At 32.1% G+C, this 288,358-nt stretch overlaps 1 pseudogene; it reads left to right on the top strand.

The window, feature by feature from the left end:
* The first annotated feature begins 80,447 nt into the window (after positions 1 to 80,447).
* Positions 80,448 to 81,836, top strand: LOC124361559 (annotated as a pseudogene).
* Positions 81,837 to 288,358: the final 206,522 nt, after the last annotated feature.

The following is a 288,358-nucleotide window of genomic DNA, read 5'->3' on the forward strand; positions in this document are numbered from 1 at the left end:
TCTTAATTTCATATAATTAAGCTACTACATGTCTAGTACAATTGTATTCTTTAAAAACATGTCTGTTACCGTGTAGTAGGATTGACTCGTCAGATGGCGATTCAAAATTTTGTAAGATTGACAGGAAGCTTGTACATTATCAGAAAGTAGTAGTACGCTTCCTTCTCGTAATGGCCAATCGTTGAATAGTATGTGCAGTGTTTCATAGCTCACTTGAACTAAATTATGTTTTTGAAATCGGTCTTAATTTTCTATAAAAAACCAAAGTTGCTCAAAAATATAAATCTAGGGCTTTAATAAAGAAGGGTTTGCAGTCCAGCTGAAACATAGCTCTCACTATCATATTACTGACATAATATTGTTATGAAAGCAATGGATTAGGTGGAATATAGATGGTCAGTCAGCAGTTATATAATCCGGCCAGCAGTCGCTATAAACATGATAATCCATTTATGATAATTAGGTTACTCTGCTGGATAATAGTGTTGAAATGTGCGATATTATGGAAAAATACCACCGAACTGCTATTTTCTGAGTATCAGAACATGTCCGCACATCATTTAGATACAGTTTATGTATGAATATATACATTTATGTACATGTAATACAGTTTAGATTTTAGAACACACAAGTTTAAAAATAAATGAAGATATGCATGTTTATTAATTATACATAACACCTTTTACGTTACTTGATTACTATTTTGAAACAATGAAGATTAATATTTTCTGTTATTTTTAATAATAATGTGCCTAGACTTGACTCGGCTGCTGGAACGGTTTCATTCTGACTGTATATCTGTCCTGACTATATCACGAAAACAAATTGACCTATAAACTGGAAATAAGGCATGAAGCTTTAGTTATGTATGAGGAATTGTTCAATGATGGTGCATGTCACTCCATAGAATTTGGCTGACTGTTAGCGAATATGTTTAGATTGGTTTTATTGGTAACACTGATGACAACGAGAATAGCAAAAAATAAATTTTAAATGAACTCAATACACTGATAGAGATTCAAACATCAGTGACATGTAGCCCAGTAATACCTACGCATACACCATTATATAGCGACTTGTTGCTTATATATTTATTTTTTAAACACTTGTATTAAAACCAATTTAATAAAACACATGTGAATGGATCATGCGGGAGGATATGTCAAGGAATATTTTATACGTATACTTTAAATTTGCGTGAAACAATTCTACAAGGACGAATTTTCGGGATCGTCATTTTACATTTATATATTATAGCCCAATAAATGAAAAATTGTGCATAAGCATACAATCTCAGTGTAGCCTGTAACAACACTTAGTGTGCCGTAATTGTAATTTGTTATAACGAAAGCATACACGAAACTTTAGCTCCCAAAGATTGTATTATTTGAATAACTTTATCTTAATTTCTGCCCTTCTGACGATTAGTGGTCTTGACATTCTTAATTGGTACAAATTTGGTAACTTCATTGTTTTTCTCATCTAAGGAGTATCCTCTTAATGCAAAGATACAATATTGTGGCTTTAATCATGTATTAAATATAAACATTTAGGTAGAATACAAAAAAACTTACTTATTAAAATATTTGATATATCAAGATTTGTTTCATCTTCTCTGAACATCAATGGCTTTAAATTATTAATCTGTTTGTGTAGTATGTGCAATTCTTCGTAATCGAAAATCTGGCTGGTCCAATACTGTTGAAACCTTACATAGTATTTAAGCAATTTATATTATGGGATTGAATAATTATGAAATTCAAAAGTTTTACATAACACTCGCTTTTTCTCAGTTTAGGAACTGACTACCAGCCGTCTTTGTACTACTTCTCATGTGTGACAGATTCTCTCTTTTTGAGTTGTTTAAACATTTATGAGGCGATGTGATATTGAGATAAAATCTCTAAACAGTTGAATCTTTTTACTATAAAATATATTTTGATCAAATTCAACAAACTGCAGTTACTCAGGAATTAATAGATACTCCCACACCTTTAAGAGCCTATAGGAAATGGGGTTTATTTATATTTTTTATATGTGAGTATATCACAATATACATTCAGTATTTTAAAACATTCACATTAGTTATATATTACACGGATGGTAGTAGTCAACAACATTAATTACACACAACAACAATCAATCGTGCACATGAGTTATCCGAGTCAATAAACAGCGTATTACAACCAATATCAATAATGCAAATAATATCAATAACGATAATAATATCAATAATCATAATTATACAACTGATATTGTATTACATTCAGTAATAATCAACAACATTAATCTTGCAGAAAAACTAGAAATCATGCACAAGAGCTATCCAAGACCAAACAAAATCTAGCTTATTACCAACCAAAATCAATACTATAAGTAATATTAATACTATAACAGTAATAATAACTATAATAATGCAGTAAATAGAAACTATAAGTTTCTAAAAAGTTAGTTATTTCTCATTATGAAATATAACTCTTAATTACATAAAACAATAATACACCGACTGCACAATAATACAATGCTCTATACGAGCTAACAATAACCATACATTAACTAACAGTCAGTAACTATGCAGCAGAGTAAAGTGCTGGGTCTATTAACTAACAATACGATCAGCTGTTGTTAATTGTAAACTGTGTTCAGTACATTGTTCTGTTCTTTTACCATATTGCCGTCTAACGATTGGAGCGCTTAAAAACCGACTAGTCGTCATTACCATGTGTTTCATAGACCAACAAGTTCGGCGAGAAATATTTTTAAAGTTTGTACGAGCCTTTTTTGTAGTAAAGGTAATTGAAAGTTTCGGAAAGCAGTTAAGGTCCAAGGTAAACGCTCTGAGGACATACAATTTCATGTTTACGAGGCCAAGCAGTTGGTTTTGTTTCTCCGGTAAGCGTTAGAATGTATGTCTTTTGTTGATTTTTGTTAGTTGTAAACGATAAAGACTTAAGCACTGTTAAAATAGCACGTATTTTCTTACAATCAGAAATTCAAGGTTACGGATTAAGCAGCAAGTCACCCTAGAGGTCTGTAGCTCTAAATGGTTCCTGACTCAACATTCTGCCACATTCCCCCAGAAGAAAACTCATCTCGATGAGCGGTGGGCGTTTACCAACAACATCCAGATCAATTAAAGTTGCACTCAACAAAGACCTAAATTATATTGATTAGTAGATAACTTTATTTTTAATTAAGAAGAAATCATAGTATATTATTTTATACGTAGTATACAGTAGCGTAAAAGTTCTCAAGTAATTCAGGAAAAGATCATCTTAAACTAAACACTAGTACTCTTTTGCATAACTATCATAAAGTACGAACTGATTTTGAGAGACGAACATGAATGAAAATTAAAACTTTTATCTTCCAGGATCTAACAATTAGTTGCCTAAATTGCCGTATTACTTTGAAACGTGATTTGAATGAATTAAGTATATGGAGATTGTAAACTTTGAAGAAGCTAATTAATTTAATTTTTAAACTTTGCCAGATGCAGTACGGCGAAATAGGATCACTGTTAAATCAAAGACAGTGCCAGTTCCCACGTGAAACTGGGAAGATTAAGTTTTTAAGTAAACCGACTGAAAGAAACCCAAATCTGGCTTGGAATAGTAATACAAATCTGTCGTTATAACTATATATTCCAAATCACGACTTTTGGTATGCCGGTCATGGCAGACTTCTAACGTACGTGCAAAAACTCACGTTTTCTTAGTACGTCACTTCAATACGCTACAAATTATCGGTCAACGCTATTTTTACGTAAAATTTCCTTTATTTGTGTTCTTTATGATTGACCTAAATTTGGTGGAAAACATTTACACGTTTCTCGTCTATAAAGCTCCCAATTCAAGGTTATTGGATAACCCGATGTATCCTAAGTTAACACGATGCAATTTTCGAAGGGGAAATATCCCCATGGAGACGGAATTGCCCCAAGCAAACATTTTAGTTCAGATATCTTCTTAAAAATTATGCAACCCAACGGCAATCAACGCCAACCAACGCAATACTTGCTACTTACAACAATATAGTTATACTGTAACTTCCTGCAACTTAATACTTAGGCCTCTTGGCGATCATTCATAGTTTGAGTACCGTAACCTAATATCAATTAGTTAAAGTAAATTACAATTAGAGGGATCATCTTCTGTTGTAACTACCATCAAAATGTTAAATTTTGTATTTTTAAATAGAATTAGCCTTCAAATATATACGTATAAATTATATGAATGTACTTTTATTATTATGAAAAATATAATCGGATTTTTTTGCTTCCTCAAAAAATTTGTGTAACCTATTAGTACGTTTTAACATTACATATGTATTAAAGTTGGGCAACAGTTTTTTTTTTAAGTTATTTTTTATGTCAAAGCCGCAAATTTATTGTACTATTACTGTCTAGCTGCAAACTACTGAACAATAACGCAACTACTGTGATATGTCATATTTTTAAGTTTTCAATTTTACGAAGCGAATTAATTAATGTCCAATTTTAGGTCCCTCAATTAACTGGCGTACGCTATGATTAGTAGGACCAAAGAAAACGTGGCTGCTTATAATAATGTCAATATTTTACAGAGATTATTTATAATTCAGGAATAAACTCATAGAAATTACAATTGATAATAAAAATTAATTAATATTTTAATACTTATGAAAAGAAATTTTGCTTAAGAAAATAATGTTTTTTTATATAAAAAATAATATTATATTGTCATTGTTTCCAGGTAGCAAATGTTTTTATACCAATGTTACAAAAGTAACTACAATGATCATAATATTAGTTGCATGATTAACTAATTATAATGTTTTATTTAAAATATATAAAAAAACTGTTAACGTAGATTTCTTTCTGATGTTCTTCATTACAGTTTTATGTTTAACAACCATACATATCAATAGAATTATTTTGAATGTAATTATAATACTTTCTAAAAGCTCAAATTAGTGTCCCTAAGCTGTTAATGGAGGATTATTATTGGACTGCAAGTAAAGAATAAAATACATAAGGCAGTTTCTGTTTTACCTAAAGTTTTATGGTAGCAAACGAAGTATCAGCATTAATACTAACGCCACAAAACAGGGCCTATCTATAGTCAACAGCTATTATAAATTATTATGGATTACTCCCAGATTCACAAGAGCTGAAAAGAGTTAAGAAGTTACGTGTCCATCCATCTATCCATCTTAATACGTGAATTTTATGAATTAATATGGATGTATACATACTGTGGTTATCATTGCTATTCCGTTGTTATAGATTACTCGTATTTAAAAAAGTGCAAACTCTGGAAAAGAGAGTTGATATTTTTTATGTTTTTAATGACAAATAAAACAGAAGAAATGCTTATGTTTAAAATGTAATCTTCCTGATATGAGTTAGTGGCATAAGACACCAGCGGCTTTTTTTCTTATGATTGTGTTTTTTGGTATTACCGGATAACCCTTAAACAAATGAAACACTCTATCCATTTTTATTCTCTGCACGAACTACATACTATGTTTTGAAGGCAAAAATCAACAAAGGACCAGTTAGTCACAAAACAACACCTGGGCAGTTCCACAGTTGGAATTCTCATCACAAACCAAGTTGCTGAGTCCTCGAACAAACATTTGTATTGTTTATTTGTTGGGTCACGTGATTTAAAGTTAGTTTCGTTTTGTCACCGTTAAAACAGTTTGCACTTTGACAGTGGCACCAACCTGAAAAATACTTTGTACATTCAACATGTAAAATTGAAATACCTTTTTTTAATCCAAGACTCTTGCGTAACCACATAAACTTTCAAAAAATTTCAAATGAATGCAGAATTAAAAATTATCGTAAAAAGAATATTAAAAATGTGTTTCAATTGCCATCTGTTATCAGATTGGCTATTATAACAAAGTTGTTTACTTTTAAAGTCTTCACAGAATAATATATTTTGATCGATACAGAGTTAATTTTATACTAAGCTGAGTTGGTATTGATCCGTATTAACTTACATGTGCTATGCAGCGTGAGCAATTTCAAGATTATTATTGGCCCAATAAATTCAATAAGTATTATTTCTGTTGGTTGTTGTAACATTTGTAAATTAACCGAATTTAACAATACACTATGGAGGTTAGGTTATAAGTTTAATCGTTTACTAATAGTTTTTACAGGCATATTTTTTTCGATAACTAACTATTTTTCATATTGATACAACATTCGGAGTTTTTTCTCTGCGATCTTCCATTAAACTGTATTCTTGGCTATTACTACATGCATATTGTCCTCAATATCATTAGCATTTATTTGACTCTTACTGCAGTTACAAATTTATAAGGACTCCACCAACATCAAAATGTTTAAAATGGCGAATTGAATAAGATTTGCACTTGCTTGGTCGTAACTTCTTTTAATTAACAACTCGAATGTTTATACTTCAATTGGGTTAGGACTTCTAAACTTGGTTGTTTTCAAGCTATATCAGACGCAATACTTACTGCTTAGAAAAATGTGTGTTTAAAAATTCACCATCAGGTCATTGGCAAGTGCAATGAAATTTTTCAATCTGGTTGAAGGCTTGCTAACTTTGTAATATTTGGTTTGCGTCCCGATATGGTCACGATTCTACACTTACGACTGCAGAAATAATATTCTGGGTTACGTGAACAATTTAAATAGATGCTTTGTCATACGATTTGTATAATTTGACATCACTAATATTTTAGCGTAGAGTGCTTATATGGAAATGGATATATTAGTGTCTATTTATTAAAGAATAAACTGAAAATATTCCTGTCATTAGTTGCAGTTTTAGGATTCCAGTCAGATAGAACTTAAGACATTGGTGTCAACAGAAGTACAGCATGCTACGGTAACTGTAAGCAATTCTTTTATAAGCTAATCTCAAACCCATATACGTATTATAGTTAATATTATTTAAAAGTACACAGCTTACAAGTATCGTAAAGTAGAGAAAGACTTTAGCATCGCCCACTCAATGTGTATTTCAAACAACAGAGTTGTTTTCACACAAGTTACAAAACGTTTCTACGCAACAAAACTATGGAGACTTGGAACAATAATTTAATGTCGAATACTAACTGAAAGTTTCTACTGGTATTTGCGCTTTGTATAAAGTTTCTTTCCTCCTCTGCGATTTCTTATAAATTGAGAGTTTTATTTACTGTGTTTTTTTACTGTCTTTCCCGCAAGAAATGCAACTTTACGAGTTAAATTGACACTCTATATTGGTCAATATTACTAATCTATTTTGTCTATTTCTTATTTATATTGTAATGTAAATAAGTAATACTGTCTTTCATTATTTTACACTTTTAAGAAACTAATTTGTATCTGTCTTTCGATTTTAATACATAAATTATATTTGGTCCAGAATAAAGTTGTTAAATTAAAAACAAGTTTTAAAGATTTTATACATGGTTGTGTGTTTTCTTAGCATAAAACTAAAAAATGTTATTCGCGCTACAAATAGTACGGAATAAAAATAACAAAATAGTGGTTATAGATAAAATAATGTGTTCAAAACTCTTTTCACATTAAATTTGCTTCAGTCTGATACATTTAACCATAACTAAGCATATCGAAGTGCCATTATGTATAGCACTCTAGACTTGCAAGAGGACAGTGCATTTGACAGATTTGAAATGTACCTACATATCGTTTGAAATTTGTAAAAGAATTTTTACCCTTATACCTATTCTGCAAAGAAACCATTTCCCGACAGTAGCAAGAATAAGATATATTTAAGTAACTGAATGATTTCCTTTCAAGAAAAATTAAGCTTTCATCCTTTCTGCTGGAGTGTCAGTAGACAATCTTCCTTGCGTTAAATTACATATATGTCACATCTTTCTCGTTCTTTGTCTTTATAATGTTTAGAGTAAATTAAAGCTTAACATTATATGAATCTATAAATTTGAATTTTCAATTGAAAGAGTGGGATTAATTAACGGTATTTTTTATTTGAGAGAGTTTAGTGTAAAAGTATAAGTTAAGCATATAATGTTAGGAATATTATCGATACAAAAAATGTACATAATGTTTTTATAAGTGACTTTAAGTTGCGAACTGTTACTTTTAATGTTCAGCGACTTGTTCAGAGTTACAGTCAACCAATATCACAGGTAAATCGTTAAGTAGAAGTACTCTAGAAGAGGCTAGGGGAAATTCAGAAAAATTTATATGAAGTACATATTTTTAAGTATTTAAAAAAATATGCTATATTTTTGTTAAGTGTGAATAAGTAATAAGAATTATAATAATAATAATAATAATAATAACCTTTATTGCGTCAAACAATTATTACATTGCATGCATGCGTCAAGTAAATTCATAATAATATACAGTTCCATTGCAGTTATTGCTATTTAATTGTATAACAGAACTGGGGGTTTATTTTTATTCGTGTTTTCAATAGTTTTCAATAATTTTAATCCCAGCAACTCAACATGAACTCTTCAACGGAGTAAAACGCCTTTGACACCAGGAGGTGTTTTAATCGAGATTTGAATAGTTTAGAATCAATGAGATGTTTTATTCCCTCAGGCAGCTTGTTTATCAGTTTCACACCAACTTGGGACGGTAAGTGTTCAAATCCACTCGTTCTATGTTGAACAATCCGAAAGTTGTCCCTGCCTCTTGTCTCGTATTGGTGGACGTCACTGCCTATAATTATAAAAATAAGAATAAGTTTGAAATATTATAAAAAGTTATCCTATATAAATTTTAAATGTAACTAAATAACAAATTCTATTCTGGAATCGAACAAAATGGTGCAAGCAGCTTGCACGATAAGGTGATACAGAAAATCAATATGATATGAAATATAAAAAGGACGGTAGGAAAAGTTATGATCATTGCCAGCTGCTGTAAACTACAGCGCTCGCGTTAACACAAGACCGGAGCTAACCCCGTCCTGGCAGAGCTCCAGCCTCTTGTCAGCCAAATGTCAACATATCAATTAAACTACGTGGAAATTGTGATTGTGGCTATCATAGAGATATTTATTTAAGGAAAGGTCGATCTCCTTTGGAACCTCACATTGACGGTCTCGTACCATTTTTGTTCAGTCGTCATATTTTAATAATTCAAATAAAAACTTGGTTCAAGTAAATTTGGTTTTATAGATCAATTCTAAAATCAAAACTTTTTGTGCGTTATCAAATTAGTTTAAAAAACTAAAAATGTAATTTCATTATACAAAATTACTGCTTACTTATACCAAAATATATTAGCTTTTCGTAATTTCGGCAATAATTACCACAAAGGGAATCACATAATCACTCAAACTATAATTTACCTTGTCGCATTATTGGTGTGTTTTTTAACTTATAAATAAAAATGTATCACATGGTTATCTCATATTTTTTATAAAAATAACTGTGAAATATTATATGCTATTCCATCCAGAACGGAAGAAATATGGACTTAATCAGTTCTTAATCAGAATCGTTTATAAACATAAACATCACTACTATAACTACAAACATCATATTCAATATACACGTTTTCAGTGATGAAACACTCATTGCTATTTGTGATATTTGTTAAACGGCTGATTTGTAAACATATTGGAATAGTAAAACTTCTTTTTTTTACTATGAATGGGTTCATGCGCTTCAAAATCAAAGTAATTTAATTTAGTAAATAGTTTTATATAATATTCTTAAGTATATGTGTAATTATGATTTTAAAACTAAATAAATATACTAATATATGTGGCTCTGCCTACTTATCTCTTATAGTAGTTCTATGTAATTATAAATATTGGATTTTCATATAATTTATAATGTAACAATAAAACTTGTTTCCTTCCAGAACCAAGACAGAAATGTAAAATGCAGTCGGTTCCTAAAAGTAATTCCTGCATTGGAAAATGTAAACTTGGGTTAATCAAGCCCTGTAATGTCAGCCTGCTGCTATTCAGTGATTTAAATTTTGATCTTGCATTGTCAGAAAATTTTCTGATTGGAGAATGACTTTCTTTCAAGAAGTTCGAATTAGTTCCAAGTAATATATTATTTATCATATTTATATAGCCCTACCATAGACGCACTTTTTAATAAGAATTTTAAATTTCTCTTTCAACCATAAATCAAACTTTTCATCCTACAAATAACGTAGCTTTGGTGAAGAGAATCCATTCAATGTGAATATTTGAGACGCAGTGAGAACACCTGTTTATCTAGCCTATAGATGGCAACTAGGTAAACCAGGTAGAGCCTCCGACTTTTTTTAACTCTTTAGATGTCGTCGAATCCAGAAAATTTGTTTTTTAATATATACGAACGTATAAAAATGTATATTACGCAAAATGGTTCCGGAAAAACTATATAAAGTAGTAAAAATTCTATATTAAGTTATGTTAAAAAACATACATTTAAGCCACAAGTATAATAAAATATTCCAGATTTTGCTAAAGTATGCGTCTGCATTTCTTTCACTATGGAGTAACGTAAGTAGTCAGTGTTGCCTAAATTGCACTTGTGACGGAATTCTAGTGTCAACTACCGCCATTTTGTATCATTTATAGGCACCAGTGTTAAAATTCGATGGGACTTCTAACAAATTTCAACCCTGTATACAAACATTCATGCCTAATGGCTAGATAAATACGTGTTGGTTGTTATGGAGGTGGGCCGTATTATGATTGAATTGTTACCAGGCAGTAAGTCTGTTATTTTGCCGCAAGGTGCAAACTAACAAGATACACTGTGTCTTTGTAATGTTACAACGTCATTATGGGACGGTTACGTTTTTGTTGCATGTCTAAATTCAACGCAACACAAATCACGTACAATTGTTTATAAGCCGAATAACATTTATCCGCATGCGTAGAGGTTTGGAAATGTTTAACAGCTGATTAATAATTAATATTAGTGTATACGTTTTAAAAAGTTAACAATATAAGGATACAAGACGGTACCTTGGTAAGTTTAAAACTGTCCCGTATTGCTCTATTTAATTTATAAGGTAGAAAATTAGAGGTATATTACTTTGAGAAAATAAGATTGAAATATCAAACGGAGGGATAGAGAGTTCTGAAATACATACATAGGATTAGGTAGAAAAGGATATTGGGATGGATGAGACAGAGATGGGATGTGACAGATAACAGTGTCTGGCCACAAAGGGGAGCAGCGACAAAGGCGCTCGTTACCTCCGAGCGTAAACTCAATACACTGCTTATGAATATATCAGGTAGTTTCTTACCCTGTTTGTGTAATTAAATACACTCTGCTTCAAATATTTAATTAATAAAATGATTATACGTATTCATATAAATGAAATGTACAGTCTTGTGTCAATAACTAACAAAGATCGCCGAACAAAACCCAAATTTTTTAACTAAAAACATTATTAGATGGATCCTATATCGAGTAAGTAATCCATGGTAAGAAAAGTTATAATGCCTATTTTTAAAGTAACAAAGTTACAACTGAATAGTTTGTATATAAAGTTGTATTGTTAATATACCAAAAATCATTATCACATTATACATTTAAAGTGAAATATCTACCACCCTTAAGCTTTTTGCAGGATTAAAAGAAGGAGCGGGTTTACGGAATGATTTGTAACCTATTTCTGTGGAATAAGAAATGATGCACTTCTACAAAATAGAAGCCGAACGAATTTAAATAGACAGATCGAATAAGAAATGCTTAGTATCCCTAGAATATTTTGGATAGCATATTACACGCAGCACCAGTGAGTTTTCATTCCGTAAGCCATAGTTTTGTTTATGTTGCAGAAATTAGCATAACAATTTTAAGGTACACTTTAAATATGCTTATAACGTGTATGCAAACATTCATTCTAATTGGTTGCCGTATACTTATCTGGTAGCTGTTCAAATATATAAACTAATTAGTAAACAGGTATAATAATGCTTATTAAGAAATAAATAGTAATATTTAAATGTCATCGAAACTGAAAATTGCAAAAGCGGTTTTATTGGCACATGGGACCATCAAGTGGAACCTTTCTATACTTTGACGTAAGTGTGATGTGAGAATAATTCTGTAAAATTTTAGGAGAGAGTTTAGGAACACCCTATATAAATATTTGTTGTTGCACGACAACATAGCAGAGAAGTAAACAGCACAGCGCAGCGGGGATATGTAGAGCAGTACAAATATTTGCGGCGACTATCAAGAATTTTAATACAGTATAGCTCTTTTTGATACATGAACGTGTATGTACAAATAATAAATTGCAAAAACAGTTAATGTAATTGTTTTAATATGCTTCATATTATTTTGAAGAAGTTATATTATTATATTGTTATATTATTATATTTTTATAATAAAATACAAAAAGATAATATTAATCGTTGTGGTAATTTCTACGAGAATCTTTAATGAAACTTTCAACAGCATTAGAACTATTTTTATTTGCAGAATATCTTACTGGTTATTTTAAAATATTAGACCAGATTTGTGGCCTTTATGTGTTGGAAGTCTTGAAATCTCAAACTTAGGTTTTCCGATTCGATACCATCAAAATTTCTTACATTACATTTTTGAAATATTACGGTATCGCTATTGAGCTATATCTTCCGTTGTATATGTTGAAACAAAACTACACCTAAGAAATCTCATCAACTTAAAGACAGCACAATTAAAAATTTTAGAGTACTTGTAGGATTAAGTTTTTCTAATTTTTATGTTTATCTATGCACTGAAAAATAAAAGTTTTGCAACTAAAGAGTGGGATTGAAATAGTGGGTTTATAACAGGAAGTTGCAAGGAAATGGTTTTACCAATTACATCGGGAGGAAAAGTTTAAAAACTGTTTCTTTGAACGGTTTTAAAGGAAACTCTGAAACTTTTTAACTTAAGTGAACTTGAATATAAATGCTTGTTTTTGGATTAAGGTACTTAGAAGAAATCCATTGCAATTTAATACAATTTTTAAAACCACGATAGATTTCAAATTTCTATAAATAATAATACTAATTAAGATAAATATTAAGGAAGCAAACTAAATTGCGTTAGTAAATATTATGTAACGAAAACACACATTTTACTAAACACGAAATTACTATCCATCGTTAGATATTACAGCAATTAGAGAGCAATGGTTAATAAACGAGAACCAATGCCTGGCTGTGACGCTCTTCATGTCAGCATAGCTCCCGGTAATTACCTCATCTACGTCACACAACACATACCTCAGGCCTGCATACCTCGCATAGTGGTAATATCTCATAACTCACACCTTTACCTTCTACTCAAGAGTAACCTCAAATGTACTATACTTATATGTCAGCATAAATTTCGCAATTACTTAAATTCTATAACAATTATTATCTTATAAATCTAAGTCTACTGTATGTAAATTGCCAAAACAATAATTTACATCATGGAAAGACTAATCATTGAACTGCGTTTTAAAACGTATAAATTCGGATTTAATATGAAAAATATTTACGTTGATATTTGCGCTGTGTACAGATAACCATGATGAAAAATACCTGATTTTATTAAAGTTTATAACGTTTTTGACAAATACTTTTATACTTGTACTTTATAAGGTCCAATACTACTTTGCATTGTGTTTTTAGGTTGCAACTGAGGAAATAGATAAACTTAAATAAAATTTTAAATATGCTAAGCTATTTAAGAATTGTCTGTCATATTTTAAGATTAATTGGGAATTTCAGAGTTCAATTACTGGAATTTGTTGATTATGCAGTTATAGGCAAAACACTGATGACCAAACCTTGTAAATAAGTGACCTTACATTGATATATGGACATCTTTGTAATTATGAAAACGATGATTTCTATCGTGACTGAGTTAATAATTGCAGCAGTAATATAAAGTGAACGTCGTGAATAATTAAAAATGTTTAATTCCTTTCTGCTGAACCTTCACCAATAACACTGTCCTCTGGACATATTTAGGCAATTCAAAAATTTCAGACACAAGTTTGAACATAATAATAATGCTACAGATCATAAATACTTGAAATACTTCGTAAGGGCTTTAATGTTTTCTCAGCATTGCAGGCAAAGCTTTCAAATATTTCAGACTTTGGATTAAAATTTTAAAGTTTTAGAAATGAAAGGCTATGAAAGGAAACGTTTGAAGACCATCGTTTTGTTAGATAAACTTTGACAGAAACTGTTTTCACTAACATGCAGGAAAAACTATTGACAGAAAATTATTAACTACGCTCGTGGCTAGATTCAATAAGCTAAAGCAGTCAGTTCTTAGCATTATTAGATAAAGTTGACTGTGTAACCACACAAACACACCAAATACCAATGTGTAGAAGTTTTGTTATATAACTACTTTTTCTTGTTGGATTTATTAAAATTGGGATAAACTTGTATGCTGGTGTAAATAATTTAAACTCAGGTGTCAATAAGAATAAAAACTTTTAGAGGATATGTACAAAGTTCCTATTTAAAACGTACTGAGTTTGAGCCTTGATAAGACCTGTTAGATAATAAAAAAGACCTTGAAAATGCCACTGGACCTAAAAAGTATTAATTTCAACACCTTTTTGTAAATAAAACTGTTTTAGGTATTTGACAGCCTTACTAGTTCATCATAAATACTAAAATAGACAGATATTTTATATTGCTTGAACAACATTAAGTACGAAAATATTTAGTGGCTTACTACAAAGTTTAATAATTAGGAAATCATAAGTTGTGTTCTAAACCTAAATCTTACTGTAAATTAAATATCTATTTTAATTTAGTTAAATATTTCAAAAACTATATTAATTAAATTAACTATTTACAAAAATTTCGTATTTTAATTACTAATTTAATTAAAATAAAAAAATTAAATTAACAATTCACAAAAGTGACACACAAGTTCAATCATTGAACTTGACGCTGTATCGTCATTGTCGTGAAAGTTTACCAGTCAGTTGCAAGTAAAGTATTTACCTGCTGCTTCGCGAGGAAAAGTTCTCACAGTCAAGACCGCTTGCTTTTCCGGATGTTTTAAAAGGAAGCGCTGAGAAATTAACTGAGTTTGAAAATAAATCCTTGTCTTTGAATTTGGATTGTTATAAAAAATCTGTTCCGTTTTTAAAATACGATTTTTAGTACCACAGAAAATATTAAATTTCTGTTCTAAATACATATACCAACGAAACAAACAACATTACGTTATGCATTTTGTATAATTTATACATGTATTATAGTATAGAGAATCAGTTTCCATCTATAGATATTACACCAATTTTGGCCCAATGTGTAATTAACAGAATCCATGCCTGCCTGTGACGCTCTGCATGTCAGCATAGCATCCCGTGATTACCTCATCTACGTCACACAACACATACCTCAGGCCTACGTACCTCACATAGCGGTAATATCTCATAACTCACGCCTATACTTTGCTAGTAAAGGCCAGCTCAAGCTTACCAAGTTAACAATTATAATTAACGTGAACCAATGCCTGTCAGTGATGTCCTGAATGTCAGCATAGCATCCCATAATTACCTCATCTACGTCACACAACACATACCTCAGGCCTGCATACCTTGCATAGTGGTAATATCTCATAACTCACACCTTTAACTGCTAGTCATGAGCTAGATGAAGTTTGCAACATTTATTTTGATTGATACTTACAATATACTACATATGCATTTTATCCCAGTTTTTGGAAAAATATAAATACAACATTATTAGTTCTACTCATTTTTTTCATTTATTTGAGCCTTACCCATATTTGCAATTTAACGGGAATATAGTTTTCGCACATTTTAATATGAATGTAAGGCATGTAAAATATGATATTATAATTTGTTATTTTTATATAGGTACCCAAGAACGCGTTTAGAACAATGAGAAGGGGAATTGGGTAAAACGATACGCAAACTGTCCCTGGCTTATATTGATATTGTCTTTGTATACGTAATTAGTTAATAGCCCAATTACTAATGACAACATAGTGGACAATACATCCTATTCAGATCGATTCCATTATAATATGATACGTTTAAGTGGTTTAATGGTTGTAAAATATTACGTTATTATCTTATAATAATTACTCTGTTTTAATATTATATGTATAACATAATATCTTACGAACAATGTTTGTTTGTTACTTTAAAGAACATACAGGCTTTACCCGAATGATAAAACAGTAACTTAATTTAAATATAATCAACGTAGTATTTTTCGAAATGTACAAGAAGTAACATACAAAACTAAATTATATATTCAACGTAAGGATAAACATAATGTAATTATAAAATTCAAATATAAAAAATGGAAGTATTTTAAGTTTGTTCATGCTGCGTTCGAGGAAATTCAATCTTTAAATACGCATTAGATATTGTTCTTTTCCGTTATTTTTTTACAATGATGAATTAGCATGTGCAATTAAATTTACATATGGAACGTACTTTAGCAAAACTAACAAAACTCCCGGCGGAGCAAGTACTTTTTTTGATTCAATGTCTATTGAAATTTTATATATATATATATATATATATATATATATATATATATATATATACTTTAAAAATAGAAACAAAAATTAACTAAAATAAAAATTTTCAAACTAGATATTTCCCGCGGCTTTGCACGCTTTTCGTAAGCTTTGACCGTGTGTGAGCATTTCAGGTTCAAGTAAATTATATTTATAACGCCGATGAAGTGTTTAAATTGTTGTCACGACCAAGAAAAATCTGTCAAAAGTATGTTTATAGCCATTGCACATGTTCGTGTACTTTATTATAAAGTGGTGTAACACTCATCACTTTAAGTTCAATCAGAAACGTATTTTAAAATCAAAAGTACATCAAAACTTTGCGTCTTTAAATAATGTTTGGCTACTCAGTATACGTAACTGTCACGTATTTACAGTTTATAATGTGCAGGCGCTTTGATAAGTTTAATATTTTGCAGCGCCACCTGGTGGTAAGTTACATCAATGGGCATAGCATATAAACCTTCGACATGGAAAAATACATATCATAAAAATGTTCATAATGATCAGTCAAAAAGTTTTTAAATCTATAAAAGATATACAGACAAGCAATCATTTAAGTATATATATATATATATATATATATATATATATATATATATATATATATATATATATACATACGTATATATAACCATATATATATATGGTTAGACTCGTCAGATGGTAGTTCAAAACTTTGATGATTGAGAGGAAGCTTGTACATTTTTAGAGCAGAGTGGTACGTTTCCTTCTCGTAATGGCCAATCGTTGAATAGTATGTGCAGTGTTTCATAGCTCACTTGAACGAAATTATGTTTTTTAAATCTGTCTTAATTTTCTATAAAAAAAGAGAGTTGTTCAAAAATATTAATCCAGGGGTTAAATAAAGAAGGATTTGCAGTCCAGTTGAAACAAAGCTCTCACTATCATATTACTGACATAATAGTGTTATGAAAGCAATGGAATAGGTGGAATATAGATGGTCAGTCAGCAGTTATATAATCCGGCCAGCAGTCGCTATAAACATGATAATCCATTTAGGGTAATTAGGTTACTCTGCTGGATAATAGTGTTGAAATGAGCGATATCATGGAAAAATACCAACGAACTGCTATTTACTGAGTAGCAGAACACGTCCACATAGCATACACTTTAATTTTCAGAATACAACTTGTTGAAAATTAAATGAATTTATGCATTTTTAGTGTTAAGTATTATTGCCTTAAATAACTTGTTTTTTATTGCCTAATATGAAAAGGCTACTTTTATTGAACAATAATTATGTATATATATTTTTTGTGCAACTTATACTCTATATTTGCCTTTATTTACTAAACTGTATATACTGCATTAATTCTATATCTCTTTCTGCGGCCTAGTGCCTACAATACCATTCCTTACTGGATTAAAATATTCACGTACAGTGACAGACCAATGAACCATTGTTTCACGAATCAGCTGTTTACTGTACACTCACCAACCAATCACAACGGTTGACTTATCAATTGCCCACCTTGCAAGCGTAGGCACGCTTGCTCGTTATACTCTCGGTCCCGCTTGGGGCACTTATGTACTCTCTAGCCACTGCTTACCACACTTACTCTCTCCCCCATGTGTTACTCTCTTATTTAAATATTAGTTTATCTCTATTTGTTGTACATTTACATTAACATTAAAGGCAGTGCTCTGGATTGGCAATCTCTACCAGAACGTCTCTGCTCCCGGACACCCGCGTCTACCGTGCTCTACAGGACTGGCCACAGTGTTATGAAATATTCGTTTGCGGTCGTATTGTGCGTGAGTGAATCCGTGAAGGACATCTTCCGTCTTCACGCCTGCCGACAAGACAGCAGCCTATTTCCACACTTACTGATCACAACCTGGCCCTCAACAACAGCAGACTACGGTTAGGTACCTCTCATGAAAACAAAGGTAACTGTTTATTTTCTGCACTTTATTTGAATATGCACTGTTCATAAACTCATTATGTGTAACCTAGTGAACTCTTGTTAAAATCAGTGTGTTCGGCGTCTTCACTGCCTAGTGTGAAGTGGTCCTTCTTAATCGAGCCTCTAAAATATTATCTAACGGTTCTCATAACCAAAATTCATTCTTTTCATTTAGTAATTATATATAATACACCTTTTAGGTTAATTTATTTATTTATTACTTCCAACGGTACAAAGCCATTTAACATAATAACAAGATTACAGACTTCTAAGATGACTATATTAAATTAAAGCTAGAAAAATAGAATATCACATTGTACATAAAACAACAACACAGAAATCAGTTATCATAACAGATAATCATAAGGCAAAGCAGTAACAACAATAGTTTGACACCAAAAATCATTTAACATTCATAGCAAGAATGTAAAAAATCAATAACAAATATCAATATTTAACAGAACTATAATATGTAGGGAAATAATATACAATTATACATTACGAGGTAAAACAAACTGTAAATTGAAGAAAAACAACATAACCATAATAACAAGCACATGCACTGATGAACTCATGACAACACCCTGGAGCACCTCCACTTAAAGGAAAACCAAGAGCCCTGGAAGAAATCCAACCCATCGCAAACCAATCCCCCAGTACGCTGCATCTTCGCCAAACCACAGTTGCTAGCATAACTAGTTGGCCGGTATACTCTTCCAAACACTGCCTTTGATCTAGTTCCTCTAGGAATGTAGAAGTTTACTTGACGAAGGAGGTCAGGACAATCCAACTTGCCATTAACCAACTTGTAAAGAAGCCGAAGATCTTGCAATTGACGTCTAGTGTGAAGAGGATGCAGGTTGAATTTTAGCTCCAATTCTTCAATTGGAGTCGTCAGGTAGCCATAGCCCATTCGAACGCCCAACACCCTCAAAAAACGAAGCTGAACTAGGTACAAGTAGTCAGTATGGGTAATAAGATGAGGGGACCAGATCACTGAACCATACTCAAGGACCGGGCGAACGAGAGTCTTGTAGAGGATCAGGAGCGACTGTGGTGACCTGAAGCTCCTACTCGATCTCATGATGAATCCCAAGAGGGAGTAAGCTCTTGATACAACACCATCAATATGCTCCAAAGGGTCAAGTGTAGAGGTGAAAACAACTCCAAGGTCCCTAACACTGTTCACTCTTCTCAGCAACAATCCATTGATGCGGTAGTCAAAGATATATGGAAATCGACTACGAGAAAAAGACACCACTTCGAACTTGGAGACATTCAGCTCCATAGCATTGGCAGCACACCACGTTTCGATCCTGGTGACACAAACACCAAAAAAACGATAACACAATAACACAATAAACACAATAAGATTTTTAGAAACAATCAAGATTAATGTTCTCAGTTGCTTTTAATATTATAGGCTTAAATGTAGCGTAGCCTATAGCTCGGGGGCTGGAAAGGTTTAATTTCTGTCTATCTGTACAACTTTACTGTCCTAAGGACATCATGAAAACCAACTAATTCATAAACTTTAAATATTGTGAATGAAGCTTATTTATGTATGAGGAACAGTTCAATATTGGTATATGTCACACCATAGACCTTTGCTGATCGTTATAGAATATGCTTACATTGGTTTTATTGGTAACTCTGATGGTAACGAGAATAAAATAAAATTGTAAATAAAATCAGTACATCCATGAAAGATTTAAACATGTAACATGCAGCCTGACAAACCCTAAACCTACATAAATTTATAGCGACAAATTTTTTATATCTTTATTATTTAAAACCTTATATAAAACGTAATTTTATAAAAGAAATGTGAATATATCATGTGGTAAGATAATATGTCTAGATACATTTTAAATGAAGACTTAAAAGTTTGAGTATGGATCATCATTTTGTATCTATAAATTGAGCTATAGATGAAAAGTTGTCCATACAATCTCAGTGAAACCTTAATCGCCTCCTGGTGTCCCATTATTTTACCTCCTTCTGATAAAAGCATACACAAAATCTTAGTTCCCAGAAATTATATTATTTAGATACTAAGTTTTTTTAGTATAGAAATTGAGTAGTACCAGCTGTCTTTGTACTACTTCTTATGTGTGACAGATTATCTCTTTTTGCGTTGTTTACATTTAATTGAAAGTGATGAAGATATTAATGCATTTATTAGTTTAACGCTTGCATTTCACAATTACAATTTGTTATTTCTCGTTTTTTGTCGTAAAATAACGTTATTAAAAAGAATGGATAAACTGGAAATTACCACCAAATCTTATTTTTTTATATTGACTGATATTTATTGAACTGAAATATTTGAATAGTTAAAGTCATTTATATCCTAATAGGTAATTTTTCTTTCGTTTGGTTTAAAAAGACAGATAATTAATTTCTCCTGCTAATGTTCTCAGTTCTGTTCTGATCATCATAATCAGATGGACGCCAAGTCACTCATGCGACTCTTTGATGTCGATAACCAGAGATTTTAGGAAATATAACGCCTCCAGATTAAACAGAAGTGCTTAGTGACAAAACATTTACGAACATTTAGTTCAGAAACAATTATAAAAGATTTCTCCTCATATATTGTCCTCTTACTCTCATTGTGCAGGCTAGTATTTTTTTAATTGTATATGAATTATTTAAATTTCCGTGTTGATTATATGGGGTTGTAATGACACTATTACCTATTTTCAATCAAAGATGTTCCGGGTATGATGAAATAATCTTTTTTCGGAACTAATATAGTAATTTAAATACTAAGCAAACCATTGCGTTGTATACCCAATAATTGTGTTTCATTTTCGTTCGTAACAACATCAGTTATAACACCTCCATCTGTACGTAACTACTTGTATCTCATAACATTTCACGTTGACTTCATGACATTTTTACAACAATTTTGCAAAGTTTTAACTGAAGTTTACCATAACTCTACTAATTTTATTTGTTTTAACAATATCTGAAATATTTATCATTTACATGATTTATAGTGTAATTTAAAATGCATACAGGCTTAAAATTTTAAATTATGAATATAATTTAGGACAAGAACTTTTAAAGAGTGAATTGAAAAAATAATGGGAGAGCTTACAGTATCACAGTCGGGACTCTCTCATTTAATATAAATCTGCCAATCTTCGTACACTCGTGATGGAAATGGGATCCACTCAAGCGAGTCATAATATACTGTGAGGCATTTTAAACATTCTTGTCCGAGTATATTCCAAATATGGTAGTTTGGTGTAACGATAGAAATAGGAATTTAGTGGGTCGAATATTCATGATGATATTGCATATTAAACCATTAAAAGAGTCAATTGTGTAAGTGGTTGAGGAGGAAATTAATGCTCACAATTCTTAGTCTTAGACCGTCCGTGCTATAACTAATTTCAAAGTCTTCTGGAACACCGAGTCAAAACATTTCCTACGCAATTCATTATAATTTTCCTACATAATTTATTTTTTAAGTTGTGTGGTTATTATGAATATTGTGTCACACATATAATTCACTGATTTTAACAGTTTTTTTAATTTTGATATTTGATATCTTGTGTCTATTATCTTCTTATTTATCAGTTTTTCCTTGAATTTATTAACAAAAGAATCCATATTGATCACAACTGTTAGGTAACTTAATTATTTCATGACCTGTGCAGTATTTATTGTAGGAGGCTTAATATTAATGTTATGGACACACTAACCCAACGACCACTCGATTACTTCAAGCACGGCCACTGACAACGGCAGTTATTATAAATTTTAAAAACTTTATGTCACAGTTTTTTTTATTCAGACATCTCGGAAAAAAATGCGCAGAGATTCGTTCATAGATGTCACCTCAAAAAGGAAACATTAAGACTGATGCCAAGAGGACTTTTCAGCCCCGTAACATTGAACAGCTAAACTTAAAACTTAATGAATAGACATGATGCTGAATTAAAAACTCTAAAAAGTTTAAAAACGTTTAAAACTAGTTATAAAATATATTTTTACCGCATACTATAAAATACAATTACGTATGGATTAATAAATACTTTCACGAGTTTAAGAGCCTAAGGATAATAGAGTTTATTTCTTTTACTGCGCGTACAACACAATATACATTTAATATTTAAAAAAATTACACATTAGCAATATATTATACAGATAGTCAACGACATTAATTATGTACAACAACAATCCATCGTGCACAAGAGATATCCGAGTCAATAAACAGCGTATTACAACCAATATCAATACTATCAATAAAGATAATAATTACAATAATCTTATTAATAAAACAAATATAATTTATATCTAAAAGAATAGCAAGAAGAGATTGGGCAAAATTTAGTAATAATGTACAATATTAATCATGCAGAAAAATTAGAATAGCAATCCAAGACCAAGCAAAATTCATTTTATAAACAATATTTTAAGTAAAACAAATATGATAACTATAATAATACATACAATATTAAAAAAATTATGGTTGCCTGTAAAGTCGGTTTTACGGGCGAAGATTTTACGTGACAACGTCTTTTTCTCGGTAGAATATTAATTTATTGATATCAATATTATTAAATTGCACAATAGGAACAAGGAATTGAATGAAAATAAGAATTGCACAAATTTTAACTATAGAAATATATTTTGTTTACTAAAACATTGTACATAATTTGAAATTAATTAAAATTTGTTATTGTAAATGGTAAAGTTGAATAAAACATTTACTAAAATTGGAATTTGAAATTCTTGCTAAACACAGTTAAATTCTAACTCCGCGCGTGGTGATTGGTCGGTTTAGTTCGTTTGTTTGGTCGCACTGTTATGACAGGTTAGAGGTTATAATTTGTTATTTTAAATGTTTGACTAGCAATACGCGCTGTTTCTTCTCAATCGACTGAATTACGATTGATTGCAGAGTGATTTAAACTAATAATTTACTTAACACTATCAACATTTGTCAACAGTATGACATAACCTATAAACTCAGTTTCTCAACTTTTGTGTCAATCTAACAATTAATCAATCAATCATAGTTTACGATAATGAAATATCAGTGTACAATTATTTACCTTTATTGTTGTAGTTGTTGTAAATGACGAATCTAAGCACTCCACATTTTCACGAATAAACATAGTTATCTGCTTTATCCCGTGCGGCGGACCCACAGTTATCTGCTTTATCCCGTGCGGATCCCGTGCGGCGGACCCACTGGACGGGCATCGTAACGTTACCGGGCGTTACACTTTTTCATGAGTGACTCCGAGCCGCAACCTAATTTAAGACGTTGTCACGTCAAAAATTATAACAACAAACTTCTATTTAAATATCAGTTCAAAAAAGTGAAAAATAACGTTACTTTATGTTATACTCGTATTCATGTTTTTATTGAGGTATGGACTAAAATATTTTGCTGATAGTTTTTACGTAAACCAAAATTAAAATTACATATACATACACAATACTTTAAAAGATGGGTAAATTACACATAAATTAAAAAATAACCTACAATGTTATATTTCCATTATTCCACATTAACTCATGTATACCTAGAATATGGAGTAGATAAACTGTTACTCTGACATACGCTTGTACCGGTAGAGGGTCGATACCGACCCCATGGGTTTATACAGGTTAAATATAGTTCTCAAATTCCTAAAATAATAATAAATCTACTACACTTCAACACTTTTCTTAACCTAATAATAACCAGGCATTCACTAACAGTCAGTAACTAAGCAGCAGAGAGCGGAAGTTAAGTGCCGGGTTTATTAACTAACAATGCGATCAGCCGTTGTGTATAGGATACAGTGTTGAGTACTTCTACTACTATACTGTCGACCAGCGGTCAGGCCGCTTGAAAACAGAATTGTCTTCATTATGATGTGATTCAAACGTCTACCACTTCATCAAGAAATAGTTTCAAACATTGTTTGAATATTTTTTAATATGTTAAAATATTTGAAATTTTTGGAAAACAGTTCAGATCCAAGTTAAAAACTCTGGGAACATAAAATTTCTTTTTTGAGAGACCAAACAGTTTGTTGTGTTCCTCCGGTAAGCGTTACAACTTTGTCGGAGTTGAGTTTTATTTGTAATATACGATAAAGAATGAAACACTGCTTAAAACAACATGTATCTTCTTACGATCTGAAATGAAAGATTACGGATCAGAGATTAAGTCCTGTGGCCCTAAAGGGGTCCTGACTCAACATTCTGGCACATTCCTCCAGAAGAAGCTCATCTCGATGAGCGGTTACCAACAACATCTTGAAGAATTTTAGTTTTACACAATAAAGAATTGAATTATAGAGGTTAGTAGATACCTTTAGTTTTTAATTTAAAAAAATCATAATATATTAGTTTGTACCGTATGTAAGTTCTCCATTAATGCAGAAGAAGAACCTCTTAAACGAAAGACTTGTACTCTTCTGCGTAACAATCATAAAGTACAAGCTGCTTTCCAGAGACAAAATTGAAAGAAATTAAAACTAAGAAGAAGTAGCTATGTTTACGCTATGTGGGAAAACAATTTAACAAAAAGCTGCAAAGGAAATTCAGAAAACGACTGAAATATAAATATTGGTTGGATTATTTATATAGAGATGTTATTAATAAAGATTAATGATTTAATAATTTTTTTAATTTCTGAGCGAAATGTGTTTCAATGTTTCATATTGCAATAATTAGATTTTTAGTAAGATTATTTAAAGCTTGCTTATACTTAAAACTTATCTTCTTCTATTACATATGAGAACGGGCTAAAGGATTTCTGGATGTGTTTGTTGACTTCTGAAAAAATGAAATTTGGTTTGGTAAGGAGGTATTAAGCAAGCTAATAATAGAGTACATACAAGATCGAAACTCTCCTCTATGGCTTTATAGACTGTATGGCTCCCTATGTTGTCATTAGTAATTGGTCCATTAATTAATTACAGTTTCTGGCATTGTCAATATTAGCCAATAACAGGTCAAACCTTTTACATTCCACACCACCTTGAAATGCATAATGGCATGACTTAAGATTACACGTTATTATAATCTGTAATTTACATTTTGTTACTAATTACTATGTAATACAAAAATTGAGAATATGTTTGTTAACAGAAACTGATTGTTTTCCCTACTAAGCTAAAAGCAATCAATAATCAAATAAATTATTTAAATTCTCCATTAAGTGCCAGTACTTGATTTTTAATCTAAGTTTAATCTTGATTATTTCTGATTGCAATTAGTAATAGTTATATACCTTAAAATAATCACATATTATGTATTTTCTGTATTGAGTGAATTATTACATTAAAACAGTAAACATAACCCCCCCCCCTTTTGAAGCCCTGTGTAGCGATAAAAGCTTTACTATGAATACAATGAAAGACATTTTCAGGAGGAACAAACACCCTCATCATATTCAATCGTGTAGAAGATTATGTTAATTAAAAGGTTTATATCTATTAATAAAATTGTCATCGACATATCCAGCGCGCAGTCAAACAGACAAACGAACAGAAAATAGATTATACCACCCCTACGATTAAATAGCTTCGCTTAAGTTCAGCGACATCCATTAATCACATTATTACACGCCATTCTGTATATTTAGAAAGAACTTTTTTATGAAAAATTCAAAATATATTGTTAGATTCACCATAATTTAACTCTAACACATTGTAATTTGTCTTTAAATAGAATTGTATCACATTACCGACATCTGGAGATAATGATTTGTTTTTGGTTATTCTGCATTTTTTACGGTATTATTAAGATATCCTTTTAGATAGTAATAAAATTATTGCTAAAGTTCTTTAATGTGATTGAGTTACAATAAGTCAACAGATTAGACTAATTGTAAATCTAAAAAATTAATGATTTGAATTTATTTTTTTATTCTGTTCATGAAATAAAATCTTACATAATAATGCAAAGAAGTACATTCACTGCTAAATTTCCAACAGTAAATAGAGCATAGAGGAATCTCCCAGGCCTAGCCTGATTGAAGGACAAAATCTAAACTTATTTTAACGGCTAGCAGAATATTATACAAATTAAATACATAACCATCCTAAACTTGACTAAAGGTGAAATCGTAAAACTAATATATTTGAAACCAAACTCAGCAACATGTGTGTATTAAAAGTATACTAACAGTGTCAGTAAATAATGCTATTAAAATGCAATAATACACAGATAACAAAATAAAAAAGACATTAGCAAATTGAGCTGTGGATACAGATTGCAGTGACCTTCCCCCCGCGCCAGCAGACCAAACAGCTGATAGATAAGCTCAGGCGGGGCAGGGAGGGGAGGTGACCAACCTAGATCAATATTGAGGAACAACAATACAATTAGATAAAAACTTATCGTTAAGAGTCTTCAGTGCGTGCTTGTTCTTCGGTTTGTGTGTGTGTGTGTGTGCGCGTGTGTTTCTTTATTTGTACTGGGTTTATTGTGATGTGCTATATGGCATGTAGTTGTGTTGGTGAGATTGAATAATATTTGGGGTAATTGGAATAGTATATCAAGGTAAGCTGCTATTTAAAATTTAACCTACAAACTAAGTTGTTGGAATTGGCTAGGATACAATAAGACAGATTTGCACCTCAGCATTTAACGCATAATATAAAAGAAATCTTCCTATGCTTAATCTCTTTGTTTAATGTATAATTTCCGATTATGATTAAGTAGACCAAGTATATGCATTGAGGATCAAAGTTGATGGATTTTTAGAACTTTTGGAAAACCTGTTATAAATAAAATAATCTTATAAAAAAAACTTGGTTGACATTTTTTGAACGATGAAATATGATTTGAAATTCCATTTGGAGTTGTTTTGTATCTTCTGGCGTTGCTATTGATAAATCATATGGGATATTTGGCTGAGCGGTCGCGTAGCCTAACTTCCTGAGCATTGCTGGAAAAAATGTTTAATCTATACATTTTAAATTTTGCATGGAGACAATTATTATGAATTTAATGGCGGTGCTTTTTCAGCCATGCTGTAGTGTGATCGTTATTGAAACCAGTGTACAAAAATTTGTATGTCGGACTGGAGGCTGTAAATATATTTTTTCTGTCTGATAGTCGGTCTGTCAGTCTGCACAATATATAGAGAATGCAATGCGCTACATCTCATATGAGACATGTAGTCAAGCTTACTCATACTTGAATGAAATACAATGTTATTTAATACTACATTTACTTGATGAATTTTAAGATTAATAAAACTCGGACATAAAGATAATTACGAATTGTTACTCGCAATGGAGATGGGGAAAATGTAAGGAAAAGTTAATGGATTGAGTCTCATATTAACATTTCATGGAGAGATAGGACTTCCCGTAGACGTGAGCTGGAGTAAGCAGCTTATGGCTGGCTGGGCAGGCATTTGTGAGTTTTGTTTCCTCTTTCGCACATTGGCGTCACTTTTAGAAAGTAATTACCTGAAGTCATCTTTATCTGCATATGTATTCACAGTGAATAAAACATAAATACAAACTGTGTAATACATCTCTATTATAATTTATAATATAAAGTAAAATTACCTACCACCTACCTCAATAAAATTATGTAATAATGTGGTCCTTTAAAATGTAAAGATAATATTTTAAAATTAAAATAGGTTTAATGTTGAACTATGTCTACTACATTATTTATAAACAATGTGATTATGTTAGAGTCTTTACTTAAATTAAGTAAATAAATAGTAAAAAATAATATGCATTTGTTCTAATCTTGAAATACCAAATTATAAACTACTTACTATCAAACTATAGATTTTTGCTTTCATTGATATGCCATATATTACACTAGTTTTTATTTCTTTATAAAAAACAACTTTTTTCTAAATAATTTACGATTAAAAATTTAACTCAATTCCTAGACCTAACAATTATGCGCATACATTGACGTATTACTTTGGAACGTGATTTGAATGAATTGGGTGTATGGAGCTTTGTACATTTTCAAGAAGCAAATATAATTTTTAAACTTGGCCATATGCAGTTTTAAGAAATTGGATGCCTGATAAATCCAAGATAGCCCCGGATCCCACGTGAAACTGGGAAGATAAAGTTTTAGGGTAAACCATCTGAAGGAAACTCAATACTGCCTTGGACTAGTAATAGAAGTCTGACGTTAAACTATAGTATATTCCAAATCTTGACTTTTAGTATACCGGTCATGCCAGACTCGCAAAAACTCACGTTTTCTTAGTACTTACGTCGGTACGTTACAGGTGATCGAATCAACACTATTTTAGGCGAAAATGTCCTTTATTTGTGTTAACTATAATTGACCTAAATTTAATGGTAAAAACTTTTCTCGTCTATATGAAAGACTCCCAATTCAAAGTTATCGCTAAAGTCTGAGTATCCTAAACTAAAAAGATGAAAATTTCGGAGAGGAAATATCTCCATGGAGACGGGAATCGCCCTAAACAGATATTTTACTTCAGATATCTTGTCGATAATTATGCAACCCAACAGTGTTTATTACTGTGGCCAACCAACGCAATACTTGCTACTTACAACAATATAGTTATAATGTAACTTCATGTAACTCAATACTTAGACCTCTTGGCGATCATTCATAGTTTGAATACCGTAACCTAATATCAATGAACTAAAGTAAATTATAATCAGAGGGATCATAGTCGTTGATACTTCATTTAAAATCTCTAAATCTTGTATTTCTAAATGGATTTAGCCTACAAATACTAGTTTATATATAAGTAAACATTATTTGAATGTTTTTTTATTATTATTAAAACCATAAACGGACTTTATTTGGTTCCTCGAAAAATATTTTTGTTCTACCCAATTAGTACTTGTCAACAGTATCCATATATTTATTAAAGCTGCTCCATAGTTTTTTTGTGTGATTTATTTTTTTTAGATCAGAGCCGCAGATTATGTACTATTACTGTCTAGCTGAACATGAAGTTAAACAATAACACAACTACTGTGTCATATTGTTGAATTTTTACTTTTACAAAGCGATTTTAGGTACCTCAAGGATTTTGTAACAGGCCTAGGTTAATTTTTAGTAGTCCCAAAGAAACATGGCTGCTTAAAATAATGTCAATATCTTACAGAGAGTATTTATAGTTCAAGAAATGCTCTCTTATAAATTAAAATTGATAATACAAAAAATAATACTCTACTAATCATGAAAACATATTTTACTAATGGAAGTAGTTAACTACAGTTATTTCAATGTTAGTTGAATAATTAACTAGTAACATGGATTTATTGCAAAATATAAAAACCATTAACATATATTTAAATTATTATGGAATATCAATACAATTGCAAGATCTGAGCTACAACACAGAAAACATACAAAGTCCCTCTCTAATTATTTTGAATTACTACCAGATTTGCATGTCCTAAGCAGATTTAGGAAATTACGCCACAAACCAGGGCACTTAGGTAGTCAACAGCCATTAGAAATCATTATGGATTACTACCAGATTTGCATGAACTGAGCAGATTTAGGAAATTACGCCACAAAAGAGGGCTCATACGAGGCCAATAGCCATTAGAAATTATTATGGATTACCACCAGGTATTCAACATCTAAACAGATTTAGGAAATTACGTGTCCATCCATCTTACTATGTGAATTTTACGAATGAATATGTATACATACTGTAGATAGAATTGTTATTCCGATTCTATTAATTTCTCTAATCAAAAATAATTAAAATATGTGAGAACAGGGTTGATATTTGTAGATTTTAATGCTAAATAGAACAGAATAAATACTTATGATTAAAATGTAATCCTCCTGATAGTGGTTAGTGGCATAAAAAAGCGTCTTTCTTCATATGATGCGTGTTTATGGTATTAACGATAAACATAAAAAAGTGAAACATTGCACCCATGTTTAATCTCTGCACGAACTACATAGTATGGTTTGAAGGTAAAAATCAGCAAAGGATCAGTGTGGTCACAAAACAACACCTGGGCAGTTCCACAGTTGGAATTCTCATCACAAACCAAGTGCTGAGTTCTCGAACAAACATTTTGTATTGTTTATTTGTTGGGTCACGTGATTTAAAGTTTGTTTCGTTTTTTCCACCGTTAAAACAGTTTGCACTTTGACTGTAGCACCAACCTGAAAAATAATTCATACATTCAACGTGTATGATTTAAATAAATTTGTTTAATCGAGGGATGTTTTATGACCGTATACACTTTTAAAATTTAAAAATGAATTCAAGATAAAAAAGTATCATGACAAGAATGAGTTTGATTAGCCATCTGCAATAAAATTGGCTATTATAAGTTGTTTAGTATTAAAGGGTTGAAAGAATAATACAGATTGGTGGATACAGAGTTAATTTGAGACTAAGCTATGTTGGTATCGGTCCATACTTTTCATGCACTACGGAGCAAGAGCAATTTCTTTTTGCCTAATAAATTCAGTAAGTATTATTTTTGTTCCTTGGTGTAACATTTTAAAATTAACTGAATTTAACAGTTCACTATGCAGATTACGTTAAAAGTTCAATTATTTACTAATTGTTTTGACAGGATACGTGTAACTATTTTTCAGATTTATAAACATTCGCACTTTTTTCGTTACGATCTTCTACTGTTATACATGCTTGGATATTACAATATTCGTATTTTCATCAATATCATTAGTATATATTTACTTCATACTGCAGTTATAAAAGTATGAGGATTCCACTAACATCAAAAAGTTTAAAATATCGAATTGAATAAAATTAGAACTTGCTTGGTCTTAATTTTTCCTTGCAACAGCTTGAATATTTATAGTTAAATTGGATTAGTATTTCTAATCTTGGCTGTTTAAAAGCTATATCAGACGCAATACTTACTGCTTAGAAAAAAATTTCTAAAAATATACCTTTAGGTCATCGGCAAGTGCTATTCCATTTTGTAGTCTAGTTGCGAAGGCCTGCTAACTTTTTAATATTTGGCTTGTATCCCAATATGATCACGATTTTACAGTTATAACTGCAGAAATAACATTCTGGGTTTCGTGAAAAATGAAAAGAGTTGCTTAGGTACGACATTGGCAACTTTTACTGTAGAGTTCTAGGATGAAAATTGATACACTATTGCCTATTAATTGAAGAATAAAATTAAAATATTCCTGACATTAGGTGCAGTTTTAGAATTCCTGTCAGGTATTACTAAAGACATGAGTGACAACAGAAGTACAGCTACGGAATACGTAAGCAATTCTCGTATAAGTTTTAATTCAAACCCATAAACATATTATAGTTAATATTATTCAAGAGTAAACAACTTAAAAGTACCGTAAAGTTGAGAAAGACTTTAGCATCACCCACTCAATAAGTACTTTTAACGACAGAGTTGTTTTCACACAAGTTACAAAACGTTTAAATTCAACAAAAAGTCTTCGAACAACAATTTAATGTCGAATACTAACTAAAAGTTTCTACTGGTATTTGCGCGTTGTAAAAACGTTCTTTCCTCCTCCGCGATTTCTTGTAAACTAAGAGCTTTATTTACTGTGTTTTTGTATTTTCCCACAAGACATGCAACTTTAAGAGTTAAACTGATAGTTTGTACTAATCAAGATTAATAAACTTCATTTTTATCCTTCATATTTATAATGTAATTTAAATAAGCTAAGCTGCTTTTCACCATTTTCACTATTTTGCTTATTACATTTTTTATGAAAATGACCAATACTTTTTATTTGTTTTTATATTTCAATAAGTCAACTATTGTTCGTCTAGTATACTCTTTTAAAACTAAAACCCATTTTTAAAGTTTATATCAATGGTGTTTCTTTTTTAACTCCAACTTTTGGACAGTTCAATTTGTATGATCATAAATTAAGTACATTTCCATGGTAGTACACAACACTATTTGTGTTATAAAAAGTATAAACTAAAAATAACAAAATAAAGGTTGTAAAACAAAAAAGGATTTAAAACGGTTTCTCAATTAAATTTCTCTCAGTTTTATACCATTCATCATAATAAAGCATATTGTAATGCCATTATGTGTAAAAATCTGTTTAGATCTGCACGAAAACAGTGCAGTTAACGGATTTGAAATGTACGTAGATATCGTTTGAAATTTGTTGGAGAATTTTTACTCTTACACATATCCTGCAAAGAAACCATTTCGGAACGATAGATGGAATAAGGACATATATAAGTAACTTTGTAATGTCCTTTAAAAGAAAATGAAGCTTTAACCTTTTCTCATAAAGCGTCGGTGGACGGTTTCTTTTTGTGGTTAAATCTCGTTTATGCAAACGTATATCTCAGTATTGTGTTTATAATATTGTGATAAAATATAAACTTAAAACTGTAAGAATCTATAGGTGTGTTTTCAATTAAAAGATTTGGAGGTATTAACAATATTTTTAATGTAGGAAACAGAGTTTAGTGCAAATGTATAGGTTAAGCAAAATATGTTAAGAATATTGTTTATACTAAACAAATTATATAAAGAGTATAATATTTAAATAGCGTTTATAAAAAGTGACTTTATTTGCGTACTGCTCTGTGATTTCTTCAGAGTTACAGTCAACCAATATAATGTCAAAGTTAACTCGTTAAATGGAAGTAAGCGTAATCCGCATAGACTAGGAAACACTCAGAAAACTGTATATAACAAGCTTATTGTTATATATTATATTATATATATTATATTGTTAAATATTATAAAAAAATTATACTATATTTTGGTTTAGTGTGACTAAGTAAGAAATGCTATTCTAGAAGGAAATAAAATGTTGCAAGCAGCTTGCACGATAACGTGATACAGGAAATCAATATGATGTGAAATATAACAAAGCACGGTGAAGTTATGATCATTTCCAGCTGCTGTAAACTACAGCGCTCGCGTTAACACAAGACCGAAGCTAACACCGTTTTGGCAGAGCTCCAGCCTCTTGTCAGCCAAATGTCAACATAAAAATTAAACTACGTGGAAATCGTGATTGTGGCTATCATAGGGATATTATTTTAAGGAAAGGTCGATCTCCTTTTGAACTACACATTGACGGCCTCATACCATTTTTGTTCAGTCGTCATATTTGAATTATTCAAATAAAAACTTTTTTCATGTAAATTTGGTTTTATTGATCAATTTTATAATCCACACGTTTTGTGCGTTACAAAATTAGTTTCAAAAACAAAAAATGTAATTTACTTTCACAAACTTACTGCTTACTTATAGTAAAACTTATTAACTTTTCGTAATTTCGGCAATAAGTACTACAAAGGGAATCACATAATCACTGGAACTACATACACATTCCTTGTCGTCTTGTTGCGTGTGTTTTTAACTTATAACTAAAACTGCAAAGTTCCACAAGGCTGTCATATGTTTTTATAACACTTCCTGTGAAAAATTAAATGCTATTCCAGCCCAGAAGGAAGAAAGATAGGCTTAACTGTAAAATAAAGTCTTAATCATAGGCTTTTAATTATAAACATGAGATTTAATATTCAAGTTGTCAGTGATAAAACATACTATAATTGCTATGCGAAATATTTTTTAAACGGCTGATTTGTAAACAAATTGGAATAGTAACACTACTTGTAGTTTGCTATGCCCTTATTGAAAATATTTAGAGATCAACACATTCAAAGTCATTTAATTTAGTTAAAAATTGTTTATATTACTAAAAGATACGGATAATTTTAATTTTACAAATATAAGAGTATAACAGTACATGTGCCACTGTAAACGGATCTCTTATAGTAGTTCTACGTAACTTAAAATATTTGATTTCATATTGAGGTAACAATAAAAATTGTTTCCTTCCTGAACCAAGTCAGAAATGTAAACCCATCCGGTTCTTAAAGGATACTCTTGAGGTAGAAAATGTTGACTTGGATTAATCAAGCCCTGTAATTTGTCTGCTACTTTTCAGTGATTTTAATTTTCATCTTACATTGCCAGGAAATTTTCTGATAGGAGAATGATTTTCTTTCAAGAAGTTTCATTAAGGGCCAAGTAATATATCAAATACCATATTTATATATTCCTACCATATACGCAACAATTAATAAGGATTTTAAAATTCTTCTCTATCCATAAATCAAACTTTCTTTCTCCAAATAACGCTACTATTGTGAGAAGAGTTGATTTCCTCCATTTCATCATTCACTTAGTGCTGCGTCTAAATCAATTGTTATTTAAAGAAAGCTCGATTGGCCCACTGTGATTTTGTATAGTGTCTAAAACATCGTAGTGTAAACAATTAACTATGGACCATACGCCACAATGAGAATACTGTTTATCTAGATTACACTGGATTACACTAGAGTACACCAGACAGAACTATTTGTAGTTTAAGTATTTTTTGTTGCCCTATTATCCGGCCTTTTTTTTTGGATCTCATTAAATGTCGCAGACTCTTACTTGCAGGAGTCAAGTCGATTAGAAACTCAGATTTCAGACGCTGCATTGAGCAGAATATGAAATGTATCAAAAATCAACAATAAAAAGGTCGTACTATCTAGATGCATATATTAGTTCAAATATGCCTGATAAATTTATAAAAATTAGTTACTGGAATATGTACGAACCTGTGAAAAAATATATTCACTATTCAATGATTTAGTTCTAAAATAACTATATAAAATAGCAAAAAGTATATAAAAAAAATCTAAAAACAACATTAAAACATCTGTTAAACAATTATATTTTAAGCCAAAAGTATAAAAAAATATTCCAGATTCTGCTAAAATATGCATGATATATGCATGATAAAACTCTCTCCTAAAATTTTAGAGAATTATTCTCACATCACACTTACGTCGAAATATAGAAAATTCCACTTCATAGTCAAAGGTGCCAATAAAACAACTTTTGCCATTTTCAGTTTCGGTGACATTAAACAAAATTATTCTTTATTCCTTAATAAGCTTTAGTATACCTGAGTTTAACTAATTAGTTTATATATTTTAACAGCGACCAGATAAGTAAACGTCAACAGATTAGAATGAACGTTTGCATACACGTTATAAACATATTAAAAGTGTACATTATTATTATTATTCTAATGTCTATAATATAAACAAAATAGTGAATTACGGAATGAAGCGTCACTGGTAGCTATGTATATATCCAATCCAATATATCCTAGGAATATTGATAATTTCTTATTCCCTCAAACTATTTAGATCCGTTTGGCTTCTATGTTATAGAAGTGCATCTTTTCTAATAGGTTACACACTGCCAGATCCGTTGAATTACGTGGCCATTCCGTAAACTTTAATCCCCTTTAATCAAACAAGCAGCTAATGAGTGGTAGATTTTTCACTTTAAATGTATGCTGTGATAATGATTTTTGGTACATTAACAAAATAACTTTGTACACAACTATTTGGTTTCAACTTTGGTAGTTTAAAAGTAGCCATTAAAAGTAATAACTCTTCTTACCATGGATTACTTACTCGAAATAGGATCGATCTGAATAAGTTTTTAGTTGAACAATGTGGGTTTAGTTCGGCGATCATTGTTAGGTGCTCACAATTAAATACTTTCCGTATGAATACGTATAATCGTTTCATTTATTAAATATTTAAAGCAATGTTCATTTAATTGTGTAAAAAGGGGTAAGAAACTACATATCATAAAAATCAGCAGTAAGCAACCCTTTATTAAAGGTTCTTTTCTCTTCAAGTGTGGTCTGCAGCAGTGTATTGAGTTTACGTTCGGAGATAACGAGCGCCTTTGTCGCTGTTCCCCATTGTGCCCAGACACTGTTATCTATCACATCCTATCTCTGTCTCACCCATCTCAATATATGATCTCTACCTAATCCTATATATGTGTTTCAGAAGTCCCTATCCCTCTCTTGGTTATTTCCATCTTATTTTCTCAAAGTAATGTACCGTTATTATAGTACATATATTATATTACTTTGGAGCTAATACTTTATAAATCAAAACCACTTTTCGGAAATACTTTATTCCGAATTAAAGTTCACCCAAAAATTTAACAAAGTTTACAAATGTAGAATCTTTGAGCATTGGAAAAACTAGTTATTGTAGTATCACTAGATAAAGGAATACGACGTTTTCCAATATATAATTTTTTTTTTTTTTGTGCAAGGCCTTTTTTTGCAAGGCCTTCCTGAATCAAAGATTCCATCCACAAGAGAGTAAGAAAACTGCAATTAGATCTGATATTTATTCTACTGTTTCTAAAAGTATAAATGAAGCAAAATCTTCGTATAAAATATTCAATAAACACAGTTACACTGTAAAGAGTTTAAAACAAAAGGATGTATTTTATTTGAAAGCCGACAAAAGTAATACTATTTTTATTATGGACAAAGATGAATATTTTGAAAGAGTAGAAACAATTTTAAATAATGGACAATATAGCAAATGTTTAAAAAACCCTATACTAAAGTACAATAAATCTGTTTCGGAAACCTTAAAAAACTGCAAAAATTTAATCGACCACCAATTATACAGAAAACTTACAGTTCCCAATCCTACAATTCCTAAATTATATTGTCTTCCAAAAATACACAAACCTGGAAATGGAATGCGTCCCATAGTGTCAAACATAAACTCTCCAACCTATTTCTTATCACAATGGTTATCAAGAACACTTCAAAATTTAAAACCTCTTCCTTCATTTTCGGTCAAGAATAGATATGATTTTATACAATCAATTAAAGACACTATTATAGAAGAAGACGAATATCTAATATCCTTTGACGTAGTTTCACTGTATCCTAATGTTCCAATTAGAGATACAATGGAAATAATATTGAATTGGTTGTCTTCCATAAATTTACAAAAAGAAATAGTTGATGAATATTCCATGTTAATAAACCTGTGTATGAATCATAATACTTTTCAATTAAAAGAATCATACTACACTCAAATTGATGGTACAGCAATGGGAAATCCTCTTTCATCCTTCATTGCAAATATATTTATGAGTTATTTTGAAATTACGGCTAAAACAAAAATGAAATATTTCCCAAGAAAGTGGATAAGATATGTTGATGATATCTTCGCAATATTTAATAAAAATGAAAACCTACAAAACTTTATCTCTACCCTAAATTCGTTTTACCCTACCATTAAATTTACATACGAAATTGAGCAAAACAATAGTATACCATTTTTAGATGTGTTAGTAATTAGAAACCAATGAAAATTTGAATTTGAAATTTACAGGAACCGACGCATATAAATAGATTTATTGTCAACGAATCTAACCATCCACCTCAACAAAAAAGAGCTAGTTTCAACTCAATGATTTACAGACTTTTGAATACTCCACTATCTATCGATAACTACAACAAAGAGTTAAACTACATCAAAGATATTGCTATTTTTAACGGTTACACCACACAACTTATTGACAACATACTTCACAAATCAATCAAGAGAAAATTAAGAAAATGTAGAACAACATTACTACCACTTCAAGATAATAAACAAGAATTCATCTGTACAACATACAGTAACATTTCAAATCAATTGCAGAAAATTTTTAAAAAACATACAAACAAATCTATCACGTATAAAACAAACAACAAATTATCACAAATATTAGGAAATCCCAAGGACAAAACCACATTCGAAAACAAATCAGGAATTTATGAAATTAAATGCAACGACTGTGATAAATTGTACATTGGCCAAACTAAAAGGAACATTAAAACACGATTCAAAGAACACTTTGCACACATAAAATATGGAAGAAATGAAAAATCTGCTGTGGCGAATCACTGTATTGAATCTGGACACACAATCTCTAATAAAAATTTACGATTATTAAAAGAAATTACAAACACAACACACTTAAATGCTTGGGAAACATTTTACATTACCATAAATCAAGAAAAAATTATCAATAATGAAGACGGACCAATTCAAAATTCAGTTTTACTCTCATCTCAATTTATAAAAAAATTAAAATTAAATTCTGATTAAATATTTGATACTGGCTAACCATACATCCAAATTGTTTACCATATGTTATTATAAAATTAATTATTATTACAAAAATGTAAACATTTGATAATTTGTGATGTGCCTGATGATGGAATCTTTGATTCAGAAAGGCCTTGCACAAAATAAAAAAAATTATATATTGGAAAATGTCGTATTCCTTTATCTAGTGATACTACAATAAAAAGTTTACAAACTTTAGATTTGATTTTTTCAAAAACTTCTCACAATCGGTCAAATCTAATTAAGAGTCTGATCAAAATAAAAATGAAACTAAAAATGTATACTTCTCCAAAATGGTTTAAATTAACAAAATAAAATAAAAAGTTCTCTTCTCAAAATATTCAAAATCAAAATAACACAAAACTTGATATTAACTTTACGATCAAAGTCTAATTGACAATACTTCAGAAATTGAATTAATTCACAGACTCTGTAATATAGGAAACTTTAGAAATTTAATCACAACAGTATAAAAATAAAATATATTAACTAAACGCTGGTACGGGACTTACTACTTTGAAGACTATGGAGGCTGATAGGAAACTAATACGCAGTAAAGAAAATTAATAACTTGATTTAAATTACACCCGATAAAAAGAATTACTCTATATCCCAAACTAGAGGATTAGAGGAAGAACTACTGCTTCTCAACTGGACGTCTGCACCCTGTCGTCGACACTCGAACACTGCCCCCTCTCTCTCAAACCAACCGGATCGGGAACGTATCACCGTAGACATCTCGATCAGCTGTTTTACTTGTCTCGAACCAACAAACAATGTCCACGCACCGCGTCTAGTTAACAAAAGAGCCTACTTCCTACCGCGATTCAGCAAAAATAATTACAACTACGGTACAGTAACATACCCTTAAGTTTCTACCTTCAACATGGACTAGAGCAATACGAGGCAGATTTAAACTATTAAGGTACCGTCTTTGATTTAATCGTCATTCAGATATATGGTGAAGAAAAAAACTACTCCGTAGATCGAACATTGCTTAAAAATATGTATAAATGTAACATCAATTAGTAATAAGTTAATAAAAATTTCCATTACTGGATACACCCAATTTCATGTGGATATGTGTTATACGGCAAACAAAACTTTATATGAAAATTGTGTTGTGTTAAAGCCAAGTTTGACATACAACGAGAACGTACCCATCTCATAATGATGTTGTAACATTACAAAGCCACAGTGTATCTTGATAGTTTGCACCTTTTGGTAGAATAACAGCTTTACTGTCTGGTAACGATTCAATTATCTGTTATAATACGTCCCGCCTCTATAACAACAAACACATATTCTATCTAGACATTATGTATGAATGTTTGTATACAGGGTTGAAATGTGTTAAAAGTCCCATAGAATTTTAACACTGGTGGCTATAAATGACACAAAATGGAGGTAGTTGACACTAGAATTCCGTCACAAGTACAACTTATGCAACACTGACAACTCAAGTTACGCCATAGAGAAAGAAATGCAGATTCTCTAAAATTTTAGGAGAGAGTTTAGAGACATGCTGTATAAACATGTATTGTTACACGACAACATAGCAGGAAGTAAACAGTACAGCGGCGAGATGTGGAGTAGTACATATTTGAGGCGGCTGTTGTGAATTTTAATATAGACCTTTTTGTTATACGTGAACATATGTGTACATACAATAAATTCCTCAACGCAGGTCATGCAATTGTTTTAATATGCTTAGTATTATTTAGAAGGATTGTTTTTGTATTTGTATAATACAATACAGAAAGACTACTTAAACCATTGTGGTAATTTCTCCGAGAATGTTTAATAAAAAAACTTTTAACAGCATTAGAACTATTTTTATTTGCGGAATTTCCTATTGATTGTTTTACGAGATTACACCATATTTGTGGTCTTTACGTTATTGAAGTATAGTATAATTTCATAAAATCTTAAACTTAGGTTTTCCGATTCGATAGCTTCAAGAAATAGCTTACATAATTACATTATTGAAATAGTACAGTATCGCTGTGGTCTGTCGAGACCAAGTTTTTCATAATTATAAGTTGTCTAGATAAATTGATAAGTCCGGTATGATTTTATTTAATCGAGATTGAATCCTACTTCGAGTTCTCTGAACACTTCCAGTATTTCCTAGAATTATTCTTATATGAGAATAACTTGATTCTTTTCTACTTGTTGGGACTACAGTTGCAATGTCGGGTAAGATGCTAACGTCACGGCTTGTAAGGCGACATCAACGTAAAAAGAAGTTTGTACGCAAATTCCAAATTATATTGCAAGAACTAGGCCCACCCCTGGATGTAATTTCAATGGATTATTACTATTTTGCGTTAAAATGGGTAAGTAATACATTTATTTAACAGAAGTGGTTTTGCCACAGTTAAACTTACATGTACATTTTCAATCGAGCATTTATTACTACCACCTCAGAGATCCCTACCACAAAGTGTTTTTTTCATTCGGTACAAAAGTTAATGATTGTCCAAGATATGTCAGAATAATTTTCACTGGGTTTGGAGAAAGTTTATATGCGTATAAACTTTACTGTTATAACGAATTAGAAATACATTTCGTTTAAAGGTCTGGAGAACTGATTAAGCGTTTCAATATTAGTTGTTTTAATAATATACTGATAAACTGTTATATTACTTCTACATTTCAATATTTAAAAAAAAATATGGTTTAAGTCGATTAGTTTTTCATTTAAAGTCTAAAATAGACAAATAAAATTAAGATGATGCGTGAAACGATTACCAAATCTCCCATCTAAAATCTTCCGGCCTTCCTTTTTTTTAAACTTTTGTTTAGACGTTTAATGCGTTCCAAACATTCCTAATGACAATCTCCTGAGCGCAGTGGTCATATATGATTGTGTTTAGTATTGAAACCTTTATAAGGTTTCAAGTTATGTGGGATGATAGCAAGTTAGTTGACCTTTATTGTGGAATCATATTCCATTATTCCAGTGTATATTATCTCAACTATCTAAAAAACTTATTATTCCATACAACAATCACTTTCGTGATTTAAAGGTGCAAATTGTACATTTCAATCAGAAATGTGTTCCACAAGAATTTGTTTTTAGCATATCGTGTGATTTTCACTATTGAGAAACCAGTATACACTATGCAGCTTACTAATAATTTTCCCGTTACATGTTTTAATTCTGAAAACATATTCTAGCGTAATAGAAAAAGTTTGAATTAATTAGATTTAAATCAGTAAAATGTGTTGTATTCTTGTATTCTAATCAGTAAACATGTATTCTTCCTATAATTTATAATAACGGATACAACTCACAGATACTGCCGTGTGGTTTCAGTCAATTACAGCTTACTACGAATTATTTCGGAAGTGAAATTGAAAAGCTCAGTCATAAAAACTATTAATGAGGTATTTTTTTTCATTATCGTGTTAACGTTAGAAGTGTCTCCATTTTAAGTACTGGCCATTTACATGTCAGGGCCACAATTATCTTAAATCTGTACCTTAAAACTTCAAATATTATGCTTAATGCTTTAACTAGTTATTAATGAACCTATAATTAAAGTTGGATTCTTTAAGAAATTTTAAATTATCATCTTCAGGAATAAGTTTTTAGTTTTTTATATGTGAGAGCAAGCTATAAACTGTTTATTTGTGTATTGTTTATTTCTTACACTGACCAGCTACTTGTTTTTGGTCAATGACTTCCTAAGTTTTTCATTACTGTAAACATGAATGTAAATGTTGGAAAATAAATATTTATTCATTTATTATTTATATGCATATCTATATTTGCATTTTAAAATTAATAAACATGTTTATAGTAATTTTAAAGTTTTTTATATTTTATTCCTTTTTCAATAATTTGAAACAAAATTTATATATTCTTTCAATTGTTACTAGAATTAACACGTTATTTTTAAGTCAGCTTTAATATGAAAAATGTATAACGGCATAAAAGTATTGTCTTATAATCCGATCATAAGGATCAGATTAATTCAATCTGAAATTCCGTTCAAGCGAGCTTAAAAGTTATTGCATGACATTCCAGCGAGAATCCTTTATGGATTTTCTGATATTAGATATAAAATGTACGTAATTGATTTAGGTTAAAGTACTTTTGAGTTATCTTCCATTTTAAAATCATTTTAGAAGAATTTTATTTCATAAACCGATATCAAAGCAGTAGTAAAAGGTGTTTTGTTGTAACAAAAGTAAAAATCTTCAAAAAATACAACTATGTGACTTTGTGTAAATGCCATATAAATTTATCATTTGTGTATAACGTGGTTTAATTTGCAATTTTTCTTTGTCATTGTGCTTCATTGTAAATACAATGTAAAATATTCGCTAACTAACAACCGAATCCCGTAAAATAAAAAGCAATATCAACGAGTTCAATTTTTCTTATATAGAAATGAAGGTTTATGCAAAATTGCATGCCTAAAATCAGTTCATTTTTTAAGTATCGTGCATGTATACAGACAGACGTCTTCAGCCTATTGAGTGATGGGTTTGACTAATATGCAGACAATTCCTTATGAATGTTGACACTATGTCTGTGATTAATAATAATGAACGATGAAAATTATATTTATTTACTGTAAAAACAAAATGTAATAAAAATAATATCTTACCATGATTTTGATATATTCTTGAAGCTCTTCTCTTATTGGAAATTAGGTATTAATTTAAAACAACCACTTTGATAATATAGGTTTTTTATCTTTATTTTTACATTACAGAAAATAGGTATAACAGTAGTTCCGGAAATGTCAGCTCAGGTGTCGTCTTACCTTCCTGTGTGACTTGTTTCATTTCCGGCCGAGAACCCCTCACCCTAATCTAAAGACTATCAGCGAAACACGTGTAACTAAACAAATACAGAAACATTGTAACATATATTTAGTTATTGCTGGAACATTTCAAAATAAATTTAGTACCGGTACCCAAAATCTAACTTTGCCAATATCGTTCAATCCAGAGCTATTTTTTAGCTGAGCGTTGTTAAATACTTTTACATAAGTCTTAATGATGTCAGAACGAGAAAATAGCAGAATAATTTTCGTACATTGTGAAAAAGAATAATATAAGATTTTAAAATGTGACATTTTTGCTCAAAGAGTAAAAAGAAAAAGCAATGATCGGGGACTCTTGATGTTAAGAGATTATGTTTAATCCTTTTCTTGAAGGAATAATAGATCGATGAGAAACAACTGAAACTACAGACCCCATGGTTAGTCATAGACAATCATTACACGGACATTGCTCGTATATTTTCATTTTAATCTGTTTACCTTCGCTAATGCTTAGCTAATATAGAATATGTTAAATGTATAACTCATAGTAACTGATGCTCCTTCAATAACAAATTTAAATTTTCATGATTATTATAATGAATACACCGAAATATTCATATTTATTCTTTACACTAAAGTTAATATTAAAATTAAAACAATTTTAAAAATAACTCCCATATTTTAAATAAAGTACAGAAACGAAGTTATTTCTGCTTTAAAATGCATGAGGCGCTGTAATGGAACCTAAATATGAACCGCATGAGTTAGCCCTGTGCCAAATAGCTATATTTACATAACACCGATTTTGATTTAAAAGTGAAGGTTAATAAACTAATCTCTTTAGTCTAATTTGAAATTAGTTTACGATTTTCATTACTTTCAATATAAAAAGGTCGTTAGCACTAAGTTATAATGCGTTATATTTTACAATCAATATATTCATCACTTAGTCAGTAAAACTGCCTGATTTTGCTCGTCAAGCATAATAATAATATATGTCACCGAAGCTTGCTTACTTAACATGCAGGTCATACTAGATTTACAATTGTTGTCAATTATTATTGTTATGTGAGTCTAATTAATTAGTTTAAGTATAAATATACATGTATAATTATGTCTCCAACTGATTCAAGCTGTAATAATCATCACTATTTCTGTAGGTTTTACAACTATATATATAAAATACTTGACTTATTAGGAATTATTAAATTATTCCTAATAAACTAAAATTGTTACTTAACTTTTTTTACTATGTCTTTTAACACAAATGTGTTTATAGAGCTTAATACAAATAATTTTACTTTTGCAGCTCTTTCCACTCCAATAAACTATGTTCCTGTAGAATAGTCTGACGTAACAGACGTGACAGCAACTTTGTTACAAGATGTTGATGGAAGCAATTAAGCAACTTCACCCAGATTCCAACGAGACGTGCACTTTAGTTGTTTGTCTTTCCACTAACAATCTCGAATTGCCAAAAGGGTTTTTTTAAGATTACTATTTGTAATGTGTAAACGTATTTCAGCCAGAAAGTGTGTAAAATTACTTATATCATTAATATTATCAATTAAAACTTTGATAACTTTGAACAAATAACTACCTCTTCTTTTTTATTTGTTATAGTACTACTTTAATAGCTTAAAATATTCTTATAATGGAGTTGTTAATAGTAAATTTTAAATTATTTGAAATTCTTTTTATGGTTTTATGGTTAAGGTTTTAATGTATTATTACAAAACTAAAAGAAACTTGTCCACGAAAGTAACTTTCATACTTCTAAACTTCCTATTACATTATATTCTGTTGGTTAATTAGCTATGAAATAGGCTACACGGAGCGGCGGATATTTGAAATGTAGAACATCAGAAAGTTGGACTTTAAAAAATTAGTAACTAAAATAATAAAATGCATATTTAAACCTACTCTTTCTTGCAGGAGCATATACTCCAAAGCAAGTATCGCTTGTTAAGGGAAATTAAGCGTTATAAATTTTATTGCAACCATGTTTGGTTTGAAAGAATTCAAAAGATTGAAAAAGATAATTGGATTTGAGACGTTTTACAACGTTACACCCCTTTTTGCAAAACTATAACACAACCTTTCCAATATTACAATATGTATGATTTAGAAAAGTACAGGACGAGATCAAGGAGACACAATGTTTTTAATTGAAGTTGTTGTAATGAAATTTTCACTCTTAGCAAAAGCACAAAAGATACATAAGAAACACAAACTGCACAATACATGATACGCTTATAACTTCTGAAGAAGAGGATAGACTAAAATTATAGAAAGGGTGTGTTTTATTTTAAAATATATTTTTTATGGCAGTGACAAATATTCGAAAGTAGTTGAACTAACTACACTGCTTCTGGTTAGTTGTATTTATTTATAATATTGATTTAAAAACAACGGTACTGAGTATCGCACTTGAATCAGTGAATTTTATACAATCGAACATCCTAAACAAAAGTGACGTATGATGCATTAGCTGTCCCAACATTTCAATGGAACTACACCACAACCTTGGTCAATACTAGCTTCCATTATTATGAGCCTCTCAATATTTTTAAATATTTCAAAAGTAAACTTGTATAAAAAAAGTAAACCTGTTCAAGCGTTGATAAATAGGCAAATTTTACTTAAAAAGAACATCGTTTTCACAACTAGAGATAATATCATATAATTTCCGTTACAAAAAAACAATTTAAAACACAATTTAATTGACAATTCATCACTAATGTAGGTCGTTTGAAAACTAAAGATAGATCGAATCCTATCTTTTTCATTATTTCTTAAATAAATTATAGAACAATTTATGTTACTATAAATTCTCAATTACTGATTGATGGATTAAGAATTTTCGTTTGTTTTCGTGCTAGTAAAGAAATTTTAATGTATAAATACATCGGTAATACGTATTTGTATCTAGGAACACATTTATGAGCGTTATTGAGAGATGTTACAGTACTTTTTTGAAAGATTTTAATGTTTTATTACTGTATGTTTCATTCATCTTTAATTATTAGCCAATTAAAAAAATAATTTCTATCATATTTTAAGTTTGTACCAACATAAACAGGAGTAAAATACATAAATTCTATCTCCTAATGCAAGTCTACTGGTCAGTTTAATTACCTATATATATATATATATATATATATATATATATATATATATATATATATAGGCCTAATCGAACTGTATTAATCACCATCCAATATACAGTATTGACGTATAGGCCGAAAGTTAGCAAAGCCTGTGACTCTAGGGACTAGTATAATTTTATTGCTGTTTGTCCATTCGAATGTTTGATTGACTGAGATAAACTTTTACTATATATATACGTATACGTATACGGCCTATACGTCAATACAGTATATTGGATGGTGATTAATACAGTTCGATTAGGCCTACCTACTCCATCAATAATTTATTTAAGAGGAACACACTACCCGGAACTGTAAACAACACTGACGACACAGCATATTGGATGTGAACTAGATACGGTTTGCACTATCTACTCCATCAATAATTCATTGAGCAGGAACACACTAAGCGGAACTGTAAACAAGACTGACGAGAGACCATATTGGATGTTGACTAGATACGGTTTGCAGTACCTACTCCATCAATAATTTATTTAAGAGGAACACACTACCCGGAACTGTAAACAACACTGACGACACAGCATATTGGATGTTAACTAGATACGGTTTGCACTATCTACTCCATCAACAATTCATTGAGCAGGAACACACTAAGCGGAACTGTAAACAAGACTGACGACAAAGCATATTGGATGTTAACTAGATACGGTTTGCACTATCTACTCCATCAATAATTCATTGAGCAGGAACACACTAAGCGGAACTGTAAACAAGACTGACGACAAAGCATATTGGATGTTAACTAGATACGGTTTGCACTATCTACTCCATCAACAATTCATTGAGCAGGAACACACTAAGCGGAACTGTAAACAACACTGACGACACAGCATATTGGATGTTAACTAGATACGGTTTGCACTATCTACTCCATCAACAATTCATTGAGCAGGAACACACTAAGCGGAACTGTAAACAAGACTGACGACAAAGCATATTGGATGTTGACTAGATACGGTTTGCAGTACCTACTCCATCAATAATTCATTGAGCAGGAACACACTAAGCGGAACTGTAAACAAGACTGACGACACAGCATATTGGATGTTGACTAGATACGGTTTGCAGTACCTACTCCATCAATAATTCATTGAGCAGGAACACACTAAGCGGAACTGTAAACAAGACTGACGACACAGCATATTGGATGTTGACTAGATACGGTTTGCAGTACCTACTCCATCAATAATTCATTGAGCAGGAACACACTAAGCGGAACTGTAAACAAGACTGACGACACAGCATATTGGATGTTGACTAGATAAGGTTTGCAGTACCTACTCCATCAATAATTCATTGAGCAGGAACACACTAAGCGGAACTGTAAACAAGACTGACGAGAGTCCATATTGGATGTTGACTAGATACGGTTTGCAGTACCTACTCCATCAATAATTCATTGAGCAGGAACACACTAAGCGGAACTGTAAACAAGACTGACGAGAGTCCATATTGGATGTTGACTAGATACGGTTTGCAGTACCTACTCCATCAATAATTCATTGAGCAGGAACACACTAAGCGGAACTGTAAACAAGACTGACGAGACAGCTTATTGGATGTTGACTAGATACGGTTTGCAGTACCTACTCCATCAATAATTCATTGAGCAGGAACACACTAAGCGGAACTGTAAACAAGACTGACAAGAGGCCATATTGGAAGTTGACTAGATAAGGTTTGCAGTACCTACTCCATCAATAATTCATTGAGCAGGAACACACTAAGCGGAACTGTAAACAAGACTGACGAGAGACCATATTGGATGTTGACTAGATACGGTTTGCAGTACCTACTCCATCAATAATTCATTGAGCAGGAATACACTAAGCGGAACTGTAAACAAGACTGACGAGAGACCATATAGGATGTTGAATAGATACGGTTTGCAGTACCTACTCCATCAATAATTCATTGAGCAGGAATACACTAAGTGGAACTGTAAACAAGACTGACCAGAGACCATATTGGATGTTGACTAGATATGGTTTCCAGTATCTACTCCATCAATAATTCATTGAGCCGGAACACACTAAGCGGAACTGTAAACATGACTTACGACACAGCATATTGGATGTTGACTAGATATGGTTTCCAGTACCTACTCCATCAGTAATTCATTCAGCAGGAACACACTAAGCGGAACTGTAAACAAGACTGACGACACAGCATATTGCATGTTGCAGAAAACATGCAATCACAAAGTCTACTCGAGGTAAGTAATCAATGACATGTGACTCGTGACCAATAGTAAATTTAAGTGGCCATAGCAGAAAAATTATAACGCTATTTTGTTATGAAAAGGATAGTAGAAATATTTTATTAAAACAAATCACCTATATTTTGATCAAATGATTTACTAGGTAGTAAGCACGGTAAAGTATATTTATTTTACACTTCATTCAGAATTCATCAGTAGTTATAACTCAGCTATCAATTGAACTTGGATTCATTAAAAGGCTACACGTAAAGTGAAGCAGGGACTAACTTTATTGGTTGCAAAATATAGGCTATAAAATTCAATCAACTTCTCATTAAAACCCGAGTGTAGAAGAATTCTGCTTTCTTATTTAGAATTTTTGCTATTTTGATTAACTTCTTAATCCATCCTGTTTAACTAGATTACCTTAAATATAATAAAGCAGAACTCTGGATTTGTATGTTATGAATATGACATTCGTTACTTTTGGCTGAGCGTTTTAACTGAATGTCTGTTTATTTGTCTGTCCAACTGTAGAATACTGTGTTAACACATATAACCTAACTAGCCCAACACATACAAAATTAGTTTTGTTTACTTATCATGCAGGTTTTTACTATTTAAACAATGCAATGAAACATAATTAAATAAAAAAAGGAAGAGCAGTCGTGGGATCGACCGACTACTTCCTATAACGGGCTTTGAATATAAATCTTATGAATATGAATGTCACTATCCTATAACTTGCAACTTTTTACATACCTCAAAAGTTGGACCTAGAGACATCCATGAAAAATAAATATTTCTATATTATAACAAATACTTAAAAACCTACTTTAAGACATTTATGATATAAAATTTGATTACCTAACTATTAAATATAGTAATTCACAGATACCACTATAACTCTTTGATTAGTAGTAGTTTAGAATATTTTTAAAAGTTTATCCGAAGTATAAAGTATTTCGCAACGATGTATCTAAATAAATATAATTTTTTTTCCTAAAGCATTAAATACAGTTGTTAAAATAGTGAGATAGGTACTGTAGTTCTATAAATATGACAAATGTTTTAATCGACTTAGTTTAATAACCTCCTGAAATAAATCAAATGCCATAAATTAAATATTTTTTTTTTTTTACCCACTATTCAGAACAATTTTATTTGCGTTGTATTTTTATTACCAAGTAGGAATAATTTCATCTTTCGTTCATAAATACATGTAAACTATGGGCACTAAATATACGCATTTTGTGCAAATATATAAGCATTCTCTACCTCGGTTAATATGCACTGTAAAATATTCCCAAGAACAATTTCTGTTTAGTATTATGTGTATTGTCTAGAAACATACGCTTGTCCTAAAATTTGCCATCTTTGACTTAACTTAGAATTTTGTTCTATAGAATATAGAGAAATATTTCAATGTTGCAAAATTTTTTGAAAATAATTTCTATAACTTTTTGGGTTAGTTGTAAATCACCCAAACTATTACCGATAGTTATTCACACACAACACCACAATCGTTTTATTAGTATGCGATTTAGAATATTTTAGGTTATCTGATGAACGTAGTATTCTGCAACCTTGTATCTGAATAAACATACATTTGTTCTAAAAACACTAAAGATAAATTTGTGTTTAAAATAGTGTTTAAAATTCCCGCTCCTAGCGGCTACAGAGCTATGATCAAACATGGTGACGATACGTTCCATGACGCGAAACAAAAGTTTTTGCCCCACGCAAAACATACATCCATAGCCCGCCAAAATAAGTAGTCACTTAAAAATATGAATTTTTAAATGTCAAGGAATATCTAGAAAGACTTGGTCTGTAGACTCTGATTTTTGTATGAATTATAATTTCTATTTAGATAAGTATAGTTTCTTTGCTGGTGCATAACCAACCACTGATATTTACTGAGCTTCTTCCAAGCCTTCCCCCCACCCCCCCCCCCCCCCACCCCCCCCCCCCCCCACCCCCCCCCCCCCCCACCCCCCCCCCCCCCCACCCCCCCCCCCCCCCACCCCCCCCCCCCACGTTTTGCGAAGCTAAAGGTCTAGCTCGTTAACACAAAACAACTCGGATACTATTTAGTACAGGTAACAGGCAGGAAAGTGGGGATGGCGTTTGTTTGTGATGATGATATCTACAGGACAACTGGAATATGGCTACTTCGAGGATGATCTTGAAATTCATGAGACGACAGATGCTCGTCTTGTTTTAAGATTCTTTATAAAAACCACTAAGTGGGGAATTGTTGATCACATTAAATTACTATCCTGGAGAGTAACTATCAGAATAAGGTGATAATAATTCCATACATTATTGCATTTCAATCATGGCCCGCGTCGTCATGATACAAAAATAACTCCAGAATTCACGACCAATGAGAACCCTTTTCAGCATTAAACTCTGCTTCTTCTACATTTTAGGATGCACTGTACTTATTATTGCTGAAATATAAGCCCGGTATAGTTAGAACATTTCCTAGACAGTTCGGGCAATAAACTTGTTTTAGGAATTATACAATTTATAAAGAGGATCTGTAAGCATAGATCTGTGGAACATTGAGTGAGTTTAGGAGTTCGACAAGTCTGAAACAGGTCCATAATGTTATGGTTTATATTTTTATTACATACATGAGTGTTGACATATAGCATTTTTATGGATCCCTTAACACAGATGTGGACTCCAGATTCCAGGAGTGAATCTGTACTGGTATCAAATTTCAGACGCTGCACTAAGGGGGAGGTTAACTGGAGCTTCAGTCAGTATTCATTCACATGAATCAACCCATTCCACCATACTGTAGATTCACGTATAGTTTTTTCAGATTTGGATGATAAATAATACAGTCAGCTCTATTGTGGATAGCTTATGTAGAACATTAAAGAGAACCTAATTCCATGTATCATCGAATCACAAAACATTGGTAACAGATTCAACTCCTCCTATGAATATACAAAGTTTTTCTGTTTTTTTCAATCAATTTTTTAAACGTTTTAAGCCAATAAATAAAGATATTTTAGTTGTGTTCATTCAAATTAGTTATTAACATATTTTAATTGAAAACTACTTGATGCCGTGTATTTGGAAGATTTTGGTATGATTTTGGGTGACCTACAAAGTTCCACACAAATATAAAACAGTGATGCTGAGTTGCCTGACATTTGGACCGATCGATGTATTTATTGTCCCGGATTTATGTGACGATACTCCTGGCTTTTGATGGGAGCTGATTGAGTTTACGTCCAATACAGAGAGTGGAGTCTACCATTCCTCTTTGTTTTATGTGACGAGGGTTACTGTTTAATATCCGTTTAGTACTATATTGTAAGTAAAGTACAGGGTTAAATTTTATATCATTAAAATCGTATTGCAGTTTGCATAGTTTATAAATATGTTTCTTCCCATCACTTATAATGTATTTCGCAAATATTCGATTAATTCGACAGATATTTTAATATCTCTTAATACCTAATTATCTACCCTAAAATCCTTTCTACGATTTCCAATTAAAGAATTGACTCAAAAAGTACGTACATTTATTTATGCACAAACATTTTTTTATACCCGCTTGTGACAAGTAACTTTTTATAACCAAGCCATTTTTTTTTTTTTTCAAAAATCTTCTTTATAGTGCAAGAAAAATATTACGAGAATTGTGTATCAGTAAGCGCGTTTTTATACTAGACTATTTTGTTTATGTTTCTATAATATATAGTATGTTAATAATATATGACACTTATATTGAAAACGTTGGCTCTAAGGTTGCTTCGGGAATTTATGTCCTGCGCAATCCTGCAAAATTTTGTTCGTTGGATGTATTAAAAATGGCCTATTTCGCTCTGATACATCCACATTTGACATATGGCTGGAGATTGTGGGGAAGCTGTTCCAAATACAGATTTGAAAGAGTTTTCAGATCTCAAAAGAAAGCCGTAAGAATTCTTTCAAAATTAAACCCCAGAGAGTCGTGCATATATGCCTTTAGGAAGCTTGGATTGCTGACCCTTTCCTGTCTCTATATTCTCGAGGTGGCCTTGTTACTGCCGACTTAAATGCGAGTTGGTGCGGGGTAGGGATGTCCACCAATATGGGACTAGAGGCAGGAATAACTTTCGAGTCGAACAGCACAGAACGGCAGCTTTCGAAACACTTACTATCTCAAGTTGGAGTCGGACTAATCAATATGCTCCCTGAAAGGCATCAAACAACTCAATGAAACAAACAAATTCAAAACTCGACTTAAACATTTTCTTATGTCAAAGGCAATTTACTCAACTGATGAGTTCATGATGGGCCGCTGGGATGAAAACTTTTGAAATTAACAACCACGAAATCCCCGGTTCTGATACATACAAGAATCGTATTGCATTGTATGTATTTACCTTGGCCAACATCATTTATCTGATGTACTTATCTACTTTATATAGTTACGTTGACGCATGCCATGCAATATTGTAATTGTTTCACGCAATAAAGAATGTTATTATTATTATATTATTTTAAATAGTATTTTTTGTGTATAAAAATATATTACTAAGCTTACAAAAGTTATAAATAACTGCCTCAGTTTTATTTACATTAAATAATAATAGACACAAAGAACAATTACTATTCGCTAAACTTATGGAGTATTCCAATATCTTTATTATCAATATACAAAAACAAGCTATATTCTATATATTCCAAATGAAAGAAAACTATCATAAATGCATTTGATTAGGAATTACGATACATTAGCTGGATAAAAACAAGATAAATGACTGGTTGGTTCCATAAATAAGTTATCTGCTTACACCCGGTTGTATCAAAATAGTTATTAAGTTACCACTAGACTATTCAATGAACAAAATGTATTTAACTTCGCAGTTGAAATGTCAACACTACATATTCTTTAAATTGACGATGTGTTATAGGCTATGTTGAATCATTAGGTTTTGGCCACCTCCTAATTTTCTATCAGGTGTAACAGAGAAGCACCGAAAAAACTTACAGCGTTTATTCTTCTTCAATGAAGCCAACTAATTAGCTGAAGTCGCCTTATTAGATCATACAATTCTGTCTAAAATGTGGTAAGTTTAAATGAGGTCCATTCAAATCCTACGGATAGACTTGCACCATTATAGAACTCATTTTCGACTATGTAGGAGTAAAATTTCATTCATTTCATAAAATATATAGGCTAATGATGAAACTCTTCTCGTGTTATCTTACGTATAGTTAAGCTTTATATACAATATTTCAGGACTTGATTTGTTGACTAACTAGCTTATTTTAAAATGTTTAATTTTCCATCGTGGTTTCCTATTAAACCAATATAAAATGAGTGCTAAATTTCAACGAAATCTGCTGATAGATTTACATAAATCTATAATGTAGCATGTATAAAATTAAGTTACATGAAAAATATATAGCCCTCACTTTGTTCTTGATATTTTGTTCAGACAGAGTGAAAATGTACTTCTGTAGCCCCTCCAGTAGTATGATTCGCTAACACTCTGACAATAAAACTTTATTTAATTACACAATACTATAATAAGGTAGGTACGTATTTGATGTTTGATTTCATGTAACAAGAATGTACAAAAAGTAACAAACATTTAAAAACAATAAATTTTGTTTTAAGTAACTAAAACAAATTTAGTTACTGAAAATAAACTCGAAACACGTTTCCAATTTCAAACTTTCAGTACAATATTAATTTAAAAGTTGTTTTACTTTGCAAAACAAATAAATGACTAGAAAACCTCTCTACATTAAACTTAGGGACCACTAGCTAAAAATGGCCCCTAAATCGTCAACACAAAATTTTGAACTTCTGATATTTTTCCATCTACCCTCAGCACATTGTTTAATATGAACGACTTCTGAATATTGTAACTATTACAACTCATAACCGTTAATAATATTCTACTTGAGAGCTTTTACTATCAACTTATTACTTTTAAAGGTTTGGAAGGCAATTAATATATTACTGTGATAATTGCGATAGTAAATAATTCAATGTGTATTAGAAGGTTGTTTTGAAGGTTGGGGAAAAAAAATTATTTCGTTATCCTTCAGAACTAGTCGTTTTTGCTGGGTATGTCGGACTCAAATGTCAAATACCGACTAAATACTTCCTTTTTTCTCTGGCCTTTGTATCCCCGCTGAAACCGCCGCCAGGCGGGGAGAAGGTGTAGAGCGGCAGCTCTTTCTCCAGGTAGTTCAAGTGACTTCTTCCATGTCTTTGGCTCTCTTTCTTTCGATAAACCACAGCTCCTTAAGAACTTCCGTGGCGAAATTACTGGACGCGTCCCAGGCAGCCTTCGATCCCAGCATTTCTTCTACTATGCTTTCTGGTTGTAATGTCCGGTTGAGGACCATTCCCAAGTCATTACGCTTTGAACTGAAGCGTTGACATGTAAAGAAACCCCGCTAACGCCGGGACAGGTCGGGCACTCTGGGGAGTTATCGTGTTTGAAAACAATGAAGGTACGCACTGAGGCATCCTTGTCCTGACAACATCTGTGTGAGGTAGTAGTTGATCTCACCATGGGGTGCATTCGTCTAAGCATCCACTTGTGATATTAGTCGGTGCGTCCACCTACCTCTATCTGCAGCATCCCACTGCGTTTGCCATCGAAGCGTATGCTGCCGTTCTTCAGTTCGAAGTTCATCCGGACTCGAGATAACTTTCATCGACGGTAAAGGACTCGCCGTTCTTCGGGCAGACAGCATTCCGGCGATAACGCACACCGCTTCTTTCAGGTATTGTACGGAAAGCACTAGTTACTCTTAGTGCACTCAACCAATATATTTATGCGACCTTTCCCCTTGTTTCTAGGACGTCAAGACCGTCAGCCCAGATGGAAATTCCATAGGTAAGCACTCAAGTGACCACCAATGAGAGTAATTTCCTCCTGCTCTGCTTTGGGTCTCCGATATTCGGCATCAGGACGTGATAGGCTTGCTTTCATTACCCACGCCTTGGCACTTGCATGCTTTACTTGCTGTTTTAAATTGAGCCGAGCATCAATACTCATTCCCAAATACCCTATAAATAGTTGGGATGAAATTTCGTGCTCTCCCACTCCCAATGTGCTAATTTCCAAATGCTTTCTGCTCGTGGTGAGCACTGCCTCGGTCTAGTGCTGTGCTAATTGCAGTATCCATCCACTCGCTAACTCTCTCGGAGGTGTATTATAAGGTATTTTATATTATTTGTATGTATGTGATAAAAGTTAATTAAACTGTGTAAAAATTTATAAATTACATAATCAAATACTTGAACAAAACTAAGCTTCATAAAAAATGTATTAATTTCTACTAACTATACTGTTAAGTCTGAATTAAACAATTATTTTAAATGCATGATGTAAGTGTGTAGGACAACTTGTAAATATAGAGAAATATTTTTTTGACAATTCTAACATGAACGAAACATGATTTATAGGGCAATTGCCATCGTTCAAGAACACCAATGTCGGTAGTTCAGTTTTGGTAAATGGTGTTTAATTTTTATTAAGTGCATGTTTTATAATTAGTGTGCCTAGAATAGACGCGCGCAACAAAGCTGTTGTTGTTCCTGACTTATGCGTGTCACAACGCTCCGGTATGTTTAATTTAGTTTAACATAGATTTTATTCATTCATTTGTTTAGTCATATACCTGATAAGGAAAGATCAGATTGCAGATCTCTAAACGCAGTGTTACTGATTTTTTATATCACTGAACGATGACAAATGTCCGAAAAATCCTATTTCCTTCACAATCCATTCATTTTCAAAAACAAACTTCAAACAAAGAATTTTTACATATCAAATGTATACACCAATATCTTATTTTATTTAAGTCGCACTTATTGTTGAGCAAACAGATTTTCTTAATAAATAAGAGTTGTTAAAATTTTTAAAGCAAAATTTGTAAAATATAGAAAAACATGTGTTTGGCGATCCAGACCTAAAACCGTTATCAACAACGCTATTTACATAAATAAAGTGTCTTTTATAATGCTTTTATATCATAATATTATGATTCAAGTGCAATACCGCTAGTCATACTAGTAGTTGTATTATGTGGTACACAAAGTGCCACATTAGTGATGACAAAGGCAGTACTGTGTATCAAAGGAGAAGACCAGCTCTCACAGCAGCTGTCCCAATATTCGGATGGAACTGCGTCACAGCCTTGATCTCTAACAGCTTCCACTATTATATTAGCTGACCTCTGTCCTTCTGGTAACCACATTTCCCCTCAGCGAACTTGTAAACTCAGTTACCTATGCAAGTGCCCAGAAATACTTCTGTAGAACTGGAAACTGAAAGCCAAAAGCATTCCTTATAAAGAAGGAGTATGATTCAGTTAATCCACAAGAATAATTTGATTCCTTTAGACAAATTACTTTACGATTGGAATATTCTAGTATTTCTAGTATATTCGAATCGATCAGTATTTGCTAAATATCAAAATTATGTTGCTGTTGCAACAGGTATTGTTGTCGTCACCTTTCATCACTTGGCATGTTAGTTGAGAAAGTTAATTAATTTAAGACTTTTTTTGACGTTCGTGTTTATTAGAACTCATTCTAGAGCATTGTTAGAGAGCTGTTACCCAACTGTTTACAATAAATTTTATACTTAAGTTACTTTACTATTATTTAATAATATATTTTTAACCCAGACAATGTTTTATATACTATACTTTGAATTCCCTAATTTTCCTTGGAAATGTTACAGACTCTTTGCAACTGGAAATGTAATTTAAGGTTTTACTGAAATTGAATTAACGGCTTTTCAAATTTGGAGCCCATTTTCCTTTTAGAATTCGTAAAATGTTTGCTAATTACTTACATGAAACATTATTTTATATCACATATCATTATTTAATCGTGTTTCATCAACTAAGAAAAGAAAGTTTATGTTATATTTCTCGATATTTAAGCACTAACTCAGATCCTGCATATGAGAATGGTACTTTTTCTTGATGGTCATTAACATTCAATAGCTATACAAAAGATTAATTTCAAGAAAATTTAATCTATAAATGTGTTATTAGATCTACTGCCTTTAAACTAAGTTCAGCAAATTTAGTTATTCCGTCATAATGTTCCATTATATTTTCTCCAATGAAAAAATAAAGATATTTAAATAGATATGAAATTACTTTATACACAGCTTTGTTGTACAATTCACTTTTGTACGATTGGTAGTATAGACTTTCATCAGCATATATTTTGTAATTCAAAATAGCACCAGGTTTGATTTATATAATTTCAAAACTACTCTCATAAAAATATTCTATTTATAAAATATCAAAGTTATTTTTAACTAAATTAAAGGCATAATATATGAAATGTAATAATTGTTATGACTATTATGAGTAAAGAAACATATATCGTTGTTTTTTTTTAAATCATTGCAGTTAGTTTTGATAAATTATATAGGTAGACATAGAACTATTTTATACATAGCTTTCTTTCAGCTCACTTTTTTACAACTTCAGCGTAGACCTTCATTAGTATACATTTTGAAATTCAAAATAGTATTAGTATACAAGTTTTATTAACTAATTTCATAACTATTCTTTTAAAAAACTCCCTATCTTTAAAATATCAACGTTATTTTAAAAACTCTACAAAGCACAATATATTAAAATTTAGTACTTTTATGAGTGTGATGAGTAAAGGGAACGTGTCAGGTTGTAAAAACACCAATGCAGTTAGTTAGTTTTGTCCTTATACAGTATTGTTCAGTAGTTGCCAGAAAGTAATAAAGCCTGGAAGCTATAAAATTCATCGAATATCGACTACAGATAAGCCCTGTACTGAGTGATGGGTCTCCAGAGCACAGTTGAGCATCAGTTTATTGTATTTCTTCTTTGTTTTATGGAAAACGAGTTTCACTTTTCATTTCTGAGAATTTTACGGATACTGCTTAGTGCTGAATTTATACTCTGTCTATGGTAATAGCTTTGTCAATACAGTTTACAGCTTTTTACGAATACAACGTATATTTTTTCGCCTAGTATAACTATTATTTATATGATAGGGTCACTTGTGAACAGGAAAGATCGTTGTCTGATCTTTTTAAGATGCACAAATAGTTTTTTTAGCTCACTTTCACTATCATTCATACTATGTATATGTCCTGCACAAACATTCTTGATTTCTTGATAGTTGCGATAAATTTACTTTGTCTTCTTCCCCAATTAAATCATACTAATTTACTCCTTCATGTTTTATAGTAACATTTGTACCAAGAAGGACTTTTTGAGTTAATGGTTTGAGAGAATCCGGTACCTACTGTTTTATTAATATGGATTATTTTAGTTAATTTAGTAAGTTAAGTTAGTTAACTATACCTAGACCAATGAGAACTGGTAATGTCCTGAAGTTGATTTTTTTTGTTCCGCTATTAAAAAAAAAGATTAACCACTATAATTATGATTGAGTAGTTTTCCTCTGAATCTTTGTTACTAAAACAAAATATTATGTTGTTATTATTATGTACATTGTTAAGTTATTATTATTCCAGTACATATTATAGACCTAGTTATTGTTTTCAACATTCTATCATTTTTTACTGTTTTGGTTTTAAGTTTTTCCACCATTTTAGTCGATTTTTTGTTAGTGTATTATCTAGTTTTTAATTTAAGTTTTTTTATTGGAGCACTTGCGCTTGTTATTAAATGTTTTAATGATTTTTACAGTACGTAGTATTATTTTTTTATATTTAAAACTATTTGCTATATTATAGTAATAGTATTTATTGTTATATCATTCATTGTATCTGCATGTTAATCAGCAATTCTCCATAATTAATTTAATATAAAAAGGTTTATTGCCGCGTACAAATAAATAAATAAATTCACTGGCATGTCCCGTGATCATCTTTGAGATCTTTCAAAATGGTACACCAATGATTTGAAAGTATCTTTTGTTTACTGGAATAACCATCTCCGAATTTACCATCTCCAGAATAACTTTAAATGAATTTGGAAAAGGACGTTGTATGAGAAAACTGGAGTTAAAGAGTCAAACCATTTTCCATGTTATCGTCGAGATAGTAACATATATGAGTTGAATTTCATCATGTTTAATATTTCTTAACATATCATATTGGATAATTTCATAAAGGTGGAGTGGGCAGAAAATAAAGAACATAGGCTTCAATCATAACATAACATGCAGTTAAGATGGAGTCTAATAAAAATCCTGAAACAAATGGAAATGGGTTTTCTGTGCTCACCTATTTTAGTGGACTGATATCGAAAGAAAACGTCTAGCCGTGCTAATTTATTGCTTGTTCAATGATCTTGTATAACTCCGTCCTTCTGTTGTCCTTTTGGTAGAATCTGGTTTTATACCAGTGTTTCAACAATGCAAGACTCGTTGCAAAGCCATCTTTAGTAAACGTTAAATAGCATTTACAACTTATTGCAACAAATAATAATAATTTTTATTTAACATGCCAACTTTTAACAGTCATTACATTATATTAATGTTCTGATCTGCGTAGACTCTGTACACAGCAATAATTATTAACATTTAATGGATTAAATTGATAAGAAGTACCATTAATTTCAAAACTGGTGATATTAACGGCACCTATTTCTAATGTCATACACTTATAAAAGCGATTCATGGAAATATAAATGAATAGAAGCTTCACGTAAAAACACGTTTTTTAGTTGTAAAAATACTTAATTTATTTAATAACTGTTAAAAAGTAGCTCGATTGATATATTTGTACAGTAGAGGTACAAACGAACATCCATTCAATAACTTAAACATTCACATTAACAATGCAAGGTAAAACTACGCCACCCTACGTGTCGTAACAGCCCTCGCTGAGGTTGCATGAAGAATGTATAATGTATAACTCATTTCGTTCTCTAATATCCTGCTGAAAATCGTAGAAAAAAATAAAGTAACAAGAAAACGAAACATAATATAATTCATTGTTTTATAAATCAAGTGTTTGAATAATAAACAGTTAGACAACAAAATCGTATAAAATTATTTTGTATGTGTTGGGATAGTTACATTTTATCGTTTGAACGAACCTCGTAGGTTTTGCACCTGTATGAGTACTTCTGATTCGAGCTAATTATATTTACAACGCTAATTTTGAGTTTTCCTTGTTGACACTATCAACAAAATATGTTTAAAAGTGTATATTTATTGTAATTTTAATCTAATCCAGGCTTATATATACGCAAATATATATATACAAACACAGCTTTGAGAAAATACACCGTACTTTGTCAAAATAAACTTAGACAGGTTTCATAACAGTCCATAAAAGTATAATAAAAGTTAGACAACATTGTATGTTATATCTGCACTGCTAGCAGTATTCCCCTCCTTTGCGCGCAATTTAGTAGGCGTTGCGTGTTTATTACCATCACTGGTTCGAGTGAATTATATTTCCGAAGACAATGTTGAGTTTACCTTGTTGATACGATCAAGAAAATATGTCAACAAGTTCATAATTGTGGCGATTGTAATTAACTTCGTTCTTAGTAAGTGTTATTCCATAGTTGACTTTTTTGGTTTCCCGATAAAGAAAATATATATCGCAGATCAAAGTAGCCTCCTTCTGTCAAAAGAGAAATAAAATGGGGTTTGTATTATGGTATATACACACTCTTTAAATTATGGTATATATTTTTCGATATTTTAGAAAATTTCGAGCTGGCTGGTGCATTAGTTCAAATTGTCCAGTGAAGTTTCATCTAACATAGTTCAATGAACAACAAGCTTCGAAGGGATTTTTCGGAGTCAAATTCTGACCTTTTTATGTTTGGAAAATCTTTTAAGGTAAAGTTTTACATTCCTAATATAAAATATACAATTTACTCACTATAAATGTAAACAAATAGAAAGCAAGACATTTCTACACAGAATATTTAACAGGCTCATTGAAATAACACGATGACATTCTTGGCTACTTTAAAGGCCACTATGACGTAGCCCGGAGGGATATTCGAAATATTTATAGGCCTAAACCTCAGGAACCGTAAGAATGTCCATGTAAACTTTTTGAACAATAGGTTGATTTAGTTTACACCTAAAAACAAAACAAACAAACAAAAGCTTTCGTGTTTATAATATTATTAGGATAATTAATCCGAATTTTATGTAATATGTGCTTGTTGTTTTTGTAATGTGGATACAGACAATTTGTTATTTAATTATTGTTCGTCATCAATTATAGTAGTAACCAAAGCCACTGTTACTGTTAAGTATATCATTTATATTATTACCATATTATTTATTACTATTGTTAGCATATGATATTCACACTTACAAGTAAATACTGCCATCATATGCAATTATTCAATTATTATTGGCGTATTGCTGTTTGGAATAAATAAATATAAGTAAAGCTTTTATTATTTTGGCATAAAAAATGAGGTGCTAAAATAAGAATACCGGTTTTGTTATCAGGCTCAACATATGGGTGTTGACACACAACTCTTCCAACTTTTAATTCATTGGGATTCATGAAATTAAATCAAAATTTAAAACTAGATCTGATTTACCAACTAACATACATTTCTAAATTTATTAATCCAATTTTTTAGAGACTGTCCAGAGACGAATACCTAAATGCAGTTATTGGATATACATATAACAAATATTTTCAAAAGATTTCTACTAGAAAATTAACAGACGTTTAAGAGAAACTGCTGTGTGTATGTGTATGAGGGAGTGTGTTGTAGGAAAATGTATTGTTATTATTGTACTAAATAATTTATTTGCTTAAATACAGACATATTCTTTATTGCATTGTAGTAAAACACTACTTCCCCAACAAATTTGAGTGCTTGGTAGTGAAAACGGTGTTTTCTCACCAACAAATTGCAAAGACTAGTCAGTGTTATTCTTACATACAGAAACATTAACATACCTGTTAGCAGTTCATGTCTGCGTAGAAAAAGTTAGGAAATATATATCTGAAAGTAGCTTGCAGTCCACGTTGACGACGTACATTACAGAGCTGCAGCTCCATGCCGCAGGTGTGCGCAGCTCACACACGTGAATCACCCTTTTACTGCTGTTTTACTGGAACTACTGCAATTTAGGATATTTCCATGTAGCTTAGCTAGTATATATATTATTGCTATGTGCTTACGATTTAAAATTCAATGTATTACTGCAGTTTTATGGCTGAAATTAATTCATATTTAATAATTCATATTAATGTGGATAATTTTTTTCTCCATCAGTAATAAACTCGTGAACAGCCACAGGGAAATTCACTACTACACAACCAATACAGTGTACTGTATAGCTGGAATAATACACTCTCTAATTAAGCATTGCATACAACAGGGTCAATATGTATGTATGTTTGTAACAATACAGCCCATTTTAAATAATACAATAAATCCATTGGTTAGGATTAGATAGATTTTAACATCATTACTGGCATAAATTGTGCCCCTGACAATTTTCCTATATTTTATTTTACATTTAAACAGACGGAGAAAATAAATCATATTCTAGAAGCTACGTTAAATCCATTTTGTCCGTTTTTATCATTATGTAAACAATACAAGCCTCAATCATCATTTACAAATTTTAATAAAATATTTTGTAACTAATGTAAATTTATTTTTGTATTATTTTTATTTAGACTTAGGATGCCTTATTTTGCCACGTTAAGTTAGGGCTACGAAAACGATCTGGGGACCAACGGTTTGTGTGTCTTACAAACCACCACTCAATTCTCACAATACCCTAGTTGAAGGACTCGTTATTAAAGCTGTAATGTTGTCAGCGATATAAACTATGTACGGCATCGATTAATGATAAAATTTCAAATCTAGAACAGATTGAGTTAGTTATAAAGTTCACGTTGATTTTATGGTGTGACTGTTATACTGTATCACAACAATTAGAGTAATGTAACTTATAGTGCAAAGTACAACAAATTATATTTTACGAAAATTTATTTTCAGCATATATTAAGACAAAATATAATAATAAGAATATTGTCAAAAACCATAACTAGCCTGTTGCTAATAACGAATTGCCACAATTAATTATTGGCGGAGGAAACGGTATATTTGAGAATCGAGTTTATGAAGATTGTAAAATTTTTAAATTTGTATATATTCGTTGGTTATAAAAATACGGTAAAATGACTTAGAATAAGTATGAAAGTTTTTCACAACGCAAACAAAATATTTGTCTAATTTCAGACATGAAATGTAATATATTGACAGATGATAGATCACATTCGTAAAGATATGTATAAATCTTTATCATATGGAACATATTTGCATTTAAATAAAGTGTATTAGCATTGCATGAGATCCGTGTTGTGTTATTTCATTGCTTTACTAAATCGTATCTGGATATTGAGTGTTCGCTTTAGCCTCTATAGGAAGTTATACAAATAAAAATACCCTCTCGTGTTTTTAATTGAACTCACTTGTTTTTTTTCCATCTTAGTCCTAAAATATCAAAACCTAATCGTAAATCTTAAGCCACTTTTGTATTCTTCTCTTGAAATACCCATTGGGTGCTATCCTTTCCTTTCTACCTTTGTATAAGTAATGTTTTACTAATCCTTTTCTATTCAGACCTTCCATCCATGCCTATGGATTTTTAATGTGGGATTTCAAATAAAGGTATGAATACACCTTGAATATAATGAAACTAATCCCAGCTCTATAGTTATGTTCATCAAACGTTTTTGTTAATATTTTCGTAGAGAGTGTCCCAGAAGTTTCCTACCAATATTTTTAGGTATTAATACTGAACGAAATAAAAACCTAAATTTCTTATTCAAACTTTCTAAAATTCAATATTTACTCTAACAGCTGCCGTTTTTCAATGAACATTTTTGAAGCTTTATTTACAAAATGGTGGCTTTGTTAAAACTTCAGGCGAAAATATATAATGTTTTTGTAATTAATCATTTCGGTTATAAAGAAATTTACCAAAGTCCAACTCATTACAACAAACCATTGTCAAATTAAAAATATTTTAATTAAAAACCAAGATGGCGGTTGTTTGGGAAGTTATTGAGTTTTCTAAATTTTTTATATGAAATTTAGGTTTTCTCTTTGGTTCAGAAATAATACCTGAAAATACAAGAAGTTCTCGGACAGTCTGTAGATTGGATTACACTAACGGTATATTTGACGGAAATTTTATAACCAAGCAAATAGCTAGAATTTGTCATACAAACTGCTAATTAATGCTCCTGTGGCGTATACTCATTTTCCTGCCTCTCCTGTTGTTTGGCAGTAACTTCATTATGTATTGTAACTCCAAGCAACGAAACAGCAGGTCTTAGAAATGTCACATAATTGTTTCACTTAACAACTTTTAAAAACTTTGATGTTAATTATTGCCTATGATACCTTTATATTACACTTTAAGATAAAAGGTGTTAGTAAAATATGTATTCCTGTCAATATTCCAAATGGTAGCATTGCTCATTGCTTGTTAGGTAGATATGATAATCTTTTGAGTATATTTTTGGAGCTCGAATTCCCTGAAAATGATAAATTTAGATTAAAGCTTTGGTACTATAGTTCCAAAATGATTTTAATCCTGTATCTATAACTTAACAGTCCAGTACCCCAATTTGCTCTCATAATTATTTCGTATTATCCAAAAGCAATGGGCGAAAAACTGTGCTCTTTATCACAGGGTAGACCCATGAACAGTTGACATATATGCCTACTTCAACTTAGCCAAAATTTCATATTTTGAAATGGTAACAATTATTTCTAGAAGAGCAGGAAAATCTGTTACCGGCTCAAATTTCAAATTTTATTGTGATTATAAAAAATATAAAAATATTGAATTAAAGAAAGACCCAATCGGATTACTTTAATTATGATAAAATTTGCTATTCAATAATATATTACGTACTTTATGAATATTTCTGATGTCAAAAACCTACTTAAAATGTAACTTTACGCCAGGAGAATCTGTTTTCTCTCACATCTGTCTCGAAAATAGTTTACATTCTATGTTATTTTGAGTACGCACATTTAGTGAAACCTACTGCCCTAAAGAACACAAAAGTTATAATCAAAGCTTTCCTCTTTCTCAGTGGTACCTCCTAGATTATGGAATAATACTTATCGAATTTATCTCAGAAAATCGGCTGGGCATATCAAAAATAACTTCATTTATTCAGTCATAATAACATTAACATAACTCAGAATTTCATTACCTTTCTTATCTCACCTTTTTACTCTTGAAGTATTACAATTCAGTGAAGAATCTAGACACGTTAGCCATGGGAGATAAGTAATTTGATGTCATCCATCAGCGTGACCGTATTTTATTTATCTGTATATAAATAAACTCTCAGTCATCACTCGATAGGTGATTGTTCCAGATCAATCTATCGACGCTTTCTCGAAGAGTACGAAACCTCCTATCTCAGGTTGACAATTGTTGTTGATCTAGAAGCGGCCTTGCAAGGGTTTTGCATAATTTTCCAATAGTTTATTTTTTTCTTCAAAATTTGTTACAAGATTAGAAAACCCTATTTACCCTTTCATTCTACCTACATGGATTGTCACAAGATAATTGTTTAAAGGAGAGTACAGAAAATAAGAGTATTTTAGATGAACATGATATACATACGGATGTCTTTAACTGTCTGTAATTTCCATATTAATTACAGTTATCACAGTAAGTAGTTATCCCAATGTCCTAATTAAAATAGTAACAAAGGTATCGAAAAATAGACGAGTCTAAATCTTTCAACCGCTGTTGAAGTTACAAAGGGTTGCTATTAATTATGTTAAGGCACAAGAAATGGGTCAACTATGGGATAATTTGTGGGAGTAGTAGTTATTGACCCCAACCTCCATATATGAAGACTATCAGTGTTGCTTCAGACATCTCAAGATAACAATACTTGCTCTTGACAAGAGACTAGCTTAATATATTGTAGTGTTTTTAAAGCTACATTGATTTGTTTTTTTAATTAAAACTTAAATTAAAATGAAAATTTTGGGATTGAAATATTGGGATTTAATTTTGGATTAGATTGTAAAAATTCAGGGTAAAAACGAACATGTAATCCTTTGGCAAGTTAGTACTGGTAGTTTTAAATTGTTAGAAAGGCAGTTTGACTGCCTTGAATTGATTAGAACTTGTCTTGTTGCGACTATTGTTCTCCTTGTTTGATACAGCTGGACCAATGAGAGAACACCGCGGATGTCCTGCAAAGTTGATTGGAAAGGGGAGTATTTAAGCGCCCGCTCATAATTTTCGTCCTTCTTTTGGTTATTTTCGTGAGTTAAGTTGATTACAGTGCGCCGTGTTTCTTAATTTTTTCCGCGTGGGATTTTGAGGTAAGCACCAAATTTATTGTACGTTTTATTGAAATAGTCTTCCTGATCTGATATTAAACTAATTTTGATGTCTTTTTGTAGGAAAAAATTAAATTCATAGAAACTACAGAGCAATCGGCATAATTAATTCTCTATGAACAATAGAGCCTAATATAATCATACAAGTTACAGTTGGTTCAATCTTGCAAGAAAGGTGAATTAAAATTTAACTTTGTTAATAACTTTAATTGAAAGTTGGAAATTTAGTAAATTATTAATATTTAACTGGAACTATTTTATTGTGAATTATTAATTGGTAATTAATTGAACTCTAATAATTATTTGAGAAAGTTTTAATCTGAATTGCAAAGACTTGAAAGTTAAGGTTCAACTAGTGTAAAGAGAAGTTTAAATTTTTTGAATTATGAGTGAACATTTTTATTTTAGTTATTTACAAGTAGTATTTGATTTTTATTTTAAAACTTCATTATTTTATTTTAGAAGAGAGCTCTGATTTTTAGTTTGATATATTTGATTAATATTTTTATTTCTTGCCAAAGGAACTTTTAAGGACAAAATTTACTAAATGGTTTGTCAATTCTTTGTGGAAAATAGAGATTGATATTCTGAAACGTTGAACTTATTAATTTGCCAGTTTAAAATAAATCCATTGTTTTTATTTAGAACTGTGATTTTTATTTTAGACAATCCAGATAATATTTAATAGTTAACCAATTTAGTAATAAATTGCACTGAATATTCACTAGGAGCTTACTAATAAAAAAAATATTTTTTATCGTCTTGGATGTCTCATTGATAATTTAAATATTAATACTTCGAATATAATATCTACAATCCAAGTCGTTATATATGTATAACATTTAAACTGTGTAAAATAAAATATTTCTAAATAAAATTTCGTAACTCATTTCCAGTCGCGTAAAAAACGAATATAGACTATATTTTCTGCAACACGGATGACAGATAGAAGAAATTTGATATTATTAGTTGAATATAAGAAACTTATTAAATTCTTATTTTTTTAATTTTCATATGATTCTGTAAGAATCTTCAATTGATTTTCTTTCAACGAAACAATTTTTGTTGGTGTTAATTTAAATGTTATTAAGATAATAACAAATCTTTATTAAGTATAAAAGTCAAGATAAATGTGATTTTCAAAAATATGATATACGTATTTTGGTTCAATTATTTTTTTTTCCAAATATAAATTATTTGATCAAATTAAAACTTTGAATTTAAGCTAAAGGGCATTAATATCGTATATGTTATATAACGTATATAGCAAAGAATGTTATAAGTAAAAGTTATAAAAAGAGAAAAAGTGGAACTTTGATATTCCACATCAAGCACGTCACCCAAGTTGGCACTACTGTAAAATGCATGAGCTGCTGAGTGATGGAGCCTGAATGTGAACCGCCTGACATTGAACTCTAGATTTACATAATCCCTCAATATTAATCCGGTGAATCAATTCTTGCTGATAAAATCACAACTGTGCTATTTGAAGATCACCACTTTTTTCGTCATATAACAACTTATCATATGCATAAAATGATATAAGTATCGCGTATAGCAACTAACAATTTAGTCTAAAAACAATATTTGATTGATAAAGTATTCTGTTTATCAATGAGCTGTTATCCTTATGAATTTTGTAGATGTCATCTATAATAAATTTGTAGTAATTTTAAAAAATAATTTTTCATTAGAAATGCCAACGTTGTTTGCATTAATAATGGTGTCAGAAATGATAATTTTAATGTAATCATACAACTAGTTGTACGCCAACTGAGTGAATCAAACAATTTTCATCCTCAGCAATTAAATCATAAATATTTTAATAAAAATAAATACGACATGCAATCTGTAAAATATCTTTATTCAACTTTTTGATAAGGTAAACATTTATAACTTACCTGAATGCCGCTAGTGAGGTGTTGAAAACTCTTTCATTCAGTTTGCGTATGGAATTTTCGGTTTTATTGAATTTTTTAAAGTTAACATAATAATTTATGATATTCTTTTTCATCAGAGTGTCTGTCCGCACGACATTTTGAAAATTAACTGAAGTATAGACTTGAAATTATTCATGATTCATTTCATAACTTCATTCACTTCAATTATAAATAAGAAACAATGAGTTCGATGATGGTACATGTCAGTTCATGTGATTTAGCTGAGAGTTATCAAATATTTTTACATTTTTCATTTGAGTGACCATGACTGCAAAGAGAAAAAATTATTAATACATGTCTGAACATACTCAGTTTAATCATACGATAGTCAAGCATTCGCCACATTAGCACTTTAGTCTAGGTTTCTCTAAATCAAACGTTTTATTATATCATCATGCATACGTGGATTCAAGATTCCAGACATTGATTTCAGATGCTGCACTAAGCGGAAGGTAAAATGGTGCTTCATCGCATTGAATTAACGCTTCCCACCATAGCTGTGGTATGAATATCCTCCGTAATTCAAATGAATTAAAAACCCCAAAATTTAATACTCACAATATCTAAAAATGGTGTTATTACTAGAGTTAACTTGAAAAGTGAAGATTTTTTATTGTTAGGTTGATGTTGATTGTTATACCCCCCCCCACCCCCCCCCCCCCCCACCCCCCCCCCCCCCCACCCCCCCCCCCCCCCACCCCCCCCCCCCCCCACCCCCCCCCCCCCCCACCCCCCCCCCAATGATTTTCTTGTTGAAATAATAGTTACCCATAAAACCAATGAAAAAGTTCATTCATGCTCAACGCAAAATCGTGTGAAGTGAATTTTGTCCATCTGGGAGTGACAATCATCAAAATAGATGTTCTTCCATACTGAAATATATCTTCCATGCCAAAAAAAAAAAAACGTTGTGCAATACGTAATTTTTGTTCTCAATATATATTATGGAAATATGACAGTGCATCAGATTTAAATGACATGTTCCTAAGGTCCCCCCCCCTATAGTGATTAGGCTTCACTTGTCGCTTAGACCAATTAGTTTTGTTGAAGGGAAAATAATATAGCCATCATCAGAATGAGGATAAAGGAACTATTATATCAATTTAGCTATATTGATAAATAAGCAACATGCATTTAGCATTTATCGAGCGGATTAATAAAATATCAATGTATAGATTTTTCTCTCAGCAGAAATGTAATGTGAATCCGTGCATTTCTGTATGTTCATCAAAGGATTTTAGTATAGATCATATAATAATTGTATATCAACCATATCAAAATACTAATGTCAGTTAAATATAGTCTTTCCCTCTTATCGATAAACAGTCTATATTATAGTAAAGAAAAAAAACCCGGGCTACTGGTCCTCTAATGTTTGTTACGAATCATATCTTGGTCTCTGAAACTACACACCAGCAAAACCAGTATTATTAAATATCAGTTACGCTAGCAGTTTTGAACGCATTTTCGCAGGCTTTGCACGTTGTAATATCACATTCTGGTAGAAGGTGAATTATATTTTTCCACCCACTAAATATTGATGTTTTAAATTTTAGGCACCATGAATTTTATTGCCATAGTTAATTATCCTTATTTTCCTCGAATACTAGGATATACCTATATATATATACAAACAGAGCTAAGAGACCCCTACTTAAGACAACTACAGATGTGACATTAAACCTGTATAATATTATTTAACAATTATAGTACAAGGTTAGATAGTAACTCTTGCAACCACTGCATAGATTCAATAATTTGTTCAAATTTATAGTTAAAAAATAAGTATTGTTACTAAAAACTTTAATTTTCTCTCTATCTGGATATTTTCTTACTCTGTACTCAACAGTGGTTGGGATAAAATTTTTGAAAATAAGAATTGTTGTCCACTATCAATCTTACTCGACAACGTTTTGAAACATATAAGTGAAAAACGTTATTAAAATAGTGAATAAATCTCAGAAAAAAATTTTGGTTGGTTGCCTTTCCAATAAAACAATATTTATACATAACAATTAACTAACAACTCGTCTACGCAAAATAAAGTCATTAATAAGGGAGTGTTTATCACGTTTTAAACCAATTTAAAAAGCTCGAGAGTTTCTACTAGATTGGATAAAAGTACAGAGGTTGTAATTAGGGATAAATTAATAATCTAATGTAAAATCTATTATCCTATATAAGAAGCCAGCCAGATGATTAGTTGAACCGCAGTTTAACCTAAATGAGAAGCGTAGCATCTTTCAGTAAAAAAAAAAAAAAAAAAACTCCCAGTCATTTGTGCATAAGAGCTTTATTGACTGATTTTAAAAACTGCGCCTATTAATTCTGTGGCCGATCCAAATAAAGTTACTTTCAACTGATTCATTTTAACGGTGTTAGCTTTTTAACTGCAACCCCACGGTTCAATTTATAGTAGAGTTTTTTAAGTATTCATAAGAGGTCTAAATGAAGTGACTATTTAATGATCGCGGGAGGCGTCATCGTGTCGGACTGGCCTATTTCGCCAAATTATTTATTCAAACTATATTTGATGTGAACGATTATCAAATTAATGTACAACTTGCTTTAAATGACATATTTATCATAATTTGGAGAAGCTATAATTTTCCTTGTTTAAAACCTTTCTATTCACCTTTTTTTATTTAATGTAATAAAATAACTGAGAAGGTTTTCGTTGCTTCGATATGAGTTTGAATGTGTGGTAGCGGTAACAATCAGAATTCTTGAAAACTTCTATTCTAGTTTTGTTATGTACAATTATAACGGATCACAATTACAATAATCCTTTTAAAATAGTAGTTCTCCATTCAGATCCAACATTGTTAACATTACTACTTTTACAAATGGTTTAACTTAACAATAAATACTTCTAGAGAACGGGTTCTTAAGAATTAAAACTGGATAATAATTATATTTTATTGTTTATACTTACTAGTTTCTTTTAAATGACTTGCTAATGTTCTGTATTTCAAGTTTCCGTCACTCCACGTAACCTCGTAGCTTTACGATGATTGTAGTTGAACAGTTACGTTCCGTAGGCTTCTAAAATTGAAGCTAGTTATTATTATTGGACTTACCCAAAGTCTGCAGTGGACCAGATCATCACAGACATGATTGACCAGTCAGTCGTGAGGTTTAACGGTGGCGGTTGATTGCATTTGTCAAACGGTAATCGCTTCACTAGAGTCTTAATTACACGGCAACTGCTCTCACGACTATTGGCTATCTTCTCTGTCGTGATTATCACAGACATGATTTGCCAACCAGTCGTGAGGTTCAAAACGGTGGCTGTTGATTACATTTTTCAGACAGTACTCGCTTTCACTAGAGCCCTTATTACACGGCAACTGCTCTCACGGCTATTGGCTATCTCCTCTGTCGTGATCATCAGCGGACAGAATACAACTAGAGAGATCCTGAGAGAGTAGAAGGTATAGAGAATATAGAAAATTTCTTAACACCTTTAACACTAAAATCTTAATCCTTAGGGACTGCTAATCATTTACTTACGTTTATAAAGTAACGTTTTAATTTTTAATAAGTTGATAATTATTGGCAAGTTTATTGGTATTCAGAACTTTTAATAGGACTTGTACGATATGGGGTTCATGGTAAAGTGTGTTTACAACACATTTAACTAAATAATATAAAACTAACTCTAAATTTAATGGCTAATAATATATCCACTACCAAAAAGTCTGCAGTGGACCGGATCATCACAGACCATGATTCACCAGCCAGTCGTGAGGTTTAACGGTGTCGGTGTCTGTTGATTGCATTTGTCAGACAGTAACAGCTTCACTAGTGTGCTAATTACACGGGCAACTGCTCTCACAGCTATTGGCTATCTTCTCTGTCGTGATCATCACAGACATGATTTACCAGCCAGTCGTGAGGTTTAACGGTGTCTGTTGATTGCATTTGTCAGACAGTACTCGCTTCAATAGAGTGCTAATTACACGGCAACTGCTCTCACGGCCATTGGCTATCTCCTCTATCGTGAATATCACAGACATGATTTGCCAACCAGTCGTGAGGTTCAACGGTGGCTGTTGATTACATTTTTCAGACAGTACTCGCTTCACTAGAGTCCTTATTACACGGCAACTGCTCTCACGGCTATTGGCTATTTCCTCTGTCGTGATCATCAGCGGACAGAATATAACTAGAGAGATCCTGAGAGGGTAGACACTATAGAGAATATAGAAAACTTCTTAACATCTTTAACACTAAAATCTTAATCCTTAGGGACTGCTAATTATTTACTTACGTCATATAAGGTTATGTTTTATTTTTAATAAGTTGACAATTATTGGCAAGTTTATTGGTAATTCAGAACTTTTAATAGGACTTGAAAGATATGGGGTTCAAGGTAAATGTGTTATAACACATTTAACTAAATAATATAAAACTAACTCTAAATTTAGTGGCTAAATAATATATCCACTGTAAATGAGGGCTAAGGTTTTTCAAAGAGGGCCCCTTTGCCCTAAAATGTGCCTTATGAAAGAAGACATTATCTCTAAACAGTACAAAAAAAAAAAAAAAACATTTCGTGGTTTTTGGAATTTTAGACTGAGCCATATTCACACAGGTATCTAAACTTTTCGTAACAAATCAAATAAAACATATCATATGTAGTAGACCTTTGGTCCCGCATAGACAAGAAGAGATGATGATGCAAGTTCATCCATGCAATTTGCTGAACGTTATCGAAAACTATTACTCAGAACACTAATGCAGTCTCGCTTTTGCTGGGAACAATTTCTTTTCTGTACGATTTTCTTTCTGTCTTATCTATCAGCAGGATATCTAAAGACTGAAATTCACTATAGATGAAATTTGACATGAAAAGAGAGGTTTTTGTGTACAAAATGATTTGTATTTTTTTATATACGAGATGTTTTTATACAAAACTTTTCGTCGCATAATTTCTACCTTGTAATTAATTGAAAAAAAATCGCTTTAAGTTCATTCTCGTTATGGAATCACAGTTTTCAAATTTCTATATAACAAAGTAAATTATTATCAATTTTAACTCTCAAAATTAATCAAATAAATATTACAATAGTTAGCAAAGATTTATGACATGAAAGTCAATACTTTAACTCACTTAAACTAGTAACGTACATATTTTCATAATCTTTAATACTGTATATGAACTACTCTTAAAAATAATTCTTTGTTAAATTATATTTAATTACTGTGACTTTTGTCAAGTTAAGCCAGGCAGCTGATTATTCCTGTTCAATGAGATATTATATCTCGTTTACCTTACGTTTAAAAAATACCAAGGATTAGACAAAGCGTGTGATGTTATGTACTTTATATAACTGTTTTTGTAACACTTTCTTTTTAGTCAGGATTCAGTTGATTACTAAACGTCAGAGAAACCTTTTTACTGTGAGAATAGATTTTGTTACACACAAAAACAAGTAATATCTGGCTTAACATATGTCAAATTCCATAAAGTATAATATCCAATGTTTAGCGCTGTTAAAGATAAGTTTCGTGCTGTAAAAGAAAACCACTACCCAAGAGCGCGTTATGAAGAGGCGGCTTTACACAGTTGGCGCCAAAACTTGGTAAACAACGGACCAGAACTGCTCGCTCTCTTATTACTTGCTGGGCTGTATAACAATAAAATACTTTCTACTTTCATAGACATACAGTTTGAGCCAAATGATGAGATAAAAAAGTAAAACAGGTTATGACATGAAGAATCAACGTTTGTAATATTATTTATTAAAGCAAAGTTTCTTTCTAGTAAATTTGAAAAAATAGGGAAGAAGCTAAAACACTTTACAACCTTATTCTGCCTATCATCATGGACCACTTTCACGTGTGATTATATTAACAAACAGGATTACAGGTACAGTAAATTCAAAGAAAGGATTCGAAAATGTGTATGCCTGACTCAGATCCAAAGCCCAGCCCTTAGACAGTTCGACCACCATGTCTCCAACTTATTTGAGCATTACGAAGTTACCTTAAGAGTTAAAAAATTTAGAGCCATTATATGCGTAATTGTAAACAGTATTGCCTAATTCCAGCTACAACCAGACTAACCGCTCAAACAACGATTTAAGTGGATCAGTACACAACTCCCTTTCCATGGCTTCTTTATTTGGCATTCAATGTTTAATGAGTTTCCAGATTTGTTGTGCCATGTAACCTCACTGCTGTCGAAAAAAATAAATTTACATTTTTATAATAATTACAATAAATTAAATATCCATCTTTAAATTAAATGAAGAAAAGAAAGAGATTTAATATTCAAATACACTCGAATTCCAGAAAACTAATTATCAAGCCTTGATGACTCAAAGTCACCACAGTTATGATTGGGCAGCTAGTCGTGAGGTTGGCGATGGCGGTTGATTGCATTTGTCAGATAGTAAATCGCTTTACCTGAATCGCAATTACACGGACCTTCCACCCGCGGCTATCTGTTATCTCCATTTTAATGGAGTATTTATACAACTGGAGAATTCCAGTTGGGGTATACAAGATGATAATATGATAAACCTCCCCATCTTGTTCTCTTTAATACTGAAAGTAACATCATAATATTTGGAACAGTTTAGAACATAGGTGGTATTTAGGTAATGTTATAATACTGTAGATCGTTAGGGGCCATTTTAAAATAGAAACCTTACACTAACAAATAACACTTAAATAACACATAAAGCTAAAATAAATAAAACAAAGTCCAATACCATTTTCAATGTGTTTAATGTTTGTCAGAAAGGGCTTGTTAAAACTAGCTTCGCCTAAACGGGAACTCTTGGCTTCTTTGAGTCAGATCCATCGTAGTGTCAGTCTTCGGACGCTGCATTGAGCGAAAGGTGTAATGCACCTGGCCTCAACATACAACATTGGGTATGACACATGACATAAAAAGATACAGATTGTTTGAACTTTACATCGAGATTATAGATAAGGAAAACGGGTTTTCATATTTTTCTTCTGAGACATTTCCATCCCATATATATATAATTATTTCATACAGGATGTTTCAGAACTCTCTGGTCATGGCTTTATCGTATCGTGTCTTGGGTTGATTTCATTTTTTACATTAAATTCATGGTTATGATGTGCTTAAAGTATTTGAAAGTCCTTATATGTATTTTAATAATTATATTGTTTTTTGTCCTTTAAGCGGTAAAAGTTTCAGAATCGTCATTTTGCATGGCTGTTTGTACTGGATTTCTAAAGACGGACATGTAAAACTTTCTAACATATAACCAATGGCAAATGTCCGAAATCCGAAATCCGATTATCCTTTAATATCTCCAGAATATAACGTAGCGTCTGCCACTCTGTTGCCATTTCGTCAAATTATCTAAGTTTATATATGATGTTAGAGATGTGTTAGCCTCAAAAAGTGTTTTATAATAATTAACATAATATAAATAAAATTTTAACACTTTTTAACTTTTTATTTTTATTACACTATGTACATTTCGGAATCATTGATTCCATCTTCAGGTACGAATGAGGTTAAGTTAATTAACTTATTAAAATATAATAATTAACTTAACCTCATTCGTACCTGAAGATGGAATCAATGATTCCGAAAATGTACATAGTGTAATAAAAATAAAAAGTTAAAAAGTGTTAAAAGTTTATTTATATTATGTTAATTAATTTATATATGAGCTCAATTCTTATATATCTCTGCCTAAGCAGCCAAGATAATCATAGGAAAATATATCAATCACCCTTTGGTCCCATTAAGTTATGGTAAAGTAAGAAAAGTCAAAGCTCATAGCCTTGAGTTTTAATATATCCAACCTGATTATCCTAATATTTACCAACTTTCATGACATGTTATCACTTATCGCAGAAACTTATTTCACTTTGAGCGTTAATAACGAACAGTTCGCTGCCTCATTTTGTAGATCATATACAGCTAATGACGTCTTGGCCTACCGTAAGAACATCTTTGCTACTGCTCAAACAGTATCGTAGTAAATGTTACTAAAGGGCGCATAATACTTTATACTAGTCTCTTAACTAATTACAGCTTAGCCCTTTTCATATAAATTCCATCCTCCTTTTCTGAAACATTTTCATGAGGAACGTGAGAGAACTGTATAAATCTCACATCAGACCAGAAGAAGAGCAAAAATATAACTACGATTAAAAGGAACCCTTTATAAATTTAAAAAGCATTTCTAGATGTTTAAACTTCCTTAGTCAAAGGACATTCCAGCTAAAGTTATCTTCTTTTGTAATGGTTCTTGGCTGCAAATTGTTTTGTCCTCACTAGAACGATAAAACAGTATTATTGACCGAGGATGATGATTTATACAGATACAGTTAGAATCTCACCAAACACTTTTCATGGATGATGGCTGACTGAACGGTACCGTAAAAAGCTTGATGTACATTTCCCATGTTGAGGTACAGCCATTACTGGATACATCGAATAAAAAAGCCAATAAAATTGTTCCTAATACAATTTCGTCAAACAATAAATATAAAATGCCTTTTGTTATAAGTGAAGAAGGAAAGCACTAGTAACCCAAAAACCAAATTACCCAGGCCATAGCGACTACGCATTAAACGGATTTCAAGAGGTTATACGGCTATATCCCGAAGCTAACACATAGAGAAAACATATGTGATGAGATTGAAAGCTGTAACTACCTTGGGTCCCTGTGAAGTTGGCAGTCTACAACAAAAACTGCATTTAGTCTTAAACTAGCCCTCTCATGTTTTATTCTACCTTATGCAGATTTGGTAGTAATATCTTACTTTATTTTGTTTTACGGAGGGGTATTTGCCAAGAAAAGGAAACTAAATGAAAAAAATACAAATATAAAGAAAATACCTTAAAATATATATATATATATATAGTATATTATTATATATATATATATATATATATATATATTATATATATATATCCACACACTTATAACAGGGTGATTACAAAACTAAACGGCAATCTCTCGGGAGCTTATTCTATAGCAAAAAACAAGTAAAAATAGTTCATGATAACCATATGACCGGAAACGCTTCGTTAGCGAGGGTTACGCCTAGCGAAAGATTTCGCCCGGATTTCAGAAAAACCCTTGTGGAAGGTCAGGCCGTATAAAAATGGTAAAGGTAGCTACAAAGATACAAATACGATTGTTTTTTATGTTTTTATATCTGAAAAAAACTTTATTAAAATTCGTCCCAGAGCTGTAAATGCAATACTTTCTCAGAGATATCTTACGTAAAAACACAAGATATTGGTGCAAAGAAATAACACATTTTTGTGTTTTAACGTAAGATTACCTTCAATTAAATGTTAAATAAAGGTCATTTTTTTATGAGAATTACTTAGGAAAAAATTAAATAATATGGTATTGAAATGAAATTTAGCTTTATTTAAAAATATAACAGACGGCACAAAAAATGCATATTCTTATCTGCATAAAATATTAACTACTGTTGTGGTTGTGAGTAACAGCTGATCATTTATTCTAGACTGAAACATTAACATAAAATGTATTTACCTTTATAAAACTGTAATAATCACCTATAATAGTAGCTTCAAAGCGTCCTCCGTTGTTAGCAATGCACGTTTGCCCATGAACGGAAATCCACTCTTTTCTAGCGCGTTTCTCATAACGTTTGGAGCATTCTTGATTGTTTCTGCCGCCTCTGTAATGCGATATTACGTAACTCCTCTATGGTCGTTAATCCGTTTTGAACATAAAACAATTGACTTCATCCAACCCACATAAGAAAAAGTCTGCTGGCGTGGAGGTCAGGAGTAAGTTCGGTGGCCATTTTACGGGTCCATTTCGACCAATCCCATTGTCTACCGTATGTATGATCATTTAAATAGGTTTTTCACATCTATTAGAAAAATGTTGAGGTGCTCCGTTGTCGTGCATAAATCATGCATTTATTCTGTTTTGAACAGGAATATCTTCCAAGAGGGTAGGCAGGTTTGTTATTAAAAAATTTAAGTACGCTACTACATTAAGTCGATTAGGGAGGAAAAAATGGACCAATCAAATTATCACCCAGAACACCAAAGCCATACAGTGACTGAAAATGTATGTTGAAAATGCCTTCGTCGCCGATTCATGTGGGTTGTCGTACGCCCAAGTATGGGTATTATGAAAATTTACAATTCCATTTCTAGTAAAACAGTATTCATCAGTAACGAGAATACGACCGAAGAAGAATACTGATGTCGTTAAACAATTTCTTCTTAACCAGCGGCACAGAACATCTTCCGTTTATTAAGGATCTCTGCGGTTAATAAGGTCTTGAAAACACGTGTTATATGGAAATGGGTACAAAACTGTGCTTCATGAAGTGTCCGCCATACGCTTGACTGGAAAATATTTAACTGATGTGATAATCGTTCTGGTGCTTGTGGTTGGTGCTGATAATTCTACTGCATTTTATTAATGCTTGTTCATTATTATAGTTCCTTGCGGCTACGTTCGGACGACCAGTATCTATTCGCTTCGGTTTTAAGCTTCCAGTTTCTCTAAGTCGTACTCTCCACAGCTTCAAAAATGTTTTGCTGATCAGGTGTTCTTCGATGTGGAAAAGTATCACGTTATTCCTGAAACTGCAGCTTAACCATTCTTGTTAACTTTGCCGTAAATCAGTATTCATGTCCGTATAACTCTTCAAACGAATACATTCCATTTACAATTATCTGCCATTTATTTACTAAGATAATTAAATTACACTTTTATAAAAATATTTAATAATTATTTTAAAAATAAATATTTAATTAAAATATTTTATACTCTTGTATAAAAATTTTTCAAATAATCACTGGATCTCATAAAATAACATTCTTCACACGCCACAATAACAAAAAAACCTCCATAAAGGTTATTCAAATATTACTTCATGAACTTAATTGTTGATAAGCTGAGATTGCCAACCTTTGCAAAGGAAAATATGACGATAAAAAATTGTTGAATAAATGATCAGCTGTTGTTACTCACAACCTAAACAGTAGTTAATATGTTATGCAGATAAAGAATATGCCATTTTTGTGCGTCTGTTTTATTTTTTTAAATAAAGCCTATATTTCAATACCTATTATTAATTTTTTTCCTAAGTAATTATCATGAATATTCTTCAGGAATTAAATGGGTTCTACAAATCTGTTTAAGAAAAAAAATGACCTTTTTATTACATTTATGGAAGTCGTAATCTTACGTTTAAAACCAAAAATTGTGTTATTTCTTTGCACCAAATCTTGTGTTTTTACGTAAGATATCTCTGAAAAGTATTGGCCATTTTAACAGCTCTGGGACGAAATTTTTAAATAAATTTTTCAGATATAAAAAACATAAAAAACAACGTCTATTTGTATCTTTGTAACTTACCTTTAAACCCTTATTTTATACGGCCTGGACTTCACCAAGGGTTCTGAAATCCGGGCGAACGAAATCTTTCGCTAGGCGTAACTCGCTTAACGAATCGGTTTTCCGGGCAATATGGTTTATATAACTTTTGTACTTGGTTTTTAGCTATAGAATAAGGCTCTCGAGAGATTGCCGTTTTGTTTTTGAATCACCCCGTCCCCCCCCCACCCCCCCCCCCCCCCACCCCCCCCCCCCCCCACCCCCCCCCCCCCCCACCCCCCCCCCCCCCCACCCCCCCCCCCCCCCACCCCCCCCCCAACTGTAACTCTGACCACAAAACTCTGGTTGCATGCGGCCTTTACACATTGGCAGGTGTGCCAGTCACTCTCACATCTGCTCTTTAATAAATACAAGTTTTTTATTACATTTTTTGTGGGTTAAGTCACAATCGAATATGAATTTTAACATAAATCTATTGTTTTGTATAATTTTTTCAATATAATTATGTGATATTTATAATTTAATTTACTTTCCTTCGTTTTAAAGGAATTGACTAGATTTCTGTGATTTATAATATAGTTATTACTAGTTGTTTTTAAGAAATATTCGAATTTTCCGAAGGTATAATATTATTTTGCATACAGTAATCCTTAAGATACCTGTCTTCCCACAAGACATGTATACTGAAAATGTCGTAGGCTTCACTTAATAGGAGTTTTACATTTAGTCTACTATTATTGAGTAATTTAGTACTAGTTAACATAAATACTTAGTACATAAATAGTTATTCATTAAGATGGTTACAATACCTTAAAGGTAACAAATCACTAAGATCAAAATGATTGTGCTGAATGTGTTACGTGTTACAGGACTGACCTTGGCCAGCGGTCTGGTGGTGTTCGTGTCGGTGCTGAGTGACGCCTACACAGAACGACCCCCGAGGCCCGCCCCCAGCCCGTACCACTACCACTACGGTTGGTCCTTCTTCACGGCGGATGGGAGTAGCATTCGTGCTGTCCGAGGTGGCTGCACTGCTTGCGATGACAGCGTATCTGAAGCGGTTTCCCACAGTGGAAGACATGGTTAGGACCATGGTACCCGGTGCCGACCGTCGGCTCCAGGAGAGACAACTGTGCAAGGAGTTCCTGGTGAAGAGGGCCAACAACCCAGACATGCTGAGGAAGTCGGAGTCAGACCCTAACGAGCAGGAAGGCTGTGACGGTCCTCTTCTCACCAACAAGACACCGCCGGATATTTGCTCCACAAACATTCTGGCCGAGGAGAAGAACTTCCATCTCGCGGCCACTACAGTCCCTATCACCCTCATGCACAAGAGGCCACCAAACAGTGCCTATCCCGGGCAGAGCCGATCACGTTCCAGTTTCCCGACCTCCAACTTCCCGCGGTACGCTACCATCGGTAGCTGCACCATTGTTCACCAAGGGGTCCTCGGAGTTTCCGAAGGCACCGGAACTTCCTCCTCCTCTGGGTCCTCCGCATCCTCGGCCGGAATGGTGACCTCCTCTGGAAGTTCTGTGTGCAGTAGGAATTTCCAATCCTTACCCAGGACAAGGAAACACTCCACCCCATCCACACTGAATACGAAACGGAGTGGCTCTCCATCCAGCCTCAGCCAGGGTTACTGTTCCGGCGGCACCTCTGGCCAACCTATCATCATTCATTCCGATGAGGAGATCGTGTAATGTGGTCTCTATCACTACAGATGTGACAATTAAGTGTATCTACAGGGAAAAGTTGTTAAGAGACAATCAAGTGTTATTACTGTGAATACATTAAAAGTTTGTTACATTAACCGATGGAAGTGTAACAAAATATTGGGGTTGAACATGAATCTATATTATTGAATTTAATAGTAATTGTATTTAAAATTTGTAAGCAAGAATTGTTATTTGCTATGTGTTTGATGGGTAATTTGTATTAAAATATGTTTTTATAAATTGCATTATGCCTTTTTATAAACAAACGCCATGAGGTTATAAATATTGAAGTTATTGAACACTGATCTTATATGCAACATCAATTTTCTATAAGCTAAAAAAGGGTCTTAAAAATTATCGCAAATCTGGAAATAAACGAAGCAATAAATAAAGTAAATAATTTAGGGCGTTCAATATAATCACAAGATATTCCGTAATTCTAATATGTACACTTTAACAATTTTATTCCATTATATTCTAATTTTCTTGATTTTAAAATAATTCTTATAGTGACAGGATAGGTCTAGGAAGTTCATCAAATATTCATAAGGTTATAATTATAAGGTATATATTTATTATTTAGTTGAATATATATTCTGTAAAACCTAACACAATTACACAAGAATTAATTTTTCAGTATTCATACATTTCATTTATTATATGACTGAACAAATATGAAATATAAAATTTAATATACATGTTATAAAAAAAGTATTGTAACTATTTTAATACATCTCTTATGAAACAGTTGCAAAATATCTTGTATAATTTTATGACATTCACATTAATTGAATTTGTATTGAAGTGAAAAGTTTAAAAACAAGTAGTTAATACTTTTTATTTGTTAAATTTTAAATAATTTAACACCTAAGCAATTGTTAATAAGGATACTGAAATTTTTACAGATTTAGAATTTTAATATTACGTGTGATGTCAAAGCAATAAATTAAATAAGGTTTTTCTCAAAGTTATTGAAAAGAGTTTTAACTCGAGCAGTAAAATGCAGCATGAGTGACAAGATTTCACGGCGGAGAGCACTTTTCCAACGCTTTAATTCAAACTGGATGAGTCTAAACAAAGTTATTGGATTAAAATAATTTTAAAAGGAAATCCAACGTCAGTTTGCATTGCATTGAATCGGCTTTATGTTTAACTCTGAATGCGTATACTTTATAAAACAATTGTAAATAAACGACTATTTAGTTACAGTACAATCTCTTTGACCAATAGATTTCAGTGTTACTTATTTTTTACTAGTTAATATAAGCACTGTAATTAAAAATGTTAATAATTTTTACTGTATGCATGTAGTATGTAGCCTTCAGTTCAGTATGGCCTTTTCCCTTTATTACTTACCCTATCCTTAAAAAGTATACATATAAATTATTAATATTTTTAATTATAGTGCTTATGTTAACTAGTAAAAAATATGTAACACTGAAATATACATACATACATGTATATATATATATATAATAATAATTCTTAATAATATAATAGGTATCATTCTTTAATATTTATATGTATATTTATATATAGTTCACGAAAGAATAAACTAGAATCATATAAACACATTCTATACACGTTATTATTGACCGAGGACAGTTTTAAAATACAACAGGAGGTAAAATAAGTGATCTATGGCAATTCGGGAAGTGTTATTTACTATACTTGTAGTATTCTGAGGACCTATTAAGGTTTAAAATAAAAATCAACGCTCAGAAATATCGATATTCAGATGTCCTAATCCAACGCATCTCACAATAACTTGGATATTCATTCACGCTCATCTTCGAGCAATTTGACATCCACAGATATCTCCATGATGTAGTCTAGATTATTTGATTTCTCTTGGACTAATTGTAGGCCAATCCTGTTTTTAGCCTTTTTCTGTCAGTCCTTATTGGTTGTTTGCCTATGTAAATATCTTATCAAACAGCCTAAGAGGAACAGTCGATACAGTATACGACAGTAGTTTTACTACGCTAATACTGATAAGAAAAAAGTGCAAGGATACAGACAGGAGTTGAACCAGCTCTATTTCTAATTCAGACTCAAAATACAACACCCAAGACTTCGGTTTTACTTCAAAAATTTCTAGAAAAAATATATTATTTTCTTTCGTAATGCATATTAACATTACATTTACAGAAAAAATTATCATGCACTCATTCGAGTACTCTTATAAAACGATAGACAGAGAAGTATTCGAAAAGAGAAGCCCATCGCAAAATAGTTTGGCAATAGTCAAAATAGACTTTTAAGGCGGTGTTGGCAAATCGCAGATAGCCATGAACTGTTCCCTGACGTTGATACGGATCAGTTATATTTCCATACAGTAAAACTAGCAACCGTGTTAAGCGTTGGGTGAAAGGGGGGCTAGGGTATTTAAACGTAAAATACACTATCTAACTATTTTGGTGTAGGCTGCTATAGTAAATGTCTGCTTGTTTATAATTTACTTCCGTATGACAGATAATTTCAACTTAAAAAATGATAGGTGAAAGTTTTTAAAGTTTTCAACTTCAGTTTAGCTAAAGAATTATTAAGTGTTGAGTAAACACCATTTGTAATTATGTGCAGAAGATTTCTCAATATTTATCATTAGCCTTACTACTTTACGGACCCAAACTCTTTTTTAAACACGAATAATTATTAATGGTGGGTATATTCATTAGTACGATTTATTTCATGAAACCAGCCGAGTATGAAGCATTTCACTAATAAATATTTGTTTTTACTGCACCCAAATTTTACTTAAAACAATTTTCCTTTTACAAAGGTAAGTTAGTTGTGCTTTCCACATGTAAGCTGTGGAATTTCTTTAAAATACTAAAAGACAACACATGAAGGATTGATAACCTATGAAAAGTATGCATGACAGATTTCAATCCCCTAAAAATCGTACACAATAGCAACAGTATTAACATTGAGTATATATTTATGAAAACATAAAGTAACGAAGTATATTGTAACAATCTTAGAATTCAAACAAGCTGTGATTTTTTATTATGTGTAATTACACAATATGACCCTAATAATTTGGGGTTGTGTATAAGAACTTAAGATGTAATGAGTTAATCTTTTACCACTGGAAAACCAATGGTTTATATATGATGGTATAAATATAAGAAGTCCACGAAAACAGTCTTGTCGATATACTAATAAATTCATTACTTTGATAAACAATAATATCTTTAAAACATTTATTTGCATATTTAATACAATATATGAAGCGTACAAATTTGCAATATTTTTGAGCAAAAAAAACTTAAATTATTTTAATGTATCATACAAAAAAAATATCTGCCATACTACATATAACAGTTTTCTAGCTTTCTTTTAATTTAATAAAGAATCTTAATATTGTTAAAAATAAAAAAGTTTATCCATAAAAATTAGTAAAATAATGTATGCATGCAATAACAGTATCTTGCACCAATTAATTTGGGATTGTAATTTAGTTAATAATTGAATACACATTTTCGTAACTGAATTGCTAAATTAAATAATGTGTAATTCACAAAGTGTGTATCCATTTATATATCCTTACTGGGTGTAGGGTCCAAGAATCAATTGTGTAACACACTTAATACGTACTGCCAAGTAAATAGTCAAAGTTGTCAAAGCTTAATAATACTTTATAATATTTCGTAATATGTTCAATATAATATAGTATTGCAGCTTATTAGTATACATTTTGGAAAAAGGGAGAACGCTTTATATGAAGCGAGTTTCCCTTACAGGATATCAGTATTCAACACCCTTTCGTGTTTGCAATGGAAATGTAATCGCCTCAAAAGTTGAACCTTGTGGGACTCCGGTTCACCTTTGTATACAGTCAGTTATGCGGCGCCGCTTTGCAAAGGTGTTCGCGGTTGTTATTGAATTTTACTTGTATCTCGCTTCCGTTCTTTGTATCCCAATCTAACACGTCTAAGAATATAGATTCAATTTTTAAGTTAAGTATACTCACGTAGTTATCATCTAAATGAGGAGTAGCAATTTTCAATGAGGTTTAAGAGTGTTCGTTAAAATTGAAAATGACAAATAAAAGTGTTCATATGCTCGTGTATTTTACGAGCTTTGGCTGCATGTAAACATATTGATTAAAGTTTTTAATTCTGAATATCCTGTTTATAGAGTTAGATTTATAAATTCGGAAATAATTGCAAAACGGTACAGATTTTATCAATAATATTTGAAAAGAATACTACCAAATTGTAAAAATTTGCGCTCTTATAAGGAAAAAAAATATTTAAACCCATTTTAAATACGTACAAGGTAGGCAAACGCTTCACTACTTGTCGCGTAACAAGCCTCGCTGATGTCGCCTGAAAAATTTCAATTTTATAGCTCATTTTGCAATGCTATATATGTCACTATATCCTATGAAATTTCAAATGGTTGTACTCAATTAAGTGTCGCCTATATATAAAGAAACTTCATGGAAAATTTCAAGCCTTTTATCGGCATATCATGCAAAGAGACAGACATATGTATATGAAAGTTTTTCCAGCGATAATCTTTCCAGCTCCCAGCCAATGGTATATCATATCAGGTGTCATGTATCGCTTCGTGTGTACCTCTCGATTTATGTCATCGAAGCATCTTAACCGGTTTAAAATCTGTAACAAGCATTTTACGAGATATCGTGCGGACAGGTTACATAGAGACATTTTTATTTCAAGTCCATCGAGAGGTAGGTTACACTAATGTCTTGACAAGTTTTACAATTCATATATTTTGATATTAATTATAGTGATTATAGCGTTTTTTTAGTACTGATGGATTTTACCTATATGGTGTGCGTCAAATGTCCCGGTACTTTTAAATAGCTTTTTATAACGATTTCTTGTAAAGAAATGAGACCTATGAGTATCAATTTTATCAAAAACAATCTTATTTGTTGAGTGAAGGGCTACAAAGAGTCAGAATATAATCTTAAATTAGAGCATAGATTGAGATCAAGGTCAAAATCAATCAAATTAAAGGCATTTTTGTCTACAACACAATCAGTAATACAAATTTTCTTAACTTATGAGAAAACTTAAAACGCCGCCATGTTATTAGATAGGATGAACGTTTTGGGTCCATTCTGCGGTATTGTGTTATAAAACAGACATTTTATTTGATGATCATGTAAACCTATGCTCTAATTTTAGATTTTCTTCTGAAAACTTACCAGCCTTTTTACTGATAAGATAAAAACCTGGCTATTGCATACAAAATTAGTAGCGACATTTGTACACTATGTGTCATTGCTTCACAAAAAATGGTAAATTGCTTCATCGTTCTGGGACATTACAAGCACACTACATAAAAAGTAGCTTGAGGGAGGGGACGGTTCTCCATTACCAACATTACCGCCTTATAATTTACACATTTAAAATGTCGTAAAATAGTGGGGGGGGGGGGTGAAGGGAATGGTCATTACCAACATCCTAGTGCCGGTTGGGGAAGGAGTGGAGATGATGACAGAGGAGCTTGGAATATATTACTTTGTTCACACTTCTTTATCACATAGGCTACTGGGTTTTGTTTTAATTTTACTTGAGTCATTAGTTCATGTAAAATTCCAAAAGTCCATACCTGTGTGAGAAACTAGTAATCTTAGTGGCGATAGAAATGGTAGTTAATTTTCTTCTTAGTATAGAAAGAAGCATTATAATTTTTTTTATTTTATTTAATTACGAATTTATATGGATGTTCATTTCAACTCTTTTGCTGTACCCATGTTCCACACCGTTCTTAATACGCCCATTAATAAGTCCTGGGAATACCAATACCAGCTGGTTTTGCAATGTCATCTCTTGTTGTTTACCAGTCAGTATGTGAGACTCATCCAGTAACTGTCTCAATGTTGTCTGATTTGTTGAAAGGGGAGGGTCAAACATTTTCATACCTCAAAAGAGACTCCTCAGTTTGTCATAGAAAACATTTCCCAAAATAAGTCACTCTATCTCTATTCATAAGAACGTTAATAGGAGGTTGGGGGCTTTAAAGACACCCGGCATTAAAGATTTACATATCGTATTTTTATAATTTATAAATCAAATTTCATAATTTTAAATCCATTTCTTTCCTCATATACAGGGTGAGTCAGAAATATGGTAAAATATTTTAATACGTGATTTTAGAGCTAAAAATAAGAAGAAAATCTTATATAAAGGTAGGACCGGAAACGCTCCATTAGTGAGTAATGTCCGGCGAAAGATTCTGCTTTGTTTTCTGTTCACCTGCTGAAATTAAGTGATTCTGAAATGTTTTGTTCTTACATTTTAACTCAAATAAGGTGGATTTATAAGGAAAATTACCTGAAAAATCAAATAAATCACTCTAAAGATTGTAGTGTGAACAGTTTTTGAGAAAAAGTATGAAATTTGCCAAAAATCTAATAACAAAAATACCTTCTTAAATGTTTGATCTCCAATAATATTGTTAAACGACCAATAAACTAATTGCTTTTCCTAATATGGATTGTAGAGAATTTAATTCAGAAAACAACTATAATAAGCAAAGTTAACTAAATGTGTAAAGTAGTTATGAAATTGACTCCTCACGTATTAAACTACACAGCAAACGTTTGCTGTTTTATAATAAGGAATGAGTATCTGATTGGTAACAGCTGGTAATAATTAATCTTTTAAACAACAGATGTTTATAAATATTTCTAAATAATACATAATCAGCTGGGCGTTTATTATTAGATGACATATGTCACCTCTATTTTGAACAAAATAACAAACTGTAAAGATACTGTGTGTTTGTGTTAAGTATTTTAACTAGTTATTTTCATCCATTTTACTAGTGATTTTGTGTGATGTGTTTCATGTATTAAAAATGGAAGTTAATATTCATGTGTATTCAACCTCTGAATTAGCAGATATGCATTTAATGTATGGTTTGGGACACTACAATAGTACTGCAGCAAGACGTCTGTATCAAGAGAACTTTCCTAACCGCAGGTGTCCAAACGTAAGATTTTTTTTCCACTATTCATCAACGCCTGTCTGAGAAACAGGTTCTTTGAAGTCTTCGGAGCATAGTAATGCAGGCATCGCCCGATCATGTAGGACTGTTGAATTAGAAGAGTTGGTTTTTAATGAAATTTCTAATTATCCTGAAAAGAGCACTAGACAATTGTCACTACAGTTCAATGCCAGCCAATCTAGTATTCGGAGAATACTACACGAGTACCAGTTACACCCATACCACTGCCAGCATGTCCAAACCCTTTTGCCACAAGATTACGCTCCCCGTGTTGCTTTTTGTCCATGGCTTCTGGGAAAATGTGCTGATCCAAACTTTTTAAATACAATTTTGTTTACCGATGAGGCTCACTTTACAAGAACAGCTATCATTAACTTCCATAACAACCAGACTTGGGCAGACCGGAATCCTCATGCTATCAAACCTAATCGGCCACAACATCAGTTTTGAGTAAATGTTTGGGCTGGAATCTTAGCAGATCATTAAGTCATATTCTTGCTTCCTCCCAGGCTTAATGGCGTGGTGTACTTGAACTTTTTAAGAGACGAGCTACCTAACGTGCTTGATGATGTACCTCTGCATTTACGCCAAAACATGTGATTTATGCATGACGGGGCACCTGCGAACTACTCTCTGGCTGTTCGTGGAAACCTAAATGAGAGTTTCACAAATCAATGGATAGGCCGAGGTGGCCAGTTTCATTGCCAGCAAGATCATCGGCCTTAAATCCTTTGGACTTTTATCTTAGGGGACTTTAAAAACATTAGTTTACTCTTCCCCAATAGATACCATTCAAGAACTCCGATTAAACATTTCTAATGGAATAGAAACCATTAAGCAGACACCTGGAGTTTTTGAACGGGTCCGAAACTCGATGAGAAGAAAGCGTGCATTTTAAACAACGCAGGTCGTTTTGAGCATCATCTTTAATCTTCCGGTGAGATTTAAAGCGATTGTAGATATGTTTATTGTATTTAAAATTAAAATATTGAACTAAAAATATGTTTGTTTTTCACCAGCTGTTACCAATCAGATACTCATTCCTTATTATAAAACAGCAAAAGTTTGGTGCGTAGTGTAATACGTGAGGAGTCAATTTCATAACTTCTTTACACATTTAATTAACTGTGCTTATTGTGGTTATTTTCAGAATTAAATTTTCTACAATTTGTATTAGGAAAAACAATTTGTGTATTGGTATTTTACAATGTTATTGTACAACAAGCATTTAAGAAGGTATTTTTGTTATTAGATTTTAGGCAAATTTCATACTTTTTCTCAAAAACTGTTCATACTACAACTTCTAGAGTGGTTTTATTTGATCTTTCCGGTGATTTTCCTTATAAATCCACCTTATATGAGATAAAATGTAAGAACAAAACATTTCAGAATCACTTAATTTCAACAGGTGAACTGAAAACAAAGCAGAATCTTTCGCCAGACATTACTCACTAATGGAGCGTTTCCGGACCTACCTTTATATAATTTATTTCCTATTTTTAGCTCTAAAATCACGTCTTAAAATATTATACCATATTTCTGACTCACCCTGTATGTTAAGAAGGAAGCAAGTACAGACATATGGAGCTTGAATAATAAATTATTTATATCTTTATTATTAAATAAAGTTTGCCACAGTTGTAGGATATGGGTTGGAGGGTGGTTGTAATAACAGTTAAAAGTGCATATCATGGTTTTCCAGGTATTTAAAGAAAGTTTTTCTTTTAAAATCACAGCGTTTTACAAACAATTCATAACATCAACAACTGTTGGCGTTAAAGCTACAGGATTATTTATAATTTTTAAACGGATAAAACTATCCAGGAAGATAATTAAACACAAAAATCAAAGTAAACGAGGTGATAGACTCTATGGGTGATTATGGCAGTTTGAAATTATAATTTTGTTTATAATTAATTATAATTTTGTGTCGTGAAATGTTCAATAGAAGCCATCGTTAAGTAGTAATTGGTTATTTCCAGAATTACACGATGCAGAATTTTTCCGAAGGATGCTATTATTTTTACTCCTAAAAAAATAGTTATTTGCTTGAATATAAATGACCTGGCTAAAATGAATACTTGACAATGAATACTTGATAAGTGTAGTTCCAAGAGATTTGGCTGAGATAACTAACGTATTTACACTGGTCTGGTAGGTAACCATAATGGAAATGAAAAAATCATAAATTAACCAAACTTTGTAAACTGACTGAATACAATCAAGATATTTTAATAACTATATCCCCAACACACACATCATCATTTGGTATCTTAATCTCATTATTTAAACGTTACAAATAATCCCAACTGAACGAATTTGAAAATCGAAATGTATAATGTGCAAAGATAGATTAAATCTTAATCTGTAGACTTTAAATTGAGCATGAAACTTTATTTATACATACGTATTGATACATACGTATCAATTCTACGATAATGCATAGTTATGGACCAATTATGGACCTTGGCTGAGCGTCATTGAAGTCTATCACTAAGTAGGTAGACATAATATCCCTTTTGTAAAATGAATAATAAAGTTATTTTCTGTATTATTGCCTGTCTGACTATCCGCAAGGAAAAAATGAAATGAGACACCGACTATGGGATTTTAAACTGCAATCTCAGCGAAGCTTAATGTGCGACACGTGGTGTGGCGTAATCCTACTTTGTTTATATAGATGGAAGAAGTACGTCACGCCATGCTAAGTAAATTGCATACCTCTGGCTCATTTCATACTCAAGACGTCTTGACATACACCATACAGACAGATTTTAAATACTTAATAGGAGACAACAATAAATTGTGTTAAAAAGCTTGTATGACGCGCGGCCGAATTCCATATTTGGCCATGAATTGTAATAGAAATTAATCTTGTCTATCTGGAATGTCAAGTATTAAGGAATGTAAATGAGCTTTATTGACACTTATTGCCACATGCTCACAGTTTGTTTACTACTTAGGTTTTTAGAGCAGTGATTACAAATAAAACGTTCCTGTGAGGTAGAAAGGCTATTACCACACAAGAGGGCGCTGAAATTAGATCGTGTCAGCAACTCTTAAGATTTGCTTTCCACTATATTATTTTTCACATTTCTGTATGAATAATCTACATGTACTAATATGTCACATGTTAAAATGTCATGTGGTTATAGTCAGTTTGTTTACAAAGTTATTTATTCTGCTATTTCCTCGTTGCAATCTTGGTTACCCATGAGACCAATGTAAAGAGATTTGCTAACATTCAGCCCATTCCGATGGAGTGGCATACACAAATACAAATTTAAAATGGTTACACTCAATCCAGTGTTTTTTATTTTGAAATGAAGCCTTATGGAAAGTTTCAAGTCTATTGTCAGTTCGTGTTTCACATATCCTGTGAACAGTCATACTGACATAAATGAAATCCTCCATCACATGATTAAACTTTGCTAACGCTCAGCCGACGAGATAAAATTCAATGATGGTGGGTATCCTTCAAGAGAATTTTTCTGAACGTCATCTTGAACGTCATCTTGAACGTCATCTTGAACGAATGGAGCTAAAAACATGAAATGTTGTATATTGTTTATGAAGAATAAGGGTTTTAGCAACATTCCTCTTCTGTTTCTCTGTATGTGTCTCTGTTTCCGAAAATTCCTCAAGACTAAATTAATCTTTAAACCAGCTTTGTATGAAATTCATTTCTACATAGAAAGGAATTATTTTAATAAAGTGACATATCAATGCATGGGGTTTGACTGTGCGTCATTGAAGTTCCTCGTTATTTCATGGTAAAATAAATGTTGATCCTGGAGACTGGTATAATTAAAATTATAATGTAAACTATATATCCTTATACCATAGTGTTGATTAAAACCCACTCAGGATTACCGGTTTAAAGCTATATCAATATTTTTACTCATACAAAGATGTACAATAATTGTTATAAACCAAAATACCAAATTTCAGTGAAACGAATAGGTTATAACACATTCTACCACTACTCAAAATATTGAAATACTTAAATGTTCTGAAAATGTTTGGACGTGTAATGGATGACAACTGATATATTAGCAGTAATTTTACAAACTTTATATTGCTCACATTTTGTAATGTTAATATTTATAAAGAAATGTGTTGAAATAATCAAATTAAACCTTTAAAATGTTTGAATATTAAAATATTGGTTTGTATTTTGAAATACCTTACAGTGAAATCGTTCACAAACACAAATTGCCACTACCTAGAACATTTGTATTAGTATTGAGAGTAAACGTTTTATAGGTGAAGAATTTATCCAAGTAGTAAATATTTCGTTTTACCAGTTGTAGTGTCAATGTCTTATGGATTCAAAATGAACTTATATATTGCTTGGATAAACTATTTAGCTAGTCTCACCCAATAGAAAGTTAAATTATAGTGACCATTCTAATTCGTACAGATTATTTCAGTCAGCTTCAAATATACCAGGATTTTAAAAAGCACTAAATTGGTCGTTTATAATTGATTACTATCTATGGTCGATGGCAGATTTAAAAATACAACAGGAGTTCAATGCGTTTGACTAGACACTAATTTATAATCAATATCTTGTTGAAAATATATTTTTTAAATTAGCATCATTTCGTGATTTAGTGCATATGAGGATAGTCAAGTTCTTAAAATCTTTCATTTTTTGAGAAATTATCCTTTTTATTGGAGAAGAACTCAACCAAGCAATATGTAAGTATTGCTTGTGTACTAATTTTTAATTAGAATTGGCCAGAAATTATGGGACATTACCACTATTGTTACAATGTTAGTGTATTGTATATTATTCTAACAACACCATTTTAACCAAGTAAATTTGTTTCCAATCATGAACAAAGCATTTTAAATTTTAAAATATTAAATAATTATCAGTTTTTAACTTTTAATATTCTTATAATTATCGAGTTAAAAGAAATGATGGTGATTTTAATTTGATAAAGAAATGTTTCTCACCTTTTATTCGTGTCTTTTTAATAAACATGTAAAAACAATACTTTTGCAAGACATTTTTATACATTTTTCCCAAGGCCAAACATTAAGTTTTTGTTGCAACGATCATTTCCATGACATTAATATGATATACGTCATATTTCAGAGTGTTATGAAAACATTAATGTCAAATATTTGAATTTAGTATACACAATACTAAAAATTCTGAAAGAACACTTCAAACACATGAAAAAGTGCTCTGGTAATAAAGAAAATTCTAATTTACAGATCTAGGGTTGAGGATGATTGATAGATAGATGGAGAACAGGTGGGACAAAGATAACTATTTACTCGCGGTATGTAGGGGAAGGGGCATATAGACTGTGTTATCGCGGCAGAAAACGGGAAACGATCATCTCATCCAATATAGTGATGGGAGTGTGTAGTACTGACATACATATAACCTTAAAAGCGGTAAAAATGGTAAGCTCTAGTATATTGTTTTTCCTACATAGAAGTAAGTAGAATATAGGATAAGCAAAATTTGTATAGTACATTAATTATATGTATATAATGCACATATTCTGAACACTGGGTTTATGAAAATAGAATTAAAATGAAAACTCCTAGAGTTGCCATCATTATTCCAATAATGTGAGAGGTTAATGGTCAGAGAATGTGAGAGTTATAGATATCTTGTTTATAGCATCTTTACAGCAGCAACAGCTCATCATACCAGTCGTTATTTGCACGTTTCACGTGTCGTTAGGTACCAGAGCACACCAGCTGGTCTAACACGGTAAACGCAATGACTGGAATATAACGTTTATTACTGAATTCGCCTCATATAAAGACTTCAATCTCATATAATTTTCATTTTATTAGCAATTAACTATTACTAAAAGTTTAAAATTTTATAAAATACAATAATTCAACGAAATATTTTCTAAATTTGAGTTTAAAAATAAACGAATACGCTAAACGTAATGTTTGAAATATATCGTTTATTATGAAACTGTTTTATACAAGGATATAATTAGATTTTCAATATGGCTATACTTAAGAATAAGATATATAAAGGAATAAAATAATGTGTAATTATTCAACTAAATTATTTAGAAATCTGGATGTAAGTAATAAATCACTTCTTAAATAGTTTTTAATTCTATGTCGTATTACAAAAATGACTGAATAATATACTAAGCATTTTAAAAGAAAGAGGAGTGTTTGACGTAAACGGAACGAATAAAAAGTCACAGGATGGCATTAAAAATTATATTTTTTTTTTTTTTTTTTTTTTAGGGAGAGGAAGGAAAATGCATTTTACGCACACAGGTGGCCAGCCTGTAGTGTGGGACTCTCACAAGGTGTTAAACTACCCACTAAAAACCTCCTCTATACTTCAGGATCCCAACCCGGAAACTGTTTGTCACATTACTTCAGGTTAGGTCTGAATTTTACCTAAGCACTCAGGGCTCGCGCCTATCCAGCCATCAGAAAGTCAAAGGTCTAAACCGCATTTAGGTCTAGATCTATCTTTTTAGCGCGGAGAATACTCTGGACAAAATGAGACACACAGTTCCAGTTGTCCCTGACCCTCCAGCATCACTTGACAGACAGAGTCCACCGAAAAAACACCCAGAGTGCGTGTTGCCTCAAGGCGGGGCCTTTCCCAATGTGGGCAGCGGAAGAATGTATGCTCCGCATCATCGGGAACACCCGGGCAATAAATGCCAGTCCGGTGAACCGGTCTTTCGCATCAAGAAAAAGGTAGGACTGAAAATATCCATGACCGGTGAGAAACTGGGTGAGGTAATAGTCCACCTCACCATGTCGCCGTTTTCACCCAGAGCTGGACCATCGGTATCAGCCGTGCTGTCCAACGTCCTCGGGTCTCTTGATCCCACAACTCCTGCCATTGCCGGTAGGTGCGGGTGCGCTCTTCTGATGTGGCACGTTCCTTGCCGATCTCGCCTTTTCGCTGGTATATTTTGCTTTCCTCTCCTCAGCCAGAAGTTTGACCGGGATGACTCCAGCAATCACCAGGACGGCAGGCTCAGAAACTGTACGATATGCTGATGCGACTCTGAGAGCTGCATTGTCGCTGCACCCGAGCAAGCCGCATCCGATACACCCTCCTTATTTAATGCATCTGCCCACACCTCAGCTCCGTACAGGAGGACGGACTGGACTGCAGACATGAGGATCCGTCTTCGGCTAGACCTGGGACCACCGACGTTGGCCATTAGCCTACTAAGGGATTGCACTAACCTTAGCGGCCTTGTCCGCAGTACGGAAAATTTGGTCTCTCCAGGTCAGGCTTATTGTCCACCATAACCCCAAGGTACTTGGCGGCACGAGTAGATTGGACAGTCACCCCACCCACGCGAAGAGGAACGACAGTGTCAATCCTCTTCTTAGTCAAGATTACAATCTCTGTCTTAGCCAAAGCAAGAGATAGCCCGTGATCCTCCATCCAGTTGTTCACGACGCGCATGACTTGGTTCAGCTTCAGCTGGGCCAGCTCAACGTTGCGTGCGGCAATCAGTGCTGCGACGTCATCGGCGTACCCAACTAAAAACTGTCTCATCCGGCATCTCGGACCTCAGAAGGCTGTCATAGGAGACATTCCAGAGATCCGGGACCCAGGATTGAGCCCTGCGCGGCGCCGGAGGTCACATTCATTGTCCGCGTCCTTCTTTAGTGTCGTATATAAGGAGTCGGGCTCGAAGATAGTCTTCGATGAGCCTGAGCAGGTACGCTGGGATGCGAAAGGTGTTCCGCAAATGCATCCAACATATCAGCCCATCTCGCCGAATTGAAAGCATTCTTGACATCAAGCGTAACAAGAAGCACAACTCGACGAGAGTACCGACTATGACTCTCAGCCATCTGAACTGCTCTCCGGACCTCTTCATTGCGTCAATGGTTGACCGCCCCTTCCTGAAGCCGTACTGGTGGGGGCCACAAATCCCGACAGCTTCCACGGCTAAAGTCAGTCGGGAGCGGATCAACTTCTCAAAAGGTTTCCCTGCTGTGTCCAACATACACAAAGGCCTGTAGGACGAAGGCAGGTCAGGGTCACCTTTCCCCTTGCTAATTAGTACAAGCCTGGCTCTTTTCCACCGGGACGGGAACACCGCTTCAGAAAGGCAGGCATTATACATATTTAATATAATGTTTATTGGTGGACAGACGAGATTGCGGATCTCCGTAGAGCCTGTTTAAGAACCAGGAAGAGTTGCCATGAGAGCTAGAAATCCCCGCAGACCGAGGTCGTAAGACGGAGGCCTATAAGGCTGTAAGAAAGACTCTCCGCCGGGCTATCAACCGGAGCAAGCATGACTGCTGGCGGAAACTCAGGGAGGACGTCGATTCCGATCCATGGGGTCTGGGGTACAAGATTGTAACCCGAAAGATTGGCGCACGATCACCTCCATCCGTCATGGACGGCGCCACCATGGAGAAGGTTGTCCAGTCCCTGTTTCCAACTCATCCGCCGAGGCAAGAAGTCATATTCGATATGGTGGAGGACATCCCGCCTTTTCAGTAATGAGGAGCTGGAGAACGGCTGTCCTCTCCCTGAAGAACAACAAGGCTCCTGGTCCAGATGGGATTCCGAGTGAAGCTCTTAAACAAGTTTTCCAAGTCAATCCAAGGATTCTATTAAATATTTAAAAATTATGTTGTAGGCAATAAAGTGAAGTTAATATTACAATGTGTCTCCTGAATTGGTTCATAAGGTGGTTTAAACTCACCAACTGAACTGCATCTTTGTTCCTACATTGCAGATAGTGCTAGTTATTACTACGGTTTTTGTTACTTCGTTTGATTTTATTGTATTTATGATCAAAAAATCTGCTTTAGATCAAAATATTGTCAAAATAATTAGAAAACTAGCTGTTAGACAAGGAGACAAGGCATTCTTCAATTTCCACCCCTAACACAACGTTAGTAACGATAGGAAATGTGGGTTTGGGAGTACCGTGAGTAATTGCTTAGTAAAAACAAACTACTAAATATGTCAACAAAAAATTTAACTATAGAGAATAAGGTTTTACACATTTTATAGCTTATCAAGTATATAAGTCTCTTTGAATGTGTTTGTTCAGTTTAAAATCAAGGTAGAACTTTTCTGAGTACGTTTACTGAGCAAGGTCAGAGGAGTCATTAATGAATACAATGCTCTTACCTGAGATGCACACTAAATTATAGAGGTAATGGGGAGGGGTGAGAGAATAACAGAGACCAATGGGCGCATCAAGGGATTTTATAATCTCCCCAACCACTTTGTTGTGCGCAGGGAGCCCTCTTACCTGACGTCTGGCCCGACCACTGTTTTCCTTACAGACTTCTTTAAGCCTTTTCTGTGAATGAAATCTTGTTTTAACAAGGTTTTCAAGTTACAGCTATGTTTAAAAATTCGTGGTAAATAGTCACCTATAGATTAAAACTTTAAGTTTTATAGGACTAATTCAATAATGTCGTGTTTACAACACATACATTAAACTTTGAAAATGTATAACACATATTATATGCTCACACTAATAAGCCTGTTTAGTCCTTGCAGCTCTGGTAGTAGTTTTATTCCATACTGCTCAGTTGATACGACTCAACAATGAAAACCCAGAAAAAATCCCTAATTACAAGATAAGACAAAAATTATCTAACAGCTTTGTGCTTAAATAAAATAAAACTATTTGCAATTGTGCACGGTGAGAATATAATACTAATTCCACAACACTGTATTTATAAATAAAAATCAACCTTAATGATTTGTAATTCTGTTATAACTGGTCACAAGCACAGGTTGAAATTTATACATCACAGAATCTTCGCCCAAAATATGAGATTGTCTTCGTTTTGCTGGGATGTTAACACTACGCTTAGTCAAAGTGTAAAAACCTTAGTCAAAAAGTTTAGCCGAAATTCGTATTGATGATGATTTTGATTAGGTCACTTTCTGTGGCCCAGAAAAACCTCTTTTCTGAATGTAATTCAGTAATTGAATCTAAGGCAACGTTACTTAGTATCAAAATACTGCAAATGTGTCACAATTCACTCAGATAAAGACTCAGGGACACTGACACAGTAATTACGACACTCGACTGCAACATATGAGGGGTCCATTATTTAATTACATCTCGTCATAACTTATATTTCAAAACAATTATAACAATATTTAAATCACTGATTTCACCATTTACTTAGTTCAATAAATTTATTGAATTTCAGAAGCAACAGTACAAAAACTAAGTATGATTAATTTGGTTAATGAAACTGTTACAATTAAAACCCTTTGATCGTTGCAATGTAAGCAATTTCCCGTTGTCTTTGATCCACTTTGCATTATAGGAACTTTACTGCTAATTAAGAAAAATGGTTTATTATGTAACATAACTTCTGGTGCTTCCTCTTGTGTGTTTATATAGGATTTCCGAAAGGTCTTTTACGTTATAGGGTTTATTACAATAGGTTTTAAAACAATCAGTAAAGTTTCTAATATTTTTACGTTATAATATTTATTTATTTTATGATTAGTGTACCTATTTCGTATCTCCTTCTTATTACTTCTTTCCTTGAATTTGCAAAAGTAATAAAATCGCACAGATGCAGTATTCGTTCGTAAATCTATAAATTTCGTAACTAGCAAGAGGTTTATGTTATAGGAATTTTAAATAAAGATCCAAAAATGTTGGATTATTTTAGTTATATGTAAGCACATCGCATCGATTAAGTTGTATCATCGGTAATAACAATAATAATATTAACGGTTGCTTATATCAGTTGAATCCAAGTATTTGTTAAAAACAAATGTAATATCTTGAACGAGTTCGCCAAAACAACACACAAATATATATTTAACTCAGATGGCAATGAAGTAAAATTTTCGAATTATTTTTATCTTGAGTAACATTTTATTCGACCCATGTAAAATGAAATAAAAAAAGTCACGTGATTTAAAAAAAGACTTCTGCTAATCTGTAGCAAAAGGCTCTCTTTACTCATATTAAATGTTATTGTGTGATATATTAACACATTATTGAGATATGTTTTAACACATGAGATAGTAAAACATATCTCAATAATGTTTAAAAAAATATTCCTTCCAAAGACTAAACATTTTGCATGAAACTTCCTGTCCGCATAGGCAAGAATGAGCTCTATGATGGTCAATGTTCGTTTATGGGAATTTGGATGAAAGTGATCTCAGCAATTTGGCACAGCTTTTATTTTTTCTGCTGAGGGAAGGAAAGATTTCATTTTCTGTATGATTGTATGCCTGCTTTTCCGCAGGAAATCTCAAGAATTCATTTAAGCTATGGAGTTGAATATTCGCATGCTACCTCAGCGATGTGGCATGTACTTAATACGTAACACGTGATGTGGCGTACTTCTACATTGCTATCTCGTGTAGGGAAAATTTACTTAATTCTTCGTATAACTTGTTTCACAAGCTTCAATTTAGTGTACAATGACAAAATCAGATTGGGATTTCAACAAATAAATCCAGTTTAGGAATTAAGCAATCTCTGACTCCGTTTATTCAAACAAATAGTTGTCATCAAAAGAGTGTTAGTGACACTTTGAGTTGATGTTGCCGGAATTGATTACTCTGAATTAAATTTAACAATATACGTAGTTTAGCCTTTGCGAATTTCCGTAAACTGGATTGCATCCAAATCGATATAATTTATTCTCAATAGCGATTGATTGAAAAGTGATTTCAATCAATCTAAATCAATCTTTTGTTGAAATTTTGAATATATTATTATTCTGAAACAGGAAATAAGGAACCTGTGTTAGTAAAAAGAAAACACACACACATAGTAATACAATTTTGTAGGATCAAAAAAGCAATAAGTCTTCGGTGACAGTTTAATCGCTTGAAGGTAATGATCTCAGTGAGTTAATGCAAGATAAACAGGAGAGATAAAAACTCAGTTAAGTGTAATATTATGTCAACAGAACTGCGCGCCAGGTGTAGACAACACGTATTTATGTTAGTACAAAATATATGCAACTGGTCTGGGTCTTTCTAGGCTATAGCATTACTGCAAAAATAAGTAACTTGATGGAAATGATTCCAGTGAGATAATGCAAGATAAACAGGAAATTAGAAACAGTTTAGTGTAATGATATCACAACAGAACTGCGCGCCAGGTGTAGACAACACGTATTTATGTTAGTACAGAATATATGCAACTGGTCTGGGTCTTCCTAGGCTATAGCATTACTGCAAAAATAAGTAACTTGATGCAAATGATTCCAGCGAGATAATGCAAGATAAACAGGAATTTAGAAACAGTTTAGTGTAATGATATCACAACAGAACTGCGCGCCAGCGGTAAACAGTACACGTGTTTGTGTTAGTACTGATCACATGCAGCTGGTCTAGGTCTTTCCAGACTAGTAGGAATAATACAAAAATAAGTACCTTGATGGAAATGATTTCAGTGAGATAATGCAAGATAAACAGGAATTTAGAACCAGTTTAGTGTAACGATATCACAACAGAACTGCGCGCCAGCGGTAAACAGTACACGTGTTTGTGTTAGTACTGATCACATGCAGCTGGTCTAGGTATTTCCAGACTAGTAGGAATAATACAAAAATAAGTACCTTGATGGAAATGATTTCAGTGAGATAATGCAAGATAAACAGGAATTTAGAAACAGTTTAGTGTAATGATATGACTACAGAACTGCGCGCCAGGTGTAGACAACACGTATTTATGTTAGTACAGAATATATGCAGCTGGTCTAGGTATTTCCAGACTAGTAGGAATAATACTAAAATAAGTAATTCGGAGAAAATTATTTCAGCGAGATAATGCAAGATAAACAAAAAAGTTAAAAACTCAGTTTAGTGCAATATTATGAAAACAGAATAGCACTCTTTAATTGCAATTAAAATTACTCTTTTAATATAATTTTTAATGCCGGGTTATTAAGTTAATGCAAATATAGTGCCGTTGTGACTTGAAATTATTCTTACAGACCTAAAAACAAATCCTCACAAAAAGTATTGCAACATTACCCTCTCGATGACATCAGTATTACAAAGTACAATTAATAAAATATACTTCATACAAGATGGACTTAGGGCAACGTATCGGGATTGGCGTTTGCCCCGTACCGAAATAAATAATGATCGATTCCCAATAAAGTAATGTTTTGCTTAAAAATATTCATATTAAGACATCGTGCTTTAGTTTGATTTTTAAATTAGACATACAATTTTTAATAAACTACTAGCAGCGGGCCCGGCGCGCTTTGCTGCGCATTTCAATAATTTTTTGCAAAAGTTGCCCGCGGCTTCGCACGCAATTTCCCGTTGAAAACAGTACACTATATTCACTTATTCTTTTTCTATCACATTCTAAACATTGCTGAGATAATTGATAGTCGTTCCATCGTGAGCCTCTTGGGCGTATTATGAAGGTATGTACCATATTCCTGCCTCTATCTAGCTGTTACCCACGGCTTCGCACGCAAATCTTAAGAACCGAAGTCCTTATATTACTTAGTAAATTTTTTTTTACTATAATAAATTTTAGATTAAATTAGTTATATCTCCGATGCCACGATTGAGCTTGAGCTTGCTTTGTTGTCTCGATCGAGAGAATATGTACACACGGGGTTTTGAGAACCATACTTCTGTCAAAAAAAACAACTAAGGTTGATTTTATAACATTCTTTATATTTGTAGCCAACGTAAGATAGTAATTATGATATCTGCATTACTCTTCTGATCAAGCATGAGCATGGTTTATATTAAATAAATATTGCAGTTAAAGGTGAATTTTTACGTCAAATTTGAATTGTATTATCTGGATAGTAAAGTCTATGTTTAACAGTGATTGCAAAAACAGTTTAAACAAAATTTGTCGTTTCTCTTAAGCTTACTCTATGCTTTAAAACTATAATTGTAATATATGTTTACAAAGAACAGCTGATTAAAAATTTGAAAAGACGTTAACATATGTTTGCTGCAATGCATTTCTTATGGGTATTTCTGTAACCAGTGGGGCGGAATCCTGAATCGGGAAAGGGATGGGCATAGCTTATAAACCTTCTACGTGGAAAAATACATATACGTACAAATTTTCATCATGATCGGTCCAATAGTTCACGATTCCATAAAGGACAAACATACAAACATTCATTTATATATATATAGATTTTAATATGAACTGTTTATTAAAAAGTTCTTATGCTTAGCAGCCGTATGAAAATTCTGTAAAAATAACTGAGCTTTAATTTGATTGAGTTATTTTATAAGAATATTTAGGTTTTAGAAAATAAGCCTCTTCATACTTCACAAGAGTAACTTTTAATCCCACATAGATTCGGTACAACGGTCTTGTATAAAATACATCTATAAATAGGAGTTACCCAAAACAATAATTTTTCTGTTATTATAAATATTAAATTTAAAAAATAAATAATATTTACACATAAATTTCCTCTGTACATATTAAAAAAAATATTTATTACTAATTCATAAATGTACATTATTACGGTTTTTATTCTATTCATTCTGCATAGCTATATCGAGGGAAATTAAGTACTCGTATATGATTACAATTTAATAATTTATATTCTCATTAGCATCATTCTACCACCGTTTTTTTTATTCCACACCTAACATGTCGTAATGTGGTGGTGAGCGGAGGAATGATCATTACAACGTTCATGATGGGGAGGGGGTAGATGTTGAGAGAAAACTGTGAGAGGTATTGATGTGTTGTTTACAGACTCTTAACAACATTACCACACAGACCATCAGTTTCTGCAAATTACACAGACCATTAGGTAGAGGAATTTTAATGACTGATCATTATTTACCTCAAATTGCCTTCCACATTTATCTTACATTTGATAGTAATAGAATACAAAACTTATCTTTATGTTGTATTTGTTCTGTAAGCAAGAACTTGAGGGAGTGTATCTTTGGACATATTTTGCACTACGTTCGGAATAAATATCCATAGAGAAAGCATTCTTAGCATTAACTTTTTATCGATGTGCTAAAGAATTAGGATAGATCTATTAAATAACCTGTCGGTGGAGAGGCATCCATTTTGATATAGCCTATGGCTGTGAGGGAACCCCATTCACTCCAACTGGAATCTCCTTACATGAACTAGATCGTCTAACTAGTTGTCCACTTTCCATAGCTGTTCTTTTGTAATGGCATGATGTGGGACTCTCTTTGAGTTTGCCATATAATTAGGGACGTTCTTTTTCAACTCACCTATTTCACAGCAGTTAAACGATAAAGATATCTGAATATAAATTGTTAAGAACACATTTGCAACATAAACAGTTTATTGCAGTGGTTAGTTAATAGTTCACCCATGAAATTTATTTTCAGTACTAAGCAAACAGTACGATGACCACTGACAGTAAAATGTAAAAGTAATTTTTAAATAAACAATTAAATAATTTTTAGTATTGTCCATTTTGCTATGCAAAGTATGATACAGTAACCCCTAGTAGGGTTCTCTTCTGGCTGTTTTATACTTTTCAGTTTGTAAAGGATACACTGAATAGTTTATATCTGCACTGGGTACAGCAAATATCAACACGTATCTTAAAAATGAGTAATAATACCCAGAATTGAATTGAATTGAATTGAATTGTGGATATACAGGGGTAACTGTATATTGTGGAGCTCCCTAAGTATTAATAGCTGTTGCTGTACTATAAATAAGGGCGTGCCCCCCTGCTTGCTTTGACGGAAGAGGCTGGTACAGAGCTGGTTTTCCGTCCTGCCAAGGAGACATGACCTGAATCCTGCGTCATGGTTCTGGACAAGAAGCGGCCCTTACTCTCAATCTTACCTATTCAGAATATCCTGTAACTCTGCAAGTAGCGCAAAGGTTCTTTTAGGACTAAATATTGTTTCTCAGCGTCTTGAATTTAGGGAACAAAAACACGAGAATTATACAATGAAAATTTAAACAAGTTCACTTTGGAAGAGATGAGTAAATTTGGTAACTTTGGCGTTCACGTGAAAATGTGTAAAATTTTCGAACATCTGATAGAAGATTGCCACCTCTGAAAGTAGATTTGTGAGCTAAATACTCTTTACAAGGGCAAATCTTTTTCCTTTGATCCGTAACTCGTACGTGTCACATTCTTTTTTGTAATATACACTCAAATATCTTTGAAACTGGGTTAAATCACCATTGCAGTGGTGGATTTCACAACTTATTGACTCATTTTTGCACGAACTTGCACATATATCACTTAGAACCATATTTTGCTGTTTTTAGTTTAATTTTCGGATAAAAATAATAATTTTCTCTGTTAAATATTGGATAAACTTTAAGGAATTCTAAAATAATTTCTATTTAAATGTCTTGCATCCTGATTATTCATTAATAGGTTATTTACGCATATAGGTTCAGAGTCTTATTTGCGATATACTTATTATATTTTTCAATTAATTTCATGCTATAAAAATGTATCGTAAAAGAATATAAAATTTTATAACAAGTACTGTAAAAGTAATGTATAAATGACTTCGATATTTTGCAGATATTATTTTGTTTCATTACATGTATATAACATGAGATGACTATAATTATCCTACTTACTACATGTATTAAGCATATTATTATGGCAGTATAGACATCAAGTTCATTGATATATAATTTCATTGAGAACTAAGGAGTTAGTTTACCCCAAGCAAAATGTATTGTAGCCCCGTGGTGGCTGGGGGTTTGAGGGGGTTTCATAACCACCCTGGCTGCAGATGGAACAACTCTACATTTACATAAAGTAAACACAGGTTTTGCATTTTTCCTGTGGTTTGTATTTAAACCGTTCCTCTAATTCACAGCTGCAACGTAGTACTTGGTTGTATTTTGTATTGTTGAAATGTTAATATTTACACTTGATTCTGCAAAAGTTTATTAAGAGCTAGAAAAATATCATTGTATTGCATTTCACTTATATAGTCGGTATTCTAGGATAACAATTGATATCTCTCTGCATTAACAGGGCTTTTCTTGCTTTTCCTAACATGATCAATTTAAGGTTTAGCATTTATTCTTATGATATTATGAACTACAACAAAATAGTACTGATAATCTTTTTACAATATACTCGTACGATAATGAATTCCTAGATTGCCTTATCGTCATTAACATTAAATTATTAACTATTCATTCAACAATCTAAATAGTTCCAAACTATGTTATATTCGTATTGACGCATCTTGTGAAGGCCTTTGCACATTAAGCTGTTACAACAATAATCAACATCTAAGAATTCAAAAGATTTTTAAAACAACCTGATTAAAATACTACTTGTTTTGCATTTCCATGTCCACCAAACTAGTGAAAGGAGAACATTTTCAGTAGATCAGATAATATGCAGATTATGTAACGTACAGACACACCCCTTGAAGAACGCCATCACATTCATTATGTTTAAACATAGACACGAAATTCTCGTCACTTCTATAGTCTACTACGTGGGAAAACGGTCCATAAAAGTAATGAAATAATTCAGGCAATTGTTAAAAATATTAGCATCATTATTTAATTAAAGTTACCAAATCCTCTTCCGCTAGTAGGTCAGAAACTTGGTCTAGTACTGTTACTCTATCCACAGGATCAGTCCTTGTATCCTTATAACCATCATGATGCTCTCCACTCTTCATTGCATGCTACTTTCTCAGACATTACTATCCGGAGCGTGGTCATCAGTAGACTACGTAACGTTTAGCAGAGTTCCTGAATACGTTGAGATTGAATTTAATGTCAAGACAACGAATAAAGGGTAATGAAACATCAACCCTGCTCAGTACTTAGAGATATGTACAGAAAAGCCGTATATGTTTAAGTAGGAACTCTTTCAAAGTACTGAATATTAAGAAATTACAAAGCACGTTTCGGGTGAAAATTAATAATTATATATTTGATAAGTCATAGCATTTAGTGTTAAGTAAGAGTGTAACTTTAAGTTATTTACAGAATGAAGAGCGTATTATATTGAATTTACTATACATTGCGTAAGTAAATCATGAAGGGAAAACATTTGACAAATGTGTGCTCGATAAACACGGGTGTTGTTAGTTCGTTGACATATAACATGTGATGCAGCAACACAGTCACGATCCTCAAATTGGGAAAGGGGTTGAGATAGCGCCAATGCAAATTAAATTACAGATACGATAAAACGCTAAATATAACTGGACAGGCAGTGATCCAATGCCTTTTTCCTCTTAAGGGTAAAAGATCGCCATGGCTTGCAACCAACCATCCATGAAGTAGCCACGCTCTATAATTTCTTTGTTATCATGCAATAACCGCTGCACCCACTTCACCGAGCCATAGCCATTTATGTACTATCGTAATACAACATAATATACTTGTAACTTAGTAGATTTGTAATAAAACTAAGCTGTGCGGTCGGTGCGTCTGAAATAAAACCCATATAAAGTAAGTTAATTCGAAAAATTATTACAAATTTCATCGACATCAAAGCATTGGTACTCATACGAGGGTTGTTCAATAAAGACTGAGACTGGGCCCGGGATTTCCCCATATTGCTCTGAGAAGACATGATGCCAGGTTTTTCCAATACCTTTGGACCCTGTTGTTTACCAACAGACATTGAATTGCTTTACCTCTATCACAAAGCCATCAGTGCTCATTTGAACATCAGCTTGGTAAGTGCCGCCTCCAACCTTTTATCATGTCCAGTTTGCGTGAACAACGATATGCGATTAAGTTTTGTGTTAGACTCAACAAAACTGCGACTAACACTTATGAAGACATAAAGCAAGCTTTTGGGGATGACGCAATGTCTCGTGCTTCCTGTTTTCGCTGGTTCAAAGATTTTAAGGAGGGAAGAGAGGACCCAGAGTTGCAGGGAGGAGATGGTGCCCCAGTTACTGCTCTCACTGAGGAAATCATCAATACAGCAGCGGCAATGATCAAAACCGACCGACGTCTGACCGTCAGACAGATTGCTGAACTCCTTGACATATCGGTAGGTAGTGCTCACACAATTTTAAAAGACAATCTTAACATGTCTAGAGTGTGTGCTCGTTGGATTCCTCGTTTACTCACACCTGAACAAAAACAAAACCGTGTCGATGTTTGCCTTGAGTGGAAGCGGTTCGTTGAAGAAGATAGGGATTATTCATATCAAACAACAATTTTTAAAATAGGTTATGTTCTTTTGTATCCTAAAATGTCATAATATAATTGGTAATCTTACTAAAAAAGGAATATCGTTAGATTCGAAAAGTTGAAGAGAAAATGAGAACATGAAACACTGATAATGCTCTGATTTTGGCATTATGTATGTTTCACAAGTGATGCTTCTCCTTACAAACTATCACTATGTAATATACCCTCAAAGGCTGTACTAAAAATATATTTTTTTATATAAGATATCAAATATGATTAATACATGTAAAGGTGGCGTTCCCTGGCTGCGACGTGTTGGCAAGCTCCTTATATAAGGTCTAAATGTCACATATTATTATGAATATAATGAAATGTGGTAAAAAAGTTAATTTTATTTTTCAAGCAGTTAAAACTAATACAACTTTTTGCGGTTTTCGGGTTCCACTTTATAAGAAGTATTGTCTAAAATATTTCCAAAATCTTTCATGCCTATGAAGTGCCAATACAGAAATATATAAGACTAACCTTATAATTATTGTTATGTATTTAATATACAACAAAACTGACACAAGTATTTATAGTAAAAGGATGTTAACACCACTATTTTAACAACAAAGGAGTTGTATTCAAATTTCTCATTCTTAAACTTTGTTTTAGGGTTATAATGAAGGGTATAAAAAATACATAAACGTGGTTAGGTTATTGCTCCGAAATGAAGAGAATTGAATGCTTGATATAATTCATTAGAGAGTAAATAACACGTTACAAAGGTTTTGAGAAATTCTACCTCATACAAAACTAAAATTTGTAGTGCATCGACTATGTTTAATTCACTGTTATAGTTGCTGATAAATTATCATTATTATAAGAGCAATAAACATACTATACATTAATAAAAAATATAACAATTGAATATAACTTTCTAGGTTTAAATACTTAAATTTGTAGGATATTGATTTCCCTAAAATCGAAGTTATAATGCCGGATGGCACCAAGTACTATCCATGAATAATCCATAATCCATGAACTATTCGAATCAATTTTAGGTTAATGCACTGTATTATTGGATTTCAAAATAAACTTGCGGAAGGTCAGGTTGATACAAATAAATTTTTAAAGCATAAGACCATGTATCAAAACTTCCACCATTATTTTATTTAATAACTTTTATATCTAATAATACCTACAGTTACACGTGCTCTGATTTACGTGAACGTTATTAATTTAGTCAAATTAATCAAAATAGAGTTATCAAGGATAATATATAAGGCGCGCCGAAGGACTTACATTATTTTTGTTCACATTTCCATGTATTTTATAAGGAAAAAAGTTATGTTCCTTAAAAAGTGGGATTATTAATATTTATATACTCTTAAACGTTTTAATATAGTCTGCATGCAGTTCATGTTACACAATGCAAGCGCTCAAACGATTTCACGTCATGGTAGTATAGTATGTTGGTACTATTAAAATTAAAACATGAATTACCTCAAAATTAATTCTTCTGACGCATTCGGAAGAAGACATGGGTAGATTTTGTAAGGAAATTTTTGAACACTTTTTAAATCTAAATCCATAAGTAACGGAGTTGAGAATTATTAAAGTTTTACAGGCAGAAAATGTAGCTAGCCACGAACTTAGAATTTTTGACAGCTATCAGGTCCATAAAACGCATTTGCATAAAATGCAAATATTATTTCAGTAAATTTATATAGTATATTCGTCCTTACTGCTACCATAGGAACAACTGCGCTTATTTTTGCATTCAAAATATTCCTGAGTCTTTGATCGTATGAACGGATGAAATTAAATTAATCTCGAAATTTAGGCTTTTTAAGAACTATACCTCCTGGTTATATACTCTTCATAAAATTCCAAGGTATTAATTGAATATTTTAAAAGACCTTTGGCTATTTCGGTAGATTGTAAAAAAACTAAATGTTAAGGAAACAGGATTTTCCGGACATTTGCCTTCGTTCAGTGCTATTAAAAATCAGTAACACAACGTTTCAAGATCTCCAATCTGATCTGTTCTTAAGGTAAATAAATAACCTAACACAGATTACAAACTACGTTACAATAAAGAAATCATACCAGATCGCTTTTACACGCGTAAGTGCATGTTTTAGAGTTAGTGAAGTTGTCACACAACATGGTGGTTGTGATTACTGATTTACGTGAGTCACAACGCTCTGGTGTTATTTGTTCATTTTAACCTAGTTTGTGATCATGGGTTAAGTTAGTTATTTACCTGAATATGATATCAGACTGCAGATATCTAAACATAGTGTTACTGATGTTTTGCATTATTGAACGATGGCAAATGTCTGGAAAAAATCCTGCTTCCTTCACAATCCTTCCATCGTCAAATGCAAACTTCATACCAAGAACTAAATGTTCATATTAATTTAAATATGGATGCATTTAAATACATAACGTAGGAAGGGTTGATTCAATGTGAATGTTGAGTTAAACTCCAGTTCAAGTTTTTTCTAAGTGCAGCGTTTGTAACCTTACTCTTACTTGACTCTTGGAATCTGGAGTAATGTTAAACTGAAGAGATAAACAATTCAGTGACACAGAAGCACACAAATCTCTGCATCGATTCTAAATCATAGACCTCTAGGCTACAAGATAAAGTGTAATCAAGGTAAAGAGGTATTCTCATTGTATTTCTTTAGATCAAATTCGAACATAGCTCCAGACGTCAGGAGTCAGATCTCTGATAAGAAGAAGGTCAACTCAAGTTTAACTTTACAATCACATGGAAGCATTAGTACGGGTTTTTTGCTTTTTACTCTAAGATCAATATTAAAAATTAAACTTGGTTACTACAACATTTTCGTGATTAAAATCGTGCTTGTAATACTTCAATACATTTTTATTTTTAAAATCTAAATAAAGCAAAAGACATTGATTGATAGTAATTCCGAAATATGAAATATGTTGCAAATATTTATGATTTACGAACATGTAGAAAAAAAGGAATATGTCATCTTCATTCATGAAAGTTGGAACAAAAGTTCCATATATTGCTTAGTCAAGTTTAATTCAGCCGAATAATATAATAAGCTCTACCAGCTACTATCCTAACTTTGGACTACAACTCAAACTCAAATAAATTTATTTTTAAAAACAAATTTCCAACACTTGTACATGTTAATGCATGAAAATTGACAGCACATAGAACAAAATTTGTGCGTGCTGTCCAGAACTAGTTGACTAGTTGATATGTAACCAGCAAAATTCAGCCAATTTAGAATAATTCTGTATTATTTAACTCACCTGCATGTTACAGTGCTGACAGTGAGTTAGCATGTTCACGTCGTCCAAAAAGCTACAAATTATGCAGAACCACCATTATTCTGGCCCTCATTGTTACCGAGGGCTAGATAATTAAAATCTTTGTTTCAATTTGTTGTTTTCAATGACATCTGGTCCTTCAGAACTTCACTCTTTAAATGAAGCCAGCGTCAGTTACTAAACGCACGGTGCGTATCCGTTGTGTTTCATAACACAGTTTACCAAAGAGAATATTGAAATAAAGAACCAAGACATAAGTTTCCTATTATATAGCACTAATAATATCTTAAAAAAACGTTATGTGGAATGAATTAATTTATTTGAACTTCTAAATCTATAACTAGTTAAGTATTATTGCATTTTTATGTTTTGAATGGTTTTACTTTCGTAGCTCCAAAAATAACACGATAATATATAACTACTACTAGAGTAATTTATTTTGTATATTTAAATAAAATAATACCAAAACAAGCCATCTATAATTATTAATTAGGTTGCCGAAAAAGTTTACCTATCAGTCATTAAATAAATTGCTTAGGGATTTAAAAAGAAGATTGTTTTAATATAACGGATATTTATATTATTATTAGGTGGAACTTTAAAGTTTAAAAAATATTTTGATTATTTGTTGAAAAAGAAAGTTAAACCTCTAGTATAATTTCTTATTTAATTCTTTATGAAATAGATTTTCTAACTATGTACTGGAATTGGTTTTATGATAGTGTTTGATAATTAAAGCATTTAATTATTTATAAGCTTTAAATTAAGATTAAGTTCACAATACTGGACAAAAATAAGGATTTGTCTAGATATGTGCAAACATTTTTAACATATTTATTTTGCTAAGCATAAGATTGCTTTACACTGAACCAAGTTCTTTAACATAAATCTGCTTGCAAAATTAAAAATGCAAATCGAAACTGTGCAACGTACGAAAAAGTTTACACCTTCTAAGTAAAATCCGGTCACCAACACAACCAATTTAAAAAACTTCCTACGCAAAGGACTTTAGTGGTAATTTTGGTTTTTCCACTATACATATCCTAACTTCTTGTGTTATACGTCCTCTTAAAACTTTGGGGCGTTCAAACATTATTGGTTATGTTCCATTTCCTTACTTAATTAATGCTTCAAAAGAAATCTTGAAATGTAATATTATATTTACTAATATGACAGAACAAATATTTATATTATTTTAATATTCATAAAATTTAATCGGTTTTACTATGCGTGATTTAAATCCTATGTGACAATCAAAGAACGTCTTAACTTAAAGAAGTTAAATAACATGTGAATTTATTGCATGACAGTACATAAGTATACCCAAATGTTATGTAAAATATATGAAATGTGTTTAAAAATTATTCAGATATCAACGGGAAAGTTATTTAATGTAATTATTTTAAGAAATACATGTACAATTCCAAATTATAATGTAAATTGTGCAATCCTCTTCACTGATGCATTTATCGTTATACATACTTTAAAATATTAAACGATACACCATGCAATTTTATATACCGGTTCATGTTACCATAAATATGTGCATTACAAACGAATTAACTGTAACTATCCAAACTTAACGGCCGATTATAATCATGTACGGATTAAAATTAATTCCAGTATTACATTAAAAGCCTTAATTGGCTGATCTTTAGCGAAAGTCTGTCATCACTAAAATGAAACTTTAATTTTTTACCTAGTAACACATGGAGCTTAACCTGTATTTATAGGCAGGAATGAGGTGTATGACTGTGAATGTCCGCTTATGTTATTTGAATGAGGGTGATTGAAGTTTATATCTCAGCAGGTTGGTAGATTTTATTTTGACTTCTGAGAGAGGTTGAAATTTCCTTTTTTGTACTAAGCATGTAATAAACTACATTAAGTTTGTGTCTGTTTTTGCGCAGGACACCTCAAGAACCCATGTAAGCTACGGAGTTGAAATCTCGTATGCTACCTCAACGTTGCCTAATAAATAGCACGTAGTGTGGCGTATTTATACATATTTATCTCATATGGGGAAAATTTAAATGAAATTTACAAGTAACGCTTAGTATAACTCGTTTGAGATGATTGTATTTCATGTTCAATGATAAAATATGATTGATCTTTCAACAGATAAATTCCATTTTAGGATTTAATCAATCCCTGGCTCTGTTTATTCAGAAAAATAGTTGTCATCAAAACTGTTTTAGTGTCACTTTGAGTTGGTGTTGCCTTCATTTGTTACTCTAAATTGAATTGAACAGTATACGTGTTACCCTTTACAAATGTATGCGTACCAAATTGATCGATATTACAATTAAATCAATATAATTCATTGAAAATAATAACTACGACGTGATTCCAATCATTCTAAATACTCGTATAAAAGTCACAAGCAAAGTATGATTCATCGTTTTTATTGCTATTTTAAGTATGTTATTATGCTAAAACAGGGAATAAGGAAACTGGAGAGTTAAACACTTATTAATTTTACGGTTGTGTCGAAAATACACAATAGTTTATACAATAAAAATCTCTGCATAATAAATGATTCTTTATTACGTTTTGACAATAAATGTTAGAAACATATTTTATTCCTTTTACTTATTATAAAAATATATAAAATGAATATAACTATCATAATCTTTTCATTTTAACACTTTAACTAAAGCCACAATGATATGAATAACAGTAGCTGAATATTCTATATCACACTTTACCTTTTTAAAATTTGATATATTGTAAAATTAAGGTACTAAATTGGCATTCAATGATGCTAACCATCAAAAAGATAATTCTTTTCTTTGTGCTTATTATAACTTTAATACAAAATATAAAGACTAGAAAAATAGGTTTAACTACTGATATATCTTGCTACACGGTGTATTCACGCTTTTGTTCATTAGTTAGGTTTCAAAACAATTTTTAAATAATAAAATTGTACACACAATGTCGCCAAAAGATGATATTCTAGATATTTGAATTTTCAGGTTACATCTGTTGTGATGTTCTAGCTTCTAGACTTTATTTCCATTTTAAGTGCTAGAGAGAGGGAGAGATTCTTAGACCTAAATTTACCTAGTAAAAAAACCTTTACATTTTACTTTACATTTTGAGATTAAGTTGAAATGTTCGATCCTCTAATGAAACCAACTAACTCCACAAAAAAACGTATCACGTCATCAACTGAAAATTACATATGATTCGCATTTTAGTTAGTTTGTGTAAATATACGTACTTTTTCGTCACTATGGCTACTCATATGACCACAGTATGAATGACAGAATTTTATTTTAATTTGTACTTAAATAATATGTGTCGGAATATCTTGCTACATAATACATTCCATTTTTTTCATTAAGTTGGGTTTCTTACTTTTATAGCAGTGTTTAAATACAAAACATTTAAACCCTAAGTCAACAAAAGATCATGATGAGTGTTTTGAGATAATTAGATGTGTTAAAACGTCATATGACTGTATTAACTGTATAAAATTTTAATTATTATGCTACCATCTCACTAATGTCCTAATTAACCGTAAGATCAGTGTGAAAATCGTTGCTGATGCAAAGCAAATCAAATGGACCGAAATGTAACGTCTTTGAACACGTTTTCGAGATAACGTACTAACAGTCAGAGAAAGAGAAATGAAATATTTCCAACCCCTCGAGTAATAAGGATTTTTAATACTCAAAAAACAATGGAATTTAATTGTTTTCTTATTCCTTTGAAACATGAGTTTATTTATAAATATATATGACTGTTTTTCTAGGCAATCATGTATCTGTATTTGATTTGGAAAGGGTTCTTATAAAAAGAAGAAAATAACAAAGTGCAAAACTAAATTATATTATCAACTTTAGTATCAAAGAAATCGTATTATTATTGATTATATTTATACTTCATTTAAATATTATTACTGATGAATGATGGATAACTATCGGAAAATATAAGCTTACTGAATAGTCATCCATGTCTCGTTAACACAGTAACTATTTCGATCTCACTCGAATTATATTTCTCACACCTCTAGTTGCAAGCCTTACCCTGTCCATATATTACACGATATATGTTCCGTTATAGGTGGCATCAGCCATAATCCCTGTCAGCGCTTCCCTCGAAAATAACGGTCTGCGACGATAGCGCGCTGTGCGAGTTTTATTACAGCCACGCGTTTAAGACATCACCTTTCTCAAATTTTCATATTAAAATAAAAAAATCTTATATCGTATTTCACTGTTCTGACAAAAAAACTTAAAGACCAGATGAAAATGATAGACCGTCTCTTCTTCTTTGCGTTATCTAAAGTTAATGGCCAATTTTCGAGATCCTACTATCCCTTCAAGGTAATATCCGGTGATAAACAGTGTTCTATTACAGCATGTCCACAAATATATTACTTACACAGTATGGATGCAAAAACTGAAACTTTATAGTTACACAATAAAAGTTCCGTTTCCAATTATACTGTACAAACCTGCCTTCGGAAAATATGCAACAGTTATAAAATAAATATATGACTTTATAAAAGTAACAATCCTTAACGGTAAAAATATAAGTATATATCATATTTTTTGCGCATTCCAGAAATAATACATTTCTGAGCAAGATCTTGAGTTTTACTTTAAGCATGGTATTTTGGAATTCGATTACTGAAAGTACCGTTACGTTTTAAAGATACTGAAAATAAAATAACGAACTGTAAAACTCTAAGCATTAAAAGGTCTATGTTCCGTTATAACCTATAATTTGAAACAAGTAGCTCTTATTCTGTTCGCCACCCATCACATAAGCTGAAAACTTTTTAGTTATTATCCTCTCAGTACTTTAACTGTAATCAGTTTGGAAACCCTAACATGAGAAATCTTCTAGCTAGCAAGTTTGTATCTTATACATAATTCACTTGGATTGAAAATTACCAACAGTCATGCCTCTTTTGATGTTTTTAGTTTATAAATAACTTTGTTCTCCATAATACTGATTTTACTGTATAGCTAAAGAATCGGACTGTTCCAATTTTATGATGTATAGCATAAATGTATAATTATAATTTCTAATGCATAATGCTGATTTTACTGTATAAAATAAGGAATTTGACTGTTCCAATTTTCTGATGTATAGCAAACATCTATAAAGTACATTACGACCAACATATAGGTGAATCAATTTTACGATATTTTCAAACACTGATACACAATAGTGATGCAAGCTGACGGCGGAATGTAAAAGATTGATGTTAGAAAGTAAATGAGCATAATTGATTGTAGGGAAACTCGAATAAGCTTCCGACTATGCAGCTACTACCGTTACACAAATGGTGATAGCTTCCTAGGGCAATTGGTTACATTGCAGTGACTACTGTTTCTCCTACTATTGTACCATCCTGATTGTATATTTACGCAAGAGTATCTCACCGTCCTCGAACGGGTGTCTTATCACTTGTAAGCCACTGAGTTATTGGCCAGACTGGTTTGTGGTAAGACGTTGGGTATTTTTCTACTAAACTTTTGAGGTCGCAAACGTTTCAGAAAATATTCTACTTGAACTCACTTAACTTAGTGAAGACAGACTGATGGAATGCAAAGATTAAGATTTCTTAACAACCAATGTCAGGCATGAAAATATACTTGGGCACATTTCATTGTTCATAAAGTAGCGGGCTCTTTGGGAAATGACAAGTCTAATAAATGTTCTCAAAATCGTTGAAATACGTTTAATAAACTGGGAAACTGTGGAACCAATGTTAGAAAACCCTGTTTAACTAGCCTATCTGTTACATATAATAGATTATATTTTTCTCAGATTGCAGTATTTTGTGTGTTTAATTTTATTATGTTATAGAACTCCTACAATTACTTGAGAATTTGACTTGTGGGTAATATTCACCTTAAAACCGTCACAAATCCATGCATCACGTGTCTTGGTGTGTTCAAAAGTTTGTCGAATAAATTTCAAAAAATATTTCCTGATAAACAGAATTTACATTGCTATAAAATCACATGACATATATTTAAGTTGTATATATTTAATTACAATCAATTTATAATAATTTTGTAGAAAGTTTATTCTCATTCGTGTATTACAATTCTTACACTGAAAGTCCATTACAAATTACTCCTTTACCTACAAGTGACGGGCTGCGATGGTAAAGTGTGAGTCTTTAAACTAATGAGCAGATCATTTAGACCGTAATGAGAGAGGTATGGCAAACACGCAGCGTGAATGGTAGCAAGCTCGACATCACATCACCAGACACGGCTGTTGGACACGTTTAATTCAGTGTGTAAATGAGGTTCAGTCGTTTCAACTCACGCTTTGCATTTAATTTATTACTCTATTATAGTAATTGAATTTGTGAATTAAGCATTTTTTGGTAAATAGATTTAATTAAAAAATATGTATTTGCTTAACTTGATAAGTAAAATCAATATTACCAATAAATTGGATTGAAAATTAACCGTAACTGTAAATAAGAGGGTACTTTTTATTTTGTGCCTTATTCGTGTAGATAATTAGAAATACTGTATATGAGATATTAATCGTACTCAGCTCTTCCACACTAATGGTCAGAAAGTATTTTAACATTAAAACAATTTATACATATATACATATATATATATATATATATATATATATATATATATATATGTGTGTGTGTGTGTGTGTGTGTGTGTGTGTGTGTGTGTGTGTGTGTGTGTGTACATATATAAATTAATTAAACTTGTATACATGGCAATAGCCGGATATAAACTCAGTGAACATTGAATCGCAAAAAGTACTTGCTCCACCGGATATTTGCTTACTTTCATTGATACAGAATATCATTAACACTACGTTTAGAGATCTGCATCTAATCTCTTCCTCAGGTTTACCTAACTCATAACTGCAATCTAGGCAAATGACTGGAAAAATTCCTGTTTCCTTCATTATCCCTCCACCTCCCTTCAAAAAAATTTACAATCAAAGAATTTCTTGTTGATGTTGTAAGTTTTAATCAGTCACAGGTATGTATTAATCCATCTTATTTATGTTTGAGAAATTAAGTTATATACACTTATGTGTGCATATGCGTATTTGTACATAACATATCATTGGCATGGGTGGGGATATTTTCCCATCAATGTTCTGTAGAGTAATTGTAAGATACCAAGTCCTGTCCATGAAACACGATAGACTATGTAGGTGAGGATTCATCAATAATTATCAGTAATCATAGCAGTGGAGCTCTCACATGCAGTTAAGGTTCAAATGACACTATTGTTTATGACACGTCCTTTTAGACTTGGCGAAGTAGAATGTCGCTAAGGATGAAAATTGAGATTTCCTTATAATAACTATAAGGGACTAAAGAAAAGTTTCTCACAATTAATAAATGAAAGCTTTAAAATCCAGTTAAGGTCTCATGACTATATTTCTTTCTGGAAGTGTTTATCAAAAGGGCTTGGGAAGGATACAACAGGAAGGATGGATTAAAAATGTATAATCTATTTTTTATAAACTCTCTATGGCTCCAAATATTGTGGAACGGTTTAGAGGTTAGGCTATTTTCAGAGCAGCTCCATTATTCCAATTGTTTCCGTTACCGTTTATTTTTAAATTTACAAGGTAAAACAAACAACGTGTCATTAAATAGTCATTAGTAGCCTTAGAGCTGTATACATAAATTCAAGTCAATAATTACATATATTATTATGTCACCTGTTACAGTTTCATATGGAAGGGACTGTATTTAGTTTTTTTTTATACATTTAATGTTTTCTGCGATTTTCTCATTTCCATCATGGTTACCCATAATACCAACGTAACAATGTTCACTAACGCTCAGCTTAATCATATGGAGTGATGTGCACTATGTTGGTACTCAGTGTTGCCTATGTAGAAATGAACCTTCGTGAAAACGATCGTGTGTAGGTCAGTTCGTTTTCATGATATTATGCAGACAGATAGATGGATGGATAAACAGAGATAAATGCAATGTGTACAGCCTCGTAAGTGCTTAGTTTAGCTAACGATCGGCCAATAAGGCACTGGACTTACTTGATTCAGTTAAAATGTGGACTTACAATTAGGATTTTCTTGAGAATTTACAAAGACAACATTACGTTTTAAAAATTATTTTATATAATATAAAATGCTATTATATATATTGTGATTGGCTGTAACATTTTATATTCTCTATATATTTTTTAACAATATATCTATTTGTTTTCTCCCATGAATATTAATTTTACTATAATTTAATTAAATATAGCGAATATATTTTAAATTAGAGCAAAAGATCTGTTTAATTATATTGTAAGTCTTAGCTAGATTGTATGATATCACTTTCCCGTGAGCAGTAGAGTGATTACAGTAATTTAATTTATGAAAGCAGTAATTTAATTTTAATGAGGTTTTGTCTTAATTACTACGGCATGACAGAGTACGTAGCTTATTAAGTACATTAAATACTAGATTAATAAGCAGGGACACAATACGAGCATAAACTAATTAAATATTATCCGTGACATGTCGCTTAACGTAAGTTTTCACACCTTACTACACAACTTAGCTCACACATATTGTTAATTCGGGATCATTAAAAACATTATTAACAAAAGTTAAGAAAATTTTTGATTAAGACTGTAAAATAAATATAAAAGTAAAAACATTTTAATTTTTTTCAGAAAATAGAACAGTTAATTTTATGCATTACACATTAATATAAATAGTTTATCAACATTCTCACTATTGCAATACGCCTATTATAGGTTTAACGGTAGGTAGGTAGGTAAGTTGTGTGCCATACTATAATGAAAATAGAAAGTAAGCTATATGAGGTTAAGTAATAAATCAGATAATTATACAATAGTAGCCCAATCGAGCACAGTTTTACATGCAAGCGGTTACTAACAGACGGACAATTATTTCTCATCACATATCCTCCTACTATCAAAAGTCCTTTAATACTAAAACAGTTTCTACTAACCTAAGCGTTATCTTCCGCAGTAGATTAGACCTATCGATCTACTCTCATATCCCAATAGTTGTAAATTTTTAACTAGCTCTTGGACATCCATTGGACTGCCCAGATTATTGTGACAGATAAGTTTTTGCTGTACCCAGTGTAGGTTATACTGGAATGTATAAAGCAGCCAGAAGATAACTCTCCTAGAAAAACATGTTCCCCTTACAATAAAACAAAATAAAAGTAATAAAAGTCACTTACGGACCCAATGTACTACCCTGAAATATTCCATAATTTACTGTTGTATGATTACTATTGGCTCTATGAACTGGAGCAAACTATTTTCTATTACTAAAAGAATTTTGTAAATTATTTCATGATTTGATTTTTTACAGTAATCAATAATAGGTCTTTTACTAATTTTTTATGCTTTATTGACAACTTTTTCTTTGCCAATTTTATAAATTATAATATTTAATAACATATATAGTGGTTTTTTAATACGGAATTAGTCATCTCGAAGAGTTTAATGATATATGATGTGTGGTACGTGATATATTTTCTCAAAAATGTTCAGACACAATTTAATGGGGTTTAACATTGATGTGTTAATTTTTTTGTTGAGAATGACTGACCGAATTGAGGGCGTTGAGAAATTTTTCCCGAGCAAATACTATCAATATTTACTGTCGTAAAAGTTTTAACGAATTACATTTTCTGGAGAAATAACGTGAAAATACAATGGAACCACGATAGACTACTACACAATTAAAAATTTGAAAAAAATATTCTAATATAAATTAAAAATTTATTACCATGTGTTTAGTCAATAGTTTATCATACTAAACCAGAAGGTTTTATACGCAATAGAGAATGTATGCACACCATAAAATATAATGAGAGTTTTATTTCTAGTTATATGGGTTTTAACTGCTTTCAAATATGAAGGAAGATTCCTCTAAGACGCTCATTACTTTACTGACTATACAATACTGATTAGATATATATGTACAGCTTAGATTTCAGCGTCTCACAGATTATCTCCATACGAACATGTTGTTAGTAGTATTTCGTTTAACTTCTGATGCTGCTTGCTAATTATTAGCTGCTGCTGGTATTGAGTAAGTTTTGTTCTGAAGAGATTATAGATTGGCATTATTTACATACCAAGCGAAGGAATTTTTTACTTTTATAAACATGATTTATGATAATATTAAATATTGCTTGATTCAGTTTGAAGCAAGTTTTGCCAGGAAGTGTTTCTTGTACGTATGCCACCTTGGTTTATCGATCACACAGGTGTCATTATACTTGAACATCTGAAATATTTTCTGTTTGGTTATTAATAATTCATGCGAGTGCAAAATAAAAGATCTAAAATTTACAGTAATTCTTAAAAAATAACTTACGAAATAATTTCATCCGATAATTCATTCATTACCTGAATTCCAAAGTTAAATTTGTAAAACATGTAGTAATTACTTTTAAAGCTTATTATAGTTGAAATCTTATACTGTATAAGTTAAAAAGTAGGATTGTTTAATAGTGTTTTATACGCTCTTAAATAATAGATTTTGTCATCAATCACTAACATGATAAAAATGGTAATTCAATTGTAGTAATGAAAACATATAATACAATTAATTCTAATCGAGTATTCTTTTTGCTATCAGGCGCATGGTTGATGAAGAAATTAAAATTATTGAGAGGTTGCACTTTTAAACGTTAATTGTAAAATACTAATTTATAATTATTTAGTATAAAACGCAACAAATTTTACAATAGCAATAATAATTTCTGTTTAAGTTATCTCCATCTTCTTTTCACCATTTCCATTATCTGTTTTAGAATGTGCCTGGCCATTTATAGTGCAATCTACTGAATCAATATTTTCCACTAGCCCACCTTTCTGCCAACTAAAAAATTATTGAGAGATACACTAGGGTTTTCGCCGATTATTGAATAGCAAGCCTTGCTTTAACCACAAAGCAGTGTTCTGTTTGAATGAGAATTAAACATTAGAATACAGCAAATCATTGGATTGAGACCTTTAATAATTCCAAAAGAATGAGAAAAACCTTTTAACTTACCTTTATATATTGTTTCATTATACATCACAAACATCAGTTTCGTGTTAACATGATTTCTTGTATAACTATATTCTTTATTTTAGTAAAGGCTGTTTGTGATGAAATCTTGTAGGTATTCAAATAGAAAGCACGTGTCTCTGACAAGCACGATTTCGGAGATAAGGATTCAAGTATTAAAGGTATATTCTCAGATTTTATTTGTACCCAAAATGCAGGGTAATTACGCATCAGCTTGATTTATAAGATGAAATAATTTCATATTTTCTCGAGTGTTTATAAATAGCTATTCTTATAAAACAAAATGGGCAATAATTGCTGAACAACGTGAATTTAAAAACACTCAAAATTCTTGAAGCGTTCTGACGAAATTGGGTAGTAACTTTTAATATTTACAATGCGTTGTTCAAAAACTCTTTCAGAATTGCTTTATAAGTATGATATTTAAATTTATTCATGAGAAACATTCGACCTTTGATTTTAATTAATATGCACATTGTTTTATAATTCATGATTACCTTTTGATGTTCAAAAGAATATTGAAAGGTAAGTGTAATAAGAAATGTAATATACCGTACGCTAAAAGGCAATCTCGCTCTATATTGAAATTCTATTGAGCGAACATCTTATTTTCCTTTGATATCTGCAGCTGATATCACTTGATCAGATCTGCATCACGGCACGGCCTTTGATGAATAACTTGCCTTTGTACTACAGCTGCATCACGTCTTTCAAAGTCAAATTAGTTTCATTACACAGTGCAGGGTTTTGTGAGAAATGTTTTACCTTACCTTCATTATATCATAGAGCTAAAAACATACATTGAGAAATTACTGATGGTAAATCAATTTATGATACTACTGGAAATTAAAAATAAATTTGATAAATTATATCCCCTCTATAAATTAATTCCATGAACAGTAAGTAATTGAAGTTATTGAAATAAAAAACCTTTGAAGAGATGACGTTCAAAAACATTTTATATAAAACATGTTTAAATAATAAGGATAATAAGTTTGAATTTGGTTCAAATTTTTTGGAAAAATAATTAACACGTTGATTACAGCAGATCGCATATCACGCAGAATGGTAGGAAGAACAGACGGTATAAACAGTAAATTTTATAAAAAAGGCTGATTTCATCGAAACCCATATATATGTATACTGTCACAACATTATCTTCCCATTTCTAAAATTTTTGTAGAGCCTTTTAGAGCATACTTTAGACTACGGTTTATCGACCATTTCTATTATTATTGGTCATCATGAATGGTATCTCCAGTCTTGACATCAAAGCAATGGATAATTGTCCCGTTTCTTATTTGCTAAATCATCATTACGATTAGTCTACTGTCTGCAGCAACAGCAACCATAAAACACGATTTTTGTAAGCAGGTATCAGCGCTGATGATGTGCGGCAGCAGCACAAATGGCTCGCTGTCCCGCTTCAGCTTCACGGTGAATCTATTTAAGACAAAGCATCACGGTGAGTCTACTCTCCTTGGTTACATTGGTCACAGCGTTCTTCAGCAACGTGTGGGTATTTACACGTGAGTCTGTCACTCTCCCTAACACCAACTCCTCGACCACCATCACCTTCAAGATTGGATTCTGGAGAGCCTGTCCCTCCGTTAAGAAAGTCAAAATTCCTGGGCGTACGTAGACATAATTTTATATACATTTAAGAAATCAATATTTAATAAAAGTGAATAAAAAATCTTGGAGCATTGATAAAAACTTAAATGAAGCACTGTAAAATTAATAACAATTTTCCAATATTAATTTTATTGGTGCAAGGCCTTTCAGAATTAATAGTTAAATCATCAGGCAACATTACAAATTACATAATAAAATAACATAATTATCGTAAAACACGAGGAACTATAATTATCCAATATATAAAATTTGTAAATACAATTACATTTTTATTTAATTGTAAAATGAGATGAGAGTAAAAATGAATTTTGAGTAGATCCCTCTTCATTATTGATAGGTTTTTCTTGATTTATGGTAATGTAAAATGTTTCCAGATAATCGTAAATGTTATTAGATATGATGTGTCCAGATTTAATAAAGTAATTCGCAGTAGCATATTTTTCAGTTCTTCCACATTTTATATGTGATTCAAAGTGTGCTTTGAATCGTGTCTTTATCTTCCTTTTTTGGCCAATGTAAAATTTATCAAAGTCGTTGCATTGAATTTCACAAACTCCTGGTTTGTTTTCCAATGAGTTTTTGTCCTAGAGATTTCTTAATCTTTTTGATAATTTACTGTTTATTTTGGAAGTGATAAATTTGTTGTGTTGAACTTTTTCTGTTATTAAAAAAAGTTACTAACACAAAACACTTAAATACTTGGGATACATTTTACATTTGTACAAATCAAGAAACTGTGATTAACAATGAAGACGGATGTCTTCAAAATGCCATTCTACTCTCATTCCGATTTATAATGAAATTTAAATATAACTCTTTTAAATAATTTATCTACTAATCATACTTCCAAATCCCTTACCATATATTATTATAATATGTATTATTTGGAGAAATGTTAATTTTTATTTAATTTTGAAGTTGCCTGATGATGGAACGATTGATTTCCGAATAAAGCTGCAATAATAAAATGAATATTTGGAAATGTTTATTTATTTACCAGTGTTTCATCTAATAAAGGTAACAGACTCCATTACCACGCAAACGCTTTATGTTTACTGGACGCATCAAAATTAACCATGTTTAATATAATTACCTATCGGGGAATACTAAAACGTTCTAAGTCAACTTTTTTTACATTTGAGTTTATGGCGGGAAATTGTTCTTCAAGGGTAAACTCATCATTTTCTGCAAAAACATTCTAAGCCAAGTAGTTTGTTCCTGATATGTTGCCTAGAGAAATCTCTGGTGCAAACTAAAACGTTCTGAGTCACTGACTTAGAACCTTTTAGTTTAGCCTGGCTACATTGGTGATCAGCTGATTTTAGACAGCTGTGACTAAAATCGCTAGAAGTCTGTTCCAGTCTTGCTGTATATTTCACTGAAAGAGTTTGTCCTGCAAATTTATAGTGTCGCTTTCTTAGTTGTTTGATATTTTAAAGTTAAAATGGAAGATAAAGGTGAATCTAGTACTGGAAGAAAGAAGAAATGTAAGTTGTTTATATCAAGCCTCTTGTATTTTCACAATACCTATAACAAATGTGAAATGGTGTATACCGTATGTAAATAAATAAATAAATGTGAATCTGAATGGAAGAGAAATGTTATTAAAAGAGCAAGAGTTAAAGGGCTAGAATATATTGATTATAAGAAAAAAACAGTACCAGCAGTGACTTCTGGACCCCATTGTGGGTAAGTAAACATTTATTTAGACTATGTTACACTATCATTTGAAAATGTAATTTGATGGAATATAATCGTTGATTTTTTAGGTTAGGCCTACTGATTATGATGAATTAATACAGTCCAAATTTAAGTAAAGCATATCTTTTGCAGAATAAGGCTGTTAATGACTGTACTGCACAATCACCTCATAATACTTTTTTTAAGGTTTAACATTCAATATGTTTGTTCCAGTAAATGCACCGAAATACTTAGAGAGCACAAAGATGACATATTCGTTCGTTTGCGGAGTTTGGAGACAAAAAATGAGCAGGATATATTTTTGCAATCTCTAATTTCAAGCCATAATGTGAAACAACACAGGCCAAGAAAGGAAGGAGAGGGTTCTAGACTACCTCATGAGAAATCTTTCACATACAATGTTATGGTGGGTGAGGAAAAAAGACAGGTATGTCTTAATGCTTTTAAGTCATTTTATGGAATAAAATAAGTAGGATTCGAAGACTTCGCAAATTATTATTGCTCGGAAAGAGTCCTAAAGATCTTCGAGGAAGTGAAAAAGGAACAAATGCAATACCTACAACAACAACAATTTCAATCAGGGAACACATTAACAGTTACCCTATAAAACAAAGTAAATATGCAGGCAAAGTAATAAAGTATCTGGATGCAAGATTGAACATGAAAAAAATGTATCAAACGTGCCTTAAAAAACATCCTGACATTAAAAGAATTAGTTACAAATGTTTTACTGAGTTCTTCAGAGATAATTTTAATTACAAATTTGGCAGGCCTCAAATAGATTGTGGTTGTACGTTTAAGGAACTTGGTATAAAATTAAAAAAATCCCTACTTGAGTGATGCTGCAAAGCGAAATGTTTCAGTAGAACTCATGATTCACCGCAGACGGTCCCAACAATGTTATAACAAATTAAAAAATGAATCTGACCCTGAAACAATTCATAATGAGAAACATGTCCTTGCAATAGCGTTTGACTATATGCAAAATATTTCTCTACCAGTTATTCCGGTTCAGGAGACGTTTTATCTGAGGCAATTGACTGTAAATTTATTTTGTATCCATGATGTAAAGAAGAACATCATTAACCTTTTTTTATATCATGAAGGTTCGGCCAAAAAAGGCCCCAATGAAGTGTGTAGTTTTGTTTGTGAATACCTTATGGCAGCCCCTAAGGATATAACAGAAGTTCAAATTTATTCTGATAATTGTGGGGGGCAAAACAAGAATCACTGCCTCAATAGATTATTTTTTGGCACTAACTGTTTCAGGCCGATTAAAAAAAATCGAACAATACTACCCTGTTCGAGGACATTCGTTCCTTCCTTGTGACAGGGACTTTGCCATTATTAAAAGGGCCTTAAAGAAACATGACAGGCTGTACAGTATTCATGAACTGACCAGACTAGTAATCACATCAAGCCTTTCAAGTAAATTTATTTAAAAGACGTCGAATCCAGCGACATTTTAAATTTTAAGCAATAGTGGCAGGCCTATTACAAGAAAACTTGTGTTTTCCGAAGAGACTAGAGGGAAGCATGGTCAAAAAAGTGACAAAACATACTTCGGCATTAGCTCTTACATGCACATCACTTATGGAGGTCTTGTAAAAGGTATTATAATAGCTCGAAACTTTATTGATTAATTGGCTACACATACATACAAGCTGTCGCATCCGGTGGACCCTAATCCTGTTCTTCCGACAAGTCAAGCCTATGAGTCAGGAAAAGTGCCTATTAAAGCTAAAAAAATTAGTGATGTTAGAGCTCTCATGTTATAATATATATTTTGCATACAGTAATCCTTAACATACCTGTCTTACCGAAAAAAATATTATGAAAATGCTCCAGCCTTCGAGTTAATAAGAGTTTTACATTTAGTCCTCCATTATTATGAAATTTAGCACCGGTTTGCTTGAGTACATAAATAGTTATTAATCATGATAAAGCACTATTGGTAACAATATGTTAAAGGTAACAGGGCACTAAGGTCAAAATGATTGTGCTGAATGTGTTACGTGTTACAGGACTGACCTTGGCCAGCGGTCTGGTGGTGTTCGTATCGGTGCTGAGTGACGCCTACACAGAGCGACCCCCAAGGCCCGCTCCCAGCCCTACCACTATCACTACGGTTGGTCCTTCTTCACGGCGGGAGTAGCATTCGTGCTGTCCGAGGTGGCTGCACTGCTTGCGATGACAGCGTATCTGAAGCGGTTTCCCACAGTGCAAGACCATGGTTAGTGGTTAGCACCATGGTACCCGGTGCCGACCGTCGCCTCCAGGAGAGACAACTGTGCAAGGAGTTCCTGGTGAAGAGAGCCAACAACCCAGACATGCTGAGGAAGTCGGAGTAGGACCCTAACGAGCAGTAAAGATGTGACGGTCCTTTTCTCGCCAACAAGACACCGCCGAAAATTTTCTCCACAAACATCCTGGCCGAGGAGAAGAACTTCCACCTTTCGGCCACTACAGTCTCTATCACCCTCATGCATAAGAGGCCACCAAACAGCGCCTATCCCGGGCAGCCGATCACATTCCAGTTACCGACCTCCAACTTCCCGCGGTACGCTACCATCGGTAGCTGCACAATTGTTCACCAAGGAGTCCTCGGAGTTTCCGAAGGCACCGGAACTTCGTCGTCCTCTGGGTCCTCCCCATCCTTGGCCGGAATGGTGACCTCCTCTGGAAGTTCTGTGTGCAGTAGGAATTTCCAATCCTTACCCAGGACAAGGAAACATTCCACCCCCATCCATGCTGAATACGAAACGGAGTGGCTCTCCATCCAGCCTCAGCCGGGGTTACTGTTCCGGCGGCACCTCTGTCCAACCTATCATCATTCATTCCAACGAGGAGATCCTTTAATGTGTCTCTGTCACTATCATGAAGAGGTGATACATAGGTGTATATATAGGGAAAAGTTGTTAAGAGACAATCAAGAGTTATTGCTGTGAATACATTAAAAGTTTGTTGCATTAACCGATGGAAGTGTAACACTATATTGAGGATAAATATGACTCTATAATATTCAATTTACTAGTAATTGTATTTAAATTTGTAAGGAAGAATTGTTATACCTCTAAGCTATGTGTTTTTCACCCATACTTGTCTTAAAATATGTTTTAAAACTTGCAATATGCCTTTTTATAAACAACGCCATGAGATTATAAACGTTAAAGTTATAGAACATGAATTTTATATGCAAAAAAAATTTTATAAAACTAAAGAAATATTTGAGAAGTTATTAAAAATGTAGAAATAACGAAGCAATACATAAAGTTAATAATTTAGAACTAAGATATAACCACTTATAACGTGATTCTAATATGTACAGTATATTTTAACTATTTTATTTCAGTAACTCATGTGAAGAAAGGATAGATATAAGAATATCATTAAATAGTCATAAGAATAGAAAGGTCTATATTTATTGTTGTTTGAATAAATATTCTAAACAAACTTAACACAAGAATTAATATTTCAGTATTCAAACATTTTATGTATTATATGACTGAACGAATATGAAATCAAAAATGTAATACAAACGTTATATAATAGTAGTATTACTATTTTAATATTACTCTTATGTACATTGCAAAATATCCTGTATAAGTTTATAAAATTCTCATTATTACATTTGTCTTGAAATTACAATTTTAAAAACTTCTTAAATAATTTAAAAGTTAAGCCAATGTTAATAGGGATACTGCAGTTTTCACATATTTAGAATTTTAATATTACGTATGATGGCAAGCAATAAATTAGATTATGTTTTTGTCAAATTTGCTGAAAATAATTTTAACTCGACCAGTAAAATGCAGCTTGAGTGACAAAGTTTCACGGTGCAGAGCACTTTTTCCAGCGCTTTAATTTACACTGGATAAGTCTAAACAAATTTATTGAATTAAAATAATTTTTTAAAGGAATCCAACGTCAGTTTAAATTGCATTGAATTGGCTTTATGTTTAAATCTGAAAGCGTACACTTTATTAAGAAAATTATATGAACGACCATTTATTTACAGTACAATCTCGTTAACCTATAAATTTCACTCTTGTACGAGTTAATACTATATTTAAAACAAAAATAATAATTTATAGTTAGGCCATAGGAAAAAGAAACAAATAATATTCGATAAGAGAAGCCTATACCAAAATAATCCGATGACTTTGAGGCGGTGTTGCTAAATCGCTGATAAACTGTAGCCTGACGATAAAACGTATCATTGGTATTTTCATTTACGATAAACTGGCAACCGTGTTAAGCAAGTTGCAAGGGGGGGGGATATTAAAACGTATCGTACACTATCTGACTATTTTAGTACGGGCTGCTCTATTACATACCAGCTTCTTTATAATTTACCTCCGTATAACAATTAATTTCTACTGAAAAAATTATAAGTGGGAGTTTTTCAATTCATCTTTAGTGTGTCTGAAGATTAAATAGGTATTGGGTAATCACCATCCGTAATTAGGTGCAGAGGCTTTTTCAATATTTATCATTGGCTTTATTACTTTATGAAACCAATACCTCTATCACACTCATAGTTATTGGTTGGTATAACATTAATCACGTTAATTAATTGAAAGCAGCCAAATATGAAGCATATCACTAATAGATATTTGTCTTTATTGCAACCCAAATATCACTTAAAACAATGATATCTTTTCTAAAAAGTAAGTTAGTTGTGCTTTCAACATTATGGAGTTGCATAAAATGTCTGATATAACTCATGAAGGATTCATAACCTTGTATACTATACATAAAACATTTCCGTTATTTAATATCGGACACAATAGGACCAGTATCGGCAGTAAATATATTTTTAAGAAAACATAAATTAGTTTAGTATATCATAACGATTCCAGAGTTGAGACAAGCTGAGTGTCATGTTTTTAATATCTAATTCAGAATAATCGTAATCATTGAGGGTTAGTACATGACTTGAGATTGTACGGGTTTAACTTCTGACGTACTACTGGAAACCCCATGGTTCTATATACTGGCATAAGTATACGGAAATCTTCGAAAGAAGATTTGCCGGTATACTAGTAAAAACAGTAACTTTAAAGAGAATAATGTCTTTAAAACATTTATTTTAATATTTAATGCAATGTATGTAACATATTTGCAAGATATTTGAGTAACATAACTAAAATTATTTAAGTTATCATGCAATCAAACTGTTCTGCCATAATAACTATAGTATTACTTTAGCGTTCTGTTAATTTAATGGAGAGTCTTAATATCATAACAACAAAAAAGTTAACTATAAAATTCTTTATTTAGGAAAGCAATTTATCAATACAATATCGGTAATCTGCAAGAATAATTTTGGAATTGCTATTTAGTTAATTACTGAATAACTCATTTCGTAATTGAATTGGTAATTAAATGGTGTATATTTAAATACACCATTTATACCCAATGCCCATTTATACATATCATCCTTACTGTGTCAAGTAATCAATTATATTACTCACTCCACTAAATACAGCAAAGTAAGTGGTTAAAGTGGTCATAGCCAAGTAAAGTAAGAATGTTCTGTAATAATTTCAATATAGTATGGTATTGCCACTTATTAGCATATATTTTGGAAGTAAGGGAGAACGCTTTATAAGGAGCAAGTTTCCCTTTATAGAATATCAGTATTCAACACCCTTTGGTGTTTGCAATGGAAATGTAATCGCCTCAAAAGTTGAACCTTGTGGGACTCCGGTACCCCTTTGTATACAGTCAGTTATGCGGCGCCGTTTTGCAAAGGTGTTCGCGGTTGTTATTGAATTTTACTTGTATCTCGCTTCCTCTTCTCTGGCAAGTGCAACAAAATTATATTTTTATGGGCGATATTTATACACTATGTGTCATTGCTTCAGAAAAAATGGTAAATTGCTTCACAGTTCTGGGACATTACAAGCATACTGCATAAAAAGCAGGTGGAGGGAGGGGAAAGCTTTCCATTACCAACATTACCGCCTTATAATTTGCACATTTAAAATGTCGTAAAATAGTAGGGTGTAAAGGGAATGGTCATTACCATCATCCCAGTTCCGGTTGCGGAAGGGGTGGAGATGATGACAGAGGAGCTTAGAATATATCACTTTGTTCGCACCCATCACATAGGCTGCAACGTTGTGTTTTAATTTGACTTGAGTCATTAAGTCATATAATTTAAGTTCCAAAAGTTTTTACCATACTTAAATGAGAAACTAGTAATTTTAGTGGTGGTAGTAATGGTAGTTAATTTTCTTTTTAGGATAAACAAATTACAATGCCAGTTTAAAAAATATTGAATTGCGAATTTATATGGATATTCATTACAGCTCTTTTGTTTTACACATGTTTCATACTTCGTCAGAATAAGTAGGGTACGTAAATGATGCCTTTTAGGACTCTTCAAAGAAGCTACAGCTCATGACCCGGTTTACGTTAACTAAACATTGCTATATATAACAATGAAAATATAGTAAAAAAATCAAGTGCTAAGTATAGATCCTCTCTTTCCTCATATATGTGAACAAGGAAGTGGCAGATATAGACATATAGAACTTGAAAATCATGCATTTTGTTATTTATGAGTAAAATTGCCACAGTTGTTGGAATTCAGCTGAAGGGTCGTTATAATAACGACAAAAAAATACATATTTTGGGTTTCCACTGATATGAAGGAAATTTATCCTAATAAAATTCATAGCTTTTTACAAAAACAACAACTCTTGGAGTTAAAAAGTGGAAGAATATGTTGGAGAGCATTTACTTTTCGTAATTATGCACGCGGAGCATTTTTTAAGTGTGTTCACTAGCATTACTAACCTAAAAGATTACTTATAATGTTAAAAACTGATAAAAAAATTATGGTTGCCTGTAAAGTCGGTTTTACGGGCGAAGATTTTACGTGACAACGTCTTTTTCTCGGTAGAATATTTATTGATATGAATATTATTAAATTGCACAATAGGAACAAGGAATTGAATGAAAATAAGAATTGCACAAATTTTAACTATAGAAATATATTTTGTTTACTAAAACATTGTACATAATTTGAAATTAATTAAAATTTGTTATTGTAAATGGTAAAGTTGAATAAAACATTTACTAAAATTGGAATTTGAAATTCTTGCTAAACACAGTTAAATTCTAACTCCGCGCGTGGTGATTGGTCGGTTTAGTTCGTTTGTTTGGTCGCACTGTTATGACAGGTTAGAGGTTATAATTGGTTATTTTAAATGTTTGACTAGCAATACGCGCTGTTTCTTCTCAATCGACTGAATTACGATTGATTGCAGAGTGATTTAAACTAATAATTTACTTAACACTATCAACATTTGTCAATAGTATGACATAACCTATAAACTCAGTTTCTCAACTTTTGTGTCAATCTAACAATTAATCAATCAATCATAGTTTACGATAATGAAATACCAGTGTACAATTATTTACCTTTATTGTTGTAGTTGTTGTAAATGACGAATCTAAGCACTCCACATTTTCACGAATAAACATAGTTATCTGCTTTATCCCGTGCGGCGGACCCACAGTTATCTGCTTTCTCCCGTGCGGATCCCGTGCGGCGGACCCACTGGACGGGCATCGTAACGTTACCGGGCGTTACACTTTTTCATGAGTGACTCCGAGCCGCAACCTAATTTAAGACGTTGTCACGTCAAAACTATTCAGAAAGGTATTAAACATGACAATTGATTTTTGCAACAGTTTTGGGTTTTATAGGTTGATATAGCAGCTGGAAATTATAAACGTTTTTTCGTGAAATATTCAATAGAATCCACCGACAAAGATTTGTAGTGAGCCGCTAATTGATTATTTTTCAAATTACGAAAGAAAGAAAGAAGATATCGCTTTTACTCTTAAATGAATAGTTAATTGTTAAAATGTAAATTAATTCGTAGATATTATTGTCCCTAAATTATATTGATTCCCATGCAATCTGGTACACAGAAATTTGCAAAGGGTGACATGTAAATTTTTCAATTCAATTTAGAGTAACCAACTCAGCAATACCAACTCAACGTGACATTAACATCCTTTTGATGACAACTATTTGTCCGAATTAACAGTGTCAGGTATTACTTAAATCCTAAACCGGATTTATTTGCAAAAAGCCCAATCAGAGTTTGTCATTAAACACGAAATTAAATTTTGTCAAACGAGTTATACGAAGAATTACTTTTAAATTAATTTATATTTTCCTTACCGGATATACAAATGTAGAATCACGATGCACCAAGTGCCATGTATTATTCATCGATGAGGTAGCCGGCGCATTTTCAAGTCAGTAGTGCAGGCGAATTCTTGAGATGTCCCGCGAAAAACAGATATACAATTATAAAAAAAACTATAAGTTTCTTTCCCTCAGCAGACAAAAACAGTGCCAAACTGCTGAGTTATAAGCTTCAATAACCCTTATAGAAATTCCATAGACGAACATTGACCATGATAGAACTCAAATCTTGCCTATGCGGAGAGGAAGTTTCATGCAAACTTTTTAATCCATGAAATAAATCTTTATCGAGGTATAAATCAGATAGTCAAGCTCCCCATTTATTACTATACCACGTCGTGACATAAAAATAGACCAATCTCTATGAACTGGAACAATAATTACAGATTTATAAAAAAATACTTCATCAGTGATATTTTATTAATTTTGTAACTGCAAGGAAATATGTAATAAGAAGAAGATATGAAATATATAGACCAATGATAAAGTAAATAAATTTTATAAATAAAATAATAAAACAGTAAAAATAAAAAAAAATTGCGATTGTTAAAAAGTAAAAAATACAGATTGTTTTGAAACGTATTGTAAAAAACCATTTTAAACGCTCAGATGACAAGAAAGAATTCAATGATGGTGTATATCCCTCAAGAACATTTGGCTGAGCATCATCTTGAACGAATGGAGCTAAAAACTTGAATATGTTTTCATAAGTATAAGGGTTCTGGAAAAATTCCTCTTCCGTCAGTTTGTATGTGTCTCTGTTACTCAATCTATTTCTCAAGATTGAATTCTTTTTAAAGGAATTTTCTTTTTATGAAATTCATTTCAACATAGACAGGAATTATTTTGATGAAGGTATATATCTATCCTTTGGTTTGACTATGCGTAATTGAAGTTCTTCGGTATTACACGGTAAAATAAATCTTTGACCCTGGAAACTATTATAATTAAAAATGTAATGCAAACTATATCCCTTTATGATTCAAACCAACCCAGGATTACTGGTTTATAGCTGTTAAATTTTATATTAATAATTAATTATTTATATATAATTCTTTATTCCTTTCTTTACATATTCTGAGCACTGGAATTATGAAACAATAATTATTTCAGTTTTATAGATATATATATATATATAATAAATAACAGAAATAATAATTGTTTCATATCCAGTCCTCAGAATATATACAGAAAGAAACAAAGAAGGAAAAACTATTGAAGCGAAATAAAGAACGTCATATTTAATGTAGGTCATGTTTTAATCTACTATTAAATTTTGCATACTCTATAGTCTACTTACTTTTATATAAGGAGAAACTATGTATTAGAACTTACCATTTGTATCGCTTTTTAAGTTTATATATATATATATATATATATATATATAAACTTTTATATATATAGTTTTATATATAGTGTTACCGTACCGTGATGTGAGAGGTTAATGGCCAGAGAGTGCGAGAGTTATGGATGTCTTGTTTATTACCTCTTTACAGCAGCAACAGCTCATCATACCAGTCGTTATTTGCACGTTTCACGTGTCGTTAGGTATCACAGTACACCAGCTGGCCTAACACGCTAAACGTATTGGTATTAAAACGTGATGTGAGAGTTTAATGGCCAGGAGTGCGAGAGTTATGGATGTCTTGTTTATTACCTCTTTACAGCAGCAAACAGCTCATCATACCAGTCGTTATTTGCACGTGTCACGTGTCGTTAGGCATCACAGTACACCAGCTGGCCTAACACGCTAAACGTATTGGTATAAAACGTGATGTGAGAGGTTAATGGCCAGAGAGTGCGAGAGTTATGGATGTCTTGTTTATTACCTCTTTTACAGCAGCAACAGCTCATCATACCAGTCGTTATTTGCACGTGTCACGTGTCGTTAGGCATCACAGTACACCAGCTGGGCCTAACACGCTAAACGTATTGGTATAAAAACGTGATGTGAGAGTTTAATGGCCAGAGAGTGCGAGAGTTATGGATGTCTTGTTTATTACCTCTTTACAGCAGCAACAGCTCATCATACCAGTCGTTATTTGCACGTGTCACGTGTCGTTAGGCATCACAGTACACCAGCTGGCCTAACACGCTAAACGTATTGGTATAAAACGTGATGTGAGAGTTTAATGGCCAGGGAGTGCGAGAGTTATGGATGTCTTGTTTATTACCTCTTTACAGCAGCAACAGCTCATCATACCAGTCGTTATTTGCACGTGTCACGTGTCGTTAGGCATCACAGTACACCAGCTGGCCTAACACGCGCTAAAACGTATTGGTATAAAAACGTGATGTGAGAGTTTAATGGCCAGGGGAGTGCGAGAGTTATGGATGTCTTGTTTATTACCTCTTTACAGCAGCAACAGCTCATCATACCAGTCGTTATTTGCACGTGTCACGTGTCGTTAGGCATCACAGTACACCAGCTGGGCCTAAACACGCTAAACGTATTGGTATAAAACGTGATGTGAGAGTTTAATGGCCAGGAGTGCGAGAGTTATGGATGTCTTGTTTATTACCTCTTTACAGCAGCAACAGCTCATCATACCAGTCGTTATTTGCACGTGTCACGTGTCGTTAGGCATCACAGTACACCAGCTGGCCTAACACGCTAAACGTATTGGTTATAAAACGTGATGTGAGAGGTTAATGGCCAGAGAGTGCGAGAGTTATGGATGTCTTGTTTATTACCTCTTTACAGCAGCAACAGCTCATCATACCAGTCGTTATTTGCACGTGTCACGTGTCGTTAGGCATCACAGTACACCAGCTGGCCTAACACGCTAAACGTATTGGTATAAAACGTGATGTGAGAGTTTAATGGCCAGGGAGTGCGAGAGTTATGTATGGATGTCTTGTTTATTACCTCTTTACAGCAGCAACAGCTCATCATACCAGTCGTTATTTGCACGTGTCACGTGTCGTTAGGCATCACAGTACACCAGCTGGCCTAACACGCTAAACGTATTGGTATAAAACGTGATGTGAGAGGTTAATGGCCAGAGAGTGCGAGAGTTATGGATGTCTTGTTTATTACCTCTTTACAGCAGCAACAGCTCATCATACCAGTCGTTATTTGCACGTGTCACGTGTCGTTAGGCATCCCAGTACACCCAGCTGGCCTAACACGCTAAACGTATTGGTATAAAACGTGATGTGAGAGTTTAATGGCCAGGGAGTGCGAGAGTTATGGATGTCTTGTTTATTACCTCTTTACAGCAGCAACAGCTCATCATACCAGTCGTTATTTGCACGTGTCACGTGTCGTTAGGCATCACAGTACACCAGCTGGCCCTAACACGCTAAACGTATTGGTATAAAACGTGATGTGAGAGGTTAATGGCCAGAGAGTGCGAGAGTTATGGATGTCTTGTTTATTACCTCTTTACAGCAGCAACAGCTCATCATACCAGTCGTTATTTGCACGTTTCACGTGTCGTTAGGTATCACAGTACACCAGCTGGCCTAACACGCTAAACGTATTGGTATAAAACGTGATGTGAGAGTTTAATGGCCAGGGAGTGCGAGAGTTATGGATGTCTTGTTTATTACCTCTTTACAGCAGCAACAGCTCATCATACCAGTCGTTATTTGCACGTGTCACGTGTCGTTAGGCATCACAGTACACCAGTGGCCTAACACGCTAAACGTATTGGTATAAAACGTGATGTGAGAGTTTAATGGCCAGGGAGTGCGAGAGTTATGGATGTCTTGTTTTATTACCTCTTTACAGCAGCAACAGCTCATCATACCAGTCGTTATTTGCACGTGTCACGTGTCGTTAGGCATCACAGTACACCAGCTGGCCTAACACGCTAAACGTATTGGTATAAAACGTGATGTGAGAGTTTAATGGCCAGAGAGTGCGAGAGTTATGGATGTCTTGTTTATTACCTCTTTACAGCAGCAACAGCTCATCATACCAGTCGTTATTTGCACGTGTCACGTGTCGTTAGGCATCACAGTACACCAGCTGGCCTAACACGCTAAACGTATTGGTATAAAAACGTGATGTGAGAGTTTAATGGCCAGGGAGTGCGAGAGTTATGGATGTCTTGTTTATTACCTCTTTACAGCAGCAACAGCTCATCATACCAGTCGTTATTTGCACGTTTCACGTGTCGTTAGGTACCAGAGCACAACAGCTGGTCTAACACGCTAAACTTAATGACGGAACTGAACTTAATCTTAATAACGGATAACTATGATAGCTTAAACCTTCAAAGAGGTTGAGGCTAGTATATTTCTCTCAACTGTGAAGAGGTGAAGTTCCCGGGCACCATCTCTGGAAGAATCTCTTCTTCACACTCACGCATAACGATATACTGAAACCAAGCAGTTTGGGTATTCTAACTTTAAAACTGGGTATGGGTAAATTTAGAGATCGGACACGGAGTTCGCCATTCCCCAAAGTTATTGTGTTATAAGGAAGGCAAGAGGCACCGTCTTTCGGCAGTAGTACCGTTGCTGAGCAGAGCATACTCTACGATAAACCAATGCTGTATTTATTAACCTTACTTTCTGAACTACTTCAATGATCATATTTTTCATTTGCGGTTTAATTTAATAGATCTAATCTGTAATTCCACTATTTATAAAAAAAATTTGGACCTTTAGATTGTTTGATGATTTTAACTTTTGTTAGTTGAAGTTTCAATGTCAAACTTTCTATTAAAACTTTTACAAAATATAAGAGGTTGATTTCACAATAGTTGAAAAAATGGAACACTTTGCACAATATTAAAAATTTAAGATTCTAAAGTAATAGTAATGCTATGAAAACCTGACCAAAATTTCATGCAAATAGAAAAAAATCAAGCTACCCAATCTTGTTAAAAGCATTTAATTTTTAACCTACTACTGAAGTTATTGATTAAAAAGTTAGTATCATCCCGTACACGTGTCTCGGATCAGGCTTCGCTGACATTCCATAAAACGCTATAACTCTATTAAATAACCTAATTAAATTTATAATTTATCAGGACATTTAATAGTAAAATTTGTCTCAGAAATGTTCTTAAAACATTTCCTCAATAGAGCCATGACTTATTTTTCAAAACAACTACAAATATTTTTTAAACTATGATTTTGCCATTAAACCTAGTTCAAATAATCAATAGAATTTCATAAGCAACATTACAATAACTAAGTGCGATTAATTTGGTTAATGAAACCGTATACAATTAAAACACTTTGATCGTTGCAATGTAAGCAATTTAACGTTGTCTTTGATCCTCTTTGCATTATAGCAACTTTACTGCAAATTGAGAAAAATGCTTTATTATGTATCATAATCTCTGGTGACTCCTTTGTTTTTATATTTTGGTTCCAAAAGATCTATTACATTAAAAGGTTTGTTACAATAGTTTTTAAAACAGTTATTACATATTTCTAATTTTTTACGTCTTAATATTGATTTATTTTATCATTATTCTACCCATTTCGTATCTACCTACTAATACGTTTATGAAGTATTTGTTTATAACTCTGTAAATGTAAATGTTTTAACATAAGTTAAGACTTGTAAATTCTTATGTTATAAATAGCAAGAGGTTTATGTGAGATGAATTTTAAATAAAGGTAAAAAAATATTACATTATTTTAATTGAATCTAAACACATACCATCTATTTAATTCTTTCATGGATATTACATTAATATTATTAACAGTTGCTTATATGATAAGAATCCAAGTATATTTTGAAAACAAATTTAACAAATTGAGCGAGTTAGCTTAAACAGCATTCAAAAAAATATATCTTACTCCAATGAGAGAGAAGTGAACTTTTTAAATTACCTTCCTCACCTCAGTAATATTACATTTAATTCATTAAAAATGAAACCATAAAACCTTCATACGGTTTTTAAGACGACTTATATTGTTATTATTACATTTTCTGATATTTATCAAAAGGTTCAATTCACTCATATTAAATGTTAATGTGTGTCAATGCAACACGTTAAGCTGATTAATATCTTGACATAGATTTCTTCGATAGATTAAACACTTTGCATGAAAATTCCTGTACATAGGCAAGAATGAGCTATATTATGGCCCTTGTCCTATAACATTAGGAAAATCAAATCAAAATCAATAGGGTGATCAAAGGTTATAACTCAGCATGTTGGCACAGTTTTTATCTTGTTTGCTTAGGGAAGGCAAATACAATATGAATGCTTAGGGAATTTTATTTCTCAAGAATTAATGTAACTACGGACTTAGAATTTCAATTAATACCTCAGTAATGCGTGACACGTGATGTGGCGTACTTCTGCATTGTTATATCATGTAGGGGAGTTTAAATTAAATTTACAATTAGTTCTGCGAATAACTCGTTTGACAAGATTCAATTTCGTGCTCAGTGACAAAATCTGATTGAGCTTTCAACAAATAAATCCGGTTTAGGATTTAAGCAATCCCTGACCCTGTTCATTCAGACAAATAGTTGTCATCAAAAGAGTCTTAACGTCACTTTGAGTTGGTGTTGCCGGAATTGGTTACTCTAAATTAAATTGAACAATATACGTGTTACCCTTTAAAAATTATTTGTATCAGATTACATCCAAATCCATATAATATATTGGCAACAATAACTACGAAATTATTTCAATCAGTATAAAATATAACACATAACATAAAAGACACAAATAAAATATGATTAACTGTTTTTATTGAACTTTTGAATATAATATTATGGTGAAACAAGAAATAAGGCAACTGTTTTATTTCAAATTATATAACTTTTACGATTTTGTTAAGAACAATAACTTTCCAATGAAAATCTAGGCTTTAAACGTTTAAAGAGGTTTTATTCTTGTTATTTATTGCAAAGATATATAAAATGAATATAATTTTCATTATTTTTTCCTTGTATTGGTTAAAGTAAGACCACGATGATTTGCATGATAATAGCTGTATTTTTATCACATCCTTTTTTTTAGTTCGGTATATTGTAAACATTAAAAAAAAACAAAAATTATTTGACATCCTCTTCTTTTTTAACTAAATAAAAAAAAAATATATATATATATACATATATATATATATATATATATATATATATATATATATATATATTTATTTATTGTAACAAAATTAGTAGGAACCTAAAAGCAATAAGTCTGTGGTGAACTAAGTTAAAGGTTAATTGCCTGGAGATGTCGGTGAGTTAATGCGTGATAAGCAGGAGAGATAGAAACTCAGTTTAGTCTAATGATATGTCAACAAAACTGCGCTCCAGCGGTAGACAATACACGTGTTTGTGTTATTACTAAACACATGCAACTGGTCTGGATCTTTCTAGACTAGTAGCATTACTAAACATACAAGTGAATTGGAGGAAATGATCTCAGCGAGATAATGCAAGATAAACAGGGAAGTTAGAAACTCAGTTTAGTGTAATACTCGTATTATTACAACAGAACACCACTGTAGCGGTGGAAGGCAAACGTGGGTGTTTGTATTAGTACTCAACACCTGCAACTGGTCTGGGTCTCCCTAGACTGTAGTATTACTTAAATATATCTTTTTATTGTGTGCATTAAAATTAATCTTTTTAAATAATTTTTAATTACGGGTTATTAACTTTAGGGCAGATCTAGAGCCGTTTTTACTTAAACTCATTTTTACAGACCTAAATAATACACATAATCCTAAAAATTAATGCAAAATAACCCTTTCGATTAAATCAGCATTAAAAAGCACAAATATTAAAATATACTTTATACAAGAGTAAATGAACACCGGGGCTTAGGCCACCGTGTCAGGGTTGACGTTCTCTCCATACCGAAAAAGATCCTGGTCGATTCCAAATAAACCAATGTTTTTTTTTCATATTATTCATATATAAAATCACGGTATATTTGAATTTTTTAACAAAATATCAATTTCTTACTAGACTATTTTAACGTTAATAGCTTATTAAAAAGTTCTAATGCCTAACAGCAGAGTAAAAATTTTATAACAATAATTGTATTCTTTCAATGTGATTGAGTCATGTTCTAAGATTATTTTGGCCTTAGATAATAAACTTCTTCGTAGTTCACAAGAGAAACGTTTAAAATGTACATAGATTTGTCTCCACGGTATTTTAAAAATGCACTTATAAATAGGAGTTACCCAAAATAAGTAATTATTTAGTTTTCCGTTTATTTAAAAATAAATAATATTCATGTATACATTTCCTATATACATTCAGAATAGTTATTCACAAATTTACATTATTACGGTTTTTATCACGATTCATTTTACATAGCTACAGCAAGAGAAATTGAATTTATTAATTTCTCTTTATATGGTAACAATTTAATAATTTATATTTTCATTAGCAGCATTCCACAATCGCTTTTATTTCTGTATCTAACTTGTCGTAATATGGTGGCGAGCGGAGGAATGATCATTACAACGTGCATGATGGGGAGGGGGTAGATTTTGAGAGGTAGCTGTGAGAGGTATTAATGTTTTGTTTACAAACTCTTAACAACATTACCACACAGACCATCAGTTTCTGCAAATTACACAGACCATTAGGTAGTGGAATTTTAATGACTGACCATTATTTACCTCAAATTACCTTTGGCATTTAGCCTATGTTACAATCAGATAATACAAAACGTAGTTTTAAGCTTTATTGTTCTGTAAGCAGGAACTTGACTAAGCCTTACCTTTGAACATCTTTTGAACTAAATTCGGAATAAAAAAGCCATAGAGAAAGCACTCTTATAATTAACTTTTGATTGGCATATTAAAGAAATATGTTAGATTAGTTTAATAATCTTCTGCTGTAGAAAGAGAGGTATCCACTCTGCTATATGCTTTAGATTTGAGGGAACCTCATTCACTCCAACTGGAATCTCCTTAGATGAAATAGATCGCCTAATTAGTTGTCTACTTTCCATAGCTGTTCTTGGCTAATGACATGCTATGGCACTCTCATTTAGTTTGATATACAGTTACAATATACAATTGGGTATACAGTTATGAGGGACGCTATTTTTCATTTCAAATGTTCTAAAGCATTTCGAAGATGAAGATGTGTAAAGGTAAAGTTTGAAGAACACATTTGCTGAGTGGATAGTTAATATTTTATCCTCAAAAATTGTTCTCAGTAATAAAATCTGTATGAAGACTACTGAGAGTATAACATACAAGTAAATTTTAATTAAGTCTATTAATTATTTTTAGTATTGTCTACATTGATATGAAAAGTATGAGATGGTAACCCCCAGTAAGGTTCACTTCTGGCTGGTTTATAATTTCCGGTTTGCTAAGGGTACACTGATTAGCTTATACCTAAACTGGGTATTGCAAAAACCAATGTGCCACTTACATCTGGGTATTCTTTTCAAGAAGTTGCATACTAATAACCGATCGATACGACTAGTCTACTGCGGGATAACTGGACTTGATTGTGTAGATGAAATATTGTCTCGATAAACGAGACTATCCAAAAAATGTCATAACTTTATAGCATATATTTAATTAAAATTAAAGATCCAAACGACACTTGTTATATTGATCTCGATTAGAATTTAATAGGAAGTGCGATAGAGGATACTAGCTTAACTTAATTTCGATCGGTTTCCATAAATAACCTTAGTTATTGACGAGGAGACATCTCATTATCCAATTTAAAATAATTGAGTTTAATTCTGTGGATATCATTAGTGACTTTTTGATACAGAGTTGTAGTAAATGGTGTGCAAATGTGTATTTTCCTAGTGGCAATTGTTGTCAATTTCTTGGAATATCTCACCATCCATCTGAATCCTCCCAAATATATTAATGCTTTTGTTTATTAGACTCCGTTCAGGTGTAAACAGATGGCATTAATTATACCATACTATTCCTATTCGAGTGATCCAAACTAGTATTTAATATATCGGTTTTTCATTTAAAGTTATCCAATACCTTGGGACTTTGTTCACATAAACTTTAACCTAAAAGCCTCATAGGAAGGCGATTTTTAAAACCTTTAGTTTTTCATTAATCTGTCTGTGTGTTTGTTATCAAACATATTATATCTTTTGAACCGGTAAAGATAAAGTAATGAAACTTAAGAATTTTCCTTTAGTAGATATTTTTGAAAGTAAAATATTAACAAAATCCTCTGACCCGTTGCAAAATAGATGACGTTTAAATTATTTTACCCCAATAACTGAAGACATATTTAAATACGCCATTATAACACGGATAACAGGATTTTGTTAATATTTTATTTTAAAAATAGGTCTAAAAACTTTTAATACAATTCTAAAGTTTCATAATTTTATCTTAAATGGTTCAAAAGATATACATTTTTTATAAAAACACATACGCATACATTAACGGAAGAGCTTCAGAAAAAGGTATGCTTATAAAATAACTTAATAAAATATAATTTAAGATAGACAGCTTTATTTAGTGTTGCCAAAAACCTAGAAACATTTCATTAGTAGTTAGAAACCATACATTTATATCATTAGACCATATATATATTTGACAGTGTATAGTATGCGTATGTTACAACTACATAATTTAAATCGTCTGACCTGTTCTAAAAAATAATCTCATCTTTAATAAAGATCTACCATATTTACAGCAAACATGAATAAATCAAACGTGGATTTCTCTAAGAATTTTATAAAGATATGGCTAAAAGATCCTTGATATGCATTATGAAGAGAGTTGTTAAACGTGTGGTTTAAAGAGAGAAAGCTGCAAAGAGGGGGGAGGACAGACGTTATGTTTACACCCTCTTTATGCCAGCAGTGTATAACGCCTGCTATAACTTGTAAGGTTGTTTCTTGAAAAGAGAACCTGCAAGTTTTTCTGCACTCTTTAAGAAAGAAATATTTACACTTAGAATAAAGCAATATACGAGATAAAGCACTCTATACAACATCTATAATATTGTTCATGAATTGTTAATTAATGAGGACAGTTGTGTATGATTCGATTATACCCCTCCAGTAGCCTGAAAGTGTTAACTGAATATTTTAAAATAGCAACGGTACTGTCCCTAGTAATTTGGGTTAAAACTACTGAGTTTTCTTAATGATTTCTATAAAATTATGTATATACAGTAGAAAAAGTTGACTTAAAACTATAAGCATAAGCATTTCAATAGATAAAATTGCTTAAGGAACACTCTAGGACAAATTGATGAAACAAATGATTGTACCAAGCAAAAAGTAACCAGACGTTTGGCATTCGAAAAAGGTTTCTAGCGGTTAAAGTTTTGATCTGATTACCGACTAGATCAAACCTGAGGTGGTTTAACGATCAATTCAATTTGGACTTACAATTGTATGGTTTATGAATTGATAGCAAATCATTTTTATTGTATTGTGTACTAAATTCATTTTTCAGACCTAAGTAATTGGCTCTGAACAAAAACTAGATATTATAAGCTGATTTAAGACAGGAATTATCTTTAAAAGTTTTAAAAATTATAACAAGCACTTAGCACATGCAAATTATATTAGGTTTTATATAAATTTAATTTAATGCATCTTTTTACAACTAGTAAAAAGGAGAAATTTTGGATCTACAAAGTTTTTGAGTATCGAATATTAATATTAGAGTGGACAAGGCATAGACAATGATATTGATCGTTAGCGTAGAGAGGTATTACTTTATAGAGGATGCTACTAGGCACCAGTCCTTGATTTGTATAATAAAATCAAACTTCCTTCAGACTGAGTTTCATCAACATTGCAGTGGCCGCTTTTGCAACTAATATAATACACTAATTGTAGCACATAGATAGATATTTAATCGACCCTGAAGTTCTGAATGTGCTTACACTTATATCATTCTGTTCCATCGTTTGACTTATTATTTTAATTTTCAGATTTTTTATTTGTTCCGAAAGGAATGAATCAAAATAATTAGAACTTTTTTATGAGCGACCATTTAAATATCTTAAGTCCTGAATCTTCGTTAATAAAGCTACCCATTCAAGCCTCGTTATATTTGTTGTTATTAAATTTTTGGCAGTTAAAATATTGTAATTAATAATATTTACAATGTTCCACAAAATACTTTAAAAATAACCGAATAATTAACAGAATTATGGAATACTAAATAATTAATGAATAAGTAGAATAATAGTATCCTACTTACTGCATGTTTAAGAAACAAAAAGTTCATTTATGTACAATTTAAATAATGAATAGGTTTACTCCAAGCAAAATGTATTTTAACCCCTGTGGTGGCAGAGAGGTGGTTGTGAGGGTGTCATACCCACACTGGCTGCAGATGAAACAACTCTACATTTACATAAAGCAAACACAGGTTTTGCATTTTAGTATATTTTTCCTGTGGTTGAAATTTAATCCATCCCTCTATTCTAAAGTTACAGCGGCAACGTAAAATTTTGTTATAATTGAAACTGTAATATTTAAACTTGATTATACAACAGTGTACCAAGATATAGAAAAAATATCAGGTATTGCAATTCACTTTTATAGTTGGAATGTTGGAATAAACATCGCTATTGCTCTGGAATAACACGTTTTATCCTTGGATTTTAAACATGATCCATTTAAGAATTAAAATTATTTTTATAATGTAATAAGACATAGTGACTGTTAAACATTTTTTTTAAATTTAATGCTGGTAATTGTTTTATATTATATGATAATGTGTGAAATAAGTGGAATGGGAACTAACATGTGGAATGTAAGTGGATTGAAGATACGCACCTTGAAGAACGCCATTTAGATTTGTGATGTTTAATCATAGACACGAATGTCCCGTCACTTCTATAATCTACTAGGTGAGCAACGGTTCATAAAAATAATGAAATAACTGAGAAAACTGTAAAATAAATTAGTATCATTTTTGAAAATCAAGTTAGCAAATACTCTCCCTGAAGTAGGTCAGAAAGTTCGACCATTGTTGTCACCATCTACTCAGGATCAGGACTTGGAATCCTTATAACCATAATTACGCCTTCTACTCTTTATTGCATTGACGTTACTGTCTGAAGTACGGTCACCAGTAGGCTACGTAACGTTTAGCAGAGTTCTTCAAAATACGTAGGGGGTGAATTCAAGAGAACGAATAAAGGGTTAATGCAACATGAACCTTGCACAGTATTTGGAGGTATGTATGGCACATCCTTAGATGTTTAAATCAGAACTCTCGCGAATTAGTTTGTATTGATGTACTACGAAGAACATCTCATGTTTTAGGTAGTAGGAAAAATAATGTGATACGAGGAAATTAATAATTATACCTTTTATAAGTCATCGTAATTAGTGCTAAGTAAGAATGTAATATTAAGCTATTTAATGAATATTAAATTGGCTTGACTTTGCCTTCCGTAAAGCAATCATTTAGGGAGAACATTTGTCAAATGTGTGCTCGATAACCACGGGTTATTGACATCTAAAATGTGATACAGCAACACAGTCACGTTCCTCAAATCGGCATAGGGGTTGAGATAGCGCCAATGCAAATTAAATTACTGATACGGTTAAATGGTTGTACTACTAAATTTGGAACTCAACATACATATGATATACGTTAAATGAACATGTTATTATTGTGTTTGTTAACATATTTAATAATGCAGGTGTGGAAATATTTAATAGTTTTATATGCCGTCACTCTAAAAATATATTTCAGTATTTACAATTACACATTTGATCGACATATTTATTGCTATAAATCTAAAACTGGGATGAGGTATATTAATTAGTATTCTGTTTATATTATCCACTACAATTAATATAAGTGGATATCACATGTACCAATGTATTTCATACATAACTAGAGTAAGCTATGAAGTACTCTGAAGTGGCTTTACGAATATTTGAATCCTTAAAATCATTAAAAATTAATCGCCTGTATTTACTATACAACAAAACTGATACATTTATTTATAGTAAAAACCAATTGGTAAAACCAATGTTTTAACAACAAGGGAGCTATAATCACATTTCTCATTTGTAAACTTTATTTTAGGATCATAATAAAGGTTATAATAGAGAGAATACATAATCGTGGTTAGGTTATTGCTCTGAGATGCAGGGAATTGCATGCTCGATATAATTCATCAATATAAACATTTAACTTGTTACGTTAGAGGGCAAATAGAACATTAGAAATGCTGTAAATTTTATAGTTTTATAAAAAATATTATAGCACTGTAATAATTTATGAACATATTCAACATCGTATATCAGTTGTTTTTGTGATTTTTTTATAGTTGAAGTATTAAATTTAAATCTTTATTCTGTTAAACTATTCTAGAAACATAATCCTTGTTTTTTCTTGAAAATTATTAATTGCATTATAGAGAATTTGAAAAAACTACCTCACAGAAAACGAAATTTCGTAGCGTATTGACCATATTAAATGCATTGTTATCGTTGCGGATAAAATATTATTATTCTTAAGAGCTATAAATATAGACTATACACTAAGAAGAAAATTATAACAATTGCACATGACTTTCTAGGTTTAACTACTTAACTTTTAAGGATATTGATCTCCCTTAAATCTAAGTTATAATCTGGCCGATTTATTACACTTATCTCTTGAACAAAAGCCGGATCAGGCTACATTCTATCCCTGTAATATCCATGACCTTTCCTAATCAATTTTAGGTTGATACTCAGTATTATTAGATTTGAAAATGAATTTATGTGAGGCCCGGTTTTTGAGACAAAGAAATTCATATAGCATGATATCCTTGATCGAAAATCCCACCATGATTTTATTTAAGGAATTTTGTAAAATATATATCTAATAATACCAAAAGTTTCACATTTTCCCCTGCAATGTGATCATTCTTAATTCAGAAGTCAAATTAATCCAACTATGGGTTTCAAGTCTATATACGGTGCGACGAAGGCCTTACCCCCTACAAGTATTGACATTTCTATGTATATCATAATGTAAGAAAACTTAAGATGAACAAAAAAGTGGGTTATTAATTAGTATTTCTCTACTTTCAATGGTCGTTATAGTTAACATATTTTTCATGCTCCACAATTAAACGATTTCACATGTCATGGTGGTTTATTGTATTTGGGAACTTTAGAAATAAATATTACTTCAAAATTAGTCCTTCCATCTCATTCTGAAGGAGATATGGGTGAATTTTGTAAGAAATATAATATTACGCATTTATTCCTAATGGTTTCACACGTCTTTGATATGAACAAATATCTCGTAATAAAAATAATTGTTTATTTCAACAAGTGTAGCAAATTTTATTAGTGTTCATGAATACTTTTAAAATGTAAACCTATAAGTAATGGGTTGAGTATTTTTTAGATTTTATAGGCAGGAAATAAAGTAACGTGACGGCCACGAACTTATCTTTTTTGACAGATATCAGGTCCAAAAGACGAGTTTTTATATAGCATATGTTCAGTAATTTTGTGTAGATTTGTCCTTAGATGCTACCATAATAACAACTGCGCTAATTATTGTATACTAAATATACCTAAAAGTCTACGACAATATGAAATATAATCAATGACGAAATTGATGCTCCTGGTTAATAACTCACCAATTCAATGTATTAATTGAATATTTTAAAGAGACCTTTGGCTATTTCCATATCTTGAAAAAACTAAATGATCTTATATTTTAAAACACGGATGCATTTCTATACATAACGTAGCTATGGCAGGAAGGGTTGATTCAATGTGAATGTTGAATACCTACTTTCTTTGTCTTTTTTGGATCAAAGTCGAACTTGACTCCAGACGTCAGGAGTTTGGTCTCTTGAAGAGGAAGTTCAACTTGAGTTTAACTCAACATTCACATGGTTGCAGTAATATGTTTTTTCCTTTGTGCTGTAAGAACAATAATAAAAATTAAACTTTTTTACCACACATTCGGAATTACAGCCTATTTTGTAATATTCAATTCGATTTTTATTTTTTTAATCTATATAAAGAAAAAGCCTTTGATTTATAGTTTTCAGAAGTTAAAAATATTATTGATTTACGAAAATAGATAAATAAAACTTATTTCATCTTTATTCATTAAAGTTGGGTTGAAAGTTACATATTTTGCTACGTAAAGTGTAACTAAGCCGAATAATATAATAAGATCTTCCAGCTACTATCTTAACTTTTGACGAGTTGATCTGCAAATAGCAAAATTCAGCATAATTAGAATAATTATTTAGTATGTAATTCACCTGCACGTTACAGTGCTGACAGTGAGTTAGCATGGTCACGTCGTCAACAAAGCTACAAATTATGCGGAACCGCAATTATTCTGGCCCTCATTGTTACCGAGGGCTGGATAATTAAAACCTTTGTTGCCTTTTGTTATTTTCAATGACATCTGGTCCTTCAGGACTTCACTCATATAATAAAGTTAGCGTCAGTTACTAAACGCACAGTACGTATACATTATGTTTTATAGGACAGTCAACCAATAAGAAAGTTGAACGAAAGAACTAAGACAGTTCTGGTACTGTATAGAATAAAAACTATCTACTAAAAACTTTATTTCGAAATAAATTATTTATTTGGACTTCCAAATTTATAAACTATTGAGTATCATTGCATTTTTATGTTTTGAACTGTTTTCCTTTGGTGGCGTCCAAAATAATAAAGTACACGATTCTACAACACTACTATTAGAGTAATAGATTTTTATATTTAAACAAAATAATATCACTTCAAAGTTTATACAAGCACATATATTATTACGAATAATGTATGTGCTTATATAAGCTTTGTTATATGTTTATTGTTATAATTATTTATTGGTTGTATAAGATTGATTATATATAAGTTATATCAATTATATAAGTTAATATTTGTAACCGAGAATTAATTAATTCTGAATGTATATAATTGCACCTGCTCTCATTCCTTTAACTATAAAAATAGAAGGTTTTGATTATTACATTGTTATACTCGTACAATGGTTAGTAATTGTTGGACAGTACAGTGTAGTAAGAGATGTTACACTGAACACAGAAAGCGTTTAAAGAATTAGTTAGAATAATTACATGTATATACGTATATTTAATACCTAATGTGTGTGTACGCGTAATATATTTCATTACTTTATAATAACATTAACTATCGCTGCGATATAAGTATTGTATGTCCATTTTGAGTGAGGTCACAGTTGTGTGAAACAATTATCCATTTAAGACTCTATTATTATTCAATGTTAGACTATTCAACTTGGTTACCTTTGTCCCTTTGTCTCTATTATTGAACCTCGTACCTACAGCTAATTAAGTCTCACTCAGCAGAGGAAGCTATTATCCTTTATATACTTCAAAGTTAATAACATACCTGTGCTAAATTCATTCATTAAAATTCAGATCGTGAAATATGTAATAATTGAAATTATATAGGTTTAGACTTTCTGCCTTATAGTACACTTAAATATTTTGGAATAACTTTTATTCGAGTTTTGTTTGATGTGATTAACTAAATTCTAAAAATAAAGTTAGAATATGAAATTCTAAAGCTGAGATTGTTCCACATTATAAGATGAACCTAACAGTTAATAAATGAACTAAAACAAATATCAAAGGGGCATTTTAATATAAAAAATACACAATAATTGTGCAAATGGTGATAGCAAGATAAAAAATAAATACACTTTAGCTCAATGGTACTCTTACTAGTTTGTACATCTGGAAAAGCTGGCCTGGCTCACATGTATCTGTTTACAAAGAATCATCACTGCCAAAATGTGGATTTACGATAATTTCTGGATTCCAGGATCTGTTAGGCTCTGAGAGGTTGCAAATCCTGTGGGACCCTGGCTTTTAGAATTTTTCAGACTGAGTTCTCAAAGATACCAACTTCTGACAATTCCATAGATTGTATAACATTATAGTGTCTTGAACATTTAGATTTCGGATAATTCAGTCCTATGGGATTTACAGAATCCACAAAATAATAGGCCAGTCTCCTATTTCAAGTACATTAAAAACATCTAACCACGAATAAGTTAGATATATTGGTGTCTAGGAGCTGTCGGTAACTAGAGTCTGCGTCTGCAGACCCCTTCTAAGAAATTGTCAGTCTGAGGAGAATACTATCTGTAGGAGCTCTCGACTCTAAATTAAAAGTTAAGTTAGATAATAGCTCCATTTAGAAGTTCGTTGTTTAGAATTTCCTTCTTTATTTTTAAGGTTGTCAATACATTTTATTATCACTGTGTTTCTATTATATTATTACATTTATAAAAGGTTAAAAAGTGATGAAGTAAGTATTTCGAAACAATATCAGACAAATAATTTAGGGACTAAACATTGCGACTTCATCATATTTTTTGCGTGCAACAGAGACTAATTAGATTAATTGAATGGTTTTTAATATGTGAGAATTAATAATAAATTACTAATTGAATATTATTTTTAATCACAAAGCCAGTCGTGTCATTTGAAGATATATATTTCGGTGATAATAAAGCCAATGGATAGCTGATATTAAGGTGTTAGAAAACCTATCAATGCACAAAGTTAATGTTGAGTTATTAAATCAACAGATAGAGTTAAAGATACCACAATATTTATATATTGTATTTTAAAACCTGTTTGATAAAAATAACCTTACTCTAGTCCTGATAGTTGCACACCACAGAAGATATTGTACGAAATAATTACTTTGTCCAGTGAAAGTACTGTAGATAATAGCATATGGAAAAGTATACACATGATAAATAAATGTTCTAACTTCGTTGTTGGTAGGATGATTTTGATTTTTAGTTTCACTTCATGTATTAGTAAAATTATTAATGTGAGATTTAGTATGAGCTAATGTTGGTGGGCTTAATAATCTTATTGGCCCATTTATACTTTCTGACGTGAAATATTTACGTAAAGACCAAAACATTATACCGAAAATTGTGGTTTTTACAGTTTAGTGGTAGAACCCTGGAGTCTGATTTATTAAAAAAACTTCATTAAACACTATACAGTGCAATAACTTAATTATACTAAATATGCAGCCTAAAGACAATGATGATTTTAGATACCTAAAATAGGTTTGTATTATTAAAAAATTATTTTTATTATATAAAAACTTATAAATGTACTACTTTTACCGTTACTGTCTTTAATTCAGTACAAACATTATTGCCAGAAAGGCGAGTAAATTTCTCTCAAACATCAGCAGACTGTAAAATCAGCAATCCCGGTCTCGTAAAATAAGCAAGCACATAAACCTGAAACAAAGAAAGAATGTAAAGAAGCTGAGGGAGATAATATCAGGCTGTTCAATACATTGATGGTTGCGGTGTTTTTCTTCAATATAACAGATTCCAGCTTGATTGCTTTCTAGTTACCTACTATCATAAAACTAGTTATCCTAATGGCTTTTACAGTTACAATGCCATCAGACTGACTCATAATTTTCATTACGATCTGAATCTGTGTCACATCATTATTGATCAACAAAGCGTAATTTTTGTATAGACCTAATTTACCTGGTAATGCTACTATCTGTATTAAAACGCTCATATCTGTCATGATAGGGAACTTATCAGATATACTATTGTAGTATTATAAGTTTTAAATTGATATATCGAAGATCCTACAAAACTTTCTGAGGTTATAAAACAAAATATCAAAGATAATAAAGTTTTTTAATTGAATAACTTCACATGCAATATGTATTGAATAGTGTATGTGCGTATATGTAGGCAAGGTATTGCTTTAAAAATATTTATTTCATTCATGACATAAGCCTTACTTTTAGAAATGTCTTCGATGAATAAAAACAGGCTTTTAAACATTTATCTTCGTTATATATAAAAAAAAAACTTAAATCTATTATCCTCAATAATTTTCTAAATCCTGGTTAAGTTTCTCAATGAGTCAATTGTGAAGGAATGCTGTGGTTCAGTTAATTAAAAATTGCTTTATTTTAAACAGTTTTTCGTCCAGACGAATTTCTTAAATGTCAAAAACTGTGGAGTACTTGGGATTTACTTCAGAATCAACAAAAATTTAAATCATCAATAAATATATTTCTCATTTCAAAATAACCTTCAATAATTGCCAAGATTTAACTACCACTGCAATGCATTTACAGTCAGAATGAAATATTTATGTAAAAACCTAACTCTTATACACTTAACTACCGTGTTAAGCTAAGATTTTCAAAAAAACATTACATGATGCATGAAATATTCGACCTAATATCTATATATGAGATATACCGCTAACATTTTAATATATATACTCCGGAATCAAATAACTTATTGTGAAAGTTAACCATATTTTAGTAAATATTAACGTACATTTAAATAATAACTAAATTGTGCAAAAATATCGATATTTATCTGTAATAGATTTTATTTAAGTTACAGAATTACAAAGGCATTTCTTTGATTACGTTTGTTACTGGCGATGGGGGTTTGAAAGGATAACAGGACTTCGACCATTTTCCATCGTTATATGTTACAAAACGTTTCAAATATAGGAATTTATCCTCTTCGTCAATTGGAGAATGTATTCAACTTGTTTTTAATACGTAAAAAAATAAAGCACAGAAAGGTCTTTTAGGCTGAAGTTACAGCCCTTGCAGAATGTGCAAGAGTTAATGTGGAAAGGGGCTACAAAGACAAAACCATCTACATTAACTCGGACATCAGGGCTGCTCTGCAGGCCTTGGCCAACCATGAATGTAATTCGAAGACAGTCTGGGAATGCCATAAGGTCATGAAATTGCCGGCGAAAACCAATACAGTTATTCTAACTTGGGTGCCTGGTCATAGAGGAATCACAGGTAATGAAGGGGTAGACAGTTGCGCTAACTTGGGAGCAAACTGTCCTCTTACCGGTCCTGAACCAACGTGTGGGGTCTCATATAACTTAGCACGTAGATCAGTTACCAAGTGGATGGTTAACACCTACAACATTGGAGAAATACTGAGGGGAATGTAGAAGCAAAGCGGATGCTCAAGGGACCATCAAGGTACATTGCAGCAGATGCCCTTAGAATGAGTAGAACGGAGATCCGAAAGGTGACTGATTTTATTACAGGTCATTGGATATTCCGAAGCCACCTGAACAGAATAGGTATTCCAGTTCCAGAAAAACTGTGAAGGAAATATAGCGAGGCTGAAGAAACAGCCAAGCACGTCATATTTGAATGTCCAGCATTACAGAGCAAACGCACAAGATCCCTAGGTGTTCTTATGCATACGTAAGAGGGGTTGGAACAGGAAAGCATTGTTCAGAAGATCTCATGGTTTTGTAAAGGCCTGGGATTTGATACAGCTTAAACCTGGGAGAGGGTGCATAATAAGCCGGATGGCTGAGAGTCAACTACCAGGCCTAGGAATCCTGGCCCTCTGTTACAAAAAAAAGCACAGAAAGAAGAAAAAGAAGGGAAAGAAAAGGGTTTAGAAATACCCAAAAGCTGCTTGGAGTCCAGTCCAGGCGTTTTTACCAAAAGTCGTACACACACCAAGACATTTGGTAGGGGGCCGGAAGCGGATTGCCTTCGCCCCTTCTCTCTCCTGACCATTGCCTTCCTGTCCATTTGTTTCAGGTAAACTCAACGATACCGGCTCTATGTTGTGGTTTTGGTACACTTGGTGGGACGTTGCACTTTTAGTTATGTGTACTAATGGCCTTCTCACCTGACGAGGAAGATATATTTCAATCCATTAAACGCAATGTTATACATTTACGCCAATAACACAAGGTTATGTTATTAATATTGTTATGCACAGTTATATACGTACTTACATTGAATTATACAATTAATATAATGAGTTATATGCGTTGCATATTTTCCCTATAAATTCAGTTATGCTGTATTATTAATACGAATATCTATTCAAAGTAGTCATCACCGGTTGCTACAAATAGAGTTGTAATAGGTGTTTTCAGAATCTTAAATTCGTTTTGTCGTGAATTCTGCTCTCAATCAAGTCGATGCCATTTGATTTATACTTCGATATCTATGGGATGCGTGTTGTATTTGAGACAAAATATATAAGATAAAGATATCAAACAACAAAGAATCCTTAAATAATAAACTTTATTCCGAGCTTTCACGGGTTATAGAGGTACACATAAGCTAAGCTGTTAAAGCAACTATTTCTCCTTCGTATAAACCCAGTATAATACTGATTACATTTAGTCTTACCGTTATTTTACTTACTGATTTTGAATTATAAATGAAATATAAATTTATGTACGTTGCATAAAAAAAATATATATTACATCTTTAGACCGCTTTAAATTTAAATGTGTAAGAGATTGGGCTTCCTTACACTCCTCAACTTTTATTACACTAATAAATTAAGGATTATTAATAAGCAATTACTGATGAAATCAAATTATTTTTAATAAAAGATATGTCTATGTGTCGCTTAAGACGTTTTGCTGGGCTAACAAAATATTTAATCCATAGCTCACTTTATTCTTAAAATGTATTGTAGAGACAGTCATAGAGAAAATATAATTTTTTATAAGGAAAGGCAGATCCCCTTTTAAGCTTTATTTTTTTTGACTTCATGATCAAAAACCTCCTGAACCTCCTTCATGATCCTGTACGAGAATTGTATCAAACAGAAAAGGAGGAGAGTGAATAACGTACAAAATCAATAACACTGATAAAAATTTCAACGATCATAGACAGGATTTGAAGCTGTTCTATCTCTAACTTATATCAAAAGTCCGAAGCCTTAGCCCACTCGCCGATCAGCACTCCCATGTTGAATTCGCCCTCTTCCGCCATCAAAAGAGAAAAATAATTGTACACAGGTCTACTGTACATGATGCCGATGATGAAACGGCAAAGAAATTAAATTTACCGTAAAATTAAAATCCTACAGATGATATTTTCCATGACTTATCCATTAGATATTTAGGCGACATGTGTTACTATATATTGACCTCGTATGTCGCAACGTGTTTATTTACAATTTCTTTGTTCTGTGATCTGATCGTTGCCAACTAACATAAAGGTATTACCAACGTATGAATGGTCGCTCCATCTCTAGAATCTCGCGTCTTTCAAAAAGAAAGTGTAGTCGATTCAAGGCTATTTTAAAGAATTTGCCAAAGTAAGAATGGACAAGTAGGTTTTTACAACGTTAAATACAATTTTAAAGGTACGTAAATGTTCACTATATTTGTCGAAACGGTACATTTTTTTAGGCTTGACACGAATTTATGAAGTTATTATTTAATAAGCTAAAACACCCCGAAACCCAACGTGACCTAAAAATTAAATCAATCCTTGCGTTAGATCCATACGTTAAATGAAATTTATTATTAGGATCCTGGTAATAAATATTATTGTTTAGATGTAAATACATTTAGTAATATTGTTATTTAATTAAGTTAATTATTGAGCGAGCGAGAGGAAATTGACCAATTCTAAATTTATCATGGTCAAACCACTGTGCTTGTGCTGCTCGGCTAAGCACAGGGCTTGTACTCCTGGTACCGACATGGCAGATGTGACTTTCCAACCTAACTCTCCCTTCATTACCCCTTGTGTGTCTTCTGCACACACTCACTTCTCTGCTCACTATCCCATCTCACCTTCTCTAGCTCACCATTCTCCTGTATTTTTTACCTACTTGTTACACCTTCTTCCCCTTTATGTGCCCCGTATTGCGTGCTAAATAATATGTTCTCCCGCGAACGTGGACTATCCCCCCCCTGAAAACTCTGGTCTCGTCGACCTCTGATCTGGTACGCCTGGTCCAGAGACTTCTTTTGTGCAGGTACTCAGAAAATACAACTTCTCTTGGTGAGTGGCTTTTTTGGCATATTCCAAAACATATCACACCCTCAAATTGTCTCCTTTTAACTCTTCGGAGCTGGAGGTCCCGACGGGTTCTCCTAACGTTTCCTAAAATAATTATTATCACATAATTGATTAATAAATTTTATTTCTTTTCTTGGACATCGTTTGGCCACCAGGGCCAGACGTCTCTCTGCCTTGAACTTAACACTGTTTGATTCTCCAGGGTTTCGACTTTTAAATTTGATTTCAATATCTGAAGTAATATTGTTTGGTCCGATCCGCAACCGTATGCTATAGAACCACGCTCTGTATTTATATTGAGTGTAGATATTTTTGAAATGTGTTTGTGATGTAAAACTTGTTATGCTTATTGCAAAAAACAGGACCGAGTCTTTGATGAATATTATAAAAAGGTAATCAAGTAAGGAAATAAGGTAATTTTATTGTCACTCACATAAATTAATGTACGACTTTGTTGTGCTATTGTTCTCCCTCTCTCGCTATCTTTCAGTCTCTCACACTCTTTGTTTGAACAAAATGTTAGGACGCACTCTCTATAATAAGTAATTCATAGTAGAGTTTTAGTATAATCTCAATAACAAGGGCCCTACAATGCCCCTTAAGCGATCCGTCTAGAGTGGATGCAAGTTATGATTCAAGTTACTACCATCTGTAATCATAACTTCATAATTTAATACAATTTTTCAGTATGTAATAATTAAAATTTAAGTCATATATTAAGGAGATGTCATAGGTTTTCGGCTTGGAAAATAACTTTTTCATTAAATTCATCGCCGATTAGGATCATTTATACCTTTAGCTTCAAAAAGAGACTTGTTTCTGAGGTATAAAAACGTTAGGTTCTGTTAGGTTATCTATATACATATATATGTGTGTGTGTGTGTGTGTGTGTGTGTGTGTGTGTGTGTGTGTGTGTGTGTGTGTGTGTGTGTGTGTGTGTGTGTGTGTGTGATGCTTACCTTCATTAATGAATACTACATGCATACAGTAGTGTGTAGCCTTCAGTTAAGTATGGCCTTTTCCCTGCATTACTTACCCTGTACTTAAAAAGTATACGTTTAAATCATTTTATATTTTTTTATATATTTTAATACATTTTTTTATGATTTTTGTGATTCTATGTTTTTTGAAAAATTAAATAAGGTTATTTTCATTTATATACATTTGATAATTTTAATGTATATATAAATATATATATATATATATATATATATATATATATATATATATATATATATATATATATATATATATATATATCTGCCTAATCACTGGGTTGAATATTTTATTATAGCCAAATAAAAAACCAAACTAATAATTCATTTAAATGTTAGTATTTCTTTATCCCTATTATCGTATTGTAAAAAGTTAAAAGTTTAGTAACTTTATAGCACGTTTTTGTTTCCTGTAGTAGCAGTTACTGTAATCTGTATTTAATAACGGCATTGGCAAACAACCAAATATGCAGTTAAGAACTTATCCTTGGAAGTTTGCGGGTAACAACATTTATATTGCTCTCATTTATAATGCAGAGTATTAAGCTAAGTTCAATGAAAGCAACTCACTTTATTAAAACAAAGTGTCATGAAACCAATGTGAAAATTCCTATGTGTTTCAAAGTGTCTTAATAAAGCCAAGTTATGACGTCATATCCGGTCTGCCGCTCATAACCGTGATTATCTCACGGCTTTAACGCGAAATAAAGTTTTTGTTTAGTAACTCACCTGAAGGCAACTAAAGAACTTATTGGGTAGGTACTGGATTATTAAAAGTTTCCATTTTTAACTTTAATCTCACATAATTTTATTTTTACCAGCTGCATTTGACAAATATGCGTTATGATTTTTAAATGGTATTGTATAGAAATTGTTTGATTTTACTATCCAGTACATTTAATAAGTCTGAATTCATAAAAATACTTATATTATACCATTAGGAATTAATATTTTAAAAGTCCAAGAGCCACTAGAAGGTATGTATGTTAAAACAAACTATAGATAAATAAATATGATACGTAATAGAAATGAGATTGATAATATCTGTTGTTTTATGAAAAAGTCAATTAGAAATTAAATAAACACAAATTTACATTGCAATCAAGTTTGTTCCACAGTATTACATGGATTCAGAACCCAGAGCATTCCGATAATGTGAGAAATCCAGTTTCCGATGTCAACCTCGTACTCAGTTTGGAAACCTAACATGACAACTATTAATTTTGACAATCCTTAGAAGCTTTTGCTCCTTAGGCAAAGGTGCTGTGATAACCTCTCTGCCTTTAGTCCTAAACGTCGTCTGGGGTGATGTTATTCAGCTTCGGCAAGGTGAGGGTTAGGATCTTCTCACGCTGAGATCCATGTTATACGTTTACTCTCTTTTATCATCTCCTGGCCAAAGGGTGCTTTCACCTTATCCAACCACAATCCTGACCAGTGAACAAAATTGTTCAAGTTATGTATATCACCCAAAATCTTAGCACTTGCATTAATTAATTGGCGCTTGTGGGTATATATATATTAAGCGGCACTGATTTACGTAGCAGGATTAGTTGTTACTATACCCTAATGGTAAGTAAACAAACCGTAATTAAATCTACCAAAGTTTTATGCAGCTTAAAAGACTATAATAACTAATAGATTTCTGTTTCTTTACAAGAGACTATTCTGCCCAATAGAGTGTTATGTCCTTGCAAAGATTCTACCCTGCCGAGTGTTTTTTCGTCTCCTTACAAGATAACATTCTGCCAAATGTGTTTTGTCTCCTTACAAGATAACATTCTGCCAAATGTGTTTTGTCTCCTTACAAGATTCTATTCTACCCAATGGGGTTTTAACCTTGCTAGCTTATGTTCATCCAAACGGTTGTTGTCTCCTTACAAAACTATAACATAACTAATGGGTAATCGTCTCCTTATACGTTTATATTGTGTACAATGGTGTTTTTCTGCTTACAAGACTCTATTCTGCCCAACGGTGTTTTGTCAACTTCAAGATTTTCTTTTGTTCAAGGATATCGACATTATACAAAGATATACTTCACTAAAGGTCTAGAGCCTATTTTGCACTTCATGCTAATCTATAAATTAGTTACTTTAGGTCTTTTAGCAACCAATAGCTTTGTAACCTTTTTTATTCCCAATAATTCGGAAATTGTACAAAATGCTATATTTTACAAATAGCTACAATGCTTACAACAACATGAGCATTTTAACTTTTTGAATTCAACTTTAAATGAACTATTACAGGACCTGTCCACCATTTCTAAACTTTTCAGTCAGTAATACAATTAACTATGATTAAAAATTACTGATTAAGTATTATCTCCATAAACCTGTGAATCAATAGTAATGAATATAAAATTACTACCAAATGAAGTTTGTCCATTGTAATTATTTTAGTTTACACACGAACAGAATACATTAGTTACTATCCACTTCCAAATTTAATTTCGTTTATAGATATAATTGAATAAATAACAAATTGTATTTGTAATAATTAAAATTTCTAGATAATATCAAACAGAAACAGCCTAAACACATAGTACTATGGTTTTCAGTAATTCATTACATTCACCGATAAGTTATCAGCGCTATAGTATGGGTTAGAGAACCCAATGTACGTTAAGTAGTGAAGAACAGTCACATCTAAATGTATGATTAAAAATAATTCACTCCCAAACTTTTTATTGTTAAGATATCTTGTACTAAATGTTCCATGTTACACACTGCGACAAGAGAGAAGATATACTGCTCTCAACTAAAAGAGGAAATTGTGTAGAAGTAATGGATAGCCTTAACTTGCGCTACACTAACGCAACATTAGCAGTAGATTGTAACAGCTTGTAACAGTTTGTAGTTTTAATATACAGTCTAATAGTTAAGTTGCTTGACTTTTTTGGAAAATAAAATATGTTATTAATTCGAGTAAAACACCGCTAGTACATGTTAAATCCTATCTAAATTCGATCTGATCTGATGTTGATATATTTTTCATTTAGATAGCGGTATAAAGTGTTTGTAATAAAATGCCTCTACTTTAATTATTATTTTCCATTGACACCTCAATAATGATTTGAAAAAGTTTATATACTTCCTACAACTTTAAAAAATTCACACAATCTACATAAGTTTTAGACCCAATGAAAATTTAGTTTAGTGTGACAAGTAAACCAGACTCACTGTTGCAGTAATTACAAAAATATTTAAATGTAATATATATTGTACATTTTACTATTTAAAATATTAAAACCTCATATTATGATTATTCTTAGTTTGTTCAAAAACTTATTTATTCAGATATGTTATTTTTGCCATAATAAGAACTATGTAAAAATGTTCGTTTGCGTTCAACCCAACCCCTTGCAGTGACATTCATGATCATCGAACCTGGTTTTATAAATATAGAAATGAAACTTACGCGAAAGTTCGAGTGTTTAGGTAAGTTCGTTTTCTAGATGTCATGCGGACGGACAGACATAAATGTAAATTATTCCAGCCACTCGAGTGATAGGCTACGTTAACTGTCAGTTCATAATTGAATCACAACAAATTTAACTTAAATTTAAACAGGAATATCTGATGGTTAAGTGAGAGCAACAGTTAGTTACTTTAATTTCCAAGAAAAATTTGAATATTGGGTAGGGTACGATAAGCGGACCCGGTTTTTTATATCGAAATTGGCAAACGATATTATTCAATCATAACCATCGATACAATCAATCGATACTAATTAATTATTTCAAACAATTAACTTAAATAATCCAAAAGCTGTAAAAACTTTCAAATAACACACGTAAGGTAATATTTCAATTCTACATAAGTAACATTTGATTATTAAGAATGGCAGTCAATTTTAGAAAACTACACAACATTGCTTTGAAAGAAGATAAGACATGTGTTTCGTGGCTTCAACATGTAGGACTCGTACCGAAAAACCAATTATGTGAAATTTGTGGGAAAGAAACAAATGTAACTGTAAAAGGAGCAAATATGGTCGTCTTCAGTTTTCCTAATTTTGTTTATAATAATTTGTTTGATCAAAGTGTAATATTAAATTCACATTTTAATTTGATTGTTGTTGCGGACTACAGATACTCTTATATCGATTGATAGTCTAGGATTTTAGATGCGAATATTAGGTATCGATGATTACATTCTTCGATATAAAAAACCGGGTCCGGTTATCGTACCCTACCCGAAATATTTTCAGGTTATAACAAGAAGAAATTTATTATAGGAGTGATTTAAATTACAGTTATAACCAATAGTATACATCGAAAGTGTATTATATTGGATAAAATTGTAAAAATAAAAATATAACCAGAAATAAATAATATTCATGTAAGATGAAGGATTAAAAACTTAATACAAATGAACTTTTAATTCATTTACTTATTCTAAACATTCTATTTAGAAGCATAGAAAAACGTTTTAAAGAAAAAATTAAAAGAGTGGATATGGTGATGGGTTGACCCCAAGTAAATTTTCAATGGGCCAATTGTCGGGGCAGATAATTAGGGCTGAGTGTGGTTATTGTAACAACCAATCGACGTACTTGGCGGTGAGAAGTAATCCGTGTGAGGTACATAAGCAGATTACAAGTTCTGAGACCCTGGTATAGCTCCTGTTATCCTGGTATTTATTCTATTTTACGTCACTACAGTAATTGGCCAAGTTCAACGAAAACTTAACTTATACATGCTTGTACCGAATGCTGTGTAGATCGTGAACAACAATAATGAGTTTACAATAGAGAAAAAAATTCTACTAGACTAGCGATATCTTATTATTTCTATATGTTTAGTTTATTAGTTTTACTCACGGTTATAATGTAACATATCTTGTTTATGTTGTTGTCAGAATTACCGCTCCTCTAGCCCATCTCGCAATATCCCTCGCAGGATTGGATATTTTCTACCTTAGACGTTAAAAGTTATCCTGCATTGGCTCTTATAGCAGAAAGATCTTAATCTGAATAATATGTGTGATAATCTATACTACGATTAATTTGTGTTTTGAGTACTCAAGATCAATACTGACAACCCTGAATAGTGATGGGAATGAACAATTAATAGTTTACTGCGTAAAACTGCCCGTAATAATCATGAACCTTAGGGACGGACAAACACAAAGTAAATGTTTGCGATACGTTATTACAAACTTGAATTCAATTGACAGCAAGCTACTTCTTCGCCCAGTAAAATCTCTTGTAATTAATATATTCATTATATGTGTTTTGGGTTGCACAGATTGCAGCTTTGGCCAAATCTAGTACTGCAGATAATAAATAAAACCCCAGATTCTGAAGCAGTGATTAGTTACAGTAGTGAACCAGTAAATATGGTACACCAACTAAAACATAAGGATGGTACTTGTTTAGGTCCCATAATATTTCTGATTCTGCAAGAATTAGCCGCAATTATTCCGTAGATGTCTGTGGTTTAAACGGTAAATCTCACTAAGCTCATTTTTGTATAAATGATCTCTCACTTAAATGGAAGTAAACCGTCTGCATTGGTCTTACTTAATCATATTTACGTGGGCTTTAATTGTTTATATAACGATTAGACTTAAAATCGTTGCTTAAAAATAGACAAACAAACGCGTTACTTACATGCTGAAGATAAATACCGCCCCCTCTTCATTTTAAAGATTTACATTTGGATAAAGAAAAATGTTATCTGTTTCATTGCCAGTTACGACTGCTTTTGGTGTTTAAAAAATTGGAGGAATGTACGGGTTGCCTCCAACTTTATTAATTAAGAAAATGCAGTACACATCATTCTAAACATTATAATATTAAGAGATATATTGGAATTTGCTGTTATGTGTTTCTTAAGGATTTAAATCTCCTATTAAGTATTTATGGTCATAGATGTGGTTTTCCTTCTTATCTGTTTTAATCCAAACTCTTAATAAATTTTAAGTGAGCCAATTTTAAATTCTGGTAAATGTCTAGTAGATTTTAAACAGATATGCCTATCAATGTTGTTAACAATTCTTAAGATTATCAATTTCAAAATGTTTTACCAAAGAAATAAAAAAAATTAAGTTACCATAAGAAGGAGATGCTTATTTATTAATATTTAGTTGAAGGTGCCATCTTTAGATAGTCCCAAAGCCAAATGTTTTAATTATAAATTCAAGACTGAAAAGACTTAAGACAACTTTTTTATGACACATACTTGCCAGATATCATTCATAAATAATATTCATCATCCATCGTCCATTTCATATATTGCTTAATTTTATAAGTGACTAAGTGGATGTTAAATTACTTTAGTTCGTAATGTTTAAAACCAGTTCTTTCCATACTATTTCCTGGTGTTAGGCTATTTCATTTCAGATTTTTTATCCACTTGAAATACTATTTAAAACCTTGTTCCATAAGGGATTCTGTAGAGGATACCGCGCTAATGTTTACGGATGTTTAAAAAGGAGTAATATTTTGAAACAATTAATATTTAAATAATTAAAATTGCTCAATCTAAATTGAGTTCCTATTTTACAATATTATTTTCCCACGCTGCGGACAAATAAAGTGCAGTTTTATTAAACGGGTATTTTGTTTTATTTTCAGATACTCAAAATAGGTCAATTAAAAACTCAGTTCAACGTTGTTGGTTAAAAGCAACTGTTATAAGTACACTTATAGCTACTGTTATAAGTAAGTGAAGTGGTTTTACCGTATTTAAAAGGTCAAACTAGGAAATAGAACATTTTATAATTATTTTGAAATGTAAACAAAGTGATCATTGAACCCTTTAATTTGTGTGTAGAACTTAAGTGCAGAAAAATGTAAATGTATACAGTCGATTGTAATAAATGGTTACCAAGTTTACGATGATATTTACTTTAATCCAGGAAACATAAAAAAACTGACTGAAGAGGGCGATTTTGTATATGGCATGAAGAACCAGCACTTTGTAATGTAAACAAAAAAGGACCCTTCCTACTGTGCACATGGCTTTACTTATAACGTTATGTGTGCACATACCGTCTTTACACAAACGAACTTTCAGTTGTATGCCTTCAAATCCGTGATAAATTAATTAAGAAACTATATACAATTTTCAAAACAGTCATAACAAAATCTCAATAACTACCGAAAACATTTACATAAAACTTTGACATATATTTGTCTTACATCTTTAGTACTTACAGTAACTACAGCTTGACTTCTTTTATGATTTCTACCATAAGATCTTTAATTTAATTGTAGAAGAAAATATGACCGTATATCGATTGAAAGCTGAGGGCCAATAGAGAGTAAGCTGGGCCACTGAACATTTCATAAAGCGATATGACATCCAGGGGACTCTGCAGTGGCAGATCTTGGACACCTGGATAGCCCACCTGATACTGTAAAGATTCTTCATCAAAATGTTCAGGGTATAAATAACAAGATTGATAATTTTCAACTTTTTATTGACGCCGAAAATGTAGATATAATTTGTTTATCTGAACACCACCTGAGAGATTTTGAGTTTGAGGTTTTGTCACTGCATGGTTTACACTGGTGTTACAGCTTTCTGTAGGAAAATTTTATCAAAAGGGAGGTGTTTGCATTTTTAGTAAACCTTCAATAAAACACAATGTTTTAGATGTCTCCCGATTTTGTCAGGAGGGTAGGTGTGAGCTTGCGGCAGCGATTTTTTCAGTTCAGACAATTTCCTCTTCTTGTTGTTTACCGCTTATAAACCGAAACCTTTTTCAGCGTCAGTGCAAGAACATAAGATGTTTTATGAATGTTTATCCGATTGCCTCCAAAAAATTATAAATCCAGAAGTTAGAACTGTTGTTGTGGGTGATTTCAAATGTTAATCTCTCTGTTGCTGACATGAAAGTAGATAGTCCTTCTATCCATGATGGCATCTCACGATTTAAGCAATAAAGTAAATTCATTTACGAGGGAATTTAAAAACTCCCGGTCCCTAATGATCACGTATATACTGATCTTTCTGAAGACATTTTTCAGTTGCTCTGTCGTGATAAATGCACTGTCCCGATCACCATGCACAAATCTCACATGTCAGGTATTTATCTAGTCCTGATTGCCCTAAGTTTATGCTTAAGCGATCATTTGTAGAAGATAATGTTCGTATTTTTTAGACATCTTCTGGGTGGGGAAACATGGCATGATGTTTACGCAGCTAGAACAATGGATGATAAGATGAGCTTGTTTTATGTCCTCTATAGAGTTTTATTTCATTCAGGCTTTTCCTGAGAAAAAGGGTTCGGATTCGTGGGCGTTCTCCAAATGCCAAAGTGTCTTTTAACCCAGGAGCAAATTGAGCTACGTGATTTGGTTGCGCATTGGTATTATAAAACTAAAGACCTGAGTTCTTCTGATGAGAGAAGAAAACAATACCTTTCTTTGAAGAGGCAATATAGGGCTAGTGTGAGGGAAGCTAAGTCATCTAAAGTTAAACATTTACTGCAGACTTCCTTCAAATTAAAGTTAAGACTGTGTGGGACATAGTGAACGAGCATAGAGGTAAGGCAAGAGTTTTTGGCAGATATCCCTCGAACCATCAAGGATAGTAAAGGAGTCATTATTAGGGATCCGAAGGACGTTTCTAACTTGTTCAATGATTTCTTCATTAATGTGTCGAATGCAAGTTCATCTTCCATATCGTTGTCTCTTCTTCAACAACAATCATGTGCAGGGGTGTCTTCATTTTTCTTTTCACCTGTTTTTCTGAAGTGGAAGTATCTGACATCATCAGATCTATAAAAGCAAAGGCTTCTTCTGGCTTCGACAATATATCATCGAAGCTTATTAAATCATGTACGGAGTATTTTGTTAGGCCACTTGCTCATTTGATAAATTTTTCGTTTGAAAATGGCCTGTGTCCTGACATTTTTAAAGTTGTCTATAGTGAAAGCCGTTACATAAAAGGGGACTGGTTGAGGAAACTTGATAATTTCAGGCCTATTTCGATTGGATCGACATTTTCTAAGGTGTTTGAGAAGGCAGTTTTGATAAGGTTAACGGCTTTCCTGGAGAGTAATAAAGTTATGTTTGACAAACAGTTTGGCTTTGTCAAGGGAGGCTCAACTGTGAAGGCAATGTTTGCTCTCTTGGATAAAGTTGTTAAAGCTCTTGATGAAGGAAAGTTTTCTACTGGTATCTTTTTTGATTTGAGAAAAGCATTTGACAAGGTTTCGCATGAACTTCTTTTTGCAAAAGCTTTGACAGAGTGGGTGTGCGTGGCTTAGCAAATCAATGGCTGTCATCTTTCTTGAGTCAGCGTAGACAAGTTGTGGAAATTCCATACGTTGACGTAAATACTAGGAAAAGATGCTTTTCTGACGAGCAGATTGTCAAGACGGGTGTGCCACAGGGCTCCATACTTGGACCCTTCCTCTTTATTTTGTATGTGAATGACCTCAGCAGTTGTGTTTCGAGGGCTTGTTGTGTTTGTTTGCTGACGACACATCACTTGTAATTGATGAGTCTTGTCGTTTCAATATGGAGATAAAATACGTTTGTTCAGTGTAATTCAATAGTCCAGTGGTTTCAGAGTAATGGTTTGGCCGTGAATACTGATAAAACTACATTGTCTAGATTTTTCAATTTCATCAAGACGCAATGACTCTTTGAGTGTTTGGGTTGGCGATACAGAGGTTTGTTCTGAGCAAATGGTCAAGTTTTTAGGCCTAATTGTCGATAGGAATCTTAGCTTCTCCTTTCATGTAAATCATGTCGCACGTAAAGTCTGTGCTGGTATTTTTGTTTCTTCGTAGACTTTCATCTTTCACGGGCACCGATGTGCTTCTAACTTCATATTTTGCATTAGTTTATCCCTACCTTTCATACGCTGTTGAAATTTGGGGTTTTGAAAATTGCAGAACAAACCATGTCTTTCTTTTGCAGAAGAAAGCGGTGAGAGCTATTGCTGGCATCCGTCAATCAGAATCCTGCAAAATCACACTTTAAGAACTTCAATCTGCTTACTTTTCCAAGTATATATATTTACCACACATTGGTCTTTTTTAAGCAAAACCAGGGCATTTTCGAGTCACTAATTCCGCAGTCCGGACACTGTCCTCAGAAATAGCAACAAATTAAATATTCCCCCCCATGCAACCTCTTTTTTCAAACATCACTGTTTTTTTATAATGCCGTAATTTTTTATAATTCTCTTCCTGTGGACCTAAAGAATGTAAATGATATAATGGTCTTTAAGAGAACACTGAAGGCTTTTTTTAATAGAAAAATGTTTCTACACCCTCAGTGAATTTATTGGAAATAAATAGTCTGTATGATGTAAAATTAATTAGTTTTAATAATTGATTAATTATAAATATATAAATATTAATAATTGATTAATAATAGTTTTATAGATACAAAACTGTACATGTGTTTTTTTTTAAATATTTATGACGCAATCCAATGCATGTTACATGTCTGATGGAAATAAAGGATATTTGATTTGATTTGATATTAAATATGATATCAAACATTATGGCAAAAGAGCCTGTATTTAGTAATCCCTTAGTCTTAGACAATCGATCCGGTAGTAAAGTTAATGATCTAGTCTAGTGGGGTGTGTAGTTCATCCCCCAGAACAGCTCCTAGCGAAATTCTACGAGAACACTGCCCAGTCTATCAGGCTGAAATCTACATCATTCGAGAACTTTTGTGATATAGTATTGACCAGGAATTACGCCAATCTACGGATAGGAATTCCTTACCCTATCTAGCCAGTCATAATTCAGTACATCTCATCTGGGCTCCTGGACATGACGGTTTAAGCTTTGAACTCACCAACGAACTGGTGGAAAAAACCCTTTCTTGGATCTTAAAAAAATTTGTTATATATACAACTCAATGCTTACCAAGCAGTATTAAATTTGAAAACAATAGTATTCAGTAAGTACATCATATATGACCACACTTGAATAAAACAGTAAAAGTAAATTATATAAAATAACATACAGGTGGAGAGTATGAAAGAAGTTCTGAATAAATAAATGTAGGAGAATGTTGATCAATACAATGTAAGAAATTTATATGAGTGGCAGTACAAAACTTAACACAAAATTTTCTGAGTACTTTGTCATATTTGCTTTCCTCCACAGCCAGGTTAATCATTAATATTACTGGAGTTTCCCTTTAGCCAAAAAAATTTTTCAGGTAACAATCGACAAGGTTTTTGTGACAATGGTATCTCAGCAATCGTTCATCATAAACCATTTAAATAAATTCTTCAATGCTAAGCAAATCCAATGAAGTGTTAAGCGCCATAATGTAACTCGCTTTTGACTATATATAAATGAAGCTCCATGGGCAGTTTCAAAACTATAGGTCAGTTGTTCTAGTTATATCGTGTGGACAGACAGACAGGTATACATGAAGTTTTTCAAGCCCGTCGAGTAAATAAACTCAAGAAACGACTAGTACAACAGTAAATCATTTAAAGATAGTTTTTATACATAAGGAAACTAAAATATTTGTCATAAAAGTAAAATAATTAAAACACAGTCATGAAAATTTCACAGACGCAGACCTAAAATATTTATCTATACATGGTGTATAAAAGTCCCACACGGTATAGACAATTCCTACACGATTACATGTGAAGCAATAAAACTTGGTACATAATTACTGCACCTATAAACTGTACTTTTAGAAGAAATTATAATATTTTTTATGTCGGGGGGAATGTCAAAAGAAAATATTAAAGAAGAGCATATGTCAAGTAGTACGTAAAATTAAAGGTCTTTATTAGTAAAGTACATTGCCAAATATCCGACCTCAAAGGGTTAATTCTTTGTAAAAATTTCACTGGTTTAAAGTTTGAAATATTTACAATGCAGGTCCTTTATATATATATATATATATATATATATATATATATATATAAATATATATATATATTACATTACATTTGTCATTTACAGTAAATCTAAATAAATAAGTTGTTCGTTTTCACTACAATTGTTTTAAATTGAATTTCAATATATGATACTTATTTGTATCTATTTAAAGCAAAAAGTATAAATAAGAACGAGAGTGGTTTCTCTAAACAATGTTCGAATAAGAGATGGGACTTAAATGAATAAAGGTATTGTGGGTGAAGAAATCAGTTCACTAACTCTATGATTGATGGTAAATTTATTGTCTAACTTTCCTTTCTAAATTATTAAGTACTCTGAACTTATAAAACACTGTTATTTGCTTATGTGATATTTCTTAATATAAATTTATAATTTAATATTTAATTATTACCAATAAAATTGGTAATCTAATATTAATTGCTTGTCGACGAATCCTCCTATCGCAATATATTTTATATTATACGTTTAAACCTTATTTTTTTGGGTCGCAAGTATCAGTATAGCTTGATGATGATAAATATTAGTTGCATTCCGTATGCAGTTCCTAAGAAACGTGGTTTTATTATTTTGATATAAGTAATATGCAATTACTACCATTTACCCACGGATTCGAGTGCCAATTTTCTAAATCAAAGATCGTAACCTTCTACTGAAAGCGTTTATAATGTAAAAAGCGTGTAATGACATGAAGCCCCGTAATATTTTAAAACAAAATTAGGTGTATATATGAGACATATTAATTCAGTATACATAGTCAAGAGGGCGAATTATGACTACTTCCAAAAACTAGGGGGTTGCATTGTACCGTAGTTGTAATTATTTATGCTGAATCGCGGTAGGAAGTAGGCTCTTTTGTTAACTAGACGCGGTGCGTGGACATTGTTTGTTGGTTAGACCGGTACATCAGCTGATCGAGATGTCTACGGTGATACGTTCCCGAGCCGGTTCCCGGAGAGAGGGGGACCAGTGTTGGAGTATTGACGACAGCGTACGGACGTCCAATAGAGAAGCAGTAGTTCTTCCTCTAATCCTATAGTTTGGATCAAGAGTAATTCTTTTAATCGGGTGTAAATTCAAATCAAGTTATTAATTTTCTTTAGTGCGTTTTTAGTTTCCTATCAGCCTCCATAGTCTTCAAAGTAGTAAGTCCCGTACCAGCGTTTAGTTAATATCTTTTATTTTTATACTGTTGTGATTAAATTTGTAAAATTTCCCATATTACAGAGTCTAAGAATTAATTAAATTTTTGAAGTATTGTGAATTAAATTTTGGTCCTAAAGTTAATATCAAGTTTTGTGTTATATTGATTTTTGAATGTTTTGAGAAGAGAACTTTTTATTTTATTTCGTTAATTTAAACTATTTTTGGAGAAGTATACATTTTTAGTCTCATTTTAATTTTAATTCTTTTTTTATAAGACTCTTAATTAGATTTGATCGATTTTGAGAAGTTTTTTAAAGAAAATCAAATCTAAAGTTTGTAAACTTTGTTAAAACTTTGGGTGAACTTTAATTCGGAATAAATCAAGTATTTCCGAAAAGTTGTTTTGATTTATAAAGTATTAGCTCCAAAGTAATATAATATATGTACTATAATAACGGTACAGCATTTGGAAAATTGTGTCCTAAGCTGCGGAGAACTACTATTAAAACATCGCTTTGCAGTCTTTTAGTTTTAAAACTAAACTAATCTGCCATGAAACGGCAGTTTGTTTACGCATTTGCATAAAAATATCAGTATTGAATTTTATTCTTGTCAGTATATGGGAATTTTCTCTAATGCACCAGAAGTATTCTCAACTGTGGTAAAAGGTAAATAGGTATGGCCAGATTTATCAAAGACACATATTTGGAATTTGAGCGAATACAACAATTATGTGTTTATTATGAATGTAAGATGACAACGATAAATCTAAAAGTACGGTCTGCAGAGTGCTAATCACAGTTCATATGTTATGATAGAAACTCTGGTTAATATCATTCAAAAGGTTCCTTGAAATAAACCGTTTGTGTAATTAGAGTTTCGCAAGGCATAACAAGCATATTCTCATGATTACCCAAATGTTCCCTTCCACGTGTAAAATTCGGCAGAAACGTTTACAACATTTTTTGAAATGCCAACGTTACATTGTAAAGCGAGTTACATAAATTATTCTAGGTCAATACAATAACTCACAATGATAAATGAAAATAATATGATATGGATACTCTATGCTATTCGTTGACATCCAATATGTGACGTTAGACCATAAGGTTTCATTACGGAATTTAGTAGATTGAGGTTGGAGAGGGACACGATACCCTACTAATTTTACTAATTAAGTAACTATCACACCCGTGACCGCGGTCCAGTCAGTGGTCAAGCTCCCTTGAGGTTAGTCACCACGTGACTTGAAAATCCGTATTAATTAATGAAAATTATATACATGTATGTCTAGAAAAATTTAATATTTTAAAATCATTACTGAATCTTGCCTCTTTTGGTTGAAATCTTATTGATAATGAGTCAATGTTTAAATAATTGCGACATTATTTACTCCTTATAAAAGCATTACATATTTGGTACAGATGTTAATACAAGTTTTGTTTTTGTATTTTATGTGTTGAATACTGAAACTATTTTTAATCAAACAAAATGTTTTATCTTACAAAAGCATTTTTGAAAGTAAAATCACTCCAAAAGTTGTTTCAAAAGAACAAATAATCTTTTGCGTTGATATCACATTTGTTGTACTTTTAAATGTATTACTTATTATTTTCTGCGCTTGACATTTTTTATTATAATACCGATAGCCAATCAAATTCACCGTTGCTATTTGTGGAAAAAGCGAAATTAGTTATTAAAATCTGATTAAAGTTTTACTTTACGTAAAACACAGTGTTTCGTGTTATGTACGTTTCTCTGCGCTAAAAGTAGTAAATAGAATAATATAATATATTATTGATTGCAACAAAAAGCATTAAATTATAACATGTACATAAAGTGTAATCTAAAGTAAAAATATAAAGTTTCTGGAATAGAGAATAGTTAAAGCACCAGTGATAACTGCAGGCACCTTTATAAAAGATGATATCGAATATTGTGGTTACATCAAGCAAGCTAACAATGTTTTATAAGTTGCAGCGTTTTCTATCAGAGTATTAATTATGTTTGATTTCATGAGTAGAGATGTACTTAATTATTTCATTATGAATATGTTTTAGTCTTTAGGGTAGCAACAGACACGCACGAATCCATACATTTGCTTGTCGTCTTATATTCTGTTAGGTCTGTAAAATGTTCATTTGTATATAAAATTTGTTCAATAACAAATTTTTGAATTTATCAAAACCAAATCAACCATAGTGGTAGCTTTCAAATGGAGAGCTAAAACAGAGTACATTACACACTTCAAACCAGAATCTTATGTTTATAGTTTTGAAGACAGTAAGTCCTTCGTGGTAAGATTTACTTCAGTAGAATTGTAGATTGTGTTTCTGCAAACGGCGTAGTTCATGGGATTCTCTTTTATAAGACAAACGTGAAAGTAAATTGTTATTAATAAACATAAAAAATAAATACTATAACATTTGTAATTGAATTAATATCATGCTTTGAAACGCAGGCATGTCATAAAATGTGTGAGGATGTTATGTTGGAATTCTTATAGAAATCCCCTCTACTAAATTACGTTAGCTTAGGTTTACGTTAGCAATGTTTTATGGGTAGAGATGTATAGTAGAGAAGAACATAAACGCAATTAGCGAGTGTAGGTGAACCTCAGGGTAGTTTGTAGCAGACAACATTAAATGGTGAGGTCAAGCTTAGCTTAGCGAATGCTAGATTGGTCGGGGTTGCGGTATGCGCTATCATGGCTTCGGTTTACGTTAGCAATGTTTCATGAGTAGAGATGTGTAGAAGAGAAGAACATAAACACAATTAGCGAGTGTAGGTGAACCTCAGGGTAGTTTGTAGCAGGCAATATTAAATGTTGCGGTTGAGCTTAGCTTATTGAATAGTAGCTTGGTCGGGGTTGCGGTATCGACTATCATAGCTTCGGTTTACGTTAGCAGTTTCATGAGTAGAGATGTGTAGAAGAGAAGAACATAAACACAATTAGCGAGTGTAGGTGAACCTCAGGGTAGTTTGTAGCAGACAACATTAAATGTTGCGGTTGAGCTTAGCTTAGCGAATGCTAGATTGGTCGGGGTTGCGGTATGCGCTATCATGGCTTCGGTTTACGTTAGCAGTTTCAATAAAGGAGTAAACTCATTCGTGCTGTTTAAGAACCCAAAATTAACGGAGCATTAGTGACGTCTATCACTCGATGGGCTTCAAAAATATAATTTCTATATGTACTTCTATCAGCTAGATTTTAATAAATAACTAACTTATAGCCTTATAATTGTACTTAAAGCTTCATTTCTATACGTTTAAACTACATTGAATTCACTGATGGTGCATGTTACTCCATGGGATTTTGCAGGGCGTTAGTGAAAATGTTTATATTGATCTTTGGGCTAACCATGAACGGGACGTAAACACCGCACTTTAGTTATTAATATACTTTGTTTATGGAATATTTGAGTTATTCTGTGAATTATTTTATATTTGCATTTATCTATAACAATAGTAATGTAAATAAGTTTTACTAACGTTCAGCAAACCCCATGCAGTGACATTGTCCATCATCAAAATGGATGTAGCTTACATAGGAATAAAGCTTCATGCAAAATTTATGTTTTATAAATCAGTTCGTTATATAGATATCGTGTGGAAAGGCAGACATTTGTATGGAAATAAAAAGTTTCTAGCTCTACAAGAGAATTCGCAAACGCTCACCCAAAGACGAAATAATCCCAGGGAATAAAATGAGACTACACTGATAAGAGGTGCCAGGGATACATGTATGGAACACTCCTACACTATATCATACTCACGGCAACCTGTGTTGTTATTGTTCAAGTAAAGTTGGAGTATGAGGATCATCTCAGTACAGTTTGGTTAGGACACGCTTGGAGGTGTTTTAATGTTGATTCTGTGGGAACATTTTGCACACAAACATTGCCGAACTAATAATGTGACGGTATTAACTGTTCCAATCCAACAAACAAAATTAAACTCTCCTAATATGTTTCTAGTTGTTACTATTATTATCTAGAACAAAAATCTACAGTTTTCTTAATAAGTTTACTTTTTTGTATAGTTATAATTTTTAGGTTTATATTATTTAGATAATATGTTTGAAAAATCGATTTCTCCTAGGGCGACTTCACTATACCGTCAAGTATTTTTATTTCTTTACTTGAAATTAGTTTTAGAGGATGGCAGGATTGTGAATGAAACAGGATATTTTCCGGATATTTGCCACTGTTTATAGATAAAAAATTGAGTAACACTACGTTTCCAGATCTGCAATCTGATCTCTTCTTCAGGTAAAACAAAATAATTTAACACTTAGTTACAAACTAGGTTCAAATAAATAAATCATACCAGAGCGATGTGACACGCGTAAGTCACGAATCACCACCACCATGTTGTGTGTCAACTTCACTAACTCTAAAACATGCACTTAGCAAAAAACAAAACACTATTTATCCAACACAATAATCCTGATTGCGTGACACAGGATATTGTGTGCTCGGGTATTGTACGCTTATTTTAACCTAGTTTGTAATTATATGTTAGATTAGTTATTTACCTGAAGAACAGATCAGATTGGAGATCTCGAAACGTGGTGTTACTGATTTTTGTTTCACTGAACGATGGAAAATGCCCTGAAAGATCCATTTAAAATTCTTTGACTCCAATAAAGGTCCCTAACCTTAGCCTTTGCTTCTTTGTTTTGCTGTTTTTCTTAACATTTAAAAGTGTTTTAATTCATGTAATGAACTTCATAGGAATATTTTATTATAATGTTAAGAAAGTAATTAATTTGAGTTTACCCTTTCTGTAAGGCAGACTTGCTTAATAGATGGTGATTTCTATCTTGGAAACAGGAGTTTAATTAGAGTACCCTATGCTGTTTCTGGGAAAACTAAAGCAGATTAGAAGCTAATTGTAACTTCTAGGAAGAACTTCTATGATCTAGATTAGATACCACGTGTAACACTTTATCGTTTGCTAATTAATCTCAACTGATGATGTAAACTATGGTCAGAAAAGCATATCTGGTAGTGCTCCTCTCTCACAACTCAAGCTTCTGACGCAGTGACGGAGACTGGTCCAGTAGACCATCTTTGACCCTTGAAGTCTTATGAACTAAAGACAATGACTATGACTTTAGTGCTACGTAGATAAAGGATAAGACAAATTTACGCCGAGTCGCTCACCACAAACTACAGTACATGGCAAAGCAAAACAAAGTAAGTCATGATGTGGAGATGGAAATGGCACCTACTGAATATCCATGCCATCAGAGGTGTTGAGAGAACACCACTATCATTTAGAGATGTCTTATGAAATCTCCTTAACAGATATTGACAGCTCAGGATTTATTAAGACTGGATATGTTTTGAGATTATAGCTATTTTATTTTTTTCATATTAGTAACGATATAATGAACGAAATATAACCTGGTATTTAACTGTTTTTAAACTATATAAAATATTTTTTTATGTAATAAATATTAAGACGTAACAATAGGACAAATTTGTACCCAAACACTAATAGAATCTATTCACAGACAGTTAAAAAAATATCGAGTCTATAAAGAATAAAGAACAAATGCTTGGAGTGTTTTAAAATTATTCATTCGTGCTGTATAAGAACCCGTAATTAGTTGAGCATTATCAAAGTCTGAATATTCTTGAATAGATGGACTACAAAAAAAACTTTGCCTGTCTGTCTATCCGCGCGATCTCAATAAATAAAAAACCTTTAGCCTTATAATTTAACTTAAAACTTCATTTCTATACATTTAAACTACATTGAATTCAATGATGGTACATGTCACACTATTGGATATTGTACATTTTTCTTAGTGCTAACCATGATCGGAACCAGAATATTGCACTTCAGTAATGAATACACTCATTTTATGGACACATTTATTTATTCCTTGATTTCATCGTTAAATTCACATTAACCATTAGCATGTAATTAATTGCACTAACGCTCAGCCTATTGTGTGATGCTCCATTATTAAAATTTATGTAGGTTATATAGAAATAAAGCTTCATGCAAAATTAGAGTTTTGTGAATCAGTTCGTCATATAGATATGGTGTGGAAAGACAGATATACACATAGAAATTTAAATTTGTTACGCCTTCAAATATGAGAGTTTTCATTTCAATTAATCCAAATACGAAATAATATCAGGGAAGAAAATGAGACTACACTGATAATAGGTGCCAGGGATACATGTATGGAACACTCCTACACCATATCATACTCACGGCAACCCGTGTTGTTATTGTTCAAGTAAAGTTGGAGTATGAGGATCATCCTGATACAGATAAACACGCTGGGAGGTGTTTAGGCTTCTATGTTAATTGTGTGGGAACATTTTGCACACAATATTATTAACCTAAGGAAAATAAGATATAATCTGCTCCATTGTAACAAACAAAGTAGCTGTCTGTGAATTACATCGCTACACTTTTGTTTATAATTACTCAGAGTGTTGGCTGATAATGTTAATTCTGTAGGAATATTTCGCGCACAAACATTGTGAACTAATAATATGATGGTATCAACTGCTTATTCTAACCAACAAAGTTCAACTTTGCTAATCTGTTGCCTGTTGCTAAAACAGGTTTTTTCAATAAGTTTACTTAACTAGATGAACAAATTCTAATTTTAAGTTTTACATTATATAGAAAATATTTTCGTAACATCGATTTCTCCTAGGGCGAAATCAATATAGCGTCAAGTATTTTAAACTCTTTGACTCTAAACAGGTCCTAACCCTAGCCTTCCGTTCTTTGTTTTACCGTTTTTATTACTATTTAAAAGTGTATTAATTCATATAATGAACGTCATAGGAATACTTGCGTAATTATTTCTAATGTTGAAGAAAGTAATTTGTTTCGATTTCTGATATTAATGTGAATTTACTGTTTCCGTAACACAGGCTTTCGTAATATTTCCTAGGTCCTTTCTAGGTATTAGGATACCTTACGTAGTTTCTGGGAAAACGAAAGCAGATAAGAAGATAACTGTGATTTCTAGGGAAAATAACCTACATTAGACAACACGTTTAAAGATTAATGCTTTATCCTTTGCTGATTAGACTCAATGATGTATACTATGCTTAGCAAAGCATATCTGATAGTGCTCCTCTCTCACAACATAAGATTTGATCCATTGATGGGGATTAGTCACAGTGGCTCGTCTTTGACATTTGGAGTCTTATAAACCCCTCTATATAGATAAAAGATAAGACAAATTTACACAGAGTCGATAATTGCAAAATATATTACATTCAAAAGTGAGGCATGTTGCGGAGAAGTAAATGGCACCTACTGAATATCCATTCATCAGGGGTGTTGAGGGATCACCAGTATCATGTAGAGATGTCCGATGAAATTTCATTGAAAGATTTAGAGGGCTCAGGCTTTATTAAGACGGGATATGTTTTGATATTATGGCTGTTTTATTTCGTTATCATATCGCCAACGATATAATGAACGAAATATAAGTTGGCATTATAATTGTTTAAAACTTAATACAATAAAACTTTGTATATTAAACAGGACAACGTGCTTAGTAAATTTGTACCCATAAGTTAACAAAATCTATTCACTGACAGTTCAGAAAAATATCAAGTGTATAATCAATAAAGAACAGATGCAGTTTTTGTATATCAATATGAAACAGATGTGGACCATAACTCACCGAGTGCTCTTATAGCGGACTGGTAGCTGGCAGCTGCATTCATAACTCCAATGTTGGGTTTTGCTGTATTCTGCGACAGCAAACACTTACCTCTGATTCAATAACAAAGGTACTAGTCGTCTATCATCATGACAAAATACATGGTTATTCTTATCGGAAAACGATTGGAATTTATAAATACGTTCTAGAAATTGTTTATTTGGTAAACAAAATGGTAATTTGAACTGCCTAAATTAATCCCTGGTGGTACATGTTGTTGGCTGAGCTTTAGCGAAACCTACCAATCTAGAAGCTTGACAAATTTCACTGTTGTCTCTTTGACTGCATGTATCTCTAAAACGAATTAACTTGTAGACTCGAAATTGAGTACGAGGCTTTATTTGTGTATATAGAACAGGGAATTCGATAATGGTACATGTCACTAAATGGGATTTAGCTGAGCATTAGCGAATTACATTGGTCTTATGCGTAATCAAGTTGGCCGCGAGAAAATAGGAGAATAATTAAATTGTAAACACACAACATACACCCATAAAATATTCAAACGTGTGACATAATTTGACACATTCAAACTAATAATTTCAACAAATATAACATAATTTTAAGGTGACAGTGAGCGGACTTTTATTATCTGAACACTTATGTGAAATTACTTAAATTAAACCAATTGTAATGCATCATGTTGAAAGATATGACGAAAAACGTCATATATGGACTTAAATTTAAAATGTAACTTGTAAACTGCAAAACCTTTAAATGAGTTCTATCACCCGTTATTTTATTGTCTACTTATTTTTAGTACAATTTTCTGTCTGTTTCTTTGTCTGCGGAACGTCTTGAGAGTTTAATAATCTATGGATTGGAATTTTGAAATTATCCAAGCCTGTTACGTCACTTGTTTTGGCTTACTCATATATTGTTTTAAAGTGATATGTCTTTTCTTAGGCACTCTCTTCCATTTCCCCGCTTTGCCCTCTCTCTCTCTCTTTCACTTCCTTCGCTCTTCACCTTTTCATTTAAAGATCACCTTAGTGTATTGAATGTTAGCGAGAATGAAAAATTAAAATTACTGATTTATAAACACAAATGAGTTAAACCAAGACTCTTTTCTATAATTTCTAAAAACGCTTATTAGCAGTGTTAGTGATTGAAAATTTAAACTATAAAGTTTTTTTAACATTCTAGGAAATAAAACTTTGAAGAGTAGTAAATGTTTTTGATAAAATTAATGCAATGTCTTTCTTGAGTCAATAGTATAGTAACTGACTTTCCTTAATTAAAAAAGTTGCATTGCTGCAAAAATTAAACAATACAAATCAAAGCGCATTTTAAATGTAATAATATTATTGTTTTAATACATACCAAATTTTACCCATAATGTTGAAAGAAATATTATTTTTAAATTTTGCAAAACAAAAAAATATTACGATACAGAACTAGTGCGTAGAAGGGAACGGAAAATATAATATATTCTGTTATTGTACTATCCGTTACTGTTAATCTCTGGAATTATTGAAAATTAAATTATAGTTATGTTGTTCATCTTGTATATTCTCATTTTTCTTTCTTTTTTTTTGTTTTTAGGAAATATTCGTGAATAAATGGACAATAGAACCAACGTAAGAAGAGAGCACTCAAGCAACAAAGTGGGTCTCCAAGTTCATGTTCCGTGACTTACCGAAAATGCTTTTTACAGTAAAGTTGTTCCTTGCTCAAGTTTGGTTGACAATGGTTTCTTCCATTAGTCCACAAACTTTGTATTGCGTTTATATCTTTTGTATCATCAGTCGAGTTCCTAGTTCTTATGCTAAAGGATATGATAACAGCGTTCGTTATTAACTATTATTAAGTTTATAATGATATAATGAAATTTTAAATGGACGTTTTCAGGGTCTCTGGGATGAATTATTATTCTAAACTCCTTCAAAAACTATTCAAAACTTTCATAATTAATTTTGATTTCATAATAATTCAAGGATTAAATTTAATGATTATTAATAAATATTTAAGTACAAGGATATCTATTTGTCCACGTACACTCAAACACAGTATGTTAATTATTATTAAAATGAAGATATTTATGCTAGTATTGATATATTTATATGAAAGTTGAACAGTTTAAGATTTATTAATCTCTTTCATGAATATATTTAATAACAATGTGACATGTAATATTGAAGAAAATAATGCAATAAGCTGTCTTGATTAACCCATAACCGATGTTAAGACAAATATATTTTAAATATTTTCAAAAAAAGAACCGATTTTGCTTCCATTTTTCCTCAAGTCACCTGCGTCACTATAAATAAATTCATTCTAATCCATAATAACATTAAAAAACATTCCATGCAAACTGTAGATTTTAATAAAAACAAGAAATATAAAATACATTGTGGTGTAAACTAAGCATAATTAATATATTATTAAAGAATCAGAAAAAAAAACTTATAAGTAAAAAATTATAATTATTAACAAACCGCCCGATCCTTCAAACTTGGAGTATATGAACATATAAAAAGTCTTAATAACGACATAATATTAAAATATGGTATCATATAAGTAATTCTAGCAATTCATGGTCACAAAATTTAAAATAATATAAACTTCTTTAATGTATTCTAGAATGTAATCGAAAAGAGAAATGTTATATTAATTTTAAAACACTTATAAATTATTAAAGTGTAAAACTATACAAAATTTTGTTAATTACAATTAATTTATTATTTTGTATACTCTTTAAAAAGTTAACAATAAATGTACAGTGATTATTATAAAAATGAACCACGCAGGTAGTTTCCATATATATTTCAATTTATTTCAGTTTTTTTTATTTTTAAAATTTCTATTGGTACTTAGTTGGTGTATTTGAGATGAGACAATAAATATAGAATTAAAAGTGTAAATGGTATAAGATTTTTATAAATGACATCAGACATTTTCGAATGTAAGTAGAGCAATGTATTTTTTACAGACGTTAAAAAATACTTTAAGACTTAAGCACCTGTATGTGCCTTCTCTGAAACTATATAAACGGTGAATAATTGTAAATGTTACAATTTAACTTATGCTAAAAATTCGATTGCAACATGTAACTTGAATAGACCAAGTTGACAGCAGCTACTGTAATACAGTTCATAGCGCTATCCTATGGCCAGACCTACGAAGTAGCAGAGATTAGTCTAACAGTAATCACTGCTGAGTCTGCAGAAACATTACTGATCTCAAGTGTATCAATCTCAATAAAACTGAATGGAAACTACTAAAACGAAGACATTCGAACTGTAATTCAAACCTAAAGTGCTTGAACGCGCCCAATAAAGTAAACGACTGTTTGATTACTTGATACAATCGGAAGATGGAATTGTTTTGTTACTCAATTACTTTAAATATAAGCAATTCCATTTGCACTAACCCTAGTCTTGTGGTTCAAAATAAAATTTGGAATATTTAATATATTACTTTAATAAGATAGCTTCTTCTATTAAATAACTTAGAGCATGGAAATATATTAATTTTATTTGTCTTTCTATCTGTTTGTCTGTATGTAGGATGTTCCGAGAACTAATACACATACAGAATATAAACTTGTAGCAAATTGGAAAGATCAGCTGTTTCTTTTTCTTATTATTTAGTAGAAAGTAACTGAGAGATATCTACTGCTTTACGTGGAGCGATAACTACAGAGATGTCGAAGTTTTTTTGGTAACCTAATGAAATACGATGCACAGTATTATTATGTATATAATTTGTTCACTACCTTTTCAATGATTTAGATTACTGTGCTGTGTAGTAATAGACGAAACACGACATCCCAGTAGGAAGATTATGGATATCGATTGAGTTGTAATTTACTCAAATATACTCGTACTTAAAATAAAGTTGAAACAAATCAGTAGCTATAGAATATAATATTATTGCATTCTTATGTAAACACATAATTAACTCAAAATCTTTACAAATAATCCAGTCATGAAACAACATGAACAATAATCTACTGTAATCAGTGCCATATTTGGATATGCACCAACATCGAACTAAACCTTTTGTACAAATGGAACATTTGTATAGTATTTCGTGATCAACATATTTTGATAAAGACATACAGTAGAAAACATTTGCAAAGAAGAAAATATGCAAAGTCTATTAATGAATTCTTTCAATTTATGTCCTTGAGCCTCATATTTCTGACCCTCTTTATGATGTCTATGTGTAAATTGAGATTTATGCAAAAACTCAAGCCTATATATCAATCAAATTTGACACGTTGTGCAGAAATATAGATAGATCATCAAAGTTTGTATTTATAAAAACAAACTATGTTGTATTAACGTTGTACTGGTCTTATTTTAATTTTTGCTTCTTATTTTTGTTAAAGTTGTTTGGTTGTTTACCTTATATTTATTTTTGTAAATTTTCACAGTGGTACATTGGATACTATGGCAACCTGTTTTTGTGACTATTACAGTTACAATGCTATGTTTAGTTAAAACAATTAATGCGAATTAAATTAGTGTCATCTATTTCGTTATTACATTGATAGGCTTATTTAATCAAGAAATACAGGATAAATTGTATGTTGTTGCTGATTTATCTGCAGGATTCTGACCAAGGACCTGGAATATGTAGTGTGGGACCACCTGAGACGAGAGGTACACTATCTCGGACATAAAATTAATCGCTTAGATCTCTGCTTTGAGAACCAACTTCTTTCTGACCAGGGACCTGGAATAACTGGTGTGGGACCACCTGAGACGAGAGGTACACTATCTCAGACACAATATTAAACGCTTAGGTCTCTGCTCTGAGAACCAACTTCCTTCTGGTGGTGTGGGACCACCTGAGACAAGAGGTACACTATCTCAGACACAACATTAAACGCTTAGGTCTCTGCTCTGAGAACCAACTTCCTTCTGACCAGGGACCTCGAGTAATTGGTGTGGGACCACCTGAGACAAGAGGTACACTATCTCAGACACAACATTAATGCTTAGATCTCTGCTCTGAGGACCAACTTCCTTCTGTCCAGGGACCTGGAATAACTGGTGTGGGCGACGAGAGGTACAATATCTCAGACACAACATTAAACGCTTAGGTCTCTGCTCTGAGAACCAACTTCCTTCTGACCAGGGACCTCGAGTAATTGGTGTGGGACCACCTGAGACGAGAGGTACACTATCTCAGACACAACATTACACACTTATATCTCTGCTCTGAGGACCGACTTCCTTCTGACCAGAGCTTTTCTTACTCTTTGGTTATTAATTATTTTTTAATGTATATGTTATGGTATAAAAAATATATTATTTATTCTACTTTTTAAGACATGTAAATTTTGATATTTTATAGTTAAACAGATGTAAAAATTTTACAAATAGCATTTGGACAACACAATAATTTTATTTTGCAACATGATAAATATTATGTATTTTACTTTGTATGTAAACATTTTTTGGAAATTACACTTTTTATTGATTTAGAGTTGGTAAAATTTTTTACCCCCTATATTCCGCAAGATATATCGAAAACGATGTAACCTATAGAATTAGAATTAATATTGAGCATTAACCTTTATTTATATGTTTGCATCTCACTCCATGGAATTTGGCTGAGCAGTAGCGAAGATGTGTTCATTGGTCTTATGGGAAACCATGAATGGAACGAGAGAACAGCAGAATAAATTAATTTGTAAACTAACGCAATACAGCCATAAGAGATTCAAATATGTGGCATATTAACACATGTAGCCTAATTATTCCAAAACATACAGCATCATTTTATATTGACTTGGTTTGTAGAACTTTATTATTTAAATACGAAAAGAGAAAAATATACGGAAACCAACTTAATTAGCCAAAACATGAATGTATCATGTAACAAGATATGTGAAGGAAATTTAATATCTATATTTTAAATTTTGCATGAATCATAAGTTCTAGGATTCGTTATTTTTTTAGCATCTTTTTCGTATGAATGTATGTCTGTATATCAATCCACAGGCCACCTCGAGAATAAAATGAGCTGTAGGTTTGACACTTTAAAATCTCATCGAGGCTGTTACAGCACGGGGTGTGGCATGCTCCTACCTTCATATTGTGTTATACCACAAATTTTTAGGTTTTCATTGTTTTATAATTAATCAATAATTGTTTTATTATTAAATGTTAAAAATGTTAGGGTATCTAAAAACTCATTAACGACTTTTTTGTTATATTGTTGATTTGACGGCAATGTTGTTTATTTTAAGCGTTACTGCAATATTTAGCAAACATATTAATTTTGTATTAGTTTATTTGCTTTTATATTTTTGCATAACTTTACCCGCTTCTAATATAAACACCTAACGTAAACAACCTCTCTATTTGAACTAAGAAACTCAATAGTAATTTTAACAGATATGAATGTATTAACCATAAAGACCAAATGTCGTAATGAACCCGGATCGCATGTAGCAAGATTAAAAAGGTTGGTTAATAACCATGCAATTAAAATATTTTGTAATAGTATACGTATGTAAAGTGTTATTAGAGGGGTTGTCTAGTAAATTTTACCATACAAGTTCCTGTCGCTAACTTATGTAATTGACACAATTATGTCAATAAAAGAAGTAGACAGCCCAATGAAATTATATCAAATGAAAATGACTCTTGAGAAATTAGGTTTCATTGCGTTTTAAACTAAATCGTTGGGTCCTTTGGAAAGACTCTGAACATGGAATTAATTAATTTTAATTTTATAATTATTTGTTTATGACGTTTTCAATTGTTATAGAGATCTCAAGCAACGATTATTCAATACTATTTAATATTGATGTGTTTCTAATTTTATAGGAACTAAGTAAGAAAATCAGGCCATCAATGTTAATATTGCTAAATATCCGTACTGCGTCATCATATGCAAATTTTGGAATATTAAAATTCCGCGAGAATAATGCGTAGCTGCAGTGTCCCAGCAAGTTAAGTAATGTCCATCACATTTTTTAAAACTCTCAGCCTAGATTTCATATCGCATGGTCACAGAATTACACAAAATTCTGTTTCTGGGCTTCAAGACCATCAATACTATATGGCCTGTTATTTTTTTCTTTCAAAATTAAATAATTAAGTAAGTAAACTTTTAATAACATTTAGGCACCGATTTTTTATGTAAGAAACAGCATACATACGTTGTTTGTTTGTAAAACTAATTTTTACTATGTGATTATTTGGTTTTTATTTTATTACCATAAGTAATATTCTTTAATGTGTAGTATATTTTAAAGAAAACACAAATCATTATTTTTATTGAAACCTTATTATTCAAAATGTGTAGTAAAATGTTCGTAAAATTTCATACTACAGGTATGTACCACGTACCAATAAGCCGATCCTGTTATTAATTAACTGTCTAAACCAAAGACTATTAACATTCGGTAAGTTTGTTCGTTGGCTTTACTATAGCAGATGCCTTTCTTTTAAACACAATCGCACCAGACAAACAAAAGCACACATAGCATTCGAATTACCAAATTATTACTTGGTCCTGATACTCCGTAACTAGATTTATGGCCAACATAATTATCATTAAAGGTATCCTAGATTCGTAGACAGCCCACTTGAATAATTAAATACACTTCAGTATGTTTTTAAGGGAGGAGAAACGGTTTTCAGTTGGAATAATTAAAAAAAGGTATTACAGCCATATAAGATACCTTTCTTTGAATAGGCTAAAAATGTATAAAAAGGTTTTCGTTGTTCCATAAAGAGTAAATAAAGGAAGCAATATTTCTTTCAACATTTTATTTCATAATTATACTTTAGTCAAAATTTATTTCCACTATATATTTAATATATTATAAATCATGTCACTACCAAAAAGTATAAATTATTTACGTTCTGTTTTAATTTATCCTCACGTTTTTTTTTCTGTATTCAATTTTGAAACTACTAAATTTCCAATTTTAAAATCCTCGTGCAATTATTAAATCGTATTTTATATATTTTTTGCACTCTAGGTAAGATATAAATTAAATACAAAACTAACGTAACCAAAACTAGATTGTACCAAATTGAGTCATTTAAATTACTGCTTTCATTAACACCATCATGGCGCTTTTATATTGGGCTAGCCATCACACACAATGGCGTCTTCTACAGTCAACGAGTTAAGATACTTAAAATATTTCAATAATAAAAATTCACTTTTCACTTAGTTTAATAATTGACCATAACCGTGCAATTTGAATACATGCATTTGAATAATACATTAATATTTAAAGTACGATTAGTTTTATACATATAACGTTTACTTTTACATGATTAAAATATATACATATATTATACATTCGTACTTCAATATGGTTTATGTGATGAAAAGATATTTGCTCATCCAATTTTACCATTATTCCAGAGCAGTTTATATGACAAGACGTTTAAAAGCTGATATCGCCAATATGTCAATATTAGGCTCCAGAACTTTCAGATAGTGATTGACTTTACACCTCACATACTGTTGGTGTCAGTGGTGATATATAAGGGTACAGTTACGTCACTGCTTCCTCACCAGTTTGTCGTTCATACAAGTATGAGGAACATTCTGTGTTATTTAATCTCCAAACAAAATCTTTGGATAACATTTTTTATTAAAAATTTTATGATATAATACTTATTGTTTTTTCATGTGGTGCAATGTATGTGCATGGAATATACAAATTAATATTCTTTAATAAAAGGTAAAAATTTTAATTCTCTAAAAGACCCTGAACAAGAGCCAACGTTATATTGGTGCTATGGAAATATGACATTTTTATACTAAAGAGTGAACCACTGCCTAAACTAATAGTGACTTTAGGGTTCAAGATACAATTTTCAATGTATAAGCTATAACCTGATGAGGGGTAGCGTCACTGATGGCCAGAAGCATTTTCGATCGATACTTTCCCGATCTTAGATCACGTTCTAACTCTTATACGTGATCTGACATTGGAGAGGTTTGACGATCTGAGACGTGATTTGAACTCGGAAAAATACCGAACAGAAATGCCTCCGGCCATTAGTGCGGGCTTCGGTGTTCCTTCGGCAATAATCATTAATAATTATATAAACGTAACTAAAAAAAACCACTTAAAGGTTTTAGAGGTGAACCTTTGTTTACAATATTATACCAATTTTGAATATATCGCTTCCTAACGTTCGTATCTTGTTGATTGTAGATACATCTGTAAGCACGCGTACACCATAGCTTCACTCTATATTATGAGTCCTATGCAATTATTTTAATGATGCTGTCAAACTGTTTACTAAAATTATCAGCAGAAATATGCATAGCCATGTTTCTAATTTTATAAAAAATAGTATAATAAAATGTTATATTTTAGATTACTTCTTGGAGGAAAAACTTTAATTTATTTTTATTGGAGCTTATACGAAGAAATATTACTCTTTTTTATTGTTAAATCACATATCTGTTTGACTTCTAGGCAAGTTAATTCCCTTGTAACATATTATATATTTAAGATCATTTAATTTAATTTAATTTATTATAATACTTTAGTATATGGGGAATAAAGAATAACATGGTACATAAATAAATTATTGGAACAATTGTTATATACGATAACATGTGTATTAAAACATAGATCAGAAGCAATCTGAGGTGTGATATTAGCTCATACGAGATGATAAACCTTATTTATATCCCCGATTGAGTTTTCAGTGTGGCAACTAACGATATGGCATCAGAGAATGGCTTTCAGTGAGATTGTTTCTGACGAGCCAATAACCCCCTACTTTTCTTCGTCTGTAAAGAACTTTATCCTAACAAAACGTGAGCAATACGCTACCATACCTCTATAAAATTATCAATAAAAATTAATGTTGTCATATTTTATCACAAAAATCCAGAAACTAGTGAGCTAAAGTTTTAAAATTAATACACTACAAATGCGATATATGCACAAACCACTGTCATTAAGACAATATAGTCTCTTGTAATAAAGTCAGTTGTAATGGCCACAGTATGCGTGCCATAAAGCGGTCACCAACTTTCAGTCCAATACGACGTTTTACACGTCACGATCCACTAATTTTGTAAAATTTCCCTCCTTGGTGTGTATACAATTTTTTTAATTGCGCACATTATTTTAAAGTGATACTCCCAAATCTGTTCGAAAAAACATCTGCTCTGTAAACCTAAAAAAATATAAATAATCGAAAATGAATATATACAAACTAATTCAAAAAAATGCCTTATAACTAGTTTTAACCGGTCTATAAAGAGCAGAAGAGAAGAGATATCTTTCGTACAATTCTTAGATAACAATTTAAATTAAAATATCTAACAATAAAGTAAAACCCCAATAATAAAGCAATAAAAATCTGTTTGTTGAAAATTTATTGTCACAGATAACGACGTGTCATACGGAGAGTTTGGCAGAACAAAACAGAATACCTGGCTCCAACTCCTCAATAGCAGGTGTATTATGATAACTAATATCTCTATTCTGTTTACAGATCTATAAGTGTGGCAATAATTGCGTTTAATGAAGTTAATAACTATATTTTATTACATCCAAACCTGTAAATTTGAGCTATTAATACAAATTAATAATACCAGAATACAAATACTTTAAATTTGATTGTGAATGGTAAAGTAATGCAATCCCATTGAAGTCGGTGAGTATCGTTCAGAAAAATTACAATCAGATTCAATTAACCGTATTTAGATATTTTCGGTACATGGGGTTTACAGACTTAATTGTATACATTGTGGCAGAATAGCTACGTTATGCGTACAATCTGGTGTAAAATTACGGATAACATTTTTGTTCACTAAGATGAGTTTCATAGCAGTGTTAAAATATTAAAAGTCGCCAAAAGATGATTTATGTGTTAGGGCTAGTTAGGCTACATGAGTTAATGTATCACATGGTAAAGTCTCATTTGGGTGCAATCAGTTTGCTTACAAATTTATTTGTTTCCATCATGGTTGCCTATAAGATGAATTTAAAATAATAGCAGTTACTCGTAGCTACGCACGTAATTTCGCAGGGTTTGTATGAGTAGTTCTGGTTCGAGTGAATTATATATTTTCCGATGCTAATATTGAGTTTGCCTTCTTCTTACAATAGAGACAATATTTTTAAAAATGTATTATTATGGTTATTTAAATTTACTACGATCTTATAAGAGCTGATTTAGGCTCTTTTCTGATCAAGTGTGTGTGTGTATATATATATATATATAAACAGGCTAGTGTTTCGTAGAAATACTAACCTGAAAAATCTTCTGGTACGGCCCAAATTTCCATCTACTGACATTCAAAATTCAGAAAAGAAGAAACGTTTTAAGTGTCAACCCTGTAAAGACAAACGATGTAACACTTGCAAAATTATAAAATCGTCCAATTCTTTTACCAGTAGTGAAAAAAAGAAAAACTTCCTATTAGCACATAATAATGAATAATCATCGTTGTTCGTGTAAAAAACAGGATGAAAAATTGGTTTCACAACACGCATTAGGCCACCAAAAAAATTTTGAACAATGTTATTCACTGAAAGGTATTTGCAAAGTACCCGAAGATGGAAACAAAATTTACTTAGAAAATTTAGAACAGGCACATCAGTTAATATTAAAATCAAAAGTACCCTTTGTTCTGAATAAAAGATGAAATGATAATTTGTTTTTATTATATATTATTTTTTCTAAATTCTTTCTCTGTTCATGATATTTCTCTTTGGTGTTAATCAAATGTTCAAAAATTCCTTTTTTATTTACTTTTGTACATTTTGTTTGCTGTGTTGTTATTTTTATTATACCTTTTTGAAAACGGCAAAGCCGAAATATTAAAGGAACTTTATATCAAGAAGTCTAATAATTGTTTTATATATATATATATATATATATATATATATATATATATATGTGTAGAAAAAGGCCAACATATTAATATTAATTAACTATATTTCGCTTTTCGCGTCTTCAGGTCAAAACAACATAACAAAACACATAAAATAATTAAAAACATACATGTAAACAGATAAATAAATGAATAAGCATAATATTCTTGAAATGATAAACATATGTTCAAACTGTGGGTGTAAAGATGTGATGAGTGTTCAGATGATTTAAATTTATCGAAGATTTAATCCATAGGGAAATTTAGATTTTGTGACAATTTGACATGCTTGTTCTAAATTTCTTAATTTTGATGTATTTGAATTATTTTTTATTGATCGTATTGGTTTTACTGTATATAAAATTTTCAAAAGATTCTTTGTGTATTTTACTATGAATGACTAATGGTTTTGATTCATCATTATGCTTAAAATCATAACGGTGACCTGTCATATATATATATATTATATATATATATATATATATATATATATATATATATATATTTTATATATATATATATATATATCAGGTAGGTCTGAGAAACCTACCTTTGACAAAAGACGACTAAGGTAGATTTCAGGACAATGCTTCTAGATTTCATCATATCTGCACTGCTAGCAGTTACCAATGTTGTTTGTATTATTGCGATGATATTGTTGCGAGGATTTAAAAAAATGCATCAAAAAGTTTATATTTATGGCCAAATCAATTTAATTCTTCCTCAGTATGTTTTGTTCACAGTTTATTTTGTCTTTTGCCGAAAAATAAACATAGATCAGATAATACTACTTCTTTCAAAAGAGAACTATGTTGGGTCTTATGTTAGTCTTCACATTTATAGTAAAGGTTACATACAGGTTTGCCTTTAATAACTAATACTTAATATGTGATATAATCATATTACAAATTACTTCATACATTTGTTCCTTACAATATTTTAATCAATATACAGATAGAATTAGTTTAAAATCACATTAAAACAATCTTCCATCTGGCATAGTTCTTACTGACTATTTCAAAGGGAGTCTTCGGAGTGAAATTCTGACCATCTATGCTTTTCTTTAGTTTCAGATAATTGTAAAAGAAAAATAAGTTCTTACGTAATCGCTGAAATCTAAAGCGGTGTAAAACTATAATCACTCCGCCGAGAATTTACTCATGACTTACTCAGAACCATAAACCACGTTTAACATATTTCACAAATTTTGAAAACACGATGGGATTTTTCACTGCTTCAAAGTCTAGTGGGGCGTAACCCGGAAGTATTTTAGAAGTTAAAATAGGCTTAAAATCGTCCTAGGAACCCTATAAAATTGTCTATGTAAAAATGTAAGTACAATCGGTACGTGTCAAAGCAAAACAAACAAACAGAGGAGTTCTCGCATTTATAATATTATTAGAGTTCCCAAACTCTCATCAAAATCCCGTGGAGAGAGACTTCACTAACGCTCAGCCAATACAATTATATTAAATGTGCAATAAACGGAAAATAATGTGCAAATGAGGAGTGACAATGTGCTGTAGTGCGTGAACATGTGACTAAAAATCACTTTTGTTTCAAGAGATCCCTAAGTAACTGTAACGTCAAGGATGCCTATGGATATAGAATAGTTGTCATGAAACATCCTTACAGTTCATCCCATGGATGTATGTCACTTTTTATGTTTGTTTGGTAAATTACCATGCTTATCCAAACCTCATACAATATTATTAAAAGTTTTGAACCTTTGAATTTATCCAAATTATCTGTCTAGAAAAATATTTTTCGGGATATTCTTGAGACGGTTGTTAAATGTGTCGTAGCGATGCTTGAGAAAGTGATGGATATTATAAGAATCCTCGTTACTGCAAACATTTTCTCCTTCACATAACTGTGATGCTTAATGATTAAAAAAGGGTTGTGACCGATTAACTTTTTTGAATAGTCTCAAAGCGCATTTGAGATTTGTAAGGGTAAGTGAAAACAATCCAATCATTTCAGCTAAGAACCCACATTTTTGCTCAATGCCACACATATAACCCTAACCCAGGAACCACTTTACAGTTGTACGATTGTATAATTCAACACGTTAGTCTTTTTATTCTGAGCATCTTAAATATTATTAAACTTCGCACAAGTAAGTTTACTGAAGACTACGACATAATACCAATATAATAATGTAAAATTAAATAGGTCAACTAACAATTTATTTCCAAGAATATTTTGTGTTTGTATGGCAACCTCAGTAGGAGGTTGGTAGTTGTATCTTGTATAAATACAAGTTAGCGATGAGAATTTTCATTGAACTGCATAAACACGTACACGGTTAAATTGTCAATCTCAGTTTTAATTAGCAACATTACGTTGCGTAACATACTTTGTCGCTGTAAGTAATAATAATGAGTTTTAGAGAGATATTCACAGAAGCGATATACAAGACCGCCACGTTGTTGTTGTAATTTCCCAGTATTAATGACAACCCTTGGGCTGTCAGAACTAATTAATCAACACGTCCAGTACCTGAGCACAACAGTGTGGACCCAAAGTGGTAATTGATTCCTTGAAGTATGGTTTCAAGACTTTTTACTTTACAAACCAATCTCTTTGTTACGTGGGTCGATCTTGATACAATCTATGAACATGTAGTAGGAAGTCGTTTTAATAACCAAGTACACAAAATAATTAATACACAGTATGTTTAATTGCGTATCATCAAATGTTCGTTATTACTATAGTTAATTACATTCGCGCTCGGAATAACTTAATAAGGGGGTTTAATTGAAAAAATATTGGGCACTGAAACGGATATATTGCGTCTTTAACAGCAAACACTCATAATAATATTTCAAACTGCATTTCGCTAGAAACTAAAATATTGTAATGTGAGCATGCGAATAAGTATTAATCGGAATTTTTAAACTTGTTAATTAGAACGAGAATACTGGAATTCTAAAAGTGTCGATATATAACCCAACAGTTTCATTATTATATAAAGCGCTTAATATAATTTCTTAATGTAGACTTCACATTTTACTCCTAACTTCATTTATACAGAAACAAGAAGTTGGTTTACGATGGTGCACGTCCTTCGATGAGATTTGGCTTAGCATCATTAATGCTTAATATTCATTAAGATGGCACAGTTTCTATTTTGTCTACCGGATAAAGCATTTGATCTATAGTGTATTTAAAATTAGAAACAGCTGAGAGATTGTCAAAAAAAGCAAAAAAAAGTCCATGGTCCACCACATTTTGCAGATTATTTGAATTTTAACGTATAAAATTAACAGAAAACTGAACCGAATACATAAAACTCTGAATTTCTCCAATTTTATCTTAAATATATCAACTAAGAATATTTTTCTTTGCTAAGTTAGGATTCTTACTGACCCTCTGTGAGTAAAACAATATCGTACTGACTTACTATATTAAACGTCACTAAAGATAAGGCAGAAAGCAATGATTGTAATAATACACAGACAAAACTGTGTTATTTTGTGTAGCCTAATAATTATGTTGGTTATGAAAGAAACCATTTAATTCAATTTAAATTTATAAATGTTTCACTTACTTTGTAAATAATTTAAACCCTTTTAAAAAAGCATTTAAATTGATAAATAGAGTTTAGGGCATGGGTAAAACACAATTTAGAGAATCGAAGGAAATAAGAAATAACTGGTAGGTGAAATTAAAATGGGAAAGAAAAATCAAACATAAACTCACCTAGTTTAATTATTGTGTGGCTCTGAAATAAATTATTTTCTCTTAGGTTGAACATTTTTTATAAGGTATTAATTTAAACAAACTCTCCAATAATATAAGTTTTTATTTTTGTGAGGCCTTTCGTACTCAATGAGAACATCTTCATGAAACAGATCTTCTAATATATGATGAGTCATATTTTTTATTTGCTTTACAATAGTTTCTAATACGATAACAACCATTTCAACCTTGTTACCAATCGGAACTCGGTAAGGCTGTTGGTGATTGATAAGTGAATTTCTTATGAAGTCGAACTAATTGCTTCGATTAAGTTGAGTTGTAAAAGAACAGGGATCTCTGCGGTAGCAATTTCAAAAATTTACTTCTGAAAGTTGAAACTTATAAAGTTGATTAAATGTTTCAAATCCCATACCAGATATATCATGGCAACAAATTTACTAACGCTATTCAATTGTTATAATAACTCAAACGTTAAGAAATAAGTTAATACAAGGTACTTAGAAAAACTTCAAACTTCAGCTGAAGCTCTTCTATACTCTAATCGTCAGAGCAGTTTACTGCATTATTGATATTAATTACTGCACGCTTGCATCACGAGTGATAGATAACCTTTGAATGTCTTTACCTCAACAAGGGGTTTTTAATTGTTTTTTATTAATTAGAATGAGTGTTTATCGCGTTAATAAATCTTAAATTACCGCATTGAGTAGTAGATCTGTAATACACTTTGAAAAGAGACAGCGACAAGCGTGATTGCTGTAACGTTTAACATGGATTATGTCCATTCGTGGATTATGTCTACTCGTAGATTAATACTACTCATGGATTATAATGACTCGTATGCTGTATATCCATGTAGGCCTACGTATAAAGTATAGGTGAGCATGTTTGTGTATGGTTAAAAGGTGCCCCTTTGTCAAATGCAAGAGTGAACAGTCCTATAGGATAACAGATAGTGATCTGTAAATTATGAGATTGTTCTCATTGTATCATAAAGTACAGAACTGAATGCACTGCAATGTTATAGACACCACTTTTTCATCACATAACGTACCTGTGGTGGAAGGGGTGAACCAACGTGGAGTTTAGCTGCAGTTCTCCTCTCTCAGTGCAGCGTCTGGAATCTGATAAACTTGTCTTCTGGAATATGGAGTCATTTTCAAGTGAAGAGATAAATAAATTCCAGAACCTTTTACTTTTTTTCTCTAGGTTCATAAAAAGGGAAGTTATGAACGTTTTGAAGTTGAAACGTCCGCTGTAATGGTACTAATTTGTGTACCAAGCTGATCAGCGATCTTATTTAATATAGGTATAACATTAATTTTTGTCCCTAGATAGAATTTGTTTAAGCATTCATATCAACAGTTCTTAGTTAGAGAAATATTCTTATGAGATTGAGGGACTATCTCAAATCATTGTCAACTATAAAATGTTTAATAAATGTTAGAAGCATTCCAGAACATTTTCTATGGGTTCGTAAATAACAGAGTTGTTATTTGTTAATTTTAATAGCCGCTGTAATGGAACGAAAATTTTGTAGTAAGCTGACAAATTAAATTAGCTGAGCTAATTACAAGATAATTTTTTCTAGTTTTAACTTGTTTAGACCTTATTTTAGGATCTATTATGAATATATAAAAGCCCCGATATAAAGCTTAGGGAAATATATATTGTATTAAAAATCAATCTAAAAATAGTATTTTGATTTTTTTAACATTTCAGGGATCCTAGCAAATATAATTTGAAAAAAAGACAAAGTTGAATTTAGAGTTAGTCCTGAAAAAGGGCTAGCCCACAAAATTACTCACACTTTTATTTACATAATATAAATAAACGTAAGTTATAAATGGTTGTAACAGAGTGTAAACTTATTCATCCTGACGTACGTACGTCAGGAAATTGTGAAGTGAACCTTTAGAAGCAATTTCACTAAAAGCCATTCTTCGCTGTCACCGTTAGTTACCGCACTGAAGACACGCGATGTGACTATTCAGCTTTATCAGTATCGGTTTAACCAAAATTTGAAGTACTACAATAAAAAAAAAAATATTTAAAATAAATAGAGTTATATAATAATAAAATATAATTTTATATATATATATATATATATATATATATATATATATATATATATATATATATATGTCTATCCAATAATACTTCAATTGTATATAGAAAATATTCGCGATCGATGACGATGTATTTAGATTACCAGTGGGGTTTGGCTGAGCGTTAGTGACTATGTTTTCATTGGTCTTACATGTAACCATGATGACAACGACAAAATTATAAAAATTGATAAACAAACTGAGTACAACGATATGAAATTATAATGTGATGTATTAGCAAACGTGGTTTTTTCGTATAGCAATAAGAAGAAATAAGAGCAAAATTAAACGTTAAACGTCGGTAACAAGAACTGATTTCAAAGCATTTTAGCTTTTTAATACCCTTCCTGCCTCACTGGAACTTTTATTATTTAAACTCTGCTTTGTAGCGTAACTCAGTAAAGTATAAAACTTCATTTATACGTACAGAATGACTTCTTCGATGGTTCCATGTATAGCCATGGAATTTTACTGAGTGCCATTAAAGTTTATGTTCTTAACTGCTTTTCCAACAATGGACCAGGAAACGTCTATGAGCTACTATAGTTTTCTGGATTTCTTGATGGCAACTTCTTGGATTGACATCGCCTTCCTATCCATCGATCTTGAAACCTGCCTTCCAGAACATGCTGAATATGCTTATTAAAGAGTGGCGGATTACCAGCTTTGCTGGAAATAAATTGGGGGGGGGGTATTTCGCCTATTTATGGAAATGTAAAAACTACCACCATATCACAATAAATTGTATCCGTTACTAAATTCTCTATTAAGAAAAATAGCTGTAAATATTTATCTTGCGTTAAAACATACCAAATCTTGACATTTAGAGTGTCGCATTCATGCTTAATATACTCATGAGGTTGTTCTGACCTCCAAATTCTATGGTTTGTCGATTGAGGTTTATGTGAAAACCATTTATATGAAAAATTACTTGGTAAAAGAGATTTTGAAAGCAATTATCGTTATTTTATGATAACATTAAGAAATTTACCCTTTTAGGTTTATCTGGAAGCCTACTGTGATTTAATTTCAGAATTTTGAGCATGTAAAGAAAATGTTTTACGTAAAATCCTGTGCAATGTCATTTTTGGAAGTCCTAGCGCTGAGCTTATATACTTCTTTGGATTTTGAAGAACAGGATTTCCTGTTCATTCTATGTCATCTTCTAGATTTTGTGATCTACCCGATTATTTGTGTTTTAAATCACTGTCTGTATCTTTAAAATTTAACCCACTGCTTGATTAGGTTACGCAAATGAGAGTAATTATCACAGTACTTAAGTCTGAAACTTTTGAGACCATTGATCAAAATTCAGTAAACCATAAGAAACTCTCTTAGAAAGACTGCTTAAACAACTATCTGCAAATAGTACCTAGTAAGAATGAAATTACTCAACTAATGTTAATTTATAGCAGAATCCAAGAAATATAGGGAAAGGTTATAAAATACGTAAGAAAATTTCTCACTTGCAGAGCTCTAACATTAAGCCATATAGATAATTTAGTGAGTTACTTAAATAGAGTTACTTTATTTATATCCGCACCTTATATTAAAAAGTTTGTAATACGAATGCTCGTGAAAATGTGTCAGCATTAAATCCTTTTTTATAAAATATTGTGTATGGAGCTAAAATACATTTATATTTATTTACGCTACGGACGAAACGCTATTCTACAAAACAACTGAACATAAATTATTTAAAACATACCTCCTCCACTAAGTAAATTATAATGCATTATTAATAAACGTAAATATTAACAATTTATATAAATTATGTTACAATAAAGTATAGTAATTGAAATTTCTACTCAGTTTATTATGTGTTTTTATCACGTAGGCATTGAAATATACATGCAAGTTTGATTCATTGACGCATTCTCTCTGCATTTTGAAACAATGGTCGAACATTCCGCAACTTCTCTGGGCCACTAACTGCACATTCCTCCAGCCCAGTTGCGATATTACAACATTTGTTTCTCTTGACTTGTGATTTCACTTCATAAAATCTAAATATTTATAATTTTTTCCTTACGTTTTATTCAATAGCACCTAAACAAACATTAGCTAAATAAATTTAAATAGTTGGTTTATTTTTTTTTCAAGTTGAATGTACAAATTAACATAAGTTCCAAAATATTGTATTAATAGTAATATAGTAGTTTAAAGATCATGAGATTAAACAAGTTTTTACTCTATTCGATCTTTTTTTTTTAATTTAGAAACGTTTGCATTTTGCCATACATGAAAAACAGGAGTGTTTTTTGTAACGAATACCTGTTGTTAAAAAAAGCAAACTTTCCTGAATTGTATAAGAAATCCTCGTAATTGAGTTATATTAGAAATTAGTGGCATTTATGAGTATTTTATGAGTGATTCATAAATCATGTATAATTTGAGATTTACTTATTAGCTAAGGATATTATTCATGGGACTGAAAAAATTAAATTTCTGTCTCTCTAAGTGTTTGTCTGTCAACATGTTATTTCGAGAACGATCTTACCTATAGACTTGAAATTGTGCATGAAGCTTTATTTATAGATTAGGAATACGGAGATTCAACCATGTGACATATTAACACGCGTAGCCTGACTATCCTAGAAACATAAACATTTCTTAGTGACGTGGCGTGTTTAATTTTATTATTTAAAAAGGAGTTTCATTTGCTTAATTCAATGATATATTCAATGTGTCATCTGGCAAGTTATGTCAAGAAAACATTCATCAGTAGTATTAGAGATGTAGCCTCGAAAAGTGTTTGATAAATGTGTATATAATTATAAACCTTTTAACAATTTTTAAACTTTTTATTTTCACACTATGTACATTTATAATTCTGGGAATTCATCTTCAGGTACTAAAGTTAAGTTAAATTATGAAAATAAATAAATAAAAACTATATTTCCATGTGTTTTTCACTACCTTTGAGGCTACATTTTTTGTATTTAATTTTTTGTGTGATCAATTTTATATTGCTTAAAAGACTATCGAATAATAAGTTGTTGTGTTTTTTAAATGGTCTGCATACTTTGAATTTGAGGATGTTTTCAATGCTCTTATGTGTTCATTAAATCTGATTTTTAATGATCGGCCGATTTGTCCAATATAGTGGGATTGACAATCGTTGCAATTTAATTTGTATACTCCACTATTGTTGAATTTAGAATTTTGATTTTGGTTTGTTGAATTGCTTTTGTTTTTGATTAAAAGTCCGAGGTTGTTCGAGGTTTAGAAAGCCAATTTATATCCTTGTTTATAAAATGATTTGTTAATTTTGTGACAATGTTTACCAGGGTAGTCTGAGTGAATGTATTTGATATCTCTTTCTTCTTTCTTGTTATTTCCTTTTTTTTATGTTGTTCTTCGATAATACATCAATCATGCTTGGTTTATATCCATTATTTTGGGCTATGTATTTAATTATATATATATATATATATATATATATATATATAAATGGCAAAGATTTTCTAAAAAATAATGTATTATTCGATAGAACTTTTAAACAATATACATTGATCACACATACAATTTTAAATACAACAAATTTAGCCATCAAGGTAGTGAAAAAACACGTGAAAATTTGGTTTTTATTTATTTATTTTCATAATTTAACTTAACCTTAGTACCTGAAGATGATTTCCCAGAACTCGAAATGTACATAGTATGAAAATAAACAGTTTAAAAAGTATTAAAAGGTTTATAATTATATACATATTCGTTTGTAGACTTTAACTTTTTTGTGAAACCTACAAGAATGAGTTCTGCATTGCATAATGTTTGTGACTACCTTTTTTGTGGACGATTGTCTGTATATCTATCTATCTGCCTCTAAGAAATCTCAACAGTGAGGAATAGATTTTTAAATTTTGCATGTAATCTTAGGGAAGCCTGTTACGAAACGTGGTTACAGTTATTGACTATCTTATTAAAATTAGTAGCAGATTATGTTATATTTTGCACCACATAAGGTAAAATTTGGCTTAAGTATTGTTGTCCTTCATTATGTCTTGTTTAATAAAAGATTGTTTACTTGACAATACCAAACTTTACTGACTTGATTTTGTTCTCTTTTTATAGGGAAAATATTTATTATTATTAAAACAGTAATAATAATAATTAAATATGTTCCCCATAACTCGAAAAAAAAAACATTGTTGTGGTGCTAGAGGTTACCCGTGGCTTTGAACGCTCGTAGGTTTTGCACATGCATGAGCAGTTCTGGTTAGAGTGAAACCAACCACTGCATCCAGTGCACGAATGAGATTAGATAATGAGACTGCTTCTTCAACTATTTGTACATATCTTGATTTCGAAACGATTTAAATATTCGTTTTGAGCTTCTTCGTCGCCGTCTTTTTTTAGATTTCTTCAAACGAACTTGATTCTGGATTCTAGGAGTAAAGTCCAAGACAGTTGCATATACCAGACGCTGCAACAAAAGGAAGGTGAACTGGAGATAAAATTCAAATAGCATCAACCCTTTCAACCATAGTTAAGTATTTTGGATATGGTTATGATGTCTTAAACAATATTTACACAGAACAGTTGGTTACATTTGATGTGCCCTTTGAATTAATATTTCACAACTTTAAAGAGCGAGATGGAATTGTGTGCTCCTTTAAAGACCAGTGGAGCGTAGTACTGAGGAATTTTTGAAATAATAATAGGAGTATAATTCATCCCAGGATCATAAGAATTTCCATGTAAATTTGTAGGCCAATCTGTTGAATAGTTTATGCGTGAAAGCAAAACAAACATACAAAGGCACTTTTAGATTTATAATATTGATTATATTATATTTTTAATATTTATATTATTATAATGATCATTATATTATTGGTCAAGTAAACTTTTATGCTTGGATAATTTAGTATGTTGGTATGAAGTATTTATGTATTTTTAATTCATTGACATCAATCATCAATACACATTCTGCCGTTTCGTTCACCACAGTGATTCATTTAGCGAAAATGTAAGAGTTAGAGGAATGTAAGAGGAAGAATAATCTTTTAACTGCATAATCAGAGAGACTTTTGATAAATAGTAAACATTAATTTGTTACGAATACGAATAAATATAAATTCGCCAAAATTGTGTTATTTTAATAGGTTATACTTACGATTGAAGAAGTAGTATCATATTTATCTTTAATAGAAGAAATAAAGAGAAAACACTCTAAATGTATTACTTTTATTAAGTGTTTTAACAATATAAATTTACAACGTACATAAAAAACAGATTTAAGTGCAATCAGGTCATTAGTCACTAATATTTATACTACTTACACAAATCCTTTATAATGTTTACATAACTTTTATGACATAAATCATTTTAAAATAATTAGAATGCAGAAAAATTAATTACAGTAAATATATAAATGCTCCACATTTTCTGAAGTAAAGTATAGCTAGCAACAAACAATCTCAAATGCTACGTAATAAAGTTGCACACTACTACATTGTATCAACTCTCAGGATATTGGTTGTAAAGTCCAATCAGATCCATATCTGAGCTCTGGTATCTGAAACCGCCGCTATAAATTTACAGCCACTCCCGTACTATCAGTCATCTCCATCGCTATAAGTATCTATAACACTGTGATGCGCTTTTATACAAGATATTTCTGTATACATTTAATACGGATAAATAATAAGTAATTCTGATTACTTTACCGTCTATCTGTTATGTAATGTACATATTTTGTAATTAAATTTTAACCAAATACCTGAAGACCGAGTTTACTTGTATTAATTTCACGTAATTAGTCATGCAAAGACTCCAAGTTTATAAAAATCTTATTAATTAAGTAGTTTTCAATCAAAACTTCTCTCTTGAAATTATATTTCATAAATTTTATACATATGGAATACGTCCACGTCTTTCCACTAGTAATTCCACCTTACTGACGGTTTCTAGAGCGTATTATATGCCCGAAGAGCCCCCTTACTCTATAAGCCGACTGCGCACGCGCGTTTGAGCTGATGGCCACTTTGTGCTAAAAGTGTTAGTTCTTGAAACAAGTTATTTGGAAAAATGGTTTATTAGTGTTGGGATAAATTTTGCCCTTTCCATACAAAAGGATAAATCTGGTAAGAAAATAACTTTTACCTAACATAAGAAGTTATATCATCGTCATATAATTAAAAGTCTGAAAGCCGCAATAGGAATATATTGACTGAAAGCCTCAAGGATATCGATGAATAATGGATTATTATTCTGGAATAAAGCCTCTAAAACGTATTCGCAATATTTACTTTTATTAGAACATTTAATTTGTTATTGTTTTTAAAAACTTATTGTAATAATTCCGTAAATGTACATTGTCGAATACCCGTTTTAAGTTTAGAATTTGCTTCGATATTAAGATTTTTACCTTAGGTTCATTTAATTGCGTATAAGTTAAGAAATGTTGTTAGTTTTTATCTAAAGTATAAGGTAATAATTTACTGCAATCGTTCAGACTATTGTAAATGTACTTTATAGAATGTGAGGCTTGATAACTCCACCTCTTTAATATAGACATTTCTTATTTTATTATCATAACTAATTTTATTTTATTCATTTAATTTTTTTCAGTAAAATAGCCATTAATATACTAAAAAACAGAAACAACCAGAATATAATAAAATTTATAAGAATACATTTTTATAGCTACGTTTTCTAATCAGAATATAAAGAGTAATTTTTTTTTACATTTAAGCAGGTATATAATTCCATTCGGATTGATCTAGAAATGTGTAATATTGATTTTGATATATTTAAAAGTACGTGCAAAATTAAATTATTCGGTGGCGTATGGATATGATTAATCATGATCTTAGTTATTTTAAGAAATTGTAATATTTAATTAATAAAAATATGCTATTGTTATTTAACAAATAATATCATCTACCCAGATATTCTGTATCTCATTACAATGTCTGCAATATATCAATGTTATTAATGGCATTGCTATTGGATAGTGCTATGTGTTTAGACGATATACATTATTGTGTGCCATGCCTATATAAATACTGATACATGAACTAGTAATAACTTAACTGTTACAGAAAATGGCCGTTAGGCTAAAATTAAAAAACTAAATACATGTATGCCAATAACGATATTATTCGTTTGTTGACATTAAAATAATAAGAAAATACGAACATTATTGATTTAATTTTACATTTTCTTTAGATGGACAAAATTTATAGTTTTGAATAGTTTAACAAATAATGCGCATATTTAAATACATTAGAATCTCGATTTAGTACAATTAATACGTTGTATAATAAAATAGGACAATATCTTTAAATTAATATTAATGTACAAAACTTACATAGATTAAAAATAATTTTTTCATAAATATGTGATATTAAAACAAATTCCTTTGATAATGTTACTAACCATCCTTGTTTCTACGTATCTATGTAAAACATAACCATATGAAAAATGTTCGTTAATGAAGAAATTTTATTTATTGACGATATATTGAAGATATATAAATTATTTATGAAAAATAATTTAATAAACTCACAAGTCTGTGGAAATTTGACACTAATAATATCGGAATATACATAAGGGTTGGGAAACATGTTTTGAAAAATATTAGAAGGAGGTTACATACAATTTATTTATATACGACGAAATAATTTACCCCTTGTTAATGTAAATCATGCAAGTAATACACATATGAATTTGGGAAAGAATATGTTTTTTACTCGTATGTATCAAATTATTAATTAATAGTACAATATCATTACGTTACAAAATATTTAATAATGACTTCTAAGAAATCACTTACGAAGGTAAGTAGTACTTAGTTGAAATAAAGTCACTGTTATTGAATTTTAAAGATGGATGCGATACCATTTCTCCATTCTTTGTCGTCACTGTAGGCCCTGCATTATTTAATCCGCTAAAAACGAGCAAGGATCCCAATGGACGCCAGTTTGTTTCAATTTACACTCCCTCGTTGTCTCTGTATTAGAAGTAACGATCCACCTCAGTTATGGGTTGGTTCATCATTTATTCAGATTTTGCTTTCGCTCTTGAAACCGGGTTGCGTTTCAACAAAAGTAAAGACTGATTATGTGAAATAGTACTTTCTAATTTACGAGCAAGGTAGGAGTAGGCCTATACTCCACCACACGCATCTGATATCACTGAGTTTTAATGTTTAAATCCTATGATGTCATTTCATTATTGACAGACGGAAAGACATAAGACGGTAAATATTTTTTACTTACCTAGCAAAACAAAATATAAATTTTACATGTCAGCCTACCTGGTGATAGACTTTAACGAGAAACAGACAAATTCCATAAATATACATGCACTATCAGTTTATTATTTTATATTTAAAAATTAAGTTTCATTAAAAATTTTATTCAAAGTCACAAATAAATTCTCCTCGAGTCCTCTCGCCACATGATAATTTAACGGGTTTTCCGTTAAATTTGATTTAATATCAGTGTTTAAATAATAAATTATACACGCCATACAATCACCATATAATAAGTATATGTTAGGATAGTTAGGCTACATATGTCAATACGTCACAGGTTTAAAAATCTTTTATTAGTGTATTGAGTTTTTTTACAAATGCATTCTATTATTTCCTTGGAGCTATCATGGTTACCCGTAAGAGCAATCTAAAAATATTCACCCAAGTCGCATGGAGTGAAATGTATCATAATCGAACTGTGTATTCATCATATAAATATGAAGCGTTATGCAACATTTCAAGTCTATAGGCTAGCTTATGTTATATATTTTACGAACAGCCAGACAGGTAAACAGACATAGAGACAGAAATGAATGTTTTCAACGCCTCGAATTTCCACATTTCTCAACTTTAGCTGATAAAATAATTAACAGTTACTAGTTTTTAGATTTTTAAAATTTGATTTACTACAAATAATTGATGTCTCATAAAAATATTAAATGCTATTTGGTGCATGAATGTTATTATTTCAATATATTGTACTACAATACGTAAATTGAAAATAGTATTATTAAGTTTTGAAACTTTATCCAACTGACTCAACACTCAACAGCTTTATATGGATGATCTATTTATACTTAGGAGATATATATATATATATATATATATATATATATATATATATATATATATATTTTACTAAACATGAAATTAATTTAACATTTATTAATTTTAAAAACCAAATTATATAAAAATGTAATATAATGATTATATTACAAATAAAGAGTAAGTTTTGTTAAAAAAAATCATGATAGGTATTCTATATCTTGTTGTATATTTAACTGTGCTAACTAAATCCATTAGGATATCCATTAGACATAAAATATACGAGCTTTTGGGCTGCATAAAGTATCACAAGCTTTGCAACACATTCAAAGATACATCGTTTTTAGAATCACGCGACAAATATTTTATTTTTTCATAAAGAAAAAAATCGTTTGTGGTTTTAATTAGTTTAAGTTGTGTCCAGTCTAAGTTATGCTTGGTGCCATTCGAAAGATCACAACTACAGCAGAAGCAAGGAGCGGTTAGCGAGAGCTACTCACCAAACATGGCCGTGCAGAGCTCTGCCGCAATAATCTCCCAGTATTAATGATAGGCCAAGGGCTGTCACTGTTAATTAATCAGCAAATCCAATAAGTGAAAGTGGTTTCAGAGATTGTTACATTTTTAATTTTACGAAAATAATTTATATTTTATTCAGTTCCGTCATAACACCCAATTAATAAACAATGACCGTAGTTAATTACATTTTGAATTCAGAAAAGCATTTTAGTTTGGTTGTACCTTATACAAATAATGATGATATTCATACAATTATTATACTTACAGCTAAAAACATTTCGCTACTCACAATATGTTCTATGGAAGTAAATATTACTGTCTGTTTGTCCTAATGCAAGTATTAAATATATTCATAGTAATTAAGACTTTAATCCTCTATATAGGCTAACGCTTTCCTTTTTAGGGAAATTAGAATAATAAAGTATCGTCAGAATCTGTAGTACACAACAGTTACTTTTGGAAGTAATGCTTTTTTATAAATATAACAATGAGAATTTACTGTTCTCTGCACATTAATTTCATTTTTACAACACACTTAGGTCTTTTCTTATCCATATAATTTTCGAACTAAATAAGAATGAAATTGGTGCATAAAAACAGTAAATTTCTAAAATTAAAACGCAAGTGGAAGAAAATAAGCAGTTTTCTTCAGCGTTACGAAGCCTATCACTTTTGGATCTGGAATATTACATCATTGTGTGTACAACTGACTTATAGATTTGACATTTCGCATGGAGATTCATTCATATATATACACCGAGTTCGATAAGGTTGCATGTCACTATATGGAATTTTACTGAGCGTCAGGTAATATTTTAAATGTAACTTATTGGTGAGGGTGCTGACAGAATAAGTTGGAATTTGGGTCTGATTTAGAAATAGCGTAGGTAAAAATTATGTCTGGGATCGTTGCACTTATGGTCAGTACCATCGATCTTGTACTGTGATGGCTCTCCCTCTTATTCCGTTTGATAAGATCCTCGTACAGGCTAGTGGCAGAAGACAAGCAAAATAAGGCTTAAAAGAGAATTGACCTCTCCTTAAAAAAATAATAAAAAACTTTTAACATATTGCCAACGAAAAATTTGAATAAATAACTTTTTAAACAAGTTTTTTATAATAATATAACATTTTAGTATTTGTAATATTATCATATGTAGATTATTCATAAAGTAAAAAAAATGATAGAGTGAAAAGTCGATGATAAAGGTTGTTAACAAGATCTGATCTCAACGGTGGATCCTCTTCCTACCTCGCAGGTAATTTTGTTTTTTTTAAACTCTGCTACGAAATGTAACTAAATAAACTAATATTTGAGAGTATCCTGTTGAAGGATGTGTCGATAAAATTCATATGCAGACTTTACGGTTTACATGTTCATGATTACTTAGACAATATTAAGTTCTATGTAGATCTCTACCATGGATTTGGCTGCGCGCCAATATACTATAGTAACTTATTACTCAGTATATTGACACAACTTTATATTATTATTAATATTGTCTGCCACGATGATATCAAAATTTTATTTCTGTATGATGTCTTTTTGTCTATCTAACCGCAGAATATCTAGAAAATAAATGAGCAACAGGGCTTAAACTTTGCATGTAGCCTTAGCATAGGTTGCTGAAGTACCCGAGACACGAGTGGTGTACTCTCACTTTTATTATTGGAAGTGTAGGACAAATCTCTCCATTATAGTGAATATTATAAGAAAGATATTCTTGAAAAGTTCGAGAGCCACTTAGTATAAATTGACAGTAAATAATTAAATGCATACTAAATGAGGATAAACAGCATTCATTCATAAAAAATGAGAGTTTTGTTATAATGTGACATAAACGTTGTAGATATATTTCAAAAAAATATGAAATAGAAGTTTCAAGATGGCGGCTATTTAAAATTTGTTAAAGGACCATATAGACTATCGGTATTTATGCATTGCAATGCAGAACAAGAAAGTTTTTTTAGAATTCTAATGTTTGTTCTTACGTGTGGAAAACGTTAGTTACAGTATTTCTTAGTAGAATCAGACCAAACGTTGTACCAATATAGCATAAACACATAGCTTGGTTGAGTTTGTTCACCAGTATTTCTTAGCTAATAAAACGAACTGTATAATTTAAAGTTTTCATGAATTTGGCAGTCATTTTATTTAGGGTTAAGTTTTTATCTCAGCTGTTTTATAACATAAATACAAAAATACACACTTATTAAAATCTTCAATCAATAGTTATCCTTAATTATTTTTCGATAACTCTTAACTTTTCAAAATAATGGTTGTTATAGATTTATAAAATTAATTTGTCATAAATTAATATGTATAAAAATATAATTTCTGACTAATTATCCCTATACCAATTTCAAGTTTTTATAAAAAATCCCATATGCATGTAACAATTGAGAGTTATTGACCCACCATTGTTTATACCAATTCAATATCTAAACTAATAATGCATTTTCAGTTTGACATTTGCAGATGACGGGCCAATGGAAAATCTAACTTTATTCCCACTTAGCCGGTAGAGATACTTTCCGTCTTATACAGTTTGGAAAAAAAAATTTTAATACAAGAAAATGTGGGTTTATTTTATTATTAATATAATCTTATCAATTCCGAGAGATATATCGGCCCAACTGGATTATACATCTTCGGTCGTCCTAAATGTTTCATAAAATATACTCTATTATTAATAATAACTTTCTATTTAAATGTAGGAAATAACACGAAGGATGTCCTACTAACTGTATAAAAATAATCTATAATAAATGTATAAAGTAATTTAAATGAACATGTATTGGATTAGGTAGAAATGAATCTTTAGTCCATAGTATGGAAATTATCTGTTACTGTCCCAACCCTGCCAATGGTGTAAAGTGTTTGGGAATAGAAATGTACCAAATGAAGTTGAACATTTTGAGCAGTATTAAAATATTAAAATTAAGTAAAATTAATAATAACCGTTGGATTTTTAGTAATGAAACTAGTATGTGGGTAGTTCTAAATATATTTTGCCTAGTAAATAAAAAGTTTCAGCGATCTGTATAGTAACTTACGCTTTTATGAAAGGCGTGACTCCAAAATGATTAATTTTGAATAATGATTTAATGCAAAATAATTCGTTTGATTAAAATCGCATTAGATAATGGAATTAAAGTTTATCTCATACATTATTAAATTGAAATGAAGTTAAATATATACTCGTACCTAATATATCTGTCGGTAGTTTTGAGAAAGGAATTATGAGTGCTAATTAAATTGTTGAACATGGAAATTGCTCTGTTTCCAAGATATATAGCAGTGCTAATTTTTATGCTTGGTTCTTTATTGTCCATCTGATTTAACTAAATTTTGTATTGAATTTGTAAGGAAAGTTTTTTAAAATATTATCTTTTTTCGTTAATTTTGAAACTACGTAGTTATAGCTCCTACTTTTTATATGCCTGTGTACATATTTTAATAACAACATATACTTGATTACAAATTTCAAGAATCAAAACTATATAAAACTGCCGTTATTTGCATTATCTTAATAAAGAAAAATTATTTTTCGTGAGTGATAGAGAATACCAGGTTATAGTTACGTATGTATTGCGGGAACCGTTCAACTTATAAAATCGCTCCTTACACCCCATTTCCCACTACAAACCTCACTTCAGAAATCGTATCGCTTACACATTTGGCTCACTCATATCATGCTCACCTTGATAGTGGTCTACTTAGTTTTATTTTTTTACTCTGTCTTAAATAACTTATACCTAGTGAACACATGTTTAACTAAAACACTAAGAAAGATACTATAATCTCACTAGTTAATATTTCATTATAAATCACAGATTTAATATTCCGATGGCTATCTCCCAATATGCATCGTATAAAGACACAAACTGGGCATTAAGTAGCTCTGGCGGGAAGGGGTGATTCCACGTGAATGCTGATGTAAGTTCCAGTTCACCTTCCCTTTAGTGTAGCGTATAGAATATGACGCTGTTACAGACTTGACTCCTGAAATCTGGAGTCATGTTCGTCTGAAGATATCCAAACAGATCCGGCGACGATTAGCTCAAATTAATGAGCTCGTTATATCGTTTTTACATCAGAGACATCTAGACGATAGGTGAAGAGGTAATCTCATTGTCTCTTCTGCACCTGTTGTGCAGCTGATGACTCACAGAAAGTTTCGTTCTGTATGAGTATCTATATTTATGTATTCCAATAATTTATCAAGAGAATATCAGGTGTGTTTAGTTTATGTAGCTTATCCACCTGTATTTACTTTTAAAACTTTATTACGAAGTCTATGGATTAGGAATTACTTAATTTTACGAGAAACGTAGATTCCAAACTACATAATATTCATATTTCCATAACTAAACATCATATTTTATTAGCTGATGATTTTAGCAAGTTCCTTAAGCTGTATTTTGTTTGTACTCAAGGGTAAGGCGAGTGGTAGGCGGCTCGGTGTGGGGCGTGATAACGCAAAAGGCAGTTTTGGAAACCTTCCTATCCTTAGATTGGAAGGCTCCACATTTCCATAAAATAAAAAAAGGTGTTTTCTTTTATTGTGTTTATTATTTTTGATCAGAATTCATCCTTTATTTTCCTATGTCTTTATTAACAACGTAACCTATAGTCATTTTCTATTTGCATATATTTATTTTTCAGAATATTTAACTGTACTAATAGTTGCGATGGTTAAAAAGTACACTGTATAATATGATTAATGGCTATTTTCACTTTCCTTTCTACAAATTTATTAAGCGTGAATTTGGTTATTGTGCTCATTAGTTTTAAATATTTCCATAGAATTAATTTTATATAAAACATTAAATATAAAAACTTTTACTTCTATACATTTCATTTTTTTGAAGGAATAAATCATTATTCTCATTTCTCATTTATTCTCATTTAATATGTGTTTTTGTAATTCTTTCCATTAAATATTATTATATTATTACGGAGTCCAGTCTGACACAGGATTCAGCTACATTGTGTATTTGTATATTATAGGGTGAGCTTTAGCCATTCTATCAGTCTTATGTATTAAAAATTTATTTTCTGTCTGTCTGTCAGTCCGCTCGATATCCCGAAAACATTCTGACCCATAGAATTGAAACTGAGCATGAAAGCTCCATCTACATACATATTAGCAATATTGAGTTTCATAAGGGCGAATATCACTTCATAGGATTTACTTAAACGTTAAGTGAATTTGCCTTTGATTTAAAAATAACCTATTAATAATTTACCTGGATTTGAGAACTAGAACTGTAAAATAAAACAAAAAAAACTTTTCATATTAATTTAATTTTTACAATGTCACCTCATCTGAGACAGACGGATTACAGATAACATGGAAAGGAATATTAGTGCCATGCGGACGAAAATCAAAGAAGAAATTGGAGGAAAATATCTTCAAACTTGTACTATTTTTTCAATTTCAAGAACGTATTCCCTAAATTACAGTTTTAAATTATCAACTCATAATTCACCATATAATATATTTGACCTCAGTTTAACTATTTATCATCAGGTATACAGTAAATTAAAGATGCTTGAACTTCAATTTAATCCCAAAGTGCTTGAACTCAATAAAGTTAACGACAGTGTCAAGGATACTTAGGACAATGAGGATGAGGATTTTTACTGCTTTAATATGGAGCAGCTCTGTTTTTACTTAACCTATTTTCGTGTTATCTGAAAAATCTAAAACTATTCAAGAATAGATAAAGCAGTTGACATACTTTTAGTTCTTAACTATGTTTTGTATAGAAAATTACGTTATGTATTTAAAGTCAATCACTTTAAAAATTACATAATCGTTAAGGTTATAAGTCAAGTACATAAGACTAATGTAAAAATATTAACCAAGTAACTTTTAGTGTACATTTAAGCTTTTATCTGATATTAAGTCTATGAAAATAGTTAAAACTACTGATTACCGTGACCAATTACACGGTTTTTTAACTTTGTAGAAAATAAAGTGAAAATAGCTAAATACAATGTACTGTTACAACTGTCAGACTTGTATGTACGGTTAAATTATTCTGAAGAATAAATATATGCAAATAGAAAGTGACAATGGATTACAATGTTAAAAAATACATAAAAAACTCAATGTTGCTCAAAAATAACCCCTACCAAAAGACCAACGCCTTTTGTCACCCTATGGGAATTTAGCATCTTCCAATGTAAGTGTAGGAAGGTTGCAAATGCTGCCTCTGCGTTATCACCCACACAGAGAAAAATAAGTAATTTGTTTATGGATTGAACTGTTTATGCACCCCTAAAAAAATTAAAGCTTCTTATACAATAATATGTTTGACTTCCATATTAATTAAAAATAAGTAATAGTAGTACGTGAAACGTCGTGTGGTGTACTATTACTTATTTTCAATTAATAATGAAGTCAAACCTATAATTGTATAAGGAGCTTGAATTTTTATTAATTGTTAATCTTTAATGCATAGACAAATTACTAATTTTAAAATTAAAATCTTAAGTCTCAATAGAAATATTATTTTTTAACATATAATTTACACCAGCAAGCCATCATTAATATAAAATGTATGGAGGGAAAACAGTTTTTGAATTCCTCAAAACCACAAGAATAAATTCTTTAATTTAATAGAAAATTCCCTATTAAATAAATTATACTGAATGTTTTAAGAAAAAGTAGGTCTACATAGTAATTCTGAATTCTTTAGTTGACAATTAAGTACTCTTCAATTTTATATGACATTTTTCAATACATCAAAAACTTATAAATGAATTAGTTCACATATACTTCTACATATTTGAAGTCTCCATTTTTTCTTTAGGATATTCCCAAATATTGCATTTTCACTTTTCAAATATTGCATAATTAGGTTATAGTATGTAATTATATGAGCACTTCTGTGCCCTCGAAGTAAATTTCCTGTGATCATCCGTGGCTGATAATATTTTTTACAAGTTTTTATTTTATTTATAGTTTGCACTTGAAGTCAGTGTCTGTACTCTACCCAGTCATCTCTATATTGAATCTCCAAAAAACATAGATAGCCATTAGAGCCATAGAGAATATACATTACTTCATTGAGAAAGTAATCCACCTCACTGTTTTCAACTCCATTCTGGTCTAATTAGTCAAATCTCTACGTCGCTACCAATATTCCCATACATTTTGCTTCCTCCAGTCTAGTCTGTCCTTGATATTAAATATAAACTTATGCTTTATTAAAGAGTTAAAAAACATGGCTTGAATCCCGGGGCAAAGTAGACTAGGGTTGGAGACGGGAGGAAGCAGCAATCAAAATACAAAATAAATTTCCTTGATAATTTTAAGCCATCTGTGTAAAACCATGAGAGGTAAGAATAGGTGAAGATAGAGTACAAACTGAAAATGATTGGAAAGATTAAGCTCTGTAGCGAGTAAAGGAATAAGCAACACTCGGTAAAGCGGATTGCTCTCCAAGGACCTGATAAGGAGCTGGATACAGGAACTCGGAATACAAAGTATCAAGTTAAGAGTACGGCACGCCAAATGGTTTCCCTGAGATTCAACGCAAAATTTTAAGTCTCAAGCTCATTTCATTATTGATATATAAACAAAAAGGCAATCGTGTGGCTAATAAATGTTTACATCCAGCAGTAAACAAAATATTATTTCTGTAGAAATGAAGTTTCGTGTCAAATTGTATTCCTAAAATTGTGATTCATATCAGTGTTTAACCGTCTGCGCACCAAGTCACCGTAAAATGTAGTTGGATGTGTTTTGGTAATTAGGCTACATTTCAAATGTTAAAAAATCTCTTGGTAGTGTATTGAGTTTATTTAAAAACTCATATTTTATTGTTGATATCGTGGTTACCCATGAATACAATAAGAATATTCGCTAAATCTCAGCCAAATCCAACGTATAAACATGAGTCATAGCGGAATTTAGTGTTCTTTATATAGAAATTAAGTTTCATGGCCCATTTTAAGTCTATAGTTTAGTCCGTTTTCAATATATTGTGCGGACTGACTGACATACAGAAATAAAATGTTCCAGCCCACGAATGATGCTTCGCTAACGCTCAGTCATTAATGAAATGAGTGGTAACAATTTTTTGTATATGCGGTTCTGTACAATATGAAAACTCTGCGACGAAGGACAACGAAAAGAGGGGAGAACAATGAGCTACAGTGACATGAGAGTCAGTGAGAGATCTACAATAAAATATGGACAATGGAGAGAAATGACAAGTGGAGAGCAAGGAGTGTGCTAAAGAGCTATTGACAAGAGTGGTAAGGTGGCCCCGAGTGAAGAGTAGCAACGACCTCATGTAAGAAAGAGGGACAGAGAATAATTGCAAAGACAGTGGACTCAAAGACGGCAAATTAGAGCGTAGTTTACATTGAAATAGAGCACTGATTACATTAATTTTCTATTTGAAATTTTCTGTCACATACTGTATGTGTTTCAATAACCGAGCTAACATATAATAGATGGATCAAATTACCCGTAAAGAAAATTTAACCCTCATTAAATCTCTCAAAACATGATTTTAAAGGAACTGGTACTTACAAGAGTAACAGATTGATAAGATATTAAAAGTACTTAGGATAATAAACTTAAACTAAGTTAAATTTAAAAATCATTTAAATTACAAAAAAAAAAAACATATCTGTAATTATTCATTACAGGGAATGTAAGGAAGTTGGTAAATAATTCCTAACATTTCCGAATGGCAATACCATGAATATTAGAACCCTAAATTTTAATATTTTGCTTTTTTTATTTGATAAATATAGTATTAATCAATAAATAAATGTTATCAAAGTTCTCTTAAAACTCAGACTGCTCAGAAATACTGTAATGCAATGAAAGTACGAGTATGTTAAAAGCACTAAAATTGCGCTTATCCAAAGCAATGAGCAAAAAGTATCTTAAAAGCAATTTAAAGGATTATATATAATCATCCACTCAATATTAATTGCTCTATACACGAGAGTAAGAACCATTGCGTGAAGATAACAATAAATGTTATCTTAGAATAAAAGTATCTTAGAAACAATTTAAAGAATTATATAAAATCATCCACTCAATATTTGCTCTATACACGAGAGTAAGAAGCATTGCTTGAAGATAACAATAAATGTTATCTTAGAATAAAAGTATCTTAGAAACAATTTAAAGAATTATATAAAATCATCCACTCAATATTTGCTCTATACACGAGAGTAAGAAGCATTGCTTGAAGATAACAATAAATGTTATCTTAGAATAAAAGTATCTTAGAAACAATTTAAAGAATTATATAAAATCATCCACTCAATATTTGCTCTATACACGAGAGTAAGAAGCATTGCGTGAAGATAACAATAAATGTTATCTTAGAATAAAAGTATCTTAGAAACAATTTAAAGAATTATATATAATCATACACTCAATATTTGCTCTATACACGAGAGTAAGAAGCATTGCTTGAAGATAAACAATAAATTTTTGCATCTATTTTGATGGGCAAATCTTTAATTTTATAGTATAATTAATAACACTTATAAAGCTTTTAAGATTTTTTTGTTAAAAGACAACAGTTACAGTATTTTTAATTAGTGTCATATAAAGGTAGGTCATTCCGAACAGTAATCAACTTGCAATAACAGAGCAACAATACGAGTACAACTGTAACTATAGTGTAACTTACAACTCAGGACAGTTCGGAACTGTAACTACTGGACGGGCGCCCTGAGTTGTTGGAAAGTTGGTTGTTGAAACTTCCTGATACTGTGGATCTTCCCCTCATGATCGAGAGTGGTTTGGCTACTTCCATGGTAAACATTAATATTCCAATATTCCTTAACTTTACTAATCAGTTCGGCCTTATTATTTTGATTACATTCAATTATGTTTTAACATGAACCAATAAAACATATTACTTACATTTCTAAATATCGGAAAGTTTGGATATATAATCATGTTTAAGATCTGCTGTTTAAATCTTTATCCGCCTTTTCAGATGAATTATCTGTTTTAAATTGTATATGAAAATTTAAAAATCCGAATCCAGTTGTACATCACATTTAAATTTGGTAAATCTAAAAACACTGACCAAATCATACAGAAATCTGGATACGAACGTTTGGCATTTAATTACTGGGATGAGGTCTGAAAAATATGTGATAATCACTGTTGATATAAAATAAATATGTTAATGGTTTATGTGCACAATACATGACGCATGACCTATACATATGTGGGTAGTCAATTTTTTTAACGATAATAGAACATATTCTGTTCAGGTCTAATTAACGTTTGTAATGAAATAGAGAACAAAGCATATAAAGAAAAGAAAATTATATAAAGAATGGCTTGATTGCAGCATGTCAGTTCGGTGCATTGATTTCATAATTTTAATTTAAAACATAGTTCAAGTGCTTGACTTCGCTACCGAGTCTACTCGAAAGGTTCGATATTTTAACATGTGATTTTTTGTGGATTGATGGGTAAGACATTCATTACGTTTTAATTTATATTACAGTGTATTTGAATAGATTACTGTGGCAATGCGACAGTTAATCCTATACGTAATTAAGGATTATACGTTAAAAATAAATGTAGTTGTAAACTTGATTTTTTTTTGTCTAGAAAGCACTAAGAATTCCCCAAAAATTCCTCTTCTTTCTGTTTATATACTTAGGGCTTAGTAATCTTAGATATTAGTGTGAATAATTTAATGACATGCAAACTGAACATTGAGGCTTCTAGTCCAAATTCATATTTTAGGATGTTAATGAACCACGAAGTCGTCAATAAAAAATTAATTCAAAGAAAAGTCAATTTTTTCCATCTCGAATAAGAAAGTTCAGATTTGTACTTCAAGCTGGAACAGATAATTAAACAGTATGGGTTAATTTACTACCACTGGTAAATGAATAAGAGATTTTCCAATACAAATTTTACTATTGCATAAGGTCTTTCGGAATCAATGATTCAGATTCAAGATTCAGGCACTTCAAAAAAAACAATTGTTTACATTTTTGTAAATAATATATATATTTTAATAACATAAGGTATAAGATTTCGATATAAGATTAGCCAGTATACATATTTAACCAAAATTACATTTAATTTTCTTATAAACTGAGATAAGAGTAGAACTGAATTTTGAATGGGTCCGTCTTCGTTATTGATAATTTTTTCTTCATTTGTGTGAATGTAAAATATGTCCCAGGCATTTAAGTGTTAGTAACTTCTGTCAATAATCGTAAATTTCTCTAAGAGATGGTGTGTTCAGATTCAATACAGTGTTTTAATTTCTTCCATATTTTATATTTGTAAGGTGTTCCTTGAATCGTTTGTTGATGTTCCTTTTTGTTTGGCCAATGTACAATTTATCACACTCATCGCATTTAAATTCATAAATTCCTGATTTGTTTTCCAATGTGTTATTTTTTCTCCTTGGTATTTCCTAATATTTATGATAATTTGTTGTATGTTTTGTAAGTAACATATTTTTTTGTATGCGTTTTTTAAACATTTTCTGTAACTACTTTTACATAGTACTTTATGTTGTACAAATGAAAGTATGGGCTGGTTTAGAAATTGGTGGAGGCGATGTAAAGTCCTAAGAGGAGTCATAGTGATTTTTAGGTTGTCTTTTGTACTTTAGAGGAGAAAATGTAATATTCACGAATATTATATAAGGGACAGAAGGATTTCAGTAATTATGAATGTGAGGACCGACAGGAGAGTGATAACTCCAGCTCGTGACATGATGTGACCGCCTCAGGCCCATTTCATCATTTATTTACAAACTGTCCTCTATTCCTCATGAACCCAACCCTAGGAATTGTGCCGTATACTTATATTACATCAGATGTTTAAGTTCGCTGTTATTCCAAAACACACATTAAGTCACACAAACACGCACACACAAAATATCATTAATTTATCACATTTGTAACGCTATATACATTTATACCTAGTTTTATACGGGAAGCAAAGTATGGCAACTTAGAAAAGGCTAGAAATTCAAGGAATGGAAATACAAAATCACCTAACATTTTTATCATATAATTACAATATTGAATAGATAATTATTACAGCGAAGCACCTAGATGGATGTTAGGAGAAATGAACTTTGTTTCCTGACCTAGTACGTAGAGTATTAATCTTTTATGATCTTAGTTCTAGAGCTGTTTGTGTGTATAGTGTTCTCAGAGAGTTAGCTTTAGAAGCTTAAACATCTTCAGTGTTTACAAAATAAACGGAATCAAGGTAATCCTTACTTGAACTCTGTTTGTGTGTATAGTGTTCTCAGAAAGTTAGCATTAGAAGCTTAAACATCTTCAGTGTTTACAAAAAATAAACGGAATCAAGGTAATCCCTACTTGAACTCTGCTTGTGTGTATAGTGTTCTCAGAGAGTTAGCATTAGAAGCTTAAACATCTTCAGTGTTTACAAAATAAACGGAATCAAGGTAATCCCTACTTGAACTCTGCTTGTGTGTATAGTGTTCTCAGAAAGTTAGCATTAGAAGCTTAAACATCTTCAGTGTTTACAAAATAAACGGAATCAAGGTAATCCCTACTTGAACTCTGTTTGTGTGTATAGTGTTCTCAGAGAGTTAGCATTAGAAGCTTAAACATCTTCAGTGTTTACAAAAATAAACGGAATCAAGGTAATCCTTACTTGAACTCTGTTTGTGTGTATAGTGTTCTCAGAGAGTTAGCTTTAGAAGCTTAAACATCTTCAGTGTTTACAAAATAAACGGAATCAAGGTAATCCTTACTTGAACTCTGTTTGTATGTATAGTGTTCTCAGAGAGTTAGCTTTAGAAGCTTAAACATCTTCAGTGTTTACAAAATAAACGGAATCAAGGTAATCCTTACTTGAACTCTGTTTGTGTGTATAGTGTTCTCAGAGAGTTAGCTTTAGAAGCTTAAACATCTTCAGTGTTTACAAAATAAACGGAATCAAGGTAATCCTTACTTGAACTCTGTTTGTATGTATAGTGTTCTCAGAGAGTTAGCTTTAGAAGCTTAAACATCTTCAGTGTTTACAAAATAAACGGAATCAAGGTAATCCTTACTTGAACTCTGTTTGTATGTATAGTGTTCTCAGAGAGTTAGCATTAGAAGCTTAAACATCTTCAGTGTTTACAAACTAAACGGAATCAAGGTAATCCTTACTTGAACTCTGTTTGTATGTATAGCGTTCTCAGAGAGTTAGCATTAGAAGCTTAAACATCTTCAGTGTTTACAAACTAAACGGAATCAAGGTAATCCCTACTTGAACTCTGCTTGTGTGTATAGTGTTCTCAGAGAGTTAGCATTAGAAGCTTAAACATCTTCAGTGTTTACAAACTAAACGGAATCAAGGTAATCCTTACTTGAACTCTGTTTGTATGTATAGTGTTCTCAGAGAGTTAGCATTAGAAGCTTAAACATCTTCAGTGTTTACAAAATAAACGGAATCAAGGTAATCCCTACTTGAACTCTGCTTGTGTGTATAGTGTTCTCAGAGAGTTAGCATTAGAAGCTTAAACATCTTCAGTGTTTACAAACTAAACGGAATCAAGGTAATCCCTACTTGAACTCTGTTTGTGTGTATAGTGTTCTCAGAGAGTTAGCATTAGAAGCTTAAACATCTTCAGTGTTTACAAAATAAACGGAATCAAGGTAATCCCTACTTGAACTCTGTTTGTGTGTATAGTGTTCTCAGAGAGTTAGCTTTAGAAGCTTAAACATCTTCAGTGTTTACAAACTAAACGGAATCAAGGTAATCCCTACTTGAACTCTGTTTGTGTGTATAGTGTTCTCAGAGAGTTAGCATTAGAAGCTTAAACATCTTCAGTGTTTACAAAATAAACGGAATCAAGGTAATCCCTACTTGAACTCTGTTTGTGTGTATAGTGTTCTCAGAGAGTTAGCTTTAGAAGCTTAAACATCTTCAGTGTTTACAAAATAAACGGAATCAAGGTAATCCCTACTTGAACTCTGTTTGTGTGTATAGTGTTCTCAGAGAGTTAGCTTTAGAAGCTTAAACATCTTCAGTGTTTACAAAATAAACGGAATCAAGGTAATCCCTACTTGAACTCTGTTTGTGTGTATAGTGTTCTCAGAGAGTTAGCTTTAGAAGCTTAAACATCTTCAGTGTTTACAAAATAAACGGAATCAAGGTAATCCCTACTTGAACTCTGTTTGTGTGTATAGTGTTCTCAGAGAGTTAGCATTAGAAGCTTAAACATCTTCAGTGTTTACAAAACTAAACGGAATCAAGGTAATCCCTACTTGAACTCTGTTTGTGTGTATAGTGTTCTCAGAGAGTTAGCATTAGAAGCTTAAACATCTTCAGTGTTTACAAACTAAACGGAATCAAGGTAATCCCTACTTGAACTCTGTTTGTGTGTATAGTGTTCTCAGAGAGTTAGCATTAGAAGCTTAAACATCTTCAGTGTTTACAAACTAAACGGAATCAAGGTAATCCCTACTTGAACTCTGTTTGTGTGTATAGTGTTCTCAGAGAGTTAGCATTAGAAGCTTAAACATCTTCAGTGTTTACAAAATAAACGGAATCAAGGTAATCCTTACTTGAACTCTGTTTGTATGTATAGTGTTCTCAGAGAGTTAGCTTTAGAAGCTTAAACATCTTCAGTGTTTACAAACTAAACGGAATCAAGGTAATCCCTACTTGAACTCTGTTTGTATGTATAGCGTTCTCAGAGAGTTAGCATTAGAAGCTTAAACATCTTCAGTGTTTACAAACTAAACGGAATCAAGGTAATCCCTACTTGAGAACTCTGTGTGTATGTATAGTGTTCTCAGAGAGTTAGCATTAGAAGCTTAAACATCTTCAGTGTTTACAAAATAAACGGAATCAAGGTAATCCCTACTTGAACTCTGTTTGTGTGTATAGTGTTCTCAGAGAGTTAGCTTTAGAAGCTTAAACATCTTCAGTGTTTACAAACTAAACGGAATCAAGGTAATCCCTACTTGAACTCTCCCTGAATAATAATAACAAACCAAGTTGCTTTTCCAAGTTTTATGCGTATGTAACAGAAAAACTTTATTCCCACAGATATGTGATTTCTACTGATACGCACTGTTTCAAAGCAATGAAAGAAATCGTTTGAGGAACTGAAAGTGTAAAACGTGATAATGTACTATATAGTAATAAATTGCATTACCAGGACGAAAACATGCCTTTGTCGACCTGGAATCATGTTTTTCTAATAATGGGATCAAGAACGGAAAAAGAGATTTAGATGCTATCGTACTGCACTATAATTTACTCTTTAAAATAGTACCTTTGTAGCTCAATGGAAAGCTGGGCAGATCCTATGAACAATAATATCAAATTGATTATATCACATGATTTTAATGATGAAGTTACTTATTTGTTGGTATGATGACTATGACGTTAAAAATAGTGGATACCTTAGTATAAAAGTTTTTGGGAATTCCAAAATCTTATATTATTACAAAATAACGTTGATGCACAGGGTTTGGTAAGTTGCTAACATTCTTAAAGAAGGAGGTTTTAAAAGTACTGTGACACTTGCAAAAATATACTTACATATTTTACAATACTATATCTCTAATTATAATATGATAGAAATGTACAATATTCCATAGAAGGATTGAACTTTGAGTTTGGGTGATGTAATGTAACCATTGTGTTCGATTGTAGTGAGGAAACAGTAAATGTATGTTGATCAGCTCTGCACCCATTATGCGGAAAAAGTGATTGCATTGTACTTTAAGCAATCTTCTGTAGTTTTATATTAAAATAAAATAATTTTTTTTTACTCTGTATAACTACAGATTTTAAAACGTATTAATTATAAAATAAATAAGCATTAATATGTATAAAATGTTTTTTTTGAACTTTTTGAAACTAGAAATACGTGCTCCCATTTACATTTATGTTTACATGTTGTGAAACTGTAAAATGTATTAAAGATAATTACATTTAATTGTAGAGCACGAGCTATATACTTTTGTTACCAGCGGAAAAGTCTTTGGCTGTAGGTAAGCCCGTGTAAGGAGCTTATATCTTATCATCGCTGCCCATGTCCTCATGTATAAAGATTCGTAATAGTAAGAAAGGATATATTTTTGAAAATAGTTGTTTTTGGAAAAAATATCATTGCAAAAAATGGACAGCCTAAAAAATATAACCTTTTTAACGAAATTAAACAATATTGAATTTATTTGCAGTGGCTAAATTTGGGGCACATGGCTCTTTTATTACGTGTAGCATGTACTTTACCCAGTTAATGTAATGACACGTAATATATTGTAGAGATTTATTGGAAATGTTTTAGCGATTAATTTTAGGAAACAAGTATAACTTTGATAGTTTGTAATAAAATCAATTATGTAATAAGTTAATTGTTGCCTTTTCATACCAGTAAACATAAAAAGGGTATAATTTGCCTTCTGAAAAAAGCCAAAATGAATGTTAATTTTCTTTCTGTTAACCCTTTTAACCCCGACGTCCGTACTATACGGACGTCGTAAAAATGGCGTCAACTCCCGACGTCCGTATAGTGCGGACGTGCACTTTTTATTACTTTACTGGCCACCTATTTCACCAAATGCTTTGAAATTTCACAGACTTGTGCACAAAGATATTTTGCATCGAAATGTATTAGTTTGTAATGGTTTGACTTCGTATTTTGTCAGTCTGTGACTGAGCAATTGCAGTTCGTCTCGACTGACTGCTCACGCTTGTTGCAGACAGCTGTATATCACGTATATCAGCTGTTCTTCACAGTTTTAGGTTTAAAGCAGTGTAAAGTACGGCAGTTAAAGTTTAGTTTATTATTTTTTTTATTTCAAAATGAGTAAAAGACATCGTTCAAAGTCTCCCGTAAGTGAAAATACACTAATTAGTAACCTAGTTGCAAATGGTGTGGATGTGATTAGTGACGACGATTTGAGTGATAGATATCTTGAAAATTTACATTTTGTAGTAATGTAAATATTGTTTTAAAAACTTTTTTTAAATTTATATTATGAACAGTTTTAGTTATTTTATCAGAAATAACTTTGGTTTTATGTTTATTTTAAGTACTGTGAATTTCAAAGATCTTGTTACATTGTCTTGCCCAGAAATGGCAAAAAGAAAAATTTACACGGCTTTACACAAATTGATGTTACTCCACTTGTAAATAAGGTAGGCCTATAATTTTTGTTTACTTTTATTAAGGATTAAATATATCATAAATTAAATGGGTATTTTTGTGTCAAATATTTTTTTATCTATATGGTTTCCATGATCAAACTTGAATTTTTTAAATTTTTATGTATTTTTTATATATGTATATGTATGTAAAAAGAATTACTTTCAAAATAATAACTTTATTTGTATATATCTGTAAGCTACATGTATAAAGAAGTAAAACAAAAAAAGAATTACCTAAATATCTTAAAAAATAACTGAGTTATGAATTTTTTACAAAACCCTTACATTTTGTCTGAAAATGGCTTGGGATTTTCTGGCACATCACTTCATTTAATGGCCGGGGTTAAAAGGGTTAAGTTCTTCATTTAGAATTGTGAAATCAATGTACAGTATGTTGATTCCCTTACAAACTTTGTAAACTGTAGCCATTAATTTAAATTTACCAAGAGGGTTCACTTCTGGCTGGTTTATACCTTCAAAATAAACCTAAACTGCGTACAGCTAAAACCGATGTGTCACTTAAATGTGGGAGGTCCTATGGATATCCAGGAGCGGCACAGCACAAACCGCAAATGTCGAGATATTGGGGTGCAAGGGTAGACCGATAGGTCTAATCTACTGCGGGAGTTCACTGTTTGAGCTGGTGGGGCTCCTTATGTGTTAAGGGCCGTTGCTAGCCTAGACATAAGGGTGTGCCACCCCTGCCCGCTTTCATTGAAGAGGCCACCCCTTCTTGTAATAAGACATGTCTGAGATTAATGCATAAAATCCTTTCTCATAGTTCTCCACGGTAGACAGCCCCGTGGCGAGAGATTATTAAGAGGAGATAGGCTAATTTTATTTTTTTAGTATCTCGTCGAAGTTATAGTCAGATAATTTGTATTGCTAAATAAAAAGGTCAAGAACTTGATACTACTTACAAAGTATAAATGACTACAGTAAATCAGAAATCCAACCAACAATGTTCTCGGTCCAAATGATTTGATTAGTTTATCTGCACTTCTGTTTCTAGTATTAAAACGACTTAATATTGACTGTTAAATATAAAAAGGAAAATACTTTATTAAAATATTTACAAAAAATATTATTATACACCAGTTCATTTGCAATTAAATTAAATAATTTAGATAGAATATTTGGAATATTTACATTTTATTATCAATTGGTTACAAGACCATTTTTCTTCCAAAGGTTTTATCAAGAAAAGTCTTCAAATAAATTGAATTAGATATAAACACTTCTTAACTTAAAAATAAATCAATTTATTCTCTGCTGTAAGAATAACTAAATAAATTTTAATTTAAAACTTCGTTGAAAACTACTTCATGCCACGTGACCAACTTCCTCTTTCAGTTGTCACAGATTCAAAGCTAAACTTTTAATTATATTATATTCTCTCCAAACTTATTTACTTTAATGAATAATTTACTCTTACTTTTTAACAATTAATTTCTATTCCAAATAACCTTTAAATAGCATCCGAATTTAAAACTTTTCATGAACAAAATCTTTACTGACTGGTTTATCTAGCATATTTGCGTTAATGGTTTACTCAAGCTTCAAGTTTCTGTTATTCAATTACATTAAAATATTAAACATTTACTCTAAAATTTAAATCTACGTAGTTGACAATATTTTCACCTACGAGAATTCAAAATTCTGGATGGGTAACGTTGTTGATAAGGTCCATCATGAGGAAGGATTTTGAACATTAATCTCATTTATGCTCCATGGAAGAAAAGGACGCCAGTTCTGCACCACCTGTCCAATGAGAACAGGCAGAGTGGCTAGCTAGCCCTTGTGTAGGCTACAAGCCTTTATTTCTTAGGGATCCATCAACTCCAACAAACATCCCCCGCAGTAGACTAGTCCTAACGATCTACCCTTACCCCCCAATATATAGACATTTACGATTAAAGATAAGCCGATTCAGGACAATCGTATGGTTGCACATAAGTCATTGCTGTGCCCAGTGTTGGTTCAGTTGAAAGCCTAGGTATAAAACAAGCAGAAGTGAATACTCCTGGGGAAAAAGCTTGTCAAACCTTACTTTCCTCATGCAAACATTCAAATTTTCCAATCCACACGTTCAGCCACACACGACATGCATAACTGTGATTAAATTAGAGCGTGCAGCCCGCTTTAGACCTAATACTATTCTAACGCAGACTTAATTGTGATATAAGTATCAAGAACCAGTAAAATGATTTCGCTAATGTTGCACTAGGCTCCACAGTTAGTATTGCACCAACACTAAACCTGACTATTGAACCATGCTGTGACAAATGTTTTCCAGTGAGAATTTTGTATTTCACTAAATTTTTGTAGTCTTAATAGAAGGGTTTAAAATATAAAACGTAAAATATGGGAAAGTTGCAACATTGTCGTTCATTATTCTAACTGATTTGCTGTGGATGTTTCTCTACATTAGAATGATATTCTAAAGATTATTAGTATGTGTAATATTTTTAGTTATACTTTCTTGTTATAGATATATATTCCAGTCACCATACCGTATTATCCTTTCAAAGATTTAGATCATATAAACATTTGGCATATTTTATTGCCAAAAGTTTATTAAGATTCTAATCATATTTTAAATTTATATAACTAATTTAAGGTTTCTATTAATTATTTTAAATTAATATCCAATTGCAAGATGTGTCAATATGTGATATAATGATCTGCAAGGGCTTATATACTTGTATTAGATTCTGAAAAGGCTTTTGGTTGTCGTTCAGCCCGTGTAAGAAGCTTACACAATGTTATCATCGCTGCCCGTGTCCTCTCGAGTAATGATTCAATATACATTGAACAAGGATACATTTACCAGGCGAATCGGTTTGAAAAATAGTGTTAACTAAGCAAGTAAACGAAATCTAAATTAAGGATATCTTAAATTAAAATTATGTACACAATGAAATATATTTAGTTTAGTAGTCAATGTTGTGGGTAAGATATTTAAAGGCAATACCTGTTCAAATCTATGTCCAGGTAATTCTTTTTCACACACGAAGGGTTTAATAAGCTACTTAGATTGGTCTATTCTTATAATTACATATAATAGTTTAATCCAGAAACGAGAAATTTTAAAATGTTTTACAAAAACTATATAGTCACCTCTAGAATATTTTATTAAAAGAGAATTTGGGTCCTAACTATAAGTCAAAGATATTGCTTTTAAAAACTACGGGTAGAATTCATACCACTTAAAATACTTACGCTTATACAGACGTGATGAGAGACTAGATTATACTGTGGTCTATATCTAAACTTATCAATATAAATAGATCTTTGACAGTCTTATTACTGTATAAATAATATCAGCACACTTCAATATACTCATATTTGAAGACAGACTGTGACAATCCTGACACAGAGCTTCTGCCGTGATAGATGTGACAGACGTGATGTGAGAGTAAATTAGATTCTGGTTCGTACCTGTACTTCTCAATAAAAGAAGAACTTTGCCAGTGTTATCAGTATACAAACACACATCAACTCATTTCAAAATAATCGTATTTGAAGACAGACTGTGACAATCATGACACAGAGCTTCTGCTGTGATGGATGTGACAGACGTGATATGAGAGTAAATTAGATTCTGGGTCGTACTGATACTTCTCAATAAAAGAAGAACTTTGCCAGTATTATCAGTATACAAACACACATCAACTCATTTCAAAATACTCGTATTTGAAGACAGACTGTGACAATCCTGACACAGAGCTTCCACCGTGATGGATGTGACAGACGTGATATGAGAGTAAATTAGATTCTGGGTCGTACTGATACTTCTCAATAAAAGAAGAACTTTGCCAGTGTTATCAGTATACAAACACATATCAACTCATTTCAAAATACTCGTATTTGAAGACAGACTGTGACAATCCTGACACACAACTTCTACCGTGATGGATGTGACAGACGTGATGTGAGAGTAAATTAGATTCTGATTTCGTACCTGTACTTCTCAATAAAAGAAGAACTTTGCCAGTGTTATCAGTATACAAACACATATCAACTCATTTCAAAATACTCGTATTTGAAGACAGACTGTGACAATACTGATACAGAGCTTCTGCGGTGATGGATGTGACAGAACGTGATGTGAGAGTAAATTAGATTCTGGGTCGTACTGATACTTCTCAATAAAAGAAGAACTTTGCCAGTGTTATCAGTATACAAACACATATCAACTCATTTCAAAATACTCGTATTTGAAGACAGACTGTGACAATCCTGACGACACAACTTCTACCGTGATGGATGTGACAGACGTGATGTGAGAGTAAATTAGATTCTGATTCGTACCTGTACTTCTCAATAAAAGAAGAACTTTGCCAGTGTTATCAGTATACAAACACATATCAACTCATTTCAAAATAACTCGTATTTGAAGACAGACTGTGACAATACTGATACAGAGCTTCTGCGGTGATGGATGTGACTGACGTGATGTGGGAGTAAATTCAATTCTTTTTCGTACCGATACTTCTCAATGTTTACTGTACCTATACAGTCTTTTTACTGTACGAAATCACATCAGCACACTTTCAAAATACTCGTATTTGAAGACAGACTGTGACAATCCTGACACAGAGCTTCTACCGTGATGGATGTGACAGACGTGACATGAGAGTAAATTGGATTCTGGTCGTACTGATACTTCTCAATAAAAGAAGAACTTTGAAAGTGTTTATCAGTATACAAACACATATCAACTCATTTCAAAATACTCGTATTTGAAGACAGACTGTGACAATCCTGACACAGAGCTTCTGCTGTGATGGATGTGACAGACGTGATATGAGAGTAAATTAGATTCTGGGTCGTACTGATACTTCTCGATAAAAGAAGAACTTTGCCAGTGTTATCAGTATACAAACACACATCAACTCATTTCAAAATAATCGTATTTGAAGACAGACTGTGACAATCATGACACAGAGCTTCTGCTGTGATGGATGTGACAGACGTGATATGAGAGTAAATTAGATTCTGGGTCGTACTGATACTTCTCAATAAAAGAAGAACTTTGCCAGTGTTATCAGTATACAAACACACATCAACTCATTTCAAAATACTCGTATTTGAAGACAGACTGTGACAATACTGATACAGAGCTTCTGCGGTGATGGATGTGACTGACGTGATGTGGGAGTAAATTCAATTCTTTTTCGTACCGATACTTCTCAATGTTACTGTACCTATACAGTCTTTTTACTGTAACGAAATCACATCAGCACACTTCAAAATACTCGTATTTGAAGACAGACTGTGACAATCCTGACACAGAGCTTCTACCCGTGATGGATGTGACAGACGTGATATGAGAGTAAATTAGATTCTGGGTCGTACTGATACTTCTCAATAAAACAAGAACTTTGCCAGTGTTATCAGTATACAAACACACATCAACTCATTTCAAAATAATCGTAATTTGAAGACAGAATGTGACAATCATGACACAGAGCTTCTGCTGTGATGGATGTGACAGACGTGATATGAGAGTAAATTAGATTCTGGGTCGTACTGATACTTCTCGATAAAAGAAGAACTTTGCCAGTGTTATCAGTATACAAACACACATCAACTCATTTCAAAATAATCGTATTTGAAGACAGACTGTGACAATCATGACACAGAGAGCTTCTGCTGTGATGGATGTAACAGACGTGATATGAGAGTAAATTAGATTCTGGGTCGTACTGATACTTCTCAATAAAAGAAGAACTTTGCCAGTGTTATCAGTATACAAACACACATCAACTCATTTCAAAATACTCGTATTTGAAGACAGACTGTGACAATCCTGACACACAGCTTCTACCGTGATGGATGTGACAGACGTGATATGAGAGTAAATTGGATTCTGGGTCGTACTGATACTTCTCAATAAAAGAAGAACTTTGCCAGTGTTATCAGTATACAAACACACATCAACTCATTTCAAAATAATCGTATTTGAAGACAGACTGTGACAATCATGACACAGAGCTTCTGCTGTGATGGATGTGACAGAAGTGATATGAGAGTAAATTAGATTCTGGGTCGTACTGATACTTCTCAATAAAAGAAGAACTTTGCCAGTGTTATCAGTATACAAACACACATCAACTCATTTCAAAATACTCGTATTTGAAGACAGACTGTGACAATACTGATACAGTAGCTTCTGCGGTGAATGGATGTGACTGACGTGATGTGGGAGTAAATTCAATTCTTTTTTCGTACCGAAACTTCTCAATGTTACTGTACCTATACAGTCTTTTTACTGTACGAAATCACATCAGCACACTTCAATGTACTCGTATTTGAAGACATGGTGTGACAATGCTGACACAGAGCTTCTGCCGTGATAGATGTGACTGACGTGATGTGGGAGTAAATTCAATTCTTTTTCGTACCGATACTTCTCAATGTTACTGTACCTATACAGTCTTTTTACTGTACGAAATCACATCAGCACACTTCAAAATACTCGTATTTGAAGACAGACTGTGACAATCCTGACACAGAGCTTCTACCGTGATGGATGTGACAGACGTGATATGAGAGTAAATTAGATTCTGGGTCGTACTGATACTTCTCAATAAAAGAATAACTTTGCCAGTGTTATCAGTATACAAACACACATCAACTCATTTCAAAATACTCGTATTTTAAGACTGACTGTGACAATCATGACACAGAGCTTCTGCCGTGATGGATGTGACAGACGTGATATGAGAGTTAATTAGATTCTGGTTCGTACCGATACTTCTCATTATAATAAGACTTTCTTTGCAGTCTTATTGCTTTACAAAGCGCGGCAACTTTGATTGTTTACAAGGAGCTCCTGACTTGACGGAGGTAGCACACACGAGGAGAGATTAAATTATATTCAAGGTTGTATTTTAAATTTCTTGGCGGTCCTTTAGCAAAGCCATGATTAAGTTCTATAATGAGAAGCTTTATAATAATATTCAGATTTTTACGAATTTTAAATGTCATCAATTAACAAAACTGATGGATTAACATAATCTTTTATCTGTGTTGTTTGTGTAATGATGAGAGAATATACTCAATTGCCTATCAATAAATGTAAGGCAGTTGAGTTATTTAAATGAGAAATAATTTATGGACTAACGAAACAGTAAACGTATGCGTTAATGCGTGGTAGTGAAAGTATCCTAATTCCCTAATATAATTATAAGGGTTGATATGTAACTTTTCTCATCGGTAGAGCTGATCTTCTATTACTATAACCCACAAATATCTAGAAACAAAATGCTGGTAAAGTAAGATCGTTTTTCTTACTATCATTATGAATCACTTGAGAAGATGCATCTTTAAACAAGTTACCGTTCCTTTAAATTCCCAAGACAATGGCTGTTAGAGAGGAAAGTAACCAGTGCCTATGACAGACCAAGGGTGTATTTATTTGCATCGTAAAATGTATTTAGAAATACTGTACATTTATTTCTCTGGAAATAAAAAAATGTGAACTTTTTTTACGGGGATTGGTTTGATGCACAATGAAGGCATCCCTTCCTATGCACATTATTTGTCACTAAAGGAGTGATTTCGATGCAGAAATACAGACAAATCTGTCTAAACATAACCCTTTCTAAGACCACGAGCTTAAGGTTTTAGAAATAAAATATTTGGTGTTATTTTAAAATTTGTATTTAAACATACAGTATAATGAATACTAAAACTCCTTTTCCAGATATTTGGTATTCATATTCTATGTTACTTTCGTTATTTAAACACATTTGTGAAAGAAATTGCCATATATACAAAATATTTTATTAAATCTTAAAAATATTGGATATTAAATACAGTGATGTAATGCTCGGATGGCAAATGATAGACTCGGTTACCAGATTCAGTGGAACACGTACTTCTTGTAGATCACTAGTATGAAATATTAGGCTATTACTGTTCATAGAAATGTAATGAAAAATTATTTTTATGATGATCAATATTAAATAAAAGCTCGGAAGGTTACCTAGGAAGGATGCCTAGAGGCATAAAGGGAAAGAGAGGATTGTAAGATTCCAGAGATAATCTTGAGAGGCCGGAAGCTCGTACTAATTAAAAGGTTCTATATAGGGGAAACTTCCAGTGTTCGAGAGCTGCTATAGGCAGAAAGTTCATAGATAGTGTTTAGATATATATACCTGTATTTTAGATTTAAATATGCTTAAAAGACTAGTAGCTGTCTATGATCAGGTACGTTTTAAATATCGGGAATTCTAACCAACGAATTGAAGTATGCCAGCGAAGAAATAAAAATGTCTTTCATATTAAAACATTATGACGTCCATCAAGTATACCAAGTATACACAGCAGAAAATAATGAACTCGCCAAGGCCAAATGATGCAGAGACCGGAAATTACTGGAGTGGAAGTGATCAAAAAACTGCCTTGTGCTGTTGGGAATACCCTAATTATATATCTTGTTCCCTGATAAATAAATGAAATGTACATAAAACATTGGAAGTAATCTATTTAGCGAATCTGAAAAAATAATGTGACGTAATTAGTACTTTGACTAATAAACCAAATGAAATATTGAATTTTTCTCTGTTGCTATAATTTGGACATATTCAGTTAAGGCCAGTTACTTTCTCCTTGTGTCTGTAACAGTCGTCGCAGCAGAATCTCTGTGTCAACATTGTGTTACAATCTATCTTATAAGATATTTATGTGACCTATCCTGTATTTATACAGCACTATGACTATCCAAGTTCTTATTACAAGGTAGCTACGCGACTCCACGTACTTAGCATAAAAATTTCAAGCGTACGTTTATTTCATTCTCGTTATGTCCTGCGAACAGAAAATTAATCAGACAGAAAAAAGCTTTTTACAGTTCCACGGCATAAAGAAAAGACATTCCAGCCTATTGAGCAATTCTCGGCCTTTAATGAGACTGAGGCTAATCTCGTAAACTTACAGTATACAGATGGAATAGTTCTTAATATATGGTAACGAAATCCATCATCAAATTGAGTAATTAGAAATTAAGTTACATTCAAAAATTAAAGTCCAGAGCTTATTCTTCATTGATATACGTAGATTAAAAGAAACACAGAGATGGATGGACAGATGCTTGTAAGTAATACCAAATTTAGCAGAACCACTAGTGATAGCTAAGGAAAATATTAATGATATTATATATATATATATATATCATATATATATATATATATATATATATATATATATATATATATATATATATATATATATATATATATATATATATATATATATGTGTGTTTATGCCTCAATTCATTCTCGACATATCACCATGAGTAGTAGGCTTTGCTAACACTCAGGAAATTCCCATAAAGAGAAATGGAACATCATTGAACTCTACCTTGCCTACGTAGAAGAAAACACATCAATATATAATTAATAAACTGCTGCACTACATAACTAGGATTCCTAGAGTTGTCTTTGAGAAGATAATATCAGTATTATAAACTTAAATAATGTTCATCATGATAGAACCAACTCTGTGGATATACGTGTACGTCGTGTTGACTCTACTGTTTGGTAACGCTGAGGTCGGGGAGAGGTAAGCATAATATAGTAGATCATCCACTTTGTGGCCCACGCCATCAAATCAGAGCTCTCCACATACTCGTAAACTGCGTGACAAAATGGTTCAGTCAACATTAAAACATTCATAGAACGAAGGGCTTCTAAAATCAATATAAAATTTAATGTTTAACAGAGTTTTTATAACTTCAATATGTGTGTGCTAATTTTAACACTAATATAACAAGTCTTGTGTTCTTTTAGTAGTTTCATATGTGTAAAGTGAAACTCATACAAGAAATACCGATAGTTTATTTTAATATTGACTGACTACTATTAGGATTGAAAAATTACCATGTAAATTAACAAGGATTAGACTGTGTCTAGCAAAGTATTTTTAACCCTCACCTAGTCAAAAGTTGCAATAGTTGAGTTTTTATAGATTTTACTAGATGTGTCGGGATAAAAGTTTCATCCTCAGGAGTACAAAAGTTAACTCAAGGTAATAACACGTGAAAACAACATATCATATAAAGTCTTCAATAAAAAAGTTATATCGTTCATTCTTATCTACCAGAGTCTCATCAGTAGTTATTAGAGCAATATTGTGACCAAGGATCATGCTAAAAAATATTAGGTGAACTGAATTGTAGGTTTTCGTACAGTACGGGAAAATTTGGGTCCTTGTTTTACAAATGGTCAAAGTTTCCGTATTCTTCCAGTGTGTTAAATATTTGCAATAAGTACAGATAGAGTAGGCTATATTTTTTTATTTAGAATAAGACTCCTTTCAATAATTTAAAAATAATTCAGGGTATTCCAAACAGCGCAAAGATTGATAGGTTGATTCAGTGTACCTTGGACTTATCATAAGATGTGACCACCTTTTCTCCCATTGGTGGAACTCATCGCGTGGTACCGTATGTCTGTTTATCTGCTTCTCCCAAGCAGCCTTTGATACCTGGTCCGGTCATTTTTACCGCGGGAGTCGTTTTGTGTATGACATGCTCCTGTATCGGTAGCTAGGAAAAGTTTTCGCACTTTGTCATCTCGTTTGTAGTACTAATGTCGTCTTGGAACTCACCGCGTTATGACTTAGCAGAAGCAGTAAACTTTTCTTCCTACAACGGTGCGTGGGTATTGACTCCCCCTTGCATATCTTGAAATAGTTTTAAAAATATATCATTTTCAGAAATATATAGTTTAAAAAATATATTTTTAAATATCAGACTTACGATTTCTAAATGCCCTATACTACACATCCGACGTGTAACATGATTGGTTTCTACTTGGAACATATAGATGGTTATGATATTCGAACTTCACTTGACAGTTTTTAGGAATAATCTCCAGATCTTCCTCTGTTATAAAATTGATGGAAAACATTCCAACTGAAACCAGAAGCTAGAGACTCTGGGTAGTTAGGATATGTTAGGAAATGATGATTGGTTATCTAGGTTGATATTAACTTGAGAATTATCATTTGTAAAAAGATAAAACAATGAGTACGAAAACACTACAAAGTAAACATAAAATTCCAAAGGAAATAAATAAATCAGTAACATATACGTTCGACTAAGCGAGGGAAGGTCATTAATACGACAATTAACTTAGTGGAGGTCGGCCATTCAGACCGCTGTTATCTGAGAGTAACGGCAGTCATTTCCTGCAGGGTCACAAATAATTGGGGAACCTAAACAAAAGGCATATGTTAGTAGTTTTGTTCCAGACTCGCGGCTAGAATAACGGATTACCCTCGAGATTAAACCAACCTAATGTTAGCTCGTTAGTCTCGGTTACAGAATGTGGTAAATCTTCTACATACTGAACAATCGTAAAAAGAATGGTTTTCCATTAACTAAAGGCTCATTTAAAAAAATTATTTAGAAGATATATTTTTCGTGGTTTCTATTGTGATATACTGAAAATAAATAATCAATTTCTTGAACAAAACTTTCAAGACTGTGTCGTACTTGACCTAGAATTTCCAAAATGTACCAAAATGCTTAGTGCGTAAATATGTAATCGTTACATTAATAAAAATTTACAAAATGGTAAAAACTAAATTAATTTCATGTAAATAGTTAAACTATAAAGTGTGATTTAAGAACAGAAACAACTCAAGGATTTATACTTTGGTATTTTATTGCTTCAAGTGGTCACTCCCTACTTAATATGTAAGGGGCGGCGTGGCTCTGTACACTTATCAAATCGTCACTGAGTTGTGGGTGGCTTCTCACTCTTAAACTCTATAGTAAACAAATATTGCTGCTATTTTCTTTGTAACTGATTATAGTTTTGCAATATATACTGTACCCTGTGGAGTAGCCGAGTACGGAAATGAAACACGTGGATATACTTGAGAACTAGTTATAATTATATTTATGAAGACAAAAATAACAATACAGTTAAATAAATTTATGAATGATAAGGCCCTAAAAATTCATATTAATTGAAAAATATACGTGTGTATTTGTAAGCTAATTGTACTATATACAATAAAAAACAACAACAGTTTGGTGATTGTTTAATTACAGTATGATATTTATTATTTTAAATGTGCAGAACCTGGTGGTTGTTGGCTTCAGGGGTTGAGGTAGGGACAGGGCAATGCATCGTGGATACTATTATAAAATACGCTGTAATGTCGTTTCGTCTTGAAGCCTTTTAAGTGATAGACTTTGAGAACAATCCTATATTTTGGCACAATGCTGCAAAGATGTCAATCCAATTTTTAATATTTGTTTTCACATAATTATAATACGACAGTAAATAGAAGTTACAACCACATATGTACTAGATTTGCAATGTAACAACCGCGTTCCCCACTAATATACAGTGGACATAAAATCATGTCAAATGTTATTTATTTATTTATTTATTTCAACGGTTCCACCATTTTTTACAAAAGTAATTCAACAAATCAAGTACTTAGCAATCAAGATGACAAATCATAATCAATATAAACAGTCTTATGTAAGCTCTAACTTGAACAACATAGGCAATAACAGAGTGATATACTATAAATATAAATAACAAAAACAACAATAAATAACAAGGAATAATAACAATACAGTAACAGCAACGATAAAATAAAATAGTTGACCAATGCTATAAACATTAATAAAAATTTAGAAACTCAACAATATACTATCAATAATTAATACAATCGTAGCTGTTAGTTACTGTAAGTGGATCTGTTTAAGCATGTGTTAGGTGTTTACATTTAATAATTTGTTTTTTCAGGGTGTATTTTGAATCGTGAAAAAAGTCGATGTGCGCTGCCCTCGCTACCCAGTTTTAGAAGTCTGCATATTCCATGGTTTGATGCATAATATGTGGGCCTAAATCTTCTGCAGAAAAGTGTCTTAGAGCGGGTACCTCTTGGTATAGAGAAGTCTATATCCGACACTAGATGAGGGCAGTCGAGGAAGCCGTTCACCAGCCTGTACAGGAATAAAATATCAATATATTTTCTTCTTTCCTGGAGAGGTTGCAGTCCATATAGCATCTCAATCTCTCAGCGACGGGGGTTGCAAGATAATTATATCCCAGTTTGACTCCAAGAAGTCTTAAGCAACGCACCTGTACTCTGTTCAGCAGCACAATGTGGCCTGCTTGATATGGAGACCAAACAACGGAACAGTACTCCAACAAAGGACGCACAAGAGTCTTATAGAGGATAGCCAATGTAGAGGGGGATCTGAAGTCTTTGCAAGTTCGGGCAATAAACCCAAGCATAGAAGAGGCCTTATTTGTAACATGCATTATGTGTTCGTAAGGGCTTAGGGAGGGTGTCATAATAACTCCGAGGTCCCTGACTCTGTCTACTATCTTAAGAGGGGATCCATTTAGAGAATAGTCAAAGGGCCTGGCTGTGTTGCTCCGAGTGTAGCTGATGACAAGACACTTGGCTATATTAAGCTCCATAAGCATTTTACTCTGCAACCAGTTACTTATCCTGTCAAGGGAATGTTGGAGTTCCTCTTGGTCATGAGGAGCATGTAACCCTGCTGAAAACCTTAATATCATCAGCAAACAGAAGAAACTTCGATGATATTGCACTAGAAATATCATTGATAAACAGGTTTAAAAAAGCAGTGGGCCCAGATGAGATCCCTGTGGTACACCTGAGGGGACAGAGAATGGCAAGGACGTACCTCCATCGTACTTGACTATAAGAGTACGTTCCCGCAAATAGCTACTCATCCAACGAAGCAGAGGTCCCCAAATGCCATAGCCTTCAAGCTTTGATATAAGTAGACTGTGATTAATCTTATCAAATGCTTTGCTAAAATCTAGATATATGCAATCTACCTGTGAGGAATTTGCAAAAGCTGACATTATATATTCCTGAAACATCAGTAGAATTGGTTGTGGTAGAGCGGCCCTTCAAGAAGCCATGTTGCTCCAAAAACAGATGCGACTCTTGAGTTGAGAATATATATTGTTCAAGATGATACTTTCAAACACCTTAGCGAGAGCAGACTGTATCACAATGGGTCTATAGTCTCTTATGTTCCCTCTATCTCCAGACTTAAATATTGGGATTACATAGCTCTGCTTCAAGTTTGATGGAAAGACTCCAGAAGCAAGTAGAGGCCTGAAGAGAATTGTTAAATGAACTGCAAGTATTGGAGCACACTGTTTTTAGAACTCGTGGGTGGTATATCATCCGGCCCAGCACTCTTTCTGGCATCCAGTGATTCGAGGGTCTGTTGGACATCCAAGGTTGTTATTAAACAGCTGGATAATGTTTGGTTCCAACCATAATCAAAATCTAGGAATAGGAACTGTAGTATCACTAAATACTGGAAGAAAAATACCGAGCAAACAAATCACACTTGCTAGTAGGATCAGTAGCTTCCTTTTGTCTAAAGTCATGTGTGTCGGAACGTTAGGAGAACTTTTAAGGCTACCCAACATGAGACCAAAAGGACTTAATATCTCTAGGAATACTATTTTCAACCTTACCGATGTATTCTGAATAGCACGCGTGGGTGAGGTCTCTGCACTCCCTTCTAGTTCTCCGAAAATTATCATAATCAATGTGCGCCCTTGTATGCTTGTAGACTTTATGTAACTGTTTCTTCCTGATAACCAGCAGTTTCAATTTTTTAGAGAACCAGGAGGGGAATCTAGCTCCACCAACTCTTTTGAGTGGAGTATTGACCCTAACTAAAGAGGCCAGGTAGTCGCTGAAGTTTGTGAAAGCCCCGCTCAGGATCCGCCAACTCACTTGATGCAGGGTAGCTTAGAACCTGCAGCCCATTGAAAACAGCATCGACATCACACCTTCGAAAGTTAAGCACCCGTTTCTGGCTTTCAGTCGTGGAAGGCTGCAACACTTCAAATTCAAAAGACAAAGCAGGATGGTGTCTATCTTCCTCCAACAGTACATCAGGCGCATGCACAACTTCAGATGTCTCAATTGAAGAGAGTATCAGATCAAGACATACATCTCGGTAGTTGGTTATATAATTTAACTGTCTCAGGCTATATGCACCAATAAGTTCAAGCAGACAACGGGAAGAGTTTGACACAGAAGTAATGTCGGACCGCGTCCATTTTGTGTGTCAGGCTGATTAAAGTCTCCCATTATTATGACATCTGCAGGTTCACCCCAGGGAATTATAGACCTCATCCATAGCATCTCTAAAATCCGAATACTTAATGGTTGGCTGATTAGGAGGTATATAGACATTTCCCAGAAGTACTGAGGAGGTGGGAAAACTTACACAAGATAAATATACATTCAATGTCATTGACATTGGTGGGAATCCTGGTGCAAGAAATACAATTTCGTACGGCTATGAGAACTCCACCACCACCCGACTTGTCACTAGTAAGTGATTATATTAATGCTTTTAGTATTGGTATTGGTTATGCGACCAATCTCAATGGATTTGTTCATTGCAGAAACATATCCCTCAATATAAGGGAACTGTCAAACAGGCAACTTCAGGGATCTTAATCTGCTCCATCTGAGAATTCAGAAATCTTTGTTTGTAGTTTGTTTTGAGGATGGATAGTCGAAATGGCGAGATTTTTTTGACATTGTTCTATTGGAAATTTGGTCTGTTTCTACGGTGAGATGCTAACGTATAAAAATAAAACGCCGAGGCAATGTAAACCAGTATTTCAGATGGAAGTAAGCAACAATGAAAATTAAAAAAAAAATTGTTAATTTTGAGCCAACGGTGTAAAACCAGGAGTGCATGCGTAAAATGAATAAGGGAAAATAGTTTTAAAAACTAAAAGGAATTGGAAATATTATTAAGCTCTATAGTGAGTAAAGAAATAAACACCGCTAAGAGAATTAGACTGGTCTCCAAGGACCTGATAAGGAGCAGGATACAGGAACACGGAATACAAAGTATCAAGGTAAGATTACGGCACGCCTATGGGTTTCGCTGAAATTCAACGCCAAATTTAAAATCTCCAGCTCAATTCATTGTTGACATATAAAACAGGTAATTGTATGGCTAAGAAATGTTTACATCTCGCAGTAAACAAAATATTATTTATGTATAAATCAAGTTTGGTGTCAAATTGTATTCCTTGAATAGTGTTTCATACCAGTGTAAAAATAATAAACACACTAAGTCACCGTAAAATGATGTTGGATGTGTTTCAGTAATTAAGCTACATTTCAAATGTTAAAAAAACTCTTGTTAGTGTATTGAGTTTAATTAAAATCTTAAAGATTATTGTTGTTATCGTGGTTACTTGTAAACAAAATCAAAACATTTTTAATAACGCTCAGCCACATACTACGTAGAAACATGAATGATAATGGAATTCAGTGTTCCTTCTATAGAAATAAGTTTCATGCCACATTTAAAATCTATAGATTAGCTAGTTTTTATGATATGCGGATCGATAGGCAGACATACAGAAATAAAATGTTCCAGCCCACGAATGATGCTGCACTTACTCTCAGCTATTAATGAAATGAGCGGTAACAATTTTATTTATATGGTTCTGTACAATATAAGACCTCTTGAAGAAATGACAACGAAAAGAGGGGAGCACATGAGTTACAATGACATGAGAGTCAGTGAGAGATCTACAATGAAATTCAGACAATAGAGAGAAAGGACAAGTGGAGAGCAAGGAGTGCGCTAAAGAGCTATTGAAAAGAGTGGTAAGGTGACCCGAGTGAAGAGTAGCAATGACCTTATGTAAGGACGAGGGACAGAGAATACTTTGCAAAGACGGTGGGATCAAAGACGGCCAATTAGAGCGTAGTTTTAAAATGAAATAGAACATTGATTAGAGTGGTTTTGTATTTGACCTTTTCTGTCACATATGTGTTTCAAAACCCGAACTAACATATAATACTTTGATAAAATTACTTTTAAAACGCATTTAAATTCATAAAATTTGTCAAAACATCATTTTATAGATTTATAACATAATTCTTAAATTATTTAGGATAATAAACTAAAACTGAGTAAATTGTTTTAATCGTCTGAATTAACAAATTGTAATATTAGTAATTATTATTTGCTTAAGAAAGATGGAGAATAACCCTTAACGTTTACGGAACACAATACCATGAATATTAGACCCTTAAAGTAAGAGTTTGTTTTGGATATTTTATAGATATAGTATCAGTTCATAAATATATGTTCTAAAAATTCACTTATAAACTCAGAGTGCTTAAAAATACTTCAATCCGATTGAAAGTCTGCGAAAGGTACTAAAGTTGTGCTTATCCAAGGCAATGAGCTAAACATTACCTACGAACTAATTTAAAGAATTATTTATAATCACCCCGTCATTATTTGTTCTATACACGATAAATAAACCATTGCTTGAAGATAACATTAAATGTTTTCATCAATTTTGATGGTCAAATCCTTTACTGTATAGAATAATAATAACATTTATAAAGCTTTTATTATTTTTGTTCAAAGATGATAGTTACGGTATTTTTAAGTAGTGTCATATGGTATAATAAATTTAGGTCATCTTACAATAACAGAACAACAATATAACTGCAACTAAAGTATAACTTACAATTCAGGACAGTTCGGAACTGTAACTACTGGACGGGTGCCCTGAGTGCTCGTACTGTAGAGCTGATTGTTAAACTTCCCAAGACTGTGGAATCTTCTCCTCTGGATCGAGATTGGTTTGACTATTTTCATGGTAAATGTTATTATTCCAATATTGCTTAACTTTACAAGTCAACGGTTTTGCCTTACCATTTTAATTATATTCAATTGTGTTTTTACATGAACCATACAAATATATTACTTACAAGTGTAAATATCGTAAATAGTGGATATATTCAGTAAGTCATGTTTAAGATCAGTTTAAATTAGATGTGAGAATAAAAACTTCCGAACCTATTTACGTTAGATTTGACGTTAGTAAATCTAAAAACACTGACCAAATCACACGGAAACCTGGAAAAACATGTTTTATAGGCATATAATTACTGGGACATGATATGACACATAAGCGATAATCACTGTTGAGATAATATAAATATGCTTCAGTTCTATATGCAGAATACGATATGCGTACCCTGTACATATGGGGATAATAAATGTTGTTTAACGAAAATGGAAGATTTTCTGTTGAGGTCTAATTAAACTTTGTGATGAAATAGAACGCAAAGCATTTTTTAAATATAAAACTTGGTTTAAATGCAGCATGTAATTTAGGTATTGAATAATTTTAATTTACAACCAAGTTTAAGTGCTCGACTATGGTACCGAATTTACTAGACACGTACGATATTTTGACATGTAATATTTGGTGGATTTATAGGTAGGACTTTCGTTAAATTCTACTGTATATTACAGTTTATTTGCATAGATAACTGTGCGTTGTCCCTCTGTGTGGTTTGGCTAGGTGAAAGTCAAGCCTATACCTAATTAAGGATTATATGTTTAGATTACAGTAAATTGAGTTGTGAACTTGAATTTTTATATTTGGTCTAGCAAGGACTAAGAATTCTTTAAAATTCATCTTCTGACGGTGCTGTGTATGCTTAGGGCTTATTAATTTTGTATAGCTGATATTACTGTGAATAGTAGAATGACGTACAAATTAAACAGGCCTCCAGCCCCATGTCATACTTTGGGACGCTAATGAACCACGAAGTCATCATTAAAGAAATGAAATCAATGACAAATCTATTTTTAATCACGAGTAAGAAAAGTCGGATTGTTTCTTTAAGCCGGAACAGATGAATAAACACTTACTCTACGTTACTTTAAAAACTGTTTATCGGAGGTGTTAATAAGTCCTAAGAGGAGTTATAGCGGTTTGTAGGTTGACTGTTGTACTTTAACAAGAGATAATTTAGTATGTCCTCGTACCGAGTATACTGTATGGGATAGAAGTGTATCAGTAATAATGAATGTGAGGACCGACAGGAGAGTGACATGATGTGACCGTCTCAGGCCCATTTCATCATTTATTTACAAACTGTCCTCTATTCCTCATGAACCCAACCCCATGGATTTTACTGTATATTTGATATATTAATATTGCGTCCGATATTTAAGGTTAGAGTTCTGACAAAAATGCAAATTAAAATTACACACGCGCGCACGCACATACGCGCACGCTGATACACACACACACGATGTCATGAATTCATCGTATATGTAATACTGAAATATATTGATACTTAGGTCGATACATGAAGCAAAGTATGGCAGCTAAGAAAAAGCTATAAATACAATTAAAGGAAATTTACTATTATTTAACATTTTCATCTTATAGTTACAATATTTATTAGATAATCATACCATCAACGCACCTGAATGGATATTAGCAGAAATGAACTTTGTTTGCTGCCATGGAACATTGAATATTTATCTTTCATGATTTTAGTTCTATAGCTGTTTGTGTCCATAGTGTTCTCAGAGAGTTAGCATTAGAAGGTTAAAGTGTTTATACACTAAACGAAATCAAGGTAATCCTGATTTTAAACTATCCTTAAATAACAAGAACACTCTAAGTTGCGTTGCCATGTTTTATACGTATGAGCTAGGAAAACGTTATTCCCACACACATATTTGATTTTCGCTGATACTTACTCTTTTTAGCAACTACTAGCAATGTAAGAAGGCTTTTTAAGAATCGAGAGAGGAAACTGTGATAAGGTCATTTATATTGTAATACATTATAATAGAATACTACATTGTATATACCATTCTAATTTATGACATTATATGTACTATGTAAAATGTTAATAATAGTGGATATCTGTATAAAAACTTTGGATATTCCATAATACTCTATTATTAAAAAATTATATATTCGTTTTTATAAACAGAATTTGGTACTAAAAACTTTTTGGAAGAAGTTTAAAAATAAATAATGTAAAACTTGCAAAACTGTTCTAAGATATTTTTCAATACTACAACTCTAGTCATAATATGATGGAAATGTTGTACAATATTGGCTTAGAAGGAGTTAACTGTTGAGTTTGGATGACTTCATGTAACCACTGTGTTCGATTGTACCGTGAAAGCAGTAAATGCCATTTGTTTAACAGCACGTAATATGCAGAAACAGTGTCTATATTTTACTATAACAAATCTTGTAGACTTTTAAATAAAATAAAATAAATTGTATTTATGTATTTAAACAACGCAATATAAATACGGGTTTTACAAAGTAACTTTAAAAAGTATTAATTATAAAAAATATGTAACTATATGTATAAAATGTTTTATTGGAATTTATTGAAACTAGAAATGCAGTTCCTATTTCCCTTTTATGTTTAGATGTTGCGAAAATGTAAGATGCATTAATAAATTATTAAATTTAATTGTAGAGCACGAGCTCTATACTTTTATTACCTTCGGAAAGCTTTTGGCTGTATGTAAGCCCGTGTAAGGAGCTTATATCTTATTATCACTGCCCATGTCCTCGTTTGTAGCGTTATTAATAATAAGTAAGGATATATGATTGACAAGTAATCCTTTGGGAATAAATATAATTCCACCAAGTAGACAGCCTAGGGAAATTATAATTTTTAATATAATTAAATAATATTGAATTTATTGTATTGGCTACATGTGGGGCTACGTTGTCCTTTTATTAGATGTAGTACGACATTTGCCCAAGAAGTTTAATGATGACACATATAATATATTATATACATTTATCGCCAAATTATTTGTTAATTAATTTTTGAAACAGGTATAATTATAGTTTTTATATAGATTTACTAATAAAGGGGTCCCACAAGACTATTAATAAAAAAGAAGAGGTATGTATTTTAGATTTCAATTACTCGATAGAAATGAGGTATAATGTTTCATTTAGTACATGGATTCGGACACAATAGAGTCGGCCGAGTAACGAAACATGTATCGTATGTGTCAACAGTGTAACGGACTATCCATCAATTTGCTAGTCTGCTTTTTATTGTCCGTTCTAGGTATGTATATAACGAATGTATCGATATTATTTCACATGTATGGTTTTATATAGATTTTTATATTATATTGCATTGCAATATTATATTATATAATCTATATTACATTGCAATATTTGGAATTGTATTATATGTTAATATTAATACAACTGTTAGCACATATACATGAGCAATGCAACCTTAGTTCTTAACTTTACAAAGGACTAGCTTATAGTACCAGTTTACTCTTTACGTACATACAATATTTATGATTTTATAAGGGGTTCCTGCAATTTTTAAACTAAAACAACAGAGCTTAATCCATAATAACAACTTGATTATTGTGATAGCAAATTACAGTTACTTGGGTAACAAAAGAGGTGTGACATAAATTATGTTGTTAACACGAGTTTGTTTACAAACTTCAATCTCCGGCTTGTGATGGGCTGGGACAATACTGTGTCAACAGACAAGTTTAACTGAGTCACGTGGTTTTCTGTTGGAACCGTTTTCAACGCTACTCAATATGTAACACATATACAGTTATTTATCCGTTCTTTGTCATTCATTAGACAGTGTCAGGGCACTCCTAAACTATGTGGTATGTAGTACCCTTAAAATAAATCACAATAACATATAAAAGCAATAAGCATAAATATGTTAAGATATTATTTATATACTTTGGTAATGCTGCATACTTTTTTCTCAACATTAGGCTGATGATCTAGAGAGTAGTAGTTTATGTAACGCTTTTAGTTGAACTTTCTGGTTATAGATCTGTATTAAATTATCGTACCTTTGCACCGTTATTATAGCACATATATTATATTAATTTTGGAGCTACTTTATAAATCAAAACAACTTTTCGGAAATACTTGATTTATTCCGACTTAGAGTTCACCAAAATTTTAACAAAGTTTACAAACTTTAGATTTGATTTTCTTCAAAAACTTCTCACAATCGATCAAATCTAATTAAGAGTCTGATCAAAAAAAGAATTAAAATTAAAATGAAACTAAAAATGTATACTTCTCCAAAAATGGTTTATATTAACAAAATAAAATAAAAAGTTCTCTTCTCAAAATATTCAAAATCAATATAACACAAAACTTGATATTAACTTTACGACCAAAATTTAATTCACAATACTTCCAAAAATTTAATTAAATTCTCAGACTCTGTAAGATGGGAAACTTTAGAAATTTAATTACAACAGTATAAAAATAAAACATATTAACTAAACGCTGGTACGGGACTTACTACTTTGAAGACTATGGAGGCTGATAGAAAACTAAAAACGCACTAAAGAAAATTAAAACTTGAATTAAATTTACACCCGATTAAAAGAATTACTCTAGATCCCAAACTATAGGATTAGAGGAAGAAATACTGCTTCTCTACTGAGGTCTGCACCTTCTCGTTGTGGCTTCAAGACTGCCTCCCTCTCTCCACCCAACAGGTTCGGAACGTATCACCGTAGATAACACGATCAGCTGATTGACCGGTCTCGAACCAACAAACAATGTCCACGCACCGCGTCTAGTTAACAAAGAGCCTAATTCCTACCGCGATTCATCATAAATAATTACGACTACGGTACACCTTATTGGCGCATTACCCTTTCTTACGTAAATCTTTTAGGCAATTTAGCATAGTAAATTTTACTTTTGTTATTTTTATAATCATATTTTCAATGTATATTAAGGTTTCTATTTCAAGTTTTTTAATAGTGTGAAACTGCAAGATTTGAATATGATATATAATGATCTGGAAGGGCTTATATACTTATATTAGATTTTGGAAAGGCTTTGGTTATTGTTAAGCCCGTGTAAGAAGCTTACACAATGTTATCATCGCTGCCCATGTTCTCTCGAGCAATGGTTTATAACGTTTTAATCGGGTCAGGGATAGTTTATAAAAATATATAACCCTAAGACACCGGATAGAACAGTCGAGAGGGGTAAAATCCAGTGTTCGAAAGGGAGGGGTAGTTTCCAAGTTCAGCTCAGAACCGAATTAGTGTAAAAACCAAAAGCCGAAGCAAATACAGCACCGATGATCAACGGATCAACATGCTTTTCATCATCGCAGACTCGGAAACGAAAGGGAATAGAGGGAAGGCGTCAGCATTTGCTTTAGGATGACTGTTCCACACCACCTAAACGTCCCCTAATACGACAGTTGTTAGTTCAACTGAAGCTCGAAAACGAGGAACGCTGGAGCCAACTTACGTCAAGCGACCCAGCGGCCAAAAAAAAAGAAATGACAGCTCTAAATAAATCTAAATGCGAACACTAGTTCGCTCGAAATCACACATAGCTCGACTAGTGCTCGAAAGTAAGGAACGCTGGTGCCAACGTACGTCAAGCGGGACCCAGCGGCCTCGAAAAGATCGATGAACTAAATAAAAACTAAATGCGAACACTAATTCACTCAAATTCGCACCTAGCTCGACTCGAGCTCGAAACTAAGGAACACTGGTGCCAACGTACGTCAAGCGACCCAGCGGCCTCGAAAAGAAACGAATAAACTAAATAAATGCTAAATGTAAACACTAATTCACTCAAATTCGCGCCTAGCTCGCCTAGAGCTCGAAACTAAGGAACGCTGGTGCCAACGTACGTCAAGCGACCCAGCGGCCTTGAAAAGAAACGATAAACTAAATAGAAAACTAAATGTAAACACTTGCTCGCTCGAAATCGCGCCTAGCTCGCCTGGAGCTCGAAACTAAGGAACGCTGGTGCCAACGTACGCTCAAGCGACCCAGCGGCCTCGAACAGAAACGATAAATTAAATAAAAATTAAATGCGAACACTAGTTCACTCAAATTCGCGCCTAGCTCGACTCGAGCTCGAAACTAAGGAACGCTGGTGCCAACGAACGTACGTCAAGCAACAACCCAGTGGCCTCGAAAAGAAACGATAAACTAAGTAAAAATTTAATTAAATTACGCCTAGCCCAAAATTCAGGAACACTGGTGCCAACCAACGTACGTCCAAGCAACCCAGTGGCCTCGAAAAGAAACGATAAACTAAATTAAACTTAAATTCAATCCTAGTCCGAAAATTCAGGAACGCTGGTGCCAACGTACGTCAAGCGACCCAGCGGCCTCGAAAAGAAACGATAAATTAAGTAAAACTTAATTTAAATTACGCCTAGCCCGAAGTCAGGAACGCTGGTGCCAACGTACGTCAAGCGACCCAGCGGCCTCGAAAAGAAACGATAAATTAAGTAAACTAAATTCAAACTCTTCTTTACTAGTAATAGAGTCTAATCCTATTCGTACTGATCTATTTTCTTGCTACACTTTATATCTATAATTATATTCTGTAGCAGCTTAAGTACGTAATGTCATGTACTTATCCTATCGTTAGTGACTAGGCAAGTTCAGGTAAAAGCGTGTTTTGGCAGGTAAATAAGTACCTACTTACTTGCACTTTATCGTGGGGGCGTGTGTGGGGGCGGCGACTCCGACTCGACGGACTTCGACTGCTAGACACCGACCGGAAAGACAGCGACCGAGAGAGCGAGGCAGCCAGGGACAGCGTACTTACGTACCGTAGTACCTGAGGGTGTCCGCTGTAAGGCGCTTCAGCCCTTGAAGCGAACTCCGGCGGATGTATGCTGAAACTCTGTGTCTTACCCGGTCGAGCCGGACCCCGCCAGCTGACGTCTCCCGCGATGGCGTTGAGGTATTGGAGTATAATTGTAGGTGGAAGAAATAAAAAATCATAACATGTCATTAAACTAAAAAAATATTCTCCTCTCAAAAAAAATGCCTTATATAAACCCCCCGTAAAAATGACATGTTACATCCCCCACCCACTTCGGGGAAACAAAACGAGAAAAAACTTTCGAATTCTATTAGTTGGATCCTGTAGAACGTTTTCACGTCCTTTTACGTGGGCCGTTTGAGGTCCTTGTTCGTCGAGCGGTCTTTCAACTCTACGATATTTGGGGCTTTTAAACCTAAATTACTTCAAATGGGCCTACAAAACGAGGCGCCAGCTTCGATGCGTACGCGTCAGGAGCTGAAGACAGGGTATGGTGTCTTTTCCAGACCAATTGTCCAACACGGAGGTTATGATCTCGTCGCCTGAGGTCATAATATCGAGACTGCGCCTCTGGAAGGCACGGGCTAAATTGCGATGACAGCTTTGATAAATCCTTTTAAATTCTTCCATTCGTTGTTCCGTGTCGTTCTCCTCGTGTAGTCGTTTTCCTGGTCGCCGGAGTACTCAAACGCAGGTCCACATATTGCTCTAGGTAGTCTCAGCTCGCGTCCAAAGTTAAGCATGGCTGGCGTGAAGTTTGTTGATTCGTGGTTCGCTGTGTTTAAAGTATAACCTAAACTCCACTTAGTTTAGCATCCCACGATCGGTGGTCTTCACCAACGAATTGCGATATCAAGGTTTTGATGACGCGGGTTAGAACGCTCTACTGGATTGCTCTGAGGACTATAAGGGGCCGTCAGTTGACAGTCGACGCTTCCAGTCCCTACAAAGATCCCGAAAAAATTTTTCGAAACAAATTGTGACCCATTGTCGGTTATTAAAACGCTGGGTGCACCGTAATCTGAACAAAATCATTTCTTTGAAATTCTTTACCACATTATTCGCCGTGGCCGATCTAAGTGGACTAAGTTCTAACCACTTGCTGTAGTAATCTTGACACACTAGTATAAACCGATTTCCACTCTTCGATCGTGGTTAGGGGCCCCACTATATCTGCGGTAACCGTGTACTACGGACCTTGTGGCTTACGAAAATACATCTTCCCGGCGGGCTTCGTTTGTTCAACTTTATATCGTTGACATATCAGACATTTTTTTTACGTATGCCTTTACGTCACGAAACCAACCTGGCCAGTAATAACACTGGGAGAGCTTTAAGGCGGTTTTTCTAACACCCAGATGACCTGCAGTTTCTTTATCGTGAGGTCTTGCAGTACTTCTTTTCTTGCAGTACTTTCGGGCGGTCTTCTTCGCGAACACACATTTTCCAATGAGCTTGTCTGCGTCCGTTATTTCCTTTTACTACTATTCGACGATAGAGGTTTCCCATCTTTTATAATTAGATTTGAGTCACCCTTTGTGGCCATCTTGTATAGCCTTTTATACCATAGGTTCCTATCAACCATCACTACATCATTGGATTCATCCGTAATTTCTTCCTGACGTGGTCTTCCGTTTACCTGCCTTCTTTTCTGAGCTGAACAATTTTCAGCCGTAAATGATCCTATATGCTCAATTTGTTGCTCATATACCGGGTTTCCGAGACAGAGCGTCAGCCACTTTGTTTAGGGCTCCTTTTCGGTATCGTATCTCCATATCATGTTGCTGGAGTTCCAACACTCCAGCGGGCCAGCCGACCAGAAGGAGTCTCTAACTTTTGTAAACCATCTCAAAGCCTGATGGTCCGATTCTGCGATAAAGTGATATCCCTCTAGGTTATGGGCGAAAATTTTTTTACGGCCCAGACTAGCGCTAAGCATTCTTTTTTCTGTGACTGAGAATTTGCGTTCATTGCCCGTCAAAACAATCTGCTACCGTACGCAATCACAACTTCTTTTTCCGTTCTGTGTTTGTGTTAACGATGCTCCAAGGCCATCGCCCGAGGCGTCCACTCTTAAAACAAACGTTTGTCTAAAATCAGGACAGGCTAGGATAGGCGTAGTCGTTAATTTTTCCTTAAGAGTCTTGAATGAACTCTCCTGTTCTTCCGTCCATTGCCATCTAGTATCTTTCTTCAATAGTCTCGTGAGGGGGTGGTCAGAGATGCGAAGTTGGGGACGAACCTCCGATACCACGAGGCCATACCAAGGAAGCCTCTTAGAGTTTTCAAATTGGGACGGCCTAGGAAATTCTACCCAATGGCTCGAACTTTCTCTGGATCTGTCTTAATGCCCCTGTCGTTCACAACATGACCCAAATACTTCAGTTCAGTTTTTTGCAGAAGTGACATTTGGCAGGGTTAAGTTTCAGACCTGCTCTTCTTAGTCGTTGAAAAACCTCTTGAAGAAGCTCTAAATGAGCCACAAAGTTAGGGCTCACGATAACCAAGTCATCCAGATAGGCAAACACTTTTAGGTTCCAATTCTGGTCCAATAACGGTGTCCAAGAGGCGCTGGAAGGTAGCCCCAGCCGAATGCAAACCAAATGGCATGACGCGAAATTGGAACAATCCCTTTCCAGGTACCGTGAATGCTGTCAGCGGCCGACTTTCCTCTGATAAAGGGACCTGCCAATATCCATCTTTGAGGTCAATGGTCGAAATATAGCGGGCTTCCTTGAGTTTTTCTAGAATGGGGTTGATTTGTGGCAAAGGGTAAGCATCCTTCACCGTGACTGCATTTAGACGCCGAAAATCGATACAAACTCTGTATGCACCAGATGGTTTTTGGTAAGTACAATCGGTGAGCTCCACGGACTCGAAGACGGTTCGATCACTTCAGCTTCGATCATACGCTCTCTAACTCTTTTTCTAGTACAGCCTGCATTGCCGGATTTCTCGTATAGTACCTTTGTTTAATAGGTGTATTATCGATCAGGCGAATCTTGTGTTCAACTAGTGTTTGTTTTACCCGTAACATCATCGAATTTAGGCAACTCCTCTGTTAGAAATTTTTCTAAGACCTCTTGTTCATCTTCTGATAGCTGATTCAATCCGCTAACATCCCCCACATCACTCCTCTTTAAGAAGATATTACGTTTGTGTCGCGTCTGGGGAGGGAAATCATATGTCAGCAACCCCAACGATTCAATCGAATCGACACCAACTATCAGGTCCGAAGTAAGTGACGGCACGCAAAATGCTTCGAACGTATGCGTCGTATCTCGATAGTAGATCAAGCCTTCGAACGTATAATATTCTTCTAATGATGTCTGTGAGCCATCAGCCATCCGGATTTCATCGGGCGTTTAAATGGTACATTTCCGTTTCTTCTCAAATGCTCAGCTAGTCCTCTTTCCCACCATTGAAATCGTTGCTCCCAGTATCTATTAAGCAGAAAATATGCTACCGTAGATTTCTATTTCGATGTGTGGTCTGCCGTCCATGTTTTTCTGCTGCTCTGTACTGATCCAGAAAAATTCGCTATTGTGCGAAGCCAACTCTGCCAGTCTTCTGGGGGGTCGTTCTTAATTTCTTCGGTTGGGACTCAGGTGACCCCTTCTCGGCTGAGTCCACCGACCGTTTCCCGTCTGGCAATTGCAAGCGGTAGTTGCTATACCTTGTCGCTTACAATAAAAACACCCTCAAGGTCTTGGGGCCTCTGGCATTCTCGAAAAAAATGCCCCCTTTTTTCGCAGTTCCAACATATGGTGTCGTCGCGTATACGCCTCACCGTGTTAACTGGGGTTTGGAACCTCACGTTAAGCTCACGTTTATCTTTTTGAACGTTAGGTTTGACAATTTTGGTTTCTGTCTGTCGTCCGTCTTTGCGTGTGGTTCGCCTCGCCATGAATGGTTGCAACTCATTTCATTTTCTACTTGAGCGGGTTTTGTCTTTGTAACGCCGTTCATTGCTAACCGCAGACGCTTCGTGAGATTTATCACACTTCTTCTTTGCATAGTATGCGTCTCTGGCACTAGGGCGAGTGATGGCAGTGGAGGAGGCCGGTAAGTGTGTTTCGGGCCCTCAAATATTCTTCATACTGCTCAGCCTGGTGAATCATATCAGATATGGTCCTACATTCCCTGTCGTTTCATCGTAAGTTTTATACTCGGGGACGCATGTTTGAATATAAAATATTGAGTTTTTCGTCTAGTGTTAACGAACCTCTTCTGCGCATTAATGTCATTAAAGCCACGACAAAGTCTTTAAATTGCTCCTCTTGACCTTGTGTACGCTTCCGGATCTCGTCGTCAAGATTTTGTTTGTATCCAGGAGGAAGAAACTGTGTTTCAAAGTCCCTCCGAAAATCCACATAATTGTTCCATAAGTCCTTATTGTTCCTAATACCACAGAAGTGCAGAGTTTTGGAAAATCTCTGGCAAGGCTGTAAGGATGTCGTTTCGTTCAATGCCGTACGCGTCGAGTTAGCTCATCCAATCTCTCTAAGAACGAGATCGGATCCTTTCACTCCGTCAAAACGAAGATTCCCATTTTCTTACTAGGTTGCATAAGTTAGGCGAGTCATTCTGCAGATCGAAACAACCTGATCGTTTAGTCCGACCGGATTCGTTTGTTTGTAAGTCGGAAGTGAATAGTCCGGTAACATCGATTGGTGGCTATGTACATTTGTGTGCGGAGTTCCCATCGTGCCATTAGCTGAAGGCTGGGATTCTCTAGTGGTTTTTAACGATAAAATCATTTCTCTTAGAGTTCTGCTATCAGCGTTAGGAGGGAGTCCAAGAATTTCACGAAGAGCCATTGCTTTCGTTTTGCTCGTTGCTGCTCAGTATCCTGTGGGTTTGAGATACGGAATTGCCTCCTAATACGCCCGCATAGTCCATCCTATTATTTTCGTTCTCGACCTCACGCTCTGAAGTCGTTAATTTATCCGTACCGTAAATATGCCACGTATCGTTTTCTTTAATTCGTCAACTTTTCCCTCACTATCAAGATTGTATTTTAATAATTCGTTACGTAGTTGGGTTTTGTCTAAGCGATAGACCCATCCAACATATGGGTCATTTTCCGTTGGGGATTTATCTTTTATTGTTTCCGGTTGCCTAGTGGGGACATTAAGTGTGGCCGAAGGTCGAGTTTCTGTTGACAATGGTACAGGGGTATCTTTAATACCCTTAGTATCGTTAGCCTTATCTAAATCGACACCCTTTTGTTTGAGGTTGGCAAGATATAAAATACTCCCAACAGCCAGCGTAAAACTGCAAAGAACTTGCAAAATATAACGTTTTCAAACATATGAAAACTAATTTCCCTTAAATATACAGTATTTTAAGAAAATTTAATCGTTTAATTTTCGGTCCAATTGTTCGGGCGCCAAATTTTAACGTTTTAATCGGGTCAGGGATAGTTATAAAAATTATATAACCCTAAGACACCGGATAGAACAGTCGAGAGGGTAAAATCCAGGGTTCGAAAGGGAGGGTAAAAGTTTCCAAGTTCAGCTCAGAACCGAATTAGTGTAAAACCAAAAGCCGAAGCAAATACAGCACCGATGATCAACGGGATCAACATGCTTTCATCATCGCAGACTCGGAAACGAAAGGGAATAGAGGGAAGGGCGTCAGCATTTGCTTTAGGATGACTGTTCCACCACCTAAACGTCCCCTAATACGACAGTTGTTAGTTCAACTGAAGCTCGAAAACGAGGAACGCTGGAGCCAACTTACGTCAAGCGACCCAGCGGCCAAAAAAAAGAAATGACAGCTAAATAAATCTAAATTCGAACACTAGTTCGCTCGAAATCACACATAGCTCGACTAGTGCTCGAAAGTAAGGAACGCTGGTGCCAACGTACGTCAAGCGACCCCAGCGGCCTCGAAAAGAATCGAAGAACTAAATAAAAACTAAATGCGAACACTAATTCACTCAAATTCGCACCTAGCTCGACTCGAGCTCGAAACTAAGGAACACTGGTGCCAACGTACGTCAAGCGACCCAGCGGCCTCGAAAAGAAACGATAAACTAAATAAATGTTAAATGTAAACACTAGCTCGCTCGAAATCGCGCCTAGCTCGCCTAGAGCTCGAAACTAAGGATCGCTGGTGCCAACGTACGTCAAGCGACCCAGCGGCCTTGAAAAGAAACGATAAACTAAATAAAAACTAAAATGTAAACACTTGCTCGCTCGAAATCGCGCCTAGCTCGCCTGGAGCTCGAAACTAAGGAACGCTGGTGCCAACGTACGTCAAGCGACCCAGCGGCCTCGAAAACAGAAACGATAAATTTAATAAAAATTAAATGCGAACACTAGTTCACTCAAATTCGCGCCTAGCTCGACTCGAGCTCGAAAACTAAGGAACGCTGGTGCCAACGTAACGTCAAGCAACCCAGTGGCCTCGAAAAGAAACGATAAACTAAGTAAAATTTAATTAAATTACGCCTAGCCCGAAGTTCAGGAACACTGGTGCCAACCAACGTACGTCAAGCAACCCCAGTGGCCTCGAAAAGAAACGATAAACTAAATTAAACTAAATTCAATCCTAGTCCAAAATTCACAGGAACGCTGGTGCCCAACGTACGTCAAGCAACCCAGTGGCCTCGAAAAGAAACGATAAACTAAATTAAACTAAATTCAATCCTAGTCCAAAATCAGGAACGCTGGTGCCAACGTACGTCAAGCGACCCAGCGGCCTCGAAAAGAAACGATAAATTAAGGTAAAACTTAATTAAATTACGCCTAGCCCGAAGCTCAGGAACGCTGGTTCCAACGTACGTCAAGCGACCCAGCGGCCTCGAAAAGAAACGATAAATTAAGTAAAACTAAATTCAAACTCTTCTTTACTAGTAAATAGAGTCTAATCCTATTTCGTACTGATCTATTTTCTTGCTACAAACTTTAATCTATAATTATATTCTGTAGCAGCTTAAGTACGTAATGTCATGTACTTATCCTATCGTTAGTGACTAGGCAAGTTTCAGGTAAAAGCGTGTTTTGGCAGGTAAATAAGTACCTACTTACTTGCACCTTATCGTGGCGTGTGTGGAGGCGGCGACTCCGACTCGACGACTTCGACTGCTAGACACCACCGACCGAAAGACAGCGACCGAGAGAGCGAGGCAGCCAGGGACAGCGTACTTACGTACCGTAGTACCTGAGGTGTCCCGCTGTAAGGCGCTTTCAGCGGCCCTTGAAGCGAACTCCGGCGGATGTATGCTGAAAACTCTGTGTCTTACCCGGTCGAGCCGGACCCCGCCAGCTGACGTCTCCCGCGATGGCGTTGAGGTATTGAGTATAATTGTAGGTGGAAGAAATAAAAAATCATAACATGTCATTAAACTAAAAAAATATTCTCCTCTCAAAAAAATGCCTTATATAAACCCCCCGTAAAAATGACATGTTACAGGTTCAATGTACATTGAACAAAGGATCATTTTCCGGGAGCCTCAGTTTTAAAAACAGTTAATTACACAAGTAAGCAAAATCTATATGAGGTATATCTTGAAGTAAGATCATGTACACAAAGAAATCTGTTTAGAATAGTAGTCAATGTTATGGGTAAGATTCAGGAAATACCTGTTAAAATCTATGTCCAGGTGGTTGATATTGTGTCACACAAAAAGGGTTTAAAAAGCTACTTAGATTGGTCTGTTTAATCAAGATACCAGTCACAATAGTGCGATAAAATTTTGAAATCATTTTCACAAACGATACATTCAATACTAGGATTTGTATTACAAAAGAATTTGGGTATGAATTCTAAGTCAAAGATTTCTTATTATTTACAGATGGAAATCTACATCTTTTAAATAATAATGGTTATGTAGACGAGATGAGAGAGTATATTAGGCTCTGGTTCGTACCTATACTTCTCAATGTTACTGTCTTTTTACTGACGAAATCACATCAGCACACTTCAATATACTCGTATTTGAAGACATGGTGTGACAATGCTGACACAGAGCTTCTGCCGTGATAGATGTGACAGACGTGATGTGAGAGTAAATAAGATTCTGGTTTGTACCTGTACTTCTCATTATAATAAGACTTTCGTTGACAGTCTTATTGCTTTACAAAAACACGTCAACTTTGATTGTGATGAAATGTTTACAAGGAGCTCATGACGTGGCCGAGGTAGCAGATATGGGGAGAGATTAATTATATTTAAGGTTGTATTTTAAATTTCATTGCAGTGCTTTAGCAAAGCCATGATTAAGTTTTATAATGAGAAGCTTTATAATAATATTCAGATTTTACGAATTTAAAATGACATTTTAAAGTTATAGATTAACATAAATATTTTGTCAGTGTTGTTAGTGTGGTGATTTGAGCTTATACACAATTGCCAATGAATGAATTTAATGCAGTTGAGTTATTTAAATGAAAGAGGATTTATGGAATAACAAAACAGGAAACATGTAATGTGTGGAAGTGAAATTATCCTAAATACATAATATAATTATAAAGGTCCATGTGTAGGTCTTTCCATCAGTGAACCAATGGCCTATTACTACAACACAAGTTTCTAGAAACAACAATGATAAATTAACATGAAGGTAACATGAAGGTTTTATTTTAATATCATTATGAACTACTTGACAAGTCGCATCATTAAACAAGGTACTGTTCATTTCAACTCTAAAAGCAATGCCTGAAATGGGTGTTAAGAGAGGAAAGGAATAAATTGTTTTTGGACGCGGGGATTTTTTTGAGTGTCTATGACTAACCAATGGGGTATTTTTGAACATCTTAATATGCATTTAAACGTACTCTATCCTTATTTTTCTGGTGTTTACATGGATATGTTAAATATGAACATTATTGAAGAGTATCCAATTAATGCAGGATGAGTTTCCTTCCCTATGAATATTATTTTTTTACTAAGCTGGTGCTTACGTCCACAGAAATAAAGATAAATATGCCATAAAAAATAACCCTTTCGAATACCACGAGTTTCAGTTCTTAGAAATAAAGCAATTGTTTTTAGTTGAAAAATATTAAAATTAATTGACCAAATTTGGTTTTTAAAATCCTTTTTTAATTTCCTTATTTAAACTCATTTGTGACAAAAATCTACATATACATAATAATTAATTAAATTATATAATATATGGCTATTAAGAATAGTTGTGCATGCTCGCATGCCAAACGATAGGCCCCATTTCCTTTCAGATTTATATATGCTTAAATGACTGGATGCTATCCATATCCAGGGGAGTTTTAAATATCGGGAATTCTAAACTAAGAATTAACTTATATTGCGTAATTATAAAAATGTGTTTTGTTTTAAAACCTTGTGACTACCACCAACTATGCAACACAAAAGAAATCACCAAGGCCATATCATGTAGAGACCGGAAGTTACTAGAGTGGAAGTGATCAAAAATCGTATGATGCTATTGGGAGTAACCTAATTATATATCTTATTCGCTAACAAATAAATTTAATGTAATGAACATTCAGTGGTAATAATATATTTATTTATAGTATCTGAAAACATAATATGAAATAATTAGTACTTTGGAAAGCAAACAACTTCAAGTATGGAATTTTTCTCTAAGCAAGGATTTGGATACAGATAGCTAGGGCTAGTTACTTTCCCATTATTTCTGTAATACTAGTCGCAGCAGAAGCTATGTGTCATCATTATGTTACAATCTGTATTTTAAGGTATTGATGCGAGCTATCATGTACTAAGACAATCTAAGTTCTTCTTAAGTAAGTACGCGACACTACGTACAATGTAAGAGGCTTCACTGGTTGCATAAAAAATGCGAGGTTACTCTTTCTTTCTCAAAATGACCTGCGGACAGACAGTTAATGTGACTGAAAAACACTTTTTACAGTTCCGTGGCATAAATAAAAAAACTACCAGCCTATTGAGAAATTCTTGACCTTTAATGAAGCTCAATCAAATCTTACAGTATACAGATTTAACAGTTCTTAATATATGGTATGGATAGTTAAATTGAGTAACGAAGTCCACCATCACGTTGAGTAAGTAGAAATTACGTTACATTCAAAATTTAAAGTCCATCGCTTGTTTATCCTTGAGATATCCAGAGAAATACAGACACATAGGCAGATAGAAAGATGTACAAAAATAATAGAAAAATTTGTGATAGCTAGGGTAAATATAAATAGTATTATATATAAAGATTTTTAGCTCAAATCATCCTCAACATATTACCGTTTATAGTAGGCTTTTCTAACGCTCAGAAAAACCCCGTAAAGAAAAATGGACTAACATTGAACTCTAACTTGCCTACATAGAAGAAAACGCTTTAATGTACAATTAATAAACTGCTGCACTAGATAACTAAGATTCCCAGAGTTGTCTTTGAGAATATATCAGTATTAGAAACTTAAATAAAGTTCAACGTGATAGAACCAACTCTGTTGATATACGTGTACGTCGTGTTGACTCTACTGTTTGGTAACGTTGAGGTCGGGGAGAGTTAAGCATAATATAGTAGATCATCCACTTTGTGGCCCACGCCATCAAATCAGAGCTCTCCACGTACTCTTATACTGCGTGAAAAAATGGTTGAGTGAACACTAAAATATTCATAGAAAGATGGGCTTCCAAAAACAATAAAAAATTTAATGTTAAACAAAGAGTTTTATAGCTTCCATATTTTTTTGCTAATTTTAATAAAAATGTAACCTAAATTGTGTACTTTTAATAATGTTTCATACCTGAAGAGTGATACTCATACATGAAATATAAATAATTGATTTCAATACTGACTGATCTAATTATTATAATTAAAATATTAACATATAAGTACAAAGATTAGAGTGCATCTAGTAATGTATTTGTAGCCTTTACCTTGTCAAAACGTGAAATATTTGAATTTTTATAATTGTTACTACATGTTTCTAGATGAAAGTTCCATCGTGAAGTGTAAAAATGCGTTGAAGTCAACTGAAGTTAAAACAAAAAAAAAACACTTAAAACTATACATAATAAAATATAAAATTCAATAATTAAAACATATCTACGATAAAGGGTTGTACAAAACATGCAACACCACTGACACAAACCGTCCGGCCAGCAGCGCAGACACTGAGGGCGGAGCGTTATGTCATTCCTCTTCCCTAATCCCCCTGGTCCGTTCTTATCTACTAGTCGTATCGGTAGTTTAAAAGTGTTTTGGTGACCGAGGATCCTATTAAAAAATATTAGGTAAACTGAATTGCGGTTTTCGTTTAGTATAGTACAAGGGTAGGGTACGATAAGGGGACCAGGTTTTTTATATCGAAGAATGTAGTCTTCGATACCTAATATTCGCATTCCAAATCATAGACTATCAATCGATATAAAAGTATCTATAGTCCTCAATAACAACCATATGTTTTAAATTAAAATATGAATTTAATATTTACCGTGATCAAACAAATTATTATAACAAAAATTAGGAAAACTGAAGACGACCATATTTGCTCATCTCACAGTTACAGTTGTTTCTTTCCCATAAATTTCACATAATAATGGGGTTTTCGGTACGAATCAAAAATGTTGAAACCACAAAAACAATATATTTTATTTATGTCTTATCATCTTTCAAAGCAATATCTTGTAGGTTTTCTAAAATTGACTACCATTTTTAATAATTAAAATTACTTATGTAAAATTGAAATACTGCCCTACGTGTATTATTTTTCAGTGTTTACAGCTGTTGATATAGACTATTTAAGTTAATAATTCAAAATAATGAATCAGTATCGATTGATTATACCGATGGTTATGATTAAGTAATATGTTTTGCTAATTTCGATATAAAAAACCAGGTCCGCTTATCGTACTCTACCCTGGTATACAATTTAGATCTTCGTTTTAAAAATGGTCAAAGTTTCCGTAATCTTCCACGGTATTAAATATTTGTAGTATATACAAGTAGTATATTTAGAGTAGGCCTTATTTTTATTATTCAGAACGAGACTCCTTGCATTAATTTAAAACAATTCAGAGTATTTCAAGCAGCGCACGAATCAATAGGCTGATTCATTGTACCTCGGACATATCCGAGATGTGACCACCGTTTCTTTCATTGGTGGAACTCATCACGTGGTCCAGTCTGTCTGTCTGTCTGTCTATCTGCTTCTCTTAAACGTCCCTTGACGGTCAGGTTTACCGCCGGTCGTTCTGAGCATGGCATGCTAAGGTATCGGTAGCTCGGCAAAGGTTTCGCACTTTGTTATCTCGTTTGTAGTACCAGTCACGACTTGAAACTCACCGAGTTATGAAGTAGCAGAAGGGTTTAATAAAATACTGACTGTTCATTGTTTACAGTAAAATTTCTATTGATTTTATCTCTAGGTATAATTTTATATCTATCGGTAACAATATATATGGTGTCCCGTAACTCTCCGGATAAAAATATACCACGTTATTGCACGGATCAAGAAAAACATGTTTCACAATATGAACATGCATCTGTCATGTTTAGTTTCACATCTGTCTGTCTGTATGTGTTTTTTATAAAAAAGATTTTATCTAAAAAAAAATAATAAGTTAAATTTTGCCGAATTTCGGTCTGCGTTGTACGAATTTAGGTTAAGGCTTAAAGATTCATATGATGACTACGATAATATTGTTGAAAACCGGTGTTGTAGGCATCGCTTTACACAGATGACTCGTTCCAGTGAATGACTTCAATTTATGTTGTACTCTCTTTATTTTATTGTTGCATTATTAATTTTATTGTAAGGTTTGTAACGATTAAGTATAACCTACGGTCTATTGTTTTCCTTCATACATCTAATCAGTGGAAATTGCTTACTAATTAATTATTTATTGTAAGAAGGCTAAATTATTACAAAGTTATTTCAAATTATAATAAATAGTATTAAAAAGTAGCCATTTACATTCTGTCGATATCGGACCTGTAATTATTACATCTGAACTTATACGTGATTGGTTTCCACTTGGTACATATAGATGGTTATGTTACTCAAAGTCGACTTGACAGTTTTTGGAATAATCACAAGATCTCCCTGTTTGGTCAAATTCAGGGAAAACACTCAACTGCAGCCATAAGCTAGGTGGCCTGACTAGTTTCGAAATGTTAGGAAATGATGATTGATGGTGTAGGTTGAAATTATTGTAAGAATGAAATGAAAAAATGAAAAATGTCTTTATTAGAGGCGAAGTTAGGACTATAAAGTCCTCTCTACCACTTAACCTTCATTTGTCAAAAGATAAAACAAAGAGTCTGAAATCAATTGCTAAGTAAAGATTAAATTCCAAAGGTACTGAAGAAATCAGTACCACATACTTCCAACTAAGCGAGGGAAGGTCATTAATACGACAATATTAACTTAGTGGAGGTCGGCCATTCAGACCGCTGTTATCTGAGAGTAACGGCAGTCATTTCCTGCAGGGTCACAAATAATTGGGCAACCTAAACAAAAGCCATATGTTAGTAGTTTTGTTCCAGACGCGCGGCTAGAATAACGTATTACATTCGAGATAAACCAAACCTACTATTAGCTCGTTAGACTCGGTTACAGAATGTGGTCAATCTTCTACACTGAACAATCGTTTAAAAACTGTATTCAAATTTATCTGATTTACAACATTTTTGTGAATAATTCAGAAGATATATTTTTCTTGGTTTCCATTGTAATATACTGAAATTAAAAAAACCATCTTCTTTATTAAAACTAAGAAAAGATCAAAATCTTCACCCTACATTTTAGTGTATCGTACTGGAGCTACGTTTCTAAAATGCTTAGTGCGCAAATATGTAATCGTTACATTAGTAAAATTTACGAAATGGTAAAAGTTTAATTTGAAAACATGAAAATGGTTAAAATATGAGATGTTATATTAGAGCAGGAACAATTTAGATTTATACTTTTTGGTAGGTCAATGAAAATAAACAAAATCTTTAGATACTACTTAAAGCGGTCACTCGTGCATTGCTGTGTCGGGGCGGCGTTGTTATGTACACTTCTCAACTAATCACTGTAATAATGAATAGGTGACTTCTCACTCTTAAACACTTAGTGATTGATACTATACGAATATTGGAGCTATTTTCATTTTAATTGGTGTAGATTAATGTTTCATATTTTAGTTACTATCATAGCTAATCATATTAGCTACGTTAAGAATATTTGTTTTGTGTACATATTTAAAGTCTCGTTAGTCAAGTTTTGAGTTGTTTTTCTTACTCCATCCCCGGTTTGCTTAAACTTGTTCACTTAAATGTATGCAAAGAAGCTGTACACAGCCTATTTAATATAGTTTATTACGATCACTGAAAACAATGTACATATAAGGGATTTTCCTAAATTGTTTCTGATATACAACTACATCTTAGTACCAAAATTAAACAAGATTAGATTGCACAAAATATTTTAAAGTTTAAGTTTTAAAGAGAAACTTCCAATTGAATGTGCGCTTGAGTAAATATGTTTTTAAAGCAAGTCTTTCATTACTGATTCAAATGTTCAACTGGAATAGGAACAATAATCTGACTGAACTTGTAATTATAGGGTGCTTCAGAGATTCTCCAAAACTCGTTCGGTAGTTACTGTAGCTTCAGTGAGCTTCTAATTATAGCGCTTCTATTATTCTAGTATTTAATGTACTTTTACAATTAACTAATTGAAAAAGTAAATTGTAAAAGTAAAATTATCTTCTTTACAACTTACAATTTAAAATTGTAAATTGTAAAAGTAAAAAAACTAACTGTGACTAAACATAAAAATTTTGTATATTCAAATTACATCATTTATACCTGAGGACTATATAATGGGAAGTTACATATATAATTAAATTGAAAATGAAAAGTCATTACGTTTTACAAAGTAATATACGATATTTACTCACATAAAAAATATGTTTTTGTATATAAATTAATAAATATAGCGTCAAATGTATTTAAACTGAAATATGTTTCAATTGGAGCTGACTCACTCTCATATACCAGGCCAAAATGTGATCTGACGACTACAGGGTTATAAGTATAAAATTTGATTATCTATAAAATTCATTTTATACACATAACGATTATAGTCCAGGAGAAATAGCAGTTAAAAATTGGTCAAATAAATAAATGTTTTCTTACAGCAAACTAATGGCACAATTTAGTCAAATACATCATAAATAAATAAAAAAAAAACCATTCCGAACCAAAATCGTCTATTAGGGGGTATAGGAGGGGTGGTTTTTTAGGGTTGAAAATTGGTTTTTTGCAATTTGTGAGTAAACAATGCATCCTATTGAAAAAAGTCAAATGTAAAAGTTGTTGGAAATAAAAAAATCTACAACTTATGTAATAATTATTTTTGCCCTAACCTCAAAAATTTCCCCAAAAAAATTCAAAAAACCGTTTTTTTTGGTTTTTTAATTTTTTTCTTTTACAAAAATGGTTCGATTGAGCTGAAAGTTTAATCAAATATACTTTGTGCTATTCTCAAAATACTGTATTTTTTTCATTAAGAAATATTCAGCCGTTATAATAAAATTTCACTTTAAAAAAATATTTTGATAATTTTCATTCACCATTTTGAAACATTTTTTTAATCAAAAAAGGTTCTTTGACGGCTCATTATTTTCTTTTTTTTTTGTCTATTTTGAAGAAATGAAAAAAAAAAATATGTAGTTTAATTGAAAAAACTGCAGAAAAAAATTGAAAATAAACAAAATATTGACATTTTTCATTATACATTGTATTATTTACGTGGAAAAAATTGTTATTATTTATTAAAATTATAATTTTTTTAATGTTGAAGAATTTTCGTATATTTTGAAAAGTTTAGAAACATTGTTGAATGTGAAAGTTGGATTACAAGGTATATAGTACAGGTATATAATAGTGTCCTTGAAGTAAAAGCGCGGGGTCAATCCTATTGTTCTATTATACGGGTCTCAGTATGTTTCTAAGGCATTTCAATAAGCAGCTGCTTTGTCGTCAGTCAAGTTATATTGGAGTAGAGTCGTGAAATAAGCCTCGTGATTAGCAATTTACAAGATTTTTGTCCATATATAAAATACAAATCGTAAGTAAAACTTTTGCGAAACAAAATTCTATACAAATTATTCAATAAAAATTATTAAAAATAATACAGATCATAATCTTTGTCTCTGTGGCATACAATTTTACGCATGCTATTTATCTAGTAATTTTTACGTATTGTCAGTATACTAATTGTGTCGTGCTTTCTGTATTTTATAGATTCATGTAAATGGTGGAAAAGGTACCATCTTGTATCATTTGTAAAAGCCGCGATGGAGATTTGGTGAAAATAAAAAAGTCGAGGGATAGATACTCTTATTTCGTCAAGTAAACAAAGCAATGATCAGCGGTACAAAACATTTCAGAAATTGACTGAAGCACACATTCATGATGGTTGTCGATCGGCATACAATAGACCTCGATCAATTGTTACAGCTTCCCAAAGAACAAACAAGAAAAAAAAATCTATTTGGAAGAAGATTATGAAAGAAGCATGTGATTTTGATTTTGAGCATCATTGTGTTTTTTTTGTGAAGAACCTTATAACCAAAATAGAGCATTTCGCGGCATGCAGAAGGTTGAGGACTAATGAAAAATTTATCATCTTTAAAGGAAGAGATGTTTTCAGAATCCATTTAATAAAATGTTAGTTAGTCTGTTAGTTAGACTGCATTTTCTCAAAGAATCAGATGAAGTTCAAGCTTATTATCATAATAGGTGCATGTCATCTTTTTTATGATGGGACAAGCTCAACATCTTGTAGACATACATCGAGTGTAGATTCTAAAGATTTCATAAGTTACTGCGTTGTATTACTTTAAAAAAATTAATCCGAGTGCCAACTTTCCCTTAACGAAATTAAAGAAGATTTTGATGGTGATTCCCAACATTAAATACATTTTTAAAAAAAACGAGTGATAGTTTTGATAACGATCTTGTGTTTCCTTCAATGAAAGGAGATACAATCACTACATTTAAAAAAAAAAGCAGGGAAAGAAATTGAGTAGAATACGGTATGAATCACGATCAGATGACGTAGAATATGAAAAAAAATATATTTATATTTTTAAGTTCACTGAAAAAAAACATAAATATTAAAAAAAAACTTTTTGGAAAGAGATAATGGTTTCTTGATTCACTTTCAATAAGAATTGTAAAAAATATGTTAAAGAAATAAAAAATATATTATGAAAAATACAAATTAAAAAAAAAATTACTAAGACTCGTTTCTGTTTTTTGATTTATTTAAAAATTTCCACGTAATTTTTAAAATATGCATGATTCATTATTATTTTGCCTAATGCTTACAAATAGCACTGGTATAAAAAAATTATAATTTAAATAAATAATAACAATTTTTTCCACGTAAATAATACAATGTATAATGAAAAATGTCAATATTTTGTTTTATTTTCAATTTTTCTGCAGTTTTTTCAATTAAACTACATATTTTTTATTTCATTTCTTCAAAATAGACAAAAAAAAGGAAAATAATGAGCGTCAAAGAACCTTTTTTGATTAAAAAAAAATGTTTCAAAATGGTGAATGAAATTATCAAAAATATTTTTTTAAAGTGAAATTTTATTATAACGGCTGAATATTTCTTAATGAAAAAAAATACAGTATTTTGAGAATAGCACAAAGTATATTTGATTAAACTTTCAGCTCAATCGAACCATTTTTGTAAAAGAAAAAAATTATAAACCAAAAAAACGGTTTTTTTTTGAATTTTTTTGGGGAAATTTTTGAGGTTAGGGCAAAAATAATTATTACATAAGTTGTAGATTTTTTTATTTCCAACAACTTTTACATTTGACTTTTTTCAATAGGATGCATTGTTTACTCACAAAATTGCAAAAAACCATTTTCACCCCTAAAAAAACCACCCCTCCTATACCCCCTAATAGACGATTTTGGTTCGGAATGGTTTTTTTTTATTTATTTATGATGTATTTAACTAAATTGTGCCATTAGTTTGCTGTAAGAAAACATTTATTTTTTCAATCAGGTAATACGACTGGACTATTATACACATACGAAACCTTAAAATTATACCTTTTAATGAAAACTATGGCATGGGATTCGGTAAAATGTTTATTCAGAATGTGTGTAGTGTATTTGCGCTCAGTACATTACACTCGATAGTGGACCTCCTGGATCGTTCGGATTTTCTTCACATAAAGTTTTGGAACCTTACTTTCCTAAAACTCACAAGTTTTACCATTTCAATCATGTGCTATCAATATGACATATTGCTCTATAATCTAATTCCTTGCCCTTTCCTTCTGCGGCTTCTTAATTCAATGATTAGCGACAGGCTTATAAAAGTATGCCTTGGCCGTGAGGAAAGTTCTTTCAGGCAACTTAAAAACGGCCTTCCACAGGGCTCAGTACTTGCTCCTTTGTTGTTCAACGTGTACTCTGCCGACATCCCAACAACGTTATCCAGAAAGTTTATTTATGCGGATGATATTGCCTTAGCCTACCAACATAATGACATAAAGAAAACAGAACAGGCACTCACTGATGATCTTTCAGTCCTCGCAGATTATTTTAGAGCCTGGAAGCTAAATCCAAATCCTAATAAAACTGAAGTATCATGTTTCCACCTAAATAACAGACTGGCGAACTACAAGTTAAATATAACTCTTGATGGTGTCAAATTGAAACATAATGAACATCCGGCAGTATCTGGGAGTTACCTTAGACCGATTTCTCACTTTTAAAAGTCACCTTCAAAAGACAGCAGCAAAGCTGAAAACAAGGGCTAGTATAGTACAGCATCTTGCTGGATCAACTTGGGGAGCCAACGCTAAAGTACTGCGTACCACTTCTTTGTCCCTTGTGTACTCCGCTGCTGAATATTGTGCTCCTGTGTGGCTTAATAGTGCACATGTGCGAGAGGTCGATGTCGTTCTTAATAGGGCCATGAGGACAATTACTGAAACTCTCATGGCAACACCAACACCTTGGCTCCCAGTGCTGAGCAATATAGCACCACCTGAGATTAGACGCAAAGAGGCTCTTCTGAGAGAGTTCAATAAGATCGTGTCCAATCCCGAATTGCCCGTTACGCGCGACCTTCCTCAGCAAGATAGCCGGCTCAAATCACGCAAGCCATCACTACGAACAGCATCCCAGTTGATAGAGGAGAACTTTACGCCTAATGCTAACTGGGCGTCATCCTGGGAATCATTCGATGGACGGAACAAGTTCTTGATATCCGATCCTACGAAAGCAGCGGGTGGCTTGGAGATTCCTCGAAAGGAATGGGTTTTATTGAATCGTTTTCGAACTGGGGTTGGGAGAAGCAATCACTGGAAATTCAAGTGGGGTATTACTGACGACCAGACGTGTGATTGTGGCGCAAACTCTCAGACAATTGAGCACATTGTAAACGACTGCCCTTTGCGATTGTTTTCTGGTGGTCTGGCTGGTCTGAGTGGTTTAGAGGATGGGTCTCTAAACTGGCTCAGTAATTTGGATTTAGCTTTGTGACGGGAGATTTTAATATTATTTTTAATTTATGACTCAAGAACTTTGTTCTTACGTACTTTTTAATAACTGTAATTTTTAATTTATTTATTTATGGATAGCTGCCTTTGTCCCCCATACGATATATATAATATGACATATTCTGACACAGGATACGTACATTAGGAGTACGCCACATCACTTGTCACGTAATATGCTTTGCTGAGATAACATGCAGAAATATATAGTTGATTTCATTCTTGGAATGTTCAGCGGACAGATAAACAAGCATATAGAAAATTAACTTAGATTAGTTCGAAGATTAACTCTCCCTTCCATAAATTCAAAAGGAATCGTGTCATTCTAGTAAGTGATAGGTTTCATTGAACCACATTCAGTGATTTCAACCACATCCCATGGTTGGATATGGACCACCATTCTAAAAATGAATTTGACATTTCTTTATACGCCAACCACGCAAATATTCGTTTATAGCGCCTTCTAGAGTTGTGTGAATAGTTATATTAAACAAATTAGTTTTATTCAGCAATATTGCGCTTTCTGACAAACTGTCAGACATCTTTTCTGCCTGCAAGAAAATTCTTTTGAAATTTATTTGGAAATCAATGAAAGATAACTGTTTCGTGATCACATGTAGCCAAATAGAATTTCAATTTGTTACCGACGGATATAGTAATAATAAAGGTATTTTAGAACTAATTCCTGACTCACTCCAATCCCACAGAAAGGAAAAGTGCTACCAACACGTACTATGAATCCTAATACAAACAGCAGGTCAGTGTTCGGTGGTGGACGACTCGCGGTGCTATCCCCACAAATCTAGCATATAGTTTGTAAGTCGCTATGTTCGCTTTAGTCGCTTGTTAAAACTGAATAAGATAATGAACTATACATAAGTAAAAGTCACACGTTACGTTGTTATGTTGAGTTAACTTTATATTAAATCGTTAAGAATATAAAGCAATAGATGACCAAGAAACATTTATTACAGATATAACAAATTTCATTCAATAAAACGTGATAATAATAAAACAGTTAAGTTAAAAATATTTTGATTTAAAATAATAGCAAAGATGAATGATCGACTCTTTAAAATTACGATGAAGCTGTTTTAAAACTAACTTATAAACATCCTTATAAAAACAAATTAACCGAGTTTTCTTAATAAACACATACGTTCGTTATGTTTTACTTTGTATTGATTACATTACCTTAATTATTTACACTCGATTACTCCTTCACATTGTTACTCCGCTGTATTTATCCTGGAACACAGTATATAAAAAATAATTACATTTAAATATATTTTAACTAAGTTAATCTGAATATTAGGAAAACAAGTTTCAAAGCAAATAAAAAGGTCTCAGACTTAAGCATAGTAATATACATAGTTTACTGTAATTAAGTTAAGTAGGTTTCAATTAATATTTTCAGGTCAATTTAATTTTTAATGTTATTGCTATCTCCATGTAAGATATATGTAAAGATAGTTCATAGATGCGCAATTCCATCTATAAGAATCATAAGATGTAGGTTTTAAATATATACTGTCACACATATCAAGATTTAAACATTGTGAAACTATGAAAACAAAAAATAGTAACAGTTAGAAACTATACGAAAAAGTAGCCTCATCAGTGCCTCAAAAGTAGTTCGATTCAATGTCGCTCCTAAGTCGAACAAGTGGGATATTTGGCATACTTTTTATGTGGGGTATTTTCCATTACTTATGGAATGGTTTCCTTGAATATGGCATTTTTTCCCAACCTGTGATGGATATTAAGGTTCTCCTTTTTGGATATGGAATTAGTTATTCTGCATGTATATATTTTTTCTTTGATTTTTGATATTTTCCCTTTTGTGTTTTCCTTGTACCGTGTGGGACGTAACCTCTGCCCCTCTAGGCCGTATTTTTATCCATGTCCTTGAAACTAAATCTTGAGAATTTTTGCACACTAAATTAATATGCATGTTCAAGTATCAGACTCAGATATAGTTTTTCAATATTTTGTTGGGTGTGTATATGTTTTAGAATATAAAATACTATTGGTACTAGAGACAATATTACAAAGTGTACGTATAATTTGTTATTCTTCATAAACAATATACATATCTTTATTATTTTTTATTTCCTCGATTTTATTACCAGGCTTTGTGACATTATTAAACCAAATATACCATAAAATTCCTACATGGAAAAATAATAAATTTCCTAAAACTTATCAAAGATGCATGTAATGATTATATATTATTTCTGTAATTAACCGTATTTGGCTCTGGAAGAAAAATAAATGTCATTAAACAGTTTTATTTTACAAGAGAACTTACCAAACTATACTTATTAAACAAAAAATCTAATAATACATAACAGATCCTCAAAAGAGGGTCTTTAATAGTAGAATTTTTAAATACTAGGTCTTATTTAGCAATATCGTTATTCTAATCGTCTTCTTTAAATTGTCTTGCGAAAACTGCAGTTCAATATTAAGAAGTTTTAATAAACGCGGTTATGAGCGCTTGACCTGTATGACGTCATAGCTTCGTATTGTGGCGAAACTTTTAAACACGTGGGACTTTACACGTCGCTTTCATGGCAGTTTTTTTTAATAAAGTAAGTTGCTGTTATTAAACATAGTGTGCAAGACACTGCAATGTTAGTTAGAGTGCAGTTATCGCTCTCGAGTTGTGTTCATAGACTTTGCAGTCTTTACTCCAGATCTGTTCATAGAAACATTACTCTGGCTGGCAATACAAAACATTGCGTAAGTCACCATGAAGCTCAGAAAGCTTTACAGCGTCAATGCGTAAAAACGAGAATGATGAATAAATGTTTAAAACTAAATACTATTTAATGGAAGGGTTTAACATAAACACAATTATATTCCTTTATAAAAGAAGTTTAAAAAGGGATATAAAATGTTTGGAAACGTGCTCGGAACAATACAACACAACCGAAGTGTGGGATGGGTGATTCGCTCAAAAACGGAAAGAATCAGTTGCTGTGTAAAAGATTATAATTACGAAAAACTTGTTCGCAATATTATATATATATATATATATATATATATATATATATATATATATATATTTAACTCAATCGGTTAAATAGTTCTCAATTTAAATTTATTCTTTTTGGTAAGGCTAAGTATTAAGGTTAATATAAACATAATGAAAATAAATCCATAAATTTGTTACTAAATACTAATTTTGAGAGCAGCTAAACCGAAGTTTCTAATTCTTAGAATCAATATATGAAGCCCAATCAGCGTTTAGTGAGAAGAATAAGAGAGAACTCAAAGTTTTTATCGGTATTTTTCAAAATTCACAAATAATTAATATCAAGGGGCAGTTTATACAATGCAATATTTGCAAATCCAAATTATACAAGTCTTAAATAGTAGTCAAATGAAGATTACTCTTGCTACAATTTGTATCAAGTGTTTATTACGTATTGCGCAAGTGACAAATTTAAACCACCTGATGCTTTGGAAATAATATTATAATATATAATATAAATAATACTTATGTTATAAAACACAAACTTAAGGAATAAAGCTTTAAATAATTTATTCCAAACTGTTTGGTGTCATTGTTATTATGATTCTAGTCACATGAGAAAAACCCAACCAGAGGGATGGACACTAACACGCCTCTATAAGTCATTTTCTCCCAGATTTTATCTCGAAAAGCAAGAAGAATTTTCACGCAGAAAACCTATTAAAAATATTATTTTAAATATTTTACGAAATTAATTATGACTTATACACTTTCGGTAATACCGAAACTACACTACAAACGACGGATGAAGATGCTTTACTACCCAAGAATTCTTATCAAAAGACACGAATAAGTATATTTCTTTGATTAGACCAAAAGTTGATTATAAGTGATAGAGTTTATGACCAAAGTCTGTGGGTTGCTGAGATCTACATATGTATATATTTTCCTCTAGATTACAAGCCAATCCAAACAAAGTAGTTGCGTCGGAAATATAATTCATTTAAACACTAAATACGCTCATACACGTCTAAAACCCTATATAAACTCAAAAGAAATGTCTTGTAACTTTCGATCTGCTTAACTATGAACACTGGAATAACGTGTACTTTTATTATGTCTCATTCCGGTTGGAATATACTATTCAGTTCAATAATAGTATATTATAAATGCTTTCACTACAGATATCAGCGTGAAAGTGATAAAATTAAGACTTATTATTATTTTAAATTTCATATTATGGTCAAAACCCCTACGTAATATTATAAATAATTATACAAATTTATCTGTTTAAGTGCAAGAGGAAAGAATAATGTATCCTATTTATAATTCATGACACGCTAACTACTTAGTTCTTAAGTAATTCTGTTTCCCTCGTCAAAATGTTTATTTAACTTCTAGAAAAAACAAAAGCAAAGTATGACATAAATTTATTCCTTTTAACCATTATTATGCAATTAGTAAACCGGTAATAATGTAGTTCTGCTTAGTAATATCAAAAAGGCAAAAAGGGATGTAAATAAATTGAGGACACAGTTTTATTTCTAGCATGAAGTTCGTTATATTTCAGTACCACGTGTCTCTCTCATGTCTGAACAATGAAACTATTAACCGTACCAATTGTTCCTGACATACAGTCCACATTACATCTCCCTTCTTGGGACATATTTTAAATTATTTTTCTTTTTCTGTCTACTGGAGTAATAGTAATAGAGGTATTCTATACATCTGCGAGTAAAGACCATTATTTCAGTTTTCTTTATCTTTCTCTTACATGAAATTCATTAACTATATGCCACTGCTCCTGACACTAGTATACTCGTACATTAAATTTCCCTAGTGCCAGACACACACGGTAGATAATTACTTTTCTTAACAGCTCCCTTGATGTGTTTAAGTGATAGTCTGGAGTGTTCATGTGTTGTTCCATTCATTGTGTTTTATACTCGTAAAACTCTCGATTCTATTGGACGAGGTATAACATGGAAGGCACTGTAGATAGAAGTTGAAAACTTATACTATGAAAATGCCAGTACTTTTCTAACTACCGGTTTTACCTCCAAGAGAGTTATTCACTTCTGCCTGGTTTATATAAAGTCGTTCCTTACAGTTAACTGGGTATAACAAAACCGATGTGTCACTTTCATCTGAGAAACCCTGTGATTTTCCTGTAGTTTCAACTATTAGGGTTAAAGGGTTGGTTTTAGGTCTTGTCTGTTGGGTTTGAAGAGTCAATGTTAAAGTGGGTTGACCTATCTTACGATTTCGAGCTGTTGCTAACCTAGACACGAGGGAGTGCTGTCTCCTTCCCATTTTGACTCGAGAGGATGAAACAGAGTTGCCTCCCTATCTTTCAAGGTCACAATACTGAGATATAGTGTGCCCTCTTTTCCTGCTCATGGGATCTCGACATGATCTCAACCCCAACTTTTCCCACCATGAATATCCTGTCAATCCGTCAGCTAGTGCAATAGTACTTTAGGAATAAGCAGAATGAGAGTTTCCTAATTTTCTTCTCCTAACGATAAGCGAAAAAACCTGCAACTAATTATCAAAATTCTTAACATGGATTCCAAGTAGCGTCAATATAAACTGGATTTAAACTGAGTCTGTTCTTTTGGACCTGTAATTATATTAACTTACTAAGTTTCACGTCGTTAACTGATAAATATTTGTCTTTCAGTCTCTGCTTTCAATCTACAGCAGCAAGAGTACCGATTTACTTTAGACGATATTTAAAGAGGGTATCACTGTAATTATTGAGAAACAATTACATTTAACAGTTTCTAAGCCTTCAAAGCAGTAAGATATGTATGGTAACACCATAAAATACATGGTTACAGACTGTGTGGATTAAATTTTTAATTTTCTTTAGCATCCACAGCCATTGCAAAACTAAAATTTAGCTTTATAAAGTTCAGTGCGACCAATGGCCTTATTACATGGAAAAATGTCTTTTCCGATACCTTAAATGTAAGGATATTATTTTTTCTTAGTTACGGATTAGCTAGTTCGATAACTGAAGGATAAAGATTTATGCTTGATACCTTATTAAGATATTGCTAGATTATCTAGTTCTCATCTTGAAGTTTCCTTCCATATGCTTTTATGTAGCAATTATGTAATATATATAAGTCTATCCTGAACTAATATGATCAAGATTAATACTTCACATCATCCTATACATAGTGCTGAAATATGAACGTAGTTAATAAGAAGTAAACGTTAGTAATTTAACAAAATTAAATTGTTTAACAAAGAATACAACCAGAGCCGGTTTATTGTGTCTATTCCTTTCTTCTTACACCTAATTCTAAAATAATTCCTCATTCATTGTAAATATTTAACTTGTTTTTAGGTATAATTAGTTTCAATAATATTAGCATGAGTATAAACGAAAAAGCGAATTATATTTTTTATATCATTATACAATCGCTTATTACCCTTTTCTATTTGTTTAATATGTACCTAATCTGTTAGTACAATATTCATTATTATTATAAATTAAAAGTAAATTAGACCATTTTTCTCCTTTATTACACCTTTAATAAGGTAATTTGATTAAAGAAACGTTAAGAAGTCCTTGGAAACCCGAAGTGAAAAGCAAGGATCATGTTTAAGTAAGGGAATTTAGCATATTTATCTTTACATCGACACGACCTCTACTGAGAGATTTGTAACAGGTACGGGCGGTTTATGTTAATATTTTTAGTTTCCACTGATGTGGGAAGTATCATGTCCTCGAATTATGTGTTTTTAAGGCAAAACTTTTGAGTTGAAGTAAGTTAACTGTATTCGTTCATTTTATATTTTAAGGAAATACTTTGCTGGAACACTTGATATTAAAACAAGAAACGCGCATTATAGTGACATACTATTACATTGATAAAAAAACCATATTGTGAAACAGTAACATAGAGACAACGAAATTGTTTCATGACCATGCTTATTTACTACGATCATGCATTTGTCACTTAAACAAAACCTTTTGAACAGTATTTCCATTTTTATAGTAAAATAACATTGTATTAATCTTCCATCTTAAATACTCTATATAAATAAATTATTCATATTTATAATGATAATACATTCATTAATTTGTAATAAATAGCAATGGTGAAGTTAAATGGAAAAACATATCATTTATATTTTGTATAACATATGAGGTGCGAAAAAGTATTACATAACTTTGAAAAAAAAAATTAATTCAAATTTTAAATGTTATACCATTGAAAATACCCAAATTATACTCCAGAACTTTAGAACTGAAGAATAAATAAGTTATTATTTAGATAATTAAGTTCAAAATATATATTTTCAGACATGTAAAACAATATAACATTTGATTTGCTATATTTTACTATAATAGCAGTGTATAATTGTTTGTACGTATTCAAGATTTAAAAATGTACAATTAAATAAATCAGCTATTTATGTACCAGCTTTAATGAAAGAATTCACATAATAAAACTCGAAAAAAAGTTTTTCTTTGGACCATATATTTGCCAAAATCAATGCAATAGTATATTTTACATGTGGAAAGACATTCTTTAATTTTACTACATTCTATAGTATTGAATATATATTTGGATGCACTAAATATATACATGAGATAGTAAAATTGTATCTTATTATTTCCAAAAATGTGATCGAACCATAATGTCTTCCAGAACTAAACTTTAAAGAGTAACTATGAAAAATTACAAACTTAATAAATTAGTGTATGTGTTTTATATCTTTATATCCATAAAGATAGAAAATCTATTTAGCCAGTATTCAAATGTTAAGATTCTTTTAATAAAATATACATAATACATGTCTGATATTCATTTTTAAAAATAAGGAATCAATATTGTGTGTAGGATATTAGCTGTAGACTTGAAGTACATGTATGTGTTGAATAAATTTTCTCTTGGTGAAAACACCCATTAGTAAAGAGATACCGGGGACCACAGATATATGGTTGGTTTACCAGAAATGGCTTCACATATCGCCGTCATCAAATGATAGCAGTGAACCTGCGTTTATATTGTACAGTTGTATGGAAATATTTCAAATCTGTTTTAAATATAAGAGGCATAACAATTTTGAGTATTTTAAATTATTAAATTGTATACATCGTCACAGAGTTCGGGAGCTGGAACTTTTAAAATCGTAATCCAAAGTTATGAGACCTATCGTTGTTGAGTGTAGTTACAATATTTAAACTCAAAGTTACAACAGTACCTCATTTTAAGGCCTTGAAAAGTTCATTGCTTAGAGATTTTAATCGAGGAAGTAAGGTTTCAAAGGATAATAGAGTTTGGGACATATCCAATCTCGTATGTTACAAAATATATAAAACAACGTTTCCAGCATATTAATAGTTAAAGAAATAAGAAAAGAAAAATTGGGAGAAACAAAACAGGTTAGAAATAATGGAAAACTGCTTAGAGTCCAGACCGGATAATATGAGCCCAGGCGTTATCACTGCAAGGTTGCAAGCCACGAGCACGAGAATTCGAGACCATTATCATACGTCACAACAGCACAGGTGAAATTAGAATACTAACAAGAAAATCAATGTCGCCACTTCATGTGGCCCCGTGAACTTTCGTCAGCACCAATGAGACATGTAGGCGATCGTCATGAGAGGGAGGGGGTAAAAGGCAGCCTTCGGCCCTACGATTTGAGCCTAGACCTTATTGTCATGGTGTGTGTAGCCAAGAAAATTGCCATTCTTAGATAATGTTGTTTTACTTTAAACCCACGCGTATTAAAGTTTCGAGAGTGAACTAAACAGAGGGGTTTAAAGCCATGGAAACTTTTTTAGTTATGCCCATCTTAACTTTTTCAGAATATAAATGTCTTGCAGGATGGGAAAAGTTTAGTAAATATGATCATATTCCGATTGATTTTTAAGATTTCAAGAGATATAATAATTTCTTAGTTTTACTATTTTAGTTTCAAAGACTATGAAATGTAGAGTTAAAAAACACTGTTATGTATAATTTAATATTTAATATAATTTTTTGTATATCAGAGGTTTAATATAATACTACACCACGCGGAGTATATCGTTGTTTTAGATTTCAAAATGTTAAGATTAGGATCTCCAGTTTTTCGGGACAGTTAATTTAATAGATTGGGAAAACAATTTTTAACTACTCAAATTAAAATTCAAAGATTGTTTAATATCTGTTAGTCAAGAACAGCATTACAACGTCCATTCAGGTCGTGCAATAGAGAAACATTAATATCATATTGTCATAAATAAATATAACCGCAAATCATACCCCCAAACAGGAGCTCACCCACGCTGCAGCTACCGCGTTCTAAAGGCCAAAGTTCTAATTATATTTTTATATTTTTTTCCATCATGCCTACACCAGAGAATATCATGCAGAGCGGTTAAAAAATTTACTTCGTTTATGGTCAAATCACTATGAAATCTCTGCGTTTTATGGAGGTGTGTCAACCTTATTGCTGTTGATTCTCAAAATGTAGTATTGTGGACTTGCTGCAGTACCGAGGAGACTTATGTTATTCCTATCAAACTGCACAAAACAGATTGTAGATGGAGTGGTATTGAATAGTTTTATTTGATTCGAATATAGATCTACAAGAAAAACGTTGAGAATTTATTAAATTGATTCGAAATTATTTATTTGTTTTCTAAGAAAGATTTCCTACATGTAAATTAGAGGGGTTGAATTGTTTATGGTTATATATCGAACCGTTCTCCTAATATACGTTTAGGAAACCTTATCTGATTCACCCTGTATTTAATATATTTTCGAGTAAAACCTAAAATCATAGAATGTAACACAGCAGTGAACTACTATATTAATAAGTTTACAATGGTTTGTTAAAAAAATTTGACAATTCAAAAATGTACGATTTCTGGATGTGATGCAAAGCCCGTCTATGTTGCTACACCAACTGCGTGTAAAATTAAATATAAATATCTCCGATGACAAAAAGAGAACAAAACGTTTTAATCCTTTTGTTTCCTCATTTGTATACCAAGTCCCTAAAAAGCGGAGTTTTGCTTTATTAAAACTTTATATTAGCTTTTCAATTTCATTTCTCGTTCCATTTTTTTTAAAGTTTAATTATGCCGTATTGTGTTGTGAGAAATGTAAAACATAAATATTAAGATCTTCCCGTAATATTTAAATTTCTCTTAAACTACTAGCAAACAAAGGCATTCTTTATACTTGATTATGTATTAAAAACTATTATTATACATACATGTTATCGCTAGAATGCTCATTTTTTTGAAGATTGTGAGCGTATACTATGTAAATGGTCTCTCGTCTCATACAATATAACCCAACGGGTTTCCAAAGTTATTTAGTTATTTTATGAGAGTATTTTTGTTTAGTTTAAAACAAGTAATTACCAAAAAGCATTTTTCTTGTTTAGGCAGTAAGTCTTAATCCAATAACCAGCTGAATATCAGCTAATTGCTAATTATGTATGCATAATTGAAAGCTCAAAAGTATGTAAATCGAATTACTCTAGTATTAGTGTGTGTTTTTTAAATAAATAAATTATTTTCATGATGAGATCCATATTTGTAAATGAAACATCCTTGCATTCATCGTTAAAAAATACAGTGTCGTAAAGATTTTAATGCCAATTATAAACCTTTTAACCCAATTCTAAGATAAAAGTAACGTCGACAAAGAGTAAAATTTACATCTGAAACAAAATGAATTCAAAGGAATTATTTTAATCCAAAAGAAGAGCTAGTTCTGAAATTATGCAAGTACTCTACTAAAATGTAATAATAATATGAATAATATATAATATTTATATAAATATATTTATAATAACACTAACAACGAAGAAAACAAATCCTTACTACGAAATTGAGATGGAACAGTGAGCTCGCTTTTTTAAATAGATAAGCGGCTTTGTCTAATTGCTTCATAATATATTATTTTGAAATTTAAAGAGAGAGAGAGAGAGAGAGAGAGAGAGAGAGAGAGAGAGAGAGAGAGAGAGAGAGAGAGAGAGAGAGAGAGAGAGAGAGCGAGAGTCCAGGTAGAATCGAGAGGTTACTTCCAATGAGGAGAATTATTAAAAGGACATTTTAAAAGGAGGAAAATGAAAGATTGAAATAGTTACAGAAAGTAATGCTTATTATTTGTGCGATAAGATGAGCAATGGGACATATTAAATTACAGAAATCCGTTAACAAATATTGAGACGATACAAAAGCTTATGGGTTAAGGATAAGCAAATTCACATTTGTAGCACTCGTATTTATTTGGACATACTATACTAAACAAAGTCAATATTCAACAAGACTATTTAACTAAGATTATTATAAAAAATGACATGCATACTTCCAAAAATATATGTTTTTCTCCCTAACAGAACATCACTAAAATTTTTTTCCCCATACATTACTTGATGAGCCTTAGAAAAGCCTTTTACTCAAGGATTTGGACAATAGACCAGCTAACCTATAGACTTTAATTTTGTATGAAGCGTCATTTATGTATACCTAACATCAAGTCGATGATAGTACATCCATAATATTTTTGTAAGCGAACATTTTACATTAGTCTTATGGGTAACAATGATAGGAAAGGGGAAGATCGCATAATAAATAAACGTGTCAACACCCTGAGTACAATTATATTATATTTTTACATGAGACATGGTAACTGATGTAGCTATCAGAATGAAAGCAGCTATAAACTTGAAATTCCGAGGTAACCTCAGCAAGTATTCTCGGTCCGGTAGAACATTTTCAATTTAAGATGAAAAGATAGCACTATCCAAACAGCCTTAATGCAGACATTTTACATTAGTGTCATAGGCCAGGAATATGAGTAATGTACTCTGGAGCAAAAAATGTACTGTGTACGATTATTTAAAACAAAATATACAAAAGAATAATGTAAAACCGAACCAAAGCTTATTAAAAACATCGGTTTTAAGTCTCCGAAGGAAAGTTACTATATTTTAGTTCCTGGTATCCATACTTAGCTGAACTATGGAACCGCTATACCCGCTATACCCGCCGTGCTCAACACATAATGTACATTACATCTCTGCGTTTGCCGCCACCTCTGAGCTCGTATAGTTCATGATGACATATTTGTATGTCGTGTTAAATGTAGTAAAGCTTCTCATATATGAATTAAAGGCCAGGTTAAAAATCATTATGTTTAATACAACATCCACGATAATTAATGATATTCAACGTATTCAGTTGTGTCCAATATGCAGACTATAGGCCTATTAATGTTTTAATCATATTGTGTTTCTGGATTTTAAAACTGTTGTTAGCTACATTGGTTCGTGTAAGGCATACACAATGAAGATTTATCGTGTCTCACACTTTTAGTGTACATTTAGTTTGTCTAAAGGAATTTTGCATAACGTTGTATCTCAGTACTTTATATCCATAATTACTAGGAGCACAGTTATAAATTATTGTAAAGGACGTCGAATGGAAATAGTTTATTTGTGTGTTATTGAAGTCTCTCATTCAGTAAGCTTGTGATTATATCATTATAATCCTAATATATAAAATGGAGATGTATGTCCGTTGAAAATAATCAAATAAATAATTGCTATTTAAAGCAATAAATATTTACATCTTTTGCAAATAATAGATATCAAAACAACATACAGGAAAGGATTTGGAAATATAGTTAGCGAGTATAAAATATGTAAACGGAAATCAGAATTTAATTCTAATTTTCTCCTAAATTGAGATTAGAGTAAAATTAAATTTAACCTTAATAGGTACGTCGTAGTTATTGATAATATTTTCAGGACTTTCATTCATGTAAAATTTTGTCAAACCATTGAAGTGTATTGTGTTTGTAACATCTTTCAATACTTGTAAAGTTTTATTAGAGATGAAGTGTCCAGATGTAGTAGTGATTTGTAATAAAATATTTTTCATTTCTTCCATATTTTATATTTGAAAAGTGTTCTTTGAATCCAGGCTTGATGTTCATTTTTGTTTATTCAGTGTACAATTCGTCGTAGTCGTTGCATTTAATTTAATAATTTCCTGATTTCTTCTTGAATAAGTTTTTCCTTGGGATTTCTTAATATTTGTGATAATTTATTGTTAGTTTTTAAAACTAAAATACTCCCTAAAGTTTGACAAATCATGCACAAATGAAATGAACCCGTGTATCGAAGATAGTCAAATTATATACTACATACAATGAGGAATTTGTTATAGATGTTTTATCAAGCGAAAATATCAGAAGTTAGAATCTCCTGCTGAGATATGTGCATTGTTGCTCCATACCCTATTGCTGTCAACTACAGATATGTACCTGTTTGAAGTACTTTGATAATTATCAAATGAAAGTCGTATCAAGTTAATAATTAACTACATTTACACATCGTGTCAAACATATTGCATTGCCTCAATTTTTATCTTCTTTCACATTTATTATAGAAAGAGTTCTTATCTATGTAATATCTTTTCTTACAAAACTCCTTAAAAGATTTATTTTAATTGTATAAGCTATATTTGCCATAAAATACAATGTTTATTACTTGCAATTAAAAGCAAAATATTTTAAACATTATTGCAAAGGCTGTGCTATTTAACATATTCTTATTGTTAAGAATTAAATAGTTCTATGGTTAGTTAAAATTCAATTTCTTTCTACTTCGCTGACATACAGTATTTCCAAGAATGCCATTAAGAGTATGGAATAGGGAGCCATGGGATCCAATTGGCCGTTTAACACGTTTAATTGTGTTGTAAAATCCATAACCCTTGCTGAGTTTTGTCCGCAAACATTTCATTGACCTTTAGAGACGGAGTATTCCTCTTTGTAACACAACAATTATAGCTCTAACCAAAGTATGAAAAATGTATATCTGGAGGACACGTGTGATATTGAAATAAACTAAAAAAAGCTTGTTTATATATAAACTTTATATTGGAGTTTGGTGGCATAGTATTCAGATTTTTCACAGAACAAAAGCACTTGCCAAAGTATGAAACACTTACGTCTGGAGAGCACGAATGATATAGAATAGAATAGAATAAACTTTATTCCTCATAAATATGTACACATTCCAACATATTCAATACAAATACACAACAAATATAAATGCAAACCAAATACATAGCAAAATAATCCTGTGCATAGCACGCGATTACATAGTATATCAGTACTGGCTGACCTTGACACATTAACATTTATGCCACACATACATACATACATATACCGAGAAATAAAGTATTGGCCTCCAAGGCAAAGCCTGTTTTGAGGCATTTACATGATTCATAAAAATAAAAGAACTAGCAGTGATAGAACAACAATTATACATCTTCAAATATTATAACATAATCCTAAAACCCTCTTTCCAACAAAATTCAATTAGATTCATACTTGCAAGATAAAACAGATAAATCACACATACACTAATTATATAAAATAAACTATAAATTATAATCATCATTGTGTCTACATCTATTTTAAACAAATACTACCCATTGTACAATTTCCTACACCCACACATACATTTCCCTATCAACCAACAATACAACATTCATACATAACTCATAATACAAAGACAAAATACTATTATTTCAGCATTAGTGTTTATTATATATATATGCAAAACAACTAAACAGAACTTTCAGCTAGTTTATATATAAACTTTGTATTTCCGTTTAGTGACGAAGTATTGAGCTTTGCAATAAAGTTGTGTGATGATGGAGTCGTTGGTTCGGAAAGGACTCGCAAGAATAGAATTAATATTGAAAATGACTATTCATTTACTAGAAATATTAAATTAAAATTTATCCAACGCTCCAGAATTCTTCATTCAGCGACTTCATTTCAAAACGTTAGTTTTCAGGCAGTTCTGATACAGTAACTTTACGTTTAAATAATTTTTTACAAATATTTTATATTTGTATTAGATAACTCACTGAGTGTTTCGTTATTAATTCAATAAGCAAGCCTATAAATAGTCCTCATTAAAATATGGTACACTTTTACACAAATTTACAATTGTCGCTTTAGACTATAGAGTATACATACATTAATGTCACTATTAATGGTACTGTACCAGATGCTATAAAGTAATAAATCTCATGTATGAAAAGAAAGTTAGATGTTTCACACGTAAAGTGTAGTTAAACTGATTTAATTAAAATTTATATTAAATCCCATGTTGGTTATTAAAGAATTTGGTTATTACAGGTTGCCTCATCCTGAAAGTTGTGAATTGAGGTGATTCAATCTTGACAGTTATTGAATGTTGTATTAAACTGACATGAAAATGTATTAGTGATTTAGCTTCTAGATATTTAGAAGTAAATTGAATTTAAGATTGAAATATTTACTAGAATTTAAATAACCGAAACATTCAAGAAACTCGATGATTAACGTTATGCATTTTCATCTAATTGAAGCTGCCAGTCATTTTAATTTGCCTTTCATCCCATTTAAAATTTAAAATTGTTATTCCCCTCTATTGAAATTCACTTAATTATCTATTACGTCAAAGTAAAAAATTGAATTAAACTAGACTATCTCTGAAAACGTCAAAAAATTATATTTATTCAAGACACCAAGGAAAAGTTTGTCTGAGCGAGATAAACTTGCTAAAGGCCGATTTTTAATAATTTACATAATATTTTATTATTTAATAGACTGATTTAAGAAACTTATCTAAAACTTCTCAAACCTGAAAAGGATACACTCCAGTCCTTGAAACGTAGTTTTCATTTATTTTAACATAAATAATAATGAGAAATATCCAAATTCCTGTGTTACCATGATTCAAAAGAAATTGTCTTTATAATGAATGAAGAAAATATGTCTAAACGAAACTGATTATTTATATAAAGGCACGCTCTATACACGTTGTATGTGTGTTATTAATTTCATTTATTTGACGTAGAATATATTACAATGGCAAGAGCAAAAAAACTGTTTGTAGGAATTGGATAAATAGTCACATTTTATGTTCCTTACAATAAAAAATCTTTTATATTTTTTAATCACCAATACTAATGATCTATCTATCGTACTACAAAATTCTATATCATACAGAGTTTAAAATCGGGTATTAAATTATAAATGTTAATTAATTTATTACACATCATACGATTTGACGAACATGATGTTACACTAATTGATACAGGTCTTAATGATTGATTATTGATGTCTTAGGAATTCGATATTATGCAATAAATTATATATCAGTCTATCTTTTTTAAACTGTTAAAGCGATGAAAATTAGCGGTACCGTAATATTAAAGGAAAGCAATCAAGCGGGAACCTGTTATAGTAAAATAAGGCACTGTAACAGAGAACCATGAATGTTTGTATTGAACGACCCGATGTTCAACTCCCTCAGCCACTTTACAGTCTTTCTTAGTTTCAGTTTTATTCGCTTCCTTTTTCACAAGACTGGGAATGCTGATTTTTCACTTTCTCAGTCAACTGCTGTTTCAACAAGATTTATTCAGTCTTTTCATGATGATTCAATTGCAGTAAACAAATTAACATAATTAATTTATCATTTAAAATATTCAAAACTACCTCGAGGTTTTGATAATACAATTGGTTTTGTTTTTGTGATCCACTGTTGGTACATTGTTAGTGATGTGAGCTAAGGTTAATTGTTTCTTTAAAAAATTATAAACTAAATATTAACCTTGAATACCTTATATTTTTCACGAATGAAAAGAAAATTGATTTGATTTATTTATTCAGTTTTCTAGGTAAGGTTTCAAAGTATATTTTATTACTAAATAAACCTTCTGGCTCAGACAGAAGTGGGTATAGACTTTTTAAAAACTTACACTTTAGAATTCACTTGTTTTTATAGGATGTATTAAATATCTTGTAGACAGTTCCAGATAAGAATATTTTGTTTACGACTAAAACTGTATAACTGTATAAGCATTCCAGAACAAATTTTATTGTTTTATAGTGTCAAAATAAACGAGTTGTGAATTTCTTTAAAGTTTGGACTGCAACCTTATTGAAACGAAATGACGTAACAAACGTACTGCCAAACTGAGCCGAAATATTTGTAACAACAAGGTTTTAACCAAATTTGAATTTGTTTCAACATTTACGACAGTTGTGGTTTCCACAGCCCGCGTTATATAACATGAAAGGAGAGTTTGTTTGACCTCTGCAGGTCATATTCGGGGCAGTTAATCGAAATGTTTGGTAAGTGATTCCGTATGGATTGGAATAGACTGATATTTTATACTGAGTACAGATATTATTAATTTTAAGCACTAATTTAAATTCCATACTAAAGCATTAATTTTCTTGCAGAAAAACACATCTATAACCTTACTATATGCAGGCAAAATATACAATGGGAGACATTAAAATGCCAAAACGTCTGTAGATATTAAATTTATTTCTATCAGTTTCAAAATATTCAGCAGGAAAATGATACAGTAAAGCTCAGCACCACAACCGAGAGCATTGAATCGGAGAACTTACACATGCCAAAATGGCTTTAGGGATTAAATTTATTTCCATAAGTTTCACAATATTCAGCAGGAAAACGACACAGTAAAGATCAGCACCACAACCAAGAACATTGAATGGGAGACCTTACACATGCCAAAAGGGCTTTAAGGATTAAATTTATTTCCATAAGTTTCACAATATTCAGCAGTAAAACGATACAGTAAACCTTAGCACCACAACCGAGAACATTGAATCGGAGACTTTAAACATGCCAAAAGGGCTTTAGGGATTAAATTTATTTCCATAAGGTTCACAATATTCAGCAGGAAAACGATACAGTAAACCTTAGCACCACAACCGAGAACATTGAATCGGAGACTTTACACATGCCAAAAGGGCTTTAGGGAATAAATTTATTTCCATAAGTTTCACAATATTCAGCAGGAAAACGATATAGTAAAGCTCAGCACCACAACCGAGAACATTGAATCGGAGACCTTACACATGCCAAAAGGGCTTTAGGGATTAAATTTATTTCCATAGGTTTCACAATATTCAGCAAGAAAATTATACAGTAAAGCTCAGCACCAAAACCGATAACATTCAATGGGAGACCTTACACATGCTAAAACGACTTTAGGTATTAAATTTATTTCCATCAGTTTCATAATATTCAGCAGGAAACAATGCAGCAGGAAAACGATACAGTAAAGTTCAGTACCACAACCAAGAACTTTGAATGTTTGTATTGAAACACTCGACGTTCACTCACTGCACATTCTCTACTTTACCTCGTCTCTTTGTTACGATTTTATACACTTTTCCTTTTATAACGTCATAAATATAATAGTCCTGATTCTGAATTCCATACGTCTTTAGTTTTTATTTTATTTTAGTGTATTTCCAATCATATAAATACGTTTGTAACCAATAGCTTTATAAATTCATATTAGTCAGTGCATAACTGTAGGCTATTTGGAGACAAGATGAGAAAATCCAGCATTTGCTGAGTTTGGAAAGATTAATTTCATTCTAGTATACATTTTTAACAGGTATTCCATCGACCCTGTATGTTGCCAGCATCCATAAAAACTAGTTATATTTCTAATATTAATTTATAAACACCCAGTGTTTTAATTGAGTAAAAATTTAAACTTAACACTTAAAAGAAGAAAATTTATGAAGACCAATGTAATAACATGTTCAATTCATGAATAATGTCTTGCAACTAAACAATAAATTTTTTACACACTGCAATGATAACTTTACATAAAAAAGTGAAGAAACTTTAAAGTAAATTTTGTTTTTCATTTAGTATTGCATCGATGGTTCTTATTGATAAACTATATCTAAGATGGAAGATAACTACAAACCCATTGATTATGCAATATCCTTCATCTCCGAGCTACAATCCAACCTCGATTATATATTCTCTCTATTATAGACTAATCCAGAAATAAATGGCACGAATGAGATATAAAAACATAATTTACTAATTCAAACAATGGTTTAACCATCGATTTTTACTTTAATTGTTATTTCCATCAGTCTTTTGGCATGTTGGATACATACAATTATTAATATGCTTCGATTTTAAATTCAATCCTATATAGCTCTGTTTAGGAATTTCATAGATAAAAACAGTATGGTAAAGATTTAGTCCACAGTTCTTACGAAGTGAAATTAAGATTTCACCCTAAATGGACAAGCTATTATTTTTATTCAAAAAGTCAAACAAAGCTTTTAATGTGTGTTTAGCATATGAAAAAGTAATAAATACACGTATAAAAATATATCATCACTTCAGTATCCATGCTAAGGTTTAAACTGTACAATCTTGAATTTAAACGACTTGAACATTTACATTTTTGTAAATCACGTGACCTTAATTTTAATTGCCATTTAATTCGATACTGTTATAATACATTTTTAATATTTTGTTTTTCCTACAGACAAGTCATTTATGTGCCTTGTATGAACTTTTTGAGGAAGTTTTCAAACACATTACAGCCCGACAGGCAGACAGCGCACGTCACTTACATGTGTGTAGAATACATTATGTATTTTTTATAATAATATCTAAATTAGAAAAGGCTACATCGGTAGTCAAATACTAGTAGTTTTTATAAAGTTATGCCTCTGGTTTAAAACACACGTTACACAATTGTGAGCATAGCCAGTTCTTCATATTTTATTTTTTTTCATATTTTATTTTATCTCACGACGTATAACTGTTTTAATGAGGTTATTACTTCTGTTATGACTTCCATAAGTGAATATTCTGATAAATAAATGAATATTTTGTTTACAATTTGTGTGTGTTAAATATGCTTGTCAGTAATGCGGATTATTCAAATAATTTCTTCACATTTTTCATATATCATTGAAAGTGCATTGACTTAGCCAATTCAATGTTTTTAAATTAAGTATTATTGAGGTCTAAAATATATTTGTCTACAAATTTTTAAAGTCGATATCAGGCGGATAATATGAGTGTGATTTTATATAAACGAAATACTTTTATTTAAATTCTGAATTGAGTTATCCATTTGCATTTTCTTTCATACATATACACATGTACGGTATAGTCTGCTACACATAAGTGTTAAGTTTACTTGGACATTATGTTACATTACAATAGTACATTAATAAATTCCCATGGCTCAGTGTAGCGGGTATGGTGGCTATCGCATGATTACCGAAAGTGTAGAGCGCGGTTCCTCCTTTGATAAGCAAGCCCCGGTGATCCTGTCCTTGAAGAGAAAAGAGGTCATTAGATCACCACCAGCCCTGCCCTCGGAGGTGACCATGTAGCCACCTTCAACAATTTTGTTTCCAGGTTATTTTGGATAAAATCTTGTACAGTTAATGATTCCTTGTAAATTAAGAAAATCCTTACCTTCACATTTGTTTGCACCAGTATAATAATTTATAGATCATTAAAATTTGGCCAATCAAAAATTATTAAGAGCCACTTTTCGGTATATCGAATCTTCCGCCAGTTTTGCATGAATTATATCGTTTTATATATATATATATATATATATATATATATATATATATATAATATATAATTTCAATAAACACTGAATCGCAAAAAGTACTTGCTCCGCCGGGAGTCGAACCCGGATCTCTCACTTGCCGGGTGAATGTGCTACCATTACACCACAGAGCGCCTACTTTTTCCGATTCAATTTATTTTGTATTTGGCCGTATCTGTCACATATGAGTTTAAATAAGCAAACTAACATATGATCGGAAGACCAAATACCTGTCAAACGACTTTTATTTACATTAAATTGTATAAATGGCAATAGCCTT

The sequence above is a fragment of the Homalodisca vitripennis genome, chromosome 4, assembly GCF_021130785.1.
Source record: "Homalodisca vitripennis isolate AUS2020 chromosome 4, UT_GWSS_2.1, whole genome shotgun sequence".
In the NCBI taxonomy this organism is placed as follows: Eukaryota; Metazoa; Arthropoda; class Insecta; order Hemiptera; family Cicadellidae; genus Homalodisca; species Homalodisca vitripennis.